Genomic DNA, 288,358 nt, shown 5'->3' on the forward strand with positions numbered 1-288,358 from the left:
ATTTCTGTAAGTAGGCTGCTTAGGTTTTTTATTGGTAACGCCACGCAGGGCTCTGTATGAAAATCACTGGCTGTGATGTGTGCAGTCTGTGGCTGGTTTGCATTGTTGGAATTTGCTATTGTAGTGTTGGGAAGTTGGCTGTTAACAGCGCGTAGCGTTGCGCAGTTGGAGGGGAGCCGTCAGCAGTGGTGGATGTGGGGAGTGAGATGGCGGAGTTTTGAGAGCGAATGATCCGGACTGTGACAGTAAATTTGTAATATTGGATATCATGGACTGATATAGATATTATGACTTTTGAACACTATTAAGGTAAATTCATTGTTTGTTCTCTATCAAAATCTTTCACTTGCTAACTATGCCAATCAGTAGTTAGTGGCTTCAGTAGTTCGAATATTTTATTTAGCTGGCCGTATTGGCGCCCGCTGCATTGCAGTAGTTTGAGTAACGAAGATTTTTGTGAGGTAAGTGATTTGTGAAAGGTATAGGTTATTGTCAGTCAGGGCCATTCTTTTGTAGGGATTATTAAAATTCAGATTGCGTTGCCTAAAAATATTGTGTGTCAGTTTAGTGTTGATCAGAATAGGGAAAGAGCGAAATGTCTGAGTACGTTCAGTTCTGCTCAGCAGTTTGAAAACAAATAATGTAAGAGGTTTATCAGCACAGTAATTCATTACTTTTTCTAAGGGGACGTTTCATTTAATGAGATATTTGGCCCGGTCACGATCAGTGGACCACCCCGTATATTTTCATCCGCGTTGTGACTTAACGGATGATGATTTTGGGCTTTCCCTGCATGCGGTATAAATCTGAGATACGGTGCGTCCTGAAACACAAAACACTTCTGCTTCCACGGTTAAGGAAGCAATCACTATACGAACACCAATACCATGCCCACGTTGGAATTCACTTAACTTCGACACAACAAACTCATATCTACACAGAACACCGTTCTGTCCACGACTACTACTGGTAACGTATTGCGGCCATTGCACAGGTACAGTTGGAGGTCAAATACAACAGCACAACCTTCAGGCTTAGCTAACATCTGCATGTATGTTTGAAGCAGTCTTTTCTCGCTGGATTTCCACGTTTTTTCCCAACTCTTGCAAGTAGCGATTTCCTGTGGTCACTTGAGAATGAATAAGCAAAAGTAGACAAAATACGCAGGTAATTAGACGCGTCGCGCGTTGCCTTGGAAACGTGTCGGTGCAGACGGCGCACAGGTGCACGGGGCGCTCTGCGGCCTCTTCCCGGCCAGCTACGGCGGCGGCAGCGGGCTCCCCTGGCGACACGCCAGCCAGCCAGCCAGCCAGCCAGCCTTTCCGCCTGCTTGTCTGCCAGGCTTTCTCCAGCGACGCCCGCTGCACGGTCGCCGCGCCGCTAACAGCGTTTTTCAAGGCGCCGACCTGCAGGCGACAGCACTAAATTCTGCCCATCCGCGGCTCGGAAAAAGCCGGCCTGTCCGCCGCGAGTCGCGCCACACTCAAACGCAGGGTTTACAATCGCCCGCGTGACAAGTGCTCTCTTTTACTGTTCTTCCTACATCGCCCTCCGCTCTGTTACAGGTACAAGCTACACTAGATTTCTCCGTTACAGCAGACACTTCACCGAGTCCTGTTACGAAAGGCGTATGCGACAGCAAAAAGTTCTCGCACTCTTGCCACTACGCTATGACAAGGCCTCCTGAAACATTTGCTCATTTGCAGACGTAAGATTAGATTTAAACGCCTAAGCAAACCGAACTCTGCATGTAGCTTTTAATAAAAAAAGCATCCTCAGAACTAAAAGTAACTTGGGGCCTACCTCAAGAGTATGTGGTAGAACCACCGCTGATACTTTTACGAATGACCTGGCGGATAATACCGCTAGAGTTGCGAGATTATTCCCAGACGACAGCTGCCTCCAAGGAGGGGAAGCTTCTACCAGATACAAAATGTGCAAAAAACTTCTCGAGTATAGAAATCGATCTATATTTCTTATTGTCGTTTCTTGTTACCAATATTAGTTTATTTCCAACAATAAGCAGATTTCACTCGGTTAATACTCGGCAGAAATCAAACCTCCATTTGGATCGGACTTCCTTAACTCTTGCTCAAAAAGGTGTGCAGGATACTGCTGCATCCTTTTTCAATAAGCTGCCACTCGAATTCAAAAATCTTAGCAGTAATCCACGCGCTTTCAAATCGAAACTGAAGAGTTTCCTCATGGGTCACTCCTTCTATTCTGTCGAGGAGTTCCTTGAAAAATTTAGCTGATTCTCATTGTATTGCTGATAGCGTTTGCTTAAACTTATGGACTGACTTTCTTTCAGGTTCATGAACATTTATTTTTATCTGTTATTACTTTTATGTAGTAAGTTTGTGTTCTGACACGTTCCATGATCTTGGAGATTTGCTCCTCAATTTGGTCCTACGGAACTTTACATGTGAATAAGAAAAAAGAAATAAAAAAATGGGAAAAATTTATCAGAGCGGTAAATGAAATCTCTGAATTCACTCAACTAGAATAAGTGTGTGTGACAACTAAGGAAAGATAGAAAACACTAGTGTCGTTTAGATGCACAGCCTACAAGCGCAGAGGCGTCAAAACTTTGCCAAACGCCGATTAATACTGAACAAGCAGGACGCCACGCAATGACAGACGATCAGCGCTGATTCTGGTCAGTCCGGTGAGAAGGCGAATGCAAGCTACTGGATGTCCAGAAAGCTGATGGATGGTGAAATTGTGACATCTGTATCTACTGCAAACTAGATTAGGGGTATCGAAAGCGTATACTAAGTATAAGACAACGCAATGCTCCGAAGATTTACTCGAAATGCTTATTATCGGGCCAGAATTAATTCTCTTCACTGCTACCGTTTTATTTTGACCGGCGAGAAACTTGTCACGACTCTTAACCAATAATTAATGTCCTTTAGCTATCAAACTGCATTGAACAAAATTCAGAGAACTGACCACTGGTCCAGCGTATGTTCACAAAAGATGGTTAATACTTCTTCAGCTGCTTTATTGTGGCATACCCTGTCGGACCAAAAAGTTTCGAGACTGCTGTAGTGAAAAACAGATAAAAGTTAAGATGGTGGTTGTAATTTCTCAGCCGCGCGGGATTAACCGAGCGGTCTCAGGCGCTGCAGTCATGGACTGTGCGGCTGGTCCCGGCGGAGGTTCGAGTCCTCCCTCGGGCATGGGTAGCAATTAAGTCCCATAAGGTTTCACACACATTTGAACATTTTTGATCTACTTTCTCAAGTTCTACGTTGTCTTTCCTCGCTTGAGTACAACGCACAGAACGCTTGTGAATCTGTCAGGGAAGTCCTCCTTTGGGAAGATGCTCAAATCGTGCGTCATCTTGGCTTGAATGTTCGCTATGTCGTCAAAGGTTTGTCCGCTTATGTCAGTTTCTGCACTTTCTCGTTTTGTGAACTTTAAACATTCACAACGCCAACTCTCGTCATCTTTCATTATTTAATTCCAGAACAAAATTTTCCATGTTTTGCATTTCAATCTTAGCGCAGCACGCGCTGATGCGTCTTTACATTTGATCGAAAGCCAGACCGTGCGGGACTAATCTTCCACACACTTTTTCTCGTTTTCAGAACATTTGGGAGTATGTCTCCAACGCTTCAGTTAGAGATCTTGCCCCACTGTGATTTGTGACGCAGCAACGTTGACCAACTACAGTCGATGGTCCGCTAATTAACACTGCCTGCTCATCATAACTGGTCGAATGCACATCTATTGTTTACGGTTGTTAGTTCAAGATGTCACTGTGGTTACTGTGCTGGCGTCTCTTGTACGACAGGAATAAAATCATTCTTAGAACTTTTTGGACGGACACTGATGACGGTAATCTCCACATATACGCTAAGAGATAGAAACTATTTAACACGAAAAAAATCACACAATCACCACAGTTATATTGCAACGGACGCAAGTGTGATTTACTGGCTTGTATTAAAACTCGCCAAACCTGTCACCTCCATTAAACATCATCTACGGTTACACTATGTGATCATAAGTATCCGGACACCTGGCTAAAAATAACTTACAAGTTCGTGCCGCCCTCCACCGGTAGTTCAGGAAATCAATATGGTGTTGGCCCACCCTTAGCCTTGATGACAGCTTCCACTCTCCCAGGCACACGTTCAATCAGGTGCTGGAAGGTATCTTGAGGAATGGCAGCCCATTCTTCACGGAGTGTTGCACTGAGGAGAGGTATCGATGTCAGTCGGTGAGGCCTGGCACGAAGTCGGCGTTCCAAAACATCCCAAAAGTGTTCTATAGGATTCAGGTCAGGACTCTGTGCAGGCCAGTGAATTACAGGGATGTTATTGTCATGTAACCACTCCGCCACAGACCTTATGAAAAGGTGATGCATATTTTATCTATATTTAGCATTTCAATCTAAACGCAGCACTCGTGAAACAAAGTGTTGCATCACTTAGGTTCCGAGAGTTCCGGAATCTGTACAGATAATTGGAATAGAGATCAACATAAACTTCTTTTCAGCCCTTTTTATTGCTCTTGAAAACCACACATTGAATGTTGTACCACCATACAGTGAGACCATCAGAGATGGTGGTCCAAAATGCTGTACACACCGGTACCTCTAATACCCAGTACCACGTCCTCTTGCACTGATACATGCCTGTTTTCGTCGTGGAATACTATCCACAACTTCATCGAGACACTGTTGGTCCAGATTTTCTCACTCCTCAACGGCGATTCTGTGAAGATCCCTCAGAGTGGTTGGTGGTTCACGTAACCCATAAACAGCCCTTTTCAATCTATCCCAGGCATGTTCGGCAAGGTTCATGTCTTGAGAACATGCTGGCCACTCTAGCCGAGCGATGTCGTTATCCTGAAGGTAGTCATTCGCAAGATGTGTACGATGGGAGCGGGAATCGCTGCCCATGAAGACGAATGCCTCGCCAATATGTTGCCGATATGGTTGCACTATCGGTCGGAAGATGGCACTCACGTATCGTACAACCATTACGGCGCCTTCCGTCACCACCAGCGGCGTACGTCTGCCCCACATAATGCCACCCCAAAACAGTAGGAAACATCCAACTTGCTCCATTCGCCGGACAGTGTGTCTAAAGCATTCACCCTGACCGAGTTGCCTCCAAAGATGTCTCCGGCGATTGTCTGGTTGAAGGCACATGCGACACTCATCGGTGAAGAGAACGTGATGCCAATCCTGAGCGGTCCAACCGGCATGTTGTTGGGCCCATTTGTACCGCGCTGCATGGTGTCGCTGTTGCGAAGATGGAGCTCACCATGGACGTCGGGAGTAAAGTTGTGCTTCATGCAGCCCATTGCGCATAGTATGAGTCGTATCACGACGTACTGTGGCTGCAGCAGTGTGTGCGCTGATATGAAACTTCTTGCCAGAGTAAAACTGTGTGCCGGACCAAGACTCGCACTCGGGACCGGAAAATTTCATTCTGGAAACATCCTCCAGGCTGTGGCAAAGCCATGTCTCAATAATATCCTTGCTTCCAGCAGTTCTAGTTCTTCAAGTTTTGCAGGAGAGCTTCTGTGAAGTTTGGAAGATAGCAGACGAAGTACTGGAGGAAGTCAAGCTGTGACGAGGGGTCGTGAGTCATGCTTTGGTAGCTTAGTTGGTAGATTGCCTGCCGCGAAGGGCAAAGGTCCCGAATTAGAGTTTCTCTCCGTCACACAGTTTTAATCTGCCAGGAAGTTTCAAGGAAGACCGATGTCAGCAGGGGCGCCGTATGCCATGAGCATAACTTCTTGTCTTAAGAGCTGTCCTGAAAACTGTCATTTTTCTCTCCTTTCTCGTTAAGAGTTCCCGTTGAATGCCTATACAAAGCTACGCCTCAACAAGTATAGAGAGGAGAGTACTGGAATATATATATATATATATATATATATATATATATATATATATATATATATATATATACTCCTGGAAATGGAAAAAAGAACACATTGACACCGGTGTGTCAGACCCACCATACTTGCTCCGGACACTGCGAGAGGGCTGTACAAGCAATGATCACACGCACGGCACAGCGGACACACCAGGAACCGCGGTGTTGGCCGTCGAATGGCGCTAGCTGCGCAGCATTTGTGCACCGCCGCCGTCAGTGTCAGCCAGTTTGCCGTGGCATACGGAGCTCCATCGCAGTCTTTAACACTGGTAGCATGCCACGACAGCGTGGACGTGAACCGTATGTGCAGTTGACGGACTTTGAGCGAGGGCGTATAGTGGGCATGCGGGAGGCCGGGTGGACGTACCGCCGAATTGCTCAATACATGGGGCGTGAGGTCTCCACAGTACATCGATGTTGTCGCCAGTGGTCGGCGGAAGGTGCACGTGCCCGTCGACCTGGGACCGGACCGCAGCGACGCACGGATGCACGCCAAGACCGTAGGATCCTACGCAGTGCCGTAGGGGACCGCACCGCCACTTCCCAGCAAATTAGGGACACTGTTGCTCCTGGGGTATCGGCGAGGACCATTCGCAACCGTCTCCATGAAGCTGGGCTACGGTCCCGCACGCCGTTAGGCCGTCTTCCGCTCACGCCCCAACATCGTGCAGCCCGCCTCCAGTGGTGTCGCGACAGGCGTGAATGGAGGAACGAATGGAGACGTGTCGTCTTCAGCGATGAGAGTCGCTTCTGCCTTGGTACCAATGATGGTCGTATGCGTGCTTGGCGCCGTGCAGGTGAGCGCCACAGTCAGGACTGCATACGACCGAGGCACACAGGGCCAACACCCGGCATCATGGTGTGGGGAGCGATCTCCTACACTGGCCGTACACTTCTGGTGATCGTCGAGGGGACACTGAATAGTGCACGGTACATCCAAACCGTCATCGAACCCATCGTTCTACCATTCCTAGACCGGCAAGGGAACTTGCTGTTCCAACAGGACAATGCACGTTCGCATGTATCCCGTACCACCCAACGTGCTCTAGAAGCTGTAAGTCAACTACCCTGGCCAGCAAGATCTCCGGATCTGTCCCCCATTGAGCATGTTTGGGACTGGATGAAGCGTCATCTCACGCGGTCTGCACGTCCAGCACGAACGCTGGTCTAACTGAGGCGCCAGGTGGAAATGGCATGGCAAGCCGTTCCACAGGATTACATCCAGCATCTCTACGATCGTCTCCATTGCTGCGAAAGGTGGATATACACTGTACTAGTGCCGACATTGTGCATGCTCTGTTGCCTGTGTCTATGTGCCTGTGCTTCTGTCAGTGTGATCATGTGATGTATCTGACCCCAGGAATGTCTCAATAAAGTTTCCCCTTCCTGGGACAATGAATTCACGGTGTTCTTATTTCAATTTCCAGGAGTATATATATATATATATATATATATATATATATATATATATATATATATATGACCACCCTATATATACGTATAGATATATTGGGTGGTCAGAAACAGTCTGAAAAGCTTTTAAGTGTGTTGCGCCGTAGGTCGTTAAGAAATATTTCGATAGATTACACCGTGTAGGAGTTAATTAACATAGAAGAAGATAGCCTGTCAGGATGATGAGCGCGGAAAGTCATAAGGCTGTCCAGAGACGATGTTGCCAAAATTGTTTTTCATTTAATTACCTAAAACCGAAAAAGAGAGCGATAGAATTTTGACATTGAATCACACAAGCGGCTTGCTGTGAAATTGCGTGCCTCCGCTATGTGACTGGATTCGTGATTTCCTGTCAGAGAGGTCACAGTTAGCAGTAACTGACGGAAAGTCATCGAGTAAAGCAGGAGTGATTTCTGGCGTTCTCCAAAGTAGTGCTATAGGCCCTTTGCTGTTCCATATTTATATAAACGATTTTCTGTTCCCCCTTCTTCAGTTCTTTGCAGATGACGCTGTCGTTTATCGACTAATAAAGTCATCAGATCAAAACAAACTGCAAAACGATTTGGAAAAGGTATGTGAATGGTGTGAAAATTGGCAGTTGAACGTATATAACGAAAAGTGTGAGGTCATCCCCATGAGTGCTTTATGGAATCCTTTAAACTTCGGTTACACGATAAATCAGTCAAATATAAAGGCCGTAAATTGAACTAAATACCTGAGAATTACAACTATGAAAAACTTAACTTGGAAGGAACACATACAAAATGTTGTGAACAAGACTAACTAAAGGCTGCGTTTTATTGGCAGGACACTAAGAAAATGCAACAGATCTACTAAGGAGACTGCCTACACTACGCTTGTAGGTCCTCTTTTTAGAATACTGCTGCGCGGTGTGGGATCCTTAACTGGTAGGACTGACGGAGTACATCGAAATAGTTCAAAGAAGGGCAGCACGTTTTGTATTATTTCGAAATATGGGAGAGAGTGTCACTCAAATGATACAGGATTTGTGCTGGACAGCCGGTCAGAGTGGTCGAGCGGTTCTAGATGCTACATTCTGGAGCCGCGCGACCGCTACGGTCGCAGGTCCCGGGCATGGATGTGTGTGATACCCTTAGGTTAGTTAGGTTTAAGTAGTTCTGATTCTAGGGGACTGACGACCTCAGAAGTTAAGTCCTATAGTGGTCAGAGCCATTTGAACGATTTCTGAGCTGGACATAATTAAAGGAAAGGCGTTTTTCGTTGCGAGAGAATCTTCTCACAAAATTCATATGACCTATTTTCTCCTCCGAATGCGAAAATATTTTGTTGACACCGACCTACATACTGAGAAACGGTCAACACGATAAAATAAAGGAAGTCAGGGCTCGTATGGATGGATGTAGATGTCCGTTCTTTCCGCGCGGTATACTATATTGGAAAGATGGAGAATTGTGAAGGAGGTTCGATGAATCCTCTGCAAGGTACTTAAATGTGATTTGCAGAGTGTCCATGTAGATGTAGATGTGGACACCGTATACATACCACTAGTAAGGAAGTGGAGATACATTGTATAATCGTTTTCTTATTATTCAGTAGTATGATTCTTTATTACACCATACGTCTTGGTAGATTTTAATGTTGATAATAAATTTACCAGGTTTATTCTTTGCTATTCCCAAGGAGTTCCTGCAGACCTGTATTTCATTCTTGCGTTGCAGGTATACCTTTTGTCCCTTATTGGATTAAATGTCTATGACAACCCCTCGCAGAAGGATCATGAGGAGTCCGACTCTATCTGTAAACTGGACAAAGCGCGGTTCCCAGGGTAGCTTTCAAAGTGGCCAGGTGGACTGGCCCACTGCCGCTAGCTGGAATGGCAGCTCGGTACTCGGTGCGTGCCAGCAGTGCGAGGTGTGAGGTTAGGAAGCCGCGAGCCGCAGCAGCCGGTGACTGGGAGGCTGGGAGGCGGTGGCGCGCCCGCGTCTCGTTAGGAGCGCCTGGTGTCGGCTAATTAATCGGCGCGCGACACGTCAAGGGCGCGCGCGGCCGGCGCTCGCTCAGGGACGCGGCCGAGCTGCCCGCTCCGCTACTCCACAGCCCCAACTCGCTCTCTGCGCAGTTTCACCTGTTCTGGACGACAGAGCGAAGCTGCATATTTGCCTTAAGAAACAGCAGTCCTGTTATGGCACAAGGGGGTAGCTTGCATTATCCGCGAATCTTCCGCCCTACTACGGAAAGTGTTCACGCTAAACAGATCGGCCGTGGCAGAGCACGCACTAAATGAGACCAAGCATGTAATAAAATTCACCGACACGGAAGTTCTGGCTGTAGAGAAGCACTTGTTCAGAGAAGCTGTAGAAATACAAAAACACGCGAACAGTTTCAGCAAGAAAGAGGAAAGCCTTAAGGTAAACCGATCCTGGCTTCCCGTACTGCAGCGAACGACCGTCGCAGGTAGCAAGAGGAGAACCGCACCGGAAATGACCGCGGAGAAGCCCTCGGACGCTAGCGCGCCAGGTACATATAGTCTGCGGCCGCGAGCTCGGCTCCAGTTCACCACCGACAATGGAGGGGGAAGCTTCGACAATGCCAGCCACTCGTGCTGGCGAAACGTCAGAAAAATCATTAGATGAACGTCGGCCGAAGAACCCGAGACAGAAGCCAATAGGCAGTTTGTCAACAAGTGGCCAGGAAAGCCTTAACAATTTTGTAGATCGTTCTGAGCTGCCGTCTCTCCTCGAGCAGCCAATCATGGCTCCAGAGTTCGTATCAGCGGAAGCACGGCCCTTAACCTGTGCTTCTGAGAGACGGTTGTGATAGCAATGCTCTGTCCGCCTCTTACTTATAATTAAACGTTAACACTGTTAGCAGCACCGCCAACTTAGAGAACCCTTGGTCGGAGTTTAGTCACACCACTGCAGTCATCTTTCTCAAGTCCAGCAATGCATTGGGAGATGCATGTCCGATGGTCAGGCCAACACTCACAGTGTCGTTTAGTAATGAATAATGAGCGTATGGCCCCTCGCGTACCGCTCCACAAGTTCTTTAACGCCACTACGCGACTTGCGAGTGAATGAGGATGAAATGATGAAAGACACACAACACCCAGTCATCTCGAGGCAGAGAAAATCCCTGACACCGCCGGGAATCGAACCCGGGACCTCCTGCGCGAGAAGCGAGAACGCTACCGCAAGACCATGAGCCGCGGACAGCCGTTTAGTTAAATCTCGCGAGTCATTTTTAGAACGTCAGTTGCGTCTAAAGGGCACATTCTCAAGAATTTCAAGTAACTCTGAGGACCAACAGTTTCACTTTGTGTAATCCATGCCGTGTAGCGCTGTACTATTAACTGAGGGGTTTTAGGGGCCGCATTTAATATTCGTACTTTAACTGAATTAAATTAATGTGTTCATTTGAAACTCGTTACTGTTAACACCTTCAGTTAATCTCATTTTTAATGTTATGCAACTCTCCACTTTAGGATCCATCGCTAGGGGCCTTGTTCGTTAATCCGTTCGTGCACAGTAATTAAGCTTGCGCCTTAAAGGTGCGTCCAGTTCTTAATTAATTAACCATTTGCACACACGTGTTATTTGGAATTTTAACATCATTTTTTTCTCACTAACAAATGTTGTTCTTGTTGTGGTCTTCAGTCCTGAGACTGGTTTGATGCAGCTCTCCAAGTTACTCTATCCTGTACAAGCGTCTTCATCTCCTAGTACCTACTGCAACCTACATCCTTCTGAATCTGTTTAGTGTATTCATCTCTTGGTCTCCCTCTACGGTTTTTACCCTCCACGCTGCCCTCCAATACTAAATTGGTGATCCCTTGATGCCTCAGAATATGCCCCACCAACCGATGCCTCATTAGTTATGTGTTCTACCCATCTAATCTTCAGCATTCTTCTGTAGCACCACATTTCGAAAGCTTCTATTCTCTTCTTGTCCAAATTCTTTATCGTCCACGTTTCTCTTCCATACATGGGTACACTCCATAGAAATCTTTCAGAAAAGACGTCCTGACACTTAAATCTATACTCGATGTTAACAAATTTCTCTTCTTCAGAAACGCTTTCCTTGCCATTGCCAGTATACATTTTATATCCTCTCTACTTCGACCGTCATCAGTTACTTTGCTCCCCAAATAGCAAAACTCATTTATTGCTTTAAGCCTCTCATTTCCTAATCTAATTCCCACAGCATGACCCGATTTAATTCGACTACATTCCATTATCCTCGATTTGTTACTGTTGGTGTTCATCATACATCCTCCTTTCAAGACAATGTCCATTCCGTTCAGCTGCTCTTACAAGTCCTTCCCAATGTAATTTCTCTAAATCAACTGATGTGAAAACTTGGATTGTTCCCTTGAGATTAACAATTCCGATTATCCGTCCTCATTCTTGCTGTCTCTCTATATGTACTTCGTTTCTAATCACCCTGTTGTGCATTGCACTTTAAATCTTAATTTTTATCTCATAAAAATGCCCAAAAAACAAAGCTGGCTAAAAATGAGTCATTGTTTTCTAGTGCTTAAATATCCCATAATTACTCGTAAATCGTAAATATTATCCTCATCCCGTAATTTTTCTCACTTCTTGGCTGTCGAGAAACAAAACTGAATGTCCTTCTGCTCACACACACACACACACACAATACTCGTACACTTTATCTTAACCTGAACCGTTGCTACGCCACTCTGTATCGCTATTCCCTAAAGTATTACTACTCGTAACGTTTGCAGGTCGAATTTCGGACGTCCAGAGTAAAATTTTGTTGCGGTTCTCGAGCAGGACTTTAACAATTTCACTGCAAATTTTATAAACGGGTCGTTACGACGTGTAAGTGCTGGAAGCTACAATGCGAGAAAACCGAAAGAAAGAGTTTAAAGTGTTTGGACTTCGTGACCTTTGTCGCACTCACAAGAATGATCTAATAATAAGGAATCGTATGTATCGCTCCAAACCGCATTTCCAAAACTGTCATATATCTTTATTTCGCGGTGACTCGACCGACACCTGCTCCAGTCGCACAGTCATTTAACGGTCACGTTTCTGCGCGTTATTACTGTTATTATTGCTACTTTCCAGTCCATAAATCGTACTTGTCGCTCTAAGCGTGTTGTTGGCTTCCTCAGACTCTTACTTCAATGGGGTTTGTAGCACCAGGTTTTTGTCCTGAGATCAGCAGCGAGAAACCAGTTTGTGGTGGCAAGCTTCACACTTCTCTTCCGGTATGGCTCTCCTCTGGCAGTATAGAAATAGCTCTTATTAACTACAGGCAATAACTTCAACAGGTAGTTAAGCCAAAATCATATTACGCTATGTGAAACAATAGCTCATCACTCACATTTCCGTATTGATACAGCTTTCCACTTATTTGTCTCAGATGCATAAAATGGGCATCCACAACGATTCTTAACAAAGACCGCTCTTATACCCTTGACGTGTTAGTACAAACTCTTCGGTAAGCACAGGTAACCAAGATTATTGTTTTGAGGTATCAGTATCATCCAAATAACTGAAAAATTTAGAGTCAGAATTTCACAGATGGAAGAGAGTCCTGAACTGAGAGCTTTACCTTCTGCACCAGTAATACACATCAGGTTGTATTCCTTGCAGTGTGCTTTTCATGGGCAATTTGACAGGTTTAATTTATCTCACACACCTTCCCACATCATCTCTCAAATTCTGCAGCGCGGTAAGTTCTGTCTCAAAACTATTGGATCACTCTTTGCGACTTAAATGATTCAATTTCACTAAAGGTTCTATCCACAGTGCAAAACTTCTTAGAACTGGATGATCCTTCTTGTGCATTTGTTTGGCTTTCCGAGCTATACATCCTGCTCCACCATATTTTAAGTGTTGTTTGCAAGCCTTTTCATCTCCGAGTAACTACTGCAGCCTATATACTTCTAAATCTGCTTAGTGTATTCATCTCTTGGTCTCCGTCTACGATTTTTACACTCCAGGCATCCCTCCAATACTAAACTGGTGATCTCTTGATGCCTCAGAAAGTGACCTACCAACCGTTCCGTTCTTAAATAAACGTTTGTAAATTCCTTTAAGGAGTAAAGCTCCATCTTCTGCAACCGACCATGAAAAGTGTAAGTGGCAAGCAGATACACCACAAACACGCAGACACGTAATCAACATCTTTCTATTATTTTTCAAGGTTTTGGCACCAGTTTTAAATAGATACACAGTTATTTATAATAATACATAAGACTTTTGCAAACACTTCCTTCAAACGTGGTGTTCATTCGAACTTCATACCGATTGAAATATTCATTTCTGGCTATAGACTGCATACTTCCAAGTGATCAGTTTAAGAGCTTACTCAGCCAGCACACACGTGAACCACGTCAACACTTTAATGGAAGTATTAGAACGTATCTATTAACCAAGAAAGTGTCTGGGACAGAAAGGTTTATAGCTCCTAAATAAGAGGTGTATTACATTAGAGAGAAAATACGCTGCTTGACAAAAAAAAGTGAGCACACAGAAGACGTAGTGGGATGTCAATGTAAATTCGAACAGGTACAAACCATAGATGAGTATGTAAGTGATTTGTAAATCTCTGTGACAGTAGAACAGCCATCAGAGTGCATCTGTGTTGCTTGTATTTAGTGTTGTTTCCAGGCCTGGTAGAGTATCCAAGATGCTACTCAAGGAGGGTGTAAAATGAATCTGCGCAACGGAAAATAATGAACACTAAAATGATAATTCGGCTCTGTCTGACGATCCTCCTGAAGCAGATCTTAGGTTCTCTCAATCTTCTTTTTTAACATGTAACTTACATTCTAAACATAAATGAATAATGAAGGCAACTAATACTACTAAATGATAAACGTTGTTGTTCTATATATATTTATTACAGATTAAAATCAACCCTTTAAGGACAATTGTTTATATTTCCTTACTAAAATTATTTATCAATTGCCCAACTCTGACATTTATTATGACTGCGTGAACTAATATCAATAACGCGAAATGACTGACATCATCTACGTACCAAACACTAGAAGATACTCCTTTCAAAGATTGTCTACGGTGGTGTGAAACCTCAGTGAAAATAAACTAACATGATCACAGCTGTTTAGCTTTGTAGTCCTAAAACAGAAGCAATTTGCGATATCACCGTGTTTACTGCATCCGGTGTGTCGAAGTGATGGTTCTCGTACACGTCTGCGAGCGTGGAAGAACTCCAGCCACGAATAAACTCTTTCAAACACTAGAACGGCAGAACACGGTCCTCTGACTAATATACTCTAATACTGTTTTCTCCTTTCTGTGTTCTACAGGCGAGAAACACGAACTCCCAGCCACAAGGACGGAGTTCAGGCAACGTCTCAACGTAAGTATAGGCAGAAGAAGTGCTCTCAATTACTGAACGCTGCGTACTCAACGACGACTTCCATCCTGGAGGTGAAATACAGAATATTATAGGTTCGCAACAGTACAGTTCCTAACTGTTCTAACTGTATACTCTCTTGAGAGCAAAGACAGCAAGTCCGTCTGTACCAATAAAGCTGATACCGAGTGACCATCACACAAGGGCACTCACAACGGAAGACCTCGTCTCTCCACCGCTGGGTTCCCAGCAAGGCTCGGCTCCCCATTCTCGTAATGCCGAAAACGCGTCATATTCCCGAAACCACGGAATACTCTCCCTCTCCACAGCTTCTTCCGAATGCCGACAGACCATATTTTAGTTCTTTGTCGTCCAGCGTGTAAAGTTTCCCAGGAAAAACCAATACTCATAGAATAGCACGGTTCTGAGTAAAAATCCTTGGTAATAACCCAGCCTGCGTGGTTTCCGAGGTGCTGCTTCTTCCTTCCTCTTGCCTGCGTCCAAGATTTGCAGAGTTCGGAAGTATTATCCGGTTATCCTTCTGGCCCTACTACAATAGCGACCGACGCCAGCTGGCCGCCCCTGTATTGTGTCTTCGCGCTCAGGTGTCAAGACTGTCCGTCTTGACACTTCCTGTGAGGAGCTGGACCACCACACCTGTGTGGGCCTTCCATCCAGGGCTTGAGTTCGGCCTGCCGTTTTATTTCCGCTGTCGTTCCAACTTCTACTAGTGTAGGCAATCATTCATTACGCCATTCTGATAATAAAGACACTCCGCCACCTTTCATGCAACTGTGTTTGTAGGTCACAGCAAAGTATGTTGATGAGTGCTTGCAAGGTGCGAAATTATAGCCACCTTACAAGTACATAGGGATCGTGAACAGCGTTAGATGTTAAGTGATCACTGCAATGGACAAGAAGAATAGGCGTACTCGTGTGAGACAAGGTTATCAGCACCTGACAGAGTCTGAAAATAATTTCATTGTGGGTCTCCATTTGATCGGCTGATCGAATCGCGCAGTATCCAGATTTGTGGGACATTCCGATTTAACAGTGGTCCAATGTTGAACTGCACGGGAATATGAGGGCAGGTATACTCCTCGTCCAGGTTTCGGTCGGCCATATCTGACCTCCACAAGGGATGGTAGCCGTATTATGCACCAAGCACATCATATCTCTTTCATATCTGCGCGTCCAATCCAAGTACAAGAATGGGCTCCATGCAACTTCCTGTGTCACCCCACACCATTGATCAGAGATTAGCAGTAGCAGGGATAGGTGTCATTATCCCTTGCAGATGCTGCCGTTAACAGCGTAACACAAACGCATGCGTTTGGGGTGGTGGCGTGACCAGCAAACTTGGACTGCCGATGAATGGCATCGCATTGCGTTCAGCGAAGAATCACGGCTCTTCCCTGCACCAGATGACCATCGTCGACGAGTATGGTGGCCACCTTGGCAGAGGGTACATTCTTCCAATGTTTTGGAGAGGCACAACGGTGTCACTCCTGACGTCATAGCGTTGGGAGCCCATAAAATATAACTTTAGGTCACAGATGATACTGATCTAGGGAGTCTGACGACACAACGGTACTATACGAACATCCTGCGCCCTCATGTGTTACCTGTCAAGGGACAGTACGGTGGTGCTATTTCTAAGACGACAACGATCGTCTATGGACCGTCTGCGTGATGTTGAGATACTCACGACGCCATCAAGACACCCCTGAGATGCCCCAACAGGACATGAATGGGTTCAGTTCGGATGCCAGCTACTTACCTTTGTCAGTATTCAGGATCGGTTTCGACAGCTGTGGCCGGATTTACCTCACGTGAGTATACGAGGGGGTATCCGAAAAAACAAAAAAGGGTAACACAGCCGTGGGCGGAACATGTGTGGTACGCATTTCTGCAGCTACATTACTGGCTATTAAAATTTCTACACCAAAAAGAAATGCATATGATAAACGGGTATTCATGGGACAAATATATTATACTAGAAGTGACATGTGATAAATTTTCACTTAATTTGGGTGCATAGATCCTGAGAAATCAGTACCCAGAACAACCACCTCTGGCCGTAATAACGGCCTTGATACGCCTGGGCATTGAGTCAAACAGAGCTTGGATGGCGTGTACAGGTACAGCTGCCCATGCAGCTTCAACACGATACCACAGTTCATCAAATGTAGTGACTGGCGTATTGTGACGAGCCAGTTGCTCTGCCACCATTGACCAAACGTTTTCAATTGGTGAGAGATCTGGAGAATGTGCTGGTCAGGGCAGCAGTCGAACATTTTCTGTATCGAGAAAGGCCCGTACAGTACCTGCAACATGCCGTCGTGCATTATCCTGATGAAATGTAGGGTTTCGCAGGGATCGAATGAAGGGTAGAGCCACGGGTCGTTACACATCTGAAATGTAACGCCCACTGTTCAAAGTGTCGTCAATGCGAACAAGAGGTGACCGAGACGTGTAACCGATGGCACCCCATACCATCACGCCGGGTGATGGGCCAGTATGGCGATGACGATTACACGTTTCCAATGTGCGTTCACCGCGATGTCGCCAAACACTGATGCGACCATCATGATGCTGTTAACAGAACCTGGATTCATCCGAAAAAATGACGTTGTGCCATTCGTTGTTGGGTATACGATCGCAGGCCCTCTTGTCTGTGATGCAGCGTCAAGGGTAGCCGCAGGAAAGGTCTCCGAGCTGATAGTCAATGCTGCTGCAAACGTCGTCGAACTGTTTGTGCAGATGGTTGTTGTCTTGCGAACGTCCCCATCTGTTGACTTAGGGATCGAGACTTGGCTGCACGATCCGTTACAGCCATGCGGATAAGATGCCTGTCATCTCTTCTGCGAGTGATGGACGAGGCCGTTAGGATCCAGCACTGCGTTCCGTATTACCCCACTGAACCCACCGATTCCGTAGTCTGCTAACAGTCATTGGCTCTCGACCAACGCGAGGAGCAATGTCGCGATACGATAAACCGCAATCGCGATAGGCTAAAATCTGGCCTTTATCAAAGTCGGAAACGTGCTGGTACACATTTCTCCTCCTTACAGTAGGCATCACAACAACGTTTCACCAGGCAGCGCCGATCAACTGCTGTTTGTGTATGAGTAATCAGTTGGAAACTTTCCTTATGTCGGCACGTTGTAGGTGTCGCCACCAGCTCCAATCTTCTGTAAGTGCTCTGAAAAGCTAATCATTTGCATATCACAGCATCTTCTTCCTGTCGGTTAAATTTCGCGTCTGTAGCACGTCATCTTCGTGGCGTAGCAATTTTAATGGCCAGTAGTGTAACACTGATGGATCTGTTATCAAGTGATATCCAATGACTCGACCCCAAATAGTTACCGTCTCGAAAAAAATAGTTACGTAATTCTTTATTTGTTTATTTTCAGTTACAGGTCTACGGTTCTGATACACACCGAAATTCCCACTCACAAGTACCGTAACACACCGCTGGATGAACCAAAGCAAAAGACCGCAGCTGGTTGATACAGTGGAGTATCCGTTTTTGGTTTTGCGGCGGCAACAAATCTACAATAATATATGCCGACTCGTGATAGTGCACTTCAACAATGCATCTTCCTATGTCACAGACGGCAATTGTAGTCGACGTTACCAGTGTGATCAAAGAAAGTGGAAGAACAATATGGCATACCATGACTCTTTGGAAAACCGCGAAACACAGGCCAAACGGAGGCCCTGGTGCTCGAATATCGTTGTGCCGCAATCGCAGGGATACTGAAAAGTGAAAATCAGACATGGATAATTTTCAAAATATTGCATGATATTTAGAAGATGGCAAATGTCCGAACACCCTGAACTCGGTGCTGCTCACATCCGTTCGAAAAGCTCCACAGACCGAGATGGCAGGAAAATATTTCAAGTATCTTGGACGGGTGGTGGGTGTGTCGCTGTGACCCCGAAACAAAGGAGCAAAGCAAGTAGTGAAAACGTGTGGATTCGCCACAGTTGAAAAGGGCGAAAAGCGAATGGTTACGTGACTACCACGGTGTGCTGTTAACAGATTATGCTTGTAGGGCAAATGACGCAGGAGGATGGTTGTGGAAGACTGTGAGGTCGAAGAGTCGTGGTGTTCAAGGTGTTCAAGGCGGTGTCTTTGGTTTTTCATACCCACTTCCTTCTGCAAAGGCCTCTATGGGCCACTAAATTTGGATTCACTTCCCCTCCTGCTCCCCCTCCTCCACCCTCCCCCCCCCCCCCCCTCCCCGTCCCTATATTCTGCTGATACGGCACCCACTGAACATCTCCTCTTCCCTCAGATGAAGAAATCACTGTGTGGTGGGCATTTCCAAAATGATGGTGAGGTGATTTTTGAGCTGGAACGTTTCCCGAACTTCGTAAATGCAGATATCTACAACCTTGGTGTCGGTCAAATCCCTCATCGCTGCAAACAAGTACGTCACATTTGAAGGTTGAAAATTTAAGGAAAGACAAATTTCCACTAGTCGCTTCAATCTGCATATACACATTATAGATGTTTGAGTCTAGAAAATATATCTGGAAGTAGATAATTTTATTTGAAGTCACTCACAGTTGGAAAAAAGTGTGTCGGTTTTTAGGCTGAAGATGTAGAGAGAGAAGTTTTTAGTCCAGCAATCCATTACGTTTCGAGACTGGATGCGTTTATACAACCACGTGAAACTCTCAGAAAAATCCTCTAGTGGATGTTATTCAATTCGCACGTCACTCTTTCTTGAATGTCGGATATGTCGCCTACGCTTTGACGCTGCAGGTGAATTTTTATACTTCGTCGTTTTGTGGATTAGGTTAGTGCTGATAAAAAAAGCTTGGTCGTCCGTGCCGATTTTTGTTTTTCCAGAAAATAATTAGAAGCGTGTTGCAGTTAATCAAGTCGCGACAGGCATCCACGCATCATTCTTTCTGTTCTTCAATAGAGTCTGAAAAACGTCTTGAACATCTGATTTAGAGATTTCACTCAATTCGGCGTTTTGACACCACATGTCTGCTGCTTAACACTGGTTGCTCACAAGTGGCTTGTCGATGTACTTCTCTTCTCAAAACAACCACCGAAGGTACTACCCTGACGTCACTTTTACGTCAGGCGTAAAATCAGTCTTGAAACTTTTAGGACTGACCGTACATGATCGCAGCCTGATTTCTTTCTAAGTGATAAACATAATGACAACCTGTCATAAATTAACGCCAAATTGCACGTTTTCAGTTGCTAATAAATATACATAAGTAAAATAACCATGAATGCATGAGGGTTACTCGGAAAGTAAGCTACTATAGGTTACAAAATTGAAACCACATTGAAAAACCCATGAAGCTTTGCTCAGATGTGTTTGGCAGTGTCTCTAGTATGCCCGTATATAGCGTCACATCACTCTCCTCAGTTCTGCAGGGAGGCGTAAAAATGCCTGGAAGAAAGTGGCTCCGGCCAAGTATGGGTGCGCGCCAAGAGATTTCGAGATGTCGCGCGGTGTAGCCGCGATATCCGCGCGACTCCCTCGTCGGAGGTTCGAGTCCTCCCTCGGGTATGGCTGTGTGTGTTGTCCTTAGCATCAGTTAGTTTAAGTTAGATTAAGCAGTGTGTAAGCTTAGGGGCCGATGATCTCAGCAGTTTGGTCCCATAAGATCTTACCACAAATTTCCAAAATTTACCGAGAGATTTCGCCTGTATTCATACAACCCCACATAAGATAACTGTCATGGAGTACCTTTCTCACGACTGTTCCTAGTCACACACTACGGGGGCAATAAATTAGCTCCTGCAGTCGGAAGTGTTTGATCACTAATGATACATCCCAGACTTGGGCCACTCTGATTTTCATCTCTGCTCAAATGAAGACAAAATTTTGTAACAGACAATAAGCTGCTGTTAAGAATAGAAAATTGTCGGAAAGCACAGTAGGTTACCTTCCATGACGACCGTGTTAGAAAGTCGTTACAACTCTACAACAGATGTCTAAGCCGGAGCGGCAACAATGTAGAGAACTAGCAGGAAGGTGTAGCTAACTGTTGAACTGTTGCAAATAAAACAAATTTGATTTTCACTGTGATATCCATTTCACGACCGATCGTTTCTTACTCTCCGAATAGCTCTCGTAATAGGAAGGATAGGCAGTAGATACCGTTAGTCACGCAATTTAAATGACTTTAATAGATACTTCAGGGGCGTTTTGAGCTCTTGGTATAAGATGATTTACCGTAACATACGATATCCCGAAATAAACAACAAGTTTAACGTTACAAATCGTTATTAATTTATTTCCACGACGCGTTTTGGGAGGCTTATGCCTCCATCGTCAAAAATGGTTCAAATGGCTCTGAGCGCCATGGGAGTTAACATCTATGGTCATAAGTCCCCTAGAACTTAGAACTACTTAAACTAACCTAAGGACATCACACAACACCCAGCCATCACGACGCAGAGAAAATCCCTGACCCCGCCGGAAATCGAACCCGGGAACCCTGGCGTGGGAAGCGAAAACGCTACCGCACGACCACGAGATGCGGGCCCTCCATCGTCATCTGGATTCGTGTGAATCAGTATGGCATGTACACTATGTGATCAATAGTATCCGGACACGACCTGGATGGAAATGACTTACAAGTCCGTGGCGCCCTCCATCCGTAATGCTGGAATTCAGTATGATGTTGGCTTATCCTTAGCCTTGGTGACACCTTCCACTCTCGCAGGCATACGTTCAATCAGGTGCTGGAATGTTTCTTGGAGAATGGCAGCCCGTTCATCACGGAGTGCTGCACTGAGGAGAAGTATCGATGATGGTCGGTGAGGTCTGGCGCGAATTCAGCGTTCCAAAACACCTCTAAGGTGTTCTATAGGATTCAGGTGAAGACTGTGCAGGCCAGTCCATTACAGGGATGTTATTGTCGTGTGACCACTCCGCCACATGCCGTGCATTATGATAGTGCTCGATCGTGTTGAAAGATGCAATTGCCATCCCCGAATTGCTCTTCAACAGTGCGAAGCAAGGAGGAGCTTAAAACAACAATACATGCATGTGCTGTGATAGTGCCACGCAAAACAACAAGGAGTGCAAGCCCCCTATCAAAAACACGACCACACCATAACACCAACACCCCCGAATTTTACTGTTGGCACGCCGGCCGTGGTGGCCGAGCGGCTCTAGACGCTTCAGCCCGGAAGCGCGCGACAGCTACGGGCGCAGGTTCGAATCCTGCCTCGGGCATGGATGTGTGTGATGTCGGTAGGTTAATTAGGTTTAAGTAGTTCTAAGTTCTATGGGACTGATGACCTCAGATGTTAAGTCCCATAGTGGTTCAAATGGTTCAAATGGCTCTGATTACTACAGCACATAACATATGTGGTCATCAGTCCCCTAGAACTTAGAACTACTTAAACCTAACTAACCTAAGGACATCACATACATCCATGCCCGAGGCAGGATTCGAACCTGCGACCGTAGCGGTCACGCGCTTCCAGACTGAAGCGCCTAGAACCGCACGGACACATCGGCCAGCTAAGTCCCATAGTGCTCTGACCCATTTTTTTTTTTTTTTTTTTTTTTTACTGTTGGCAGTACACACGCTGGCTGATGATGTTCACCCGGCATTCGCCATACCCACACACTGCCATCGCAAAGCCACATGGTGTACCGTGATTCGTCACTCCACACAAAGATTTTCCACTTTTCATTCGTCCAATAGTTACGCTCGTTACACCAAGGGAGGTGGCGTTTAGCATCTACCAGCGTTATATATAGCTTATGAGCAGTCGCTCGACCATGAAATCCAACTTTTCTCACCTCCCACCTAACTGTCATAGTACTTACAGTGGATCCTGATGCAGCTTGGAATTCCTGTGTGATGGTCCGGATAGATATCTGCCTATTACATATTATGACCCTCTTCAACAGTCGATGTTCTCTGTCAGTCAACAGACGAGATAGGCCTGTACGCTATTATGCTGTACATATCCCTTCACGTTTCCACTTCACTGTCACATCGAAAACAGAGGATCTAGCGATGTTTATGAGTTTGGAAATCTCGCGTACAGACGTACGACACAATTGACACCCAACACCTAACCACATTCGAGAGGAGGGAGAGGAGGGAAAGACAGCGTCCTGGAGGAAAAGCAGAGGGAGAAAGGGGAGGATCAAAATTGGTAGGAGGGGTAGATGGAGGGGATGAGGGGATCACCAGGGAGGGGGAGTTGGCGGAAGCCAGCTTGGGCAAGGGTATGGAGTGTGGAGAGATGGAGAGTGGGTGGGATGTGTGAGTTCAGGTGCAGCAGTGGCGGTGGTGGGAACGTATGGGAGTGATAAGCGGGTGAGGGGGATCAAGTTTGCGGGAGGTGTAGAGGATCTGTATCCATTCGAGGAAAAGGAGGAGGTGTGGAAACGTAATTAAGTCGTTGGGGATACACGTGGTGTAGGGGAGGCGGATACGATAGGCGAGGTGGAGCGCATGACGTTCCAGGATTTGGAGGGCGACGATCCCGGCGGGATGGGCATAGCAGATAATAGGGCGTATGAGGGATTTATAGGTGTGGAGGACAGTGGAGGGGCCCAGACCTCATGTGCGGCCGTAAAGGAGCTTGAGGAGGTGGAGTTGGGAGCGTGCCTTGGCTTGGATCGTCCAGAGATGGGCGGTCGAGGAGAGGCGACGGTCGTGGGTGACGCCAAGATACTTGAGGGTGGGGGGTGAGGTTGATAGGACGGCCATAGACAGTGAAACAGAAATCGAGGAGACAGAAGGAAGGGGTGGTTTTGCCTACAATGGTCGCCTGGGTCTTGGAAGGATTCACCTTGAGCAGCCACTGGTTACACCAAGCGGTGAATCGGTCAAGATGGGATTCTAGAAGGTGCTGGGAGCGTTGCAGCGTGGGGGCGAGGGCAAGGAAGGCAGTTTCATCAGCACACTGGAGAAGGTGTAAGGGGGGCGAGGGCGGCGGCATGTCTGCCGTGTAAAGATGGTAGAGAAGGGGGGAGAGGACGGAACCTTGGGGTACACTGGCGGAGGGGTAGAAAGTGTAGGAATTCGTGTTATGGATGGTGACATAGGTGGTGTGCAAAGAGCAGACACCATAAAAATTATGTAACAAGAGAAGAGAAAGGAAAGGAAAGGGAAGGCACTGGTGGTATCAGCTGCATTGAGACTTTACTTGGAAACAGCGGCGACGAGTGGAAATATCTGAAAAAAACAGATACCATGGATTCGTATAAATGATTCGCCTCTATGGGTAGTGAACCCACAATCCTGAGTGCGGATGCACAATTACGTTCGACCTCCAGTGGGAATCGAAAATTAGCGAGCATGGAGGACGTGGACTAGGACTCTGGGTAGGTGGCGCTAAGAGGGATTGCAGGTCATCCGGAGAGCTTGGCAGGTAGTCCGCGGATTTGCGATAAACACTGTATCCAGGTGGTGCAGTGGTTAACGCAACTGCCAAGTAAACAGAAGATCTACGTTCGAGTCCTGGTCACATTGTCGCTCATCGCCGCTGATTGTGCATAACGTCCCAATGCAACTGATATCATTAGTTCCTTTCTTTTATCCCCCCCTCCACCTCCAGTTTACATAATATTCACGGCGAAATCTAACGAGTAATGTTCATATTTAAGGTAAATACGGTAGCGAGCAGGCGATGCTGTGGGAGATGTTGAGGGGCGCCTCGACTCCTGCACACTGGCGGTGGATGGACGCGCTTGGAGGCGGCGCGGTGTGATGAGGGCGTTCGTGGGGTGAGTGGGCCAGTGCCCGGCTGCTCGCTGTCAGTTAGCGCCGTCCCGAGGCCGGGGAGGTCCTCTCGTTTTCAGCGGGCCGTAAATCATGGCCCGGGAGGGTCCGGGACCGGAGCCAGCGCGGCGCGGGTCTAAGTGGTTGCGTGTCCGCCGGCCGCGCCGCGCAGTTAATGGGCTGCCAAATTGGAAAGTAGCGCAGCGCGCGACGCCCGCCCCTATTTGAGAAAGCCGCCAAATGAATACTTATGCTAATGGCGAGATGCGCATCTCGGCCCGGGACGGGACTGGCCCCGCGCTAATTTTATATTTCACTGTTGTCCCGCGGCCAGCCGCCCACATCCAGAGCCGGCGCTCGTTGCTAATTGACCACTTGACCGTCGCTCTGCGAAACGGTTCCTCGCGGGGCATACGAAATACGAAGTGAATGTGTGCCTTCCCACAAGATTACACAGAGTGTGACTGTAGGGGAGCTTCATGCCTTGCCTTCGCCTCAGATTTTCTCGTTCATCTTCAATTTCTTCTTACTCTTCTTCCACGACCTGTGACATTTTCTAAAAGTTCTCGTCACCTTTTCACACACACAATTATTCCACTGCTACTCTGAGTCACAGATTTTGCACCTCTACTATCTGCGCATATATCTACATCATCTACATCTACATCTACATCCATACTCCGCAAGCCACCTGACGGTGTGTGGCGGAGGGTACCTTGAGTACCTCTATAGGTTCTCCCTTCTACTCCTGTCTCGTATTATTCGTGGAAAGAAGGATTGTCGGTATGCCTGTGTGTGGGCTCTAATCTCTCTGATTTTATCCTCATGGTCTCTTCGTGAGATATACGTAGGAGGGAGCAATATACTGCTTGACTCCTCGGTGAAGGTATGTTCTCGAAACTTTAACAAAATCTCGTACCGAGCTACTGAGCGTCTCTCCTGCAGAGTCTTTCACTGGAGTTCATCTATCATCTCCGTAACGCTTTCGCGATTACTAAATGATCCTGTCACGAAGAGCACTGCTCTCCGTTGGATCTTCTCTATCTCTTCTGTCAAGCCCACCTGGTACGAATCCCACACTGCTGAGCAGTATTCAAGCAGTGGGTGTGAACAAGCGTACTGTAACCTACTTCTTTCCGGAGCTACCATTCAACAACTAATAGAAAAGCACAGAGAAATCAGTCTAACTCCCCGTATGGTACTTGTGGTGTTGTTTCCAGTACGAAGATACAGCCTCTCACACTAGTGAATTCTCTGAGACTCTCTACGTAACTACTACAACCTACATGCATCTTATCCCGCTTACCAGTCCTTTGTCTTTCTCTGCAATTTTTACCCTTCATTCTTCCCTCTATTACCAAGTGGATGACGCCTTAATGCCTCAGAATGTCTCCCAGCAACCGATCATTTCTTTGTTCAGATTACGCCATAAATTTCTTTCCTTTCGGGTTCTATTCAGTACTTCGTCTTTGCTTATACGATCAATCGATTTCATCTTTAGTATTCTTGTGTTGCAACATATTTCAAAATCTTCTATGCCCTCCTTGTGAAATGTTTATCATCCACAAGGCAAAGACAGTCAGAAATTTGTATTCGATGTCAATGAGTTTCTCTTTTCCTGAAATGGTTTTCTTGTTGTTTAAGTCTGTGTTTTACAGCCTCTCTACCTCTGCCATCATCGGTCACTTGGCTGTCAAAATACCGAAACTCATCTACTATTTTTGGTGTCTCATTTATGATCTAATTCCATCGGCATCCTCTGATTCGATCCGACTACATTCCATTACCCTTCATTTACTTCTCTTGACATTCTTTTGTAACAGATTTTAAAGTTACTATAGATTCGATTGAAATGATTTGTTAAGTCCTTTGCCGTCTATGTAAGAGTAGCAATCTTTTCATTAAACCTCAGTTTTTATTTCATATAACTGACCTTTAATTTTACTTTCAAATTTTTCCTAATTTCTCATGAATACCTTTCAAAAATCCCTTACATCGAGTGAACAGAAAACTCATGTGGCAAATCCTTCAACAACATGGCTGCACAAAACACTAATAAACTTTATTAGAGCGTTATACAAAACTATTATAATAGCAAAATCAAGTTGTCAGCAAATAGTTACAAATCTAGGTGTTCAACAGGAATGTTGCATTCACCTACCCTTTTTTCACATACGACTAGACATGGTCTGACGTAGTGGTAAAAACATCAAACATAGAACAAAAATTTATGCCTGCGGGACATTACACATGTTTATTTTGTTGATGATCTTCTGGATGTAGGCAGTGGAGACAATCAGCAACTCCCAAATCACAAATTTAATCACATCTGTTCTGACTACAATTTATTGATCAATAAAAAGTAATGCTTACGTAGGTAACGGAATAGTGGTGAGGAAAAAAAGAAGATGTACTGCTGGAGGAAACGGAAAATATTGTGTTGTGTTCAGAGTAGAGTAAAACATGTCGAATCTACCAAAATTTGCCGAATAACAATCCATGGACTATGCAACATTGAGGAACCACGGTAAGAAAACATAACCCTATGAGCGACGAGAGCAACATTGTATAAATTTAACTTCAGTTACCGTAACTAGCAATTGCTATGTTAAGAAACGTACTTGCTCTTTAAGTTAGCTCACGGTACAGTCATTTGCTCAAGAAAGTTTACCCCATAATTTTAACTGTAACGTCCGCAGCGGAATCTCTGGTCGTAACCTCGAATCTGCAATCAATGTGCTTTTGCACAGTGTATAGATAAACAGTATGAGAGCTGTATGTTTTGTTTTGTCGGTTCCAGTTTAAAATGAGTGCAAAGTATCTGAAGCGGCCCGAGGCATTGTTCCATGTAAATCATCCAAACGGACCGAAGCTTTCATATGGAGCTGCTGCTAGAATTCTTAGAAAGTCAAAGATATTCGTTGTGAAGTGGGTCGGAGGTTTTAAGTGTGGATGATTTACCGGAGAGAGGGCTAAGATGCCAATCTATAATTGGTAATGGCGGCGATTGGATTAACTATTAGGTAATTGTGCAATTAGTAATAAAAGGTATTTTCATGTAAACGTATGTTTATAATAGTGTCTTTTGTTTCATAAGGATAACAGCGTACATTTTGTTGTGTAACTGACTCAAATTGCCAAGATCTTGAATAATTTTGAATTCATTTTCGAACGATAGTAGTAGCAATGGCGTGATAATTACTTAGCTATCGGCTTAGAGTGATTTTTTCTGTGACATCTACTGGATCAAGCTTCACTATTAACTCAACTATACTACAGGTAACTTACTTTGATTAATGTTTTAACACAATAAGCAGTTCTACAGAAATTAGTCGACACGTGATATTGTCAGGTGAAATATTCTTATTAAAGAAGTCTGAAGGCGATATATTTGAACTTTTGCAAGTGAATGGAGAGTATGAATGAATTATGAAATATAAAATAAAATATAAATTTTAAACTCTCTGATATATGTCCATGGAGAAAGTTACCATTGTTAAGAGGTTATGTAGTTGTTGTCAAAAATGGACCATTCTTTATTACAGAAACTTTCAGACAAGTATCGAACACAGGTTCAAATAGGACGTTGTCCGGAACAAATGTACAGAGAAAGGCTGTTCAGTGGATGTAGACCAAACTGGAAGAAGTTTATCACCATGGATAGCAGATTACGAGAAACTGAGTCGTTCGTCGTGTGGTAAAATTTGAGAAGCAGATTCTGAATACTGTGAGAGAAGTATCACCAATAAGCTCCATTTAACTTGTCCATGAAATATAAATATAGTGTCGAAACTGCTGGCGAAGCCACTCTTACCCCGTATGAAAAACAAATTATATAGACATTGCGGCTAAATGGTTATGAACCTTTAATTCTCTTTTGTCAATGAATTATTCATCGTAGTACTTCAATGTTGAAGCCCATACAGCTTCAATTATTCTTGGACGATACCTCAATTAATGGTTTTCGTGCTTTCAACTGCTTCAATAGACAGATCTCAAGCGCTCGTGTCACACCACCAGAAACTAATCATTGCACTGATAGAGGCTGTTGTGACTTTGAACGGTTTCTACAAGGTTCCAGTTGACTGGAAATGAATGTACCATTTTTTATAATAATTACCTTGGCTCGAAGTACTGACTTTGGATTCTGCATAACAGATACCTTAAATGTTTGGAACGCCATGTGAATGTACGACATTTTCGCGAATAAAACTGATATACAAAGCACGTATTAGATTATGGACAACATGAATCGTTTCCAATTTTTCGAAGGATAGTAGTAGAAATGTCGTGATACTTACTTAGCTATCGACTCGTTTCGTGGATCATAAATGTGACTTCTTTATCATGTGCAACGAATCAGTTTTACACTAATAGCACACTATTTGGTGTAATATAAGGCAACAGATTAACCACTATGTTTCTTTTATATTCACTAAATAATACAATATGGTTCAAATTGCTCTAAGCACTATTGGACTTAACATCTGAGGTCATTAGTCCCCTAGACATAGAACTACTTAAACCTAACTAACCTAAGGACATCCCACACATCCATGCCCGAGGCAGGATTCGAACCGGGACTGAAGCGCATAGAATCGCTCGGGTACAGCGGCCTGCAATAATACACTACTGGCCATTAAAATTGCTACACCACGAAGATGACGGGCTACAGACGCGAAATTTAACCGATAGGCAGAAGATGCTGTGATATGCAAGTGATAAGCTTTTCAGAGCATTCACACAAGGTTGGCGCCGGTGGCGACACTTACAACGTGCAGACATGAGGAAAGTTTCCAACCGATTTCTCATACACAAACAGCAGTTGACCGGCGTTGTCTGGTGAAACGTTGTTGCGATGCCTCGGGTAAGGAGGAGAAATGCGTACCATCATGTTTAAAACTTTGATAAAGGTCGGATTGTAGCATATCGAGATTGCGGTTTATCGTATCGCGACATTTCTGCTCGCGTCGGTCGAGATCCAATGACTGTTAGCAGAATATGGAATCGTTAAGTTCAGGAGGGTAATGCGGAAAGCCGTGCTGGATCACAATGGCCTCGTATTACTAGCAGTCTAGATGACAGACATTTTATCCGCATGGCTGTAACGGATAGTGCAGCCACGTCTCGATCCCTGAGTTAACAGATGGGGACGTTTGCAAGACAACAACCATCTGCACGAACAGTTCGACAACGTTTGCAGCAGCATGGACTATCAGCTCGGAGACCATGGCTGGGGCTACACTTGACGCTGCATCACAGACAGGAGCGCCTGCGATGGTGTACTCAACGACGAACCTGGGTGCACGAATGGCAAAACGTCATTTTCTCGGATGAATCCAGGTTCTGTTTACAGCATCATGATGGTCGCATCCCTGTTTGGCGACATCGCGGTAAACGCACATTGGAAGCGTGTATTCGTCATCGCCATACTGGCGTATCACCCGGCGTTGTGGTATGGGGTGCCACTGGTTACCTCTTGTTCGCATTGATGGCACTTTGAACAGTGGATGTTACATTTCAGATGTGTTACGACCCGTGTCTCTACCCTTCATTCGATCCCTCCGAAACCCTACATTTCATAAGGATAACGCACGACCGCATCCTGCAAGTCCTGTACGGGCCTTTCTGGATACAGGTAATGTTCGATTGGTGCCCTGGCTAACACATTCTCCAGATCTCTCACCAACTGAAAACGTCTGGTCAATGGTGGCCGAGCAACTGCCTCATCACAATATGCCAGTTCACTACTCTTGATGAACTGTGGTATCGCGTTGAAGCTTCATGGGCAGCTGTACATGTACGCGCCATCCAAGCTCTATTTGACTCATGTCCAGGCGGATCAAGGGCGTTATAACGGCCAGAGGTGTTTGTTCTGGGTACTGATTACTCAGGAACTGTGCACCCAAATTGTGTGAAAATGTTATCACATTTCACTTCTAGTGTAATATATTTGTCCAATGAACATCCGTTTATCATCTGCATTTCTTCTTTGTGTAGCAATTTTAGTGGCCAGTGGTGCACATTCAGAGTGATTTTTTCCACCGTGTATAAACTCTAGGGACCGATCGATGAGAAGATAGGAACCAAAATAGAACTAATGAACTTGTATCAGTAAACGAATGATTTTCGTGCTAGAGGCTCTTTATTCAACCCTACATTGTTACAGATACTGCGGTCAAAGACGCTCTGTACCATGCAGCCACAGTTACAGTATGTGCTGAAAATGGTTTCCTTGTGCCTCAACGTATGTATATACGCGTCGTAGAATGTTCTGCCTCACACGTTCACATCGGCCAGGGTGCATCAGAAGATTGTCAAAGGCAGCATGAAGAAGCTGCTCCAGTGTTTCCACATCTGGAATGGGCTCTACATACACGATACTTTCGAGATGGCCCCATAACCAGATATCTGACAGGTTGAGATCTGGTGAACGAGCAGGCCCTGCAACTGGACCCCTCGTCCGATCCATCTACCACGGAGCCACGACTGAGGTGCGTCCGGACGTTAACGGAGAAGTGGACTCAGCACCATCATGTAGCAGCCAGATAACCCTTCGAATCATCAATGGTACTTCTTCCAGCAGGGAAAGCAAAGTCACACGCAAGAAAAGCCGATAGTTTCGGCCTGTTAGGCGATCTGGAAGGCAGACTGCTCCCAAAATACGTTCGCAAATTGTACCGGCCCACCATTCCGGCTGGACTGATGCCGATGATTCGCTGTTACCATACCATGGTTCTGCATACATCACAAAGGTGACTGCTATGGAAGTTGAAGATACCACTCCTCATCAAAGTGGCCTCATATGTGGGTAAAACAGATGACACAAATCCCGTGGAAAATCTGTCGCTAGTAAGCCCTGCGCACGCTGGAAGTGATAAGGATAGCAGCAATTGTCACGGAGAATGTTCCACGCGGTCGTCTGGCTTACCCTGTACTGGTGGGGCAATTACTTGGTACTGCCATGGCAGTCACCTACCACAATGTGACTCACGTTTTCCTCCAAGTCTGCTGTCTGAACATTTCGGTTACGTCTTTCATGACTTCCTGCTTCCCGAAACGACCCTGTATCAGGCAAACGGCGGACCACTGCTGCAAACATTGAATGTTGTGGTTGTTGTCAGCAGGGATAGGTCTGCTGATATAACGTTGATGCCCGCCGCTCGTTGCCATTTGGCTCTCCGTATGTAAACACCACGTCGGCAAGCTCTCGATTCGAATACTGTGTTCAACGCTGTGTCACATCCTCTGCAGGGTGAGTCACCGAGAGAAGTGAATCGGACACAACACTACGAGTTAGTATGGCAGGACAGGGCGCTAGGGGATGATGTATGAGGAATAGTACCTCCTTCTAGGAGGAAACCATGCATACTGTAATTGTGGCTGCATGGTACAGTGCATATTAGGCCGCAGTCTCTATTTCCGAACGAAAGTTTACTTAAAACACACACACACACACACATTGACCGTAGTACTGTACGATCAGAATTTCTTCTGTGCAATGAGAGGAATTGTCATGCTAATACGGCTTCAGTTCGTGTTTGAAGTTAATTATATTATCTGTTACATTCTTTACATCACTGCGTACGTAGTCAGATAATTTTAAGGCTGAAGATATTCCTTTCTATGGCATATCAAGAATGAGTGATAGACAGTGTAAATCACTCCTCGTTATGTTATGTTGTTTATGAACTTGAATATTGTTTTCGAACTGTGCTAGATTTGTCACAATGAACTTCAGAACATAGTATACATACGGTGAAGCAGCTACCTTGGCTGCGAGACTGTTTAAAGAATTTTTTACTACACGTACTCGAGTGAATACCACAGAGTCCGCAGATTAAACGCTTCTGTGCGTCGAACAGTTCTTTCCTCAATCACGAGTTACATCATAATGTGATCACAAAGATATGCAGTATTTGCACTACCAAAGTCTGATATTGTAAGTCGCACGAACGTTGCAGAATTTAGGCGTCTGAGAAGAAACTGTAACATATGACTTCCAATTCGGGTTCTAATGAATAGAAATATCTAAGAATGTAGAATATTTAGTTTCATTTACTGATTTACCCTCATGCATAATTTCCAGTGGTTTGGTCAGGCCATACGCAGTAAAGAATTGCACGTATTGTGTCTTACGTAATTCACTGACAATCCATTTCCAGATAACCTACTGTTCATTTTCAAGAAAAATTTATTTACGTTTTAAAGTGCTGACGTTTCTTCAGTAGTCTTTATAAAATACAGGGGTTGGACATAAGTATATAAAGACCGGGAGAAATGATAGCTTCGACATAAACGCAAATGCTAGAAAAGCATGCAGGTTATGCTGTTGTCTGTAACCACAACGGCACCTTTGCCAAGTCCACAACAGGTTGCAGTGTCAGAACAGCGTTCTGTGCAGTTGTAAGTGCATTATGTCGGAGCTCAGTGATTTCGAGCGTCAGGAAATTGTTGGTGCTCGTGTGATGAATGTTTCCGTGACCAAGGGTGTAGGCGACAAGGGCCAAAGTTTTTGGGTGGAGTGATCACGACGGTCGATCACTGAAGAGTACTGTGACCAAAAATAGAAAGACGGCAGCTGCACTCTCGAACCCCATCGGCACCAAAACAACACAAAGGGGATTCCATAAGCAGGGGATTGAAGGGAGAGTAGGATTTCCAAAACAACTCATCATCAGTGATGCAAGTCCCTGTAACAACGTACATTGGTGCCGAAACCATAAAACGTAGGTTATGGGGTAACGGAAGAATGTCATTTGGTCGGATGAGCCTTGTTCCACATTGTTTCCAAACTCTGGCCGAGTTTACTTCCCAAGAGTGAAGGTTCGGTCACATTTTGGGCAACCATATGGTGGTATTCCTTTCACCTCATGGTTATTTGCAAGGTCGCACTACTGCGTGTGATTGCGTGCCCATTTACACCGATCAGGTCCATCGCATGTTGGTCCCCCAGTAGTGATGCTGTGCTCCAAACGACAGGACCCCTATTCACATAGCTCGTATCATTCAGGACTGATTTTGTGAGCCCCTGGATGAATCTTCGTATCTGGCCTTGACTCCAAGGTCACCAGATCTAAATACTGCCTTCGTGATCTAGTTTGGAGAGAAGGATGGGCGATTACCCTCCATCTCCCTCAAGGTTTCCTGAACTTGCCATTCTTTTTCAGGAAGGAAGGTATAAGATTCCCTAGAAAACCATACAGGACTTCTATCCATCCATTACGAGTCACTTCCGCAGCTCGTAGTCTAGTGGCTTGCACTACTAATTCTGGATCACGGGGTCTCGTTTTCGAGTCCTTGCAGGTCGGTGATTTCCTCCGCCCGGGGACTGTGTGTTTGTGTTGTCCTCATCGTCTCATCATCATTCGGGAAGTGCCGAGACAGGAAATTGAAAGTTTTGGAACTTGTAGGGTCACTGATGACTACGATATTGAGCGGCCACAAAACCATCATCATCATTACGAGTCGCTGCATGTTGTTCTAAACGACAACCGGTTTCCTACACCATACTAGGCCCGGAAGTGTGTCGTGTTTTTGACGTTTGCATACTCTTGCGCGACCCCTGTACGTAAATCATCAGCGAAGAAAACTACAGTACTGGCCATTAAAATTGCTACACCAAGAAGAAATGTAGATGATAAACGGGTATTCATTAGACAAATATATTACACTAAAACTGACACGTGATTATATTTTCACGCAATTTGGGTGCATAGATCCTGAGAAATCAGTAACCAGAGCAACCACCTCTGTCCGTAATGACGGCCTTGATACGCCTGGGCATTGAGTCAATTAGAGCTTTGATGCCGTGTACAGGTACAGCTGCCCATGCAGCTTCAATACGATACCACAGTTCATCAAGGGTAGTGACTGGCGTATTGTGACGAGCCAGTTGCTCGGCAACCATTGACCAGACGCTTTCAGTTGGTGAGAGATTTGGAGAATGTGCTGGCCAGGGCAGCAGTCGAACATTTTCTGTACCCAGAAAGGCCCGTACAGGACCTGCAACATGCCGTCGTGCATTATCCTGCCGAAATGTAGGGTTTCGCAGGGATCGAATCAAGGGTAGAGCCATGAGTCGTAGCGTCCACTGTTCAATGTGCCGTCAATGCGAACAAGAGGTGACCGAGACGTGTAACCAATGGCACCCCATACCATAACGCCGGGTAATACGCCAGTATGACGATGACGAATACACGCTTCGTATGTGCTTCCACCGCGATGTCGCCAAACATCGATGCGACCATCATGATGCTGTAAACAGAACCTGGATTCATCCGAAAAAATGAAGTTTTGCCATTCGTGCACCCAGGTTCGTTTTTCAGTACACCATCACAGGCACTCCTGTCTGTGATGTAGCGTCAAGGGTAACCGCAGCCACGGTCTCCTAGCTGATAGTCTATGCTGCTGCAAACGTCGTCGAACTGTTCGTGCAGATAGTTGTTGTCTTGAAAACGTCCCCATCTGTTGATGAGGGTTCGAGACGCGGCTGCGCGATCCGTTACAGCCACGCAGCTAGGATTCGTCTTATCTCGACTGCTAGTGATACGAGGCCTTTGGGATCCAGCACGGCGTTCCGTATTACCCTTGTGAACCCACCGATTCCGTATTCTTCTAACAGGCACTGGATCTCGACCATTGCGAGGAGCAATGTCGCGATACGACAAACCGCAATCGCGATACGCTACAATCCGACCTTTATCAAAGTCGCAAACGTGATTGTACTCATTCCTCCTCGTTACACGAGACATCACAACGTTTCACCAGTCAACGCCTGTCAACCGCTGTTTGTGTATGAGAAATCGGTTGGAAACTTTCCTCATGTCAGCACTTTGCAGGTGTCGTCTCCGGCGCCAACCTTGTTTGAATGCTCTGAAAATCTAATCATTTGCATATCACAGCATCTTCTTCCTGTCGGTTAAATTTCGCATCTGTAGCACGTCATATTCGTCGTGTAGCGATTTTAATGGCCAGTAGTGTATTTCTGATTTCTGGAGGTGTGATGAAATATTTGCATTTTGTTACAACAACAACAATGGGTATACTATGATGCCCTGTGGTAAGAGAGGAGTGGACTTTGTTTGACAGCCGCCTGCGTGCCGAGTTGCCCTGCCAAGACTCTCACTCGCGGCTCTCCAGGAGGGACTCGGTGACCGCTGCACGGGGTGGGGCAGCGTGGCCGGCCTATCGCTTTCCCTGATTCCCGATAGCCCGCCCTGCGCCTCCCTCGCTCGACCTCGGCGCGGACCCGGTGGCTCGCGGTCAAGCGGGGCGCATCCTCCCCTAACAGCCGCCGTCACTCTCGGAAAACTCTTAAAGAGGATTTGCCGAGATTTAGCCAGCTCGGCGACCACCAGTCCAGCCCGTAAACGAGGTGGAGCCGTGGCTTTTCCCTGTACAGCACTATTAGCTATTTCTTTCCGTTTCATCTCTAAGCGATAAACCACTGATTATTTCTGCTCTCTAATAAATTTGTTTCCAGATTACTGGAATGATTTACTCTTGTTTTTGAGAAACACAGTTCTCATTTACAACTTTCCTCGAACACAGTTCCTCGTGCCCCTTTCATAAGTAGTTTTCCGCTTTAATTTTTGTTTTAATCTTTGATTACGTTGATATAAGATTAACCATTACACTAGGCAGCCTTCCACGAGTGAAAGTCAACAAAGAGAATACCAGTGGGACTTCGAATAAAGCACAAAATCGTGTTTGGATACTTGTTGCTCCATATAGGAGGACTAAACACTTACCGATACTGTATTTAATAGATTCATAAACTTACCTCTTCATTAGTGGTAGCTGGACTAAATAAAAAAACTTTTCCATGTTTCATTAGTGTTTCTACAATGTACAAACATTTATAGGGTAGATTTCTCTTAGCACAGGTGTGAAACAAAGTGACCACTTTAACAATAAACTGTTTTTGGCGTTGTTGTTTTTGTTGTTGATGTTGGAGGTGATAATGCTGCTGCTGCTGTTGTTGTTGCTGCTGCCGTTATCAGTCCGAAGACTGGTTTCACGCAGCGTTCCATACTACTCTGTAGTGTGATGGTCTCATCCTCTCTACGTAGTTATTGCAAGCTAGACCCTCCTCAACCTGATATACAATAATCTGCCTTGGTATCCCCCGTTATTTTTTATTCCCCATTAACCCCTCCATTAACAAGTCAACTACTCCATGGTGCTGCAGCGTATGTTCTATTAAGAGATTCCCTCTTTCGGTCAAGTTGTGCTGTAAATTACTGTTCTTCCCGACTATGTACGAAAGCACTTCATTAGTTATCGAATACACGCATCTACTTTATGTCACTTTTCTGAAGCATCACTTTTGAAGAGAAACCCTGAATGGTTGTTTTTTTTTCTTTTTTCATGTATACCGCCACAGCATAGTTCGGTAATTTGCCGATAGTCAGCGCTAGTCGCAAACATGGCGAGTTTAGGTGCGCAGCGAGCTTTCTGTGTGTTGGACTACGACAAAAACAAGTGTGCCACAGCTGTTCAGCTGATGTTGGAAACAAGTTCTGTAAGAAGCCACCAACAACGAAGGCCATTGACCACTGGAGCCAAAAATTTCGTTACCAAGGGTTGCTTGAGCCCGGCAAAGAGAAGCGCAGGTCCCAGTGTGAGTGAAGTGAATGTGGAGCGCATACGAGAGACATTCATTAGGAGTCCAAGGAAATCGGTGCGTCGTGCTTCCCGTGAACTCGAAATGGCTCCAACGACAGTGTGGAATGTCCTGCGACAGAGGTTGTCTATGAAACCATTCACGTTGGAGCTGGTGCAGAAGCTCAATGACGACTACAAAGACACGCGTTTTGAGTTTTGTTCGCAATTGAAACAATTGAATGAAGATGTGGATGGCGTTGTTGATCGCTTAATTTTTAACGATGAAGCCACTTTTCACGCTAATGGGAAAGTGAAAAGGATTAATTGTTGAATCTTGGGTACAAAGCATCCACACGAATACACTGACCGAGCGAGGTGGCGCAGTGGTTAGACACTGGACTCGCATTCGGAAGGACGACGGTTCAATCCCGCGTCCAGCCATCCTGATTTAGGTTTTCCGTGATTTCCCTAAATCGCTCCAGGCAGATGCCGGGATGGTTCCTCTGAAAGGGCACGGCCGACTTCCTTCCCCATCCTTTCCTAATCCGATGAGACCGATGACCACGCTGTCTGGTCTCCTTCCCCGAACAACGAACCAACCGAATGCATTGAATTTGAGTGTGATTCCCCAAAGTGCCTTGTCACGTCGATAACTGTACGGGCTATTCTTCTTCACGGAAAGCACTGACACTAGATATTCCTACTTCGACATGTTGCAGCAATGGCTGATGTTTCAAATGCAGATGGTTCGGCCGTGCTACAGAAGGGGACACCTGTTTCAAGAAGCGACTGACACAGTCGACAATGCCATGCTTGGACGGGTACGGCAAGAATTCGAGTACCGTACTGACGTTTGCCGGGTAACTAATGGTTTGCATATTGAATCTTTGTAAAAAAAACTTTACAGATGTCATACAAATGTAGAATGTTTAGTTCTTGTGCAATAAATAATTGAAAGTGTTCCCATACTTTATGTACACCCCGTATCCTCTTTATGACTGTACTGTTCATCGTCCAAGTTTCACTCCCGTATAAACCTACAGTCCAGAAAAATCCTCTCGGGAAAGACTTCCTAACACTTAAATTTATATTGGATGTCAATTATATGTTTCTTTTACCGAAATTCTTCATTTTACTGAAAATCTGCATTTATTTCTGCGCTCGTCAGTTGCTCTGCAACCCAAATAAACTCGTCTACTACTTCTAACGTCTCACTTCTTAACAGTTCTCTCGGAATCAGCTAATATGATTCAGCTGCACTATTTAAATTCACTTTACTTTTGTTGATACTTACCGCATAATCTCTTTACTAGAGACTTCGCATTCCGTCCGACTTACTTTCCACGTCATTTGCCGCCCGACAGAACAGAAATGTAATCGGCAAACTTGAAGGTTTTCTTATTTTTTCTCCTCCATGCACTTTATTTCCTTTTCCAAATTTAACGTTGGATTACAGTAGCTAGAAATAAAAATAAATTATCAGCAGCATTACGTTGTCTTACATGTGCGTTGATTTGTAACCCTGTTCAGTCCATGACAGTTACGACCTGCCTATGTTCCGGAGATACATAGATTTCTTGTAATAGTTGTTTCGCCTGTGGCTCATGTACCCATGCGCAATGAGACTATTTTGTGGTGACTTCGCTGTCTCAGTACATCAGACACTGGATGTCTCTCATTTAGAGAGAGAGCGCTTTTTATTCCCAAACACCTCCACAGATGGCGACGTCCTCTTACATTCCCGAGACCTCCAGACGTCTGTCTGAGTGCATACTATCTCGACGCACTAACCCACTGTTATGGAAGTACTTATTTGGAGTATTGTTGTGCGGCTGCGCTCGACCTTAAGCTATGTCTTTATGTAGAGATAAATAGCATCTAAATATTGCCCCTGTGGTAATGGGCAAGCAGTTTACGACGCCGCTGTTTTTGCACTGTGCTATGAAGTGTGTATGAGATCACACACTAAACAAACGAGGCTCACGTTTCAGAACATTTTTTTTGTGAATAAAGCTTAACGTTATATGAATGTGTGATGTCTGTTATTTCGGACATGTCCTGCCTGACTAACTAGTAAGCAGGAGTATTCGGTTCGAATCCCAGTCTGGCACACATTTTCACTCGGCGCCGCTGCTCCACATAACGTCAAAATGGCTCTGAGCACTATGGGACTTAACATCTGAGGCCATCAGACCTCTAGACTTAGAACTACTTAAACCTAACTAACCTAAGGACATCACACATCCATGCCCGAGGCAGGATTCGAACCTGTGACCGTTGCAGCAGCGCGGTTCCGGACTGAAGCACCTAGAACCGCTCGGCCACAACGGCCGGCGCTTTAAATCCAGATACAACTGCCATCATGAGTTCCTTCCCTTTCCTTTCCTCTCTCCCACCTACATCTTCAATTTACATGAAAAGCTCAATATTTTTTTTCCAATTTCTTACGAAGTATTAGGTACTCATAACAGCAGCTCTAATTAAGATTAAAGTAACATAAGAATGAGTAGAGTTGTACAGGGAGATCTCGCACTACACTACAAAATTTTCAAAGATGTGTGCACACTCAGCTATAGAACGAAAAGTTATTTCTGGAAACAGCCCCGCAGGTTGTGGCTGATTCATTTCTCAGCCATATGCTTCCTTCCAGGAGTGCTAGTCCATAAAAATATACAGAACAAAATCTGTGAGGAGAGAGGCGGGACGTAAGTCTGTGAGGTGGGCTCATGAGTAGAGCATTGGATAAGTCAGTTGTTGGTAACATCAATGCTCGTGTTGGAGTCCCAGGGCGGTACACAGTTTTAATCTGTCAGGGAGTTTCGCACAGAGCACACTCTGTTGCAAGGATAAAAATTCATCCATAAAAAGCTTGTTACATCCTAAAGTATGAATCCTGAGATCGGAGAAAGTGCATGAAACGTGTTTTTGAAGTGCATGCCGATATGGCTGCGAAACTTAGACTGTGAGAAACACAGTGACAACGAAACAATGAAACGATTGTAAATCTTTGAAATCTGGCGTTAAAACAACTTTTTCATGATCTGTGACACTGATGGATTGAGTAATGAAGCCATCGTCAACGAGAAACGAGATAAAAAGGTTACAAAAGATATAATGAAGAGATATAATGGTTGGACACACAGTAGGGTATGAGAAGTTGCTAAAACTATAGTTAAGTGTATGCTGGAAGCAAGGAATGTTTAAGGGCTAGGCCTGAATATGAGTAAACAAAGGAGATCGTCAGTGGTGGGAAATGTGGCAGGATAGCTGTCTAGCAGCAGAAAAGAAAAGCTATATCAAACCAATCTTAGGGTTGATGACTGAAGCGACTACAAACGAATATCGTTTTTGATACAGGCAGTTTTGATATTTATCATCCCAAACGCGTTTTCCTTTTATATGAAAGAAGTCTTCATAAACTGGTCGGATGTTGTACACAGTTTTTGTTGTTGTAAGAATTAATTGTAAAGCCGTCCGGGGTGGCCGAGCGGTTTTAGGCGCTACAGTCTGGAACCGCGTGACCGCTACGGTCCTAGTTTCGAATCCTGCCTCGGGCATGGATGTGTGTGACGTCCTTAGGTTAGTTAGGTTTAAGTTGTGCTAAGTTCCAGCGGACTGATGACCTCAGCAGTTAAGTCCCATAGTGCTCAGAGGAATTTTTGAATGAATTGTAAACATCAGATATAACGACTAACGACTATCAACTGTCGCTGAACCAATGTTAACAAATGGGGTATATAGTTTTAGTAAAGGAAGATGATGCTGAATTTGTATGTTGACTACGAAATAAGTAATAGGAAAAGTGAGTCAGCAAAGGCGTTTGATAAAATACATAAATCAAACCAAGAAACAAAGGAATGCCATCTTGCAAGACCTGTACAGGCCTTATGTAAATAAAAATAGGGGACAGCAGACATTTCTGAAATAAACCAAGGAGTTAGAGAAAGGTATTCCCTTTCATTAATTCATTTTATATGATGTTATCAGAACTTGGATACAACCGTTAAACATTTTAAACTTATTAATTGGGTTTTCACTACAATGGTTTTTCTTGGTGACCAAGTAATTGTTAGAATAAAAATGACCTACGAGAATCTGTTTTTATGTAAGAAAAACAGCCAGAGAATACAATCTGAACATCGTTATTGCGAAGACAAAATCAACAGCATTTTTGGACACTAGCCTGTGCTTATTGAGATCGAGATTGATAACGGGAACATAGAGCGAGTTAATACATTCAATTACAATTTTATATAGGGGTAAATAATGAAATACAAAACAAGTTAGATCTAATTGACTATTTCTGTACAACGACAGACAGAACTTTGGGAAAGGAAGTCCACAGACATTCTCTACCGAAGTACGTCAAGGTTCTCGCTACACCTGCGCTGTTCTATGCATGTGAAAAATGAATCGTTAACAACAGAGATGAGAATAGAATAAGAAGCACGTGAAATTAACTTCCTTGGATACGAGGTTGGATATACTCTAAAGGATAAAAAGGGAAATGGTGATATTAGAGATGAATTGAATACGCAAAACGTAACAGACACAATAAAACAATATCAGTTAAGGTGGAAAGAGCACATAAACAGTAAGACAGATGCAAGAACCACTAAAACAGTAAAGCAATATAAACCAAGAAGTAAAAGATCTTCAGGAAGAGCAAAGCACAGATGGCTTGAACAATTTTGAATTTGACAGAACGTACCAAAAAGCCCAACCCCTGACGCAGATGATGATTAAGATTTATGACATTCACATGTCTCTTAAAATTAATTTTTACGTATATTGATGACACTTGTGTTCTTTCTTACATGGTCACAGGTCGAATACGCGCTTGTCGACCCCTTCACAATTTTCCGCGTATTAGCGTTGAAATCATTCGTTTTGTTGCTGTTTCAGACATTGTTCTATGTGCACTGTGCAATGCTAACATTTCACTAATGATGAGGAAATCAATTAAGATGTTTAACACGAGAAATATGGTAATTTTGATTCCAGGAGCGCTTTTTTGCAGAGCGTCTGTTGCCTTGGTTGCGCGCTGAAGTGTTAACAAAGTCGTAAACTCTTTTCATGTCACCCTTTTCAGAGACATTTTACTAAGCAACGACCTAAATGATGCTTACGAATAATTAAAGCGTCTCAAAGCTCATACCGCGGCTAGCATAAATGTAAGCTAAAATGCACTTTTCGCATCACATTATGCACTTTTGGGTGTGGTTTGGAATCATTGGACCAGTTATAAGTGCGAACATACTGTTAATATGACAGACTTACGCATCTGCAAAGTCAATCTACAACACGGTGCCGCCTGGTAAAGCCGAAAGTCATTCCTATTTCGGTTGCATATTTAATCTGATTTTCAATGTTTATTTTTCTTTCATGATTTGACAATATGTCTTGATTGTTATGTACTTCTCATGAATCGTAACTGTCTGGACAATTTAAAGATGCTATGAGGTGACATTTTTGAGTATACAAGCGTCAGTAATGTAATGTCAAGTCTTGTTTCTGTCGGGTCAGAAGAGCTCCCTCCTGTGCAGGTCGTTGTTCGGCTGGGCAGGCTATTAAAAAGCACTCGGGCGCGTATTTCAGGCGCACGACGCACCAGAATGAGCCCTCGTGTAGTCTGCGGCTGTGGGACGTCTTGCTGCTGCCCATGTCGGTACTCTAATAAAACATGCATTAACCGGGGAATCTTCACAGAGTGGAGTGGAACAGTATCGGCCGGCATCATTTTGTCGTCTAGTATCTTCACGGCTGTGACGTAAACAACTTAATACCTCCTGAGTTCCTCGCTGCACACAGGCACACGAAGGTTCAAGTGTACCGTAAAAAGCTGTGTAACGACCACTGTAATCTCGGCTATGCTAAGTGGTCGGCTGCACTCTCCGGTGACGGACTTCTTGTTTTATGGACGACCGTCTTCTGTCTGCTAACTAGGTGTAAACGCTGACTTTCTTAGGGACCTAATCATTGCTTCTGTTTGATGAGGTCCACTTGATATTTACTGGTTGCTACTGTACAACGTTGTGAATGAGTAACTAAAAGCATTGATTTCTTCTCAACTTTTTAAAATCTTAGTGGTGCACATTGAGGGCCATTAAGGAGATTCTTGTAGATATGGTGTAAGAAAGCAGAACTGGTTAAGATGAAATTAGACGTTTTTGAAATACATGATGTCTCAAAAGGTACAGTAAAACTTTAATGCGTTATAGCAACCAAACTAATTAAGATATTCACACAATTTTTGGCTTATGTGACACAGTAGTTCACCAAGTTTTTATACCACTCAGTCCTTTTCGTAATGTGCGCCTTTTGTGGCACGCACAACATCCAGCCTGTATTCAAGCACCATCCGCACTCGGCACAACATATCCACACCAACTGTGGTAATGGCAGCCACGATTTGGTTCTTTAAGTCAATTATGCAGTTCACAGGCGTTTGATAGACACTGCTCTTCATATAACCCCATTGAAAGAAGCCTAACGGTGTAAGGTCAGGTGACCTAGCACGCCACAGAATTGGACCACCCCTGCCCATCCAGCGATCTGGAGACACGTGATCTAGAACATTTGACACAGTCTGAGCCTAAGTGGTGGTGCACCACCTCGTTGTAAAACGACTGTGTAACTTTGAAACTTGGCGGCCAGTCAGTTGTGGTAACGCAAATAGCTCCAGTATAACAGAGCAACAGGAGCAATGGAATTACTTTACAAAAAAGGCGTCCCACAATGCGATTAACCTTCAAACAACACATTCACTTTCGGGCGGCAACATACTTCATCCATCACAGTATGCGGAGGATTGATTGTGCCTTAAACGCCAACACTGTGTTTGTTTACCGTGTAAGTAGGCTGTTTAGGTTTTTTTATTGGTAACGCCACGGAGCGCTCTGTATGAAGATCACTGGCTGTGCCGTGTGCAGTCTGTGGCTGGTTGGCATTGTTGTAATATTCGCCATTGTAGCGTTGGGCAGCTGGATGTGAACAGCGCGTAGCGTTGGGCAGTTGGAGGTGAGCCGCCAGCAGTGGTGGATGTGGGGAGAGAGATGGCAGAGTTTTGAAATCTGTAAGACTGTATATACATTATGACTTTTGATCATTATTGAGGTAAATACATTGTTTGTTCTCTATCAAAATCTTTCATTTGCTAACTATGCCTATCAGTAGTTAGTGCCTTCCGTAGTTTGTATCTTTTAGTTAGCTGGCAGTAGTGGCGCTCGCTGTATTGCAGTAGTTCGAGTAACGAAGATTTTTGTGAGGTAAGTGATTTGTGAAACGTTTAGGTTAATGTTAGTCAGAGCCATTCTCTTATAGGGATTACTGAAAGTCAGATTGCGTTTCGCTAAAAACATATTGTGTGTCAGTTTAAGCACAGTCTTGTATAATTTTTCTAAGGGGACGTTTCAACCGTACCACACAAGTGAAATGTTTCTTCGTCAGAAAATTCTAGGCTGTTTAGAAAATATCCATCCTTCTCTAAACTGTAAAGAACGTCCACGGTGAACTGCATACGTTGTTGCTTGTGATCTGGTTTCAATACTTGTAACTACTGCAGCCGGCATGGATGCATATGCACACGTTGCCGAAGGACCCGATGCACTGTCGCTCCAGGGATTTGCAGCTGCTGCGATGATCTCTGAACAGACTTCCGTGGAGAACGTTGAAATGCCTACCGTATCCATCATGTTTCGGGTTCACTTGTTCCACGTCGTCCAGTATGCTTCAAATCAACGCTTGCTGTGTGCATAAAACGTCTGTACCACCTGCGTACCGACGTCTGCGAGGGTGGGTGTTTCCGACACCGTGCCTGGAAGTTCCCTTTGAATCTATTTTTCCGATTTGATCTGAGTGAACCATTCCACACACTGAGCCTTTTCTTGAAGCGTTATCATTATGCTTCAGTTACCACAACCTGGAACACACACAAACAAAACTTGTTGAGGTTGTCTGTTACATAAGCGAAACATGGTGCAACTATATGAATTAGTTCTGTTGCTGTAACAAATTGCTGTTTTAGCGTACAATGTGAGAGACACTGTACATTGTTACAAAAGGATATTACAAAGAAGTTGACTACAAATGTTTCGAAACAGGATGTCTTTACAGTAAACGTTTTGGAGGACTGTACATCTATCATCAGGCAAATTTACTTAAAATTAAAGTAACACGGGTGGTTGTTATGTTCTACTTACCAGGCAAATTCTGCTCTGTTTATCGATTGTCAAAGACTGCTTCATCGAATAGTATTTACATTAAATCATTTGCTTTGCTTCTTCAAATACTACGACCAGAACGTAAATATGATTCGGAGAAACAACCATAAACCACCATTAAAGGTCAGAAAAGGTCCATAAATTCATGCAAACAAACCAAGTAATATACTATTACAGAAACTATCATCTTGAGCTGGCTTTTCTCCACGAAATCTCATTATTTGTGTCTTTGACAATAGATACTGAAAGGTCTTTGTTGGATTCCTTTCATGTTAATTTCTTAAATCTGTTGCCATTTACGTCATAAATTCCTTTTCTAAATTTACTGATATGTTTCTGGCTACCTGGGACGAGACTAAGCAGCGAAACGTGTTACTTTTACACATAAACAAGAAGGAACTGTCATACTACTACACTTTAAAACACAGTTTATATGTAATTCATGTCACACAGTCTCATACTGAACCTACATCCGCTTTCTTTTATATACTGTATATGATAAGATACTGTCATCCACCTTCTCTTCTTTGTGAGAGGATGAATGAACAAATGTATTTCTAGTTGCAGGCTTGATGGCAGCAGACAAGCCTGTCTGCTAGAGAACAGTAGGAGCAACGTCAGAACAGGTAGCTACGCTTTCTGAAAGCAGAGAGGTTTCTATTCTTAGTATGGTCCTGTCCGTCCCTTGTCATGTTGGTATAGGAATCTGCCTCTCTGGTAACTTCCGTTTGTATCTATTACGCACGCTCGGTAGGAGCGCAGGTCAGTCTGTCCGTGGCGAGCGTCTGATGTGGTAAGATCTCCGGCTAAGCGCTTGTCTGCTACGTCCGTAGGACAATGGATTTCTTACGTTCAGCCTAACTGAAAATTTAATCACCTTTATTTCAGGTTTAGCTCTAAAACATCTAATGTTATCTTAAATTGCAACGCAGTGTAATTCGAGTGTGAAGTTCAGAATATCTTCCAGTAGTTGCTTTGTCACTACTCTGTGAGTAAAGTGGAACCACGTGTTGATCAGTAACTCTAACTAAGATCATCAATCTTAAATGTGAATGTGCGTGAGATTATAACGTCTCGTCTTGACAATATTTTTCAGTATAGCAACTTTTCTTTATGTTCAACCCATGTGGGATGTACTTTGTGAGACCAGTACCATGTGCTTATACAATTGTTTGAGCCATCAGGTTAATAATAAGACGATAGTAACCAGTACGAGGTTTTTCTTTTGTAAATTGCTTTTCGATCTAATTTATTTTAATTATCAAAATTATTGTGGAGTTACCCTTGTAAGTATCAAAGTAGCCCTCAGCTATTCTTTTCAGGAAGATTTCACATTTAGTTTAGCAGTGTGTGGTAATTTCATGACGGACAGGATTGCGCTACGAACGTAACTTCTTTGGGTGAAAATTGAATCGGTTGGTTGTGGTTAATTTCGTCTTGGATACGTGTCAACGTTCTTCACGTGTTATTTTATGAATGCAGCGTTGTATGTAAGATTCCCAATCTTGGCTCCTTATTTGATGTGTTCCGTAAGATTACAAACTCACATTTTCATAATTCTAAGTAAGCCATCAGTTTAGTTATGAATCAAGTTTGATATGGTGAAATTTCAACGGAACAATCATCAGTGTTAAAATAAATGTCCAAATATAAACTGATTTATTTCTTTTTATTTAAATTTATATATATATAAATTTATATATATATATCACCAGTTGTCGTAAGATGAGTACTAAAAGATTATAATTAATGTTAGTGAAACAGTTGCGCAGTAATGCAAGGTTATCTTCCTCAGATAGCTCACAGCTTTTAACCCACTTTTATGGTCTTGAATATCAGCACCGCTTTCAGAACAAATTAATGCAACAACATTACAATATTTTTTGAAAATTCTTAGTTTTTTCACCTGTGCATGTTTCGGTGATATGTCGTTGTCATTAGAGGGTGTAGGTAATATGTCAGTACCATCATTTTTTTTTTATTTTTTTTGGCTGCAGTCCCCACATTCTCGAAAATTCTATGATCGAAATATCTCTACGAGAAGTCAGTTTCGTAAAAATATTATTATATCGTTACTATTGCTGTTATTATTATTATTATTATTATTATTATTATTATTATTATTGCTATTATCTGCAGCAGCAGCCGTAGTAATAGTAGTAGTAAATCCCCTATTATTATAGATTTTAATTAGTTTCTCTAGGCAACTAATCAACATCATGATACAAGCAGTATTCTCGGATACTCTGCTTCCAGGCCTTATTCTTGTTGCAGTCTTCAAACTAAACATTGCGAATACACATAAGCACTCTATCTGCATTTTGGGGATTTCCAGCACAATGATTTTGAGTTACAGATTGCTAAAATATTCACAGGCTGTTAGAAGAGAACGTACTCATTCTTGTTTATACACTGCCTATCGGAACATGTGAAGCACCCACAACACGCCGTCGGATAGCACTGTAGCTTTGCACACACACACACACACACACACACACACACACACAAACACACATACATACCACCATCGGTTATGTAAATAATTAGAGTTGGATTTCTCTGTGACCGATACAACGGGCACCACACTGTATTGCTGTTGCTAACTGGCGTGGCAGGGCATATGAAGAGGCATAAACAGTGTCACATATCGAGTGACACTTTAAGGTCACGTTGTAACGTTTTTTTTTAAATAACTTGCTTGTGCTATCCAAATTTACTGTATGATGTGTTGTTGAACAGCCCAACATAGTTTAGCAAAACAGGTTCCAAAATTTAACTAGTCTGTATCACTGATGACAAATACGTCGTTCCTACATTCAAGGGTCAATACTGTAAGATTAGCAAGATCCACTATGCGTTGGTGCATGCTTAAAACTAAATAAACAAAATTTCATTACCTTACAGAACTATATTATGCTGCGTCCATAGGCCAACAGCTAATTCTCACAGCTGGCCACTAGCTTTAAAGTTTTACATCCTACCTTTTAAACAGAGTGACGGCAACTGCTACTGCGATCAGTGCGCCCCCACGTACAATCAATTCTGCCACTCAGGCAACATTTTTGGCTCAGTGGTGTCAGAGATACAATCTCTTCTACGTATGATAGCCATTTTATATCATTTTTCATGAAATATGTTACAAAGTCGGGCTCCAGGTACAAGTGGATCCCTCACAACGTAAATGCCGCGTAGCCATGTAAGACAGCGTCATCAATCATCAATGCAATTCCTTCCGTAAATACTCTCACGAACGAAAGAATGGCTGATATCGAAATAAGTGGCCGAGGGATAGAAAAGCAACTGAAATCACTCAACACAGGAACGTCCACTGGACCTCACGGGATACCAGTTCGATTGTACACAGAGTACGCGAAAGAACTTACCCCCCTTCTAACAGCCGTGTACCGCAAGTCTCTAGAGGAATGGAAGATTTCAAATGATTGGAAAAGAGCACAGGTAGTTCCAGTTTTCAAAAAGGGTCGTCGAGCAGATGCGCAAAACTAAAAGACTATATCTCTGACATCGATCTGTTTTAGAATTTTAGAACATGTTTGTTGGCCGCGTATCATGTCATTTCTGGAAACCCAGAATCTACTCTATAGGAATCAACACGGATTCCGGAAACAGCGATCGTGTGAGGCCCAACTCGCTATATTTGTTCATGAGACCCAGAAAATAGTAGATACAGGCTCCCAGGTTGATACCATTTTCCTTGACTTCCGGAAGGCGTTCGATACAGTTCCGCACTGTCGCCTGATAAACAAGCCTACGGAATATCAGACCAGCTGTGTGGCTGGACTGAAGAGTTTTAGCAAACAGAACACAGCATGTTGTTCTCAATGGAAAGACGTCTACAGACGTTAGAGTGGCCTCATGGGTGCCACAGGGGAGTGTTATGGCACCATTGATTTTCACAATATATATAAATGATCTAGTAGATAGTGTTGGAAGTTCCATGCGGCTTTTCGCGGATGATGCTGTAGTACACAGAGAAGTTGCAGCATTAGGAAATTGTAGCGAAATACAGGAAGATCTCCAGCGGATAGGCACTTGGTGCAGGGAGTGGCAACTGACCCTTAACATAGACAAATGTAATGTATTGCGAATACATAGAAAGAATGATCCTTTATTGTATGATATCTGGGAGTATCCGTACGGAACGATTTGAAGTGGAATGATCATATAAAATTAATTGTTGGGAAGGCGGGTGCCAGGTTGAGATTCATTGGGAGAGTCCTTAGAAAATGTAGTCCATCAACAAAGGTGGCTTACAAAACAATCGTTCGATCTATATTTGAATATTGCTCAACAGTGTGGGATCCGTACCAGGTCGGGTTGACAGAGAAGATAGAGAAGATCCAAAGAAGAGCGGCGCGTTTCGTCACAGGGTTATTTGGTAAGCGTGATAGCGTTACGGAAATGTTTAGCAAACTCAAGTGGCAGACTCTGCAAGAGAGTCGCTCTGCATCGCGGTGTAGCTTGCTGTCCCCTGATTATTCCTCCCGAGGAGATCACGAATCTAAAATTAGAGAGATTCGAGTACCCCTTTCCGGCAATCGTTCTTCCCGCGAACCACACGCGGCTGGAAATGGAAAGAGAGGTAATGACAGTGGCACGTTAAGTGCCCTCCGCCACGCACCGTTGGGTGGCTTGCGGAGAATAAATGTAGATGCAGATGTAGAATGCCTGACCGTCTGAAAGAGGCCCCACCGTGAGTCTCAATTTGGTGGCTGGTCTAATCCTGCAATATCCAGTGTTGTGGCGAATTCGAATGTGACAGTGGCCCGATGTTGGACTGCATGGTAGCGTGAAGGGCATGCTCGTCGTCAAGGCTCCGACAGACCGTATCTGAACACCACAATGGGGGACTGCCTTTCAGAGCAGCAAGGATACCAGAACCCCTTCACATCTGCGCCTGCTATTCGAGAACAAGTAATGGAGTCCCTGCAACACTCCTTCGGCGTTCTGCACCATTGATCGGAGACCAACAGCAGAAGGACGAGGGTATCACCGCGTCACGTGTGGGCTGTAGCTAACACAACAACAGAAACGGCTGGATTTGGTTCCGTGACCGGCAGGAATCGACTGTTGATGAATCACAACGCATTGTGTTCAGCGACGAATCGTGATTCTGCTCTACTGTGGATGACCAACTTCGGTGAGTATGGTGGCCACCTGGACAGCGGTCCCATTTTTCCAGTGTTCTGGAGAGCTACTACGGGGTTATACTGGCGTCATAGTGTGGGGAGCCATCAGGTATGGCGTCAGGTCATTGTACTAAGTCATGGACATCCTCCGTGATATTTTTTTAAGGTGAATGTAAAAAGGCATCAAGATGAGCAATTGTACTGACTATGATAATGATCGAGGACTCGTATTATGATTTTATATCATTTATAGATACAAATCTTGTTTTACCTCTAATGCAGCAGTACAATGATGCTGTTTATCAACTGGCTGTGCTCGTCCACACATGTCCGCAGCTTGTGGTCTCTCTGTGGCATTCTCGCTTCCCGAGCACGGGGTCCCGGGTTCGATTCCCAGCAGGGTCAGGGATTTTCACCTGCCTCGAGATAGCTGGGTGTTTGTGTTGTCCTCATCATTTCACCATCATTAATTAAAATGGTGAGATTGGACTGAGCACAGGTTGGGAATTTGTATGGGCGCTGATGACCGCGCAGTTGACCGTCCCACAAATCAATCATCATCATCATCGTCCGCACACGGTTCGTGTCTCCATGAACTGACTGTGTATGCTGGGGTCGTCATGCGGTGAGGAAGATCCCCAGATATGCCCCCAATAGAAGTTGTATGGGACCAGCTTGGACGTCACCTGTGTCCCAGAGCCCGTACTCAGAATACCAAAGACCAATTACAACAGTTTGGGGACAGATTTCCTCACTAGAGGAACAGATCTCTCTGTGGCATCCTTTCCAGCCTAATCGGCACATACCTGTGAGCCAGGTGTGCAATGAGATGTTGAGAAGTGGGCGCCTACTGCGAAGTTCTTCTAAGAGGCGCTGCAGTCATGGACTGTGCGGCTGGTCCCGGCGAACGTTCGAGTCCTCCCTCGGGCATGGGTGTGTGTGTTTGTCCTTAGGATAATTTAGGGTAAGTAGTGTGTAAGCTTAGGGACTGCTGACCTTAGCAGTTAAGTCCCATAAGATTTCACACACATTTGAATTTTTTTTTTTTTCCTCGTCAGAATGACACGAATTTGTAGTCACTGAAATAATATCACATGTCCTCTCAATAAATAAAGTTTCATGCCATTTCCTCCTATCTCCTTCTGTGAGCACCAGTTTTTAATCGGGTGGAGTACTTTAGATTTTCCAGATGTTATGACGGCACAGCAAAAGATATGAGGACTTTAAGTATTACTAAAGGTGTTAAGGGAGAATGGGCAACTCTAGAGGAAAGGATGAATCATGAGTGCGGAATGCTGGTGGGCTAGCAGTTTTCATTCGCAGCCGCAGGACACGGGCCGTCGAGGTGGGGCGTGCCTCCGGCGGTCAGTGGAATGCGCGGGGGAGGCGGCGTTCGGCACGCACCTGACGTCACGTCACGACACGCACAGCAACACGCGTGCGTGCACGCACACGGCTCTCTCCGCCGCGACGGCCTTCCTCTGCGCTTCGGCGGTCATCGACTTCTCAGTGTCCATTCGTGACCAGCTACCTGGCATTCACAGGGCCCTTTGTGTTACAATGCCATGAGGGACAGGAACAATGGGACTGTCTAACCTTCCGTGTCGAAGTTCTGTTTCGTTAGTAATGGATATTCTTTCATCGTATCATACATCAAACTTGTGGATGTCGTACTTTACCTAAATAATAAGGTGAAATATAATGCCACCGATCAACCTCTGTACACTGTACGCAGAGGGATGGAGTTAGCAGCAACACGAAAGTAGTGAATCGATCAGAGCAAGGTTTATGGGCGCCAGAGCTTCGATTCTTCGAGTGATAAGAGAGCATTTAAGGCAACTGTGAAAGTTACAGCAGTCATCGTAGCGACAACTAGGATAATTCTTCGTTTGGCAGCATATTTGGACACCTCTATAGCGCACTAATGTACAATGAAAGGCCAGTAATGTGTATACGGCTCCCGATGTAGTGCGATGTGGTGAGACTCACAGTGTGGGTGAGACTTCCGACTTGACGCTACTTCGGTGGCTTGCGACTTGGGTGTCTCACATTTGACAGTAAGTAGAGCGTAGGGGCTGTGTCGTGTTTGAGGGAGAATGAATAAGGGGAACAAACAGCAGTTGTCGCCGAACTTTATGTCGTCGTCCGTCTCATCATGAACAGTACCCCACGCCTTTTAAGGTATTAATGCACAGTTTTATGGTCACCAACTGTTTGAAGAACTCCCCACGTCCACCCACCCCCACTGCACTAGTAAGAAGTGCCCTTTTGCCACATATCTTACAATGATTCTTATAGTAGAGGTGTATATGTTTAAGGCGTTGAAGTTTTGTTTATGAGAAACAGGCTTCAGGTTCCCCGTCCCGTCACACGGTTTGAAGTTTGTGGCTAAGGCCAATTCTGGGAGGATACCTTAAAAAACAACACGTCCTGTTTCCTTCCCCATTTCTGAACCATCCGGGGTAATTCGTTGTCTGCGATGACATCACAACTGATGGGACATTATAAGACTAATTTTCCTTCCCTGAATTTTATGTTTATACGTCTAGTCAGACACCAACGAAGTAGATGCTCAAGTTCATAAATCCTAGGACGGTGCATACAAGCAGTCTTATTCATAACGTGACAAAACACGATGACCAGACTGTCAGGTTAAATTCCTGGCACACAGACTAAGAAAACTGCTCTCTGCAAGTTTTACTCGGGTTCGACTCGGAGTAGCGTTCGGACGACTCTACAACTGAACGTTTCGTGGGTTTAGGTCCAAAGGACGTGTACGCCAAAGAGCTAGTCCATTGTTTTTCTATCGCAGTCTTTCGTATAATCTGTTAATTAGAAGTCGATTTGCGTTAACACTGAAATAAGCGAATAATATGAGGAACACGTTCCGTCGCACTGATGAAGGCACATCTCCTAGTAGATTGGTGTAGTATTGTCTCAGTAAGCACTGTATCTGTTGAGACTGGTCCAAAGAACATGGCGATTCAAACATTCAGAGAAAAATCTTAATCATGCTTAGCTTCGTCGGTTACTTGAGGACTGCTGCCACAACGTACGTAATTTATAATCTGATCTCATAGTAGAAAATGAGTTCTAAGATAAAAATAAAGTGTTCACTGTCCCATCACCATACAACATTTGCTATATACATAAACATGTCTCCATAAAGTTTGACCGTACCTTTCGCTCCGTTTCCTGTTCCATTCGCGAATGGTACGTGGGAAGAAGGACTGTAAATAAACCTACACATGAGCTGCAATTTCTCTGATTTTTCCTTCATAGTCATTTCGAGAGAAATGTGTGGGAAGAAGTAATATCTTCCCTGATTCTTCTTGGAACGGACGTTCTCGGTACCGGTATTTTAACTCTAATACTTACCGTGCTGCGCACCAACAACTCAGCGGTAGTGTCTGACTGGACCCCGACCTTATACGGAGAAAGGTTTACCACTAGCAATGTACCTCTATCGTACAAAAATTATAATTGTGGTCTGTTCACTATTACAATTTTACACGGGTAGTACAATGTTTACCACACATTTTGGGCCCAAAAAGTCAAAACGATTCAATTAGTCCCATCTTACCCTGCACTATCAGATCAAAAGTGTCCGGACACAAATTGTTGATATTAATATGGACAACGGCTTGAACTCTGCTTCGTGCTCTTTCAGTGAGGGATATCAATATCTGTGACGGAATGGCAGCCCATTCTTCCTCTCCTGACGTTTCGTCCAGAACTGCGCTTGTCATCTTCAGAGGCGAGTCTTGCCGACTGACGGGTCCGACGTCCGAGAGCGACATACATACTGCAGAAAAGGGGGAGTGTCAGGAGTTACACGTGATAAGCAGACCAGACAGCGAGATCATCGGTCTCATCGGATTAGGGAAGGACGGGGAAGGACGTCGGCAGTGCCGTTTCAAAGGAATCATCTCGGCACTTGCCTAGAGCTATTTAGTGAAATCACGGAAAACCTAAATCAGGATGGCCAGACGCTGGATTCCAGTGTGCCAGCCACTGCGCCACCTCGCTCGGTTTTTAACAATGGATCTTATTTTAAAGAGACTTAATACCGCATGTCAGTTCGTTACAAGCGATATTGTCTAACTTCTTATATTTGTTTCTGGATGTTTACTGTCTGAATTCAATACACACAGAAGAGCCGAGGAAACTGGTACACCTGACTAATATCGTGTATGGCCCCAGGCAGCACGCATAAGTGCCGCAACACGACGTGGCGTGGAGTCGACTAATGCCTGAAGTAGTGCTGGAGGGAACTGACAGCATGAATCCTGGAGGGCTGTCCATATATCTTTAAGACTACGAGAGGTTAGAGATATCTTTTGAACAAAAAGTTGCAAGGCATCTCAAATATGTTCATTAATGTTCTTGTCTGAGGAGTTTGGTGGCCAGCGGAAGTGTTTAACCTCAAAATAGTGTTCCTGGACACGTGGGGTGTTGCATTATCCTGCGGGAATTGCTTAAGTCTGTTGGAATGCACAATGGACATAAATGGATGCAGGTCATCAGAAAGGATGCTTACGTACGTGTCGCCCGTCAGAGTAGTATCTAGACTATCACGGGTTGCATATGACTTCAACTAGGCACGCCCCAAACCATTACAGAGCCCCGACCATCTTGAACAGTCCCCTGCTGACATTCAGGGTCCATTAATTCAAGAGGATATCTCCTTACTGGTAGACGTCTATCCGCTAGATACAATCTGAAACGAGACTCATTCGACCAGGCAACATGTTTCTAGTCATCAACAGTCCAATGTCGGTGTCGGTGGGCCCAGGCGAGGCGTAAAGCTTTGTGTCGTGCAGTCATCAAAGAAAAATAAGTGTGTCTTCGGATCCGAAAGCCCATATCGATGATGTTTCGTTGAATGGTTCGCACGCGGAAATCTGCACCCAAGTGCGGAAGAGTTGCTTTGCTGACACGCTGAACGATTCTACTGAGTTGTCTTTGGTCCAGTTCGTGCAGGATCTTTTTCCGGCCCCAGCGATGTCGGAGATTTGACGTTTTACCGGACTCCTGATGTTGACGGTACGCTTGTGAAGTGGTCGTACGGAAAAATCCCCACTTCATAGCTACCTCGGAGGTGCTGTGTCCCACCGCTCGTTCGCCAACTATAACACTCATTTAAATCTCGATAACCTGCCACGCTAGCAGCAGTAACCGATCTAACAACTGCGCCAGACACTTGTTTACTAATATAGGCGTTGCAGACCGCAGCGCCGTATTCTGCCTGTTTATATATCTTCGTATTTGAACACTCTTACGTACATCAATTTCCTTGGTCCTTCAGTGCATTAGGAAACAAACTTCTTGTCGGTTGAATTACAATGATACAAAAAATGTGGCTCAAATATCAAATTTCTAGAGTTCAATTATAAATGAATCCATACAAATAAAATTGTCAGACAGCGAGACTCTTATCAATCGACATACCGGATACCAGTTAAATTCCGCTCGGAATCACATTGTAGAGAAACTTCGTAGTCAACGTAGTTATCGGTATAAAGGCGAAGATCGACCTGATATCGAAATTCCAAGTTTTCACCGCGGGGGGCGCCAGGCGCAGCGCACGGAGTTGTGAACGCGCACGCTAAAAAGTACATGCGCAGCGCATGCGCAATGCAGCCCCCTTTGGCTTTAATTACCGCGTTTTCGCCTCTTACCTCTCAGACAAGGTGAAGGAGAAGGCACGAACCTTATTTCGGAAGTTGGATATGATATGTGACAGTACACCACAACTCACCACAGTAGGTACGGTAGAACCCTTACGCAACCACAAATATAAAGTACCGAAGGCGATAGTATTTGAGCCTCTGTAAATGATATCCCTATGTAATTCTCCATTATTTAAGGGCATATAGTCCTTTAGCACTTCTACACACATGTCTTCAAACACACACCAAAAGCAGCGAGTTAAAGGACCCTTCTGTGTGCCCAAACTGAAGCTGAAAGAAAAGTAAATAAATAAATAAATAAAGAGAAAATTTTTACCCTTTCCATTCCCTACAGAAGTAACAATCAACGAATTTGATCAGACTTGGGCACCTGGGCACCACCACAAAAAAACAGCGTTTTCTCCAGTACTTCTACAGCTGTACTCACCTGAAGATGGCCAAAAGACTTTGTGCCGAAATCTCGTGGCAAGATGTTACTGACTTACGGCAGTTCTCCCGTGTTTTTATGGAACAAGTCCCACAGTGCTCAGAGCCATTTGAATGTACGCAGTGCAGACACCACGTGTGGGAGGCGCGTCTGCACAGTGTGGGTACACTGGTTCCAGCTCCGTGTGTCGACGCGACGGCGTGGAGCGGGGTTCGTCCGGCCCGGCCTCTCTCGCAGCGCCGCGTGGGCCGCAGGGGATTGAGCCGTCGCGCCCTGAGGACGCAGGACGCCCACGCGGGCCCGTCGCGCTCAGGAATTAATCGCCACGCGGCCGGAGCGCAACAACGCCGGGCCGCAGCCGGGCCACAAGTCATCACGCTAGCGCCGCGCGCCGTCGCTGCACACACACTCAGCCTCCCGGCCTTTCCGAAACCGGAGCCATCCATATTAACTCGTTTCGGGTCCGCGCGCGTAAAACTCTTACCACCGACCTCTTCGGGGCCGAGGAGCTGCGCGCACGAGACGGCCGCGAGAGTTTGTCGCATCGGAAATATATTACGCGATAAATTCAATTTATTATTCAAATATTGTACTATTACATTCACAGTAAGAGGAAGTAATTACGCGCATAAATCGCGGGGTGACGCGGGAGCGCGTTCCCGCTATGCAAATGCGCGTCGGTAAAACTGAGCCGGGCCGGCAGCGCGACCCGTCTCACCTTGTCGCGGCGACAGCACTGCTCGGCAGCGTCGGATAAATTTGTAGCGCGACGGCCGGAGCGCGGACACAGCGCGGCCGTGTAGGCGGGGCGCCCCGCAGTGGCCGAGCAGCGGCCGGCCGCGCTCGCCTACCTGTTGACCCAGCGCCACCTGCCGCTGCTAACTTCCTAGGACAAGCGACCGTCTCTCTCTCCCACACCATCCCTTAAGTGTAGTCACGGCGGTCGTGTTCTAACCGGTGGTGGTCGGAACAAAAAAATATGTGTGAAATCTTATGGGACTTAACAACTAAGGTCATCAGTCCCTAAGCTTACACACTACTTAACCTAAATTATCCTAAGGATAAACACACACCCATGCCCGAGGGAGGACACGAACCTCCGCCGGGACTAGCCGCACAGTCTATGACTGCAGTGCCTAAGACCACTCGGCTCAACCTGCGCAGCGGTGGTCCTACCATATTCGTGGTTGAGGCTGATAGAGGTCAGTAGATAATTTCATGGGCATTTCTCTAGTAATTTGCTGTAATGAACGCTCAAGCGCCTTTTTACTGTTTGAAATTATACCAGATGCTGTGTCGTCTGGAGGCTTGCTTGGACCGTTTCCGCCTTTCGAGATGCGCGCGAGATGATGCACATTGTTAGTCGTGAGATGAGGAGTCATAGCAGTAGGCAATGGTGTGTCATAGGTAGTAGTACGGCAGAGACCGAGTGGCACAGTTGCAGTTATATTCTGAGGAACTGGAACATGTTTATTAATTAATTATTTGAGATAAAGAAAGACAATGAAGCATTTTGAGAATTACTTTGATGAGTAATAGAAGTGGGTTTAGATTTTGTCCATTCTGGATGAGAGGTCGTGGTTGTGAACGTCAATGTTGAAAAATATATCGGCTCAACCACTTGTTTATAGTGTAAAACACTAAGATTGACGCGCACGGAAGCCAAGCTTCCATCATCAGAGTAATAAAAAGTAAAAGAGCCTGTTAAAACTCACTAAAATGGAACATGCACCAGGCACAATAAAATCGACAGTAAAATTAAAACATCGTGGCTACTTCCCTTGTTGCAGCAGTGTCTTCCAAGATGCATCTCCACATAGTCGTCGAAATATAAAAAACTCTAAATTGGTGTTGCCATCTAACCACATGGCTCTCTCCCCTATCGTCGTAAACCGCCCGTGCGTCTTCGTTAATATCACACACCACGTAGCCAACCACGACACTGAAACGCGAGTGATCTCACGCGCAAATAAACAAGGTTTAAATGTGTAAGTAGGCTGTTTAAGTTTTTTTATTGGTAACGCCGCCGCCACGTAGCGCTCTGTATGAAAATCACTGGCTGTACCGTGTGCAGTCGGTGGCTCGTTGGCATTGTTGTAATACTCTCCATTGTAGTGTTGGGCAGCGGCAGCTGGATGTGAACAGTGCGTAGCGTTGCGCAGTTGGAGGTGAGCCGCCAGCAGTGGTGGACGTGGGGAGAGAGATGGTAGAGTTTTGAAATTTGTAAGAATTGGTGTCATGAACTGCTATTTATATTATGACTAGTGAGGTAAATACGTTGTCTGTTCTCTATTAAAATCTTTCATTTGCTAACTATGCCTATCAGTAGTTAGTGCCTTCAGTAGTTTGAATCTTTTATTTAGCTGGCAGTAGTGGCGCTCGCTGTATTGCAGTAGTTCGAGTAACGAAGATTTTTGTGAGGTAAGTGATTTGTGAAACATATAGGTTAATGTTAGTCAGGGCCATTCTTTCGTAGGGATTTTTGGAAGTCAGATTGCGTTGCGCCAAAAGTAATGTGTGTCAGTTTAAGCACAGTCGTGTATAATTATTCAAAGAGGACGTTTCACATAGACCAGTCGTGTATAATTTTTTTCTAAGGGGACGTTTCAAATGGTTCAAATGGCTCTGAGCACTATGGGACTCAACTGCTGTGGTTATCAGTCCCCTAGAACTTAGAACTATTTAAACCTAACTAACCTAAGGACATCACACACATCCATGCCCGAGGCAGGATTCGAACCTGCGACCGTAGCAGTCGCACGGTTCCGGACTGCGCGCCTAGAACCGCGAGACCACCACGGCCGGCAAATAAACAAGGAAGTCAGAGAGATGTCCATACAAACACATAACGTAAACATGTTCCAAGGACCTCATGAAATGATGGTATCCTGCCAATTGCTAAAAATGTAGTTACAAAAAGAAACCAGTGAAATGTTTGAAAAAGTTACTTGTATCACCAGTTAGCTGTTCATTCAGTGTGTTCTGATTATTCACGCTATGTATCGTAATTTCCAGCTGTTCTAGTAGGTACAGCTTTTTGCCTTTGTCCTGTCTATGTAAAATAACGAGATCCTGATCTATTCGAAATTATTAAGCCGGAAAGCATCGCTATGCTCTTTGTAACGTACTTTAAAGGACCTACGAGTTTGGCCTACATAGCTTGCCTTGCACGTGTTACACTGAATTTTATACACCCCAGCTATCATATTTATCGCTTTCCTGCTGCACTTTTTTTCTTAGTTTAAACCGCAGAGTATTATTGGTCTTTATTATTCTGATGATGGAAGCTTGACTTCCGAAACGCGTCAAACTTAGTGTTTTACACTATAAACAAGTGGTTGAACCGATATGTTTTTTAACGTTGAAGTGGATTTAATTTAAGGCAGCTGATTTCAGATTTTGTACTTATTTATGCAGACTGTAGTTGCGCATTCTTGGTGCAGACATCCAGAGACTTGATTACAGGAAAAAATGAACTGCCATGCATATTTTCAGTTTGAATTTAGTGTAGGAATAACTGTTTAATATATAATGTCATTTTTACGAGTTGCATTTGTGAAAAGATCTATTTTGATATTAAAGAATACTGCTTTTGTCCACTCAAGAACTATAACGTTTTGTGTATTAATGTTTGCAAAGCAAAACAAAATTTCAATATATAACTTCTTTAATCAGAAATCTAATTGCAGTTAATATTATAATTTATCCGAAGTCGTTGTCTGCATCCAAGTCCGCCTATTTACAAGGACAAATATGTTATAGTGCATACACTATGTGTGAAGCATGATAAGGTTTCGGTAGTGTATTTTTGTTGGTAATTCCGTTTTCTGGCACACAGCGCACAGTAAAACGAACATCGTAAGTCAACGGATTCATAGGTGTATAATGTAAAGCACTTACGTGTAGAGGCCGAAAGTGTGTGTTATATTGCATCAGAATTAACTTCTATTACATATGATTAGGTTATGATGAACAAAGCATTATTTGGAATAGATTGACTGATCGCAGTCGTTCTCGGATTCACGAAAACGCGGCGAGTTTAACAGAATTATATCGCAAGTTACCAGTGCACGTTTCAGGTATGCAGTCCTTCCGATTCACTAAGGAAATGGGCCATTCATATTTAGGGTCGATCCGACGAACGAATGTTGGCCATCTCACATCACGCAGTGCGGTATTTGGACGGGATCCTCTACCCTTTCGTCCATTTCTACAGTCAATATTTCCCTAATAGGTTAGTATTTTAAGAGTATAATGCACGTAAGCATTTCTCCGGAGGAAACCAATCTGTTTGACTGGTCTGCACTTTCTGCCACATCTACATCTACATGGATACTCTGCAAATCACACTCAAGTACTTGGCAGGGGCATCATCGAACCACCTTCACAACAGTTCTCTATTATTCCCATCACGAACAGCGAGCGGAAAAAACGAACACCCATACCTTCCCGTTGCAATCCCTGATTTCAATTATTTTAATATCCTGATCGTTTCTCCCGACGTTGGTCATCATCAACATAATATTTTCGCATTTTGAGAAGAAAGTTAGTGACAAATTTTGAGAAGATTCTTCCGCAGCGAAAGGCGCCTTTGTTTTAAGATGTTCACCCCAAATCCTGTATCATTTCAGTGTTACCCTCTCCCCTATTTCTCGGTAATATAAAAAAGCGTGATGCTCTACTCTGAATTTTCTCGATGTACACCATTAATCCTATCTGGCAAGTATCCCAGACTGCGCAGCAGTACACCAAAAAAAGGACGGACTAGCGTAGTATAGCCAGTCTCTTCCGTAAATCTGTTTCACCTTCTAAGTATTCTGCCAATAAACACCCCAGAATTTACTTTGTGTTGTTTCCTATTTCAGTTGTTCGTAACTGTAAATCCTAGGTATTCAGTTGAGTTTACGGCTTTTGGATTTGATTCATTTATCGTGTAAAAGAAGTTTAATGGATTAGTTTTAGCACTCATGCGGATGAGCCTTACATTTTTCATTATTTAGGGTCAACTGCCAATTTTCGCACAATTCAGGTATCTTTTCTAAATCGTTTTGCAATTTATTTTGATGTTATGATGACTTTACTAGACGATAAACGATAGCTTCATATGCAAACAACCTAAGACGGCTGCTCCGATTATCTCCTAAATTACTTATACAGATTAGGAACAGTAGAGGTCCTATAACTCTACCTTGGGGAACACCAGAAATCACTTCTGTTTTACTCGATGACTTTCTGTTAGTTACTACGAACTCTCTGACAGTAAATCAAGAATACAGTCACACACCTTAGACGATATTCCATAAGCACGGAATTCACCGTAAGTCGCTTTTGTGATACAGTGTCAAAAGCCTTTTGAATACATATAAGTATGGAATCAGTTTGAAATTCCTTGTCAATAGCACTCAACACTTCGTGCGTGTAAAGAGCTAATGGTGTTTCAACACTTAATATATGTTGACTGACCGTTATCTTCAATGCATTTCATAATATTCGAACACAATATATGCTCCAAAATCCTATTGCATATCGACTTTAATGATATGGGCCAGAAATTTACCTTTCTTACTATTTGTGTGACTTGTACAACTTTCCAGAAAGGAACTTAATTGGTATACAGTCTGGATCGGAAGACTTGTTTTTATTAAGCTATTTAAGATACTTCACTACTCCGAGGATATCTGCTTCTAAGTTACCCATGTTGGCAGCAGTTCTTGGTTCGATTTCTGGAATATTTAATTCGTCTTCTTTGGTGAAGGAATTTCGGAAAGTTGTGATAAATTCGGTCGGGTCGTTGGGAAGAGTTGCAACCTCCAGTGCGTCGTCGCAGGAAGCACTCTCACATACTGAATTATCTCAACATGGCCACCGAGGGAGAGTGAGACAGGACTGAGCTACAACGTTGCGGCTAGCATGAGGTCAACATCCCAAGCGCGATCTGAGCACATTACCTACTATGCACCTCCGCCTCCGTAGCTGCATGGTGAGAGCGGCTCACTGTCGTGTAGAGAATCCGGGTTCGCTTCCCGAAACTGACAGATATTTTTCCTTGGTGGTAGGACTGGAACGGGGTGTACACAGCCTCGTGATGCCAGCTGAAGATGAACTTGACAAAGTAGTAGCGGCACAAGGTCACGAACAGTGAGAATGGACAAGGGGCAGTGTGCTGAGCGCACACCCACCCAGACCGCACCCAGTGACGTCGTTGTCAGAGGATGATACGGCGGCCGGTCGGTGCCGACGGAGCCGACATGTCCTCTGGGCGGAGATCACGCAGCAGCGCGATACTGAATGTAAGGGTATTTTCTTCAGTTCCACAAAGCTCATTCTTTCATTATTACTCCTTTCGAATACAAGCTCTCACACAGCGTGGACTTGTTTTGAGCCTATTTTATTCCATATTTTGGCATGCATCCTGTATGACAGAATTTTTCCTTCCATTGTTTCGGCTGTTAACCGTATAGCCATCTTCAAGGTAAGTAGTTTACTAAGTTGGAACCACTCGACACAATGAAGTACTTTGGAGTGATAATCCTGCACTCTGATGGGGATATTTGCACAATGTCTGGACATATTAAGTGATCTCCTCCCAAAGAGGCATGCGACGTCTTTCTTGAAGTTCTCCCGACAGACAGAACACTCCAGCTACTATTGGCCGCGCATCCGGGAGAACTTCAAGAAACACATCGCTTGTAACACCTCCGAGACACGTCTTCGGCCTTAGACATCACTGACTGGAGTAGAATTGTCTTCAGTGATGAGTCGCACTTTGAACTGAGCCCCGATTACCAGCGAAGATGTGACCGGAGGCGCTTGACTGTCGCCCGCCTTGCGTCTCGACGACCTGGAGTGATGGTCTCGGGTGTCATTTCTTTTCATAGTTGGACAACTCTGGTTGTCACTTGCGGTTCGCTTACAACACAGCGATAAATAGAGAATATTCTACGCCCCATTTTCTTGCTCCTCATAGTAAGCTTTGTTGGGCTTATATTTCAGTAAGATAGTGCCCGTCTGCCTTCATACTTACTAAGCCCTACCTTGATTAGCAAGGTCGCCAGATCTCTCCCCATTTGAGAACGTTCAGAGCAGTGTTGGGGTTCTGGTGTTCTAAAGCACCAATTGGACAGAATTTGCCACGATATCCCTCAGGAGGACATCCACCACTCTATCAATCAATACCAAGCCGAATAATTGCTTGCGTAAGGACCTGATGTGGACCACCGCGTTATTGATGTGCACAATTTGTGAAGCTGTTTCTCTTGAATAAATCATCCAGTTTTTCGAAAGTGTAATAATTTGTTTGTCTATACATTTACATCACATTTACCGATTTCCGCCCTACTCGGATAGTTTCCTCGTGGTGTACCGTTTGTTTTGTCATAAAGTGTATTTAAGGCGTGATGTAGTTGATTGGGGAGCAGGCATAATACTAATCTTCAAAAGTTGCCATTATTCACAACAGCGGCCTATGACCACGAAAGGCTTAAGATGTAGAGAGACTATCGCCAAGAAGGCTTAAAATCGATGACCATTATGCAAGTTGTGTACGGAAAGAAATTGTTGCTTTGCTCTCCTGGAACATATGTTCAAATGTGTGTAAAATATTGTGGGACTTAACTGCTAAGGTCATCTGTCCCTAAGCTTACACGCTACTTAACCTAAATTATCCTAAGAACAAACACACACACCCATGTCCGAGGGAGGACTCTAACGTTCGCCGGGATCAGCCGCACAGTCCATGACTGCAGCGCCTTAGAGCGCTCGCCTAATCCCGCGCGGCTTCCTGGAACATAGTGTCTCTTTATTTAACAGTAGACTGCTCTATGATGCACTTCACCTCTCGTGTAGCGTCAGTCACAGGACTTAGAGGAGCATCTCCATAATGCTCTCGCGATTACTAAAAGAAGCCGTGTAGAAAAACGCCGAGTATGCGTTGGTAATATATTTTTGTTGTGAAGTAGCACTTTAGGGTAGTATTTTAGATCAGACTAGACTTTGTGTGCTGTAGCGAAATGCACTGTTGATGTGGATTCGTTTACTAATTATGACTGTAGAACACATACTAAGTGTATAGTAATGCCATGAAGGCGGATGAACTGATCTGGTGTCTGGTCTGGGTTGTGGGAATACTGGCATATTTGTTTTCTCGTAGGTTAAATTGCTTTAATTTACGATACAGTCATAATCTTCCTTTTATGTAATCGTCAGTGTAGTTTCTGGTTCCGTTTGCTGTTCAGTGTCTTTCGCTTTTGAAAGTGCAGTGACTGCATTACAAAGTATTTGACTATTGTCTATAACTATGTTAATTGGCATTCCTAAAAAGATTTGCATGGGTATCCTATTTTGTCTGTAGAAGGCAGATTTATGCAGATTTTGTAAAGCAAACAAAAGAAATTATCGCTCAAGCTGTGAGACATTCCAGCAGCACAACACTCACTATGGATTTCGATATTTATTGTGATGACCCGTCTTAGGAACGTCAAACAGCGGATTGGCAAGTAAGTTTTCCGCACGAGAAAACAGATGGACTTTTGCAGACAAGATCATCCGCAGAAGTAATAAATAACTGTGATCATAATAAGACGTAATCCTTAACTACTTTAGAAATATCTTGGTTCAGTCGTTGAATGAATAACGCTGCCTCAGGCTAAATTGTGGTTATAGTGTTATTAAATATATCTTCCACAACTTTGTGTAGAGTATTTACTCTTTATGTATAACTCGTTATCGTCTTATCAAATGGTTCAAATGGCTCTGAGCTCTATGGGACTTAACATCTGTGGTCATCAGTCCCCTATAACTTAGAACTAGTTAAAACTAACTCACCTAAGGACATCACAAACATCCATGCCCGAGGCAGGATTTGAACCTGCGGCCTTAGCAGTCACGCGGTTCCAGACTGAAGCGCCTAGAACCGCATGGCCACACCGGCTCGTCTTACCCTCCATGAAGTAATGCATGGGTCAACAAACCAGAGCAGCAAATGCAGCCCTTATTTCGCGAACGCTTCGTCCTTCATCAATTCACTCTGTCATGTGAGTCTGATTCTGAAAAGTGGGAAAATAACTGAAATACGAGAGCAAGTTAAAAAGTAAAGGAACTTCTGTTATTTCCCGCCATAGAGCGTGGTAACACCACTAGTATCCAGGGCTGAAGAACTGTCGTCTGCAACAATTATATAAAACATGTCACTCCTATTCCCATGTTAGTCGTTGTTTGTAGCAGACTGCAGAGTATGGCAGCTCCATTGTCGAGCTGTACCAAGAAGGAAGCGAGAGCAGTGATTCGCTTTTTGTTTGCCGAAGGTATTAAACCTGCGGAAATAACTCGTCGCATGCAAGCGCAGTATGATGACAGCTGTTTATCGCGAAGCACGATCTACGAAAGGCTAGCGCGCTTCAAACATGGAACAACTTGTCCATGTGACGAAGAAAGATTGGGCAAGCCATCGACATCAACTAGTGAGGACAATTTGGAAGTCGTTGAGGGTACAGTGATGGAAAACAGACGAATCACAGTCGACAAAATCGCCAATATTTTACGTATCAGAGATGGTTCAATGTACTCCATCGTATTTGACTGGTTAAATTTTCGGAAAGTGTGCCCAAGGTGGATCCCGTAAACATTGTCAGCGCAGCATAAGGAGCAACGGATGGATATCGTCGTGAACATCTGGCCCGTTATCATCGAGAGGGAGATGTATTTCTACAGCAAATCGTTGCTGCAGTAGACGAAACGCGGTGCATCATTACGGATCGGAAAGTAAGGCTATGAGCATGGTCTGGAAACACCATCACCACCAGAAGTTAAGAAATTTAAACGTCAACCATCAGCTGCTAACACTATTTCGGACATCGAAGGTGTGGTAGCAGGTCATTCCACGCCAAGAGGAGAAACTGTGAACAGTGAGAACTATTGTGACGTGTTGCGAAACTAAACTTTAACGTGTAATCAGATCCATACGTTGCGGAAAACTGCGAAAAGGTAACGCTCGGCCACAGCCTGTCTAATGGACGGCCAAAATAATAAGGGTGTTCGGATTCGAACTGCTGGAAGGCCCCCCCTACAGTCCAGACCTGGCTCCAAGCGATTTCCATATGTTTGGACCATTGGAGGAAGCGCTCAGGGGGTTCAAATGGTTCAAATGGCTCTGAGCACTATGGGACTCAACTGCTGTGGTCATCAGTCCCCTAGAACTTAGAACTACTTAAACCTAACTAACCTAACTATTAGCATCTCGAACAAAAATTCATTATTGCATCTAATACTAAACTTTTTAATGTTATATTTATATTTTTCAGAATCTCTCAAGGGGCCCAATAACTTATAATACATGCTAGCATTCTATTCTGTTCTCAGTGTATTTCTTGCGTTATCCTTTTGTGGCGAATTGTGAACTTCCATTTTCACGAATTAATAGGTCAGTAGCAAGGAGCGACACGTTTTCTTACTTCTGCTACATAGTGCTAAATGTGCTTCAGGTAACTTCCATGCTACAAATGTTTTGAAGTATTGGCTATATCCTTTTGCATTGAGTCAGGTTATACAATCTCTATACCAGGATTATCAGTATTTTAAAGCTTCTTACGATGTCCGATGCTCACCTTCCAAACCATGATTACAGCAGATGTTCTACATCCTGTACCACTGGCAACAGAGTAGCATAAAATTTCTCCAGATACCAAAACCTGCCAAAATCTCAGACCAACTTAGTCATAAACGGACATGTGCAAGAATCACTGTGTGTAAAAGCGAACAAATTTGCTACATACACTTTTCGGTCAGAAAATGAGCTACAGTATACCTGACCAAGACACCTGAGACCTCCTTCACCACGTAGAGAATTAATATTCTGAGGCCAAGAGCTAGTGGACCATAACTCAAATAAATAAATAAATAAATAAATAAAAAGGAAACACAAGGAGATCATGTCTATTTATATTCATCTTTCTCTTTGTAAAACCTGTGGCCGGTTAGTAACAGACTGATCGAAATCCTCACCTGCCAAAATTGAGTTATGGTTTCCGCAGTTTTTCTTATTATAAATCCGTTATTTGCTTTTCTGATCCGCTCTTGTCTTACTGTTGTAGAGCTCCGTCGCTAAAGACCTCTACGTCGAAGGAATGTTAGGCTGTATACTATCGAATTTTTTCTGAGTGACCAAAGTTGAGCAGCATTTCTACTTTTTTCTTGCCTTGCTTCGTTTACACACTAAGCGCTCACTCCAACTATCTGTGATTCAGTCCATTAAAACTTTGATGTTTAGACCGATACACTGATACGGAAAGCCGCCCGTATTTTTTTTATTTTTTTTCTCTCCCCGACGGTCACGTCTCTAAATTCCGAATATATGAATATTTACGACATCCTCAGTACTCCAACAGGTCTGTAACGAAAAGCAGCTCTTGGTGGACGCCCGTGATGTCTTCATTAGAGTTTTGAAGGAATGTGCAACAATCTTCCTCTGACCGTTGCAAAGTGATAGAACTGAAACGCAGATGCTGTCTTAATACCAGAGGTGCGGCAATTCAAACAGTCAGACTCATTCTGCTTACTTTACCAAAAGGAATCAGTTCGTCTATGTTTTATCTTCTCAGCAAGTCATATCATTTGAGAAAACACAACGCAGGCATTAAATCCTTCAGTTTACTCCCCATAACTGTGCTTAAGACGTACTTATGTGATAACTGCTATACAAAATTCGTAACCGTTATGAAGTAGCAGTTAGTTTCTTAGCTAAGATATTCTTACTTTAGACAGCTGGCGTCTCTGTAATGAAGGGACAAAACTACAGATCAATTTAATTAAAATATAAACATATTCTCAGATTGTAACTGTCTTGTTACAAGAGGAAAGCCTTCGTAAAGATAATTTAATTTGTAGAATGAAATGGGTTAACCGATTCTCTGGCAGTACAAGAGAGACGTATTTGTAGTGTCCCCTTTGCTGATTGTGTGTAGCAAGTGAAAGTATGTATGTCAATGGTACTCAAAACCTTGTATCATTCTATACCTTGCAATAGCGTTCTGCATGAAACATCTTCCTCAACTTATGGACTGACACAAAGCTGTAACCTGCCATTTGGTGCTCTGCATCCCTGAGTGCTTTGATTATTTTTCACCACGTATCATATGTGGATAAAACACTTCATATCAGAATCGACAGAGCAATGCACCGAAAAAGACAAAATCGAATTAGTCTGCCGAAGCAGCGTGTTCTGAGATGCAAAAGGCTTTTCTTTTTGTTACCCACTAACAAGATTGTAAAAAACATCGATTAGCAAAGAACGGAATTATAAAATCACAACACGATTAAATGTGATATTAAGAATGGTAGTGCTAATAGGCATTTAGTAACCAGTCGAACAACTGTTGAATGAAGTGGCTGGTCTGCTTATAACTGATTCCTTCTAGGGAATGTAAAGGTGAACCATGAAGGTAACGAAGTTAATAATTTTGCAAATATCAAAATGAGTGAGAGATAACAGGCGTAATTTAACTGCTGAGGTAACACCACTGTACAAAGTGGAGGAATCTGGGGGGGGGGGGGGGGGGGGGGGGGGCGGCGGCTGAAATTATGGAAAAAAAGTTCCAAAGATTATTCAGACTGCACAATATGCCTTAAGATAGGCAACCCAGCTTACATCAGCCGCTCTCAGGTCAAATGACTTAAGTTTGATGGCGTATCTGAAGCTGCACAAAATATTTTCCGGGCCAGTTTCGTTTGCCCTCCCTGTTAGTTTCAGATAGTTTCCTAGTTACTTCCTTGCTGTTTAGATTACGTTGTCGTAAAAAGCCGAAAACACTTGTCAGAATAATTTCGTTTTGACCATCATGTACATTTTTAGGAGGGCAATGCAAGAAAGTGAAACATGGGCAACAGTGAGACTGAAAAAAGAAAGCAGAGCAATAATACTGTAAAACCGAGTACGTGGGGCATTGATACGGGACTCGTATGATCTAGCGCGACGCGCATGCGCTGTAGCTTAGGTGGTTTTCGTTGGCCGGTTTGTGGCATTTACCCTACTTGACAGACCGCAAGTGTCTTATACTGAATTTTTGACTAGACTTTCTACACACCACTGTGGCACCCGCTATAAACCCTGTATAGCGGGTGAACGATAATTCCACCGACAAACTCAGAAGGGTTAGTGTGGATCAAAACAAGAGAAACTGTATATTAAAGATGGGCTCTAAAATACATACCTTAAGAGGTATGTGCCACCCTTCGCTACTGCGAAAAACCTCTTCTGGAAGTTCTTTGCTTTCCATATTTTGAAAGATTGTAGTATGGACCAAAACAAGGAAAAAAATGTCCAGTAAACAGGAGCTCTAAAGCGCAAACCTGAAGAGCAATGAACACCCGCTCGTCTTCGCTACTGTTGAAGACATCTCTACTGAACAAGCTGCCATCTCTCTTAAGGTATGCATTTAAGAGCCCAGATTTGATGGATTTTTTTTTCTTGTTTTCGTCCATACTGGCATCTCTGAAAATTTTTCGATAGCGTTCTGGTTCACCCTGCATGCTGGAATATACATTTATGATTATTGACAATGTGTTTGACGTTCTCCATACGATATTAAAATGTGAAATGTTTTACGAAAGATTATTTCGCCTTTTATTTAATATTCGGGTGAGCAGGGTGGGCCGTTGTACTCTTCAACCTCATCAGTGTAATACCTTGAAGGTAGGTTTAGGGAAATAGAGCCCCAGCTAGTGGCAAAGTTGTCAGTTTCACTACTTGCCCAATAACCAAAAGGGAAAACTGCTTAAAATTTGTGCCAGTACCGACTAATCTGAGCTCTTTTCCAAACATCGGCCAAATACTATGAGCAATGCCCAGACAGTAAGCCTACTAGATATTAATATTTTTTTATTTTTTTTTGGGTTATCGATACACTTGTTATTCTTCCACGTAATAGCCATTCCGTTCAATGCATGATGTGAGCTACTTTATGCGCTCCTAGATTAACTCTCCTGCCATCTCCTTTCCCCACTTCACGACCTCTTTCTGCACGTGTTCGTCTGTTGAAAACTCAACCCACACATATGAGCCTTCAGGGAGATGAAAAGATGATAATGGCGAAGGCGCCACGTCAGGAAAATAAGGGGTGGTTCCAGCAGACCATCCAAATGAATCCAAGAGCGCTCTGGTGGCTAAGGCTATGTGAGGTCGGGCGTTGTCGTGTAACAATCCCACTCTTCTCGTGAGCGTTCCCTTCCTATTCTGAATGCTCCTTCATGCTCCTTCTGAATTTTTTTGAGCCTCAGAATACTGTTGTGTATTGATTGTCTCACCCTGAGGCAGGAATTCGATCGAAATTACACCTTTATGGTCCCAAAGTTTTGAGGTCACGATTTTTTTGCCGAAAATTGTAGTTTTGAATATTTTGGCAAATGGGGAATTAGTATGACGCCACTATGACGACTGTCTTTTGGCCTCAGGCTTGTAATGAGCCACCCACGTTTATTTCCAGTCACAAGACATCTCGTAAAATCCTCACCTTCCAATTCAACTCGCGGAAGAAACTCGCGGGCGCTATTGATCCGATTTAATTTTTTGTGATGCTCTGTCAGCTGTTTTGGGACATATCTTGTGTACAATTGCCGGTATCCCAGCGTTCCAATGGGTGTCTCCCCTCTCAATCGGTGGCCTTGACGAATAATTTCCTCGATTTTTTGCAGCAGCTCATGAGTCAAAATTGAAGATCTCCACTCCTCTGTTCGTCATGAACATTTGTTCTGCCTTTACTAACCTCCCTACATTACTTAAACATTCTCTTTCTCTTCTTAATTCCTTCGCCATAAACAGTTTTGAATCGCAAAAAAATAAAAAATAAAAAAAAACTTGTAGTCACTTCAGCTTCCACGAGGAGAAGGTGCGTCACAGCATGTACTTCGCACCTCGCGGGATTTCATTCCGTTATCTTTCATGCTAATTGACACTATAACGTGTGTTTACGCACTACTGCATTCCTGCGATTCTCGCGCTGGTCAGGGGATCCCCTCCAATATTCAGTGTTGCCGAGACCCCCCCCCCCCCCCCCAACAAAATAAATGAAAACACGGCAGTCCATTATAGTCACAGTACACTTACTTTCCGAACAAACTTAGAAGGGGGGAGGGTCCCAATTGCGAATATTAAGGAGGTGGTTCCAGTTGCTACGTTTGTCTGAATACTAGGGAAAACGTCCAGAAAAAGTCGACCCGAACCGGAGGATTTAGCTGATTTTAATTTACTTCTGAGACAATGTGTCCTGAACCAAAATATGAAAGCCTGGTGTACCTTCAAGAATCTGTTCATGTGTGTACCTTACTACCGCCGATGCCTTGCAAGAAAGGTGGAATATACCTACCCACCGGTCCAGACACGAGCGAAAGTAGGTAGTAATCTGATCACACAACAGAAAGTAAGGAGATGCTTCTACAGGGGATTAGCGATGAACAATGGCGTGCGCTTTTCGTAGTGACCACTTGCTATTTACGGTAAACCAGCAAGCGAACGAAATTGCGCTCGCTCATCCGCAATAAGAGCTAAGAATGGAGGGGAATTTGAGCGCAGAGACTGCATTGTACGGTGTTGCATTGTGCTGTATTGTAACGCCGTCAGGCTGACGGGGTGCAGGAGACAGCGACGGAGACGGAGACGGAGACGGGAGGGCGTTGTGATGCACGGCACGTCGCCCATTGTTTTAATAGTCGCCTCACTTCCGCTATCCTCCGCTCCTCCCCTCTCGTCCCTCCCCGTTGCCTCCCTTTCCGCTGGAGTCTGGCATAGGCGCTCCTACCTGCTGATTGTCGGATATTCACTGCTGGGGGAGCTCCACCTCATCAACGATACGCACACCGTCAGACACACTAAAAACGCAGCAATACGCCTCCCGAGATGCTAGCGCCATGCGATCGCGATGCCGGTTACGTAGTTCATCTTCTATGTTAACAAACAATGTGCACGTCCGTACCTAGTTTGGACACGCAGCAACTAACTCAGCTGCAAGTCGTTGGATGATACACTGCCGAGAAGGTGACTGCAACACCCTCAACGACAAGGTCATTTTATTGACAATTGAGGTGGCAGGTAATTCGAATACGATAAACTCAGACCAAGTGTAACCCCCCCCCCCCCCCCCCCCCCCGTCTGGGCAACGCAGGCGTGTATTCTTGCATGCAAACGATCATAAAAATGTCGAATCCTGCGACACACTGCCCCACGCGTTTTTCGTCTTTTGTTGCAATTCGGCAATGGTTCCTGCAATCCATGGAAAATGAGTAGGTTCCCGCTTCATCAAAGGGCTCTGAGCACTATGGGACTTGACTTCTGAGGTCATCAGTCCCCTAGAACTTATAACTACGTAAACCTAACTAACCTAAGGACAACACACAAATCAATGCCCGAGGCAGGATTCGAACCTGCGACCGTAGCGGTCGCGCGGTTCCAGACTGTAGCGCCTAGAACCGCTCGGCCATCCAGGCCGGCCCCCGCTTCATCATGTCCCATACAGGTTCAACTGGAGAGAGATCTGTAGACGTTGTTCGCCAGGGCAATAGTTCTACATCACAAAAAGCCCGCTGCTTCGCAGTAGGTGTGTGTGGTCGTGCGTTGTTCTGTTGAAAAACACGTCACTTTCCTGTCAAAGAAATGGCAGTAGCACAGGGATACCGACCTGTGCAATGGGCCGGGCAACACCAGATGTGACCATGAGTTATAGCTTACGCCCACCCGACCAAGAAGCCTAGGACGGGACCTGTGCGTTGTGGACGAATGCACTCAGGAATAGGCAGCTTACCAGGTGCGCTCCATATGCTCGTACGTCTATCACTCGCGTGCAGTGCAGAACCTACACCCATGACCGAAAAGTCAGAGCGCCATTCGACTCTCCAGTCAATTCCTTTACGACACCAGAGTAGCCATGACTGGTAGCGTCGTGGTGCCAGTGGTTGCCTGGACGGATTCACACGTGTTCTTAGTCCCCCTGCAAGCAGACAGTTCCCAGTGGTCCAAAATGCGCCCAGATTTCGTTCCTCGATGATGTTCGGTTGGTCACTGCTGTGACGGTCTTGACTTGCATCTGCACCACGCGCACGTCTAGAACCTGGTCAGCAGATAAAGCAATGCTGCACAAAACACTGCAGAAAGCAGCGACGCGCCACCGATAGATTGCGCCCAACGAGTGCACCCATACTTCTATATGTCCTTGCAGCTTCCCGTAGGTCTACAACGTGATTTTTTTGAAATAGCTGTAGGCGTCCATCAGGAGTGCGTACCTCCGGTAGGACATGACTGCATCCTAGAAAGAATTTTGCAAACACTATTCACCTCTGAACTCAGCACAGTTACTGCCTGCTGAATACAGAGGGCTGCAGTACTGAGTGCCACGTGGTCGCCGACGAGCGTGCCAAATAAAAATGTGTGATATCTTATGGGACTTAACTGCTAAGGTAATCAGTCCCGAAGCTTACACACTACTTAACCTAAATTATCCTAAGGGCAAACACACACATCCATGCCCGAGGGAGGACTCGATCCTCTGCCGGGACCAGCCGCACAGTCCATGACTGCAGCGCTAAAGACCGCTCGGCTAATACTGCGTGGCGTGCCATATAAATCACAGCACTACGATACATTGTGTCAAAGAACGCCGTGCTTGAGGGTGATGCAGTTCTTTTCCAGCAGTGTATCTATTAGTAGGAGCACAAGTTCTTTGACTCTTGTAGTATTTGGCTTAGTGCGCACTACATTGTTAGCCTTTCCTTCTAAACTGAGGCGCAAAAGAAACTGCTTTAGGCATGCATATTCAAATGCAGAGATATGTAAACAGTCAGAAGACGGTTCTGCGATCCGCAACGCATATATAAGACAACGAGTGTCTGCTGCAGTGGTTAGAACGGTTACTGCTGCTGCAGTGGCAAGTTTTAAAGATGTAAGTGAATTTGAAAGTGGTGTTATAGTTGGTGCACAAGCTACAGGACACAGCATCTCCGAGGTAGCGATGAATTGTAGATTTTCCCGTAAGACCATTTCCCGAATGTACCTCAACATCAGGAATCCGGTAAAACATCAAGTCTCTGGGATCGCTGCGGCTGGTAAAAGATCCTACAAGAACCGGAACAACAACGACTGAAGAGAATCGTTCAGCTTGACAAAAGTTCCGAAAATTGCTGCAGATTTCAAATCTGCATGCGAACCATTCGACAAAACGTCACTGACATGAGGTTTCTGAACCGAAGGCCCTCTCGTGTACCCTAGGTGACTGCATGACACAAAGCTTTACGCCTCGCCTGGGCCCGTCAAAGCTGACATTTGACTGTTGATGACGGGAACCACGTTGCCTGGTCGGACGAGTTTTGTTTCAAATTGTATCGCGCGGATGGACGTGTACGCTTATGAAAACAACCTCATAAATCCATGGACCCTGCATGACAGCAGGGAACTCATCGAGCTGGTGGAAGCTCTGTAGTGGTGTGGGGCGTGTGCAGTTGGAGTGATATGAGACCCCTGGTACGTCTAGTATGACCTCGGTAGGTGACACGTACGTAAGCACCCTGTCTGATAATCTGCATCCATTCATTTCCATTGTTCATTGTGACGGACTTGAGCAGTTCCATCAGGACAATGCGACACCCCACCAGTCCACATTTGCTACAGAGTCGCTCCAGGACACTCTTCTTAGTTTAAACACTTCCGATGGCCGTAAACCCTCCGGACATGAACATTGTTGAGTATATCTGGGACGCCTTGCAATGTGCTGTTCAGAAGAGATCTTCAGACCCTCGTACTCTAACGGATTTATGGACAGCCCTGCAGGATTCATAGTGTCAGTTCCCTCCAGCAGTATTTCAGACACTAGTCGAGTCTACGCCACATGGTATTTGCGGCACTTCTGCGTGATCGCGTGGGTCCTACTCGATGTTAGGCAGTTGTATCAGATTCTTTGACTCTTCAGTGTAATATCTTTCCTGGTGGCTGGAGCAGTGTCGTGTAACTCTGGCTCTGCTTACAGAAGCGAGCACGCGGATTCAGCAGTGGTTTTTCAGTTAGTTTTTGAGGTCTAATTTAACATTTGGGGATAGAATCGTGGCAAATGGACTCGTGAGATATAAGGTAGCAAATATTTAAGCAGCTATATCGCGAGTTATATTTTTTAATATGTAAACAATTAAAATGCGTCCATTGAAAAATACTTCGAGTTGAGGAGAAGTAAGTTTACCGTGTCAGATGCCGACTTACGCAATTCATGTAAATACTCGTGATAAGTGTGGGTACAGGCACGTGGAATAATTCACGGGGGACGTTCCCGTGTTTATGGCCACATTTGTACTGAACCAGCACGAGCACACTTTGGCTTCTCTGTAATGAACTGACGTTGAACTGTGAATTATAGCAGTGCGACTGAGGGGGATATTGCCAGGTGTGTTCTAGTGTTTCATGCTTCATAAACATACTCAGTGGATGTCGACTCTTATCGAAGAAGACACTTGTTGTCAATGGTTATTAATTTTGTGTGGCAGCTAATTACAAACATATCACGAGCAGTAGGCACACGGTTTCATCATTTGTCCCGGGCATGATCTGTTTGCATGATGTTTTCTTTCGAAATATCCGATTAAATGAAGTTTAGGATTTACCGTAAAGGAGGTCAGCTTACGTATTTCAGTTGGAAATGACAGTGTTGTTTTTTGGGTAATGAAATAAGAAGGGCTGTTTTAGTTGTATTTCATAGACAAGGATAGAGAGTAGTTCATTAATGTATGAGACTTAAAAAACTTTTACTTTTATATGATTTCAGTTTATATCCCATAATAGCACCCCACTATGAACACACAACACATATGCAGTTTTGTATGAATAAGTTATCAAGGTAAATTTTGTGCAGTTATATAAAAAAAAACGGTAGTGTCTTGTAACTCGATTATCAATACACAAATTATTTTTGTTCATTAAAGTAATAGACTACTTCTGTTGAAAAAAAAAAGAAACGCTTTAATAACAATTTTTACTTTATTGTCAAAGGCAGATAACTGAAGAAAAATAATTCATCATATGAAATTAAATTATAATTACTGAGAATATGTTATAAAAAAAAACAAATGTATACTTCATTGCAAACCTGAACTGCGAATATTTAAAACCATGCAAGCCTAAATCATAACGATATGTTTCAGGTAATAACAAACGTAACAACACCCTTACAGCGACAAATGAAATAAAAGAACTCATACAGTACTTCTGCACATACTAGAAAACACAGTAACTTGCAGCAAATATCCGGCGACAGGAAATTAAATGAAGTACGGAAAGATTATGAAACGAAATTATGATCTGCACACTGAAGAAACGAAACGAAACTTGTTGAAAACTTCCAGCTATAATTCACTATCTTGGTTACTTTCGTAATGCAGAATCCCTTCTCTATAGATCAAATAAATGTCTGCACATTAGTGTTTCGAATTAAACGAAGCGTTACGGAATTCACTTTTGAGCTTACAATAACACATTTAATATTGTCACTGGTCCACGTCCTGATATAAGGTTGGATTGTTACCATACATGTTGGCTTAACATGATGAAGATGATCTGTAGGCAGTCGTGAGATGACGCTGGTAGCTTCGTTCACATGTTATTCCACGCAACGCTCACACATTAAGATAATCATCTTAAGATCACCGGCGGACGAATATTGCTGCCGTATCCATTGGGCCACATGTATCACGGTCATCAACACTACAAGTCCTTCAATGGACTTTACTGTAAGTCCGCATAATGTTGCGACATCCGAGGCAATGGCTTGCACGTCCTTTCGGACAGACAGTCCGTAACAGACCTCTCCCGGGCTCGAGCGCTCATTTCCTTTGCTGCGCCCTGCAAACTCCCTTAATTGAGGTGCTTACCCTACCTCCAGCTCTTAATATCGGGTGATAAACAATTTTTACACAACAGGATTGCCATTTTGCCTAAGGCCTGAAGTGGAGTTAGTGGTCATACAGTGCCTCCTGTATAAGTCATTCTTAAAATAACAAACTTTAGACACGTGACAGAATGGGCGTACAAGAAGAATGAACAAAAATAATAATCTACAATTTTCGTATTGCAGGAAAGAGTGAGTGTAGCACTTTGTTGTAAATATTATCACTAGATCACTATATCTTTTCCATTCTACATTTACCATTTTTTATCTGGCGTCGACTGTAGCCTTTTCTTTATCAACCGTCGGTAAAAAGAACCTCACTTGGCCTCCTGGTGAGATTTTTAAGATAAATCTAAATCTAATGCTCGTGCAAATATGTTGCTTTTTTTATTTGAAAGGAAATAATACGCTCTTAGTACCCCTGTAACGTAAATAAGTTTCTGAATTTTGTTACAGTGTAAAATGTTAGAAAAACCAATTCATTTCCATTAAAGAGAATTCCTGAGATCCGAAAAAGCCTAAAGCTCTTAGTGAAAGAGGAAAATACGAGGAGTATTGTATTACATCTTCAACAGGATTGTGATATCTGTAAAACTGAGAAAATAAAAGTATAAAATTTCTAGAACTTTTAGTTTAGTGGTGGATCCTTTTAATGTTATAATTAACTAATTATTTCGCTGTCCACCCGAAAAAGTTGCACAGGAAAAAATTTATATTGACATGTTGAGCAAAGAACACTGTTTAAATAAGGAAGTCGTATCTTGTACGTGAAGAAAACTTACAAACAGGTAGCCACGTTTTAGGAAATTTTTCATTAAAGTTATTGAAAGTGCCTTCGAAATCTAACAGCCGTTTTTATAGATCGTACTTTATATGTTGTTTATCTTGCAGATAAGAATAACCAGTATTCGTCTTTGGTATCTGAATATCATTTTTGGTTTAAACGAAAAACGTTCCCCTTAACTTGTGACTATCTTCACTGTTCGAAATTGTTATTATGCTAATGATTTGTTTAGCTATAAATATTTGGTTTTGGTTATATGAATTGGTGTACGTAGTACTTCGTAGCAACACTTTAATGTAAACAATGATTTAATCTAAAATTCGTGTTATGAAACATTATGTATCTTATTTCAAACCAGTTCAAAACACTTTTAGATAAGCAGATAATAATTATAATGAGTATCTCCTGTCTACAAGACTGTGGATGCCTAAAACCATTCGGAGAAAGGTATGGTTAAAAGCAAAAATATAATTAAGTTGTGAAGGTTGAATAATAGTTATTCTTATCAATTACGTAGCCAGTTTTTACAGTACAATCTCTAAAGACGCCTGTAATTCCTGAGACACTATTAAGGGCACAAGTTCCTTGGTACATCGAAAAACCAACCAAAGTATCAAGTTTCACTTTTTTTTATTCACTTGATGACTAAAATTGCTCTGAGCACTATGGGACTTAACATCTATGGTCATCAGTCCGCTAGAACTTAGAACTACTTAAACCTAGCTAACCTAAGGACATCACACACATCCATGCCCGAGGCAGGATTCGAACCAGCGACCGTATCAGTTGCGCGGCTCCGTACTGAGCGCCTAGAACCGCTAGACACCGCGGCCGGCACTTGATGACTAGTTTCTGACCGGGACTCACTTACAAATCACTGTAACATAGTGAAACACGGTATTTCCGAAAATAGAAAAACTATGTCAAAATCGTGCAAACGAACGATTGCACGGCACACAGATAATCCGTATGTACGGTCTATATATTATCTGTGCGCGCTGTAACTGTTCATTTGCACATTTTTGACATGGTGTTTGTATTTTCGGAAATACTGTTTATGACTATGTTACGATGATTTGAAAATGGGTTTCGGTCCGAAACAAGTAATCGTGTGAATAAGAAAAAAGTGAAGTTAGCAACTTCGGCCTGTTTATCCTTGCACTGATCAACTTACAGTGCTGCTGACTAAGAGTGCAGACTTAAAATTATTTCAGAATCCTGGAAGTTCACAGGGTCCTTGCTCTACATGTGGCACGCACGCTTAAATTTTAGTTAAGCTACTACTCCAGACAGAAGGGAAGAGCTTGACACATAAAAAATGAACAAAATCTCTTCTCCTTTACGAATACATATATAGATAGACCGAAAATGAGTTTAAGTGTGTCCTCTTTTTTCGTGAAAACTACATACTTACTCCGTATTTCTAACAGAATAACTGGAACAGAGTATATGGTAAAATAACTGAATTAACTAGAGAAGAGGTTGCTTTGAAGTGAAGCTTTCTATAGGCATTTAACAGGCTCTCTAGAAGAGAAAAAATAAGAACAGGGCAGCTTTAAATGCAGGTCTTATCGAGCTTGGAGAACAGTTCGTAATCTAGAACATGGAACAGTGCTTAATGTTATTCAACTGGAAACTCTTTCAGATAGGATACAGAAACACGACTGTTTCCCTCTTGTCTGCTTGTTACCAATATGTAACGCACGAAAGGTAACTGAGCTCGATTCTTGGCTATGGAAATAGTTCAACTGTCAGAACGGCACATTCCTGCTGTGATTTCTCTGTATTGTGAATCTATTATTCCTTATATTCTGAATAGTGATGCGAATCGTGAATTCACAGTACAAAGACAACGCAAAATGAAAACAGAAGTGGTATCGGAATTAGGAGAATTCCTATAAAAAGCCACCAAGTTTGCAATTGAAGGATTATCATTCCACATGAGCTAAGCACCAGTTTTTCATACAGTTTTTTCTGTTTTTTAGGTGGTGTGTGAACAGGGCGTTTACATACTAAAATGGCTTTCTCCAATGATGGCTTATTTAGGTGCTACGAAGGCACGGCAGATAACTCCTATGACTTGTTCATGCCAAATGGGATAAGTGCAGAATACCTTACACGTTTACCATTTCGGTACAAATTTGTTTAGAATAGTCAGTGTTTAATTGGTATTTTTGGTTCATGCCTAGTATTAACTTGCTTTCCTAAAGTCAATGAGCAAGTGTTAATGAGGAGTTAGTGCACATTTATATTCAAATTATGTGTATAAACTTTCTTGGGGATATCCTAAAAAGTACGTTTTGTTATTTGCCACCCTTAACATGATAACCCTTCAATTGTATGTCACGTAAGTCTGGAGACTTCATCGGAAAGAATAGCAAAAAGTCGGAAAGACAAGAAAGACAAAACAAAACATTGAAATAAAGAACAATGATTAGTATACATGGCTGAATATTAATAAAACGAATAGAGAGAGACTTCGAGAAGTTATGGGTAAATTAAATTACACTAACAGCCTTTACCGGTGCTCACTAAATGGAATTACAGACGACACCTGTCAACACTGCATTGTTCAGAAGTAACACCTTGTCCTTGCGTAGCGAACGGGCATGTAAGATACTGCCGGAAGAAATACGTACTGGGCATTGTTCGAACCATATGTAACTTCCTGTAAGCAAGAAACGGCTACCCGCATAAAATTTTTCGTTCTGCTACTACGAACAATGAAGAAGGATAATGCGGGTCATAAGGGTTACAAAGCTCTGATCAGATATTAATAGCTTTTGTTTCTGTGTTTGTGTTGAAGGAACCTATGTTTCGTTGAATCTGGAAAAGTATTTTTTTACGTAGTCATTAGCGCAAACTGATAACGTTCTCCGATGTAAAACATGACAACATTCGTTTAAGCAGTGTCCTTTCGACGGATCTGATCACATGGCAGCAAATCGACTACAGAGTTCACAATTACAGTGATACCTCCAATAAATTTCATGTCAGTCATTTATTGGCGCTTTCCACATACGCGCAATTCTGACGCTTTCCTAAATTACCATAAAAATTGCCGTGAACCAAATATTCGAAAATAAATCGTAAGTATGGCTCCATTAGAAAGATGAGACCCATGTTGTTATATATTCAATGAAACATCTACAGGATGCGTGGCTCATTATTGGGGACGAGCTTGCCTTATTCGACTGCGTCAGCGCCTACTAGCTTGATGCCAAAGTATGTCGTTTCATAAAGTGATTAAATGTTTTCTGAATTAAACTCTACAGTTTCAACCGGTCTTTGGGAAACGACTTTTGAAGCAGTTGATATCCGATTTAAAACTAAGCCTTTAGTTCCTTGTGGATGTCTTTCTGACTCAATGGTACTGTCGTTTTGTTTGGCACACTGCTAAGCTTAAATCAATATTATACAAACATCGCTCAACACATCCCTCTCTTACATTAATTCGTTTACATAGCTATTTCCGATTTTTAGAAACAGAAAATATTAGTTTGCTATTCAAAAATTATTGGTAATTCAGCCGTTTGGATTCCTTTGATATCGAAAAGAAAAAATCTCGTCATCTAGTGCACACAGCTGGTAAGACATTCGCAGTTCCTTCAACCTATCCTTGTGTTCTTGAAGTAGCTTTTGCACTACCGAAAGTATTTTAGACACATTTCAAAAATAAAATATTTCCTATTTGCCACCTGTGGGACTAGTGAGAGAAATGTATTCTTCTAAATTAAAACTGCACTACGTTGCTAGTCATCTAGATTCCCATAACGATGGTGCAGGCTGTAGAGTTCTAAACTAAATTGTTCTTGAATTCATGCATCTTGCTTGTCAGTTTTTGTAGAAAAATCTATACGGTGTGAGTTGGATCAAACTAGCAGAGCACTCTGACAGTGTTCCGTAAAGATTAAGCCGCCCTACTGCTGAACTACCATGTTAGCTGTCATGAAGATATTACTCAAATGAAGTGACTCCTCGGTTAAAAGATGATTTTTCTTGCTTTTATGTGAGCATCTTATAATTATCTCGCAGATTCAGTTTTACAAGACGGATGGATGGAAGGAAAGAAGATTGAGGTTTCACATCGTGTCTCGAGGACGTCATTGGAGACGAACCACAAGCTCGGGTGGTGGAGGAAATCTGTGATGCGTGGCATTTCGAAGGAATCATCAGGGCGTCTACTTTACGTGTAGTAGAGAAATCACAGAGAAACCTACATTTGGATGACGGAATGGGGATATTAACCGCCTTTCTCTACAATATGTTTCTATATCTACATCACTCAAGGAGCCACACAGGGTATGACGGATGGTACTTCTGGTACCGTCTTCCTCCCCTATTCCAGTTAAGAATGCTTCGTGTGAAGCGATGGTCGATAAACCTTCGTATGACCTCTCCTTTCTCTGATTTTTCTCGTCTTGGTCATTTCCCGAGACATATCTTTCAGGAAATACTGTGTCGTGTGCTTCTTCTTGGAACGTACTCTCTCGGAATCTCATAACTAAACCTGTTCTTGATGGACAGTCACTCCCTTGCAACGTCTGCCAAAAGAGTCTGTTGAACATCTCCGTAAGATTCTTGCAGTAAATAAACAATTTCGCGGCGAAACGCACCACTCTTAGCTGGTGGGGCTTCTCTGTATTTTCTGTTAATTTACCTTTGAAACGACCTCAAACTGATGAACAATACTGAAGAAATGATCGAGAAACTATTTTACAAGACACATCCTTCATGGCTGAATAACATTTACATAGGATTCTCCCAACGAATCTCAGTCTGGCATCTGTTTTTGCTACTATTTACTATATACGACCATTTTACTTCGATTCGCTTTGGGTAGTTACTACTAGGTGTACGAATCCAGTGCATTACCACAGAACCCATTCACTCGGCCAGCGTCGTGGCGTAGTTCATACAATGATGAAGCGAAACAGTATGAACACTGCCAACCGCGACATTGCATGCCTCTTGGTGACGTTCCGAGCACGTAAAGCGGTAACAAAAAGTTTATGAGCGAAGCAGACACAGACGGGGAAACACCCTTGCGAGGATATGGACTGCAAATGGGGAAATCCATTGAGATAAACGACTCTGACTAAGGGCAAATTATTATTACGCAGAGCCTATGAACGAGTATCTCGAAAATGGCAAACCTGGTCTAATTTTCACGTGCTACTGTCGTGAGTAACTGCGGAAAGAGGTAGAAGGACAGTGGAACTAACATTAGGCGCTAAATGGTTGGGCGTCCACGACTCTCAGAACGTGGGGTCCAGAGACTAGACTGCTGTGCAAAGTGGGGTAGATAGTGTGATCTGTAGCATCCCTGCCAAAAGAACACAATGCTGATGAATGTACAAGAGTTTTGGAGCACACCGTTCATCGTACATTGTTGAACATGGACCTTTGCAGTAGAACATCCCTACGTGTTCAAATGTCGATACAATGTAATCGTCAGTTACGATTGCGGCAGGCACGGGACCATCGGGATTCGACCATCGATCAATGGACACTTTTTGGCTCTTCGGGTGAATAACATTTTTCCTACACTAGGTCGATGGTCGTCTCCACAAACCCCGTAGTCAAGGTAAACGGCGGCTCGAAACTTGCAGCGCGCCACGGTCGCAGGCTGGTGGGAACAATGTTATGCTACAAGAGACGTTCTCCTGCACTTACGCGCAATCTGTGGTAGTAATCGAAGACACGCTGGCAGCTGCGAACCACCTACATCCTTTCATACTTTATGTCTTCACCGACGGCATTGCCATGTATAACTGTTCGTGTCTAGGAGACAGAACCTTGGTACAGTAGCTTGAGAAGTATTATAGTAAAATTGCCTGTTGTAAATCCTATAAAACCCGTCGGGGTCGATGTCGTGCGCCATCACCAAGTACGCGAATCGGCGGCCCATTATGTACACGAGTTACATCTAGTGCCACACACCTTCATCAACCACCCAACAAACTGTCGGATTCCTGATATCCAGAACCACGGGTGTATATCGTCCCAAAGACGGACAAACAAGCTGTTAAGCAGGTGGTCATAATGTTTTGGCTCATCAGTGTATGTTTCACAGCAAATTCTACGTTCTTGCGAAAAGTAATCCTAAGAGACCTATTGGATTTTTCGAAAGTGACGCTCTGTTTCCTCTTCATAAATTTTGGTTCAAAGATTACGGTTTACTGAAAGGCTACAACACAGAAGTACGTACTGACGGTAAACACCGAAAAATCGATCATGTTTATATCGATTACGTCGGAAACCCTGAGCTTACAAGTGGCTCTGGTATGATTCTCTGTCGTAGCACTTTGTCGGATCCGTCGTAACAGGACAATAGCGTTCAAATTTCGATTTACATATTCTAGATTCACCTGTTATGGAAGATAGTTTTAGTTTGAGGTATGTGTCTCTCCTTTTTCTCGTTTACTCGACTGAGATAAAAATGTGTGTGAATTGCTAAGGGACCAAACTGCTTAGGTCATCGGTCCCTAGACCTACACACTACTTTAACTTATGCTAAGAACAACACCTACAACCATGCCCGAGGGAGGACTCGAACCTCCAGTGGGAGTGGCCCTCGACTCAGATAATAAGTCTAGTTAATAAATGTGATATCTCTAATATGGAAAGATGTTACCTAAAGATTGGATGTGACCCTTGCTACAGACAATCCCATGTACGGAGTACTCACAATCTACACCATAAGAAACTAAAACCATTATGGTGTTGGAGTCTCAGTATGAAATCTAACACTAAGGCATACCTTGTTCTGTGGGTAAGACTGTTTTTCTGTATATCGGACGTCGCTGGTTAGCATTCATGGTCTAAACATAGATGAGCGATTGAAATGCTGGTGTCATTCTGTGTCCGTACTGAGATACAATCAGTGATGACAGACATATGAACTAGTCGTCTGAGTCTTCTGCTTCGCTATCGGTTTAGGGGACTTCTCAGTCGTTGCTGTGTACCCCCTAACAGGACTCCCAACACACGATTCTCTTGCTTATTTTTACTTTACCCTGAGAATGGAAAAACTACTAGAAGCCGACCTAGGGGAAGATCAGTTTGGATTTCGTAGAAATATTGGAACGCGTGAGGCAATACTGACCCTGCGACTTATTTTAGAAGCTAGATTAAGGAAAGGCAAACCTACGTTTCTAGCATTTGTAGACTTAGAAAAAGCTTTTGACTATGTTGGCTGGAATACTCTCTTTCAAATTCTGAAGGTGGCAGGGGTAAAATATAAGGAGCGAAAGGCTATTTACAATTTGTATAGTAACCAAATGGCAGTTATAAGAGTCGAGGGGCATGAAAGGGAAGCAGTGGTTGGGAAGGGAGTGAGACAGGGTTGTAGCCTCTCCCCAATGTTATTCAATCTGTATATTGAGCAGGCTGTAAAGGAAACAAAAGATAAAATTCGGAGTAGGTATTAAAATCCATGGAGAAGAAATACAAAATTTTGAGGTTCACCGATGACATTGTAAATCTGTCAGAAACAGCAAAGGACTTGGAAAAGCAGTTGAATGGAATGGATAGTGTCTTGAAAGGAGGATATAAGATGAGCATCAACAAAAGCAAAAAGAGGGTAATGGAACGTAGTCGAATGAAGTCGGGTGATGCTGAGGGTATTAGATTAGAAAATGAGACACTTAAAGTAGTAAAGGGGTTTTGCTATTTGGGGAGCAAAATAACTGATGATGGTCGAAGGACAGAGAATATAAAATGTAGACTGGCAATGGGAAGGAAAGCGTTTCTGAAGAAGAGAAATTTGTTAACATCGAGTATCGATTTAAAGTGTCAGGAAGTCATTTCTGAAAGTATTTGTATGGAGTGTAGCCATGCATAGAAGTGAAACATGGACGATAAATAGTTTGGACAAGAAGAGAATAGAAGCTTTCGGAATGAGATGCTACAGAAGAATGCTGAAGATTAGATGGGTAGATCACATAACTAATGAGGAGGTGTTGAATAGGATTGGGGAGAAGAGAAGTGTGTGGCACAACTTGACTAGAAGAAGGGATCGGTTGGTAGGACATGTTCTGAGGCATCAAGGGATCACCAATTTAGTATTGGAGGGCAGCGTGGTGGGTAAAAATCGTAGAGGGAGACCAATAGATGAATACACCAAGCAGATTCAGAAGGGTGTAGGTTGCAGTAGGTACTGGGAGATAAAGAAGCTTGCACAGGATAGAGTAGTATGGAGAGCTGCATCAAACCAGTCTCAGGACTGAAGACCACAGCAACAACAACCACCCTGAGAATGAAGGTTCTATTTCTCTTTCCTCGTTCGTACTCTACGTTATTTACACAACCTAGCATCAGTTCTTCTATGCTGGATGCCTCTCTCACAGGCTATGTCTACTTCTGCGTGGACCTAAGCTAATCTCTGAAATTTCATGCTGGAGAATTGTTTCCAAGTTCTGTCTGTAGTGTAAGATATTCATACTATTGTTTTCGAAATCATGCTTTTAGCAGATGCATTGATATGACTTTTAAATTGGTGTACAACACCCTACAGGTAAATACATTGCAATAATACTAAAAATCACACAAATTAAAGAAATAATTGCTTACTGCTAATACATGCCTAGAATCATAAGGTAGACTCACCAGTAGTCATATTTGAAGTATCTTTGTGGATGCAATGTGAGAAGGGCAACCATTGAGTGTCACAGTCAGTAGATGAATGCACTGTAAAGAAAACCACATTCTAAAATTAAATAACGTAAACAAAATTTAATCCTTTTCTCAGAAACTTATTAATATTTCAACGCCGCTTGAGTATACAATTGTCCTTCCAGGGCTGCTTTATTTTATTTTGGCTCGTTTATAAACACCTAACTGGATTAAATTTGTTCTTGTGATATTTGAAATGCCTTGTGTGTTTGATAAGTTTTAATGAGTCGCCGGCCTGGGTGGTCGAGCGGTTCTAGGCGCTACAGTCTAGAACCACGCGACCTCTACTGTTGCAGGTTCGAATCGTGCCTCGGGCATGTATGTGTGTGATGTGCTTAGGTTAGTTAGGTTAAAGTAGTTCTAAGTTCCAGGTGACTGATGACCTCAGAAGCTAAGTCCCATAGTGCTCAGAACCATTTGAATGAGTCGAACATAGATCTCGACCAATGCGAGCAGCAGTGTCGTGATACGATAAACCGCAATCGCGATAGGCTACAATCCGACCTTTATCAAAGTCGGAAACGTGATGGTACGCATGACTCCTCCTTACACGAGGCATCACAGCAACGTTTCACCAGGAACGCCGGTCAACTGCTGTTTATGTATGAGAAATTTGTTGGAAACTTTCCTCATGTCAGCACGTTGTAGGTGTCGCCACGGACGCCAACCTTGTTGTAAATGCTCTGAAAAACTAATTATTTGCATATCACAGCATCTTCTACCTGTCGGCTAAATTTCTTGTCTGTAGCAATTCATCTTCGTGGTGTAGCCATTTTAATGGCCAGTAGTGTAAGTCTTAGTGTTCGGTGAACTTACAGGAAGTGAAAATCAAGCCATTCACTAATCGACTGCAGGAGCGCAAAACGGGAGCAGAGAACCTACGTCGAATAAAGCTCGAGAAACCTAGTAAAAACTACAGGCATCTCACCCCGACCCCCTCGCACCAAACGAGCAAGTTAGCACAGTGGTTAACACACTGGACTCGCATTCGGGAGAACGACGGTTCAAACTCGCGTCTCGGCATCCTGATAAAGGTTTTTCGTGGTTTCCCTAAATCGCTTCAGGCAAATGCCGGGATGGTTCCCATGGAAGGACAAGCCAGACTTCCTTCCCCATCCTTCATCAATCCGATTGGAGCGATGACCTCGCTCTTTGGTCCCGTCCCCCAAATCAATAAACCACCTCACATCGCTCCTCCCCCCCTCCCCCGTCACCCCCCCCCCCCAACCTTCCTCATCCATGCCGGTACCCTATGTATGATTACACGACGAGCAGTCCTACTGTACTACTTCTGCAGTCGAATGTACAGGTATTAGCCATAAATATTAACAGTGATTTTCTGCTCTTTCAATGCGTAGCGGGCAGAGTCTTAAAGAGTTTCCTTTGCGCAAATCCACCTGCTTTGCGGCAGCCTGACGTGTTAATGGCGCTCTTGCGAAACGGGCTGCCGACGATGAATAATTACTCGGTTTCATTCTCCACTACAAGCCATTAGCTGAACCTCCGAACTACAGAAAACACGGCGGTGTTTTGTTGCTAGAGAAGTCGGCGAGAGGCATTCGCAGGTAAGGCCAGCGCAGAGCAGACATTTCGTTTCGTTTCTGTTCCTTTGTCCCGGCGCGAGGCGCGAGTCGCTACCTGCCCCACCCACCCAACAACCACCCCCTGGCCATGGCAAGCCCGTGCCTACCTGCAGAGAGGTCCTAATACTTTTCCGAGCGTTTGAAAAATTTCTTGTTAGCTCAGCAGTCAGACTCGTCTGCGGGGTGGCGACTTTACGTCCTGTGATTGATGGTTAATTTACAGGAGAAAATTGGCCTCGAGATCTGCTTCACCCCCAGTATCTCCGAGACGAATTACAAGACTTCGCTGCCTAAAAGAAAAGTTCTCTCTTGGTGCTATATTTCTTTTAAAACTTAATAAAGAGATTCACGTAACTTTTGCGAACATAAAACATAAACATTACGACTCAATTTCGTAGACCTTATATTTACTTCGCATGATAGAAAATAACACTTATAGACTTACAGTGTAGGAAATACTGCAACCAGCGACTAGTTTTTAAAATGATTTAATTGTACCAGTAATATTTTCGGGCCTGAGCCCATCGCCAGACGGTAGCGTTGAGTTGTTTGCAAGCTTTACATTTGTGCCCTAAAATATAAAAAAAAATATTGTGATCGCATGTTTTACAAAGGGTTTTTATTTGCGTCATGAAATACAACAGATTTCTTGTAATTACATCGTTTTACACTTATATATCCTATTCATTGTACTTACTTCGTGAAAAGTCCTCCTTCACATAAGACAGTGATTTGAATTTCTTTTACGGTCCATGCTGGTCAATGAACTGAACTAAATACAAGATGGAGATTACATTTCTTTACATCGGAAGCTGATCTGATGTGCCAAAGAACGTGATGTGTGAACAGATTTGGCAAAATTCTGTAGTTATTCCAAAGGCACTTCTTCATAGTGAAGGTAATTTTATACAGCTGTAAAATTAGAGTTATCAAATTAAGTATTATTTCTCTCATTTCAAGGTATAGAAGTTGTATGAAATTTTGAACTTACATTTGGTTATTTAATTCTAGTTGCTCATTCAGAATGCCGTCAGATTTATTGTGAATGTAGTTGGATACTTATGATTCCTCTAATAACTTCATCTGTACTCTTTTTTAGAGCAATGTACAGAGTCATTCAATAATAAGAGAGACAAATTGTTCTGGATAAAAAAAATCTTATTTTTACAAAACAATACTTTCTTTACTTTTCAACATGGCCCACTTGAACATCTATGAACTTGTTCCAACGGTCTACAAACTTTTTAATTCCGGATGCAAAGGACTTTTTACCTTGACGTTTTAACCAATTTCCCACAAACGTTTTCACGTACTCGTTGTTCTGGAACCTATTCCCACGTAATGCCTCCTTCAGTGCCCCAGACAAATGGAAATCACTAGGTGCTAAATCAGGACTATAAGGTGGATGAGGCAGTTCTTCGCAGCTAATTTGGCGATGGTTTCACGGGTTAGTTGAGCAATATGAGGAGGTGCGTTGTTTTACTGGAAAATCTCAGCTCTCCTCTGAGATACACGACGTCTCTCTCTCATGACTGGCTTTACCTTGTTTAAAAGCAAATCGCAGTAGTATTGGCTGCTCATTGTACGCTTCTCTTCGAGATAATCACAAAACTGGACGTTCAGCATTCCAAAACACCGTCAAAATGACTTTTCCTTCTGATGTTTCGGTTTTGAATTTTTTCTTGACATGTGAGTTGGTGTGCTTCCGCTCCATGCTTCGTCTTCTTGATTCTGCCTCATAATAGTGAATCCAAGTTTCATAACAAATTAAAATTTTGTTGAGGAAGTGCTCACCTTCTCTTTCATAATGTTCATTTACTTGTGTAGCCGCGTCAACTCTTTTGGGACCCATTTTGCACATGTTTTGTGGTGCTTCAGCTTCTTACAGGTAATGCTATGAACTATACCAGTGGTAATTTGAACCTTGTCAACTATCAGTTCCGCAGTCACATTGCGGTCTGGACGAATAATGTCATCAATTCGAATTTCAAGTGAGGGACGTGAAACTACGATTGGTCGCCGTCATTAGTCACTGAGTCGCGACCGTTTTAGAACTGCTCTACCCACTTGTAAAAATTTGCATGATTTATACAAAATTCACCATAAACTTTATACATTCTAAAGTATATATTCACTGGTTTCTCGCCTTCAGCAAGTAAAAAACGAATAACACAACGTTGTTCAAATAATGTGGGCGTTTAAAGCGGATTAGCAACCTTGAAATATATTTTTGAAGTTATAAACGAAAAAATGTTGATACATCAACTGATCAGGGCTCATCCCAGTGGTGCAAACTTAAAGCTGTAAAAGTACCAAACTTGCCCTACAAACTATTTTGTTCCCCCGGCCAATTTGTTTCTTTAATTTCTGAATGTCCCCGTTATACCTCTGAGTTTTCTTCGGTGCTTATATTATATGGAATGATCTTATATTTGACTGGACCATAACATACGTTGAAGACTTGCCCTTAACTACAGTTGGCAATCCCATCAAACCTGTATGATGTCCAATTACAAATGTATAATTGTTACAGATCCATTTCAGGAACAGTGTACTGTAGCTGATCGTGTTTTTAATGCAAACAACTCCTGTTTCACAGGCAAATACTTGGCCATGTTCGTGAAACCATCCTATCATACTTTTTGATGCTATCTTTAACCGTGTTACAAAAACAGTAAAGATCTCAGCATAAACTTGGAGAATATAAGTTGTCAACAACGATCTGTCTCTGGCCTTACATGTAATTCGAAATTTTAGAGAAATATTTTCATCTAAAATCAGACAAAAGCTAGTCCACTCATTAGCTCTGCGAATCGCAATAACTGTGATTAATTCTCAACACGACACTAACGAGAAAACTCCAGACGACTAGAAGTAGACGTTAATGAAATTGTAAGATACGTGTGTACCCTTAAGTTACTACGTATCGTATGTATAACACTGGTTTGTCTGATCACCTCAGAACTTCATTTCTACAGTTATTGTAAATGCGGCCGAATATACATTTAGATTTTCACACACTCTATCTTCTTCATCCATTTCGTAGTCGCTTGTGTTCTCAATAAGTCTCTTCGAAAATCAGATAATTTTCATTATTCCACAACTGCAGTGCAAGGTCCGATACATACTCGCTGTACCTATACTTGGAACTCTTTCTCCATCTGTTGCTCCATTTCAGCCAAACGTATCTAGAACAAAGTACCCCGAAAACCACCCTGCATTCAATATGAGATTAAAACCTTACGTGTGATTTGGCAATAACTTCCCTCTCAGCACATTCTAGTTATCTTCCTTTCCAACAACGCCCAGTATTTCTGTGACACTGCTAACACTATCCTAATATCCTTCATTCATTTCTCGTTTTCTGTGTTTTCTACTAAATTTGTCCACATCACTATTCGCTCATCCCCGTATCAATCCACTTCTTCTACAGATATTCTGTCGCTAACCCACTCGACCCTGTTTAGCGTAGTCACGCGTTTGTCTCTCTCTATAATTTCCCTCCCTCTACTTCCTCCCCTCCCCCCCCCCCTCTCTCTCTCTCTCTCTCTCTCTCTCTCTCTCTCTCTCTCTCTCTCTCTCTCTCTCTCTCTCTCTCTCTGCCAATCCAACACGCAGTTCCGTCCATTAGCAAATTAACCAATCAGTCTATCTTATTCAGTGTTCCTCGATTCTACATCAGTGCTTTTCAAAAACTTCTGTTATCTTTTTGCCTACTGTATGCTTTACCGCCCTCATTTCACTTCGACATAAAGCTACGCTCCAGGAAAATATTATGAGAAAAGAATTCCAAAGTATTATTAATTTTCCCTTCCCAGAAAACTGTTTCTTGCTGTCAACTTTTGTTTATTTTCGCTACTCGGGGAGCTGTTGAGATAATTGAAGGGTAGAGGGGGAGGGAAGTGTTTGGCCGTAAATTAATGACCAGTGATGTCTTCTCTCCGGTAGCGTCCAGATAACATAAAGTTGTATGTTAATCTAGTTAAGAATATTTATTTTTGTAAGTTACAATTTTCTGTATGCACAACCCCGTGAAGTTGTGCAGAACATTCGCGAAACGCGTTGGGCTATGTTAAATTACATGTAAAGCAAAAGTGACTGTTAGCAGCAAACACAAACAAACAAGTAATTACACTACATTCCTTCAACCTTGTGTTTAATTTTCTGAAAGATGGTTTTATAATCTCTTTTCAATACACTGTAAAACCCCATTCATGTTATCTTCCAAATTTATGAAATAAGTTTTCTGCTAGTAATCAAGATTACTCACTGGCAGCACAAAAGCTATTTCATAAACAGACCCACCTTGATTTACAATCGTAAGCTCTTAGTAACCATTTATAAAAAATCAGCTCAGATCTCCCAAGTATTTTACCTCCTCTGATAGAATGTCACCGACGAGTCATTAAGTTTTTACAGAGATTTCTTCGCTCTGAACTTTAAGTGCATTTCCAAATATCTCTTTAGTTTCCTTGAATGTCTGCTGTATGCACAGATTGAATAACTTGGTCTGTAGGATTCAGACATGCCTCACTTACTTCGTAACTAATGGCTTCCATGGGTGACCTTCGACTTTTACAGCTAATGTCTTGACTTTGCACAAGCTGTACACAACTTTTCGTTCCTGTACTTTATTTATTTAGATTTTCAAAGAGCGTGCTCTAGTCAGGAATCCAACCAGTCGGAAGTCGTCTTTCAAGTGGAAGAAAAATTTAAGCATGTAAGTGAGACTACAATTCAGTCCATGCTTACCAGAAATCAAATTTTAACATTTGCCGTGACCAGATATTTAAATGCTCCTGTTACCTATAACTCTACATTTTACTGGTATTTTTCAGGTGTTCTAGAGGAACTTAATAGAGATGAATACAACTTTGAGAGGATCCGTGAATCTTCCTTAACAAGGTAACTTCCAAAAGCTGTGATAGCCATAGCGGACAAACTCGCTCTAGATACAAGCGGGGTGTCGTTTATAGTTCATGCAGTGCTGTTTCTGCTATTAACGGCTGTAGCTGAAGATAAAATTAGAAGCGCAATAAACATGCCGAAATATAGATAAGCACCGGGCGTTGTGGCCGAGCGGTTCTAGGCACTTCAGTCCGGAACCGCGCTGCTGCTACGGTCGCAGGTTCGAATCCTGCCTGGGGACGGATGTGTGTGATGTCCTTAGTTTAGATAGGTTTAAGTAGTTCTAAGTCTAGGGGACTGATGACCTCAGATGTTAAGTTCCATAGTGCTTATAGCCATTTAAACCATTAGCCACCCCCAAGAGACATCAGACTAATGTCGTGCAGTACCGCTTGTATCCTTCATAATGGCCTCCATACGGCTAGGAAGGGAGTCCACAAGTCTTTTCGGATAAGCTACATCCAGAGCAAGGCATTTAATGTTGATTAGAGTCAGTAGAAGTACTAAACTGAGGGAATGTTGAAATTTTTACGCTTAAACTTCGTATCCGTAACCCGTGTGCGACAAAACCTCTTTAGCGATGTGACAGCAAGTGCTCAAAAATTCCGATTACACTGTCGCCCATTCACTCTGATGCGAAATAGTCTCTGCTGCTCTACTTTTGTACATGACCTTTAACTATGTAAATGTGTGTGGTACTAATTAATCTGAACTGAATTAGCCGCCTCGATAGCAGAGTGGTCAGCGCTACGGAATACCCGGCCCGGGTTCGATTCCCGCTGGGTCGGGGATTTCCTCCGTTCAGGTGTTATGTTGCCTTCATCATCTCATCTCCATCGAAGTGGAAGTTGCCGAAGTGGCGTTAACTCAAAAGACTTGCACCAGCGAGTGGTCTACTAGACAGGAGGCCCTAGCCACACGACATTTGGTTTCATGTCTGAACTGAATTGATATTTATAAATGAAGTTAAATACAATGAATTATTATCATTAATATGCAGACTGGCTTCCACATTTAATAATCACACACATTGGCTTACTGTTTCGCACTGAAATTGTGCCGTGTTAGAAAAATGCATGTACTGAATTATTTTACAATTTTGCAAGTAAAAGCAGTTACTAATCTGCCCTCAAAAAGTTCGCTTAAGCCCTACAATTGTTTCTTGCATTGCAACGGGCACTCAGCTCCACTACGTCTGGACACCATAGCAGTCTGGTCCCTTTAACCCCCACAAACCACGTCTGGACATTGCAGGAGTACAAAGTTGTGGAATGTGTGACTGAAATAAATCACTGATAAACTAAGTGCCATATCATTTGCTTTAGGCTACTTCGCGAAACGAGAATTTTGTTGTCTTTCCCAACTACAGCTAGCTGTCTACGCATTAATGCATGGCGTGACAGTGCGTTGGAAGTTATACTTTCCCTTTAGATAGTGAGGATCGGCTGCAGGGAAATATTTGAAAATGAATGCAAGCGTATTATGAGATTATATTCAACTTCTTTTAATAACAGACAAGTGAGTCGTACTAAGACGAACTACGACTTTTTCCTAGCATTGTCATACACGATACAAATTAACTCATACAAATAACATTCGACTACGTCTTGCAGTAAATAAACCTCAATGCACGTAACTTGTTCCTTAAGTGTCTCTTTTCAGTGAAATTACCTAAAAATAGTCCTCTATCCTCATTTACACATCAGGGAGCATATAAAATAAAATTTCATTCTCTGTACAACAGGTCAGCCATCAAAGCTCCTCACTCAACGCTGATTCAGCACTCGCTTTCTCATTCTCTCTCTCTCTCTCTCTCTCTCTCTCTCTCTCTCTCTCTCTCCCTCCCTCCCTGGTGTAAAACGTATTATCACTCATGTGTTCGAGCAACCAATGTCGCGATACGATAAACAACAATCGCGATAGGCTACAATCCGACCTTTATCAAAGTCGGGAACACATTTCTCCTCCTTACGCGAGGCATCACAATAACGTTTCAACAGGCAACGCCGGTCAACTGCTGTTTGTGTATGAGAAATCGGTTGGAAACTTGCCTCGTGTCAGCACTTTGTAGGTGTCGCCACCGGCGCCAAACTTGTGTGAATGCTCTGAAAAGCTAATATTTTCATATCACAGAATCTCCTTCCTGTCTGTTAAATTTCGCGTCTGTAGCAAGTCATCTTCGTAGTGTAGCAATTATAATGGCCGGTAGTGTGGAAACACCTGTATAGCCCGTGGATGAGAATCTTCTCATCTTAGAAGACAGAAGTCTCCTCAGCGTACTCTTTATGAAGTCGTAGGAGAAAGAGCAATACTTGGTCACCGAGAATATTCACATAAATATCCTCGTTCACGTCCACAGTAACCTAAATAAGTAGGTCCAAAACATTACAGAGCCATCCCCGACCATAATTACACCCCTTACCACTTGGATTAAAAGCCTCACTGGACCGGTGGTACCTCGACGCCATGCGTCATTCGAAAAGGGGCCCAACTGCGAGTCCTCGAACTACATTAAACGCCTCCAGTCAGCTATGAAGGTTCTGTGCTGTTTATCCTGTTCGATACATGTAACTGTGAGCAACGGTCTTTAGCGACGTATCCGACTTCAAATATTCACTGTATGCAGTTCCCATTGAGAAACTGGTTGCATTTGCTAACAGCAGTATTTTTAGTCGTTTCTGAAATGTGGCACTGGTATCCGGTCCCTATCGGCTAGCACGTTTCTTACGACCTCTGGTCTTCCACCGCGTTACATGGCCACGAGCGGTTCACCATTCCTTGCATACACGTTAGGAAGTCCACATTGATACACCAACAAATTGAGGACCTTCTTTCACGGTGTAGTCCAAATAAGTTAGCTCCTTTCTGAAGTTCTGTCTCGACCCTATGTTGACTCACCTTACTACGTTTATTCCATGTAACATACGAGGTCATTTCGAAGATTTGCAGAACAGTCGTAATTTCGCGCCAATGGTGTGTTGGAGCGAAGTGCGGTTGGCTTCCCTGCATACACCAGTGTTTATTGTCTAACTGCCGGAAGTTTCACTTTTGTATGTCTGTTATTTATTGTTCAGTGCTGTATTGAGTAGAACGTTGTGCCGCACAGTTTGCGAATTTCGAGATGGCTGCGTTACAGGAGCATCGCGTCTGCAATAAATTTTTTGTGTAACCGGTGAAAACTTTTACAGAGACTCACCAAATGATGCATGCAGCCTACGGTGATGGGTACTTAAGCCGTACTCGATGTTATGAATGGTTCACACGGTTTAAAAATGGCAGGACGGAAGTTAAAGTTGACCCTCGTCAACCAAGCTCTTCGGCGTCTGCCGATGACGCTCATGCCAGGAACATCAACGAAACTGAGAGTCACGGTCGCAGACTGACTGTCCGAGAGATTACAGAAGAATATAACATTTCAGTTGGATCAAGTCATGAAATCTTGACACAGCATCTTGGAATGCATCGTGTTGCCGCCAAGTTCGTCCCAAGGCTCGTAAGTCCAGACCAGGAAGACCTTCACCTCGTAACCTGTCAAGGGCGTTTGGATTGCGCAGATGAGAACGAGATGTTCCTTAAGAGAATCATAACTAGTGATGAGACGAGAGTTTAAAGTTATGACGTTCAGACCAAGATTGTATGTTCACAATGGGAAAGGAAGGGTTTCCAAGATCAAAAAAAGCTCGTCAGGCCGGGTTAAATGTAAGACCCTTGCTGATAGTTTTCTTTGACTTTGAAAGATTAACTAATCATGAATTCGTGCCACAGGGGCTAACTGTTAAACGACGGTACTATCGGGACGTGTTAGCACGCTTGCGAGAATATGTGAGAGGGAAACGGCCTGAAATGTTACGAGAGAATTCACGGCTCTTGCATCACGATAACGCAGCCGCACGTTCATCGCTGTTGCAGCGTGACTATTGTACAATAAACGATTCACTGTGCTGCTACATTCTCCGCACTCTCCAAACCTGCTCCCTACGGTCCCCGTTGAAAGGACGAGGATTTGCAACGATAGACGAGATAAAGTAAATTCGCAGACAAGATTCCTGTAATCCAGCAAGAGGCGGACGAAGACTACTGCCGGAAGTGGAAACGGCGTTGGGAGCAGTGTTTCAATTATGGAGAGTATCTGGAATGAGGCCCAGTATATTAGTAAAGGGTAAGCGTAGAAACTGCAAAAAGGTGGCAATTTAAGGAGATGGGACCTGGATAAACTGAAAGAACCAGACGTTGTACAGAGTTTCACGGAGAGCATAAGGGAAAAACTGACAGGAATGGGGGAAAGAAACACAGTAGAAGAAGAATGGGTAGCTTTGAGTGATGAGGTAGTGAAGGCAGCAGAGGATCAAGTAGGTAAAAAGAGACGAGGTCTAGTAGAAATCCTTGGGTAACAGAAGAAATACTGAATTTAATTGATGAAAGAAGAAAATATAAAAATGCAATAAATGAAGCAAGCAGAAAGGAATACAAACGTCTCAAAAATGAGATCAACAGGAAGTGCAAAATGGCTAAGCAGGGATGGCTAGAGGACAAATGTTAAGATGTAGAGGCTTATCTCACTAGGGGTAAGATAGATACTGCTTACAGAAAAATTAAAGAGACCTTTGGAGATAAGAGAACCACTTGTATGAACATCAAGAGCTCAGATGGAAAACCAGTTCTAAGCAAAGAAGGGAAAGCAGAAAGGTGGAAAGAGTATATAGAGGGTCTATACAAGGGCGATGTACTTGAGAACAATATTATGGAAATGGATGAGGATGTAGATGAAGATGAAATGGGAGATACGATACTGCGTGAAGAGTTTGACAGAGCACTGAAAGACCAGAGTCGAAACAAGGCCCCCGGAGTAGACAACATTCCATTGAAACTACTGACGGCCTTGGGAGAGCCAGTCCTGACAAAACTCTACCCTCTGGTGAGCAAGATGTATGCAACAATCGAAATACCCTCAGACTTCAAGAAGAATATAATAATTCCAATCCCAAAGAAAGCAGGTGTTGACAGATGTGAAAATTACCGAACAAGAAGTTTAATAAGCCATAGCTGCAAAATACTAACACGAATTCCTTACACACGAATGGAAAAGCTAGTAGAAGCCGACCTCGGGGAAGATCAGTTTGGATTCCGTAGAAATGTTGGAACACGTGAGGCAATACTGACCTTACGACTTATCTTAGAAGAAAGATTAAGGAAAGGCAAACCTACGTTTCTAGCATTTGTAGACTTAGAGAAAGCGTTTGAAAATGTTGACTGGAATACTCTCTTTCAAATTCTTAAGGTGTCAGGGGTAAAGTACAGGGAGCGAAAGGCTATTTACAATTTGTACAGAAACCAGATGGCAGTTACAAGAGTCGAGGGACATGAAAGGGAAGCAGTGGTTGGGAAGGGAGTGAGACAGGGTTGTAGCCTCTCCCCGAAGTTATTCAATCTGTATATTGAGCAATCAATAAATGAAACAAAAGAAAAGTTCGGAGTGGGTATTAAAATCCATGGAGAAGATATAAAAACTTTGAGGTTCGACGATGACATTGTACTTCTGTCAGAGACAGCAGAGGACTTGGAAGAGCAGCTGAACGGAATGGACAATGTCTTGAAAGGAGGGTATAAGGTGGACATCAACAAAAGCAAAATGAGGATAATGGAATGTAGTCAAATTAAATCGGGTGATGCTGAGGGAATTAGATTAGGAAATGAGACACTTAAAGTAGTAAAGGAGTTTTGCTATTTAGGAAGTAAAATAACTGATGATGGTCGAAGTAGAGAGGATATAAAATGTAGACTGGCAATGGCAAGGAAAGCATTTCTGAAGAAGAGAAATTTGTTAACATCGAATATAGATTTATGTATCAGGAAGTCGGTTCTGAAAGTATTTGTATGGAGTGTAGCCATGTGTGGAAGTGAAACGTGGACGATACATAGTTTAGACAGGAAGAGAATAGAAGCTTTCGAAATGTGGTGCTACAGAAGAATGCTGAAGATGAGAAGGGTAGATCACATAACTAATGAAGAGGTTCTGAACAGAATTGGGGAGAAGAGGAGCTTGTGGCACAACATGACTAGAAGAAGGGATCGGTTGGTAGGACATGTTCTGAAGCATCCAGGGATCACCAATTTAGTATTGGGGGCAGCGTGGAGGGTAAAAATCGTAGAGGGAGACCAAGAGATGAATACACTAAACAGATTCAGAAGGTACAGAAGCAGTAGGTACTGGGAGATGATGAAGCTTGCACAGGATAGAGTAGCATGGAGAGCTGCATCAAACCAGTCTCAGGACTGAAGATCAGAACAACAACAACAACAAAAACAACAAGCGTAGAAAAATATTGTGGACAAAATTCCGGAAATTTTGGAACAGACCTGTAAGTACTCATAAACGTCGCTTAGCTACATTGTCAGCGGCGATGTTACTTTCAGAAATTAAGAAAATTATATATTCCCTCAAAAAGTCATCTGGTTTTGACGGTGTTTCCAACTGAATACTAAAGATTTGTTTCTATAACTATAGCACGCCCTGTCTTATATCGAATATATAACGCATCACTAACTCAAGGCCCACCTTTGTGGCCGAGCGGTTCTAGGCGCTTCAGTCTGGAGCCGCGAGACCGCTACGGTCACAGGTTCGCATCCTGCCTCGGGAATGAATGTGTGTGATGTCCTTACGTTAGTTAGGTTTAAGTAATTCTAAGTTCTAGGAGACTGGTGACCTCAGCTGTTAAGTCCCATAGTGCTCAGAGCCATTTGAACCATTTTGAACCACTAACTCAAGACTTTTTCCAGAGACGGTGAAACATGCGTTATCAAACCCCTTCCTAATAAAGGTGGCAGGGAAGATGTTAATGTCTATTGATCTTTTTCACTGCTGACATTTTCCAGGATTTTTGTGAAGGTGGTGTATTCTAGAATAATATCGCAACTGAGCAACAATAACATCCTCAGCAAATCACAGTTTGGATTTCAAAAGAGTTGCTCTACTGATAATGCCAATTAAATGTTCACTCACCAAATTTCACAAACAATAAAAAATGGTTCAAATGGCTCTGAGCACTATGGGATTCAACTGCTGTGGTCATTAGTCCCCCAGAACTTAGAACTACTTAAACCTAACTAACCTAAGGACATCACACACATCCATGCCCGAGGCAGGATTCGAACATCCGACCGTAGCAGTCGCACGGTTCCGGACTGCGCGCCTAGAACCGCGAGACCACCGCGGCCGGCCACAAACACTAAAACAGTACCGGTTGGTAGTTTCTGCGACCTATCGAAGGCATCTGACTGTGTCAATCCCAATATTCTCCTAGACATACTGAAGCTTTATCGGACTGATGGTACAGCCAACCAATCGATAATGTCATGTCTGATCAAAACAATGTATTAAGCTATACTCAGTAATTTATCCCACGCAGTCCGCGGACATTATTCTGTTTGGGGAGAAATCATGTATGGGGTTCCCCAAGGTTCAATGTTAGGTCCATTATTTGTCCACAAGTACGTAAACCCATCTAATATACGATGAGCAGAATTAGTCCTTTTTTCTGATGTCACTAGTATCGTAATCGTTTCAAGCATCCTCGCAGACACAGAATATATTGAAACAATGTTCGTAAAAGTATCATTGAGTGGTTTTCTGCAAATAGTCTCACTCTCAGTTTCAAGATGACACGTCATATACATTTCTGCATATCTAAGGGTACTACCCAAATGATAGGAGTACCAAATAGCGAGGAAATACTAAATATTGGGGAAACTTTAATAAAAGTTGGTGTCCGTTCAGATTAGTTCAAATGCCTCTATACACTTATGGGACTTAACATCTGAATTCATCAGTCGCCTAGGAAAAGAACTACTTAAACATAACTAATCTAAGGACATCACACACATATCCATGCCCGAGGCAGGACTCGAACCTGCGACCGTATCAGCAGCGCGGTTCCGGACTAAAGCGCCTAGAACCGCTCGGGCACAGGGGCCGGCGGTGTCTGTACTAACGAGAATTTAAACTGGAAAAAATACGTTTTAGAACTCCTAAAACAACTTAATTCAGCCACATTTATACTAAGAATCATTGAAAATCTTGCGGAGAGACAAATAAGTAAGTTGACATTTTTTCACGTATTTTCATTCAGTAATGTCGCATGGAATAATGTTGTGGGGTAGATCATCTTTAAGAAAGTCTTCATTGCCCAAATCTTGCTGTAGAACACACGTGGTGCTCACGCACGATCATCTTGTAGATATGTGCTTAAGACGTTGGGCGTTCTGACTAGTCCTTCACAGCATATTTATTCCCTCACGAAGTTTGTTGCAGTGGTTATCCACGGCAGTTCAAAAGGAACAATGATTTACATAAATACAATACAAGAAGAAAAAATGGCATTCATTACTTCACATTACGATTGTATTTAGCACAAAAATGGGTTTCCAGTGCTCCAGCTAAAATGTTTGATAACTTACCCAGTGAAACAAAAAAAACTGACAGACTGCAAAGAGAAATTTAAAAAGAACTGAAATATTTTCTCCTTGACAATTTCCAGCATTTCGTAGAAGAATTTTTGCTACCGTAATGTGTAAGATGTGGTTGGTAGAAATTACCAACTCACATCTGTATATTAAAAAGCTCAAAAATATTCAGTGTGTTGCCATATTTACAGATTAATTTGCGGTGTGGATGTGAAATGAATCGTTCCATATCATTACTATTTATCGTGAAAATGATGCATGGAACATGAGACTAACTAATTTAACACCATCGACAGTTCCAAAGTGACTGGAGCATTATGTAAGTGGCTGACTAACATTTTATTTTTTTCTTCAAATTAGCTTGTTAATACGGAAAAATGAAAGAATAAATATGTAACGTAGCGCTCGCAATTGTTATTAGAATGCGAATCGAGAGAAGGAAGCACAATTATGGCGCACGTTCGCTGCTGTGAACACTGTATCTAGCGTTATCTCTGGGACGACGTGATAGCAGCAACGGGCGACCGGTCCGGTTGCGTTTCTAAACAGGTCGCACCGCTCTTGTCAGAGCAAGGGACTTGCCCTGCGGGACTGCCTGTCGCTTCAGTACGCTTCGCTGACGCAATCCGGCACTGGTACACTATCAGCTGATACGCCTCAAAAATTCTTCCACAAGTGGTTCTGTGTGGAACTACGTGTAAAACGATGACAATATTTGACCTCTATCAGTGTTTAAAAGAAAAGTTTCTCATGCCCTTACTAGTTTCTCATATTCTTACTACTCAAATCCAGAAAAAATGACACACACACACACACAAACACACACACACACACACACACACACACACACACACGATCGCTGCCCACCGCGAGTCAGTGTGGCCCGGTGGCGTTGTAGACATCTCAGACAGAAAGGAAAGTACATAAATGGAGCATACACGTATGAGGAATCATCCTAACAGCGGCACGGCAAGTGTAGAAATCCATCGAAATAGCTCGTTTGTCTATGGGTAGATAATTACGACTGGGAACAAACATCTTGGACAAAGCGAAGCTTGTAGGCTACTCGCATGCTACTGTAAGTGACCAGCTATGGGAAGTGGCTGCAGTACATTTCGCAGAGAGCAAAATCAGATCGCGTACAAGCTGAAGACACTATACGTAAAATATTATGGGTTGTTAGGCCGCACCATAATAGAGAAAGGTGCTCCACATGTTATTGACTTAGCTGGAGTGTGTTTAGGATCGAGATATTTCCAATATAGATGAGAACTTTATGAGCTATAACGTCACCCCTGTCGTCAGTAGCAGATGACACTTTTACGGAGTATTGTGAACAACAGCTATTACATAAAGCTTTTTTAAAGCCTTCTTGCTGATTCCGCTATGAGGATGACACGAAATGGCCACACATCGAAGAAGAGCTTCACAGTTCTACAATTTCCTAAACAGTATTCACACCTTGAAGGATGAGAGTGAGATCTGTCTCCTGCTCCCTGGAGTCTTGATACATAGAAGTTATGGCAACACTCTAGGACACAGAGTGTATAGAAAGCCTACTAACTAAAACAGCTATTTAGATGCCACTTTGCACCACCACCAGCCCAGAAGCAGCAAGGCTCAATATTCTTTCATAACGTTCCCTTCCGTTCAGCGATGTCAAGAACTTGGAATCTTAGTTGGCTTTCCTAAAGAAGAGATGGAGACCGATGGCTGTGATAATTAGTACACAGACAAGGCTTATAAGCGAAATGTTAACTGCACTAAGAGGAATGGCGAGGCACCGCCTTTTCATTATGTTAAGCTATCGTTTGTTTCTGGGGTCCCTGATCGCCAACCGAATTTCTACGAATAACTGGTATACAGACCTCTTTCTTCAGACGAAACAAAATAAAAGAATTTTCCTGATGCAAAACGGATGCATCCCGTTACTAATTTTTTCATAATGCGGGGCCACAGTCATAATATATTTCTTTAAAGTCAGTACGGCCATTAGACTGTTGTTTATTTACAGTGTTACATTTACACTTACATAATCATGATTTCGGCTTCAAAGTGCCATTATCAAGTCTTTTAAGTGTTATACAATGCTTAAGATGGCATCCCATTACTTCCACACAGTGGGCGTCTATGAAATAACGTGTGGCTGTGGCAAAAATTATGTAGACGAAGGGTAAGGACTGTTAAACAATGTATCGAGGAACACGAATGCTACACGCGGCTAAACCTAAGTGTGAAATCTGCGGCACTGGAACTCCAAGAGAACTGTGGCCTTGACATTTATTTCAATAACGTACGTGTGCTGGCTAAGGAAATCAACATTTATAGAAGAAAAATCCGAGAAGCGATTGAAATTTCTGAGGACGTATGTGACTGCAATAGAGAATACAGCCATGGCCTTCCGACTTCGTGGCTCCTCACCATCAAGGAAGTAAATACGCGACTGCAGTGTGCGAACAATACAAACAACGTCCAGGTAGCACCTTCTGCGCACAATATTTTTTATGAACATTTCCCCTCTCTTAGTCTTTCCGTTTCGCTTCTATCCAAAGACGGTGGCCCACCAATAGTAGCAGGAAGCATTTTAACCAGTAACTCTTATACAGCGTAAGAGTGGGAGAAATAATTTTGTATCCAACGACGGTGGGCTACCAGTGATAGCCACAATAGTTTTAAACATTAAATCCATTTCTCCGTATAGTCACGGGACAACTTTCTTTTATAAGAGAATGTGTCACTTGTCTCTGACAGTGCTCAATCAACCGAGGACACCACAAAATCCTGAGGAAGATCCCACCAGAGGGTTGAAACGTTGACCGCATTGACGAAATATGACGCAGCCTATTAACCCAAAACATTTTACCTTCAGTGACTACGGCCACGAAAAGCTGCAGACGTAAATGAAGACAGTTCGAACGTCAAAGTTTTAGCAGCAAATTGTCGAGCTTTCATAACTAAAGTCCCGATTTAACCACCCTCCAGGAAAGTTATCACGCTCAAATCATACTCCGAAGCGAGAACTGGATGAAACCCAAAGTAGAAAGGTGGGATATATCTAACGAGGCGTGGCTGTATACGTAAACGGCATGTTATACGTCATTGGAGTTGGACTGTTCGTTGCAGCCGAGAAAAACATTACACCTATCGAGGTTGAAATTGAGACTGACTGCGAAGTTATCTCGGCTTGAGTGATATACGTAGGTGAAATCTACATAATCATCAATTTTTTTCGCAGCCACCTCACTCCAACGTAACAGTTGTAGGGTCATTCAAAAAAGGCTCTCCTCAGTAGCGCAGAAGTACTCCAACCATGGAATATTAGCTAGAGGCTTCTTTAACTTACTGAGCACAGACAGGAACGTCAATGGATTCACTGAGGGTGGTGTCGGCAGTCGGCCTTGTGAAGTATAAGGGATTATCAGGAAGTTTCCGTTCGAAAGCCGCACAGTCCAAAATCGGTATGTTAATCAGGTAAAATCGGCGTGAGAGTTGAGACAATCAACGCAAAGATGAACCAAGTTGAAGATATCCGTAAGGTAAAACACAGTGCCCTGATAAGTGAAGAAGCCCGTCACTGCATGCTGGCCATTCTTTCCGACAGGAATCGTGAAACATTCAAGGTAGTTTTTAACAGACCGAATGTATGTTAATCGCGTGAGGAGAGATCAGAACTATAGCGTGGGTAATCGAGTGTCTTCCAGTGGAGTTGATGCAACTTCTGCGTTACAGCGTTACATTTGCAATGGGGGGACGTGAGTTTATCATGAAGGTGCAACACCTGTTGCTGCATCATTTGACAACGGTTTTTTCGGCAGATATCCGATGGCTGTATACAGGTGTTTGTCATTCGGCAGCCGGGAAACAATAGCAGCATGTTCGTTCTGTTTTGTAATAACGTCGCCATATTTGACGTTTCCGCATTTTCCGCACTCACGTCAGAAGACTCACCCCCTACCTACATGTCTGTGCTTAGATGCCTGCATCCGAATCGCGTTACGTTGCGTATACCGTACGCTGCAGCAACGCCATCAATCGGAATTTTTTTTATCGCCTCCTAAAATTTCTGAACACATTATCCGAAAATTGTCTCTAATGACTGGTTCGACACACAATTTTAATATTTTGCATCCTGGACAGACGTGATCGTATAGACAGTATGAGACAGGGATTAATGATCATGGCCAGCCTAGGTAGCCGAGCGGTTCTAGGCACGTTAGTCCGGAACCACGCGGCTGCTACAGTCGCAGGTTCGAATCCTGCCTCGGGCATGGCTGTGTGTGATGTCCTTAGATTAGTTAGGTTTAAGTAGTTCTAAGTGTAGGGAACTGATGACCTCAGCTTTAAGTCCCATAGTGCTCAGAGCCATTTGAACCATTAGTGATCAGGTCATAGCGACGATGGTTATTAAAGTTAATAAATCCATCAAGAAGGCTAGGAGAGCTGTTACGTTGGAAAGAGTAGATGGGCAGCTGTTAGCATCCTACTTAGACACCCAATCAGCATAGTGTATCTCCAGTATGATGGATGGAAAGGAAATGTGGGCAAAGTTTAAACTGACTATAAATCGTGATCTGGAGAAGTGTGTGTCGAGTAAGTGTTTACGAACGGAAAATATCCAGCGGGGTACAGTAGCAAAACTCAGAAACTATTGAGAAACAAGAGATTGCTGCGTACTCGGTTCAAAAACGAGCTCAGAAACTTCGACATTCAAAAGCTAGTTAAAATTCGTGTGCCTATAAAAAGATCGATGCGTAAAGCACATAACCCCTACCTTCGTATGCTAGCGAAAGAACTTTTAGAGAATCCCAGAAAATTCTGCATCCGCGTTAAGTGGCTGAGCGGATCGACGGCTTCCGTTCAGTCACTCGTCGTCCAGTCTGATGTGGAAACAGAACGCAATGAAAGGAAAGCACAAGTTTTAAATTCTGTTTTTAAGGAATCATTAACGCAGAATGATTGTACAGACGCATCATCGTTTGACCGTAGCACAAACTCTTGTATGTGGTGAGAAACAACTGAGAAGGTTGAAAGAAAATAAGTCGCGAGATCCAGATAGAAGCCCAGTTCGGTTTTACAGAGAGTACGCTTACGCACTGGTTCCTTTCTTAGCTTTCTTTCATCGCTAGTCTCTCGCCCGCCGCAGAGTTCCAAGCGACTGCAAAAAAGGGCAGGTGATTCCTGTGTATAACACGGGTAGAAGAATGGAACCCGCTAAATTACAGACTAATATCCTTAGCACCCATTTGCTGCAGAATTCCAGAGCATGTTCTAAGTTCGAACAAAAATAAATTTTCTTGAGGGAGAAAAGCATGTGTCCACACATCAGCACAGATATACATAGAATCGTTTGTTGAAATTCGGCTTGTATTTTTCTCACGCGATATGCTGTGAACCACGGATGAACAACAAACAGATTTTATATTTCTAGATTACTGGAAAGCGTTTAAAGCTCCGAGCGTAAGAAATTGGATCCCAGATTTGTGAATGGCTTGAAGACTTCTTAATGAATAGACTCCAGTGCGTTTTCCTGAAACTGCGAGTGTTTATCAGAGACAAGAGTATTGTCAGCAATGCCCCAGAGAGCTGCGATAGGACCACTCTTATTCTCTATACACGGAAGTTATCTCGACCGTCTGCGAATGTTTACTGACGAAGCTGCAGTAAACAGGAAAGTGTCATCGGTAAGGATTGTAGGAGACGACAAGATGACTTGGATATAATTTTCATTTGTTGTGCTGGTTGCTCTGCATGTGAGACGATGTAAGGTAATACGAATGAGTGAAAAAACAATCCCGTAACGTTCGAGTCCAGTTTTAGTGGTGTGCTGCTTAACATAGTCATGTCGATTAAATATCCAGACTAATGTTGCAAAGCGGTAAGAATTGGAAGTAACACGAAAGGATCGTAGTAGGTAAGGCGAATAGTCGACTTCAGTTAATTTTGAGTCTTGCAGGAAATACATACTTCATCCACAAAGGAAATCAGGTACAGAACATTCAAACATCGCGTTCTTTAACTGAGTATTAGAGATCCCCATAAGGTCGGATAAAAAGAGTAACACGGCGTTCTTCGCGAAGGAATGGGCAAGCGGCTCCCTGCTGTAGGCAGCCAGTCTGTTCTCAAAATTGTTTCTTAACATTCATACACGAACAATGAGCAGAGCACCTGCGGCAGGCAGACGGTAGGTTGTTACAATGGTAACTCTTGGTCGGTAAACTGCGTGGATTCCCCCCCCCCCCCCTCCCCCTCCTTCATCTGTGAATAACATGAAAGGTGTGAAATGAAGATCTTCAGCGTTCAGAGTCAATCTTATCTAGCTGTGACTGACGTTAGCACCACAGTCAGAGGACTAACTGCAGAAAAACGCAATCAGTAAGAAATAAACAGTGAACGTTAACAGGGAGACAACGAACATCAGTGATTACCGACCGTCCCCAGCACGAAAAAAAAAAAAATATCATGGGAATTTTTTCTTGTTTATACCATTACTGTCTCGCCACAAAATTGTGACAATATTTTAAAACTAATTGTATAATTAACTTGATATGCCCTTAAACCGAAGATTAGTTTGAACATCACTGTGCTTCCAGAATTAATTTTCGCTGATTGCAAACTACGTACCGGATTGAAATTATGTGGCAGACTGGACTCCAAACAAGTTTGCCTTTTGTAGATACGCGATTTACTGAGTGATCTGTCGAAGCACGACTAGGATCCAACCTCACAACTCTATTTCTGTTAGTAGCTCTGTCCTAGCTTTCAGATTTTATAGAAGGTCTCCTGCATACCTTCCACATTAGTTATTGTGTACAGCATGCAGTGTTTCGTCCAGTGTAATGCCTCATTGTTTCATAGTGTAATGAAAATGTATATTGTGTTCATCTGGTGCCTACAAAAAGGTCGAGGGGCACGAAAAGAAAACAGGAAACCGAAAAACCGGTGATGATGTCTAATACGATACGTACCTAGTTAATAATAAAATAAACTTTCACTTGCAAAATACGGATCAAACTTATTACTATCTACATGATGGTCCGCCTGCTTAGTTGAGTGGTAATGTGTTGCCTAACATGCATCGGGCCCGGGTTTGATTCACGGCCGCGTTGGAGATTTTATCCATTTGTGAGCGGGTTATTGTGTTGTGTTCCTCATCATTACATCATCCCCAACACGCAAGTCACCCAATGTGGCGCCCCCTAAAATAAGATTTGCAGCTCGGTGGCCGAACGTCCGCGAAAGGGGCCTCCCGGCCATCAATACCACACGATGATTTATTTTTTCATTTTTTGTTTGTTAAACTTTACCTATGTACCAACTGAACAATAATAACCGTAAATATTAGCAATATTACTTATATAAGACTATTCTGCAGTTCACACAAGTTCATCCAATCATCTTCAGACTGTTTTTCTATCGTTTCACCCTCGAACTGTGCGCCGGTACACACAAATCTTTCCGTGCAAACTCTGATTTCTCTTATTTTATTACGATGTTCATTTCTCTCCATGTAGGTTGGTGTCAAATAAATACTTATATTCGCATTCGGAGTAGAAAGTTGATGACTGAAATTTCGTAAACAGTATTCGCCGCAACGAAAAATGCCGTAGTTTTAATGACTGCCACTCGAACTCGGGTTCCTTATCCGTGAAATTCTAAACTCTGTTTCACGTTATTACAAAACGAGATGTCCTTCTTTGAAACTTTTCAGTGTCAATCCTAGCTGGCACAGATACCATATCGTGCAGCAGTATTCCAGAAGAGGACAGACAAGCCAAATGTAAGCAGTCTCTTTAACAGACCTGTTGCATATTCTACGAATAAATGTTCCGGCAGTGTAACGCAGTCTTCCGTTCGCCTTCCCCAATATTATTTATGTGATACACTATGTGATCAAAAGTATCCGGACACCTGGCTGAAAATGACTTACAAGTTCGCGGCACCCTCCATAGGTAATGCCGGAATTCAGTATGGTGTTGGCCCAGTCTTAGCCTTGATGACAGCTTCCACTGTAGCAGGCATACGTTCAATCAGGTGCTGGAAGGTTTCTTGGGGAATGGCAGCCCATTCTTCACGGTGTGCTGCATTGAGGAAAGGTATCAATGTCGGTCGGTGAGGCCTCGCTCGAAGTCGGCGTTCCAAAACATCCCATATGTATTCTATAGGATTCGATTCAGGACACTGTGCAGGCCACTCCACTGCAGGGATATTATTATCGTATAAGCACTCCGCCAGAGGCCGTCCATTATAAACAAGTGCTCGATCGTGTTGAAAGAGTCAATCGCCATACCCGAATTGCTCGTCAACAGTGGGAAGCACGAAGGTGCTTAAAACATCAATGTAGGCCTGTGCTGTGATAGTGACACGCAAAACAACAAGGGGTGCAGCCTCCTCCATGACAACCACGACCACACTCGTTTGGCATTTACCTGCGTGATGTGTGGCTTATGAGCAGCCGCTCGACCATGAAATCCAAGTTTTCTCACCTTCTCTCTAAGGGTCACAGTACTTGCAGTGGATCCTGATGCAGTCTATAATTCTTATGTGATGGTCTGGATAGATGTCTGCCTATTACACATTACGACCCTCTTCAACGGGCGACGGTCTCTCTCAATCGACGTCGTCCTGGACGCTTTTGTGCTGTACGTGACCCTTCATGTATCCACTTCACTATCAAATCGGAAACAGTGGACCTGGGAATGTTTAGAAGTGTGAAAATCTCGCATACAGATGTATGACGCAAGTGACACCCAATCATCTGAGCACGTTGGAAGTCCGTGAGTTCCGGGGAGCGTCCCATTCTGCTCTCTCACGATGTCTGATGACTACTGAGGTTGCTAATATGGAATACCTGGCAGTAGGTGTCAGGACAATGTACCTAATATGAAAACCGTAAGTTTTTGGGGGTGTCCGGATACCTTTGATCACATAGTGCACTTCCATTTCAAGCATTTCGTAGCAGAAATCGCTAGGATTTGAACTGAACTGACAGATCAGGAATTTGGGTGGTTTATCGTGTAACCAAATATCATTAATCCAATTTAATTTTATAGCTGGCGGATGTAGCATTACTGTTACAAGGTAAAGTGTCTGCATCAGCAGTATATCACGTTCTCACAATTAAAAGACAGTTAAAACCATCTCACAAGTCCACTTGCAACCCAGTGAATCTACATGAACCCTGACGCAGGTGTACGAGGAAGACAGCACAGTTTTAACGTTCGAGGACAACTAGGATGTGACATCACTACAACACATTCCAAATACGCTCATACACTGCCAGCAGTTCAAGAACAAAATATTCATATAAAGCTAAAAATATATACGTGTTGTATCGTTGAATAAATTAGTTATAACAATAGAAAACTACTGCTAGTTTCACACTATTAAACTCAAATGTAAATATTATTACTAAATAAATATGGGTCGCTAAAAATATAATATCTTAGAAGACGAAAAATAGATTTGTGAATCGAAATAGTTAGTGTTTTCCCTAAAACGATACAGAAGTACATCTACATTACTTTCAAACACTATCTAACTTTTTGTGTATCGGGAAACAGGTCGGTAACAAGGGAAACTCTTAACAATGGTCATCACAGACCTGTAAGCAAACAGTTAAAAGTCATGTTGGACACACGCCCGATAATTTGGGAAAGCGAGAATGCTAGTAGGAGACATGTCAATAATAATTTACAAAAATAATACAGTAGTACCAGCCAGGGAGTAAAACTATAGTGAATTTCCTAGACAGCATCAAGACAAATAGGATAATGGTTCGCTATCTGACTTGTACAAGGCAAGCAGTAGAAAATTAATGTAATTTATTTACAGAAACACCCTGGACGCTAGTAACATCACTGTAACGATAGGCTTTTCTACGCAGGACAAATGGTGACCAATTAAACAAATATTTGAGACCAAGACAGCGGGATTACTGCCAAATATAGGCTTACGATGTCACAACGATCTGGTGCAAGACCTACTTAACGTCACTATAATAAACGAGAGAACAGTATCATGTGCCTTTGAGCTTCACATATAAGCCTATTCAGATTAGAGTTTACAATTCATTTGCGCTAGTAAGTTAGATGATCTATTCGTTAGAAAAAGTGCTTTAAGAATGATATGTGGTCCTCTCCCGTGATCATCTTGTAGATATTTAAGGCATTAGGCATTTTGACTACTGCTTCACACTATATGTATTCACTCATGAAGAAAAAAATGACAATCACTGTTCCAAATTAAGGTTGACTTTAGTCGAAAAAGGGGGGCAGCACGTTCTCAACAAAATCTCCATTACCTACGCAATGATACAAAATGTCATACAGAGAGATAGTACATTAGTATTTGAAAACAAACTGAAAAAGTTTGTCCTACGCAGCTCCTCCTGTTTCGTAGAAAAATTTTTTGCTTACGTAATATGTAAAAGGTAGTAGGCAGAAGTTACTAATTATATTACAGATGGACGCATTTGGCTACATTTACATACGAAACTCTCTGAAATTTCCACCCGGTAGGCCGACCGGTGTGGCCCAGCGGTTCTAGGCGCTTCAGTCTGTAACCGCGCGACCGCTACGGTCGAAGGTTCGAATCCTGCCTCGGGCATGGATGTGTGTGATGTCCTTAGGTTAGGTTCAAGTAGTTCTAAGTTCTAGGGGACTGATGACGTCAGATGTTAAGTCCCGTAGTGCTCAGAGCCATTTGAACCATTTCCATCCGGTAGTTGTTGCGGCAGTATACTGAAAGCTTCCTATATGAATATCAGGCGTTTGCTGGAAGAAGAGAGCTGTTCAGTTCTCTCACAATTTCCGATAGTTGGTGTTACGAGCGAGAACTACGCGTGTGCATGAAACAATCGGATGGCACTAATGGCCGGCAGTCACCACCCGGGGAAGATCGGCCGTCGAGTTGTAAGTCTTTTCAGTTGACACCAAATTGGGCGACTTGCGTGTCGATGATGATGATGAAATGATGAGGACAACAGAACATCAAACCCCAAGGGAAGAAAATCTCCGACCCGGACGATAACGGAACCCGGGCCCATTGTATAGCAGTCAGAGGCGCTGACCACTCAGCTAACGATGCGAACGTATACACAGTTAACTTGCATCAGCAAAAGAAGGTGAATACTCCTGACATCTTAATGCTATTTTGCATGCTCACAATACCGAAATGCACTAACATAGATTTCAGCCAAGTGACGTGTATATGACAATCATTGTAACGAACGGTAAGCTAAACTTTGTACAACGCGGCCATTACTTACACTCATCCAGGCATTCCAGCCTCAGATGTCGTCGGTTCAGGATCATATACGACAAGGGTGAATAACGGTGTTGACTGTACGTATTCGGCAGCACGGGTTAATGTAACGCACTGGTGACACTTTGCGTTGTATAATAAAGTGTGGGTAAACTTCAGGCACTAAGTACTTTAGTCGTTATATTCCAACATAGGCCAACACCATACCGTGACCCATTTCTTTCTATTCATGCCCTTCTGGCATGCATGTTGGCAATTTGTTCATAATCGCACGTAGTCACTTGTCACTAGCCCAGTCGCTAGTGACAGGGAACATGAATCGGAGTGCTGTTGGGGGTAACGTTACCTGACATCAAGTGTCTTTGATTTGACTTGTTTAGGTACAGAAGTTGCTGTACCGTATCTCAATAAAAAATTGATCGTATGGTGGTAGTTTGGTTGTGCCTATTAATCTTATATCGCAATAGGTACTCTGCCCTCTCTGTAGTTCTTTTCTTGTAGCACCTGTATCCGGTTCATTCTTTGTCTCTCTCTGTCCCTCCCCCCCCCCTCCCTCCTCTCTCTCTCTCTCTCTCTCTCTCTCTCTCTCTCTCTCTCTCTCTCTCTCTGATTTTCTTGTAGTTTTTTGTCCAGAAATACAGAAGCGTGTCGCAAAGTCAGTGGGATTATTTCATCTCCTTTTATTGACCATTCCTTCCACGCTTATTTTGCATCAACAACCAGTTTAGTTTTTTTTACTGCAGCAGGTGTCATTTGATTACCAGTTCTCACTTTGCAACTGGTTCAGTCTATATTAAGGACACCAGAGTGAAACAGGCGCAAGGAAAACCAGTAATCTATACTACATAAGCCCCAGATTCCTGAGACAACAACTAACGGCACTGCATCTTCATGAAAGAATAATGCTTCATTTTTAGTTCTGAGGATAATGAATGATGTTTCATTACCCTTGAAACATAATCGGAATATAAACTGTTTCAGCGAAACTACTTACCACTGATAAATCAATGATACATACTGTTTCTTTTGTTTTTAAAGGTACCTACGTAGGAACTGAATGAATTTTCTCCAAAATTTATGCTTTCAAAGTGATTACAACTCTACGCAGCAGCACTAGATTTCATCGAGATATAATCAGACCAAGTTCTGAAGACTTGGGAGAAATACGTGGTAGCTTGCGAAAACCTATTAATAACTGCATCCTATATGTTCGTCCTTTTCCCTACGATCAGGAGCTGGAATCACAGAAGATGCAAGATGTACGCTGCTAAAGCTGAGAGAAGATCATAATAATTTGGGTTCTTAATCAATAGAAAGAATAATAATATCTTTATCTGCGTCACAATGACGTTCAAAAACTTGGATTTTGAAACAGAGAGGAGCAGAGGCGGAAAATCATCTGAGTACCTGGCAATCACATAAACATCAACCTATAAAACTAAGTTTGATATAAACAGCAATATCGTTTCGGATAAAGGCACAGTACTTCAAATGAGCCTCGCACCCTTCAGCAAAAAATTATCAAAATGTTATCTACAAGACTACAAGTGAAAAAAATTGCCACTTACGGCTAGAGATTTAGTAGCTGAACTAGAAGCACAACAGACATTACTCGCTCTGAGAGTAGACTTCTGTTGGAGTAGTACCGATATCTCTTGGAATAACCGTGTGTGAAACGACGCCGTAAGAATCAATGAGAATTTATAAGACAATAATAGAGAGAACAACTTTCGGACATAAAGAGAGGATGAATGAAAACAAATTGTCGAAAAGAGTGTGGAAAGGTTTTATCACAACAGAGAGGACAGCGTGGACGATTTTCTAAACGCTGATGATGTTTGCGGTGTGATGACAGCAAGAACACTATATGAAGGCATTACTAAGACCGAAGACGGTGGAAGGAAGTCAGTAAAAGAAAAGCATTATCAGTTGCAGAGCAATTACGTAAGTAAGATGGTAATGACATCTGCATCTGCATGGTTACTCTCCTATTCTCAATAAATTGCCTGGCAGAGTGTTCATTGAACCAAATTCAAGATATCTCTCTACCGTTCCACTCCCGAACGGCGCCCGGGAAAAACGAGCACATTAATTTTTCTGTGCGAGGCCTGTTTTCTCTTACTTTATCGTGACGATCATTTCTCCCTATGTAGGTGGATGCCAACACAATGTTTTCGCAATCGGAGAAGAAAACTGGTGATTGACATTTCATGAGAAGATCCCGTCGCTACGAAAGACGCCTTTGTTTTAGTGACTGCCATTCCAATTCATGTATCATGTCTGTGCACTATCGCACCTATGTCGCGATAATACAGAACTTGCTGCCCTTCTTTCAACTTTTTCAATGTCATTCGTCAGTCCCATCTGATACGTATCTCACACCGCACAACAATACTTAAGAACAGGGTGGACAAGCGTGGTGTAAGCAGGCTATTTAGTAGACCTGTTGCACCTTCTATGAGTTCTACCAGTGAATCGAAGTCTTTGTTTTGCTCTACGCACAACACTATCTATGTGATCGTTCCAATTTAGGTCATTTGTAATTGTAATCCCTAAGTATTTAATTGAATTTACAGCCTACACGTTTGAGTGACTTAACGCATAATCGAAATTTAGCGGATTTCTTTTAGTACTCATGTGAGTCTTCTCACTTTTAATTATGCGGGTTAATTGCCATTTTTCGCGCTATACAGATATCGTATCTAAATCATTTTGCAATTCGTTTTGGTTATCTGATGACTTAACAAGACAGTAGATGACAGCTTCATCTGCAAACGATCTAAGTGGGCTACTCAGATTGTCTTCTATGTCGTTAATGTAGATAAGGAACAATAAAGGCCATATAACACTACCTTGAAGAACGCCGGATATTGCTTCTGTTTTACTCGATGACTTTCCATCTATAACTTGGAACTGTGACCTTTCTGACAGGAAATCACGAATCCATTTGCACAGGTGAAGTGATATTCCGCAGACACGCAGTTTCGTTAGAAGAGGCTTTTGAGAAACGGTGTCAAAAGCCTTCTGGAAATCTAAAAATATGAAATCAATTTGACATCGCCTGTCGCTAGCACTCATTACTTCATTAGTATAAAGAGCTGGTCGTGTTTCACTAGAACGATATTTTCTGAATCCGTGCTGACTATGTGTCAATAAATCCTTTTCTTACAGGTACTTCATAATCTTAGAACACATTATATGTTCCAAAATCCTACTTCAAATCGACGTTAGTGATATGGCCTTGTAGTTCAGTGGATTACTCCTACTTCCCAGCTTTCTGTACCTATAAGCATTCGAACTTCAGTGCCTTCTGTTAGGGCTCGGAGCTCTGGTTCTTTCCCAACACAGCTACGACAATTTACAACTACAATACCGATCGTTTCTACAACTACCTTACTGTGGTTTACCTGTCCCCGTTTAGGCTGATGCCCTTTCTGTGGTTTCCTGAGATCCTCTAACCTAAAAGACCACCCAGTCACTTCCACACAGCCCCCGCTACCCGTGTAACGGTTTCTTGTGTGTAGTAGACACTTTTTTTTGGGGGGGGAGGAAGAGGGGGGCTGTTTAGGGAGCAAAATATCCAAAGTCATAAGCGCCCTCTAAAGAACCACAGAATGCTGGGATCGCGAGGGTAATAAACCGAATCGAGGTCCAATACAGAAACGAAGAAAAAACAAATCTGAAACGTCAAGACGTTACGGAAGAGTATCTAAAAGACGTCGATAAGCCACCGGAGTCACCTGGTAAAAATCGAATCTCTTTTGTCATATTACTACCTTTTAAAAACTTAAACGCGAGCCACAGCTCTAACATCACCCGATGAAATATCCAGTAAAGCGAGAGGCAGCCCGATCCTGAGACTTAAGTGGCTAAAATAGGGGAAGAGTATCAGGAAATGTCTGACTGTTAATGGCTGGCTACAGAAAAGACAGCTGGGTGCAGGGTCGCCCTATTAAGCGGAATCCGGAAACGCACCACCCGATGGCGCAAGTCAAGGAATCTGCAGCGTACACGGTCGCAGAACTGCATGAGCCTCTGATTCAGACTCTCCACTCGGCTCTGCAACAAAGGACCACAGCCGATTATGTCAACGATGCTGCAGATGGTGAGCTCCGCCTTAATCTCGCAAGCAAGGCTGGCAGTCCTTACCATCTCCACTAGTCGCCTGAAACCAGAGTAGATCTCCTTCGATCCAAAGCGACCCACGTCATTGGTACTGGCATGAGCCACCACCTACAAATGGCTGCACCCTGACAGAGACAGTGGAGACAGAGGTAGAGGGGATGAGAATGATGAAGATAATGTTGCTCTATAAGAATGACCAGGTCGAGACTCGAATCTGGAACCTTGTCTCCTGTGACTCTTCACCAGCGCGGTTGACAACTGCTGTGTGATCGTTGGTGAAATACGTCTCCCCAACGTATTCCATACGTGCTCGATGGCATGTAAGTAGAGGGAATGGACAGGCCAATCCATTTGCTGAATATTCCAAGCGCTCTTCCACCTCAGCTGCTCGATGATGCCGCGCAATATCATCCATAAAAATGGAGCCACGAGTGAATACACCACTGAAAAGAGGTAGAAGAAAAACAGTGTCGTAATAATGTTGAACGATTAGTGTACCGTCTTCAGTGGTCTGGAGGTCAGTACACCCATGCAACGTTGTGTCACCCCAAACCATATTACCTGGACCACCAAAATGACTATGCTCGATAATGTTCCCGGGTGCATTACGTGTTCCTATCTCTCGGTGTATGAGGATTCGTTTAGGAAAGTCGAACACGGTTGTTTTGGTCGTCCAGGTACAATGGTGTACTGAGGCATAATGTTGCATAGGTGTACTGGCCTCCAAATCTTTGAACACGGTACTTTCATCGGTCAACGTTATTGTGACACTGCACTTCTGCTCCACTTGTATCTACTGATGGGTGCATCCGGCCCTGAATTCATTTTTATGTATGACAATGAGCGATCTCATCGAGCAGTACATGTGGAGGAGCTCGCGCAACGAGAGGCTATTCGTTCATGGAGCGACCTTCCCGTTACCTGTACTTAAATCCCATCACATAAGTATGGTATAAGATGGTATGGTGTACTGCAGCACGTTCACAAGCGCTAACGACCACACAACTGTTGTCACTCGTGTTGGTGGAGAAAACGATAGCCCTACCACAAGAATTTCTTGTCTACATTCTTGCCAGCATGGGAGCACGTCGCAGCGCATGCACAGCCGTCTGTGGTGACCACACACTACATTAAAAACCATGTCCCGCCATTTGTAATGTCTACTAGACAATCATTAATCGTGGTGACTTCAGTATTATTATTGTGTTCGAATAGAAGTATTATTTCTTTTCATCTCACTGCACTATACTGGAGCAGTTCTTTCTATGTATCGTCCAGCAAGCTATATTACTTAGTAGCACCGCATAACGCGTAAGTAACTTCCATCCTTAAGTGGCTGCATCATCTTCGAAAAATGTTAGTGTATTTTTAATATTGTCAGCCCGTCATTAACAAGTAACACGAACTGCAATGGTTCCAGTACATTTCCCTGGGCACACCTGAAGTTGCTGTCCGGGGTGGTCGTGCGGTTCTAGGCGCTACAGTCTGGAACGCGAGACCGCTGCGGTCGCAGGTTCGAATCCTGCATCGAGCATGGATGTGTGTGATGTCCTTAGGTTAGTTAGGATTAAGTAATTCAAAGTTCTAGGGGACTGATGACCTAAGCAGTTAATTCCCATAGTGCTCAGAGCCATCTGAACCATTTGAACACCTGAAGATACTTCAAGATCTGTCAATCAGTCTTCATCCAGGACAACATTCAACGTCCTCTTTACGACGATATCGTTGATCCGATCAGAAATGACGTTTGATACCAAATAAGCGTAGGCATTGTACTCAGTGAAATGCTTTTGCTAAGTGGATAAATCCGGTGTGTAACTGACAACCTTAATGCGTGGCCTTCATCAGGTCGTCAAGTGAGAAAAGTTGATTTTTCACTCGAACGGTGTTTTCGGGCTCCATGCTGATTTGTATGGAGGTGGGTCATTCTTTCGACCTGAGATATACCGCCTTCATTATAATATGGACATAATCATCAACAAACGAACGATATACCTGTCTCTCGTGCAGTATGCACACACCACAGCTGCGCGGGTGATAAAACACGCACTCCGTGACGAGCCATTAGGCGGAGAGGTGCGCTGGCATTCGAATAGAAGGCCGCTTTATAATCGGTACAATTATCGTGGCCGCGCCACCACAGCGCCGCTGTAAACTTGTTAATTGCAGCCAATAAAAGCTGACACATCGCAGGATTACAGGCGAGGCGGCGCCGGCCGACACAAATTGTCGAATGATCTCTTAATTCGTGGAAGCAGCCTGCTGCTGTGAACGCTCAGGTATGGGCTCCGATTTCCCCCAGACTGTTTGCACAGGAACAGAGACGTTGCTGTGTGTTAGATACTGACTGTAATTGACTTTCGTCATCTGTATGTGACTCTGCACACCAGTGGTCAAATTCGCGTTAGACGCGTGCAAACAAAGTGCACATACACTGTGGGATTAGGGTTGCTACCGGCGTGTGCAGGGTTCAAATAATTTACGGGAATGCATCCGGTTGACGTCATCGACAACTACCGATATTTCGATGGGAATATACCCAGCCATTTTCGAGGCGTAATTGCGAACAGTTATGCCCTGAAAATGGAAGGGTGTGCTCCTGTCAAAATACCAGCAGTTGTCGATGACGTCATCCGGATGCATTTCCGTTACTTATTAAAAAATGGTTCAAATGGCTCTGAGCACTATGGGACTCAACTGCTGTGGTAATCATTCCCCTAGAACTTAGAACTACTTAAACCTAACTAACCTAAAGACATCACACACGTCCATGCCCGAGGCAGGATTCGAACCTGCGACCGTAGCAGTCGCACGGCTCCGGACTGCACGCCTAGAACCGCGAGACCACCGCGGCCGGCGTTACTTATTAGGACTTCCACATACACTGTTAGAAAATTATACCTACAGTGTGAAACTTAGGATATACGCAACGTGACGTCTGCTGGAGGACTACACTGAAGAGCCAAAGAAACTGATACACTTCCCTAATAACATGTAGGACCACCGCGAGCAAGCCGAAGTGCCGCATCACGACGTGTCATGGACTCGACTAATGTCTGAAGTAGCCCTCAAGGGAACTGACACCGTGAATCCTGCAGAGCTTTCCCCGTATGAGTACGACGGGGTGGCAGTCTCTACTCAACAGCATGTTGCAAGGCGTCTCAGATATGCTCAGTAATGTTCGTGTTGGGAGACTTTGGTGACCACAGGAAGTGTTTAAACTCAGAAGAGTGTTCCTGGAGCCACTCTGTAGCACATCTTGACGTGCGGGGTGCCGTATTGTCCTGCTGGCATTGCCCAAGTCTGTCGGAAAGGACAATGACATAAATGGATGCAGATGATCAGATACGATGCTTACATACATGTCACCCATCAGAGTCGTATCTAGGCGTATCAGGGGTCGCATATCACTACAACTACACACGCCCCACATCCTTACAGAGCCTCCACCAACTTGCACAGTCCGCTGCTGTCATACAGGGTCCATAGGTTCAAGAGGTTGTCTCCATATCCGTCTACTCGTTCGATACAATTTGAAACGAGACTCCTCTGACCAAGCAACATGTTTCCAATCATCAACAGTTCAATGTCGAAGTAGACGGGACCAGGTGAGGCCTAAAGCTTTGTGTCGTGCAGTCCTCAAGGGTACACGAGTGGCTCCGAAAGCCCATGTCGACAATGTTTCGCTGAATGGTTCGCACGCTGACACTTGTTGATGGCCCAGTATTGAAATCTGCAGCAGTTTGTGGAAGGGGCTCCACTTCTGTCGCATTGAACGATTCTCTTCAGTCGTCGTAGGTCCCGTTCTTGAGATTTGATGTTTTACCGGATTCCTTACATTCACGGTACACTCGTGAAATGGTCGTACTCTAAAATCCCCACTTCATCGCTACCTCGAAGATGATGTGTGCCATCGGTCGTGCGCCGATTATAATATCACATTCAAACTCACTTCAATCTTGATAACTTGCCCTGGTGGTGCCAGGCACTTGTTATCCTATATAGGCGTTGCCGATGGCAGCGCCGTTTCCTGCCGGTTTACATATCTCTGTATTTGAATACGCGTGAATATAGCAGATTCTTCAGTGTAGTTACGTAAAAGGGCGATATACTATGTGCGGCCTTTACGATCAATACTATCAGGAGCAAATTAAGCAAGTGGTCAGCACTGCAAAAAGGGGCGATGTTTCGCTTGGATGCAAATCTGTTAAAGGACAATCTTTGTAAATTATTAGTAAAACCTTTCTCTCTGAAACTGTACGGTCAGTGAAGTACATGTACCATCGGAAGTGGGCTGTGTGGCAGCTTTTTACGAACACCTCTTCCCTAAACTCAAGCACAAGCGACTAGCAACAGCCGCGCAAGAACATAGTTTTCGATAAACTCAAGCATCTCGTGTAGTGACTCAAATGGCAGTTTAAAAACCTCATGAAGAGGGCACATGCTTTAGTCAAGTTATCCCAGACTGTTAGCTAACAGCTGCGCATAACTAATGTTTGTTGAACCATGTTGCATTTCCGTCAGAAGGTAATAATATTGAATTTCGTGAGTACTAAATAATAAAATATGAAATATTTGCATACACAGTATTGGTATATTAAACAAGAATATGCGGTATTCGTTAAACAGATTCTTTAACATCATTTTGATTTATTTTAAACTTATTAGTTCTCCTTAGACTAGTCATCTCGGTGAACGAAGCGTTAGTTGTCGGTTCATGGAAGAAATTCAGCATTTTAAATGCGCCTTCTGTAAAATTAGTGCTTTCAATTCACAGGACGTCAGAGGTAGCAAATTACGAACTGATAGTCACGTTTTACTGTCATCTCCAATATTTCGTTATTTCGTTAATATTATGGGCAGGGCCCTCCGACCAGCTCAGGATTTTGACAATCTAACGCGCTAATTGGACAGAATTTGGCATGATATCCCTAAGGAGGACATCCAATAACTCTGTCAATCAATATCAAGCCGAATGACTGCTAGCATTAGGGCCAGAAGTGGGCAAAGACGTTACTCACATTCTCAGTTCGTAAAGCTCTTCATCTCGAATAAAACATTCGATTTTTCTGAAGTTGTAGTCATTTGTTTCCCTGTACATGTACATCCCATTAGGATAAATTCTTCATGGTGCGTCGTTTTTCTCTCTTTCTTTTCAGTTTTTCTTAGAGTGTGTTTAGATGTTCTAAATACATTCCGGGTGGCCTGTTTGGTGATGTTCACACACTACTCCTCTTCCTTAGCAATGACATTCCCTACTGCATCTCACTAGAGACGGCGAGTGCTAAGAAGTGTTGCGAATTGCGAAGAAAGTAATGTTGAGATACTTGAATCATTAGCAATTGAAAGTCTGGCACCGGGCGACCGCTACGGTCGCAGGTTCGAATCCTGCCTCGGTCATGGATGTATGTGATGTCCTTAGGATAGTTAGGTTTAAGTAGTTCTAAGTTCTAGGGGACTGATGACCTTAGATATTAAGGCCCATAGTGCTTAGAGCCATTCGACTTGAGCAATTGAAAACTCCTTTTATCGCGCAGCTTTACTGTGTGTGTAAGTATAAGTAGATGCACAGTACTTCCGTATAAACTTCTGGTTTGCCCTGTTTGTGGTGGAAATGGTACACAGCGATGTGAGCGAGGAATTAATAGGGTGGGTTTCCCGGTTGATGCGTCCAAATGGGTGCACTCTCATCGTTATTCGGGTAGCTCTATTGCAGTCCCCTCTCAACCGTCAGAGCTGTGGTGTAAATATCATGTTACTGAGTGGGATGACGTAGAAAGGATATTCCTAAACGAGAGTAAATGGAGCCAGTGCATCGGAAACTGGAGGGCTCTTATCTCCTGAATACGATCAAGCGGTTAGCTGAGTGCTAGCGTGTTGTGCGGTCGTGCCAGTCACAACAGATCGTAAGTACATTATCACTACTTTACGTTTGTGCCTCTAAATTTTGCTACTACTGATCACTGCCTAAAAGTACCATGAAATAGACCATTCGCTGCAGACAGATAGAATGAATGCGTAACACAGCAATTATTCGACAAACTCTGAGTTAAATGAGTCTCGATGAACAATGATGAACACACATATTAACAGCCATCGAGTCTGGTGTACTCCGAGCAGTGATTCTAACTTATTCTTACCAGCTGTACACTAATTACTGTTGCCTCACCTGACGTAGTTTGTCACTATCTCCCTATGCTTGGAAGGACTTGGAAACTGAAGAACACATGCAAACGAGGTTTTCATGAGTTGAAAAACAAAACATGTTGTTTTGTATTCAGTGGATCCTTTCTCTTCTACCCTTACAAATATAGTTATACGTTCCCCCTAAAGTGCTGCCCAGAGATGGAAAACGAACACTGTTACCACATAGATGGTTTCTACACTATAGCTAAATGTACCATCCGATTCTACACTGTGGAAGGCTACGTTCTTGTTGGTTCCGCCGTTAGCATTATTCATCAATTTCTTATCTTTAATGATCCGTGTCTACAGGAAATAATATGAGATGTGTCGGTGAGCTTTAATGCAGACTCTTTCTTATTTATAAAGCAGTTTCAGCGGTAACCCTCCATTCTCCGATTTTCCTTTGATTCTTTTTACTTTTTGTATTCCACCCATGTTACAAAATTAATAACCTGTTGTGTTTCCTCATACAACATGCCGTGTACTGGATTCAATTTGCAGAAGACTAACATTTGCTGAAGTAGTAAATGAAGCTATAAATTTTCTAGAGTACATGGGACAAAGAAAATTGGAAGAATTAAAAGAGAGAACACCATTGAAGACGAGTTATCTCTGAAGCTATTTTGAAGATAACAGAGGAAGTGGTTGCATTAAGGCAAACTCACATATCTCTTATCCAGTTTGGTCCTTCAAACTTCGTAAACCGATAACTTCCGAAAAAATCCTGATATTTCATCCGTATTAAAAATTATGGTAAAACCCAAGGTTATTTTTAGAAATTCTACAGATACTTGTTGTGGAGCTTCTATGTAAAGAAACTGGCAATGTGTTGCAAAGCTTATTATTTCCGTGGCTTTCTAATTCGCCTTGAGTGAGTGGCGGGCTCATTCTTTCGGTAAGGCCACGCATCAGTCTTTTCTTCGTTCTTCTCTAAATGAAGTGTGACGTGACGATTATTTCCTCTGATATAGAAGGAACTGTCACAACTTGTTCGCTTTGTGTAACGTGGTTAAGACACGGGACGCGTTTTCGGAAAGTTTTGTGATGATGCCTAATGTTTTTCTGTAATTCTTCTAAATTTCGTCAGGGGAATCCGGGACGGTAGCTCTGACGATATGAATACCGCTGCAGGACGAACTCCATCACTGGCTAAGAAAGGTAGTGTTCCGCCTCCGATATCTCTGCTATTGATACTTTAAACTCTAATCATGCCTTCTCTTCTAGGTCCTGAGTGATTTCCTCGTACCTGATGGTGGAATACCCATAAATGCTGGTTAGTACTCTAGCTCCATGTTAAGTGCTGTGTACGGCACCGTAAAATGTCTATTCATATTACAGAAAAGTTCATTTATTTCTGGTTGCTAGTGTCAAAGTCCGTTTAGAACCAGACAGTCCGAAAACAACGCGTATATGAGCTTAAGAAAGGCTGTACTCAACCTTAGCGACACAGAACTCGAACTCGTGAATGTAGTTATCGATCTACTGGAGATAGCAGGTTCCGGACTGGAACAGTGTTTCAAATGCGAAAGTCAGCCATAAGATCAGAACTTCAGATTGTGTAACTTATTTTAGAATAAGAAGGTACGTTACGTTAATTAAGCGTCAAATATTGCTGCGCGGTGTGGGATCCTTACCAGGTGGGATTGACGGAGGACATCGAGAGGGTGCAAAGAAGGGCAGCTCGTTTTGTATTATCACGTTATAGGGGAGAGAGTGTGGAAGATATGATACACGAGTTGGGATGGAAGTCATTACAGCATAGACTTTTTTCGTCGCGGCGAGACCTTTTTACGAAATTTCAGTCACCAACTTTTTCTTCCAAATGCGAAAATATTTTGTTGAGCTCAACCTACATAGGTAGGAATGATCATCAAAATAAAATAAGAGAAATCAGAGCTCGAACAGAAAGGTTTAGGTGTTCGTTTTTCCCGCTCGCTGTTCGGGAGTGGAATAGTAGAGAGATAGTATGATTGTGGTTCGATGAACCCTCTGCCAAGCACTTAAATGTGAATTGCAGAGTAGTCATGTAGATGTAGATCATATTAACAAAGGTATTTGAACAAACAATAATGTATGTTGCAGGTATGACGATAGAAACTGTACAAAAAAAGAGGTGTACGTACTTAAGAAAAAGCCAGTTTCAATAAAACAGTAGTAGCGGCGTGAGAGAGTATGATGTGTCAAAGAAAACTGTTGGAAAATGTCCTTGAGAGTACGTGAGAAAATACAAAGAAAATTGTGAAAATATTCAAAAATTTGCCTTAAATATTTATATAGTTCGAAAGATGAATCACAAAGAAAGATAACAGTAAATATCATGGCATATCAGAAGTAATCCCAGATGAGATACACAACGCTACTCTTTGTATGGAGGAAGGGAAATTGCTTCAATAGAAAAGATTAAGCCTAGAGGAGTAGTAATAAAAGAGCTTACAAAATTATTTATAGAATGTTCACGACCGAAGGCAAGTTCCACAACTCGAGCAGCACTTGTTGTACTCCACAAGACAGGAAAAATACACAAAAATTTTGTAGGGTGTCCAAAACCGGCATGGTCAGTATTAAACCGACGGTAGAGGACGGCAAATGAGAAAAAAATGGGCCAGAATGATTTTTTTACTGTCGTATGTAACTAACACTTTATAGTAACAACTTAAGATCACAGCAACTGTTTAGGATAGCGATAATCAGTATGTGCTCCATTACAACAATTAAGAGTTACCTCGAAGAAAACAACCTACTGACACACACTCAGCACGGATTCAGAAAATATCGTTCTTATGAAACACAACTAGCTATTTATATCACGAAGTAATCAATACAATCGATGGCGTATCTCAAATTCATCACCTATTTCTAAGATTTCCAGAAGTCTTTTGACGCCATTTACTCACAAGCGGCTTTTAATCAGATTGAGTGCCTTTGAAGCATCGTTTATGTTGTGCGACTGGATTCGTGATTTGCTGTTAGAAAGTTCTGTTGACGGACAGTCCTCAAGTAAAACAGAACTTATATCTGGCGTGCCCCTTGGAAGTGTTTAGGCATCTTGATTTTCTTAATCTATATAAACGTTTTCGGGGTCAATCTGAGCGGTCCTCTTAGACTGTTTGCACCTGACAGTCATTTACCACCTATTAAAGTCATCAGACGACCGAAACCAATTGCAAAATCGTTTAGTGAAGATATATGTAGGAGGACAAAAAGTGGCAGCTGACACTGAATGCTAAAAATTATAACGACATCCACATGAGTACTAAAAGGAATCCGTTAAACTTCAGTTATACGATAAAGCACACAAATATAAAAGCTGTCAATTCAATGAAATGTCTAGGGAATACAATTATTAACCACTTAAACTGCAACGAGCACACTGAACATGTTGTTGGGGATACAAAACACTCAGAAGATGCAACAGATCGACTAATGGGACTGCTTACACCTCGGAACTCCAAACTATAAGAAGCACCGATCCTAGTTGTCTGGCAATGAACTCAAAATACGAGAAAATTTTCCATTGAAATCCGTATTTTTAATTCGAAATTCGCTATTTAGATGACAATACTTCTCATTTATACTTCATGGAGGTCCTACCAGTCCGATGGTGGAGTGCCTGTAAGCTGAAAGATTTTTGTGACCTTGCAAAGTACACTCCTGGAAATGGAAAAAAGAACACATTGACACCAGTGTGTCAGACCCACCATACTTGCTCCGGACACTGCGAGAGGGCTGTACAAGCAATGATCACACGCACGGCACAGCGGACACACCAGGAACCGCGGTGTTGGCCGTCGAATGGCGCTAGCTGCGCAGCATTTGTGCACCGCCGCCGTCAGTGTCAGCCAGTTTGCCGTGGCATTCGGAGCTCCATCGCAGTCTTTAACACTGGTAGCATGCCGCGACAGCGTGGACGTGAACCGTATGTGCAGTTGACGGACTTTGAGCGAGGGCGTATAGTGGGCATGCGGGAGGCCGGGTGGACGTACCGCCGAATTGCTCAACACGTGGGGCGTGAGGTCTCCACAGTACATCGATGTTGTCGCCAGTGGTCGGCGGAAGGTGCACGTGCCCGTCGACCTGGGACCGGACCGCAGCGACGCACGGATGCACGCCAAGACCGTAGGATCCTAGGCAGTGCCGTAGGGGACCGCACCGCCACTTCCCAGCAAATTAGGGCACTGTTGCTCCTGGGGTATCGGCGAGGACCATTCGCAACTGTCTCCATGAAGCTGGGCTACGGTCCCGCACACCGTTAGGCTGTCTTCCGCTCCCGCCCCGACATCGTGCAGCCCGCCTCCAGTGGTGTCGCGACAGGCGTGAATGGAGGGACGAATGGAGACGTGTCGTCTTCAGCGATGAGAGTCGCTTATGCTTTGGTGCCAATGATGGTCGTACGCGTGTTTGGCGCCGTGCAGGTGACCGAGGCACACAGGGCCAACACCCAGCATCATGGTGTGGGGAGCGATCTCCTACACTGGCCGTACACCTCTGGTGATCGTCGAGGGGACACTGAATAGTGCACGGTACATCCAAACCGTCATCGAACCCATCGTTCTACCATTCCTAGACCGGCAAGGGAACTTGCTGTTCCAACAGGACAATGCGCGTCCGCATGTATCCCGTGCCACTCAACGTGCTGCTCTAGAAGGAGTAAGTCAACTACCCTGGCCAGCAAGATCTCCGGATCTATCCCCCATTGAGCATGTTTGGGACTGGATGAAGCGTCGTCTCACGCGGTCTGCACGTCCATCACGAACGCTGGTCCAACTGAGGCGCCAGGTGGAAATGGCATGGCAAGCCGTTCCACAGGACTACATCCAGCATCTCTACGATCGTCTCCATGGGAGAATAACAGCCTGCATTGCTGCGAAAGGTGGATATACACTGTACTATTGCCGACATTGTGCATGCTCTGTTGCCTGTGTCTATGTGCCTGTGGTTCTGTCAGTGTGTTCATGTGATGTATCTGACCCCAGGAATGTGTCAATAAAGTTTCCCCTTCATGGGACAATGAATTCACGGTGTTCTTATTTCAATTTCCAGGAGTGTAATATATTTGAGAAATATCAATCAAAAACTAAGATTAACCTCTCGTAGTTGGAGATCACAATCGTGTAAAACATGGCAAATTACCTCATGGTCGGCTTTGGACTGCAAAATTATTTATTTGTAAAGCCCAATATTGCAATTTTGATCTTGTGGCCATCATCAGGTGGAAATAATAGCACCACGTCAAAACCTAAAAATTACATGATATGACGTGACACAGAAACTGGTTTCATTGCATTACGTGACTGATTGGGAATTCTTCTGTGTATAATACTCTTTGAATTGCATTTTAAATTTGTTATCTGTATTCTGGGTTAATGTCTATTTGCTTTTATTTCATATAAAGCAGATTCTCGTTCCGCTGCATGGTGGTCTGTGGGGCAATGTACATTTATTCCAGCTTATGAATCCGTGTGTGAACTCTCCGATTTAAATATGTTGTAAATATATTGTTCGTACTGCGACGGTACCTAACGGTTACTGCTATGGAGCTGCTCTGTCTAATAGCATCCTCTATGGGCAAACCAGTTGCATGTCTGACATTGCTCGTAGCTTAGGTACTTGGGCTACACACGGCTCTATTTAAATGAATAGCTCGATGTAGCCACAGGGTCGAGCCACGCACGTCTCGTTTAACGCCCCACAGCTAATTCGCTGCAAATAATAACCTGTGGCTGTGATCCCGGAATCAGATAGCCTATGCGTTGGCCAGAATTGAAAATTATTGAAATTCACAGAAATACAAAATAAAAGTTACACGACTAATTTAATAACAAAGGTTCTGTTCTAAGGTAGGTAATTGATGTAGACGACAAAATTATGGTGAATAACGTTTATTCGAGAAACATATCTCAAATAAAAGTGAAATGAAGCTGCTAACAAGGAGGTCTCTAGTAAACGCAAAAAAATTCCAAAAATGGGTACGAACTAATATACATACTGCAACGTTACGCGTATTTAGACGAGTTAGTAAGCCGCGCAGTATTGGTACATGGTAAGATGGATTTGTTGTGCGGCTGCACGCTAGCGTGCACAGGTGTCAAGGCGTGCCGTAGCAGTTCTGATTCCGGCTGGGTGACTGGTGAGGGCAAGTTCAGGTACAAAGATGGGCAGCACCGCTGGAAACGAGTTAATACCAAAGTTGAGATTTTGATGACTGCTGCTCGTATGGCCTTTGTGCAGGAAAAAAATGCTCCAAAAAATGGTGGCGTACCGGACAAGCCGAAAGATAGCTTCATACAGCTCTATGAGAGTCTGTAATAATTCACATGAAGCATTAAAGCAAATCTGATTGCAGTGGCGCTCTCAGGTAAATGAGGCGCATCCAATGACACAAAAGTATTTCGATATCCTTAAAAATATAGAGGACAATATCTCACAGTTACTAAACATTTATGCAATGGACCTCTTAATTAATAAATTTTAATCGCTTAATGCCATTTCATCATGCGATATCTCAGGTGATAGCATTGCTCTGTAACTATGATAGCTGAAACCTACTTATCTGTTTCTATTTTACTTTTTGATTTATTACTTTCCTAATATCTTTCCATAATGCGCATGTTCATCAGACATCGTACCTGGTCGGCACTTTTGGCCGACTGGTTCTAGGCGCTTATCTGTTTCTATTTTACTTTTTGATTTATTACTTTCCTAATATCTTTCCATAATGCGCATGTTCATCAGACATCGTACCTGGTCGGCACTTGTGGCCGACTGGTTCTAGGCGCTTCAGTCCGGAACCGCGCTGCTGCTACGGTCGCAGGTTCGAATCCTGCCTTGGGCGTGGATGTGTGTGATGTCCTTAGGTTAGTTAGGTTTAAGTAGTTCTAAATCCAAGGGACTGATGACCTCACATGTTAAGTCCGATAGTGCTTAGAGCCATTTGAATCATTTGATCATCATACCCTCCACAATTACATGGCAAATGAATACTGCATGAATAAATCACACTTTGTCATGCCCATGTATTTATGTAATGAACAGTTTACTATTTCCCAGTAACTTTATTTAAATGCTGTGCTATTAAAAACTGTTATAATTTAAAAGTGGTCTGTCACATTTGTTTGTGGACACCACAATTGAAAAGAGAACCAAAAGACACTTCTGTCAAGAAGGCTTAAATAATTGTTTAAACAATATTTGAGGACTGTCTGTTGTCATTTATCGTGAGAATACTTGCACAAGTGTGCTGGCTTATTTATTTAGGAAATAATTATTAATCATATTTATTGCAAGTGATCTGAGTGTAACTTATTGTTCATGACATTTCTTTATTTACTGTTATAATACAAAAATATATTAGTTTAGTCTGGGAAGCGGTCAAATTGAGTCAAACGATGTCTGTAGATCTTAAGAGCGATGTATTTTTGGTGGGGTCGGCCTTCAGCCAATGGAAAATCAGACAGCAGTTGAGCACTACAGGTGTCAAATAGAGATTGTGAGTTTGTGAGTCAAGAGCTCAAGACAGCGATTCTGGACACTTTATGTCCAGTTCTTGAAGAAGGCAGTTTTTGTATCACAACCGGGTTTTATATTTCGCTCAGGCGTTTTCCTTGCAATATGAAATTCTATAGAACTTTTTCTTAGTGAATAACTTTCTTTTCTTACTTTATTAATAGCACCATGAATTCTTCTTCTCTCCATCTGCCTTTAATAGAACAGTCTTGGAAACGTTCTTAATTGGCGCATGTAAAGAAAGTTCCCGTCAAAACCAAAAAATAAAGTTTTATGGGATGGCTAACTATGTCTAAGATGGTACGGCCTTCTCTCCCAATCGGCAGGAATAGATGACCATAGCGCGTAATCGAACATGGTAGACGAGAACGCAAAGAGAAACAACACGATGGTGCACAGCTAGACCTACACACCGTGAAATATAAATTTTAGTACCTATTCACAGTCCGACTGATGGAAAAACGGAAAATTACTGACATGCTATACAGCATGAATCTGTATTAAAAACTGAAATCATGAATAGTATTTACTTTTTTATGTACTGAGAGTCAAGGGGAGCATCAACGTGTCTCTCGCGCCAAACACTCACTATCACCTGATAGAAAGCGCTGTAAGACTAGTAGTTGGAGAGCCACAGCTTTTGACTATCTCTCCCGTTTAGCTCTCTATCATTGTTTAAACCTACACATATTCATTGAGCCCCAGTTTTGGTTCAAAGACTCGCCCCTCCCGTTTACCTACTAATTTTACACTAAAAACAACAAAAAAAAAAGTTAAAGCGCAAGACTTTCACCGTGAGTCATAGGGTGTTGTGGAACAGCCTCCAGCCTGCATCGTAAGAATATTTTGATCGTCAAATACAATTCGGCCTGAAGAAATGCATACACTGATGAACCTGCTGGAATATTAGATACGCCTTGTTGTAACTGGACCAGACACTACCTATGTGGACAATTTACCTGATACCTGCAGTCTCAAATGCAAGAAATTACGCCCATACTGATGCTCTCTCTCTCTCTCTCTCTCTCTCTCTCTCTCTCTCTCTCTCTCTCTCACACACACACACACACACACACACACACACTCTTAATGACTGTAATAATATTTCCGAAAATATTCTCCAAGGCAGACAATTAACGAAAAACTCGTCCCGGAAAAACTCGGAATATTTATATTCCTGAGGGAATTTCTGTTCCGTAGATACAGCAGCAAGAAAATGCACATTTTTCTCACCAGACGCGCTTCGCTTCATTGAAGTAAAGCTCATCAGTGGTCTGCAATTAAATATATTTACAATCTGATTTGTTTTCTAGGTCAAAAAACAACTCGTTAGCAAATTATTGGTTTTTGCTTATGGCAATCTCTGCTTGATTTTTTCCATCCATTCACTCTCCGTAACACTACTGTGCACTTTCTTTCAACTCATCTTTGCTTCACCCCGTACCCTCCACCCACCTAGTCACCGCACAATATTAAAACTGTACCACCACTCCTTTACTTCTCTTATGCAGTATATAAATATACAGTACCATAATTAATTGGACTAACACATATGTAATAAGCTATAGAGAGAGAAAAGGAAAAAAATATGTAGATAAAAGGAAAGCTAGCGGTAATGTTGAGAACACTAAGAAACACAATACACGCTTAAAAGTATCCAAATAAACAGTGAACAGTGGTGTACGAAATAGTGCTGTGTTAAACATCAAAAATACATAGCTCAGTAAAGCAGCGTAAAATTAGACACAATTATCAGTGCCTAACAAAGAAAGGAACCAAAAAAATTGTAGCAGACGGCATTTCCCTATGTAAGCGAGAAGCGAAGAAGAAATACCATATGTAAATGCCAACAATTTGTTGAAGAACCATTTTACGATCTATAAGCAAATCAGATTGTAAATATCTTTAATCGCAGACCACCGTTGAAGCTTTACTTGAATAAAGCGAAACGTGTCTGGCGAAAAACCACGCTCTTCCTGTAGCTGTAATGACGGAACAAAAGTAGACACAAAAATCTTAAAGCAACAAGGACAAATCAAGAATATTTGTGTTGGCTTATGCAATTATTTCACCTGTCGAGATTACGGACTTCAGGCCTTCTCTTACGTCTGACCCGCCGACGAAAACATAAATCGTAAATTTTCCGGAGGGAAACGTATTTAGGAAGACTTGGTAATGGCTCGAATTCATTCTGACTGTAATGAATTATGAGAGTTGTGATAATAACTTATTATTATCAATTAGATTAATATTTACAAGTGAAAATATACGTATCTGCCGTTTTACAAGCCCACGAGCTAAGGACAGTCAACCAATCGACAGTCCATTCACAAACTGTTCTCACCCTCGCCGCTGTGAATGTACCGTTATGTTCCCTTGGAGAGGTGGCCAACTGACCATTGCCCCTTAGGTACAAATATCTCCGGAGAGGGCAGCACTCTGCAGTGGTTTGTTCGAATGCAGCGATCGAACATTTAGTGATTCAGCATAATTTGTGTAGCACACGAGCAGTGTACAATAATTATAACGATAATAATAATGATAATAATGACGATACGTGTAGTAAAGAATATGTGAAATTTAAGAAAAACCGTCGGCCGGTGTGGCCGTGCGGTTCTAGGCGCTTCAGTTTGGAACCGCGTGACCGCTACGGTCACAGGTTCGAATCCTGCCTTGGGCAACGGTGTGTGTGATATCCTTAGGTTATTTAGGTTTAAGTACTTCTAAGTTCTAGGGGACTGATGATCTCAGATGTTGAGTCCCATAGTGCTCAGAGCCATTTGAACCGTTTCTTAAGAAAAACCAATCTTATTAACACTAAGTAATTTCCTCATTGTGTTTATGTGGAATATGAGAAGTGAGATCTAACAGAAACGTGTGACAGCAAAACTGAAGGAATCAACGTGAATAAGAAGTTGACTGGTCAGACGAAAGGCGATAAGTAATACAGTAATATTAGCAAATAGTGGAAGGAGAAAATAGAAATAGGCGATGAGGAAAGCATAGTTTACACTGTGACAGAGACACTGCTTCTGTGACGGACGGTAGTAAAACAACTGGAATAGGACAAGAGGAAAGCTACGCTGATGAAACAAGATACAGCTTTAATCTCCACCTGCATGCTGAGTGGTTTTTGATAAGATGCAGGTTACAGGAAAATTCGTTCCACGGTCGTCTGACTGAAATGGAGAAGAAGATAAATATTTAGCGTTATGTAAGGGTACAGCCGAGATGCTGGACGCATCCAGTGTTTTGGTGTTACGAAATGATGTTTGATGTCTGATATCTGGGAGAGGTTTTGAGGAAAAACCAGTGACTCAGAAACCTGTGAGGTAAACTGAACGTATGAAAATCTGGCCGCCTATCCATCGCTTCCAACCAAATTGAGTATAGAACGGACTGAGACGATCGAACAAGCGAGTGCTGTACAAATACCTCACGCAAGCTCTCACAGATGGTTCGAGTCTCCTACAGTTATTATTTGTGCCGCGTTGAGCTACATCACAGTAGTGAAGAACAGGTAGAACTAATAACTGGATTTCTTTCAGGTTTGAGTGCAAATATTTTACCCTTATGCAGCATCAATTTGTTTTTCCTGATTTAGATGTGTATCGAACGCTATGCCCAGATATTTAACAGTTTTTTTGAAATAGTGATTAGGTACCACTAAGACGTATTCGAGAAAATGTTTCAGACAAACGTTCGCTGGCCAACTGATACGACGATGTCCTGTCACTTCTTAGGGTTTGGTTTAAGATCCAGATTTTATGCACATTATGATGCTGAATAAATATCGACATACGTACTTCAGACGGCAGGAGCAATTTTCATACGTGTGGCACTTAAGCACAACTGGGTATCGTTGGCATATGAGAGGTAGTTGAAAAATTGAAACACAGAAGAAATATCATTGACATATAACGAAGAAACAAAAAGCTCTATGGCAGCGGACTCTAGAGAACACACGTTTACACGATGTCGTCTCAGACCCACAAATGACTCACTGACGTAATTTTATGAATTAGCTGTGGAACAACAATATTATGTTATTTGAGGAATTCAGCTGTTTCATTTTAATACATTCCCTAAGAAAAAAAAGTGAGCACCCAGGAGAGCGGAAAGGAACGAAATGAAATTTCATTGATTGAGGTGGCATGTGATATTATTTCAATGAATCCAGTCAAGTCAACAAAGAACTTGGCAGTGTGAGCCCACTCATCAGCCGGATGAATGTATTGATTCGGTTCGCTTGGGCGCCATAAAGCCGTTGTGTCCTCTACTGTGGCAGGCTGGTCCAGAACTACTGTAACTGATATTCAATATCCAGTCGACACCCCAAACTGGCCCTACATTTGTTCTATCATGGACTGATCTGTGGCTCTTCCTGGCCACGGGAATACTTAAACTTTACACATACAATTCATAGATACATGTGCCACATGCGGTCAAGCATTGTCCTGTTGAAAAATTGTGTCATAACATCGCATGTAAGGTAGGACATGAGCAAGCTATATATACGCGAAATACTGTTGCACCATCACAGCTCTCTCAGTCACAACCAGGCGCGGCCTGAAGTCATATACGATGGCTCCCCACACCACCAAGCCAGGAATAGTCATGATCCCTGGTCTAACATTACTGTTCCCCTCGAAAACATTGGAAAGATGGGACATCTTCTAAAGTCGGCGTCATACTTGCTGACGATGCAGAACCCCGTTCGCCACTGAACACAATGTGACGGCATTTAGCATTTAATGCTTCCCAGTGACGGCGCTTCTCCCAATATAACAGTTGGTATTGTGGTGTCAACGGCAGTTTATGCATGCGACGGTAACTTCCTACTGCGGCTGTTACCAAATCAAATGGCTCTGAGCACCATGGGACTTATCGTCTGAGGTCATCAGTCCCCTAGAACTTAGAACTACTTAAACCTAACTACCCTAAGGACATCACACATCCATGCTAAAGGCAGGATTCGAACCTGCGACCGTAGCGGCGCGGCTGTTACCAATCTTCAGTTAATGTTACAGGACGACACAGAATTTCGCAGGGAGCCCAATGGGCCTATTTGTTCTCCGATGGCAGGAGCAATGTGAAGTGGTTACGATGTTCCTTGCACACAACACAACGGTCCTCCCAGTTGGGCAGTTGTGGTCAGCCGGACGCTGACTACGAATACACAGGCTCTCGTCTTCATATGCAGTCCAACATCAGACCACTCTCACATCCGAATGCCCCGCAAATCGAAATACTGCATGATTCAATCAGGCGGCCAAACGGATACCCACAATGCGACTGTTTTCAGAATCTGTCAAGTGCTGATAACACTCTCTCACACATGTACGTCGCATCTCCGTGTCCTTCACAGTGATCACTCAAAATCTGACGCTGATCACACCTCTCGCACACCCTGCCACTCCTGGTAACAACACTAAACACGAACAGCATTTATTCACGCTCCAGGCCGTTCTACTTCTAACGGAGAATTGCAACTCTCAATCATTTATATAGCCGCCGATGGTGTGTACGCGTACAAAGCTACACTGATAGACGATCATTACTTCTGGGTGTTCCACTTTTTTTCTCTTTTTAATTGTCAAGCCGTTCAAGTAACATATCGAAATCAACAATACCAAAAGCTTTGCTGAAACCAAGCCGTGTTTCAATGGACGCTTCAAGTATGCGAATTTTTTTGCACCGCCTGGCGGAGTTCAGCCCCGACGCGAACACAGGAAGTCCTTCGGCGAAAGACAAAGTGAGCAATGTATCGTGCGGGGTACGAGACGAGATTTTTCAACAGCAGCCGGTAGGCGGTCGTAGGTCACCCGCAGCAGCTGAGTTATTGGTGGCGGACGAGCAGAAAGCTCGTTAATGGTCGCGCCTTCATTCCAGGGGGAACGTGTCTCCAGCGGCGCGGTAATAAGTTACCGATAATAGCACGTAATAACCGCTCCGCGGGCGTGCCTGTATAAGGGAGCCGGGCCGTGGTGTTTTCGCGACACGGGACTGCCCTGCTTCTGTGTGTCGCGTTAATGGAAGGTATCCGGAACATAAAAATCCATCAGGGCCGTCCTTGGCGGCGGTGACAGCAGCCCGGACCGCCAGCGACGGCCGGTGGTCTCAGAAACCTCCGGAGACAGTCGCCCTCAGAGAATTCCAGGCTCCATGAAGAAGCCTCTCGACCGAATGCGTTTGCTCGCAGCCCGTATTAAGTAACCGTCGCACAAAGCGGGAATCTTGATTTAAAGGCGCCACAGACCTCCTAAATCAAACTTTCTGGATGGAACTAATATCCACCCAAACCACTTTGAACTTTCGCTTAGTAGAAATAAGACTACAACATAACAGTTTTTTATGAGTTTCTCCTCATCTACATGCAATCCAGATTGGAACTTTTCCAAGACCAAATCGAATTTCGTCGTAGAAAAGGAGCTCCCTGTTATTAAGCTTATCACTCTTAAACGATATAGAATTTATTGCGGCTTGAGAGCATTAGGGAACGATTGACAAATGCAGGGGATAGAAATACAGTAGAAAAAGAGTGGGTAGCTTTGAGAGATGAAATAGTGAAGGCAGCAGAGGTTCAAGTAGGTAAAAAGACGATTGGTAGTAGAAATCCTTGGGTAACAGAAGAGATACTGAATTTAATTGATGAAAGTAGAAAATATAAGAAAGCAGTAAATGAAGCTGGCGAAACGGAATACAAACGTCTCAAAAATTAGATCGACAGGAAGTACAAAGTGGCTAAGCAAGGATGGCTAGAGGACAAATGTAAGGAGGTAGAGGCATATATCACTAGATACTGCCTACAGGAAAATTAAAGAGACCTTTGGAGAAAAGAGAACCACTTGTAGGAACATCAAGAGCTCAAATGGAAACCCAGTTCTAAGCAAAGAAAGGAAAGCAGAAAGATGGAAGGAGTATATAGAGGGTCTATACAAGGACGATGTACTTGAGGACAATATTATGGAAATGGAAGAGGATGTAGATGAAGATGAAGATGAAATGGGACATAAGATACTGCGTGAAGAGTTTGACAGAGCGTTGAAAGACCTGAGTCAAAACAAGGCCCCGGGAGTAGACAACATTCCATTAGAACTACTGACGGCCTTGGGAGAGCCAGTCTTGACAAATCTCGACCATCTGGTGAGCAAAATGTATGAGACAGGCGAAATACCCTCAGACTTCAAGAAGAATGTAATAATTCCAATCCTAAAGAAAGCGGGTGTTGACGGATGTGAGAATTACTGCACTATCCGTTTAATAAGGCACAGCTGCAAAATAGTAACGCGAATTCTTTACAGACGAATGGAAAACAGATAGAAGCCGAACTCGGAGAAGATCAATTTGGATTTCGTAGAAATGTTGGAGCGCTCGAGGCCATACTGACCCGACGATTTATCTTAGAAGATACATTAAGGAGAGGCAAACCTACATATCTAGCATTTGTGGACTTGGAGAAGGCTTTTGACAATGTTGAATAGAATACTCTCTTTAAATTTCTGAAGGAGGCAGGGGTACATACAGGGAGGGAAAGGCTATTTACAATTTTTACAGAAACCAAATGGCTGTTATAAGAGTGGAGAGGCATGAAAGGGAAGGAGTGGTTGAAAACCGAGTGAGACACGGTTGTAGCCTATCCCCGATGTTATTCAATCTTTATATTAAGCAAACAGTAAAGAAAACAAAAGAAAAATTTGGAGTAGGACTTAAAATCCATGGAGAAGAAATAAAACCTTTAAAGTTTCCCCATGACATTGTAATTCTGTCAGAGACAGCAAAGGACCTGGAAGAGCAGTTGAACGGAATGGACAGTGTTTTCAAAGAAGGATGTAAGATGAACATCAATAAAAGAAAAACGTGGATAATGGAATGTAGTCGAATTAAATTAGGTGATGCTGAGGGAATTAGGTTAGGAAATGAGACACTTAAAGTAGTAGATGAGTTTTGCTATTTGGGGAGCAGAATAACTGTCGATGGCCGCAGTAAAGAAGATATGAAATGTAGGCTGGTATGGCAAGTAAAGCGTTTCTGAAGAAGAGAAGTTTGTTAACATCGAGTACAGATTTAAGTGTCAGAATGTCTTATCTTAAAGTATTTGTATGAGGTGTTGCCGTGTGTGGAAGTGAAACATGGGCGATATATACTTTAGCAATAAGAGAATAGAAGCTTTCGGAATGTGGTGCTACAGAAGAATGCTGAAGATTAAGTGGGTAGATCACGTAACTAATGAGGAGGTACTGAATGGAATTGGGTGAAGACGAAATTGTGGCACAAATTGAATAGAAAAAGGGATCGGTTGGTAGGACACGTTCTGAGTCATCAAGAGATCACCAATTCAGTACTGGAGGGAATAGTGAAGGGTAAAAATCGTAGAGGTAAACCAAGAGAAGAATACACTAAGCTGATTCAAAAGGATGTAGGTTGCGGTAGTTACTCGGAGATGAAGCAGGTTGCACAGGATAGAGTAGCATGGAGAGCTGCATCAAATCAGTCCCTAGACTGAAGACAACAACAATAACAACAACAATAACAACAACAACAACAACAACAACAACTGAGTGTCACCAAAGAAGGTAAAAATCACACACCAACACCCAAAGTATCACAAACAGTGCGCAGTCGCCAAAAACAAATCGTACTTCATAATATTCACGTTCTTGTTATCAGTAACACACTTTCATCTTCTGTGGAATTTTGTAACTAATATGCTTAGTTACGGACTGCTACATTGTCATTTCATTTCCCGGACTCGCCTCCGTGGCAGAGGCCACTAAAGCATGCACGTGCAGTAAAGCAGTCGGCTTTCGCACTGTGCATTCGAACGTTGAGTGTCGAGAGTGCCAAGTTTTTGACGTCACTGCGTGGAAAAAGCACCTTCGGGAGTCTTTCCGAACGTGCAGGGAGATATCTAGCATTACAGCTATGAACATTCTTTTGAACGTAGACCGATGAGGTGGAAGAATAATACCAACGTCAGATGACGCCTTCACTCTGCTCTACAGAGTCACAAGACACTATTTTGGCTTTCAATTGAGGCCCTTACGTATATATGCCATTTCTAAGCTCCTGCAAATTGCTGACCTCTCGAAAACTCTTCGTTAATTGTGCTACTTGTTGTAATAAAGTGAAGGGAAATGACATATTGCTGGTTAAAGAATTATTAGAACTTGCTTTTTTATGAAACTTGAGGTTCCTAGGCATTGGGATATTGAGCATTCACAAAAAACGCATTGTTCTCGGCACAATTCGTTATAATCAAATGTCACTCAACAACATATCTACTATTAAAGCTTTCAGGAGATTGTAACATGCCAGGTATGTTAATTAAATCACGTGTGACTGTGGTAGCGTAATGAGCAGAGACGGAGATTAGTGCTGGAACAGATAATGTGTTGCGGGTTTGCGTTAGACTCGATTCAAGTACTTCCTTTTTACTAACCTTCACGTTCTCCAATAGGTTCTGATCCTGTCTTATACGTTTACCAGAACAGTATTCTATAACATTCGAAATAACATTCTATAACATTCGATATAAATGTAAGTACGCTGTTCTTGAGGAGTAAATTCGTTGGATTGGGTTTATCTACAAGGCAGCTTTCACTGCTTGCACTTCTTTGTTTCAAGTTTTGTATTTCACATGTTGTACGAATTCTGCTACTGAATAGGAACAGTTATCAAGTAGGAATAACGGTAGGGTTTTACTAAAAAGTGAGAATGATGAATTCACTTTTATCTCACGTGGAGAAATATTGTAAATTTCCATCGCTCTGTTTGCAATGGAACATTTATCAGGCGATGTCCTTATTCATTGGACATGGTAGACCGTACTTTAGTTTTTCTTTTCCACTACTGGCCATGAAAATTGCTACACCACGAAGATGACATGCTACAGACGCGAAATTTAACCGACAGGAAGAAGATGCTGTAATATGCAAATGATTAGCTTAAAAGTATTCACACAAAGTTGGCGCCGGTGGCAACACCTACAACGTGCTGACGTGAGGAAAGTTTTTAACCGATTTCTCATACACAAACAGCAGTTGACAGGCGCTGCCTGGTGAAACGTTGTTGTGATGCCTCGTGGAAGGAGGAGAAATGCGTACCATCACGTTTCCGACTTTGATAAAGGTCGGATTGTAGCCTGTAGCGATTGCAGTTTATCGTATCGCGACACTGCTCCGCGCGTTGGTCGAGATCAAGTGAATGTTAGCAGAATATGGAATCGGGGGGTTCAGGAGGGCAATACGGAATGCCGTGCTGGATCCTAGTGGCCTCGTATCACTAGATCACTAGCAGTCGAGATGACAGGCATCTTATCCGCATGGCTGTAACGGATCGTGCAGCCATGTCTCGATACCAGAGTCAACAGATGGGGACGTTTGCAAGACAACACCCATCTGCACGAACAGTTTGATCACGTCTGCAGCGCCGGCCGCGGTGGCCGTGCGGTACTAGGCGCTCCAGTACGGAGCCGCGCTGCTGCTACGGTCGCAGGTTCGAATCCTGCCTCGGGCATGGATGTGTGTGATGTCCTTAGGATAGTTAGGTTTAAGTAGTTCTAAGTTCTAGGGGACTGATGACCACAGCAGTTGAGTCCCATAGTGCTCAAAGCCATTTGAACCATTTTGACGTTTGCAGCAGCATGTGAAACGTCCCCTTAGAAAAATTTATACACGACTGTGCTTAAACTGACACACAATATTTTTAGCGCAACGCAATCTGACTTCCAAAAATCCCTACAAACGAATGGCACGGACTAACATTAATCTATACCTTTCACAAATCACTTACCTCAGAAAAATCTTCGTTACTCGAACTACTGCAATACAGCGAGCGCCACTACTGCCAGCTAACTAAAAGAATCAAACTACGGAAGGCACTAACTACTGATAGGTATAGTTAGCAAATGAAAGATTTTAATAGAGAACAAACAGTGTATTTACCTTAATAGTCAAAATATATATGGTAGTTCATGACATCCAGTCTTACAAATTACAAAACTCCGCCATTTCTCTCCTCACACCCACCACTGTTGGCGGCTCGCCTCCAACTGCGCAACGCTACGCGCTGTTAGCATCCAGCTGCCGCTGCCCAACACTACAATGGCAGACAACAATGCAAACCAGCCACAGACTGCACACGGCACAGCCAGTGATTTTCATACAGAGCGCTACGTGGCGGCGGCGTTACCAATAAAAAAACCTAAACAGCCTACTTACACATGGACTATCAGCTCGGAGACCATAGCTGCAGTTACCCTTGACGCTGCATCACAGACAGGAGCGCCTGCGATGGTGTACTCAAGGACGAACAGGGTGCACGAATGGCAAGACGTCAATTTTTTCGGATGAACCAACGTTCTGTTTACAGCATCATGACGGTCGCATCCGTGTATGGCGACATCGCGATGAACGCAGATTGGAAGCGTGTATTCGTCATTGCCATACTGGCGTATCACCCGGCGTGATGGTATGAGGCGAATTGGTTACACGTCTCTATCACCTCTTGATCGCACTGACGGCACTTTGAACAGTGGACGTTACATTTCAGATGTGTTACGACCCGTGGCTCTACCCTTCATTCGATCCCTGCGAAACCCTACACTATAGCAAGATAATGCATAACCGCATGTTGCAGGTCCTGTACGGGTCTTTCTGGACAAAGAAAATGTTCGACTGCTGCCCTGGCCAGCACATTTTCCAGATCTCTCACCAATTGAAAATGTCTGGTCAATGGTGGCCGAGCAACTAGCTCGTCACAATACGCCAGTCACTAATCGTGATGAACTGTGGTATCGTGTTGAAGCTGCATGGGCAGCTGTACCTGTACACGCCATCCAAGCTCTGTTTGACTCAATGCCCATGTGTATCAAGGCCGTTATTACGGCCAGAGGTGGTTGTTCTGGGTACTGATTTCTCAGGGTCTATGCACCCAAACTGCGTGAAAATGTAATCACATGTTAGTTCTATTATGATATATTTGTCCAATGAATACCCGTTTATAGTCTGCATTTCTTCTTGGTGTAGCAATTTTAATGGCCAGTAGTGTATTTATGTGCATTACAGACATAACAACTCGACTAGCATGTGGACAAAGATGGTAATGTAAGTTCCAATAGAGCTAACGTAGGTATTTTACGGCCGTCTGTTCCCTTAAACAGTGGGACTTGGGAGCCAATTTCAGCGGACAACTGCCAGAGGAGCGCGCTGCGATAGCACATACCACGTTGAGGCTCATGTGCCGTATGAACCAGCCACATCGTTGTTGAACGTTCAGTAGCTCTTTGAACTCGGTACACTCAACGTCGACGTTCGAAAACAAGGTCTTTGTGCCGACAGCTTAGGTTTAGAATGTGAAATACGGAGATCGAGTCTTGGAGGTAGAAGAGATTTTAACCTCAAATATCTGGTCGAAAAGTGAAGGAGAGGTCGTGCTATGTAGTTCCCGATCACCAGATTTTGCGTCAGCGTCCTTGATTAAACTCTAGTGTCTCATGGCGTAAGTGCATGTGAAATCGTTGATGTTGATCCATGTGTCAGACGAAAACGTTAAGCGCGGCAGCACCATTCGTGATTATCTAGAGGTGTGTTCTGTGTGACGCACCGAGTTTCACCTTCTCCTTTCTCTCACTTTCATACAGGATAAACACATTACACTCTCCGCAAAAACCAGTTACAGTCATCTGCACTTAACAGATACACACAACTATCACACATCGCAAAGGAAGAGAATCTTTTCCGATTAGGCGGCTGAACCTACCCCTGCGGATTTCCCAGGCAACAATGACACACGGCATTACTTACTTTCATTCCATTTATTGCTTTTTCATTAACTTAATATCGCAGTAAATTCACATACTGATTTAATTTCTAAGTTTCTCGCAGCTTGAAACTTCCTGGCAGATTAAAATTGTCTAGTGGACAGAAATTCAAACTTGAGAACCCCGTCTTCAACGGGAAAAGATCTTTCCATCCGAGCTGTTAAGGAATGAGAAATTAAAGGATCGTATTCATTATTAGCAGAGAGTAGGGTTATTCGGCCACCTGGTGAAAGTCTTTCCATTTGACGCCCCTTCACCTACTCTCTAATGAGCTATCAAATGGTTCAAATGGCTCTGAGCGCTATGGGACTTAACTTCTGAGGTCATCAGTCCCCTAGAACTTAGCACTACGTAAACCTAACTAACCTAATAACATCACACACATCCATGCCTGAGGCAGGATTCGAACCTGCGACTGTAGCGGTCTCGCGGTTCCAGACTGTAGCGCCTAGAACCGCACGGCCACTCCGGCCGACAATGAGCTATCCTCATAGTTTGAATAAAGTTTAAAAAGAAGAAGATAGGTAGTGGCAAAATCGAAGGTGTGACTGCAATTCAATAAGGCAAATACGAAAGCTTAGTACGTAAGATTACTATAAGTCATTTCTCCAGATTCCAATCCTGGTTAGACACACACTTTTGATCAACCAGTTTCAAAATAGCACAATCTGCGTTGCACAGGGAAACATTCATACTTCGTTCTCATCGTGACAGTTCTTTCTAGGTCCGTCTGAGTCGATTATTTCGTGTTTGTGCCCAATACTTCCATGACTGAGATAGTGTTCTTCGTCACGTGGTCTAGATGGTAGCCGAAGCTGTTGATATATCGATTAACGCTAACGGATGTCTGGCTTTGGATGTATTTCACTTCCACTGAAAAAAAAGGTCTGCTCGGAAAAGCAGAAGGCGAGGCAGGCCACCACGTTCACTGCCAAAGAGATGTACACATTACGGAACTCATTATTAGACGAAAACTATTACAGAATTCAGCTGTTACAGAGCTGTGTCTACGAGGACATGCCAATATTTTTGTATGCAGGTTCCGAACTAATGGCACTGCCTGATAAAGAACTCTGTTGGAAATTTGATAGGAACAGAAGAGTCATATTAAACACGTTTTGGGATCCGGCACTCAATTTATGACGTAACAGTCAAAATCGAAAAGTACGCCGGCGTGTTTAAAAGTAATGTCTCCGAATTTTATGTGTGAAAACTCTTGACACTTTTTAAATAAAACAAACCTTATAAACATTCCACAACTTTAATCTTCAAGATTACCTATTTATTTCTCAATATAGTCACCGTGGCGATTAACACATTTCCCCGAACGAGAGACCAATTTGCTGTACCGTCAATCTACAATGTTTGGTTTTGTTGACGGAGCCACGACTTAACCTGTAATTGTATAGCTTCATCACTATCCAAGTGAAGCCCTCGAAAGCGTACCTTAAGTCTAGGAAACAGACGAAAACCGAATGGGGCGTGGTCGGTACTGCATGAAGGGTGATCGATGACTATGGATCCAAGACGTAGGACCGTTGTACATTGAAATGTCCCCTGGGGACGTTTCAACATGTCGCAGCACTGAAGGAGAGAGTGTTTAAATAATGTGTGGAAGAGCTCTTCGAATTCATGCTTTCAGTTTTCTACAGATCTCTCAGCACCTTGCAGAGCTGTGCCTTTGGGCATGAATTCCAAATGCGTCACAACTTGGAACATCCCAGAACATTGTGAGTTTGAGTCTGCCTGCTGATGGCATGGTCTTGAACTTTCTTGATGTTGGTGATACTTTGTGGAGGGGTCAAAATGGTGAACAACGTACAACCCAACGTCGCACAGTACTCATGTCGGTACAATCATCGCCGTACACCGCTTCCATTTTTTATGCGTTTCGCTTGGCGGCACGTTTTCTGCAATCATAAATCCAATTACAGCACGCTGTTTCTCTAGCACCAAAATAGTTACGTTACACAACTCCATGTTTCACGCTGCAATTTGCAGCCTTCTAGCGGCAGAGTTGACTTGCCTCAGCGAAACGGGAAAATCGATCGAATAGTATGCATGACATGTAAATACTTCTACAGATATTCAGAATCGAATAAAACATTCGGAGGCATTACTTCCCAGCACGCCCCCGTAACAAGAGATTCTATGTCACGAAATAATGGCCCCAGTATATAAAAAAAATATGCGTTTCAAAGTATGGTGTAGATACCTGGATATTTCTGGCTGTCTACACCACCAACATCCTACCTCCTGCTTGATGTTCAGTCAGGGAACATGCACATTTAAGAAAACGGCTCCCTGCATCTGATGAGGGCAAAGTCCATTGTTGAAATACGTACCTTGCACGAACTTGACAAATTTGCTGCAGTCCGAATACATATTGCGAAACTTAATTATTGATAATCCATATGGCAATTATGAATCATTTATCTGCGGTAATATCGCAAACAATGTAAATCTCGCGTATAAAATAATGTCGGTCTTTTTGCCACTTTGACTCAAAATAAAGTCTTCAGCTTTCAATGATAGCCTTTACCTCCTTAGTCACAAAAAATGACTGTCGTAGCCTCTCCTGTGACGATAGCCAGTCATTCCCGAAAAAGATGAACGATATCGTCGAAAACTTGAGATTTTCTTTTTCTAATTTGACGTGTGAAGAAGGTTATGAGTATTTTATTCAGTGCGATGAATTTCTTTCCCATATGCAATATTTCGTATTTCTCTGCCGCACATCTCACACAGAATATTGGAAAAATTATGTACACATAGCTTCAGAAAGCGCTCAATACGCAAGCAAAGCTAGAAGACAATACTGAATGCCCAAAAAGGGAACATGTACAGAATCCGTATTGTTCTTACATGATTTTTCAACTCCCTGTGTACCTACTCTTCATACCACTGCAAAATCTATTTTATTAAGGTATCTTTATGCTCCCTTCATTAACAGAAGGAAGATCTTCCACATCCCCGTCATCACAGGACATATCGGGAAGTATTATACGGAGCTAAATGATATTCGAAGACTGGGCCAAGAAAAGAGGTTCTAGGGATTTCTTACGTAAGTTTTCGAGGCATGCTGGTAGCCTCTCTTCGATAGGCTAACCGGTTTTGTTTTATTTTTATATTTTAGTTTCTTGCAGAATTACTGCGACACTTTATAGCGACTACAAACAAACTTTTAATCGTACGTTCTTTCCTAACAGCAGAGTACGCATCTAACAAATCTAACAGTGCAGCATATGTATTCGACTAAGTTTGGAGCTTAATCCTGATCACTTTTGCGAACCACATTCCGTACGCATTTTGTGGATAGTGTTAGTTTGCGTCCAGCACTACCTCGCTCGTAAATTTCTCAACTATTTTTTGCTTTTGTTTTTCCAAAAATGGTATTCCAGTACCGTCAATAGTGCCGTGTAAATCATTCCCTAAAACACTTTGCTGTTAAAAAGTGAATGAATTCTGCTGCTAAAGCGACGCGTGTGTATCTCACAGAAATACGTTAGGGTCCACTGAGGGAATTACAACAGCATTTGTCACCACAGTAGTGCCCGTGTGAACTGAAAATTCAATATAAAGGTCCATACTCACCAATAAACTTTGACTGCAAGGTTGCAATCTTATAATTCGTCTATCCCAGTAACGGCAGTGGAAGCACATTCAACACACACAGTTGGAACAAATGGTTGAAATGGCTCTGAGGACTATGCGACTTAACTTCTGAGTTCATCAGTCGCCTAGAACTTAGAACTCATTAAACCTAACTAACCTAAGGAGATGAACACATCCATGCCCGAGGCAGGATTCGAACTTGCGACCGTAGCGGTCGCTCAGCTCCATATTGTAGCGCCTAGAACCGTACGGCCACTCCGGCCGGCACAGTTGGAACATACATCATCATTTTTGTTATCTATTGCGACATTATGCGGCCCGCTGCTGACGGCAGGCTGTACATCGGAGTACAGCACCTGGATTGTACTGTTTTACATAGGTAATATGTAATAGCATGTTTAATGCAATAAATTATGGGAAAGAGGGAAGTTGGCAATATGGGTCATTTTTAGGTTTCCTAAGAACCCTGAGAGGTCCTCAGCTTTATGACGCCTAACGTGAAACTGTAGTGAATAATGATCAGCAACAGCAACATTAACATCGCCTGTGTTCCACATCAGCGTTCAATAACCACTCACAGAAGGCAGGTGGCAGCTCTAGGAGTGGAGGGTATACAAAATATGTAGGGGGGACGCGGATAACAGTGCAGTCTTCGTCGCAATGCGGAGACGGAGCGATTTGTCTGGCGTCCAAAAGGACTTGACCATTGACTTTCGGGTCAAGGGTGGAAGCATTTCCGAAAAGGTTAAATTTTTAAACTGTTCGTGTGCCGCCGTTGTTAAAGTACACCGTGCAAGGCAAAATGGTGGTATTCAAAATCGGCGTCGAGTCAAATGGTTCAAATGGCTCTGAGCACTATGGGACTTAACATCTGAGGACATCAGTCCCCTAGAACTTAGAACTACTTAAACCTAACTAACCTAAGGACATCACAAACATCCATGCCCGAGGCAGGATTCGAACCTGCGACCGTAGCGGTCGCGCGGTTCCAGGCTTTAGCGCCTAGAACCGCTCGGAAACCCCGACCGGCAGGCGTCAAGTCAGCAGTGGTGCACAACGGGCTGTAGATTAAGGGGGAAAAGACGGCTGAGGAAATGTGTACGGCCGAGTAGACGAGCAGCTGTTGGAAAACTGTACACCCAGTTGAAACAAAGGCTACTAACAGTATCTCCTCAATGACAGTTAAGCGAACGTTGCTGCATGTAGGTCTCCGCAGCAAGCACCGGGGTCTTGCTCCCATGCTGACTGCTATTCATAGGCGACGAAGACTGGAAGTTGCTTGCCAATACGGCGACTGGACACAGTAGTCTTCTCAGAAAAATCACGTTTTATGCTTCATCAGACGGATGGACGTTGATTTGTACGGTGCGAAACATCTGAAAACAAACATCCTGCAACAATTGTCGATCGAAGGAGGGAGCGTTATTGTGCGAAGAATGTTTTCGTGGTATTCCCTGGACGATCTCGTCATTCTAGAAGGTAGAATGTGTCAACACAAGTATGCATCTATCATTAGGGATCATGTCCATCCCTACATGCAATTTGTTTTTACTCAGCACGGATGGCTCTACCAGCAGGACACTGCAACTTATCACCAGCTCGCAGTGTAAGTGCGTGGTTTGAAAAGCCTCAAGAAGACTTCACCCTACTACCCTAGTACCCTGGCCACCAAAGTCTCCCGATTTACACCAAATTGAGAATCTGTGAAACCACCTAGATCAGACTTTGCGCTTCGAGTTTCAGCTGATAAACCTATCGCCACCGAAGTCAGCATGACTCCATATCCCTGTAGGAGACACTCTTCCTGTGTGTCTCGCAGCGGTTCACGCTGCAAAAGGTGGTTATTCAGGCTTTGACAGGTAGTCACATTGATGTTCGATCTCATTTTGACTATCACTGACTTCCTCTCATTGAAGGAAATGAGATATTACTTACATTTTTATTTGAATTACATATCTCAATTAAACTGATCAGTGTTTGCCAAGTATGTTATATTGTATGTATTGTATGTTAACGGGGTCTAGAAACGACGGAGAGGCTCCGTCCGCTCCGCAGCCGCAGTGGACCACAAACCCACGACGACTACCGCAGTTCACTTCACCCCTCCGCCACCCCACACCGAATCACTCTTTCAGGGTTATTGTGCGGTTAGGCCACCGGTAGACCCCCCCCCCAGGGAACGTCTCACACCAGACGAGTGTAACCCATACGTTTGCGTGGTAAAGTAACGGTGGTGTACGCGTAAGTGGAGAACATGTTTGCGCAGAAATCGCCGACATTATGTAGCTGAGGCGGAATAAGGAGAACCAGCCCGCATTTGCCGAGGCAGATGGAAAACCGCCTAACAACCACCCACAGACTGGTCGGCTCATCGGACCTCGACACAAATCCGCCGGGCGGACTCGTGCCGGGGACCAGGCGCTCCTTCCCACTCTGGAAATCCGTGCGTTAGACCGCTAACTTTATATCAGTCTACGCTCACTTTACGGCATCTGTCTCTTAGTACATCACAGATTTCTGTACATGTATATACTTTTCTTTCTAAAAGATAATTTCTTTATTTATCTCTGCATTAATAATTTATGTTCTTTTACTACGGCATGCAGTAAAGCCGTGTACGCTGTCAAAATTTACGTGCAGTACTCATATAATAGTTTCATTTGACGATATTGCGTTGCCTGGATTTTTTTTTCAGTTGCAGATTTCTAGACAATTATTACCATAACATATGTTTTTAAGAAAATTGTAGCGTAATTAGAGCATAACAATAAAGTTATAATGTTTATTGCCAATATTTCGTATCACACAGAACAACTCTAAAGACAAAAGATGTATTTCTGACGGTTGGTTTTGTAAGGACTACAAAGCAGACCCAAAGGGCAAATGGTGTCCATCTTTACACATAAAAGCATACATACATGTGTGTTTAAATATTCCTTATTGAGTGGAGTACTGATATTCATTTCGCAAATATTTCTTCATGAACACGCTGGTTTTTACCAGTGCTTGGGTTTTAGCCATGTTTATGATTAATTTGGCATCTCTTAACATTTGACCAACACTTGGGAGGTGACACTACATTACTATTTCGTAAATTTCGTAGAACCTGGACGTAAAACTAACGCTTTCTACGTCGCATGTAGTACTAGGAGGCGACCTGCTTTCTTACCACTTCGAGTGCCTGTGTCGCCCCAGCTGTCAAACGATAACAACTTTCACAGCCATGAGTTTCGCGACTATATGTGCTGGCAGTATTCTGCAGTGTCGGAAATGTTTAATCAAATGTGTAACATACGGTGGCAACGGCTATATGGAATTAGGCCTACTTCCCACGAATGGAGAACAGAAGGGTAGTTCATGTTAACAACCTCCCTGGAAGGACGGATCAACAGACTTATCAAGAGCCATCCATACTCAAGACAATATGGAGACGTATTATCATGTGATCAGGAGCTTACCCTTCTCGTAGCAGCCAAGTTTAAACACTGGAAATACTTTCAACGCTAGGATGCGAATCACTCACCGTCGTGTCGAGTGACTTACTTCCTAGGCCACAAATTTGGGACAGAAATGGTACATGTTAAACCGTGCTTTTAAGGACAAAATATGTTGAAAGTCGAGTACAAATTGAACTTCCAATGCTACGGTATTTACGAACTGTTGAGATTTTCCTTTGATCGCTTTATGAACGTATCAGTGCACGTTTTGTGTTCTTAGACTATTATGTAATATTCTACAGATTTGTCTTTAATAAATGTTTCACTTAATTGACATGAAGAAGACTCGGTGTAAATATTTTACAGTGAAGTTTTAGGATCATTTCTGCATCTCGGAAGACATTTCAGGTTCAGTTGCTTTCGAAGTGAAACTGCCGTTTGGTGAACACGTTACGGTCTCTTCGTATTATTCCTCTCATTATTTGACACAGAAAAACTGCTAATTAGCAAGAAGCTTGCTAAGGACATGATTTTTTTTCAAGTAACTGTCTTGGAACCAACTTGTGATGCGTTACACGGGTTAGTCGGAAAGGAACTGGAAAGCTTGATAGGATGTTGCAGCAGGGTAGGCTGCGCAAAGAAATAACTGTTAAGAAAAAAATTCGATATGTTGCGCGGTTTCCAATTTAATTTGCAGTGACGTTTGACATTCAGGCCATTGCGCGCGCTAATTCAAGCGGCGCGCCGGAGACGATGTCGTTAAACGTGTACTAAGTTTGGTTTGCTAAAACCGAAAAAGAGAGTGATATAAATATTGGACATAGGACAGTACTAAGGCTGGAACCCGACACAGAGACTGATCAGTCTCGTGCACTATGAGAACAACTCACGCCAATTGTATTTTGCTGACCACTTGACCGCATGAGGTAACTTCAGTGCTAATTAACTCGTATAAGGTGCAGTTTATCGAAATTTTTTCCTTAACAATTATTCCTCAGTACAATCTACCCTGCAACGTCATTACAAGCTTTCTAGACTGTATCCGACTACCGTAACTTATGCTAGTTGTAAGTACGGGAACCATATTCAATGTTCTGAAATTACGTTATACTTGAAATAATCGTCTTATCAGTTACGTTTAATAAGGCTCTACCCGCCGACCCTTAAATGTTTTTTGCTTTCCTGTCTGACACAAGCGTAAGTTAAAGGAGTTACACAATGCGAACTATATGGATGACGTAGGGTATAGCTTAAGTCCAACGTTCAGAAGCCGCAAAAGCGACTGTCAACTAGATTATAAATGCATTAAAACCTGCCACGTGTATGTCTTTAGATGCGTCCTGCTTATAAGTATAAAGTAATGCGCCCTGTACGTCTTAATATTCTCAACATTAGATTAGAACTAAGAGTTTAACGTGAAAGTATTAACAATATTGATATCCACCCTGGCGTTCGAAATTTTCATATGCTGGAAAATCTGACGGAAAAATAATTATATTCATATAAAATGACGATATTTAAAAATATTTGTCTGTTTCAAAACTGGCTAACCGTATTTAGAAACGAAAACGTTTCCCGTCATATTCGTTATCTCCACTACACGCAATATGGTTGTCAACTGTCTTACCACATTCCTATTTTAGTTGTTGTTGTTGGGATGTTTAAGGGGGACTAAACAGCTAAGGTCATCAGTCCCTCCTATTTTAGTCTCAAGAGCGTAAACAAAAAAAAAGATATTGTATGGTTTTTGTTACATCTAATCACATGCGGGATTCCCAGAGAAAAATATGTAGTCAGATGTTAACCACGCGAATAGTTGCAGTGTTTATAATATTATCGTATTTGGAGGTAAGGCCTACGTCAAAAGCTAAGACACTCCCTTTTAAAGCTGAATTCAAGATTAGCTGCAAGAGTTTGCAGCTGTCATAGCGCCACATAGAAATTACTTATTGCTTTTGTTTACAGCGTTGATAACAAAACATCTTGCAACAGTGAACTGTGTCAGCAGTGCTCTGCAGATGAATAAACTGAAAGCCGGCCCAGTGTCTACAACTCTTACCTTGCTGGAGTTCATTGCGAGACTGTGTGCTGTGGAGAGTGGTTTGGACTTCATTTAGTGCCGAATCACTGTTTCAGGAACTGCCGGATTGTCGTGGGGAGACATGTGTAAAACTTGGTAACAAAAACGATCAAGGTTGATTTCCTTTTTCAGTTATGCCCTATTGTATTAAATGTAACAAGAGAACTACGAGAGGAAAAAACACATGGTTCGATACATGTAAATTGACGATACAGCAGAGTTTATTGTAGCCTCTTCCTGGGTTACAGAATGTGCGTTAGAAGTCTCTGCTTCAGAAACTGGATTATCCACAAATACTGTCTGCGTTTATTATGGCTTCTGTCACGAGGTCTGTTATGTTGTTGTGACGAACAACATAATTGAGTACTTGTATTGGCTAAAGCAAAAAAGTATAGCTCCAGTCTGCGAACAAAAAACGCGGAACTGGCGCTAATGAAGCTCTGGATGTCGAGGAAGGTAAGTTAGTTATACTGCTGACCTTTTTTGTAGTAGTAGTTGTTGTTGTTGTTGTTGTGAACGGTGCATACAAAATCGATATCTGGTGCCATGACAGACGACCTCTTAATATCCCTTGTAAGTGCTCGTGAAACTATCCTTTTAAATAAATTATATTAAATAGAAATCCGGCCTGTTAACCTGTGTATTCAAAAACACTATCGTACCCCTTCAGTTTACAATGCATGCAAAAGCTGCAGGTTAAGAAAAATAATCGGCTATTTAACTTTAAAAGTACGATTCTGGGGGAAGTTTGCCTCTAGTGGCTTAAATTATTTTTTCAACACTTACAGTAACTTGAGGATGTACGTCAACAGTTTTTAACAAAATTTTGCCTAGACTCATTGTTACTACTATAATGAAGTTACGTCGTAAATAAGGGTAATTCTGAACAGTACTTACAAAAGAGGCGGGTGAAGATCTAATTTTGAAGTCACAACCCGCTTGCAATGCCCAATAAACAGCAGCTAAGCGCACGAGTCGTTCCACTACTCTCTTTATTCAGCAGTTTCAGATACAAAAACGTTATACACAGGAGCATAGAGTAAATATCTCTGGAGTGAGCATTCACATGCGCAGGACAGATTTTCTGTTGTCAACATACATTGCCGGCCTGGTCACGTGCTCTTGGGACGTCGTGTGTTTGTCCGTATAGCGCCCTGTATATTTGGAATGTCACTACATCCCTAGGACAGACGGATTCCTTTCGTACGTGTCGTGGACTATTTATATATGTTGCGCGGACATTTTAACAGTATCCATTTGATACCTGGAATAAACCAGCTACGTAACTTCTTAGGGCAAGTGATATTGCATTCTGCCTCTTCGCGATAGGTGTCACGGTATAGATGGACTCGATTTTTGGTAGTTTTCGCTATGATACGGCACTTTGTAGTATTACAGAGCCTGACGTACATTTTTGCAGTGATAGTCTTGCAAAACGACTTGACAGTACGCTAGTACTTTTGCAAGTGTCCGAAAAGCACCGAATTTGCCACACATTAGCGATGATATCCCTGCTAATTCGTTCTTTTTTCTGCTATTTCTCCTTATTTATTTTCTCGTTTTTGCGACCTAAGGCACAATTTTTCTTACTTGTGACACTTTGAAGTATTTATTTAACGCACGTTATGTACTTGATCCGTTTATTTAATAAATAGTACACTGAGTAATCTATATACATAATCGACAAGTCACTGATAAATGCATGGAGGATAGTATTTGCTGTAACAACTAACCATTCCCTTTTCTGTTCCGCTAGCAAAGTTACGAGAGGAAGCGATTATTTGTAAGCTTTTGTACGAGCCGTAATATCTATTAAGAGTCATAAAACCGTTGAAAAATAGGTCTACAAAATCAAGCCTTAATTGTAATGCGTCTCGAAATTTTTAACGTATACAGTGTCTCTGATTAATATGATAACTATAATTAAAGCTACATGGTATGTACCCATGAAAAGTTAGTATCCCTCCTTTCATATATTTTTCTTCGCATCTGTAGCAACAACAGTAATTCAACATCGCTATTACACTATCAACAAATGGTGAAACACAACAAAAACTCTTGATATTATAAACTTCAAATTCTGCGGAAAGCACATACACACAGCAAAGTCCCGAAAACACGTGACAGTCCTGGTTTAATGTTGACAACATGCGCACAACGCATGCTCACTCCAGAGATATTTACTCTATGCACAGGAGCAAAGATAAAACGCAAGTAAGCTTGGACAAACAGACACCTCAATTTGGCAAATTAAGTAGGAATATCTCTGGAGTGAGTATTGCGTTTTGCACATATTATTTATATTAAGATTATATTGTCACGTGATATCGGGACAACGCTGCTTGTTAAAGGCTAATTCACATTGGCCTTCACCTCACGTCACGTCACGTGAAAACAATCCGCAATGCATTTCAAAAGGCGGTATTCACACAGATCGTCAATGAACGATCGCGTCACGTTATGTCACGGCACGGTACGTCAAGGTTTCTCGGGATGAAAGTTTTCACAGTATCATCGTTGCCTGACGTCGTAAGTTAACCTGTTTTCGCCTTGCTTACTAGTGTTACAGTATTGGTATTCGTGTTTTTGAGTCTTCATAATATTTATTTTATCACTATCCTTTTTTTTTGTGGCAAATTGCAAATGTTCCTTGACGACTTTGATGTTTCTTCCATTGTGTGTTCTTAAACATGCGAGGTAAGTTATCTCAAAGCGCTAATTATTTACATTTTACAATAAAAGAAAAGAGATGACACCCATAATGTATATAACAAGAATATAAGTTCACGAGGCTGTTTCTATTTCGTAACATTCTAAGTGGAAAGCTCAGTTTTAATGGCGGAGAAAAATGCAATTGTTTATGGCGCTGCTAGTTCTACAGAGGGAAAGGAAAAAAGCACAATGAATAAGGTAACAGGCTCTCTTTATAATTTATAGCCATTGTTTGATGTGCTTGTATGTATATACAGGATGTTCAAAAGAAAAAAAAAACCGACAAACTCTAGGGACAGGTTCCTTACAGCAAAACAAGAAAACATGTTTAGTAAACAAGCTCTCTAAAGAGAAGAGCTTCTTCATCTTTGATACTATGAAAAACATCTCTTCCACTGCTAGCCTCGTTGCTGTTCATATTTTTGGAGGAGCAAGTATGGACCAAAGTAGGAAAAAAAGTACAGTAAACAAGAGCTATGAGCACTTGGTCACTAGAAGAGACATGTTTCACACTAGTGAAGATGACCAAGTGATAACAGCTCTTAAAGCACCAATTTCCTTTTTTTTTTGTCAGTGCCTCCTCCTCCTCTCAAAACATAGAAAGCAAAGACCTCGCACGCAGCAGAAGATATCTGATTCATAGTATCTAAGATGAACAGCTACTCATATCTCTTGAGTTATGCATTAAGAGCTCATGTTTACTAGACTTTTTTACCTATTTCTGTAGAAAGAACCTGTCCCTAAAGTTTGTCTGGGTTTTCTGGGACACCCTTTAACTTCCTTAGCAAGTAAATGTCTGTTTTGAAATGTTGTTTTACTTCTCATCGCATTAACAACCAAAACTGATCAAGAACATACCTTATTAGTTCCTCAACCCTAATATTGTACTCTGACTTTTTGTATCCCGGATGGTGACTAATGACCACAATTTCGCCATTCGGTACTGGGCTAAGTGAAATGACGTGACGTGACATGACGGACAAAACGAATACACCATGACGTGGCGGTGCGTGATGCGATGCCCGTTTATTTTATCCCTTCAAAGCTAAAAGACTACTTTATTTCAGGTATCAAATGCAGTTTGTTATGGTGTCTACAAAACGCTTGTACCCAATTCACAGCACCTACGAAGGAAATCTGTCTGTACTAGCGATATAATGATACTGAAAATTTATAGGATGCATTATGGACAAACTTTCGCCGTCCTAAGATCACATAACCACGATGGTAATTCAAAATTAATTCTCTGCGTCTGAATGCTCACTCCAAAGATATTTCTATTCTATGATTTGGCATTATGAGCTGTTTGAAGATAAATGCGTTAAGAGCTAACAGTATATACAGGGTGTTTCAAAAATGACTGGTATATTTGAAACGGCAGTAAAAACTAAACGAGCAGCGATAGAAATACACCGTTGGTTACAATATGCTTGGGACAACAGTACATTTTCAGGCAGACAAACTTTCGAAATTACAGTAGTTACAATTTTCAACAACAGATCTGAAAGATATAGAAGACAACGCAGTCTGTGGGTGCGCCATTCTGTACGTCGTCTTTCTGCTGTAAGCGTGTGCTGTTCACAACGTGCAAATGTGCTGTGGACAACATAGTTTATTCCTTAGAACAGAGGATTTTTCTGGTGTTGGAATTCCACCGCCTAGAACACAGTGTTGTTGCAACAAGACGAAGTTTTCAACGGAGGTTTAATGTAACCAAAGGACCAAAAAGCGATACAAAAAGGATCTGTTTGAAAAATTTCAACGGACTGGGAACGTGATGGATGAACGTGCTGGAAAGGTAAGGCGACCGCGTACGGCAACCACAGAGGGCAACGCGCAGCTAGTGCAGCAGGTGATCCAACAGCGGCCTCGGGTTTCCGTTCGCCGTGTTGCAGCTGCGGTCCAAATGACGCCAACGTCCACGTATCGTCTCATGCGCCAGAGTTGACACCTCTATCCATACAAAATTCAAACGCGGCAACCCCTCAGCGCCGCTACCATTGCTGCACGAGAGACATTCGCTAACGATATAGTGCACATTTTTGAAACACCCTGTAAGTGCTACGGAATATTTTAACCAACGGCAATTCCTTTTACCAAAGAAAGTAAGCCAAATAATTTCATTCTAGTACATGACAGATTAAAACAATGGAACTTAAGTCAGCAGTCAAGATTTATAGTCTGATCGGGGGCTGAAAACAAAAGGCCGCAACGAATACCATGTCTGGTACGTAATGTTAATGTGATCAGTTGCTGCCTGGTAGACAGCAGCGTGTTGTCTGTGGGGTTCACAAAGTGCCCTGGGAGGCACGTTCTCCCAGCAGTGGGAAAGGGGTCGGCACAGGGTACATTATTGCTCTCCTTGTATGTGAGAGATTTTCGCTCGTATTGTTCTCTTGTAAAAACCGTTTCTGTGACGACGACTACCAGAAGCTCGTACGTGCTACACTTAATAACGGCAATACATCCATTAAGATGAATGACGACGTGTAAGGGAATACCTGGTTGTATCGGACAGCGGATTTTATAGGACAGTTTCGCACTTCTGTGTGATTCATGGAGGAACAAAATAGATAGAATAAAAACTAAAGTTTTCTCGATTTGTTTCTTTAATAGGCAAAGAGAGAGAAGTCAGGATATAACTAGAATAAAGAGCTCTAGAAAGAGTGAGACGACTTGAAATGACAATAAGAGGAGTGATTGAGGAATATTCTATTCCAAGGAGGACATCAGAGGTGATAGACCTAGAACTTTAGGGAAATTAAGGAAGTGGCTCTGAAATCTGTTTTAGGAAATAATAAATCTTCTCCGAGAACACTGAGTGATGAGCAGGAAATAGCATTGTACGAGAAAAAAAGAATGGCTCTGAGTACTATGGGACTTAACTGCTGAGGTCATCAGTCCCCTAGAACTTAGAACTACTTAAATCTAACTAACCTAAGGACATCACACACATGCATGCCCGAGGCAGGATTCGAACCTGCGACCGTAGCGGTCCCGCGGTTCCAGACTGACGCGCCTAGAACTGCACAGCCACACTGGCCGGCGGTATTGTACGATTATGTTAAAAGATTCGATGGATATCGTATGCCTTTAAATGAGGATGAGCTTTTTTTAATGAAATGTTATCCTCTGCTACACAATATTGCAATATTTTATTGCAGATGACGACAGAATTTGATTTTGAAAAAAAACATGTAGACCACAGTTGCTGAAAAAATAACAGATGATTTCTTAAAATGGATGTACAAATATGTATGCAGGGAAATGAAAATAAATTTGCGGTTCAATACACAGATATGAAAGCAGGTAAGGACTATGATTTTATGAAACGGCACGAAGACGTAAGGCTAAGGAAAGCCGAATCCATAGGTTTGCAGCTAGCAGCAAGATTGACCGAGGGACATGCAGGCAGATTCCTTGCCAAACTAGGTGAGATGACGGGGAAGTTGAAGTTCACAACCATTTACGATCAATTTAAAACTTTTTCACCAAAAATGACTTTCCTACACATCACAATTTGATGCCAGATACAACTCTCCAAAAATTTAATTTGCAGAGGATGGAGAAAAGTATTAGAAAAATCACCGAGCATATATTCTAATGATACAGAGTTTTATTATTCTGTTAAGTGACGCATGTTAGTATTGTTTTGTGTGAATAATGTCCAAATAAACCCGCAGAAAAATTATAACCTTGAAAAAGGTTACGTGTACAGTGCTATCCGACCACCTCCTAACAAGTGTTCAGACAGACCAAGGAGGAACATTGACCATCTCACTGAACTCTTTTTGAGGAGAGCGGCAGTTTGAATCTCCGCCCTGAGGACCAGATTTAGCTTTTCTAAGACAGAAAAGGAAAATAGCTAATTTCTTTCCCCGACTTCCCGCTCCAAGTTTTTGCTGCGATCGGCACGACGCTAAACTCTGATGTTGTGTTCTCTTTTTACTGTTCAAGTAGGCACCAAGCTGGACTAAAAATAATGCAAAGAAGACGCAAGTGATTTTAGTATCTCATGAAAGTTGATTAGACCTGAACTCTGTGAACTTACTCTCTATTCTTCTGAAAATGGTTAAGATCATAAGAAGGTTTGGATGATCATCTCATTTGGATAGGAAATACTAAAGGAACGCGCAGGAAGATTTCTAATCACCTCTGTTCTCTCCATAAGTTTTGGAAGATATTTCCACAAAGAATGATCCTGAATCTTGTGCTCACATTCGTTTTGTCGGGCCTCGGCCATTGCGACGTGTTCCAACACTTCACGAGATCGCCTTTCTTACCTCGAGAAATTTCTTGAAATATTTGCACAGGTCGCGAGCCGGAAACTTGTGCAGTCATTCGCTTTCCCTATCAATCACCAGTACGATGTGGCCCAACACGGCACGAGTAGAACTAACTATGAATGTGCGCGACTGCATTTGCGGCATCCGCCTATACGACCATGTGCCTTATACGCCGAGTTCGGATGGTTGCGGCTACACAAGCTATGTAACTAACATAGGCTACGCCTACCGCGTAAGCTCCTCAAGATGTGTGCCTCTAGCGCCTTGTATCACAGATCGAATACCTATAACATCACCAAAATGGAAATACGAACTCTCACTTGCCAATCTCCTTCTACAGTGATGCAGTCAGCTTCTGGAACAAGCAGCCCCACACTATTAACTTAATTCAGTGCCAAGCGGCATAAATAACTGTTCTTTCTTTTAAAAGTTTTGTAAAGGTTTTCCTAAAAAACTGACGTATACGGCCAATTCTCCACATCTAACAGTAGGCCAAATGCTCTCTTCTTCTCCTAGATACGCTTCCCTTTCTTTTAGTTTTAGTTTTTGAATCACTCATGCATCATTTTTTTCCTTCTCTATTCATTACTTCTGACCTACTGCTTCTGCGTGTACTTTCTCTCTCCCTCTCTCTCTCCCTCCCTCCCTCTCCTCCGGCAGCGGGGGCCGAGCGGTTCTAGGCGCTTCAGTCCGCAACCGCGCGACTGCTACTGTCGCAGGTTCGAATCCTGTGTCGAGCATGGATGTGTGTGATGTCTTTAGGCTAGTTAGGTTTAAGTAGTTCTAAGTTCTAGGGGACTGATGACGTCAGATGTTAAGTCCCATAGTGCTCAGAGCCATTCGAACCATCACCATCTCTCTCTTTCTCTCTCTCTCTCTCTCTCTCTCTCTCTCTCTGTCTCTCTCTCACTCATCTTATTTCTCGCTGTCATTTCTACATAAATAAACATCGGCTAACATCGCACGAAAAGGTACTAAAGATGATGAGATAAGGCACAGCTACTTTCTAGCGGTTTTTTTTAACTGTTATGATCATTTGTTAGAAGTTAAATACATGTGCTGAACTGGAATTCGAACTCAGACTCTACTTTTCGCCACCATGGCGATACCAGCTTCACTACCAGGATATGTCTGTCAGTCGGAATAGAAGGAAGGAATACTAGCGTTGTCGTTATATAGATGACGATGTCGTTAGAGAGCACACACTTTGATCGGAGAAGAATGGGAAAGGAAACCGATTGTGCTTTTTCAGTGGAACCATCGCGGCATTTCCCCAAAATGATTTAGGGACATAGTGCAAAACCCGAATTGGGATAACCGACCAGGGATTTGAACTGACATCCTCTAAAATACGAGTCCAGTGTCTTACCACTATGCCACCTCGCTCTGTACTGACTAGAACTTCTGGGATGGAGAATACAGAGGAAAACCGCAGCAGCAAAGCAGGATTACTCCTGTGGAGTTTCGAAGATACCGAGACGAACCAGTGCAAACTGCCATAATTGAGTCGAGTCGTCAGGTATCATCGGAGAGTGCAGTCTGTAGCACAGAACTCGCTGAGCCCCAGGGTTCATACAGTTTTAACTTGTATCAAATGGTGAGCTAAGGTTCCATTCCAAAAATGGAAGTCATAAAATGTGAAAACGATGATGTGTCACTTACCTCTTGTAAGCAGCACGGAAGTCCTCTATGCACCTCCATCCATGTTAGTTCAGATGTGTAACAAATGACTCCATTACAAGTGAGAATGATGGCGTTGTTGTCAAGTCAGCATCAACACCAACACTGTAAACGGGAACGTCAATTTAGCACACGTACTTTACACTTACACATAACACTCATGTCATAAATTTACAAAGAAAACACCAAAATAAGCATTCAGACTTCACTTTTTTAATTATGTTTATTTGTGAGAGAATTTACATTAGAGATAATTTCTCTAACTAAACACCGTTGTTGTCATTGTGGTCTTCAATCCAGAGAATGATTTAATTCAGCTCTCCTTGCTACTCTATAGGGTGGTCCAAATATCGTGACAGGGCCAAATATCGTGACCGGGCCAAATATCTCACGAATTAAGCGTCAAACGAAAAAACTACAAAGAACGAAATTTGTCTAGCTTGAAAGGAAAAACCAGATGTCGCTATGATTGGCCCGCTAGATGACGCTGCTGTAGCTCAAACGGATATCAACTTTTTTTTAAGAGGAACCCTCATTTTTTATTACATGTTCGTGTAGTACGCAAAAAAATACGAATGTTTTAGTTGGACCACTTTCTTCGCTTTTAACTGAAGATATTCAGTCCTTAGAAACTCTTGGCAGACGTGGAGTGATGATCTTCAGGTTTGATAATTTTCACGTGCTTTGGATATTCTTGCTGCTCGTTCATAGCTGTCTACTCCAAATGATGCGTGTAATATGGCTGATGCTGGAGACATGTGTAGATGTTAAGTCTGAAAACAGCATCACAGCCAGAGTACCACATACAGTTGCAAACACAGCCTATAAGAAACAAGTAGTAAACGCGAGAAGAAGACTGCCGGCATCGCTGAGTACTGATAGTTCTCAACACAAATAAGTCATCTACATCTACGTCCATATTCTGCAAACCACCATGGGGTGCATGGCAGAGGGTGCGTCCGATTGTCCAGTTGTTAGGGTTTCTGCCTGTTACATTCATGTACGGAACGAGTGAACAACGATTGTTTGAATGCGTCTGCGCTTGCAGTAATTATTCTAATCTCTATGTACGCGATATGTAGAAGGATGTATATCCTTGGAGCATTAATTTAAAGGTCGTTCTCGAAACTTTGTTAATAGACTCTTTCAAGAGATCAAGAGTCTGCCAGTTCAGTTCCTTGAGTATCCCTGTAACACTCTCCTGCGGATGAAACAAACCTGTGACCATTCGTGCGGCCCTTCTCTGTATACGTTCAATATCCCCTGTTATTTCTATTTGGTGTGGATCCCACGCATTTCGGCGATGTTCTAATACCAGTCTCAAGACTGGTTCGTCAGACATCATTTTGTAGACTGATTGAACTTCCCCAGTATTCTAGCAATAGACCGAAGTCTACTACCTGCTTTAGCCACGACTGAACGTATGAGATCATTCCATTTCATGTCCCTACAAAGTGACACACACAGGTATTTGTACGACTTGCCCGATTCCAGCCGTGACTCATTGATGATATAGTCATACAATAGTTTTTTTTTTTTCAATTCGTGAAGTGAAAAATTTTGCATTTGTTAGTGTTTAGAGCAAGTTGCCAAGTTATACATCACGTTGAAATCTTACCAAGATCTGACTGAATATTTATGCAGCTTCTCTCAAACAGCACTTCATTGTAGATAAGTGCATCACCTGCAAAAAGCCTGAATTTATTATTTTTTCTGCAAGGTCATTAACACACAACATGAACAGCAAAGGTTTCAACACAATTCCCTAGGGCACACCTGAAGTTACTTCTACATCTGACGATAACGCTCCATCCGAGATAACATGCTGTGTCCTCCATGTCAAAAGGTTCTCAGTCCAATCACAAATTTCGCTCGATACCCCATATGATCGCAGTTTTGACAATAAACGTAGGTACGATGCTGAGTCAAAAGCTTTACGGAAATCAAAAAACACTTCCTCTACCTGGCTGCCTTGATCCAAAGCTTTCAGTGTGTCATGTGAGGAAAGTGCGAGTTGGATTTCACATGATCGATGCTTTTGGAATCCAGGCTGGTTGGCACTGAGCAGGTCATTCTGTTCAAGATACCTCATCATGTTTCAGCTCAGAATATGTTGTAAGAGTCTACGAAAAATCATTGTCAAGGGTACTCGACGGTAGTTTTGTCGATCACTCTTACTACCCTTCTTGTAGACGGGCGTGGCCTGTGCCTTTTTCCAAGAACTGGGCACGGTTTCGTGTTCGAAGGATCTACGATGGATTATAATTAGAAGAGGGACTAGCTGAGCCGCAAATTCAGCATAGAATCTGACAAGTATTCCAATCGGAGCTTTGAGCTTTCTTCAATTTTAACGATTTCAACTGTTTCTCAACACCACTGACACTAGTACTCATACCTCAGTAGGTATTTGTTTAAGGATATAAACTGCCTGACAAAGAAACAAGAAGCTGCCACAAGCGGAGGAGGAAACGAAATGAAACTTCGCGGGCTGAGAGTGTATGTGATGTTGGTTCAGTGATTACAAAATCGAGATACATTTATAATATAAAGAACTTGGCGGTATCAGACCACGTATCAGCATAAAGCTGTACTCTCTCTGGCCTGGACGTACAAGGTGATATCAAAAATTTTTGGGACTGTTTCCATCTGTTGAAAACGTTCCATTTGGACTAATGGTCACCATCACCCTCGCAGTAGTTCCCATGCGCACATACACGCCAGTCCCATCGCTTCTGTCACTGGTCAAACGTTTTCCGAAGTCATGTTCTTTGAGGGGGTTTAACACCACCAGCGGTGCTTCTTGAATCCTCTCTGCGGCTGGTCCCGGCGGGGGTTCGAGGCTTCCCTCGGGCATGTGTGTGTGAATTTGTCCTTAGGATAATTTAGGTTAAGTAGTGTGTAAGCTTAGGGACTGATGACCTTAGCAGTGAAGTCCCATAAGATTTCACACACATATTTTGGAATCCTCTCTAGAGTGTCGAACCGACAGCCTTTCAACTTGAGTTTCAGTTTTGGGAATAGCGCGAAGTCGCAAGGTGATAAATCTGGCGATTACGGTAGGTTGGGTGAAACCTCCATGTTGGTTTTTGCCAAAAAGGTCGTGGTGAGCAAGGAAGTGTGACAGGGCACGTTGGCGTGATGCAGCAGCCACTTCCCTTGACGCCAAATTTCGGGCCGTCGCCGCCGCACGTTTTCACGGAGCCGTCGCAAAACGTCACAGTAGTATGCGGAATCCACTGTTTGGTTGAGTAAAACTAATTCTTTGTGCACAATTCCCTTGCTATCAAAGAAGAAGATGATCATGCTCTTCACTTTGCTCTTCACCTGTCTCGCTTTTTTGGGTCTTGGAGAGCCCAGGCTCTTCCACTGGGACGAGCGTTGCTTTGTCTGTGGGTCATAGCCGTAAATCCAGCTCTCGTACCGATGATAACCCATGACAGGAAGGTTGGATCATCAGATGCCGCTCGACGACGGTCTGTGCACACTTCAATACGCTGTGCCTTCTGATCGGTAGTCAAGAATCTTCGCACAAATTTTGCGGCGACACGATACATGCCCAATTCATCAGTCAACATTTGTTGACATGCCCCATAACCAATACCTACTTCATCCGCAAGGTCTTGAGTGGTTCGACGTCGATCTGCACGAACCAATTGTTGAAGTTTGGCAACAATGTCTGGCGTTGTGCGGCGAACGGGACTTCCAGTGTGAGAATCATCTTCGACGTCTGTAGGGCCGGTCCTGAACCGAGACTGCATCTCAAACACGTACGTACAGCTCATGCTCTGTCCCCCAAACACTTGTTGAATCATTGCAACTTTCCCCGAGATTCGCACAGAATTTGATACACCCGCGCTTTTCTGTTCGCTGCTCCATTGTGAAATCGCCACACACCAAACAGAGTATTACGGAAATCACTGTGGACACGCAATACGTCCTCCCAGCTGAATGCCATACAGCACACTGACTCATCAGATATGAAGCTCTCGTCACCTAGCGGTGCAAAGATCTACTACTCCTACTTTCCAGATGGCAGAACCAGTCCCGAAAATTTTGGACTCCAACTCGTATGCATTCGATAGGGAAGGGTGTCATGAAGCCATTACATCCTCTCCTGAGGCTGGCTGGTCCACAGCTGTTGTAACTGGTCCTTCACATCCTAGATATTGGAAATGATACAAAGTTGATGTCCGAGCTGGTTCCACACACGTTCTATCGAACACACAGTTGGGGACGTTGCTGACCACGGGAGCACTTTACTATCACGTATACAGTTCATAGAGACAAGTACTACACGCAGAGAGCATTGTCGTGTTGAAAATGGCATCATGCTACTGTTCCATGAGAGGTTACATATGACGATGCAGGGTGTCCGTGACGTACTGTCGTGTTATCAGACATCCCTTAGTTACTACCGTTGAACATAATGCAACGCCATTCATCAGCAGTCCATGATTCCCAGTCACGGCACCACTCCAAACACAGCCGGTTGTGTGATGGTGTCAACGGCAGCTTACGCATGGGATAGTAACTCTCTAGTCCATTTGCTGCTACCCTACTATAAAAGCTGTGGGATGATCCAGAGTGCTGCAGGGGGCGACTGCTGCTTCACGTATAGCAGGCGTAGATATGAAGGAGTTACGAGATACTTGGTGCGCAGGATGACCATCCCCTTTGGGATGGCCAGACTAGTCGACAGGAACACTGTGGACAAGTGCGCCTCCCCTCACGCTCCCATACAGTCCTACATCGGGCCACAGACACATCCGAAAACCCCACACATCCGGATACTGTACAGTTCGACTATCCGGCCAAATGGAGACCCATTTTCATAATCAGTTCCTGACAACACTGTCTCATATCCAGAATGAGATTTTCACTCTGCAGCGGAGTGTGCGCTGATATGAAACTTCCTGGCAGATTAAAATTGTGTGAGAGACCGAGGCTCGAACTCGAGACCTTTTGCCTTTCGCGGACAAGTGCTCTACTGACAGGAAGTTTCATATCAGCGCACACTCCGCTGCAGAGTGAAAATCTCATTCTGTAAACATCCCCCACGCTGTGACTAAGCCATGTCTCCGCTATATCCTTTCTTCCAGGAGTGCTAGTTCTGCAAGGTTCGCAGGAGAGCTTCTGTGAAGTTTGGAAAGTAGCAGACGAGATACTGGCAGAGGTAAAGTTGTGAGGACAAGGCGTGAGTCGTACTTGGGTAGCTCAGATGGTAGAGCACTTGCCCGCAAAAGGCAAAGGTCCCGAGTTCGAGTCCCGGTCTGGCACACAATTTTAATCTGCCAGTGAGTTTCACTGTCTCATATGCTTAACGCGTCATGTGCACATGCTTCAGAGTGATCATCCAATATCTGGCGCTGTTCACCCCTCTTGTATACCCTACCAGTCCTGGTAACAAAACTAAACACGAACATCACCAAACCACTTCGGAGGCCGTTCTATTTGTCACAGAGCTTTGCAACTGAGATCAATTATATATTCGCAGACGTTGTGTACGTTGCGATTTACATTGAAATCTGATCATTTCTTCTACCTACTTAAACTTTTCTGTTCGGAGATGTATGTTTGTTAGACTTTTATTTTTTACCGTAACTACCCCCTGTAACAGTATGAAAACTCTTTCAAAAATCTCTGCATAGTTTTACGAGAAGGTCAGACCGGGACAAAGTACGTTATTTTAGCAATTATTTTCATAATCAAATTTTCCAATAAGGATCTACTTTTTTTAACTTCATTATACGCACAAATACAACCCTCAATCAGTTAATAAATCTCACTTAAATACTCAATTTTAAGAAAAAGAAGATGAGTAAAAAAAATCATCCATGTCGTTTAGATTACTCAAGTATCTGGAGTGGATTTATTTGGTATTGTGACCTCTTCGTGCACGAGTTCAGTCTAAATACGTGGTGTAACGCATATGAACATTCAGTTTGATAGCCAATGATATATAATGCTAGTAATCTTCAAATGGCAGCTATGTGCTATATTCTCATGCTGTCTACTTCTGATCGACAATTATGCTAAAGTTGAATATTGGAAGTGATTGTAAATATAATTAGTAGTAGCAAGCGGAAAATGACTTCTTTTAAAATGCATATAGAGACTTGGAGATGTAGTGTGAAAAAAGAACCTTATCTTCTCAGATATTGTGGGTCACCTACATGCCACTTGTTTTCCGCTTTGTTTTAAAGAATACGACTAAAACAGGCATCAGAGGCGGGTATGCGACTACATCAGCAGGCAATAAACTCGCTGTGAGCAGTAATTGGCGGTGTGAGCAGATTTCTGAGGTCCGGAAAATCAACCGTGAGGGTCAGCCGTGGCGCCGAGTCGCTGAGTACTGCCGGTCGTAGGCTGTCATTTGCTTTTGTTTTGCGCCGCGCAGACGAGACGAGCGGGCGGCCAGCGATAATTGCAGTGGACTGGTCCGGTCCGGCCGAGCTCATACTGGCCAAGACGAACGCCTCGTTACGCCTGTCACCGCAACAATACCCGGTATTTATTTCCGTTTGTTTAATCTCGCGGAACACATGTACGGGGCACCCCAGTACCACTCCTGCGTTAAAACGATTTCCTTTTTCTTCGTCGCTGGCAATAAAAATTTCATTAGTTTCCTCGGCAAAACTAATAAATAATAATGCGCCCCGCGTTAATTAACGTGGCGATAATTCACCAATACCGTTACAATCCGCGGGCAGTCTCCCCAACGGCCCAGCACCGGACTCTTTTACTTCTCAAAGGAGTAACGAAAGGGGGAAGAAGGAGGGGGAAAAAACGTAATTTAGTCTTAATAAAGCAGATAATCGCGCAAGTTTTTAATTTTGCTATTGTCAGGGAGGCCAACAGTTCATAAAAAGAGCCGGGTCCTTTTACTTGAGATTTTCCTCGGCTGTAATTGCTTGGGTAAATTTATTGCGGCCGGCAATATCGAGAGAGTGTTTCTTTTTGTGAGTAAGCGTGTTCGTGCGTGTGCGTGTGTTTGTGTGTGTGTGTGTGTGGAGAGGCGGCAGGCAGGCAAGGAAGCAGAGCCCGGTCGGGCAGATCATTAAGAGACGGCCAGTGCAACCCTTGAGGCGCGCGCCATTTTTAACGAGGGTCGGGGCTCGGGCCGAGTTATTGCACTCGCTGGGGCCGTCAGGAAAGGCTCCCGCAGGTGCCACAACGCTCGGGGTTGTGCGGGGGAGTTCAGTACAATGAGCGCGTGCCAGTCGGCTCCGCAATCACGGCAGCCGTTCAGCCGCAATCGCACCCCCAGCGTCGTTCTCGTTAGCTCGTTTCCGATAGGTGTGTAATACGCTTACCGGGTCAGAAATTAGTCATCCCCGTGACATATCACACCAACACCGTCACTAGCATTGACAGGGACGTCAATTTGCCGAGAAATAGAGCCCAAAAATTTCTCAATTATGTCATTTCTGAATGAAGCCACTCACCCATGATTAGATTCCGCAGACCTCTAAAATTGCGAGAATGTCTGTTGCCATGTTTCTCCAGTTGTTTCATACAGTTAAGAGCCAAAGAAACTCATGTATCTACCCAATATCGTGTAGGGCACCCGCGAGCACGCAGAAGCGCCGCAACACGACGCGACATGGACTCGGCCAATGTCTGAAGTAGTGCTAGAGGAAAATGACACAATTAATCCTGCAGGGATGTCCATAAATCCGTAAGCCTACGATGGGGTGGAGATGTCTTCTGAACAGCGCGTTGCAAGGGATCCCAGATATGCTCAACAATGTTCATATCTGGGAAGTGTGGAGGCCACCGGAAACGTTCCTGAAATCACTCTGTAGCATTTCTGGACGTGTGGGTTGTCGCATTGCCCAAGTCCGTCGGAATGCGCAGTGGACACGAATGGATGCAAGTGATCTAGAAGTATCAGGGGCTCCAGATCACTCCAACTGCATATGTCCCACACCACTGTCGAACCTGCACCAGCTTGAACAGTCCCTTTCTGACATGCAGGGTCCATGGATTCCATGAGGTGGTCCCCATACGCGTACACGTCCATCCGCTTGATAAAATTTGAAACAACATGTGGTGTGCGTACTGTAAGACCTTCGGTACACACAGCCATCAGATTATTTGATTTGTCACTCTAACGAAGTAGGCGAGTGTCAGCAATATGTCTCGTGGTCTTATCATGGCGTGTTTATCTTCTGCCGTTAGATCAGACGATAGAAATGCCACTTGCACGCTTAGAGTAGCAGGTTGACGGTGACCAACTTTAAACAGAACTTGATTAATTTTCACACACATTTATTAAAATAATAAAAAGCATATACATTACGTAACTTGATTCTGGATGCTGTTTACAATGGACAATCTGAAGTTCCTTTGGTCTTGGTACGTTAATCTTATTCTCACATATCTCTGATACTTGACAAAGTGTCTATTCAATTATCTTCATGGCTATGTACAGGAATATAAATAATCTTATTAGGCGCAGACTGAAACTTGACTATATACTGGTACACACTAATGCAGACTGGTACAGACTGGTACAGACAAATTCAGACTCGTACAGACTAATGCAGACTGTCTAATCGGAGGACTGTACACTCGTTATAATACCTCGAGCGTTCAGGTATCACTGCGCGAGTGTGATCCGCGAGGAGAAAAGGTTCTACGTTAGCAGCAATCTTATTGGGTGCGTTACATACTAATACCCGGATCGGCGGAAGCAGAATTTGGTCCGTCTCTAAGACAGCGCCATCTCGTAGTGCGGAGACGGACGAGCGCTGCGCCTGCGCTGTTGTGCTTAGCGGGGCGCGCTCTAGTTGTGTACGCGCTGACTACTCGGGACTATGTACACAACACAACACTCGTCAGACCAGGCAACATGTTACCAGCCATCAACAGTCCAAAGTCAGTGTTTACCGGCCCAGGAGAGGCGTAAAGCTTTGTGTCGTGCAGTCGTCGACGGTACACGAGTGGGCCTTTGGCTCCGAAAGCTCATTCGATGATGTTTCGTTGAGTGGTTCGCAAGCTGGCACTTGTCGATAGCCCAGCAATGAAATCTGCAGCAATTTGCAGAAGATTTTGCACTTCTGTCGCTTTGAACGTTTCTCTTCAGTCGTCGTTGGTGCCGTCCTTGGATCTTTTTCCGGCCGCAGTAATGTCGGAGATTTGATGTTTTACCGGATTTCTGATATTCACGGTACATTCGTGAAACGGTCGTACGCTCGTGCGCCGTCTATAACACCACATTCAAACGCACTTATATCTTGATAATGTGTCATTGAAGCAGCAGTAATCGATCTAAAAACGGCGCCAGACACTTATCTTATACAGGCGTTGCTAACGGCAGTGCCATATTCCACCTGTTAACATATTTCTGTATTTGGTGCTTGGGTGTATATTCTTATGCAGCTAACATACTGCTGCACCCCAGGAACGTTCAGAGCGCCAATTGTAAATTTTTAAAGGTGTATTTCTACTGCAGCCAAGCAGTAGACAGCAGCTAGAACGTGCTAACCAAGTAAGCCATTGGAGCAGGATTGTTGACTATCTTAAAACATTCCCCCAGCCGGAGCTATTGTACCAGCCATGGCCGAGGTGATTAGGATCTTCACTCATGAAATAAGTCAAAGCACTTGCATGCTACTGAGAAACTCTCTCATTACGAGTTTGCTCAGCCCTAACAACTCGTCCTTGGGTCACAGCGAGCTTGAGAAAGCCAATAGCATAAGTATGTGGTAAACCTATTCGCAGGACTATGTCAGAAGTATAGCTACAAGGGCATAAGTAATCCTGCTTAGGGATTCGAAGCATTCAGTCAGATACCTATTCTGTCTGTGTTTTGAACCAGAAAGAATGACAGGCTTCTGTTATTGAGGGAAACCATGGGTACCATTGGGTGATGGAGAACGTCTGGTAACCTGCCCGCTGATAACACACCAGTTTTCAGCAAGAAGAGCGCCATACCTTTGGCGTGGTGGCTACGAGCTTGCGGAAACCTCATCGATGCTAATAACTGGTGTCTGGCCAGCTACGACCCTCTGAGGGACTTTGACTGAAGGACTGCTAGGTGTAACAAATCTAGCTGTTGGAGGCATGCCTTCGTGGCTCATCGTTTTCAGGTTATTAGGTAGTCTAGGCAATAGGCGACAAAAATATTTGTCCTGCACAAATCGAACCCAAAAGGCTTAAACTACTGTGTTACATCACTTCGTTAAAGAGTACAACCATGCGATCCGGCAGTAGGAAAGGGCAATGGTAGACCAGATTTCTGTTAAGAAACTGCATATAAGACTCTGGTGTGACGTATTGTAGAGTACTTTGCCTGTTATCGGGATCTTTCTCTTCGGCGACGTGGCAGAAGATATCGAGAAACCGAGGAGACACCCGTCAAAAGTGTAACAAATCCTCAAGTGCATCAGAGTAAGAGAAAAGAGAGTAGAGCATGAATGGATAAACAGTGATAGTCATGAAACTACGTGACAGATTAAAAATGTGTGCCGGACCTAGACTCGAACTCGGGACCTTTGCCTTTCGCGGGCAAGTGCTCTACCATCTGAGCTACCCAAGCACGACTCACACCCCATCCTCACAGCTTCCCTTCTGCCAGTACCTTGTCTCCTACCTTCCAAACTCAACAGAAGCTCTCCTACGAACCTTGCAGAACTAGCACTCCTGAAAGAAATGATATTGCGGAGACATGGCTTAGCCACAGCCTGGGAGATGTTTCTAGAATGAGATTTTCACTCTGCAGCGGAGTGTGCGCTGATATGAAACTTACTGGCAGATTATGTTTGGAAGGTAGGAGACGAGGTACAGGCAGAAGTGAAGCTGTGAGGACGGGGCGTGAGTCGTGCTTGGGTAGCTCAGGTGGTAGAGCACTTGCCCGCGAAAGGCGAAGGTCCCGAGTTCGAGTCTCGGTCGGGCACACAGTTTTAATCTGCCAGGAAGTTTCATATCAGCGCACATTCCGCTGCAGAGTGAAAATCTCATTCCAGTGATAGTCATGTCCCCTTCTCTGCAAATGCAAATGGAATGGGTCTGAGGATGGATAATATCTGTATAAATAATCCTCCGCCATTCACTGCACAGTAGCATGTAAAGTAGATGTAGATGTAACGGTCGGAAATTTGCAAATATGTCACCCGTAATGAGCTGCTTGTTACGGGCTGTGACTGATTAGATACAAACAGTACAGATGGGTTCGGCGCAAGCAAACTGGACAGCGTAAAAGTACCATAATCAAACCTCAAGATGATGGCATGACCATTCAAATGTATAGTGGTGTTAAATTAAAGATAATAATGACTGATGTAGTTTACCAATATTTGCTTGAATCGCACACTGTTATCCTATTCCTGATACTTTCAAATCGATGGTAATGAAATTATCGTATGGCATTGTTGGACGGGAGGCCCTATGAGGGGGAGTTCGGCCGCCGTATTGCAAGTCCTTTTTAGATGATACCCCTTCGGCGACGTGCGGGTCAATGATGATGAAATGATGATTAAGGACACACAACACCCAGTCATCTCCCCGAGGCAAAGAAAATCTCTGACCCGGCGGGAATCGAACCCGGGATCCCGTACGGGGAAAGCGAGAAAGCTACCGCAATACCACGAGCTAACTCGAAAACCAGCCACTATGGAATATATTTATCCGACTTATTCCACGTGTTTGGGATTTCTCCTGAAACACCCTGTTTGGAGTGTGAAAAACGCTGTAGAAAAGCAAAGGCGTGAACGGAACGCTTGTCGTTCGCCTTGTTCCCTAAGGAAGAACGTCTTAACATGAAAGGAGAAGTAATGGGCTCTTACAACTGCCAGTTTCAAATTACGCTCTTCGGACGAGGGCGTTACTGTAGTAAGAACTAAACACTGACCAACTGTCAGGCTGAGTTGAGTGCCCTTTTTTCTTCTGGAACAGAGAGTTTCGCTGTCAGAGTGTAAATAAATACAGACTGTGAAAAAGTATGAGAAGTGATGTACCATCTCGCCATAAAAATGGAAGCAGACAGATGGACACTAACGAAAACAGTCAGCCATACCGTCGCAGTAAGTAAAAAACTAAATTTTATATCCATATCGACAGATAAATGATAGTCATGGTGATACATTAAAGCTTGTTCCATCTTCTTGTCAAAGAGCCAGCAACCGGCATTATGATAGAAATAGTAATGTAACGTCCAGGAAACCAGCTGATGATGAACCTCAAAAGGTTCGAAAACCGGTTCATAGAATAATAAATAACTATTTAAAAAAAGTGACTGGTTGCAGTTTCATGTATTTACTTACAAGTTGAAAATATATTTTCGGTGAATCTCACAGCATGCAAAGGATACATTCTCCATCAGGGCAAACCAGAGGAGAGGACTATTCGGAATGTGCGGCAAAACTCGAGCGCAGAGAGTTACCAACTCGAAATTAAGGAAATTTGCGACAACAGGTGATAATGGGAAAGTGACTGAAACAGCAGCACGGAAAGGAGTCTTGAGACACCAGACACGTAACGTATGTACTTAACGAACGAAAAATTTCATCTGGATAAGTGATCAATCCGCAGATGTGATAGATCGAAACCGATCATCATTAATAAAAGAAATAGCGATCGAGACGGTGTTTCTTTACTCATTATAAGAACTGAGATCACGGTTTCCTGGGTCTTTGCGCCATTTACGACTTAACATACCTTCCGTAAGGATAATGTAGGTCTCCCGAATCTACTGACTTCGCCATGCCGAATTCAAACGTCGCCATTTAACTAGCATTAAAATTGGATGAGAAAGAACGTAATGAAGGACGAAATTTTATCGTGGTTGATCATCGAGAGCATAATGTAAGGAAGTGATTTTCCTATTTTTTGCCTTCTGTGAAGAATACTGTTGTAGATTTCTGGATCATTTTAAAACTTTATCAAGATATGACTGGATATTTGTACAGCTCTTTTTATAGGTAGAACTTCTCTGTAGACAACTTTATTATCTGCAGGAAGTTTGATGTTTCTATTAATACTACCTTAAAGATCAGATCATTCATATACAACATGAATACTAAGAATTCCATTACTTTTCTCTGGGCCAGGGCTGAAGTTATTTCTACGTTTTTCGATAACTCTACACCCAATACAACGTGCCCTCCACCTCCCCCCCCCCCCCCGCCCCCCCCCACTTCCCTCCACATACACACACACACACACACACACACACACACACCAAAAAATCGTTAATTCAGTCACAAATTTCCTTGACATCCAATGTGAGCGTCCCTCTTTAATAAGCGCTAGTGTAGGGGTCCCCTCCATTGATTTTCGTGATTCAAGAAATATTTGATCCACCTTGCATTCCCAAGTAATGTGCGTCTTTCACAGGATTCAGATCTAACAGTATTTGACTTCTGCCGACTTTCCCTAGATTGATTTAGGGAAGATACGGAAAAACTTAATGATTATCCCCGGACTGATAATCAGATCACAGCCATTCATAAAGTGAGACATGTCATTTCGACGAGTATTACTCGTTCATGGAATACGAGCTTCATAAAATAAGTACCGCGGAAAACTATGAAGAAACATGTGATAACTTGTTACACATTGTGGTTAATTTCTAATGATGCGACTGTATTAAACAAAAGGAATTTTAAAGAGTACCAAGTACATCGACGTAGAGAGCCATTTAACTCTGTTCAGATTGTAGCCTAGGCGGATCAAATGGAAATGGTTTCGTAAGCAAGATGAATATACATACGAGTAACTCGTGCTCTAGTCACTACTGTTTATTTCCACCTAGAAACTGTTGCATTCAATGAATCCAGAATCTTCTACGGTCAATGTTGTGTGGTGCAGAAGCAGCTGTTACAACGCATCTGGACACATTTTTCGGACGTAAAATTCTTGTTTACTGCAGAAACTGAAATCAAGCATCCTTTGTATTAAGCATAGCAAATCTTGTTTTTCTTCAAAACCATCACTTCCTCTGTTCGTTTAGTAGATGTGAAATCGGTGTAGAGGTCAAACGTTTCACTGCGTGCAGTAAGAACGCAGCCCTTGCCTTGACACACGCCTCATCACTGCCTTGCTGACGATGTCTTTTCAAATGTCGGAACACCGGCAAGAAAAACTCGGTGAAGGATACGCAGGAATCCGGTCGTGATGGATGTGTCCATGTAATTGCTCGGCCCGCTTCTTCTTTCCGTTTTCCCGTTGTCTTTTGCTTTCCCCTGCTGCCTACCTATATCAGCCACACAGGGAGGACATTCTAAATGCCAGCAGAAACTCACCATAGTCGAAACCATTCTGCTTTGTTTTCAGTGGATCGTTTGTTTCTTTCACGTAACTGATGGGTGTCAGTCCACCCAAACATAATACAAACCCTATACAAAGAGGACAGGAAAGTGAAACGAATGAATAAGTGAACTTTACCTGAGCTGCCATTGACGACGTCCGGGCCACCCGCCGCCATTCTCCGCGGGCCCTCAAAGCGCTTTCAGTCCGCCACTTTCTCCTCAGACGTCGCCACTGCTGCCACAGCCGCCTGCAAAACCCAATGCAGTTTCAGTCTAACGCTAAATTTATTTACGTGCTTGGAAAGTTAAATACCCAAGTCAAGTTCTGAAATTAAGTTGTTATTCTGAGAGGACTGTTTTCTTCATAGGTTTTATAAGAAATTACTGCACTACTGGCCATCAAAAATGCTACACCACGAAGATGACGTGCTACAGACGCGAAATTTAACCGACGGGAAGAAGATGCTGTGATATGCAATTGATTAGCTTTTCAGAGTATTCTCACCTACAACGTGCTGACATTAGGAAAGTTTCCATCTGATTACTCATACACAAACAGCAGTTGACCTTCGTTGCCTGGTGAAACGTTGTTGTGATGCCTCGTGTAAGGAGGAGGAATACGGACCATCACGTTTCCGACTTTGATAAAGGTCGTATTGTAGCCTGTCGCGATTGCGGTTTATCGTATCGCGACATTGCTCCTCTCGTTGGTCGAGATCCAATGACTGTTAGCAGAATATGGAATCGGTGGGTTCAGGAGAGTATACGGAACGCCGTGCTGGATCCCGACGACCTCGAATCACTAGCAGTCGAGATGACAGGCATCTTATCCGCATGGCTATAACGGATCGTGCACCCACGTCTCGATCCCTGAGTTAACAGATAGGGACGTTTGCAAGACAACAACCATCTGCACGAACAGTTCGACGACGTATGCAGCAGCATGGACAATCAGCTCGGAAACCATGGCTGCGGTTACCCTTGACGCTGCATCATAGACAGGAGCGCCTGCGATGGTGTACTCAAGACGAATCTGAGTGCACGAATGGCGACACGTCAATTTTTCAGATGAATCCAGGTTCTGTTTACAGCATCATGATGGTCGCATCGGTGTTTGGCGACATCGCGGTGGAAGCACATTGGAAGCGTGTATTCGTCATCGCCATACTGGCGTATCACCCGGCGTTGTGGTATGGGGTGCCACTGGTTACCCGTCTCGGTCACCTCTTGTTCGCATTGACGGCACTTTGAACAGTGGACGTTACATTTCAGATGTGTTACGACCCGTGCCTCTACCCTTCATTCGATCCCTCTGAAACCCTACATTTCAGAAGGATAATGCACGACCGCATGTTGCAGGTCCTGTACGGGCCTTTCTGGATACAGGAAATGTTCGATTGGTGCCCTGGCTAGCACGTTCTCCAGATCTCTCACCAACTGAAAATGTCTGGTCAATGGTGGTCAAGCAACTGGCTCGTCACAATACGCCAATCACTTCTCTTGATGAACTGTGGTATCGTGTAGAAGCTGCATGGGTAGCTGTACCTGTACACGCCATCCGAGCTCTGTTTGAGTCAATGCCCAGACGCGTCAAGGCCGTTATTACGACCAGAGGTGGTTGCTCTTTCCTTTTTTTTTCCTTTTTTTTTCTTCATCAGTCTACTTACTGGTTTGATGCGGCCCGCCACGAATTCCTTTCCTGTGCTAACCTCTTCATCTCAGAATAGCACTTACAACCTACGTCCTCAATTATTTGCTTGACGTATTCCAATCTCTGTCTTCCTCTACAGTTTTTGCCCTCTACAGCTCCCTCTAGTACCATGGAAGTCATTCCCTCATGTCTTAGTAGATGTCCTATCATCCTGTCCCTTCTCCTTATCAGTGTTTTCCACATTTTCCTTTCCTCTCCGTTCTGCGTAGAACCTCCTCATTCCTTACCTTATCAGTCCACCTAATTTTCAACATTCGTCTATAGCACCACATCACAAATGCTTCGATTCTCTTCTGTTCCGGTTTTCCCACAGTCCATGTTTCACTACCAAACAATGCTGTACTCCAGACGTACATCCTCAGAAATTTCTTCCTCAAATTAAGGCCGGTTTTTGATATTAGTAGACTTCTCTTGGCTAGAAATGCCTTTTTTGCCATAGCGAGTCGGCTTTCGATGTCCTCCTTGCTCCGTCCGTCACTAGTTATTTTACTGCCTAGGTAGCAGAATTCCTTAACTTCATTGACTTCGTGACCACCAATCCTGATGTTAAGTTTCTCGCTGTTCTCATTTCTACTACTTCTCATTACCTTCGTCTTTTTCCGATTTACTCTCAAACCATACTGTGTACTCATTAGACTGTTCATTCCGTTCAGCAGATCATTTAATTCTTCTTCACTTTCACTCAGGATAACAATGTCATCAGCGAATCGTATCATTGATATCCTTTAACCTTGTATTTTAATTCCACTCCTGAACCTTTCTTTTATTCCCGTCATTGCTTCCTCGATGTACAGATTGAAGAGTAGGGGCGAAAGGCTAAAGCCTTGTCTTACACCCTTCTTAATACGAGCACTTCGTTCTTGATCGTCCACTCTTATTATTCCCTCTCGGTTGTTGTACATATTATATATGACCCGTCTCTCCCTATAGCTTACCCCTACTTTTTTCAGAATCTCGAACAGCTTGTACCAATTTATATTGTCGAACGCTTTTTCCAGGTCGGCAAATCCTATGAACGTGTCTTGATTTTTCTTTAGCCTTGCTTCCATTATTAGCCGTAATGTCAGAATTGCCTCTCTCGTGCCTTTACTTTTCCTAAAGCCAAACTGATCGTCACCTAGAACATTCTCAATTTTCTTTTCCATTCTTCTGTATATTATTCTTGTAAGCAGCTTCGATGCATGAGCTGTTAAGCTGATTGTGCGATAATTCTCGCATTTGTCAGCTCTTGCCGTCTTCGGAATTGTGTGGATGATGCTTTTCCGAAAGTCAGATGGTTTGTCGCCAGACTCATATATTCTACACACCAACGTGAATAGTCCTTTTGTTGCCACTTCCCCTAATGATTTTAGAAATTCTGATGGAATGTTATCTATCCCTTCTGCCTTATTTGACCGTAAGTCCTCCAAAGCTCTTTTAAATTCCGATTCTAATACTGGATCCCCTATCTCTTCTAAATCGACCCCTATTTCTTCTTCTATCACATCAGACAAATCTTCACCCTCATAGAGGCTTTCAATCTATTCTTTCCACCTATCTGCTCTCTCCACTGCATTTAACAGTGGAATTCCCGTTGCACTCTTAATGTTATCACCGTTGGTTTTAATGTCACCAAAGGTTGTTTTGACTTTCCTGTATGCTGAGTCTGTCCTTCCGACAATCATATCTTTTTCGATGTCTTCACATTTTTCCTGCAGCCATTTCGTCTTAGCTTCCCCGCACTTCCTATTTATTTCATTTCTCAGCGACTTGTATTTCTGTATTCCTGATTTTTCCGGAACATGTTTGTACTTCCTCCTTTCATCAATCAACTGAAGTATTTCTTCTGTTACCCATGGTTTCTTCGCAGCTACCTTCTTTGTACCTATGTTTTCCTTCCCAACTTCTGTGATGGCCCTTTTTAGAGATGTCCATTCCTCTTCAACTGTACTGCCTACTGCGCTATTCCTTATTGCTGTATCTACAGAGTTAGAGAACTTCAAACGTATCTCGTCATTCCTTAGAACTTCCGTATCCCACTTCTTAGCGTATTGATTCTTCCTGACTAATCTCTTGAACTTCAGCCTACTCTTCATCACTACTATATTGTGACCGGAGTCTACATCTGCTCCTGGGTACGCCTTACAATCCAGTATCTGATTTCGGAATCTCTGTCTGACCATGATGTAATCTAATTGAAATCTTTCCCTATCTCCCGGCCTTTTCCAAGAATACCTCCTCCTCTTGTGATTCTTGAACAGGGTATTCGCTATTACTACCTGAAACTTGTTACAGAACTCAATTAGTCTTTCTCCTCTTTCATTCCTTGTACCAAGCCCATATTTTCGTGTAACGTTTTCTTCTACTCCTTCCCCTACAACTGCATTCCAGTCGCCCATGACTATTAGATTTTCGTCCCCCTTTACATACTGCATTACCCTTTCAATATCCTCATACACTTTCTCTATCTGTTCATCTTCAGCTTGCGACGTCGGCATGTATGCCTGAACTATCGTTGTCGGTGTTGGTCTGCTATCGATTCTGATTAGAACAACCCGGTCACTGAACTGTTCACAGTAACACACCCTCTGCCTTACCTTCCTATTCATAACGAATCCTACACCTGTTATACCATTTTCTGCTGCTGTTGATATTACTCGATACTCATCTGACCAGAAATCCTTGTCTTCCTTCCACTTCACTTCACTGACCCCTACTATATCTAGATTGAACCTTTGCATTTCCCTTTTCAGATTTTCTAGTTTCCCTACCACGTTCAAGCTTCTGACATTCCACGCCCCGACTCGTAGAACATTATCCTTTCGTTGATTATTCAATATTTTTCTCATGGTAACCACCCCCTTGGCAGTCCCCTCCCGGAGATCCGAGTGGGGGACTATTCCGGAATCTTTTGCCAATGGAGAGATCATCATGACACTTCTTCAACTACAGGCCACATGTCCTGTGGATACACGTTACGTGTCTTTAATGCAGTGGTTTCCATTGCCTTCTGCATCCTCATGTCGTTGATCATTGCTGATTCTTCCGTCTTTAAGGGCAATTTCCTACCGCTAGGACAAGAGAGTGCCCTGAACCTCTATCCGCTCCTCCGCCCTCTTTGACAAGGCCGTTGGCAGAATGAGGCTGACTTCTTATGCCGGAAATCTTCGGCCGCCAATGCTGATTATTTATCAAAATTTAGGCAGTGGCGGGGATCGAACTCGGGACTTAAGACATCTGGATAATGACTTTTCCGGATCTATGCACCCAAATGGCATGATAATGTAATCACATGTCAGTTCTAGTATAATATATTTGCCCAATGAATACCCGTTTATCATCTGCATTTCTTCTTGGCGTTGCAATTTCAATAGTCAGCAGTGTATTATTATCACATGTACTGTACCTATCATTATTAATTATCAAAAAGAACAATAAAAAGAGCACTACGTTTGATTTAATATTTTATCAGCAGTCCAATGTCTCCCAAGTGCTTAGCAACTAGCGCCCTGAATGTGTGGGCGGAAGAAGCAAAAAATGAACTCTTGTTTGAGAAATTTGTCTACTTATTCCTTAAAGAAACGTCTGAAGTCACGCCCAAGAGCGGTTAATGCGTACTTATATATTACCACCATTTTCAGTCCTCAGGAAAGCAGCTGGTATCCTGTATACCAATGGTGGGAACACATTAAAAGCATTTCACCTGTCACTGTAAGTACAACGCTAGCAACACACACACTCATGGAAAATTACAAAATAAGATGTCGCACACTCATTTAATACATTTTTGCAGCTAAACCAAAACGTGTAAATATAAGTCGCTATTCATTTGCATTTCATTACTGTCAACGCCAATGTCATAAAATGCTAATGCATACAACGCATAGCTTGCTAAGTTTTTATGTATGACTCACAAATCCTCATAGTTACATGATACATGACATCTATAATCGTAAGTATATTGTATGTTGTATGTTGTATGTTAATCGGGGACCTAGAAACGACGGAGAAGCTCCGTCCCCGCTGCAGCAGCAGTGGTCCACAACCCCACGACGACTACCGCAGTCCACTTCACCCCTCCGCCGCCCCACACCGAACCACTCTTACAGGGTTATTGTGCTGTTCGGCCCCCGGTGGACCCCCCAGGGAACGTCTCACACCAGACGAGTGTAACCCCTATGTTTGCATGGTAGAGTAATGGTGGTGAACGCATACGTGGAGACTTTGTTTGTGCAGCAATAGTGTAACTGAGGCGGAATAAGGGGAACCAGCCCACATTCACCGAGGCAGATGGAAAACCGCCTAAAAACCATCCACAGACTGGCCGGCTCACCGGACCTCGACACAAAGCCGCCGGGCGGATTCGTGCCGGGGACCAGGAGCTTCTTCCCGCTCCAAAAAACCGTGCGTTAGACCGCTCGACGAACCGGGCGGGCATCGTACGTATATAAGTCACTGCATTCAGAGTATAAATATTGGTGTATGAAGATGCCCAGTATATTCTTGGGTTTGTTAGGTTAGTTAGGTTTAAGTAGTTCTAAGTCTAGGGGAGTGATGCCCTCAGATGTTAAGTCACATAGTGCTTAGAACCATTTGAGCCATTTTTTTGAGTGCGTCAACACAGTATGTTGGAGCAAGACTGTGGGAATAGAATGAAGACTGACAGTTCTTGGCCAACTATGTTATTGAATAATTAATGCGTTTTACTACTTGAGAACAGGTAACGCTGTTCAAATCCATCTATTTAAATATTTCGCTATGTGTACGATCACTGAAATGAAATGCCGCGTGGCTAGGGCTTCCCGCCGGGTAAACCGGTCGCCTGCTGCAAGTCTTTTGAGTTGACGCTCCTACGGAGACTTGCAAGCCGATGGGGATGATATGATGATGAGGACAACGCAACACCCAGTCCCTGAGCGGAGAATATCTCCGACCCAACCGGGAATCGAAACCGGGCCCCCTTGCCCAGCATTCAGGAGCGCGTACCTCTTAGCTATCGAGGCGGACTGTATAATCACTGACACTGCCATAACTTTAGGCGTCGTATTTTTATTTTTTCAGTGACTTATACATGAGGCTGACTGTTGTTCATATTCAGAGCCAATAGCCCTGTTGCTTAGTAATTTATTGGTTTCATAACGTATCCTAATGAGTTAGATATAAGTCTATCTCCACAGTTTCAAAAATGCTTATCGAATCAAATATCAGATGTGTGTGAAATCTTGTGGGATTTAACTGCTAATGTCATCAGCCCCTACGCTTATACGCTACTTAACCTAAATTATCCTAGGGACAAACACACGCACACACACCCATGCCCGAGGGAGGACTCGAACCTCCGCCGGGACCAGCCGCACAGTCTATGGCTGCAGCGACTTGACCGCTCGTCTAATCCCGTACGGCAAATGCTTACTCATCAACATGGTGAACTTGCCAGATCGGTTCTCAAGTCGGTGAATTCTTTGTGTGGAGCTTTTTTGTGTTCGCGGTTTGACGAACACAACATTTACATGATGTTCCTGAAGACTGAATCATCCCCAAATAATTGACTGATGTGCGCAGTTTAACATTAGTATTTATCTCTCTGTAAAACGGAGGTGTAACATATATACCTAAAACTCGCAGTTACTAGTAATATCCACGTTAGGACACGCACAGTCACTCAGTCACACACACAAACACACACACACAAATGTTCAAATGTGTGTGAAATCTTATGTGACTTAACTGCTAAGGTCATCAGTCCCTAAGCTTACAAACTACTTAACTTAAATTATCCTAAGGACAAACACACACCCATGCCTTAGGGAGGACTCGAACCACCGCCGGAACTAGCCGCACACTCCATGATTGCAGCGCCTGAGACCGCTCGGCTAATCCCGCTTGGCCCACATACACACACACACACACACACACACACACACACACACAGTCACAAAGCGCTGAAGATATCTTTCATGTGGAATAAAGAATGGGTACTTCCTTTGCTTGTCTTACCTCATATTCACGTTGTGGTAGGCTGCTACATGATGCAGACGACTGTTTCCCAGTGGAGACATCCTTGGACTTTGCGAGGTGAACGTCGCTTGCGGCTCCTGTTAAGGCTTCTCAAAACCAAACTGGAGCCGCGGCATCACCAACAGTGCGTTGCTGTACCTAGTTAGCTTTGAGGGTTGCCTGCTTCCAGTCGATTGTTAAATATTTATCTCCATTGACACAGTTGTACTACTGTAATCAACAGAAAACTTATTACAATGACAGATGCATATAACAGTGATACTCCTGATCGAAAGGAGAGACTATCGACGGAGTGTAACTCAACGCAGAGAGAATGTGACCTGACTGACGAAACAAGAAGGTAACACTCATTTAAAAAAAAAAAAATACTTCACCAAGACTATACGTTTGTTACAATACTCATTATTGCAGTTTCTACCTTTTAGTCATTTTCAAATGGTTACAGGTGTTGAAAACGCAGTAGTAGTCAGCATCAGTGTGTTTTTATCCTATTTTACCTGTCACATAACGATGGTATGTGCGACAAAGGCTGACACGAGCCATAGAGGTTCAAGTCGTTCTTATTCTCTTTATGAACGATGAGTACTGTCGTCTCTTCAGCGCCCGTAATCACTTCAAAATGACCAGAAAGTCGAAGCTGCATAGTGGATATTATAATAAATGTACAGTCGCTGGGAATATGATGTCTTTTAAAAAATTCTACGAGTGTGTGGGTCCACAACAAACACAACTGTGTGAAGGAATTCATGATTCCAAGAGAAACGGTGAAGGAAAATATGTAGCAATTTCAACAGAGGTGAGATTAAGACGACAAGAGTTATGAAACCTAAACAGCTGTAATCGCGTTGACGAGTGTCATAGTGTTGCTTGGATAGCTGGTCATTTAGAGAACGTGTAACAAACGGCACAAAAATTAGCTTCTGTTTTTACCTAATGTCAACAGATGTATACAGTCTCCAATCTCCCACGAGTCTGTTGCTTTAACCAACAAACCCTAATGGTAAATTCGTGGCCATTTATGAAATGTTTGATGATATGTAGACCTATATATGTACGTCATTTTCTGTGTTGCTCTCTCGTTGGTCGTTTCATGTTTTTATAGTGTTTGAATGAGATTTTCTTTCGGGATTTTGAAGCAAGAGTGTTATCTACTTTCACTACATTACATGGGGTGAAGAATAAGACAAGAAGACTACAGATAAGTTTTATTGTACATAAGGTCTTTAGTGGCCAGCGGGGTGTACATTTCCTAAAGTGAAAATAATAATAATATTCGTCATGCTGACCATTTCCGCTCTGCTTCAGTACAAGAGTTGCAAGTTCGCATTAGGAAGTTCTCGTTGCAACTCAACAAGAGCACTTTGATAATGAATGTCAGTAACAACAACTCCACTGTATTAGATCTGGAAATGAATATATTGATATATGAATGAATGAGAACTGTTTATACACTTTCATATCTCGAGTGTGGCTACGAAACTAAGACGTCATATCTTAAGAGGCCTCCAATGTTCAGTGGAGAGGTCACTTTGAGAGGAAATAACACTTACCTTCATGCACAGTACTTCCGATGTCCGATTTGAGCAAAATTGCAGTTCCAGTGAAGTAGTTCCTCACCTCTGTGTAACTTTAGGATGGTTGTATGAGCCTACCAACGATGCAATAAAAGACGTACAACAGTCAGATCATGTAATCACATAGAGGACCGTTGGCTCTTAGTAAGATTTCGTTGAAAGAAAAGAATAAGTTAGCATCACAAATTTTTGAAGCGCTTAGTGCTATTAAACTGGAATTAATTACCATATTTTGTCATTGTTGCAGTCCAGTATCTTCCTAAGCATTATGTTTCCCCTTTTTATATTTTTTATTTTTCCTGTAACCTAACACAACAGTGGCCAAGGAACTGAATACAGGAATTATCTCTATGGACTGACACAACTACTTCCACGGTAGTCAAGACCTACTTCCCTGATATACACATATATTCCTGCAAAACTGACTGATATTTTTTCTAGAGCAGTTTAAATTTGCTTTCCTATACATTTTTGCTCCTGCGCTGTGTAAAAACTTTTTTTATTCCTTCATTTTTAATACAAATGTAATGTATCTTTACTTAAACAAAAAGAAGAGTAAGTCACTTATTTGTGTATGAATTAAGTGAAGCAGAGGTGTGAAAGTGTTTGTGTTATTTTCTGCAGCACGTACAGCTTAGCTTTTCTACTTGACTTACCTCAACGTGCGCTGCTTCACGAAGGCTCAAGTCTTGCATTTAGCAAAGTGCCTCTTCTGGAGTCTCAAGGATGTCCTCAATATGAAGCGGTTTTTCTGGTTCGGAGTAAATGAAAGTCGATCTGAAGTACAATGAGGATCCATTTTAACGCCTTGGTAGATGATAGAATCCAGACAAGACAGGAATGGATAGACATGTAAAGTAGACTTAGTTTCGTTACTGTTTTTTGTTATTCATAAGTCTGTGTTTCGCAAGAGCATCTCACTTGTGCAGACTGAGTACAGTTACTAATCAAATGTTTATTTGAGACATTTCAAGAATGTCGTTGGTGTGTAAGGTAAAACTTGTCATTGTAGCGGTGTGAAACTAGGAATTATTCGAAAATCCTAGCATGTGTTGTACTATCTGAAGATTTGGAAGTCAGATGGTTGTAACAAAATACAACACATCTACTTCTTCCGTTGTCTCAACAAAAATGTTGCTACGGTGTAAAAAAAAAAGTGTTGACACTGATGGTGAAGGATTGTTCTTTCGTCGTTTCTAAGAGTCTTGAGCAAGTTCGTGAAATAAACAGTATAAGTGAGAATGTAACGATATATTTTAGTATTTGTTGTGTAAGATGTTTAATTATCCTTCAAGGAATCTAAAACTGAACACCATGAATACTCCATGTAATGATGTAATAGAAGCAGGACATTTTCTCTGCAACTACACTTACATTCTGTCTATCTGGACCCCAGTGTTTTGAATAATGAGGCTTACTGCCGAAGTCTTGAGAGTCAGTGTTTGCCTTCACTCTTCTAGGTTTCCACACGTCGTCCTTGGTCTTCATTCTAACGTCTGCCTTTTTTTACTTCAAAAGCATTATTTATCACTAGTGTACAAGACATTGCTCCCATCATCGCCCGTTTCCTCTCAGGCTATTCTTAGGTTTTTTTAGACAAGGAAAGATTCACATGTACTTTCACAACATCGGTAATACTTCACTTTTGCTTCTTGCTGTGGAGAATGGACATCAGGCATCTACCAGTTAACTCTTATTATTACATTCTTCTGGTGAATATTACTGGTCATGCATGTTGTTTCGTGTATTCTTTTTTTCCTTTGTTGTGTTGTGTCTGTATTTTGTGTTTGCAGTTCAAGTTTTGGTGTTCTGGTTTATTTTGTCAGTTGCAACGTTTGTTAGGAAAATACTTTGGGATTTAACTTGTTGTATCTCTCAGCTTATTATTTCCGTTAATGATACGTGATCTGGATGAGAGTATGCTACATTAATTGTCAAAGAAACATGCACTGCACCTGATGTGTGAGCCTGCTTACTGTGAACGGAGTATAGCTTCGTTGAACATTGTCGTCATAAATCTGGACAATTTGAGGCGTCACTGCGGCGTATTTGGCACACCTATTTTCTTCCCGCCAATAAGGTAGCGGTTCTAGAGGAAGAATATGACTCAAAAATAGTGATGTGTCATGTGTTGGCATTGGTTTCTATGTTTGCTAATTCGAGCCCCTTGCAGAAGTTTACTATACTGGCGGCCAGAACGTGGAGTAGAGGCTTGCACACACAACCTTTGTAACAACGAAGCTCGTAGCGTTGACTGTAAGGGCTGTAACTAAGCAAAATTAGTTCCTGATGATGGGCCTCAAAAACAGATTGCAGTGTGGTAACATAAACAGTTATCTGATTGAGTCACACAATATTTAATCCTCATCCTCGCAATACCAAGGGTGTTCGGGGCGGGGGGTGGGGGGGGGGGGGATAGGGGGGTGGGATGTTCGCTGTACCCATGTTTTGAACTTTTGAACATATCGTAACCTAGTTTGGTGCTCTACATTGTAAAATTTTTAAAAGAATGTTTATTGTCTTTAATGATGTATTTTATCAGATGCTGCACTTGTTTTAAATTTTTCAGTATATCTTGACCCAAAAAGTTAAGCCTTAGTAGTGAATGCACTTTTCACGACAAATGTCATATTCATATTTTCAAGTTCAGGGCCCTTTTTACACATCTATATAACTATAAAAAGTGTGTTGTGAACTAAAATCAACAACAATAAACGAAACCTGTATTTTCTAAAATTTTTGTGGTGGTCATAAAGCACCGACCACATTACGGAAAATGCATTGGTATTGCAAAGATTTTGCTAAGAGATAATAACAGGTTCTGTACTGGACTTATGTATCACACCTATTTACAAATATGTTTTAATAGAAATTAAACACGTTTAACGAAATTTGATAATTTTAGGTTTTTATGGTGTTGGCTCAAAGACTTCACCCCCCCCCCCCCCCAGCCCAGCCACCCTGGTTTTACTCGTTATGAAAAATGAAATGAAATGTTGCTGCTAGGGTTAATAACTTATCGTATTGTATGTATTTGGAGGGCTAGCATCCACATTTTCGTATTTTCCAGAGGTTTGTAGTGAAGTAAGCCTTCTACACGTTTCGTTCATTAAGAATATGCCACATTAGCCATGTGTCACATACAGTAACACATTGACTTGCAGTGTATTAGAGCATAGAACGGAAAAATGGATTAGTCATATATTTTTTAAAATAATATTTACTGCTACAGTCACTTGCTACTAATACTTCGTTTGTATGACGCATTTCAGCAGCAAGCTGCCCCCATCAGGTATGTTTACTGTTGCATTTACTTTGTCATTGAAATTCAGTGGGGCTAGTTTCCTTTGCTGTGTATGCCAGTGAGGTTGTGTATCGAATAGGACGCCTGTCCGTGAACCAAAATATGTTATAGTGCATACATTAAGTGATAAGCATGATTATGTCATTTTGTTAGTGCATTAGCTTACGTTTTTCTTTGATAATTTCTTAGTCTGACATAGCACAGTGACAAGTGCACAATCTTTTGTTTACATCAATCTAAAAAGCTAAAAGAAACTAGCTTCTATTGTTAAAACAGCAGTGTGCATTGAAGATGGAACGTTTACTTCTAGGTGTATTTCATGTCATGGCACATACTAGGTTAGTAGCTGGTGAAGACAGTAAGCCATCTTTTTCGAAACAGAAACTCAGTGGCACACGGCACAAAGGAAACTTTATTTTAATTACCATGTAAAAGTAACTGTAAGTGCACGTCATCATGGCAACATGTTACCGAAACACGTAGTACTAATAAAATATGAATTACAAGAGACTGACCGAGCGAGGTGGCGCAGTGGTTAGTACACTGGACTCGCATTCGGGAGGACGACGGTTCAATCCCGCGTCCGGCCATCCTAATTTAGATTTTCCGTGATTTCCCTAAATTGCTCCAGGCAAATGCCGGGATGGTTCCTTTGAAAGGGCACGGCCGATTTCTTTCCCCCTCCCTCCCTCCCTAATCCGATGAGGCCGATGACCTCGCTATTTGGTCTCTTCCCCGAAACAACCCAACAGAACAAGCGACTATTGCAAAATATATTATTTCATAAAAATCTTACAGTTCAGTTGCTGTCCTCAAGTAACATCCACATAACATAGATAAATTTATATAGGCTTAGTGACAGCCATGGGATTCTTTTTTTTTTTTCAGAACGGCGTGGATTCGGGTTCGACTCCCTATGAGGAACACAGTTCTAATGCTTCAGCAAATTTCGAAACAGAGCACACACTTCGTCGCAGAGTGAAAGGTTAATTCTGGAAATTAACTCGTTTCTAAAGTAAAAGCAGGGTCCGCGTGTACTGTTGTGTTTACTAGAAGTCAGTTGCTGCAGCGGCTTTGGGAGCTAATAACAGGTGCAGTCGGCGGACTGAATGGGGCCTAAGTTATTCGCACAGACAAGCAGGCCGGCTTGCCGTGAATGGGCGGCTCGTGATGCGCAGGTGTCTGCGTGCGCAGCGCGATGCGAGGCGAGGCGAGGCGGCGTAGCTCCAGGCTGGAGCCGGGGCTGGAGCGGCTGGAATCCAGCGCAGGTAGCCCCGTCCGCCCCTGCCCGGCTGCCACAGCCGGCCGCCGTCAGGCCCCTCGGATTTATGGGCCCCAACAGCGGGCCGCTGCCGCCGCCTTCTGTTTGTCTTGCTCACGGTCAAATTCTTCCCCGCCGATCGCCTCTTCCAAGTTTGGAAGAAAACGTGATCCGTATTGTGTGCCAAGACCCTGGCTCCGAAATGTCACTCCCAGTTTGAGACGCCCGACATTCAACCAAATACCCTAATTCTAATGACTTCTGTCAACCCTTCTTTGTTGCTACACGTCGGTATCTTTGACGTCACACACAAGTCGTATTTATAGTACTAATATAAAATGTTTACGGTTACATATCAACTACAGTTCTCATGATGGACGTATGGTGGAAAAAGAAGGATACTTTTTCTGTTCTTCCGATTCGTAAATAAACAGTTTATTTACCTGACTGGAATGTTGTTATCTATTACTCGACAAAACCAGCTGTAGACCAGGGCGTAGTGGTAGGTAACTAGGTCACGTGATTAGGTGCTGTCACGTTCCACTTCAAGGCTGTGTACGTAGTTACCTCATGGCGTGAGCACGGAAAGTTATCGTGGAAAAGACCTTCGTGGGCCACTACGACTGCTACTTGTTTATATCATTAAATTTATTGGCGCTGACGAGGAGAAAGGAGAGGCAATGTCGAAAGAAATGATGACGCACCAACAATAAAAAAAACATTTCGTAATTCAATTGCGTGTAAATTTTGGCAGGAGAGATATGAAGAGTGGGATTCAAGCCTCTGCCCCGAAGAAGAAAATGAGTGCACACAATTTATATCCAATTGATAATATGGATAACTGTGTTATTAGGCAGCAGTTTCAGCAATATAAAAAACAATACGAAGAAATATAACGAAGTAGCTCTCAGGTGAACGGCCGGATGTATGTGTCTAACGGGCACAGTAATACCTGTGTCCAATGGGCACAGTATTTCGGCATACGACCACATTACTATTATCGGGCGCGTTGACGAACTGAATGCCTTTGTGCATCTCCGGGGATTCATATCGTCAATGAATCTGATGATGACAACGTGGTCTTGTGCCGAAATATTGTGCCCGTTGGACACCGACATCCATCCGTTCACCCGTGATCTATTTCGTAATGAATTGCGCCGTGAGAAGTTGAAGTTTCACGAATAAACATACCTTTGCGAAAAACTACACAGCTTTTGTTGTACATAACTGAAGTTCGTGGCTAAGAAGGAAAATGGTTGTGTTTATAGGATTCAGCTTTAACAGCTGACAGAACAAACGAATCATCGTATGTGGGAACGAGGGAACCAAGTTTCAAAAAAGGCATTTAAATATTTTTTACCAAAACCTGAATCAGCGGTTAGAACTTCAGGTGGTTTATTCAGGTGAAATGTGGATTCATTTACGTTACACAGCACGTAAGTTTTGTCAAAGTGTGCGAGGAGTTTTGTGTAGCAGAAGTTTCATTGTTGTTATATTCGGTGTATTGGCCTACGGACGTGTAGCGTGTGAACGCACTCCACTTACGAGAATACTGGTCTATGTTACCCTGTTCCCCTTTCTCGAAAGTAAGTACTAAGGTAGTGCCACTGTGGTCGGAACTTCAGATAGCTTTTGCTGGGTAATACTGAACACCATACTATAAAAAGGTCTGTCAAAATACTGGCTAGTTCTTACAGAATGAATTCATTAGGCAGAGATGAGAACAGTCCATACCAATAAAGATTTCAAAATTCTAATTTTTCCTGTTGCTGTACTGTCATTTACTTTATGTTAGCTGATTGAGACTTTCATTCAGATTGTTGGAAATAATGTAAGTCTGTGCTCTGTGATGCATGGAGACTGTATTTGTACTCTAAACAGTCCACTACTGATAAGACATTATTTGAGATTTGACTCTGTTGCTATGATAAGTGATATAATTGTCAATTATTTCTTTGTGTGTCTCTATCTATTTTTTAAAGTGTTGTTTGTAAGAGAAGGGTGTATATTTAGCAGCGGTCAATCCACAACACACTAACTTTCAACCAATCTGGTGAGATATTTCATACATTTGATGACTTCCCACTGCCTTAAAGTCATTAATTCTCTGAGTACTGTTTCTTTGCGTTCTTTAGTGTTTTTTTACTGTTGTCAGATGCGCTAGGAAACAACATTTATTGTGCAAGAAAATTAAAAATTTTCAGTGTGAGATCTTCCTATCCTTTCTCCTGCCAATACTGCAGCTGAATTTAAATAGAAATTGAAAGGCTTAAACTTACTAGTCTCTTACCTTATGTCTCGGCGTTTCTAGGATGATAATGTGCCGAAATCCTTTCGCTGACAATAGAATGCCAACAGCAATGTTCCCAGAGAGACTTTTCTTTCCTTTTTTTTCTCATCTTTCTGTCTCAGCAGCGGCAGTAAATAATACTCATTTTAAATAAGGCGCTTAGCGATACCACTCACGAGCACGACCACATATTAGTAGGAAACTCATTTCACATGATAATGTGTCACAATTTAACGTATCTTGTTTGAATTAGAGGAAATTGGAACAGTTATGGAAAGGTATAAGAAAAGAAAACAATTAACATATTTGGAATGAAGTTTTATTTCCTTTTTTCATATTGCTACAGTAAAGAAAATCAAGTAGAAAATGCTAGTCAGTGAAGAATTAACAAGTTAGTTCAGCGATGAAATGTTTTATAGTAAAGTTGAGCCAAAAGAGAAATTTATGCCCTGTACATAATGATAAATCCTTCATATTGACTTAATTTATCTGTTGAAATTACACTGGAAAGACAGAACGTCATCAGTAACCCGTGTGGAAACGATACTCCAACAAATAAACACACGTTGTTGTTTCATCAAAGGCATATTCCTGGAACAAACAGTCTCCAGTTTATACCAATCAACGTATGACTGTTTACTGTGAACTGAATACACCATACTAGAGGAAACTTTTCGGCTCACAATTAAATACCCAATATCTGGTGACGACAGTCTGGAAGCTCAAAAGCTAACACAAGGATGAAAATTTCTTTTTGGGGCAATGAATCGACTCTAGTGACTGATGCTGCCTCTTTTGCCCTCTGTATTTTGGTAGTCGTCTTTAGTCCGAAGACTGGTTTGATCTAACTCTCAATGCTAGTTTATCCTGTGCAATTCTCCTCGTTTCTGCACAAATACCACAGCTTACAGCCATTTTAAACTGTTTGCTTCATTTAAAACACGGTTCCCCTCTACAATTTATCATCCCTCCTCCCCCCCCCCCACCCCTGATTTCCCTCTATTATAAAATTGAAGTATCTTTGATTTCTCAGGACGTGCCATATCAACTTCCTTCTTTAGTCAAACTGTGCCATAAGCCGTTTTTGTCTCCTAATGGATTCAACAGTCTCCTACAAAGGTGTCTTATATTTAAGAGCTGTACTTAAAAAGTCTCGGAACAACAACATTTTCGTCTTTTACCTAACGTAAATTATCATTCAAAAAGTTTAACAACACAGTAATACCACCCCATGAAGCAATATCGAGTGCCTAGCATCATGCTATGGGTATGAATACGTAAACTTTTGCATGCCTCATCTGAAGGCAGCCTGAAATAACTAGAAAGGTAGTTCTTGAAAATAAAATAATCATTCCATAGGTGACTTACCTATTGTTATATTTGGTTTAAGCTGTCTTTTTCAGTCAGTTTAAAAGGGGATGAAGAGGAGTAAGGGCAGTTAAACTGCAGAATTCACTCGATCTGTCATCAGAAAGGAACAGAACGGAGCGTCATCGTCAAGGAGTCTCTGCAAGGAAGGTTTTACGTTAAGATTGTTGTATGGTCAGTAGCGTCAGATGACATCGGGAGTTAAGCTGTTCCCTCCGTGGGATCTCATGCTACACAAATGGATATTGTGTTGTCGTTGTTTCTTCGTAATCATCTTTTGTATTGCTTGATTAGTTTTCTTTACAAATTGCTCCTATGTGTGTAAGCCCACAATGTGGCCAAATGCCTGAAATGGTAAAACTGATTTAGACTTTACACTTCCTGTACAAAGAATAAGTGTAAATAAGGCCTAAATAAGAACATAAAAAATGAAACTATTTTCTTTTTTTTTTAAAAAAAATTATTTTAAATGTGCGAAGTCAACTCTGTTGATGAAAAAAGTGCTTTTTTTACGTTGTTTGATACGGAGAAAGAAATCAATAAATAACACAATGAATAAACAGACGCTATGTATTGTCGTGTGCATATATTTTGATACATCTTTGTGTATGTTCTTTGTAGAACAAATAAATACTTATGTTTTGAAATGTTTGTACCACACTACTCCTATTTCTTTAATTCTCAGCACAGCGGAAAATACACCATACAATACAACTTTACAGATTCCGCTATGGCGTGTAATAAACATTGCTGTCTTAATTAAGCTTCTTCGTTATGGATGTTGTACAACCCGTGACTGTGTACCGAACGGAAACACAGAAGACTATATATAGTTACTTTTTGAAATACTTGTTTATGCCCATAAACTACTTTTCGAGCCTTTTTTCGGTTTCCTTCAGTTGGAGCAATTGCAAGTTACTTATTCACTTCCACAACTTGATGCTGGTTACTGGCTCGGGCGACACATTAAAAGATTTTTGTCACAGAGCTGTACCCAGCTTCACATAACGTAAGTAAAGCTGTAACTTCTGAGTCCTCTGAAGATGAACCAGAAAATTGGAAAAACTATGTTACTGCATAAACAAATGTTTGAGAGAAGTGGCTGGTTGCAGTTTTCTGTATTTATAATCAGACAGAGTGTTTCACAATTCCTTTTACACAATTCTAAGTGCTGTACAGGGAAGTCAGTAGATAAGTTTTCATAGAAACCCATGTCCTAAAATGAACCGATTGGATGTAAAATAAGTTTGAAGATCGCGTTACTTTAATATCTCCGACTTCAAGGTACGTGCACAGTGAGACAATGAAGTATAAGCTGTGTGCTCTACAGAAGCGTGTGCAGGGTGCATTATTTCGAGTAACTGTCGTCTGCTTCCTTTTAACTGACGAAGGATGTCCTCGTCAGAGTTGAGAGTGTGGACCGTCTGTGGAGCACCTCAGTCAACCTTCATATATAGATGCGCAAGTACCAGTTTCTCGCGGCTGTTGTTGGTGCTGGATGAAAATGTACTGTGAAGTGGAAGATCCGATCTTGCAACTTTTTTTGCGAGGGCTGTTAGCAAATTAAGTTCCGATCGGTCGCGAAACGGAAAACACTATTAAAATCAAAAAATGTTTTATTTGCAATAGCTAGCTACAACTTACGGCTGCTTTTCTAGATAGCCGCCGCTCCGATTTAGGCACTCATCGTACCAGCTTTCCAGTACCCTCGTCACAGAAGGATGCCGCCTGAGCTTTCGGTCAATTCTTTACGCTCGTCTACAGCTTCTTGTCTATGTCAAAATGTTGTCTTCATAGCCAGCGGTTCATGTGAGCAGAGATGAAGCTCAGGACTAGCCAATTATGGGCTGTTTGTGGGTGATCAAACACTTCCCACAAAAACGCTGCAGGAGCATCTTCATTGCCCCTGCAGAGTGCGGCCGAGAATTGCCATTAAGAACGAAATGCATGACAGTTATGTTATGTGGGCTGCACGATATCAGGCGATATCTCTCACCAGATCTTCATACTCGCTGGGAGACACTATTTTTTGGGGATGTTCACGTGCTCACTGTACTCTCAGAATTGAAAAGAGCGACGTGCTGCCATCTACAGGCATACGAGAGCCTATACCCAACATATCTGTACAAAACTTCATCGGATTTTCACAGTGGTTTCCATTTCGCGACCGATCAGAACTTACTTTCCGAATAGTACTCGTACAGGGAAACAATACATTTCCAGAGATGGGTCCCTAATCAAGCCTTTATCTACTAGTAGTGACTGAAAACACTGCTACAGTTATAAGGATTTTATATCTATTTTTCAACACTTGGACCACGCCTTGTTTCTGGCTACTACATGCTCAACATCAAGTGTGATACTGAAAATAAACAACAGGCCGAAGCTCATAATAATTTTTACACCCACTTGCATACATGAGAAAACGAAAAAAGAAGTAGCATATAACGTTTTAGAAAACAGTGGTAAGTTGAACGTTAAAGCAGTGCCTAAGCGATACCAAACGATACAACGGACGACAGCCTGAATTAACAAGAGTGGAATGAACACCACAACAAAAATGGTTCAGATGGCTCTGAGCACTATGCGACTTAACTTCTGAGGTCATCAGTCGCCTAGAACTTAGAACTAATTAAACCTAACTAACCTAAGGACATCACACACATCCATGCCCGAGGCAGGATTCGAACTTGCGACCGTAGCGGTCGCTCGGTTCCAGACTGTAGCGCCTAGAACCGCACAGCCACTCCGGCCGGCGAACACCAGGACACCTAAGTTAACTGGTTCAAATGGCTCTAAGCACTGTGGGACTCAACATCTGAGGTCATCAGTCCCCTAGACTTAGAGCTACTTAAACTTAACTAACCTGAGGGCATCACACACATCCACGCCCGAGGCAGGATTCTAACCTGCGACCGTAGCACCAGCGTGGTTCCGAACTGAATCGCCTAGAGCCCCTTGGCCACAGTGGCCAGCCACTTAAGTTACCCTCTAAGTTCCGTCTACAATCGCTAGAAGCCCGTAATAAGAACTGGGAAACTGACCGTTTAACTCTATCGTGGCTGTTTGCTTTAGTAACGCATCTCATGATAAATTAACCCTACTACCACTGTAGTTCTCCATATTCCGTCTTTTCGTAAGGTGGGCGGTATTTCATAATCTCGCCTACGCCCTTCATTACCGAATTAAGCGACTTCACGTTGTGCTGACCTTCTAGATACCGTAGTGTGAACACGCACCCATTTGACGGTAATGTTTCCCCCCATTCCGTGAAGTTCTGCTGACGCCCAGTGTGAATCGACCTCACTCGGCCGTTTCCGGCTTGGCCGTCCTTGCATTTGGCAACTGGCAGACCCAGGGCGCAGGCTGTGCCCGATCCCTGGAAGAGAGGTGCTGGTCCACGGGAGGGCGCACATTCCGGAGGGGTCCGCTCCTTTGTCGCCCGCGCCAGGGGGGCGGCAGGTAACGTTCTTAGGACGAGTCCGCCAGCGACAATACGTGACCTCCGGACGCGGCCGCTGGGTGTTTCCTCACACGGTCGCCGGGGAACTTCCCTGTTCCATCACACCTCGCAGCAGAGGGGAAGACGCCACTGTCGCGTGCCCGGCAGCCGCCAGCCTCCCAGATATCCGAATGTCTGAGCGACGCTGAGCTGACTCAGAAGAAGGGACTGCAGGGCAGTCCTCCCTAAGTCGGTCCTACAATGCAATCTACCAGGTGGTTACAATTAAAGCGCAGGTACTGGCGCGGCTCCAGTGTGGGCTACATGTTCCTAAAATACGCCCAACAAACCGAAGTCAACCATTCGCTTTCCCTATTGCCGTCTTTATGTCGTTGTTCCATTTCATATCGCTTTGCAACGTTGTGCTACATATTTAATCCAACAATCTTTACACATAATTTCGAACTTTTACGAACCGATTCTCGCTGAAACTTCCTCCCCCTTCTTTACAAAGTGATGGAAGGAAAAAAGTTTATCGAGCACTACATTTCCGTTGTTCATGCTGTAAAACATGTCATCTGTCATGACGTTTTCCTTTATTACTTCTTTACTACTAACTCTATTTGCAACACACTTTGCAGACAATATTCACATGCACCACCGAATGTACTTGTAAAATTATATCACTGTACGGGATGCTTGAGGTGTGTGACATCATGAACACTGAGATGCTTGAAAAAAGTAAATTTTGCTTATAAAGGAGCCCAAATTACCCAGACAATACTCATCCAGTGTTTAATAATGAGAGCACTTAGTGACTTCGAAGAAGTTTTAAACATGATTTCAAACTTTTTCTAAGCTTCTCCTCGTTTACATGCTTAATGTCAAGTATTAACGCGTTAACTCATCTGTAAAGTAATCTGCCATCTCAAGCTGTTTTGTGTATGGGAATTCGATTCTTTCAAGAATCTATGGCCGGAAGTTTACTGGTCGTTTTGCTATTTTCATACAGCAAAGAGTAGTCAGGTTTTTCTTTCCACCTCAGTTATTTCTTGAATACATTTCAGTCTCTATATTGTCTTGTAAGTTTTCCCCTCTACAGTTCTCTCTAGTTTCTTGGAAGATATTGCCTGCTGTCTTAATTCTGTCGTTTCTTCTAGTCAGTGCTTTCCCCAAATTGCTTTCTTTGTCTGATCGGCAGAGAGCCTTCCACTTAATTCTCAATATTCTTCAGTAACACAACGTCTCAGACGCCTAGATTCTCTTATTTCACGACCTGCACACAGTCCACGATTTTTAATTCATTTCATCGCTAATCTCATTTCTACTATTTCTCATTACACTGGTATTTCTTTGGTTTACTGTCAATCAATATTCAGTATTCATTCGAATGTTAGTTGAGCTGAACTGGTCCTGTAATTCTTCCTCACTTTTACTGAGGACAGTAATGTCGTCAGCGAATTTTGTCACTGACATTTTTTAGCCATAATCTTAATTTCATTTCTTTTCGGTTAATTGAATTTAAAAAAAACACCATTATCGCTCTGGAATTTAGAAAATCACCAACAGGAAGTTTGCGTGATTTTTATCAAAACACATATATAATTCAGTATACCGCTTGAGATGTGGGCCTGGAGGTTTTCCGGGATCGACCAAACTTCAAACTACAAAATACTGAGGAGAACGGGAAAATATTTTGTAACTTTAGTTAGTGTAAAAAACATAAGACATCTCTGTCATATGGTGGTGCATTCTGCAATGTACAGGTTGCTACATTTCATGGTAAAATTGTGGTTAGACGTGCACGTGGATGCAGCAAATGAAGAAGAACAAAAAGAAGAGGATCCACAACTACAAAAAGAGGAGAAGCACTTGGCTCAGGAATATAAGTACCTGATGGTTATAATTAAAGTGCAGATACTCACAGAGATCCAGTATGGGTTGTGATTATCGTATGGCAGCGAATTTTGGTAGATATTCTAATGCATTAATGCGGAACCGAAAGAAAAGTTTCAGTTTTGTCTTCTAGGTGCAAATCTGACGCTGTGAATGGAAGAAAGACGTATTGGAGTATTTCTATATGGAATGGGTTAGGAAATGGACTGTACAGCGCCGTATGTGTACCTGGTGGTCAAAAATGGAATTATTTTTTCCATTGTAAATCGGTTCCGCATTAACGAATTAGTAAGTCTACGGAGTTTCGCTGCCATACGATAATTACAGCCGATACTGGATCTCCGTGAGTAGCTGCACAGTAGACGGTGGATCCACGAAAAGCTTAATTTATTTATAACTCCCATTTCGTATGTAGTGGTTCTTATTTCTCGTAAAGATTGTGCAGAATCTAGCGCTCCTTCTCCTTTTTCATTTTTGCTTATAAGACAGCTCACAGAAGAGCGTACAGTCGAGAGACGGAGGGGAAGCGAGAAATCTGGAGGAGACTCATACTTCCCGTTTACAGTAACGCAGCGGATCCGCCTATAGCGACGTAAGAGTGAACCTACACCGCCGAAGACGGTGGAAGGTATACGCGAGCCATCAGCCGGGGCGTAAAAGTATATCATAGCCCTTCAGTCGCGACGCGGGGTTACGGTCCTCGATACTCCAAAGGCGGTCGGGGTTGACGGCGGAGATATTCTGTTATGGAGGGCGTGACGCCGTAAAGCAGCTAGCTGCAGTGTGCGGCTGCGCAGAAGAAACGAGCCAAGTTTCTGACGCACTCAGTTGACACCGACACCAAAGCCAGTCTCGCCATCACCCGAAGCACCTATCAGTAACCTAAACAACCACTCAGCTGAACGGAACAGCTTTTGTTTTGTTCTTTCAAATGCGCGGGGTATTCGCAAAAAAGGGTCCCATATCCTTACAAAAGGTAGTACCGACCAAAAATCTTAAGAAAAGATTGATAAACATTTGTGTCTAAACACGTACGTTTTGAGATATAAGTCATTCTTTCCCAAGACTGCCACTAGTATAACATCCATCGTCCTTGTTAATGATGGTTCAAAAAATGGTTCAAATGGCTCTGAGCGCTATGGGACTTAACTGCTGAGGTTATCAGTCCCCTAGAACTTAGAACTTCTTAAAACTCACGACATCACACACATCCATGCCCGAAACAGGATTCGAACCTGCGTACGTAGCGGTCGCGCGGTTCCATACTGATGCACCTAGAACCGCTCGGCCACCCTGGCCGGCAACGACGGTTCAAATGGCTCTCATCACTATGGGACTTAACTTCTGAGGTCATTAGCCCCCTAGATCTTAGAACTACTTAAACCTAACTAACCTAAGGACATCACACACACCCATGCTGGAGGCAGGCTTCGAACCTGCGACCGTAGCCGTCGCGCGGTTCCAGACTGTAGCGCCTAGAACCGCTAGGCCACCCCGGCGAGCCGGCAATGATGGTTGGGCTAAGTGACTATAGGTAAAATTACTTTTAAAAATTACAGCACACAGCTACACTGATGCAGCCTAGCATTCACCGTGTGAATGACTTACGTATTTACACTGAAGAGCCAAATAAACTGGTACACCATCTTGTAGGTCCCCCGTGAGCTCGCAGAAGTGCTGCAGTATGATGTGGCATAGACTCGACTAATGTCTGGAGTAGTGCTGGAGGGAGCTGACACCATGAATCCTGCAGGGCTGTCCATAGACCCGTAAGAGTACGAGGGAGTGGAGTTCTCTTCTGAACAGCACGTTGCGAGGAATCCAAGATATGCTCAATAACGTTCAAGTCTGGGGAGTTTGGTGGCCAGAGGAAGTGTTTAATCTCAATAAATTGTTTCTGGAAGCACTCTGTTGAAATCCTGGGTGTGTGGGATGTCGCAATGTCCTGCTGGCATTGTCCAAGTCCGTCGAAATGCACAGTGGACATGAATGGATACAGGAGATCAAACAGGATGTGCCGGCTGCTGTGGCCGAGTGGTTCTTCAGTTTGGAACCGCGCGACCGCTACAGTTGTAGATTCGAATCCTGCCTCGGGCATGGATGTGTGTGATGTCCTTAGGTTAGTTAGGTTTAAGTAGTTCTAAGTTCTAGGGGACTAATGACCACAGCAGTTAAGTCTCATAGTGCTCAGAGCCATTTGAACCAAACAGGATGCTTACGTACGTGTCACCTGTCAGAAAAAAATGGTTCAAATGGCTCTGAGCACTATGGGACTCAACTGCTGTGTTCATTAGTCCACTAGAACTTAGAACTACTTAAACCTAACTAACCTAAGGACATCACACACATCCATGCCCTTGGCAGGATTCGAACCTGCGACCGTAGCAGACGCACGGTTCCGGACTGCGGGCCTAGAACTGCGAGACCACCGCGGCCGGCGTCACCTGTCAGAGTCGTATCTAGACGATTAGGGGTACCATATCACTCCAACTGCACACGCCCCACATTATTACAGAGCTTCCACCAGTTTGAACAGTCCTCTACTGACATAAGGGGTCCATGGATTCATGAGGTTCTCTCCATACCCGTACGCGTCCATCCGCTCGATAAAATTTGAAACGAGTATCGTCCGACCAGAAAACATATTTCCAGTGATCAATAGTACAAAGGCGAGGCGTATATCTTTGTGTCGGACAGTCATCAAGAATACACGAGTGGACCTTTGGTTCCGGAAGCCCATATCGATCACGTTTCGTTTTTGGTTTGCATGCTGACACTTGCTGATGGCCCAGCACTGAAATATGCAGCAATCTGCGAAAGGATTGCACTTCTGTCACGTTGAACCATTCTCACCAGTCGTCGTTGGTGCAGTTCTTGTAGAATCTTTTTCCGGCCGGAGCGATGTCTGAGATATGATGTTTTACCATATTCGTGATATTCACGGTACACTCATGAAACGGTCGTACGGGAAACTCTCCTCTTCATCGCTACCTTGGAGATACTGTGTCCCATCGCTCTTGCGCCGACTATAACACCACGTTCAAACCCACTTAAATATTGATAACCTGCCATTTTAACAGCAGTAGCTGATCTAATAACGGCGCCAGCACTTGTCATATATAGGCGTTGCCCACCGCAGTGCCGTATTCTGCCTGTTTACATATCTCTGTATTTGAATACGCATGCCTCAATCCAGTTTCTTTGGCGCTTCAGTGTATTTTATATTATAGTTTCCGATACGATCGCATTTGACGGTTACATAATGAATGTGCAGTTGCATTTTACGATCAGTGAAGGTAAAAGCGTTTGTGTTTTGCATACGAATACGTAAAATGGAGCTACAATTCACAAAATAAAAGGCAGCTGCAACGTTCAAAATACATCTCTTGACGGAGATATAACTGCATTACACCAACTAAATGCTGACAACTGGAAAATGTGCAACTGTCACAATTGATATTTTCGTTTTCTCCTGTAAACTACTGAAAATGTAGGGGCTAATAACATGAGACTGGTTTTAACTTGCACTTGCAAATACCTCCGCTAGATTTAGCAGTTTGTAGGTTCCGTTATTCATGACATGAGGAAAGCTGAATGTGACGAGCGTATCTGACTGCGCTGGTAAACATGATATAACCTGTTTCTCGCTCGCTTTCCTACAAACAACAAGCAGTGAATATAACCGCGTGTTGTGCGGTATAATGGAATGAAACAAAATATAGTGTTTTTTGGCTTCAAATTGCATGATCTTCCCATCCTAGGAAATATTCCTTGCCTTCCATTGACCAATAAATTCAGTGTTGAAAACAAAAAAGAGGACCTGCTAGTCTGGATCGATTTTCGTGAATTAAATAGACAGAATTTTATTTCTGGTTCTGACAGTGATGTCAACAATGCATTCTTTGGTATTGCTCATGAGTACGTGGTGTGATATTGTCCACAGTAAGTGATTTATTAGAAATCAAACATGCGCATGTCTTACCTAAACTTTCATTTTGTGATTTTTTAAATTCTAAACTTATTAGTATTCAGGAGCACTTTTTCCGTCAGATGTTTACGAATGATGTGAAGCTCTCATAATTTGCATTCCTGCGAAAACAATTTTTTTTAATGTGACTTTGTCAGGCTTTTTTTTTTTTTGCATTTTCACATTTAGATCTTTCAGCGTTTCCCATTTCCAGTCTGCAAATGAATATGGGTGAAATCCCGGACACCATCTAGACATTAATAAAGCTATATGAACTGAAGTTAGATGCACATTTCGTAAAATTGCCCATCTCTCTGTTGGTACTACAGGGGTTGCCCATTATGATTATCACTCATTTTCTCACACACTTCAGACCTCCTCAAACAATCGCAAATGCATTTGACTACTTTCGGATTTCATGACATGCGTGGAATAAGCATTCCTGTAGCGCACACAACATGCCAATGGGTCTGGAATACACCAATGTCTTTAAATGTCTCTACAGCCAAGATCTGTTGGATTAAAGTAAGGAGTTGGGGAGACCATGTTACTCGACATCCTGCGCCAATCCATCGCTGTTCTGTTGAATGATGTTCAACGTCAACAAATGGTTCACATGGTTCAAATTGGTTCAAATATCTCTGAGCACTATGGGACTTAACTTCTGAGGTCACAGGTTCGAATCCTGCCTCGGGCATGGATGTGTGTGATGTCCTTAGATTAGTTAGGTTTAAGTAGTTCTAAGTTCTAGGTGACTTATGGAAGAAGTTGAAAATCGAAGAAAAGATGAATTTTAAGTTCGCATCAACGTCAGGGTGGTTAGATATTAACCACTGGCTCAACTGGATAAGAAGAGGACTATGTCCTAGCAGGTGGCTTACTCGAGGAACCATCCCAGTATCTTCTTGAAGTACGTGAAGCAAGCCTCGCTCTTATCGTTCATGAAGCCACTGCTTTAACAGCTGCACTATCTCGCACGGGAAGATTCTATCAGAACGGTTCCTTGATGTCCATATCGGTCATGTTTGCTCACACCCATATTCGGATCAGACGTGCCAGTTGAATAGGTATTGTCCTGGTTGGAATCCTGTAGTGATTAGCGATCATATGTTTCGTTAACCCAGCTGGCTATGACATGCATCTTATACAGGCGTCTGTCTGTCCCTCTAGATATTGCGGTCTGAGAGGTTCGTCTATGTCTATACTCTCCAAACCGCTGTCAGAGGATATTTCCAACTGTAGCGCTACTTCCCTTTCCATTCACGTAAGCAACTTAGGGGAGAATGACTGCTTAAATGTCTGTGCGCGGTGCAGTTAGTTCAGTCTTGTCCCCGTGGTACGTACGGGAGGGATTCGTAAGGAGATATGACATGTTACCAGTTTCCTCGCTGAACACGGATCTTGAAATACTGCTGACAGACTCTCCAACGTGTGGTTGATGTCTATCTTCAAGTGCTTGCCAGTTCATATTTTGCATCTCATTTCTGTAACGCTTTCTCAATGGGTAAACAAACTTCTGATCATTTGTGTTGCACTTCCTTGCACTTGTTCAATATTTCTGTTTGGTCCAATTCGGAATGCGTCTCACACATATGAGTCATACAGTAGGATTGATAGCACAAGTGTTTTCTTAATTTTTTTATAGAAAGCACAGAACGGTTTGGGCTAACGTAAATCAATCTATGCAGAGAGAGGCAACTATATTTCGGAGTATAACCCCTCTGGCACACCCAACAAATTATCTTTTACCACTTACCATACATCTGCATTTACCGAATGATGAATAAATAGAAGTCAGGCAACTGATAGTGGCAGCATTCTGCTGAAACGCATCGTACCAATAGATACTGAAGGAAAAAAGCCGAAAAAGTGTTGGTTAGAGATTAACCAATCTGCTTTGTAAACCAATTGTATTTTTCAAGGATTCTACCAATGAGCCAAAGTCAGCCACCTACTTTACCTACGATTGAGCCTATGTGATCGTTCCATACAGTTTCCTTCGAACCGTTATATCCAGGACACTGCATGAGTTGCGTGGTTGTAAGATTTATGGAAATCATTTGACACTGTGCCACATTGCAGACTGGTAACGAAAGTCGTAGGAATGGTTCGACGATTTTTTGAGTAATGTAACTCAATAAGGAGATACAGACATCGTCAGGCGTACCCCTATAAAATGTAACAGGGTAGCTTTTGTTTTCTATACACGTAATTGATCTGTAAAATAGGGTGAGCATCTGTCTGCGACTGTTTGCTCATGACGCCGTAGCGTACGGTAAAGTGCCGTGTTTTTGTGACATGGACAGAATTTCTTTGAGGTATGATGAATGACACAGCCTGCTCTAAATGTAGAAAAATGTAATTTAATGCAGACGAGTAAGGAAAACAGTCCTATAGCGTTCGACTACAGTGTTAGTGGCGAGCTCCTAGACAGTCAAGTAAATTAAATATCTAGGGGCAACGTTGCAAAGTGACATGAAATGGAACAAACACATAAGCTCACCTGTATGGTTTATTGAAAGACTTCTACGGAAGTGTAGCTCATCTATTACGGAGACCGCATACAAAGACTTATGCAACTCATTCTTGAATGCTGCTGTAGTGTTTTCGACCCCCACAAGATCAGATTAAAGGAAGACATCAAAGCAGTAGAGAGGTGTAAGGGCTAGATTTGTTACCGGTGGATTCGATCGACACGCGAATAGTGTGTAAATGTTCTGTGAACTCAGTTTGGAATCCCTGAAGTGGAGAACACGTTCTCTTCACGAAGCATTGTTAAATTTGTTGAAGCAATATTTGTGACAGACTGGATAACGATGCTACTGCCATCAATATACAGCTCACGCAACAACGGAGAGGACAAAACAAAAGAAATTAGGGCTTGTACGGAAGTATATTAGCAGTCATTTTTCCCTCTCTCCATTTACGAGTGGAGTTACTAGCAGCCGCACACCACTTTCTTTCTGCCATGCATCGTATAGTTGCTTGCGTAATATGTTTGTAGATGTAGGTATCGTAGGAATAGGATACTACGTTTAAGTGATTTTGAAATGCATAATTTTACATTTCTGTGATGAGCTTGGTCCCACGCCCCGTCTCACAGGGTGGCTTACTTTCGCTGCTTGAGAAGGCCCTCATAAGAAATAGGCGATCGTAGGAATGTTTGTTGAAACATTTGTAAGGACATCTGGAAGAGAAATAACGAATACACCATTTTAATTTCCACATGCGATGGTATAATTTGATAATTGCGTGCCATATTTACGATTCAGGTGAGAAACGTCGCTCAATGTGACGACTATCTGCATCCACGACGACGTGGAACCGGACTACAGACACACTTTCACAACTGTTTGGAGCACTTTTAGAACGGTGGACCATGGAATTTTCAGCTGTCATGACACAGCCCGTGCAACGCTTGCAGATCGCAAGTGGCGTCCAACATTCTCAGCCGTGGCAACAGAAACTTCATGGCAACAGAAACTTCTTGGCAACAGAAACTTCTTGGCAACAGAAACTTTGTGGCGAAATTGGCTATCGGCCTCTCGCAGGAGCAATCCCCAAATCACCAGTTAATTCGAGCTTCCAGTCGAGGATTGTCACTTTGCGCCGGCCGGGGTGGCCGAGAGGTTCTAGGCGCTACAGTCTGGAACCGCGCGCCCACTATGGAGGTCGCAAGTTCGAATGCTGCCTCGGGCGTGGATGTGTGTGATGTCCTCAGGTTAGTTAGGTTTAAGTAGTTCTAAGTTCTAGGAGACTGATGACCTCAGAAATTAGGTCCCATAGTGCTCAGAGCCATTTGAACTATTTGTCACTCTGCATGAGGAGACAAATACGGCCCTTCTCAAGACGACCATTCGCCGTAAGACTCGCCAACTGTACAGTAAAGCGGATGCCTTCCGTGACACAGTCGCTGGACTAGAAACCACCGGCACCACAGTTCCACAGCGCTGGCACCGACACCCTGTTCAGCTCACCGTCCTGGAGGACTCGGATTCGGGCTATTACTGACAATATGCCCAAAACGATCACGTTTTTCTGTCCGCTTCGTACAGTCACTAGCAGTGCCCTGTTCTCGTCCAGCCATTTGTTTCCTTCACCATAGAGTTGGTGCATTACTGCACTAAAAATGGTTCAAATGGCTCTGAGCACTATGGGACGTAACTTCTGAGGTCATCAGTCCCGTAGAACTTAGAACTACTTAAACCTAACTAACCTAAGGACATCACACACATCCATGCCCCTGGCAGGATTCGAACCTGCGATCGCAGCGGTCGCGCGGTTCCAGACTGTAGCGCCTAGAACCGCTCGGCCACTCCGGCCGGCATTACTGCACCCCTCCTCTGTACTTCCACCGTCGGAGGGTGGCACGGATCTTACAGTTCCACCGCCACACTGACCAAAAAAAAAAAAAAAGGTTCAAATGGCTCTGAGCACTATGGGACTCAACTGCTGTGGTCATCAGTCCCCTAGAACTTAGAACGACTTAAACTTAAATAACCTAAGGACATCACACACATCCATGCCCGAGGCAGGATTCGAACCCGCGACCGTAGCAGTCGCACGGTTCCGGACTGCGCGTCTGCCGAAAGAGGACCTCCCCGTATTCCTTTAATGCGTCGATCCTGCGAATAGCAGCAGCACATCTGCTGTTGATTTGACAGGACAGCTTTACGAATAAAGTCGTGTTCACCTCGTCCAGCACATGTTGACAGCCTGCAGCGGTACTGCACACTGGCACTAGTGCTTCAACCCTACGTAGCAACAGAAGTTCCGGCACCTAGCAACAAGTCATGACACTAACCCTGTTAACAACTCAAATCCTGCAGCGCACAGTCTGAACATCATTCCTATGAAGTTGGAGAGCCATGCAATAAATAGTTTTCCATCCACACTGGCTGTAATAGCGAAAGTTTAATTATAGCCACCATGTACGACGCGCTGGCTTTTGCAGCAAGGCAGCGCTAGCCTCTTGCGCGGCGCCAGGTGAGTCAGTCGGGCGCCGTAGCGGGAGGCCTTCCTGCCTGATTCACTCGTCGTGCGCACGTGCAGCGCCACGGGCCAAGTTCGACTGTGCCCGTCCCACGACCGTAGCCGTCACCGGACACTCGCATGTCGCAATGCCTTACCTTCACCTGCTGCCGAAGCAATCGTTCCGAGAAACCCTCTAGTTTCACATTCTGTTGCTTCCGTTGAAATGTGAAAGCCCCACTGCAGGTTTGGAAGAAGCGAATTCTTGCTTGAACAGCACAAGACATGAATACCGGAGAGAATATTTGTCATTTTATGAGTGTTATGTACGGAAGAACAGACACCACACGTAGAGTGTGAGCATTAACAAAACCGAGAAACTGCAGGGATGGATTCCTTGCTGAAAATTGAGGAAAAATGTCCTACGAACATGTGTCCTGAAATGGACGGTGTGTGTGGGAAGACAACAAATCGTTGTAGAACAAAGTACAGAGCTGCATCGTCTGCATGTCACAACACATGTTCAAAGTCTTTGTTGATCCATTATACACTCCTGGAAATGGAAAAAAGAACACATTGACACCGGTGTGTCAGACCCACCATACTTGCTCCGGAGACTGCGAGAGGGCTGTACAAGCAATGATCACACGCACGGCACAGCGGACACACCAGGAACCGTGATGTTGGCCGTCGAATGGCGCTAGCTGCGCAGCATTTGTGCACCGCCGCCGTCAGTGTCAGCCAGGTTGCCGTGGCATACGGAGTTCCATCGCAGTCTTTAACTCTGGTAGCATGCCGCGACAGCGTGGACGTGAACCGTATGTGCAGTTGACGGACTTTGAGCGAGGGCGTATAGTGGGCATGCGGGAGGCCGGGTGGACGTACCGCCGAATTGCCACTTCCCAGCAAATTAGGGACACTGTTGCTCCTGGGGTATCGGCAAGGACCATTCGCAACCGTCTCCATGAAGCTGGGCTACGGTCCCGCACACCGTTAGGCCGTCTTCCGCTCACGCCCCAACATCTTGCAGCCCGCCTCCAGTGGTGTCGCGACAGGCGTGAATGGAGGGACGAATGGAGACGTGTCGTCTTCAGCGATGAGAGTCGCTTCTGCCTTGGTACCAATGATGGTCGTATGCGTGTTTGGCGCCGTGCAGGTGAGCGCCACAGTCAGGACTGCATACGACCGAGGCACACAGGGCCAACACCCGGCATCATGGTGTGGGGAGCGATCTCCTACACTGGCTGTACACCTCTGGAGATCGTCGAGGTGACACTGAATAGTGCACGGTACATCCAAACCGTCATCCAACCCATCGTTCTACCATTCCTAGACCGGCAAGGGAACTTGCTGTTCCAACAGGACAATGCACGTCCGCATGTATCCCGTGCCACCCAACGTGCTCTAGAAGGTGTAAGTCAACTACCCTGGCCAGCAAGATCTCCGGATCTGTCCCCCATTGAGCATGTTTGGGACTGGATGAAGCGTCGTGTCACGCGGTCTGCACGTCCAGCACGAACGCTGGTCCAAGTGAGGCGCCAGGTGGAAATGGCATGGCAAGCCGTTCCACAGGACTACATCCAGCATCTCTACGATCGTCTCCATGGGAGAATAGCAGCCTGCATTGCTGCGAAAGGTGGATATACACTGTACTAGTGCTGACATTGTGCATGCTCTGTTGCCTGTGTCTATGTGCCTGTGGTTCTGTCAGCGTGATCATGTGATGTATCTGACCCCAGGAATGTGTTAATAAAGTTTCCCCTTCCTGGGACAGTGAATTCACGGTGTTCTCATTTCAATTTCCAGGAGTGTAGATTGTGGGACATCGGCTGGCATGTATTTCTTGATGCAATAATTTACCAACAGCCGTATGCGTTGTAGAAATTTATTATATGAACTTCTTATATGCTACCAGTCTCGGTATTACATTGATGCCATCTTCAGGCGAAACACGTCATAATAGCAAAATCGATATACAAGGAAGAAGCCACATAACTGGATGCGTGAATCAAATCGTTATGCAACAGTTCTTGGTGGCCAGGCGACACAGAATCTAAGACTGTGACGATTTGATTCACGGATCCAGTTATATGGCTCCTTCCGTGTATAGCGATTTTACGACTACGACGTGCGGCGCCTGAAGATGGCATCAATGTAATGCCAAAACTGGTAGCATATAAGAAGTTCATAAATTAAATTTCTACAATACATATGGCTGTTGGTACATTATTGTAATAAGAAAAAGATGTTCAAAGTGGCCTCCATGGGATGCAATGCACACGTTCGTACGTCGCATCATGAACTGCCAAGGTCTGTCGGACGTTCCACCCTCTCTCTGAATAGTGTCCTAGGCGTCGTGTACATGCTGTTGAAGCGTCTGCACATCAGGAACTCGTTCAACGCTTTTCCGATGCCCCCAAGAGACAAAAATACAGCGGATTTAATAAGTCCAGTGATCTAGCACGCCATGCTACAGGGCGTCCGCGTCCAATCCATGGTTCGGGGCAAACGTTGCAGAAAATTCGGCGAGAAGTACTGCGGAAGTTGGGTGGTGCTCCGTCATGCAGATACCACATAACCTGTCGCACCGGCAAAAGCACATTCTCAACCAGCCCAGGCAGTGTATTCCGCAGGAAGTCTAGGTACATTCCTCCTTCGAGGCGTTGTGGAATAATAACCGATACAGTTATGTGGTCGCCAAGAATCCCCATCCACATATTGGTACCGATGAGAAGCCTCAGCAGTTCCCCGAGGAGTGTCTGTAGCCCATGATTCTGCATACTGATGATGCCGGTCTTGGTAAAGGTTGTTTCGTCGAACAGGACGAATGACAGAAATCCTATAATTGTGATGGTTTGATGCAAAGACAAAATCCTTCCCGTAGAGGGAAATCCGCAACGGATAATCCTTGCACTCGTCGCGGGTGACAGGGATAGTAGCACAGCCTGAAAAAGACAGTACACGGCACACGGCCAGAGGAACTTTCATTCGTCAGCGCCATGTACTGTGGCAAGATGCATTTCCAGACAGATGTTCATAGGAGCTTTTTTCTTCCAGTTCCAGTCAGGAATGCGGCCCTGCAGTTCGGCGGTTTTATTATTGCTCACCCTATACCTAAGGCGAGAACTGCCAATAATCTGTTCAGTGTGACTGCACGCCAGCCTCAAACTCCTAACGGGAATCCGTGAATTGCCGCTAGTAATAAGGGAGATGGGCAAGGCTCCCTACATTATAGTCCGGTTCACGAATGATGGTGGTTCGCGCATGTCGAGACACGGACGGGAATGGCATTGTTGACGAATACAAGCGACAGTTGCGGTACACGCATGCGACTGACTTCCGCTAGAAGCATTGTGTCTCTCGCTTGCTTATGCAGACTATATCACTCACCACCACCATCAGCAATGACAATTCGCAACAAATGAAATATAAATTTACTAAATAACCGCTACGATCACGTTTAATGCTCGCATTAGCTACGGCATTCAGAGCAGAGCGCTCAGAACGCTACTGAGCGTTCAGTGGCTATCGGAGTATGTGTGACGTAGGTGCGCAGAGCGAGTCTAAGTTCTACCGCCATCATTCGTGACTCCAACTATAATAGTATGTGGGTAAAAATGGGAATTTTGGTCTGACGGGAGGCGTACTACGGTAATCTGTGCAAGTGCGATGGCGCAGTGCTCAAAGCAACTTCTTAGTAAGCAGGAGACCCAGATTCGAACCCCAATCCGGCACAAACTTTCAACTTTTCCCATTGACTTAACGCAATGCCCGCTCGCAGCCAGTGTCTGTAATTCCTTCCTGTCTAAGTATTTAGTTGAATTCACAGCCTTTAAATTGTTCTGATATGTCGTATAATCGAAATTTATCGGAATGCTTTTAATACTCGTGTGGATCAGATTAATTTAGCGTAAGTTGCAATTTTTTGGGAGCATACATATATCTTATTTAAATAATTTTGGAATTAGTTTTGTTCATCTGATGATTTTACCAGAGGGTAAATGTCAGCATCGCCTGCAAACTATCTAAGAGGTTTGTTCGGATTGTCTCCTAAATCGTTTACATAGATTAGGAGCAGTAGAGAACCTTTATCACTTCCTTGGAGAGAGCCAGATATCGCTTCTGTTTAACCCGTTGACTTTCCATCAGTTACTATGAACAGTGACCTTTCTGACGTGAAATCACGAATGCAATCGGACAATTGACACGATGCACCATAGGCACGCAATTTGATTAGAAGTCACTTGTGAGGAACGATGTCAAAAGCCTCCTGGAATTCTAGAAATATGGAGTCAATATGAAATCCCCGGTCGATGTAACTCATTATTTCGTACGAACAAAGAACTAGGTGTGTGTCAGAGGAACAATATTGTCAGCCCGCCGCTATGGACGAGCGGTTCTAGGCGCTTCAGTCCAGAACAGGGCTGCTGCTACAGTCGCAGGTTCGAATCCTGCCTCCGGCATGGATGTGTGTGATGTCCTTAGGTTAGTTAGGTTTAAGTAGTTCTAAGTTCTAGGGGACTGGTGGACCATAGATGTTAAGTCCCAAAGTGCTCAGAGCCATTTGAACCATTTTGGAATAATATTGTCCGAACACATACTGACTGTTCGTCGATAAATCGTTTTCCTCTTTCCCAGAGAGACCACGAAGAGACGATCAGGCTGATAACAGCGCGTGGAACCGTCAACATTTGGTAAAACTGTTATTGTAGTTCACAGCGAGATAATAGTCTTGTCCGATAACCTTACAAAACAACAAACTTTACAGCTTATCACAATTTCGTATAGTCTTCTTTGTGCTCGTGCAGCCATGTCGGCGTATACGTACACACACGGGCGCAGCTTTTCATTTCCTGAAAGCAATGTCACTTTTCGTTTGGAATTAAGCCGCTTTCGTAATTTGGAAACCGATACGACCCTACAGTAGCACAAAGGGAGAGCGATACAGCGCCGCCGATGCAGGCCGTCAGATAAGGCGGGGCCTCCATTTCGGCTCTCAGCGACAGATCCGGCGTGTGGCGGTAGCGCGAGATCAGCTGTAGGGGTCAGCCGCAGCCGGCGTGCTCGCCGCGGGTTGCCATCTGTCCGCGTGGGGAGCGGCGAAAGGGCCGAGGCCGGCTCTGAAAAGGCGGAAAGCGCGGGGCCGCCAAAAGCCGTGAAATTGTTTGCCGGGAGGCGCCGCAAACAACGGCCTCGCCGATCTGCCCCGCCAGCACCAGCAGCAGCAGCAGCCGCCGCCGATCACCGCTGCCCGCGCCGACACCCGTTCGCTTCGGGGCGGCGCCCACCCCACAGCGAATGCTCGGCGCTTCCCCGTTCCAATTAATTTCCAATAGCTCGCCCGGCATTGTGGCTCCCAGACCCCATTCCCCACTCCCATTGTGCGGTGAAGCTTGAAACGAAATGTCCCCCATTTCGCGCGGCTTCTGCAGAAACTGAAACTGTCAAATTACTGATGCCGTTGATAGGCTTCCATCATTCGACTCGTCTGGGCCACTGAGCAGGAATTCTTTACGCCACCAAATCGAGGGAAATTATTGTAACAATCCTTATATTAACTTCCTGGTAGATTAAAATTGTGCCGGACCGAGACTCGAACTCGGGAACTTTGCTTTTCGCGGGGAAGTACTTTAGCAACCGAACTACCCAAGCACGACTCAGGCCCAGTCCTCACAGCTTTACTTCTGCCAGTGCCTCGTCTCCTACCTTCCAAACTCCACAGGAGCTCTCCTTTCTTTCAGGAGTGCTATAGTTCTGCAAGGTTCGCAGGAGAGCTTCTGTAAAGTTAGGAAGGTAGGAGACGAGGTACTGGCAGAAGCAAAGCTGTGAGGAGGGGGCGTGAGTTGTGCTTGGGTAGCTCAGTTGATAGCCGGCACGGTAGCTCAGCGTGCTCGGTCTGAGAGGTAGCTGCCCCCTGTAATTAAAAAAAAAAAAAAAAAAAAAAAAAAAAAAAAAAAAAAAAAAAAAAAACTGAGTAAACGGAGAACCTGAACGGGTGTCATCGGATATCCGCCCCGAACAAATTGAACGAACAATATAGAACAAACTGAGATCTACAAACAAAAAATAAAAAAAGAAGAAGTTCGTAGGGCACTTGCCCGCGAAACCCAAAGGTCCCGAGTCCGAGTCGCGGTCCGGCACACAGTTTTAATCTGCCAGGAAGTTTCATATCAGCCCACACTCCGCTGCACAGTGAATATCTCATTCTAGTATCCTTATATTATTCCCATTTTTCTACTGAGGCCTAACACGGAAGGGCTTTGCCATGTGAGCAGAACTCAGAAGTGAGTTGAAACTCGAATTTTCCGTTTGTAACGTCCCCAGGGGAATACTTGCTATATTTTTTTTGTTTCTTTAAAGTTATTTAACACGCTTCGGCCTATATGGTCGAGTATTTGTGTATGAGGAGGTGGGGGGAGGATGGAGGGTGGAGGAGGTCACAGGTAGAAAATTCCGCTCTTCAGCCAAAAGCTTTTCTAAAAACGTATTACAACACGAAAATTTGTTACAAATGGTTTTAAAAGTTATATTAAAAAAATTGGCCAGGTGCGACAAAGACGCGAACTCTAAGGCCTCTGTACAAATGTATTTACGTATATAAGTAGTTCATCCATCCAGGGAATGGAAAATCTTAACGATTTTTGCCTGTTATAGACACTGATGCCGATAAGATATCGGTCCTGGGAATTACAGGGATTCGGGGGATATTTTGAGTTTGAAGTCGGATAATAAATGACAAACAAATAAAAGGTTTTGCTGTGTTGTAATTATGAATTAACAATTACACCATACCAAAAACTATTATTTTTTGTCATTTATTATCACTGTTATGAATTAACTATTTTGTGATTTTATTCCTTTGTTTGTACTGTCAAACCTTGCTACTTGCCAAAATTTCGTGACTCCAGACCAACGGGAAATACCGTATAGATTTTAATGAGTGAGATATCAAATATCAAAATATGCGACATAAACAGCTATCTCTTATGACTGCAATGACTTAGAAGTTTACATTTATCCCGCACGCTATTCGTTCGTTTCTTTTGTCAACCGACGCGACTGAATCGAGTTATCGAGTAGCTGTACTTTCCTATGTAGCACCGCGTCCACATCATCGTTTTCTGTCTGATACATAGATGGCTAACACATACCGCCGAGAAAAGTCCCGGCCATTATAGACATCTCGACACGTTATTCCGCCTAGCACTTGTTCGAGGTAAGTCGCAAATATTCTACTATTTTCTCGTACAGAGAGGCTTCGATACGTAACGTTATAAATACGGACTATTCGCCGAATAGGAAGCTACTTTACATTCAGAAGCAGACATATTAAGACTGAAGAATGATTAAGTAAAAATTTTCTCGTACAGAGAGCCTTCGATACGTAACGTTATAAATACGGACTATTCGCCGAATAGGAAGCTACTTTACATTCAGAAGCAGACATATTAAGACTGAAGAATGAATAAGTAAAAAGTTCTAGTTGTAGCAAGTACAAGTGTAAAGATTAGACAAGAGTCACAGTGATCAGTTCATTGTGAGGTAATAATAATAGTAATTTATAGTAATTTCTCAGTACAAATATAGTTACGAGACTAGTAACAATATTTTTATTAATAACAAAACAATAGTTTGACACACCTAACTCGTCCTTATCCTGAGTGCCCCCTCCTTGAGGTTTTTCTGTATCCGCCACTGAGCATGTGACATAAATTTCAACTCAGTACGTCAACCCGTACTAGAGAAAATGGGGTCTTAACAGATGGACGGACAGACAGCCAAACCGTAAATGACAAAATAAATATTTTCTTGGTGTGTAATAATTTCAAATTAACGCTTTTCGAATTTTTCCTTCTGCCGTTGGACGTTGCTTCTTGCCAAATGCCATGGTTCTAAGCCAAAGGAAAGTGCACAATAGGGTTTAATGACTCAGTTATAGAGTATCAAAATATGTGGCATAAATGGCCGTATCTTTTGATTGCACTGACTTAGAAGCTTACATTTATTACACTTCCAAAGGACTATTCACTTTAGTGTGTGACATAAATTTCAGCGTGATACAGCTACTCGTTCCTAATAAAAAAGGAATTTAACAGTCGGATAGACAGACAGACAAACCGACCGTCCTACCGCCAGATGGACAACAAACTGGTCCTGTAAGCGTTCCGCTTTTACCGACTAAGATATAAAACCCTAAAAAGGATGAATTTTGGACGTTTAGATTTAAAATATTAAAACTATTTATGTTTTCATTTTTAAATTAAAACTCGAAAGACTGAAAAGATTAGAGGCAAAAATATATGTATTTAAAATCATATCCTTCTAAAAGTCACCACTGGATGAAGGCCCCCGGGAGAAAATTATTTTGGATATTTGGGGAGGGATATATGTGCATAGTGGGAAGACTCAAGGTGAGGAGGAATTTGGTGGCAATCATGGGATCTATGAGCTGGCCAGCTAAAGATGAGGCGGCATCTGGCGGTAAAATTGGTAAACAGTCGCAAAACCTTCACAAAGCCGTGAAGACTGAGCCTCACGGAGATGCTGGAAGAACCGAAAGACATTCGAAGACAGACTTCAACCATTGGAAGAAAGCCTGCCAATAAACTTTCAAGAACCACAATTGGGCGACGAAATTAGGAACACACTGCAAAGCTGCTCTCGTAGAGACCGCAAACACAGGAGTAATCTACTTACAGCGCGCGTAGAGTCAAATGAGTGTGCCCCAAAGCTCCGCCCTCTCTCCCTTCTCATATCTCCTCTACGTTGCCGATATTCCCACAATAATTCCAACAGTCTACCTCATTGAGTTTGCTGATGACACCGCTTTCTTCGTCGTCCTCCCTGCTTTCCAGGAATCCCAACGATTCCTCCAAATCCACCTCAATCAGTTAACCTCCTGGTGTTTCCAATGGCTCCTCGAGATTATCCGTTCCAAAATCCAGGCTCTAATTATAGGACGAATCGCCCGCAGCTTCCGCCTCCATTACTTCTATCACACCGTCTACAACCATTCTATTCATTTAACTAAAACATTAAAATATCTCGAACTAACACTCGGTCACCAACTAACATAGAAACCCCATCTACTAACCTTTCAAAGGAAAGTCCAGAGTAGAGAAAAACTACTAATATAACCAACTAGCCGAATTTGGGTATTACGTTCCTCCACTATCATTGGCACATATAAAACCTTGATCCTCTCTTATGCAAATGTTGCGTGGATATCCGACCTTCACAAATGTTATCAGTCCTTCCAAACCCTTGAACGTCATGCACTCTGCCTTCCTATACGCATCAGTTTACTCTCCTTCACATGGGTTTTCTATCATATAATCAAATTTTCAACCCCCTCAACCACATCGAACAGCTCCGTAAATCCTATGCTGTGCGCAAACTTGATTCCAATAACCGCACTGTTTCCTCTCTGATTAGCAATTCTGGTATGCTGCAGCGCCATCGCAAACACATCCCACCATCCCTACAGATACACATAGTGCACATCCTATCACAGAGCAACTTCAACAGCCTCCCTCTTACAGAAAATGAAAGTCACACCAATATTTATCCATCCTACTAACTATGTTTTGTAAACATTTTTGACTCAAGAACAGGATAGTATGTACCAGTGGCAGTGTGAAATAACAATACAGGGGAAAAGAAGAAAAGAGTCCAATGAGCAATTATTCTTCCCACGCTCCATACACGAATAGAACAGAATGAACACTAACACGTAGTACTCTCTACCAAACTGCTCACAGTGGTCTTCAGAGTAAAGACGTAGATATACATTGATAAAGTGTGGGGCAAGAAATGAGCGGTGATCTTGGGGTGCTGAAGAAACTGGTCTACCATTTACCTTGAAGAACATCCCACCTTCTTGAAAATAGGAGTCTGGCATGTCTTCAAGTGAGCCACCTCTGTTGGCACTGGGGTATTTGTGGTGGGCGTCAAGGATTACCAGAGTAACGCTACGTACTGTGCTGTGGCGTAGTGAGCAACGGCTAGCGTGGCCTCGGTGTGCTGAATGATTCTGTCATCTTGGCAAGAAGCGCACAGGTGAGACATTCACGGATCGTTAGTCGGACGTCGCCGAGAAAATGAGTATTCGACAACGAGCGTATTCTCAGGGCCTGCACCTCCATGGCCTAACATCGGTATCTGACGTCTTGCTGAGTTTGCCGTTACTTCCAGCGGTAAATCTTCCAGCGGTAAATACTGCTAATAACATGCCGATAAATGAGACGCGGCTATTCACGAATAATGGGCATGTTTGTTCAGCGCTAGTGCAATCAACCACTGACGTCTCCACAGACCGACATGGAGACCGGAACCATACTGGGTTCCACATCAATTACGTACTCGTACTTTATGGACTGTGTGTTAATTAGAAACAGAAACTACACAATTACGCGTCAGTCACGAAGTTTTATTTCATGCACTACGCCTTTCGACTGGTAACCATTGTCTTTGTGTGGAAGACACTTTTTACATAGCTTTTGTGACATTTTCCGCAACCATATGTGGCAGCCCAGAGGTTTCATTATGACTTATAAGTGCAAGCAGGTGTGCTGCGCTCTGCCTCTGAGATTAGCATATGCTTTTCACTGTCCATTAACCACACATTGTCTTGGCCACTAATTTAACGTATATCGATTCCAAAGGACACACCTGGGACGATATCTGCGCCAGCTCTGCACCCACGAACCAACCTCTCGTAATTTACGTGAATTACTTGTCCTGTGTGCAGACATCTAGTACTGCATAGATTATCTGATCAGAAGTATCCGAATACCGTTATTTAATGTAGAATTGACCGTCAGATCTCACAGCGAATGGATCAGCATAAAATAACAGTGAAGAAGGAGCAAAAGCAAAGTAGATCGAAGTAGCTCAGTCACTTCGATCGTGGATAAGTCTTTGGATATCACCTGAGTGACATATCCAACTGTGAAGCTGGTCCCGGCGGAAGCTCGAGTCTTCCCGTGGGCATGGGTGTGTGTGTGTTTGTCCTTAGGATAATTTAGGTTAAGTAGTGTGTAAGCTTAGGGACTGATGACCTTAACAGTTACATCCCATAAGATTTCACACACATTTTAACATTTGAAAATATCCAAAAGGGACTTCTCTACCCTTTCAGAACTGCCGAAGTCGGCTGTTCGTGAGGTGACTGTGAAGAGAGAAATCGCAGAGGAATAAACACAGCTAAACCAAGAACACACGGAAAGAGACCACCGAGCGTTGCAGTGAGTGCCTGAAAGAAATCTAATGAAAGCTTCAGATGGATTAACTTAGAAATTGTACAGTGCTAGTAGCAGTGCAGCTATATCAGGGTATACCCTGCGGCAATCCGATGGAATAATTTAAGTAATGTTAACAGTGAAGTACAAAATGGTGTAAAGATGTGGGGGTGCTTTCCGTGGGTATGGTGTGGTCGCCTTATTGCATTTAGGAAAGCGCTAAATGCGGAGGGATATGAACATATTATACAGCAGTGTGTGCTGCTTACAGAAGAGGAACGGTTCATGCCTGTATTGGCATGACAAAGTAATCCATCACAAAGTCCCGGCCTGAACCCATTCGATCAGCTTTGGGATGAATGACGAAGTTGACCTCGCCTCAGACCTTAGCGTCCAACATTGATACCTCCTTTGGTTTCGGCTCTTGAGGGGGAGTGGCTGCTGTTCCCCCAGAGAAAATTCAGACACTTCACTGAAAGCGTCTCAAGGGAAGATTGCAGAACGAGATTTTCACTTTGCAGTGGAGTGTGCGCTGACAAGAAACTTCCTGGCAGATTAAAACTGTGTGCCGGACCGAGGCTCGAACTCGGGACCTTTGCCTTTCTCGAGCAAGTGCTCTACCAAGTGAGCTACCCAAGCAGGACTCACGCCCCGTCCTCTCAGCTTTACTTCTGCCAGTAGGAAACGAGATACTGGCAGAAATAAAGCTGTGATGACGGGGCGTGAGTCGTGCTTGGGTAGCTCAGTTGGTAGAGCACTTGCCCGCGAAAGGCAAAGGTCCCGAGTTCGAGTCTCGGTCCGGCAGACTTCTAATGTGCCAGGAAGTTTCAAGTTTCGTCTCAAGGGAAGTTCAAAGCGTCATAAAGCTATCATAAAACACATTAATGCCCACTAAGAGGCATCATGCTAATCACTTGTCGAATCCGTGCCACACAGAATCACTGCTATATCACGTTCCAGTGGTGGATCAAGACAGTATTAGTCAGACCCTCATGATATTGTACCTCATCAGAGTAGATTCAGGTATAGAGAGATGAGTTTCGGCGATTGGGAATATTCGTTCATTTGGCGGAGGGTTTAGTCCCCGAGACGGTAGACCACACTGTACGGACTCACGCTGGCCGGACAGTGCCACGTTCGGCACATCCTGCACGAGTGAGAGGGCGGCGCTGCGGCCGGCTGCGTACTACGGCGTTCCTTGTATTTTTGGTCTGCGGCGGCGCATCGATCGGCGGCGGCGGCGCCCTCTGGGGAGGAAGGCGCGTCCCGGCTGGCCACGGCGCAGCAGCCGCCGCCGCCGCCGCCGGCTCCGCGAGACGTGCCCGGAATGCCGGCCGAGGGCGCAATCTCCAGAGATGCTATCAGCCGCGTCCCCCGCGGGCCCGCCTGCCAAACCGCCGCGCACGCACGCCCACGCACACCGACACACGCACACGCGCGGGCGCCAGCTACCCGCCTTCATTTACTTTTATAAATGGACGAAGATTGCGCGTCGCAGAGCCGATCCGATCCCTCCCCGTTTCGAAACCTAATGAATTCGACAACGGACGTGGCCAGCCGTCCGACACTATGCACTCTCGTATTGCACTCTCCACACAACCGACTCTTGAGTATTGTTCATTATACTGGAATCCTTCGCAACTGGATTGGTTCAAATGGCTCTGAGCACTATGGGACTTAACATCTGAGGTCATCAGTCCCCTAGAACTACTTAAACCAAACTAACCTAAGGACATCACACACATCCATGGCCGAGGCAGGATTCGAACCTGCGACCGTAGCGGTCGCGCGGTTCCAGACTGAAGCGCCTAGAACCGCTCGGCCACAACGACCGGCACCGACTGGATTAGATGTTCAGATGTGTGTGAAATCTTATGGGACTTAACTGCTAAGGTCATCAGTCCCTAAGCTTACACACTACGTAAGCTAAATTATAGGACAAACACACACATCCATGCCCAAGGGAAGACTCGAACCTCCGCCGTGACCAGCCGCACAGTCCATGACTGCAGCGCCTGAGACCGCTCGGCTAATCCCGCGCGGCTCGACTGGATTAACGGGAGCCGTTACAGAGAAGAGCTGCGTCATCTGCCATAGCTCTTTTTCGGCTGTAATGGCTGTCAAGTTTCAGTGTCCGCAGTTCGTGGTCTCGCTGTCGCGTTCTGGCTTCCCTAGCACGGGGTCCAGGGTTCGATTCCTGGCGGGGTCAGGGATTTTCACCTGCCTCGAGATGACTGGCTGTTTGTGTTGTACTCATCATTTCATCATCATTCCTGAAAGTGTCGAGATTGGGCTGAGCAAAGGGTGGGAATTTGTACGGGCGCTGATAACCGCGCAGTTGAGCGCCCCACATACCAAACATCATCATCACGATCAAGTTTCAGTTACGCTAAATATAGGAGAACGCATGATATTTCAGACGCGACCATGTAGTCCAGCGTACCGTACAACGCGCTAGCTTCCGAAACTAGAAAAATGGCTCTGAGCACTGTGCGACTTAACATCTGAGGCCATCAGTCCCCTAGAACTTAGAACTACTTAAACCTAAGTAACCTAAGGACATCACACACATCCATGCCCGAGGCAGGGTTCGAACCTGCTACCATAGCGGTCTCACGGTTCCAGACTGAAGCGCCTAGAACCGCTCGGAAACTATGGCCGGCTGCGAAACTAGAAGGTGAGGCAAACCCGAACCGTATGGAATCCGCGCGGTGGCTTGACGATCGCGGTTGGTGCACTGACCAGGCTGACAATGGTTTTTAGGCAGTTTCCCACGCTCGTTTAGCGAATTATGTGCTGGTCTCAAATTCCAGCATCAGAAAAAAATATACAGAAACAATAAAACCAGCAAACAGATGATATTTTTGAAGTGGCCAACTCCAGTGTATACAACAGCTTCGCACTTCTGATTACTTTCGTAATTCGTTATATGTCAAATGTTTGACGTTAAACATTTAAGCGAGAAAAAGCTTAGAAAATATCTGAAATTTTGTTTGAAAACAGCTGAAAGTCGGTAAGTGTTCTCATTCTCGAGTACGAGATGAATATAGTGTGGATCAAGTGCGCGCCATGACTTTGCTGCTTTGGGATTTATTCGGTTTGTAACTGTAATTGTCTTACAGTGTTAAAGCAGACTCTACACAATTTACAGACACGCTCACGTCTTCTCTCCTTCAGGTAACTGTCGATGCGGCTACAGGAAGGGAATCTGTCAGGAAAGACAAATTAAGCAAATCTGCAGTATCTTGAGTACAGCAGACCACGTACTACGTGTGGTTAAAAGACGAAGAGGAAGCACGCCACCGACGTGAGGAAGGTCTACCATCAATATATATTACGCAGGACTAACAGGAAGTTGGCCAGGTGAGCAAAGGTAGCTGTGTGAACACGGAAATGGGAAAGCAATGCCACATGGCCTCGGCAAGAAGTTCACTGAACTGTGATAACGTGTCTCTCTAGCTAACAGTAGATAGGTGAAACGCGGACATGCTAGCAAGGACACACTTCTTTGAAGAATGACTCCAACTGGGGATAGATGTTTCCAGAAATTAGGAAATCAGTAACTAATAGTAGAATGTATGTGATTAGGCACTCTGTGAACAGGGTACAAATAGCCATTGTAGTGCTATAAATTGGGGACGTCACAAGTATCGGCAGTAGTATGGTAGCCGTCGGACTGCAGGAGCAGTTGGAGTTGGAAGCTGTATATAGATGTCCAGGAGTTCATCAGTCTAGCCGTAACTGTCACAGTATTGATTGTCATGCAGCAGTAAGCAATCTGCGAGGATGGCTGTATTCCACTTTGGAGAGCAGCTGACTTAGATGAGTACAGACCAATACAAACATTGGATGTCTAGGTCAGAGAACAGAACAATAACAGTCTGCACTTGTCTCTACTAGTGAGATGGTATACGACTTTCTATAAAAAGGTAGCATGAGACGTGGCAGAGTGATCGTCTCTGAGAAGACTGAGTAATTAAGGGTACAAAGTGAAATATATGTATTCTTTGTACGTAGGCAGAACGAGCGATGCAGCAGTCCTCGTCTGTGGTGGCTAGGAAGCAACATTGCTGCTGTAATCGGAACAGTTTTCTACAGTGCAACTGTCTTTTGAAAGAGTTAGGCCAGTGGGCTGTAACAGTAAATCCACTGTGAGACACTTCTCCCACTAAGGCATGGACATGTGCTAATGGGTGTAAGTGCAGATAGTTCTATTGGTGACTGAGGGCGGTGTAATGAACAACATTATGTTAGTATTTACTTTATTTGCAGGCTAAAAATTATAGCTATTACAAGTCCTATGTGTTTGGGTTGCACAGTGACTCCAAGTACAAATGGCAAGCTCAAGCCATTAATGCTTATTTTCCCCTGGACAGCGGTCAGACGTTGAAGTGTGGGTGCATGGGTGCTAAACAGTTAGTTATACTGACAGGCGTTGTCCATTTAGTTGTTGGTGCTGTGGTTACGACCGCGCAGAAAACATCAGACAGTAAATTATATGACGTGTTTGTGGAAAGACTATTTAACACAGAAAAAAGCAACCAACACACTGCTGTATGTATTTTGTCCATTCCACTTACCTGTCCTAAATAACTGAAGAAGGCTTCTACGACCTTACAAAGGAGTCAGTCCACAAATCACTGAGGTTTATTCCTGTCTACAACTAATGGGGACATAATACGTCACGCCGAGACTAACACAGAAATGCACAACTAGCTCCAATGGGAGACTCTCCCAAGGCAGTGTGCATCACAGCTTGAGTTGCTCTCCCCTTCCCCCCGCCCCCCGCCTCCCCCTATACAAAACGTCAAAAATTCGACACCTGACGCCGTCATTCTACCGCGACTCTGTACTCTATGTGAACATCTCATCGAAATGGTTCTTGACCACTGCTCGTCAGCCGACTTGGTGCAATGGTTACAGAAAACAGGCGCAGGACCAGCCCTAATGTGCAGTATATCACAAGCCCTATGTTGGGATGTATATTGCGACGTTGTGGTCGCTTGGTCGCGAGCTAAGATACAACTCACTTGAAGACAGCGTATCCACTTCCCTCTGACTGAGCATAGCATGACTAACGTGAATTTTCCTGGACATTGATTGGTCAAGCAGTTCAAGACAGAAACTCCACTGACGTGTCTTCCGAAGTTGGTTAGCCGCTGCCGACGTGGTATGTAAGGCCGCAATAGTTAATATCTTGAGCACAAGCGTGTGGAAAGCCGAGAATAGTTGCATTGGTCGTAGTATTGGTTCAGCGATCATAATGAGTGATCGATGTTGCAGTTAACAAATTTCACTTAGTGGCTTACGAACCGGTCAGCCTTGTGGATTTGTGTGTGTATTTTGAACAGTGTTTCGCCAAGAATTTTTGAGTGTTATTTACTGCATTTGTCCTACAATCTCAATAGTTGCAGGTTCACTTCATAAATGGAACCACGATAGGACGCGATGTTTGGCTAGAGGGACACTCAACTTAGAAGACGCAAGGTGAGCTATTACAACTTGATAGTCTACACATGTAACGATATCCCTCACGTGTACGGCCGGTTGTTACTACCTGCCATAGGGGCACGGCTTTTAGAGTGGAGGCGTTGTACTGGATATCTTTTGTCGGCGCGAGAGTGACATAGAAATGCTAAACAAGCTCCAGTGGCACTGTGCCTTACAGGCTGGGATCCTCTTCCTCACATCTGAACCGTAACTAATTCGTTGATCGGCTCTGCCTCACCAGTTCAGAATAGCGCTGCATGACGTCATGTTAACTACACGTGCTGCCGCGTACACTCGTCCAGACGGTCGACGAAGTGGACCATTGTGCTCGTCGTGTTGTAGCATTCGCTTTTTAGTGTTTTATGTGGCGTTCAAGCATTTTTTGAGCCATGACACTGGCATATTTCGTTACGTGATGACATTCGCTTAAAGCGAAACCGGTTCTGACGTAATGAATGCACGTGTAGCAACAGTTGTGGTGGTTTAGTATTAACACTTACTTTATTCAGATGTGTAGACACAAAGTGATCAAGATTATTTCGAAACGTAATGAATTCGACGCCGGTCGTGGCTAACATGCCACTATTTTACGCTCCGTATGTTCATCTCCTCCTACTGACTTCGGATTATTCATCGTCACACTTAGATTAACCCCTTGCTCCCCTCCTTTCTCCCTCATACTTGTAATAAATGGAGAGAGAGAGAGAGAGAGAGAGAGAGAGAGAGAGAGGGGGTGGGGGGGGGGGGGGAGGAAACAGAGAAAAGCTTTAAAAATAAATAATTTTTTCCTCCTACTTTTGTAAATAAATATGGTTATTGTTGAAAGTGTTGGCCCTTATTTGCAATATGTTGCCTGTAGGGGAACCACGATATTAAGACTTCGCCTATGTTTATTTGTTACATGCTCAAAACGTTGGTATCTAAAAATAAAGTAAAAATGAAAGAAGTTGCTGGACATGTGGCGACTTCGAAGTTCCCTGCCAATCTGACGTGCGTTTCCCATGGATTCTCTGAATCACCCTGAGTGTTCCAAGGACGCCATCTTCGTATTCAGTGCCCTCTCATTTGATACCCTTCTCTTTTACAGAAACTAGTAGCCAAAATGAACTCACAGACGACTGCCATGCCTACTGAAAACGCAAATGTAGGTTGTTTACATCCGTGGATACCTAACGACAGCCTAGAAGCTACTTGTTGACAGTAGATCTGTTCTGGGAAATGTTTCTGATATATTGTAAGGAGAGTTGCGTTGTGAGAGGAGCTCGTAACTTGTCAAACAAGAGAGCGACGCGAAACATTTCTTTTCATCGAGCGTACAGCATTCCTCCCTCGATCACCATCGTCCGCATTCCAACGAAATGGCACCTGCGGTATTACAAGTATGTAACGACAGATATCTGCACCTTAATTACCGGATTAGTGCTCTGCGTGGTCAGAATCCGTGGACTATAGCTTACGCTGTAGTCCCTTAAGTCTCAAGCGCGTCATCAAGATCGCAAACATTGATGTCATTAAAGGCACGATGTTTTTTCTGTGCGTATGACGAAATATATTCAGCTACGGGACTTCGTAGAGAAATGCGCTTGGAGTAGTTAATGTCAGTTATCTCCGAATATTGGACGATAACTGATAGCTTCTATTGATGAGCAGTCCGCATTAGTACCACAGTGTTCAGCATGTCTGGCTACTAGGCGAAGGACCCACGTTCGATTCCGAACACTGCCACAGATTTTCGGTTGGTGGGAGACTTGGAATGGGTTACACTGAGGAGCTACATGAGTGAGATAAAGTGGCTTCAAACTCAAGGGAACCGACGGCGGCCGAGAGAGCGGTCTACTGGTCCCATGCCCCTCCATATCGCATCCGAGTGACGCCATTAGCGTAGGATGACACGACGGTCTGTCGCTCTCAGTTGTCCCGTATGGGCCAGACCAGGGAGCTTTGCTTCACTTTGCTATTAATTACCAGGAATAAAAATGTAATTATCCTTGTAGCTCGTATCGTGCAGGACCAGGACGCAGTTCTCCACGTGATCATCTTGATTCAGATGTCTCTAAACTACTTCAGATCAGTTACATAACCGCCAGGAGGCCGGCAGAATGTTTATGTGATCGCCGGATCAAGATTTTGTCTCTAACCTTACATTAGACAACCAGACTTGCTACATCATGATATTGGCACAACTCGGCAATCCGATGATGTTCTACAAGAACAAATCCCATCTTGACACTATGAATGTATATTACTAGAGCTGTAATGGTTTTAACTAATCATTAATAACCGCTACTTTAATGTACAGCGTGTTCGAACATCCCCGTTCAAGCCTCTAGTGCTTGTAGATGGGAGTGAGTACATATTTTCAATGCGAACCCAGTACCCTTTCATTGCCACAGCTTTCCGAAAACGTGTGTGCTGGGTAGGTACGCTACAGGGTATTCAAGGTGGAAGGCGGTTACGTAGGATCAGCTGATGTCATTTGAGGTCAGTCCTACCTCTTGGACCTGGTTCGAGCCACATTCACGTATCTGTGAGTGTTACAGCAACATGGTTGAGTACTTGTTTGTAGAATACATCTACATGATCGTACTGAACAGCGAAGCTCAAGGTATCAGACTACATTGCATACCCTTTTTGTCTCATTTGCAAAAGGTACCTTCAACGTCAGGTGTGATTGTGGTGTTCCAAGGAGACGCCGCACACCCGAATTGGACGGAGCTGTACTGCATCATGTTGAAGAGTACATAAACAATTACTTTGGCTGTTTACGAGTGGAACTAAAATAAGTGATGTACTAGATCACATCTAATCAATTCCTTGTAAAAGTGGAGGCGTTACCAATACGTTTTCCAATGGCTGTAGCACGAAAACGGAAACTTTTCGGACGTAGTTTCCAATTCAAAATATTAGGCTTATCTACTCACTTCCCTCCTAGAAGTTTGTAACGGGAATTTCTGAACATCCTGTACACTACAACCAGACGCTTCTTTATGAAGCCGAATACTGCAGTGTTTTTGTGCATCACGCAAAAAAAAAGTGTTTATGTAATGCTTACGAATGCGGAAAACAGAAATCACAAGGACTGTAGAAAAGCAACTGTAGCAACCAAATAGCAGTCGATTTTTTAACGATGTGCTGATTGAAGATTTAAATACAAATTACTCCAATTGACGATGGGCGAAAGCTTGAAACGCATATTGGTATAAATAGAAATACATAAAAATGGCTGGCTGCTGTATTCCTCGTGTAATTTAATGTATAGCCACGGGATAGAACAACCATTAATATGTTTTACAATTTCTATTTACGCGCATCCACAGCCCAGCAATGTTTCAGAAAGAACAACGTTTTTGGTCTGTTCTCTTGTTAAATTTATTTGGTCACTGCGTTTGCTATTTTGAGTTCCAGTGCTATTTTCAAATGATTCCTGTAAGAAAGCAAATTGCGTAAAGACAGTTCAGGTAGGAATACAGTCTATTGTTGAAGTATATTATAAAAAACAAATGCGCGCCCGTCTCTCCTTCCTTTTATAAGAGGGTACTGTACTTGTATCACTCACGCTTGAATAATCCGTGCACCGACAGGTGTCGTCATCATTTATAACAGAACGAAGCACTTTCCGAAAACGAGAACATTATGTCAAATCGGGTGTGGATGCATGAATTCATTTAACGACCTGTAAACACCTTCCTTCCTATAATAATTGCTATAAAATTCATGCCATCTGTGTACGTAATTTATACCGCGCGTACAACAGGTGTGGCACTAAACTACTCAAGTTTAACATTTAAAAAAATATATATTTTTAGGATTCCGTTTTTACGGATTGACGTCTGAACCCTATGTAGGATCGCTTTGTTGTCCGTCTGTGTCTCAGAAGTTAAAAACCTTTTTTCTCTGGAACCGGTTGACGTATCAAGTAGAAATTTATGTCACATACTAAGGCCTGTGGTCCTTGGTGGTGCAAAAAATTGAAGCTTCTAAGTCAATGCAATGAAAAGATCAGTCATTTATGTTACATATTTTGATACTCGCAAACTGACTCATCAAAACCTGTAGGTTACTTCCCGTTGACCAAGTATTATGAAATGTGTTAACAAGCAAGGTCTCACAGTACAAATAAACGAAAAAATTCGAAAATTGTTAATTTGTAATTATATCACACGAAAAACATATTTCTTTTGTCACTTGTTATCCAACGCAGGCTAGTCTGCGAATCTTTGTTTCACATAGAACTTTATACGCCTTTTGCACTCAAAGCAGTCACCCCTGTATATCTGATGATGGATAAATTCAGAGAAACGCTGTAGGAGCAAAAGTCAGCTCTCGCCTAATGTATGACTTTCACCATTACGACTCAGCAGCTTGAACGTAGAACTACTGATGATTGTAATAATGGTCGCCTGTTTGCTGCATGTCTTTACCTTTCATTTATATTACCGAAATTAAAACATTCCCTAAAATTTTGAAATCCCTGGAACTTATATCTTGTCACTATCGATCTCAACGACAGGGAAAAGTTATCGAGATTCTCGATTCTCGTAATGGATGGATTGCCCATATATATAATTAAATTTGTACGGAACCGTCAGTGTGCGAGACCTTCTCGTACCTGCCCAACTTTTTTTGAAATATTTTAAGAACAGTATATAACTGCATTGGATCACTTAATTTAGGTTCTTCGAGCTGTCACTTGAAAATCGCTGAAATAGCGATCGTGGTAACCGAATAAATTTAATAACTGGTCTGGGGGAAAATAAACTTTGTTTTATTAAAAATCCATTTACAGATCATAAATGTCCGCAAATGGATTTATAAAGAAATAGATGGCCGGCCGAGGTGGTCTAGCGGTTCTAGGCGCACAGTCTGGAACCGCGCGACTGCTACGGTCGCAGGTTCGAATCCTGCCTCGGGGATGGATGTGTGTGATGTCCTTAGGTTAGTTAGGTTTAAGTAGTTCTAAGTTCTAGGGGACTGATGACCACAAATGTTAAGTCCCATAGTGCTCAGAGCCATTTGAACCATTTGAACGAAATAGATATTTCGTGGATCGCTGGAAAACATTACGGTGGCTATGTATCAACTAATTGTCCTTCGTAAGAAGAAACGGATAAAGTCATGAATCGATGCGGATCATTGAATTATGCAGAATGACGCTGGCCGGGGTGGCCGAGCAGTTCTAGGCGCTACAATCTGGATCCGCGCGACCGCTACGGTCGCAGGTTCGAATCCTGCCTCGGGGATGGATGTGTGTGATGTCCTTAGGTTAGTTAGGTTTAAGTAGTTCTAAGTTCTAGGGGACTGATGACCAAAGATGTTAAGTCCCATAGTGCTCAGAGCCATTTGAACCATTTGAACGAAATAGATATTTCCTGGATCGCTGGAAAAGATTACGGTGGCTATGTATCAACTAATTGTCCTTCGTAAGAAGAAACGGATAAATTCATGAATCGATGCGGAGCATTGAATTCTGCAGAATGGCGCTGGCCGGGGTGGCCGAGCAGTTCTAGGCGCTACAGTCTGGAACCGCGCGACCGCTACGGTCGCAGGTTCGAATCCTGCCTCGGGCATGGATGTGTGTGATGTCCTTAGGTTGGTTAGGTTTAAGTAGTTCTAAGTTCTAGGGGACTGATGAACTCAGAAGTTAAGTCCCATAGTGCTCAGAGCCATTTGAACCACATTTTCGCAGAATGACAGCGGGAAAGAAAAAGTTTGTTGAGCGGTTAGTCAATGTTGTTACGTCGCACATCCAAGACGTTGATGTCAAACCAGGACACCGTCGCCATTTTCGGCGCACAGTGACAAGTTTAGCCGGGAACACGACAGGTAACAAACAGCCCGGCGCCGTGGCCGCATCGCTGCGACTAAATAGCGGCGGCAGAGAAGGCGCGACGGACGAGGAGAGCGGCCGCGTTTCCCTATGGAGAGATGGCCGCGTCGGCCGCCACCCGCGACGGACACTTCATTAACCACGGGGCGGCGGCAGCGGCGGCGGCGGCCTCAGCTTCTTCCGCGCCAGCCGGCCGCGTTTTGTGATGCAAATCCGCGCGCGGCTCGGCCGCGAGAGAGCAGTCGGATTAGGACGCGTCGCCCGGCAACTGGTTCCGCGTCCACGGCGATTAGCGCGGAAAAACGTGCGCGCGACATGTCTCTGTGTACGGCGTGATAGTGGCTGCCCTCACTCCTGGCTGCTACAGCTGATAACAATCTGACGGCGCGTTGCTACGATCAGCGCTGGGTGCCGTCGCTGTCCGAGAGTGGCAAAACAAGGAGCTCATCAGGGCACTATACAGAGATCGCTGTACTCGTGATTTACAATTATAAATAGCAAAATGCATGATGTAGAAATAGGGTATAGTACCGTAGAGCAGCAACATGTGCGCTCAAGGTTTCCAGATGAGCAATTACGTGAACGCCAGGTGGCCAAGGATAGTATGCGTGCCTGGGAATTGTGTCAGCACACATGTTTCGACTCGTCGTTGGGACTTTGACCACTTTGTAGATGTTTGTTGTTGTTGTCTTCAGTCCTGAGACTGGTTTGATGCAGCTCTCCATGCTACTCTATCCTGTGCAAGCTGCTTCATCCCCCAGTACCTACTGCAACCTACATCCTTTGAATCTGCTTAGTGTACTCATCTCTCGGTCTCCCTCTACGATTTTTACCCTCCACGCTGCCCTCCAATGCTAAATTTGTGATCCCTTGATGCCTCAAAACATGTCCTACCAACCGATCCCTTCTTCTAGTCAAGCTGTGCCACAAACTTCTCTTCTCCCCAATCCTATTCAATACCTCCTCATTAGTTACGTGATCTATCCACCTTATCTTCAGTATTCTTCTGTAGCACCACATTTCGAAAGCTTCTATTCTCTTCTTGTCCAAACTAGTTATCGTCCATGTTTCACTTCCATACATGGCTACACTCCAAACAAATACTTTCAGAAACGACTTCCTGATACATAAATCTATATTCGATGTTAACAAATTTCTCTTCCTCAGAAACGCTTTCCTTGCCATTGCCAGTCTACATTTTATATCCTCTCTACTTCGACCATCATCAGTTATTTTACTTCATAAATAGCAAAACTCCTTTACTACTTTAAGTGTCTCATTTCCTAATCTAATTCCCTCAGCATCACCCGATTTAATTTGACTACATTCCATTATCCGCGTTTTGCTTTTGTTAATGTTCATCTTATATCCTCCTTTCAAGACACTGTCCATTCCGTTCAACTGCTCTTCCAAGTCCTTTGCTGTCTCTGACAGAATTACAATGTCATCGGCGAACCTCAAGGTTTTTACTTCGTCTCCATGAATTTTAATACCTACTCCAAATTTTTCTTTTGTTTCCTTTACTGCTTGCTCAATATACAGATTGAATAACATCGGGGAGAGGCTACAACCCTGTCTCACTCCTTTCCCAACCACTGCTTCCCTTTCATGCCCCTCGACTCTTATGACTGCCATCTGGTTTCTGTACAAATTATAAATAGCCTTTCGCTCCCTGTATTTTACCCCTGCCACCTTTAGAATTTGAAAAAGAGTACTCCAGTCAACATTGTCAAAAGCTTTCTCTAAGTCTACAAATGCTAGAAACGTAGGTTTGCCTTTTCTCAATCTTTCTTCTAAGATAAGTCGTAAGGTCAGTATTGCCTCACGTGTTCCAACATTACGACGGAATCCAAACTGATCCTCCCCGAGGTCTGCATCTACCAGTTTTTCCATTCGTCTGTAAAGAATTCGCGTTAGTATTTTGCAGCCGTGGCTTATTAAACTGATAGTTCGGTAATTTTCACATCTGTCAGCACCTGCTTTCTTTGGGATTGGAATTATTATATTCTTCTTGAAGTCTGAGGGTATTTCGCCTGTCTCATACATCTTGCTCACCAGCTGGTAGAGTTTTGTCATGACTGGCTCTCCCAAGGCCGTCAGTAGTTCTAATGGAATGTTGTCTACTCCGGGGGCCTTGTTTCGACTCAGGTCTTTCAGTGCTCTGTCAAACTCTTCACGCAGTATCGTATCTCCCATTTCGTCTTCATCTACATCCTCTTCTATTTCCATAATATTGTCCTCAAGTACATCGCCCTTGTATAAACCTTCTATATACTCCTTCCACCTTTCTGCCTTCCCTTCTTTGCTTAGAACTGGGCTGCCATCTGAGCTCTTGATATTCATACACGTGGTTCTCTTCTCTCCAAAGGTCTCTCTAATTTTCCTGTAGGCAGTATCTATCTTACCCCTAGTGAGATAAGCTTCTACATCCTTACATTTGTCCTCTAGCCATCCCTGTTTAGCCATTTTGCACTTCCTGTCGATCTCATTTTTGAGACGTTTGTATTCCTTTTTGCCTGCTTCATTTACTGCATTTTTATATTTTCTCCTTTCATCAATTAAATTCAATATTTCTTCTGTTACCCAAGGATTTCTAGCAGCCCTCGTCTTTGTACCTACTTTATCCTCTGCTGCCTTCACTACTACATCCCTCAGAGCTACCCATTCTTCTTCTACTGTATTTCTTTCCCCTATTCCTGTCAATTGTTCCCTTATGCTCTCTCTGAAACTCTGTACAACCTCTGGTTCTTTCAGTTTATCCAGGTCCCATCTCCTTAATTTCCCACATTTTTGCAGTTTCTTCAGTTTTAATCTACAGGTCATAACCAATAGATTGTGGTCAGAGTCCACATCTGCCCCTGGAAATGTCTTACAACTTAAAACCTGGTTCCTAAATCTCTGTCTTACCATTATATAATCTATCTGATACCTTTTAGTATCTCCAGGGTTCTTCCACGTATACAACCTTCTTTCATGATTCTTAAACCAAGTGTTAGCTATGATTAAGTTACTTTGTAGATATTTTTTTAAAAAAAGCACTCCGTCTTCAGGCCACGAGTGGCCTGCCGGGACCATCCGACCGCCTTGTTTAGCAATTCGCCACGCTGTTCGTGCAGTTGTTGAGGCAGACAGTTGGCCTTCATTAAACACGAGCAAGATTTACCTTTTCTCCCGCTCGCTATGCTCGAACTATTAGTCCTACAGAGAAAATGAATATTACCTGTCTGCAGGATTCCATTTTCGCTGGAGGGAGTAGTTTTCGAGTTTTTCAAGATAAACGTAGAAAAGTGACCTTGAAACGCATCCCCACTTCCACATTCAGTTTTCACCTGCCAGGATATCTAGTATGTTGTTCATCGCACTGAGGCATTAAATTTCCTACAAAAAAGTCTTGCTCATTTTTTTCTGTAGGACTAACAGCCAACAATTTGCTCCTAGCGAGAGGAAGAAAATGGAAATTTCGTACGTGGTTTATGATGACGAGCTATATGTCGGGTTGCATAAACTGATAGTGGTGTGGGCAGCTGAAATACCCGGTATATTAGGAAGCAAATACGGACAAAAGTGAGCTTCAACCACAAGTTGAATAAAAGCGTTTCTGTGAAACAAGTGTCCGTCCCCGGTAGCTGAGTGGTCAGCGCGACAGAATGTCAATCCTAAGGGTTCGTTTTCGATTCCCGGTTGGGACGGAGATTTTCTCCGCTCAGGGACTGGGTGTTGTGTTGTCCTAATCATCATCACCATTTCCTCCCCATCGACACGCAAGTCGCCGAAGTGGCGTCAAATCGAAAGACTTGCACCCGGCGAACGGTCTACCCGACGGGACGCCTCGGTCACACGACATTTGCATTTTTATAAAAGAAGTAATCCAGTCAGGGAGGCAACATTACAGCAATCGAGGAAATAAAGTTGTGAAGTCTCCTAATGTATGGTAGATCCCTGCTAAGCCGTTAGTTGCGCTGCGCCTGCTAGCTGTGTTAACAGAACGGACCAGAACGGCGCTGGCGAAAGCAACAGGCGGCGTGGTAGCTCATATCTCTCTCTGTCTGTCTGTGTTGCTGATAGAGGTACAAAACGTGGCGCCCGCTTCCCGCGGCCGAATTTCGCTGGTGCGCTCACAAAGGACGGACTGGGCGCAGCAACTGTTCGCAACTGTTCGCCGCGGCCTGCAGTTCGACGCGGGTGGCAACTTGCTCGTGGGAGCGCCGCACCGCGCCGCGCCGCGCCGCGCGGCTGACAAAAGTTGGGAACCTCTCCCCGTCTCGCCTCGCCTCGCCTGCCCGCCACCAGCGCGTGGGAGGTGGCCCGTGCCGGCTGCCAACTCCGGAGTCCGCAAACCAACTTGCACTCCGCGGACTGCGCCGAAAAACTTCTGCTGTTCCGCCAGCACCACACGCGGAGCAATCTGCTCTGACAAGCACTGGACAAGCCCCTTCTGCATTACTACACACTTATACCTCTCACCTCAAAGGAGTCACGATCTGTAGGAAACAATGCAAGTATCTCTTGATAAAAAGTGAGATAAGCTAACCGAAAAAACAGTCGCTCCATTAAAAAAAGGACACTGGTCACTTGGGAGCGCTGTACGTGCAGCAGAACTGGCAGCAGACGGTCGCGTGACACACCATGACTGACGTCAGTAGTGATGGTGAAGTGATTTGTATGTGAAATAAAATGAATCGGTGAGGAGATGTGACAGCGTGGCATTGCGGTTATCGCTGAAAGAACGGATTTTCGTTTATATTGGTTTTTCCCAAACTAACAGATTTTCAGTTTTTCATTCATATTATTTCCTGTAATAAACGACGAAACCCAACAAATACTGAAAAATTTTGACTCAGTTTCAAAGTACGTTAAATCAGAGTATTGAATTAAATAGGCAAATGAAAGAAAACTTAGTCCGTCCACGGTTCGTTACTTTTCTCGGAAAGTGATAGATGGCTATATACCACAAAAGTAACCAGTTTTCTCCTGTGGAATCTATTTTTGTAACTCTGGTCAAATATCATATTGTAACCGGGGATCATGTCACTATTTGGGACTTCCAATAGTCAGTGCTAAAGGTTAAAAACAGTGGTTGAAGAATTCTGTTCTTCCTGTTAATTTGTCCCGTTTCTAGGCTACAAGCAGTTAAACCATATTATGTAGATACAGGCAGTAGATCAGCTACTTTCTCAAAAATGTGTTCAAAATGTGTGTGAAATACTATGGGACTTAACTGCTAAGGTCTTCAGGCCCTAAGCTTACATACTACTTAACCTAATTTATCCTAAGGACAAATACACACACCCTTGCCCGAGGAAGGACTCGAACCTCCACCGGGGCCAGCCACACAGTCCATGACTGCAGCGCCTTAGATCGCTCGGCTAATCCGACGCGGCAGCTACTTTCTATTTCTAGTATTGTAAGTAGGCTGTTTAGGGTTTTGTGTTGGTAACATACAGTTCATACAGAGCACTACGTGGCGTTACCAACATAAAAACCTAAACAGCCTACTTGCAGTATGTACTATGAAAGAATTGTTGTTAAGTTTTTAATTTGTTGCTGTTAACATAATGTAATTCCTCTTTTATTATTTTATAGAAATGGCAGACAAATTTTTAATTTTGTAAATCAAATGAAGCATTGTAGTTCATTGTACGTCTCTATGCAAACACATTTCCAGACTAATGCCGGTGCCATTCTGCAGTACGACGGATGTCCGGCGCTGACAGCAGAAACTACTGTATAGACCAGTTGGGAGCAAGTATTGCACACTGGACGTACGTACATATCTTAAGCCACAATACATGGCAACAGGAACATTATCTCTACAATGCTACACCAATTTTTATGTCATGTGTTTCTTACTCCATTTTGCCAGCATTGTTACTAAAATAGCACTGATCACTTTCCCCATTTCCTGAAATAACGTTATATTTCAAACCAAAGCAAATTTTACGAATAATAACTACCGCATTTTTTTAAAAAAACGAGGTTAATTTAAAAACGATTAGTTTTAGTTATGCTATGGTTAATTGATAATTCTGATTTTTACTCAGTTGTTAGTAAAAAATAGAAAACACCTGCTATAAATGAGCCAAAAAAACTACCGAAAAGTATGGGTTATTCAGAACTAAAATACCGGTATCGGTTTTATCTGGTCGGTTCTTCTCATCTCTAGCTGGAAGGAACTCTGGTGTTCAGACGTCCTCGTGACCACACCGTGAATGATGAAGTTTGATTTGCTGGTGTATAAACACGCACTCACCACCGTGTGTAAATAGTGAATGACATATCACCCACATTCATGAAGCAAGGGATATGAACAGTAGTCGTAAAAAGATCCTATTCGACATGGACCGTACACGTCACTGTCAGTGAGTGGAGTTACATTCACGCACGTGTCAATGTCACACCATACCATGATAACGCCACAGGAGGGCACCAAACAGGAACGCTGAAAAAGCGTAAACCCTCGTTGCTACTTTGGAATTTAGTTAATTCTTTTTTCTTTTTAGGTTATCTAGTGGTTCCATATTGTATACTATTTCTTAAATTGCAGTCACAAAAAATTTCAATTGAGTCAGATTACATACAATGGAGTTGCAGCTCCACGATGTCGTTAGAGAAGAGTTTATTAATCCGATTGGTGTCAGTAGTGTCGAAGGTTGTCAAGAACGTCTTTCTGTCATACATAGCACTGTGAACTGTCGTTTTGACAGCAAAATATGTATAAGTGAGATCCCGAAGTGAAGGATTGGTTGCGTTGGTGCTTTTCCTGCCACCTTCTGAGGCCATTTACTGCCGGACGCGGTGGTCTCGCGGTTCTAGGCGCGCAGTCCGGAACCGCGCGACTGCTACGGTCGCAGGTTAGAATCCTGCCTCGGGCATGGATGTGTGTGATGTCCTTAGGTTAGTTAGGTTTAAGTAGTACTAAGTTCTAGGGGACTGATGACCACAGCAGTTGAGTCCCATAGTGCTCAGAGCCATTTGAGCCATTTACTGTCGATCCTGAGAGGCTGTGTGTACGCAGTATCTCCTCAGTCACTCATAAGAAATCTGCGTGAATTGTACGCTGGATGTTGCGGTTCTTAACTGCATCGCAGAGGCTTCAAGAGAAGGGATAAGATGCGATTAGTGTAAAGGGGGGGGGGGGGGTTAACGACCTTCTCAATTCCCATCATGTGATACGTCCACGGTAGCGTTGAGCAGAATTGTGATAAAATTTGGTGCTAAAGTGACCTCATCAACTACCCTTCCACCTCATTTCCACTTTTTAGCTCATGCCTCTTACTTCGCATGCGTCGAAACCTTGCTATCTGAAGCGTTGCCGCGACAGGTGACGTAGCAGGGAGTCATGCCTTTTTCGCTATTACATAGGAAGTTTCTAGCAACCAAGCACCCACATTTCATGCTTCTGCTTAGCAATGGGTGAAAACGAAGGAGTTTGGAGGAAGTGACCCTTTAATTCCTTGGCGCAGTGTAACTTGAGGAATGCTCCCGACCGTAATACCACTCGGCTGACCCAATAAACCAACCGATGTTAATACCATTCAAACTTCTTAAACTATGTGCAACACCGAAATTTTATGATTCTACGGGATCTAAATCATCAATGAGTGGATTCAGCTGTGTGTGGCATATCTGAAGAAAGCAATGGACGATCTTTCTCGCCAGAGTGAAGCCATTATCAAGATTAGAGGTAGTGTTATAACGATTTAAACGGATTCACCTGATGCCTCCTACTCCTGACTAATATTTTGTCCAATGTATGCCGTCCATTCAAGGACAAAAAACATAGAAAAATAAGTTCACGTAGCAGTACCAGGAAAATCCTTTGCTGCAGCAGGAAACTCGAATGAGAGGCAACAACTACCAGTGAACAGCGGCGCTAACACAACCGATGAGTTCAGTGCCAGTTTTGCAGACAAGCAGCGGAATTTGCGTTACCAATGAATGTGCTGAACTGCAGCTAACGACAGTAAATTAAGTCAGCTTGATGACCTTGTTAGGCTATCTGCTTGAAACACAAACAGAGAATAATAAGACCTCTGAATGGGAGGCGTGGCAGCTCGTGAGTCACAACCAAACAGCGTAACCCAAGCAGCGAGAACATATTCATGAGCCGCGGGCGCGGGGTAGCGTGTTTCCATCTTGTCGGCGGCCTTGCTGCGTCTTGGCAAGGCCGTTGGTGCATGGAGCAAGAGACGCGTTTCCCGCATCATCCATAACTACACGTTTGCGTATGTCAAAAATAGCTAGCCATTTCACTTTTTTGAGGCAACACAATCAATAACGATAACGGCACTTATTTTTTGAAATGAGCTATATATATATATATATATATATATATATATATATATATATATATATATATATATTGCAGGCGTAGTTTAACCGTTATGACTCTAGAAACACTGTACAACGATTTATGAGTGTAATTAACTAATTATCAATCCAGGAAATGGGAAATAATAATAACGAACAGAGCTATCTAAACATAGACCCAACGACCTCAGCACCCTTTTGTAGTCATTTCGTTCACCCTGGGAAAGGTAACATCATTACTAAAATACACCTGAATCACCCTTGTTCCGAAAATGGCATTTACTGTTTACCAATAATGCAAATAAAGTTCAGTATTTAATGGAAATAAACAACAAAAAAGTGTTTTTGGAGTGATTACAAAAATACTAAAATTATCACTGAAGTCATAGAAACAGTTAACGATTTTTATTTGTAGGTCAGTTAAAGATGAATCCTGTATCGACAGGGAAGTAAATAAACTATAGAGTACAAACGCTTTGGAGAAATTCCCGTTAACTATACTGCCGAGAAAAATTTTTTTACACCTAGAATGAGAACGTCGATTTTTGTCTGATGATGGCATATGCCACCTGGGAGATAGTAGAGTACTGATAATTTTTTCATCGTCGGCCGCCAACAGATAGAGTAGGGGCGTAGCTACCACAGGGCCATCTGTGTCTACCCTTTAATAGGGAATACCAGAAAGCTCAGTGTAGTGCACACGTGTGAAGCAACTAGGGAACAATGCTACGAAGTCGCATTCGTGCTTTCTACATCCAACTGAGCGAGTCGAAATGGGGCAAATTGTGGGCTTCCGGCTGGCGGGATGGTGTTTCCAGAGAATTACCACACAGTTTTGACGTGTTGCATCAGTTGTCCAATGATGCTGGTTCCAGTGGTCACTTGAACATTCTCGCACCCGAAGACGAGGATCTGGACTTACACGCAGCACAGATGCCTCTCAGGATCGTCGTATTGTAAGGGCAGCAGTGGCAGGTCGTACAGCTGTCACAGCACGAAGAATAGGACTTGCGAGCTTAGACGTTGACATGAACGGTTGCGAACCGGTTATTGGCAGTGGGAATACGGCAACATAACGCCTCTATCCCGTCCTCCACTCAAGCTACAGCATCGATGTGCAGGTGGGACAGGTGCCGTCAGATGATGATGATGATGAGGTCCCATACTCCAAGGAGCGTAGGGAAGGATGCGCGAGTCCCGCACCGCCGACTAGGCCAGGTCCTAGTCGAGTGGTTTCTCATTGCCTTCCTCCGACCATAATAGGGATGAATGATGATTACGAAGACAACACAACAACACCCAGTCATCTCGAGGCATGGAAAAAATCCCTGACCCCGCTGGAAATCGAACCAGGGACCCTGCGCGCGGAAAGCCAGAACGCTACCACAAGACCACGAGCTGCGGATTAAGCCGTCAGAGGATCACGTGGAAGGTGAAATGGCACGCCGTGGCCTTCAGCGATGAAAGTTGATTGGTGAGTCTTGTCATACAGAGTACATTCGTCAAAGACACACCGGCCCCATCCCGAGGCTTATGGTCCGGGGTGCGATGAGCTGCAACTCTAGTTCACCTTCGGTGCTTCTGGAGGGTGTCGTTATTTTTATATACTTTTATTTAATTTTCTGGCTGTAGACTGAGTGGTACGTTATCTGGTTTCTTAATCATTATACAGCAGTCACAGTAGATCTTATGCACAACACGAGTAATTATTAGATACTAACACGGAAATGAGACTATAATCATTTTTGTTATTCCATTTTAAATTCGTATTTTGCCTTTAAACGACAATGAGGTTCTCTTCCACGTACTACACCCCTCCATGCTTCTGTAATTATTTCAGCCCTACGGCAGCTAATACATTTTTAACTGGTTATTAATATTTCTAACTTTTCTCATCAATATTTCTTATGTTCAAAGTTTTAAACAAGGTAGACGAGGGACATGTATCGTTTTGCTCTGCCAAAAATCGGCGTTCCAACTCATCAGCCAATAGTTTACAGAATGCACTTCCACTTCACTTGTGTATCCCCGTAGAGATCTTTTGGCAGGGAGGCAACTGATTTTAGCTTCGCCGTGAATGACGAAACAGTTCTGCCATTTGATGGCAGACAGCTCTTGGAAGATTTGATGTTAAACTATATCTCCTTACTTCTCACCACTTTAAAAATGGTTCAAATGGCTCTAAGCACTATGGCATTGAACATCTGAGGTCATCAGTTCAAAAGGTTCAAATGGCTCTGAGCACTATGAGACTTAACTTCTAAGGTCATCAGTCCCCTAGAAACCTAACTAACCTAAGGACATAAAACACATACATGCCCGAGGCACGATTCGAACCTGCGACCGTAGCGGTCGCGCGGTTCCGGACTGGAGTGCCTAGAACCGCTCGGCCACCCCGGCCGGTTAGTTCATCAGTCCCCTAGACTTAGAACAACTTAAACCTAACTAACCTAAGGACATCACACATCCATGCCCGAGGCAGGGAACCTGCGACCGTAGCAGCAGCGCCGTTCCCGACTGAAGCGCCTAGAACCGCTCCGCCACAGCGGCCGCCCTGTCACCACTTTGACTTTACTTTCGTTTCATCCCTGTTACTCTGTCATAGTAACCATAAATGGAGTATATTAGCTTCTTTCCGTGTTCGTAGAAACTGTTTCACATTACTGAAAGAACTAGGTGGAAAAAAGCATAGCCTAACTTGAAATGTGGGTGGTAAATACTGGTTCTCAGATGTACACCATCCCCTGAAATCGAACCATCGAACTCGAATGTTCTAACACAAATAAAGGCAGTTTGGCAACGCTGAAACTCCATGTGCGCTAAGACATTGCAATGTTTGCAAACTAACTTTCTTTGACGCCCATTTTCTACCAAAAATATGAAAGAGACTAAGTTAAGTTACAGACATTTTTGTACTAGTACTCAGCAAGGATTCACCCTGTGTAATCAGGTTGTGGTAATTTTTGTTGACCCTGTGTGTGTGTGTGTGTGTGTGTGTGTGTGTGTGTGGGTGTGTTTTGTGGGAATAGCACGCATGAGTGTAGCCATTTTGTACACACCGTAACAGAGAGCATTATATCAGGACTAACTTGATCAGACAGATACTCTTGCACACTCCATTGTAGCGTCCATTCGTGTTTGCAGCAACATGCCCCGTTATCCGCGATAGCTGCAGTTCAGATGACAGTCTGATTTGAAAGGCAAATCGTATACAGTTTCCTACCTCCTATCTCATATACATAGGGACCCCAGCAGCTGACGACACTCCACACACCTCGTGCGCATGCGCCGGCGACGTCGAGCAAAGGAGGAGACAGCCGTGCGCGTAATACGCTCAGAGTTTATGGGGAAGACCCGGGCGGCGTGGAGGAGAGAAGACGTTTGGCCGGAGACGCAGGCAAGGACAGCGGGTACTGTAGGTGGGCGGCGGTGCTTGAAGTCGCCGCCCCCGCGATGCGGCGGGCCTGATACCCGCCTCTCCCACGGCCGGTGCCGCCCGTCAAACATCTGATGGCCGCGCCGCACCGGGCCCGCCGGGACGGGAACAAAGGCTAGACAGGATAGGCGCTTCCTCAGCTTCTGCCTCTCCCCTGTCCTCTTAATGCCAGACCACTCCGTTCTCTGGAGACAACAGCTGCAGCTCAGAACCAGTATTTACCACCTGCAACTCAAGTGAGGAAAGAAGCTGATGTGCCCGATTTATGGTTACCGTCACAGTGCAGCAGATCTGAGACGGAAGTAAAGTCAAAGTGGTGACAAGTAAACAGATATACACTACTGGCTCAAATGGTTCAAATGGCTCTGAGCACTATGGGACTTAACATCTATGGTCATCAGTCCCCTAGAACTTAGAACTACTTAAACCTAACTAACCTAAGGACATCACACAACACCCAGCCATCACGAGGCAGAGAAAATCCCTGACCCCGCCGGGAATCGAACCCGGGATCCCGGGCGTGGGAAGCGAGAACGCTACCGCACGACCACGAGATCCGGGCTACACTACTGGTCATTAAAATTGCTACACCAACAAGAAATGCAGATGATAAACGGGTATTCATTGGACAAATATATTGTACTAGAACTGACATGCGATTACGTTTTCACGCAATTTGGGTGCATAGATCCTGAGAAATCAGTACCCAGAACAACCACCTCTGGCCATAATAACGCTCTTCATACGCCTGGGCATTCAGTCCAACAGAGCTTTGATGGCGTGTACAGGTACAGCTGCCCATGCAGCTTCAACACGATACCACAGTTCATCAAGAGTAATGACTTGCATTTTGTGGCGAGCCAGTTGCTCAGCCACCATTGACCAGACGTTTTCAATTGGTGAGAGATCTGGAGAATGTGCTGGCCAGGGCAGCATTCGAACATTTTCTGTGTCCAAAAAGGCCCGTACAGGACTTGCAACATGCGGTCGTGTATTACCCTACTGAAATGTAGGGTTTCGCAGAGATCGAATGAAGGGTAGAGCCACGTGTCGTAACACATCTGAAATGTAACGTCCACTGTTCAAAGTGCCGACAGTGCGACCAAGAGGTGACCGAGACGTGTAACCAATAGCACCCCATACCATCACTCCATACCATCACGGTTCCAATGTGCGTTCATCGCGATGTCGCCAAACACGGATGCGACCATCATGATGCTGTGAACAGAGCCTGGATTCATCCGAAAAAATGACTTTATGCCATTCGTGCTCCCAGGTTCGTCGTTGAGTACAACATCGCAGGCGCTCCTGTCTGTGATGCAGCGTCAAGGGTAACCACAGCCATGGTCTCCGAGCTGACAGTTCATGTTGCTGCAAACGTCGTCGAACTGTTCGTGCAGATGGTTGTTGTCTTGCAAACGTCCCCATCTGTTGACTCAGGGATCGAGACGTGGCTGCACGATCCGTTACAGCCATGCGGATAAGATGCCAAAAAACTGTATTAATTTAATTTTTATTCGGTTCCTTGACTGTGCTTTTCAGTTTAAAGGATAGTGTAAAAAGATTCACTCACAGCCACAACTGAAGACACTTTATTTTTTAAAAAAGCCGATTTCGTAATTATGCTCGTCTTCAGGTGATAACATTCACTTTCATCTTCACAATTTCAGTGTTGAGGTGCGCTGTTGAACATAACAGGCAAATTATTTGGTGATGGCAATGGAAACTGAATCGAAAATATAGCAAATGCTGAAGTGGTAAAGTACAGTTGAATATACATATACTTGCACATAGATCGAGTATCCAAATAGTAACTGCTTATATGACTCCAAGTCGGATGAAGCACCGTATTCCTATTTGCACACTTTAACATTTTAAGCAGAATTAGTGCGTGGAAACAGAAGTATGGTACTTCAAATGATTACTTTGTAGTCAAGTATGCCATTACTGTTTGGATGACCCTATTTTCACATTTTAAGTGTAATTAATTGTTGCTTCAAATGACTACTTTTTAGTCAAATATGCAATCACTGTTTCGATATTCTTATTTTGACATTGTAACGTTTGTGTCCATTGACCTAAGTAAAAAAAAGAAAAAAGAAAAAGAAAGACGTCGGGAGTAGACAACATTCCATTAGAATGAAATGTAGTCTAATTAAATCACGTGATGCTGAGGGAATTCAATAAGAAAATTAGATACTTAATGTAGTAGATGAGTTTTCTATTTGGGAAGCAAAATAGTAGGATCGTCGAAGTAAAGAGGGCATAAAATGTACACTCGCTCTGACAAGGAAAGCGTTTCTGACGAAGAGAAATTTGTTAACATCAAGTTAGATTTAAGTGTCAGAAAATCCTTCCTGAAAGTATTTGTATAGAGTGTAGCTATGTATGGGAGTGAAACATCGGCGATAAATAGTTTAGACAAGATGAGAAGAGGAACTTTCGAAATTTAGGGCTACAGAAGAATGCTGAAGATTAGATGGGTAGATCACGTAACTATGAGGAGATACCGAATAGAATTGGGGAGAAGAGGAATTTGTGGCAAATCTTGACTAAAAGAAGGGTAGGACACATTATGAGGCACCTAGGGATCGCCAATTTAGCATTGGAGGGAAGCATGGAGGGTATAAATCGTAGAAGGAGACCAAGAGATGAGTACACTAAGCAGATTCAGAAGGATGGAGGGTTGCAGTAGGTACAGGGAGATCAAGAAGCTTGCACGGGATAGAGTAGCATGGAGAGCTCCATCAGACCAGTCTCTGGACTGAAGACCAGAACAACTACTACTACGCTTTAAGTGGAATAGTGATGAAAATCGGAATATAGTTCCCCAGATGACTAATTTGCAATCACGTTTGGAATTCCTAATTGTATGCTGGATGTGTGTGTAAGAACACCAATACCTTCAGCTGGTCACACATTGCCATTTCCAGTGTTTTTCACTTACATCTCTGTTGTTAACGTCTATAATTTGATTTTTGTGTTAAACAGTGAACTCCAAAATCAGTATCTAAACTAATTAGTAAATTAAAGTTCCCCGCCACATATTTCTATCTGTACGTGAGGGCTAATCTCAAGAACTGCAGAATGAACTTGTATACGGCTTTACAAATAAACTCTGACTGATTCACGAGGTAGATTTGTACATGTAATCTGTTACCGCTACACTAGATAAGCCGTCCGGGGCGGGTCGCTCGTTTAATGTATAAGGTGAAAATGAATTTAATTGCCTGAAGTGGGCGTAAACCCGAAACGGGTGTTCCTTAAAATAAACTGCCTTCAACTAATACTGCAAGCGGATATTCTTCAACATTACCCTTTAAAATTGTATTATTAAAAGACTCCACTGAAGATGTATGTGACGATATAGGTCTGGAAGCAGATAATAATTATAATTCAACAGAAAACAGACGTATGAATTTAAGAAACGAGTAATGATAATAATAAAATGAACTGGAGTGCATAAGGAGAGAATGGTACCACGTCAATGCAAAAAACATAAGTATCGAAAGTCCAAAAATGATGAAAGTTTGCCGGCCGCGGTGGTATCGCGGTTCTAGGCGTGCAGTCCGGAACCGTGCGACTGCTACGGTCGCAGGTTCGAATCCCGCCTCGGGCATGGATGTGTGTGATGTCCTTAGGTTAGTTAGGTTTAAGTAGTTCTAAGTTCTAGGGGACTGATGACCACAGCAGTTGAGTCCCATAGTGCTCAGAGCCATTTTTTTGAACTTGCGACTTCAGGTAACCCCAAAGCAAATAATCGCACCGACTGAGGTCTGGGGACCTGGGAGGCCAAGCATGACGAAAGTGGCTGCTGAGCGCACGATCATCACCAAACGACGCGCGCAACAGATCTTTCACGCGTTTAGCAATATGGGGTGGTTCTAATAAAACCCCAAGTCATTCCAAGCATGTGTGTCAATTTTTACCACGCTATCTACATTATCCGTGGTTTATTAAGTTTTCAAACTTATACTGACTTTTGATCACTCGGTATTCATGGAATTTTAATGTATCATCTACGATTACAGAGATTCTGTGTAGCGTCCCACGCCCGATCTATACGAACATAGCATCGTACAACTTGTTGTGCGATGCACTGCAATTAGACCGAGGCGGATAAGCGCGATGCCATTGCAGTGTAAAGCAGTGTCTGTCACTCTCGCACCCAGAGTGAAGACCGAGTGGTCGGGTACAGTGACCTGTTGGACCCATCTCACGGTACAGCCTGCTGTGCTGCCTGTCAGCACCAGGAAGACACACTCACACTCGCACACCACGCAACCATGCAGACCCGCATGCGTTCCCAGAACGGCCCGTCGGACTAATTTCGCTGCCCGTTTAATGTCGCTGATGCTATGACCGGGAGCTCCGCTACTCTCCATAATGCAGCTAATAGCCGCTTATTACCGAAACGTAAAAAGGTTCTGAATTAATAAAGGAGAAAGACAAAGAGCCACAGGCGGAAGGAGACCGGCAAAAAGTTAATGCGGTTCGCCATGCAGCACAACGGAACTTCCTGGTCTACGACTTCCGCCGAGTCGCTTTCCGGTGCCTTCCTCCTCGGATGCACGTACAATGGTCAGTAATGAACCACTTTACTAGCCAAGGCTCTGCTTGGGAAGCGGCGAGCCAGATCTATGAATAGAAAGACCCCTCGTGAAGCCTCCCGGCATTTCCAAGATGTGCAGTAGCAATTGCTTTTTTATTATAGCCACGCGAAAGACGGAAGGTCAATCTGAGACTACAAATATCATGTTAGTTAACGTAGCCTCCATTAATTCCAGGTTATGCTTCAGTTAGTAACACGTACAACATGACTCAAAGACAGTCGCTATATCTGGAACAACACAACAAAGTATACAATGCATTGACAGTATCTGGTGTCTCATTGCTGACAGGAAAACACAATTCCAATTCCGAATCGAGGATCACGACTATGAAAATGTATCCGTAGTAGAATTAATTGAGAAGTTAGTAAAAATAACCAATATTTCATGAAATACGCAGTTTGCAGTAATGGGGATTGTCGTCCGAACACGATCGTATTCGACACGTATGTACACAATCATTTAAGCCAAAGTTACAGTGATGCTGCTAGAACTACGACATACGTTTCTGTTCCTCTTGCCTATTCCAACTAACACTGCATTACATAATTATTCCCAAGTAAATAATTAACGGTAATAACAATAACAGCTGCGCGGGAGTGCTGCGCGGTGTTGGGCGCCTTGCCACGGTTCACGCGGCTGCCCTCGTCGGAGGTTTGAGTCTTCCCTCGGGCATGGGTGTGTATGTTGAACTCAGCGTAAGTTAGTTTAAATTAGATTAAGTAATGTGTTAGCCTAGGAACCGATGACCTCAGCAGTTTGGCCCCATAGGAACTTACCCCAAATAAAGACTAATTCAATCAGATCAAACAGATAGAATTAGCGTACCCATTCCCTCAAAATATCTGTGAACTCCCACGTCCGCAAACTAAAATTATTACTATTATTTCGTGAAACCGTAATGACTCTGTTCAACTGGAACACAAATTCTGAATACAATATCTGAGTACTGTTACAGTGTCTGGAGTCTTTATCAAGCAGGCCTAACGGCAGACGGCGAGGGATTCAGGTACATGCCGGTTGGTTTATACCATAAAAAAGTGTAAGAGAGAGTATCAAGGAAGTTAATCATAAATATTTCAAAGAAAGACGCTGTTGTTTTCGTAAATTTAGACTGTGTATTCGAGATAGATTGTATTACAGTTCCTCTTCTTCCCTGGTATATCTCAACTAAAAATCACGAACTTAATACGAGAGAGATTACAGCAGTTTTCATGCGATTCGTTCAGAACTGAAATAGGGCCAAGAGTAGTTTGTGATGCTAAATGTAGCTTCTTGCATGCGATGTACAGAAGGCTCATTACGTATAAGAAAGTAAACGTAAAGCTATTCAGTGATTCTCCCGCTCTGAAAGGCTCATAGACACTGTTCCTTTTACAACAACTGGATTGAAAAACCACTTCGAAGATTTTGACAAGAATATTAACACAATACGACTATTAGATAAAAAATTGTATGTTGTAAGACTTTGTAGTGTAGCTATAACACATGTATGTGGGACATGCAAGTCTACCACATACCAACATGAATGTTCGGGCGGACTGCAAGGGCAGAAGAAAGGAAACCGTTTGAAAACTTTCCACACCGTCGACAAAAGCTTATCAGAAACGGAGAAAGGGTTTGAAAAAGGACAGATATAACCATCACATAGGAACAATCCTGTCATTACTTTCAAGCAGTTTAAGGATTTGGAAAACTTGTTTCAATGACAGGTCAGACAGAGATTTGAATTCAACTCCTTCCCAATACATTAAGTTTAGATCGAATTCTAAATATGATCATGTTTTGCATACTTTTTACAAACCCGACACTGGTAGTTTACTAATGTTACCCACAAACAAAAAATTAGAATATCTGAACAGCTAAGGGGATGGCACATGCACTGCAGCTTAGGTGCCTGTAGCCGGGCTTGATGAATCAAATGTGTTCGTCATCAAACTGTTCATCTCTGTTTACGCTACAACACAGTGGTACACTGTAAATAATTAACGCTTAAACTCAGTTAAAATTAAAGAAGCAGGTTTCGTTTCATGTCTGCAGTTATAGAATATCATACTGAGTGCGTGAAAGTTGGCACATATTCAGCTTGTATCTGCGCTGTAGCCGACCATTCACACAAAAGGTGAGAGGGACGGAATGAACGAGGCTGAAATTCATTTAATTCTAAAGATTCTGTAGACGACGCGACGCAGGTGATACGAAATACAAGCTTGACAAGAGTGGCTGGTAACTTCTGCTGGTCGAGCTGAACCGCGCGTTGGGTTTCTGTACCAGTCGAACATACGAGGGCAGTGGTGACGAGTGACGACCAGTTTGGCGCACCTCAGCCGTGTGGGGGAAGGGCGGCAGGTTCTGACCGCCCCTCGCAGCGGGGCCACTGGCGCTGGGCGCTCGCCACGGTGGGGGAACCGCACGCCGATGGCCCTTGGGTGCGGCGGCGACTGTACGGTTTTCTTGAAGCCGGTATTCATATGGAAATACTACACACGTGCAGCCAGCCGGTTCCCATGGCAACGGGGATTCGAGTCCGGCAACCGCCGCGGCTCCAGCGCGGCCGTCGGCGCCTCCTGAGGCGCGGCTACACCGCTCGCAGGGCCCCTCTGGAAATTTACGTCGTCCGCGGAGAAGAACGAAGGCTTCACCGTGGCGACGACCCGGTCAGAAACACCTCTGGCAATAACTTGCAAATATATTTCGTATAAGTCATAATGATCACATTTAGGCGAATCAATTGCCAGATTATTGGATCCGAAGGTGTCCGGTTCGATCCCCAGTCAGTCGTAGAATTTTTCTGTATCACTTACCACCTCCTCCAATGCCTGTGGGTGTGACAAAACGCTGAGCTGCACCGTGGTTCGGTGTTCAGCTTGAACTGTTGGTCGCCGCACGATGGACAGAATAAGTCAGTTCAGAAGCTGGAGGAAGGCAACTTTCAACAGGACCATGCCTAGTAACACCTTTTAGTGTTCAAACCAGTCTCCGGAGTGAAGACAGTTTCCTTCAGTCCGGAACTGCGCTGCTGCTACGGTCGCAGGTTCGAATCTTGCCTCGGGCATGGATGTGCGTGATATCCTTAGGTTAGTTAGGTTTAAGTAGTTCTAAGTTCTAGGGGACTGATGACCTCAGTAGTTGAGGCCCATAGTGCTCAGAGCCATTTGAACCATTTTTGAACCATCACTATATTGTTCACCAAACAGACCATAACCCTTTCACATCTTCATCTGCAATCCGAGAATAAACAATTCATTCCCTGCAATATTGTGCGTGGGCCCACGTCATTGGTAAGAGATTAGTTGCAACCGTAGTGGGGACTTACCGTCCGATTCGTAGGCTGTCGTTAGCATTACAAGAAAAAATGCTTCGTCTGGATTGGTATCGTGTCCAGGGAGCATAGACTGCTCATGAGTGGTGCTGTATTGAGTTCAGCGATGAATCGCAGTTCTGTACTATCCCAGATGGTCATCCTGCGCGATTTTGGCGGTGATCTGGGAAGAAGTGCAAGTCTCCAATGTTTTCGTGAAGTACAACGGTGTTATCCCTAGTGTCATGGTGTGGGGAGCAATCGAGTATTTTTCAGCAGTACAATGCATGGCCACGTGCACCACTTCTCTCTACGAACTGTCTGTGTGCTGTTGAGGTACTCCCACGCCCAGCGAGATCTCGAGATCAGTTGCCGAAGCAATGTGTCTGGGACCAAACGGAACTTCGTCTCAGCCCCATGGATAGTATACAGGAGATCATGGACCATTTACAACAGTTTGACTCAGGAGAAGCTACGATGGCTTAATGACACTTTTCCTAGACAAATCTGTGCACGCATCTTACACAGGGCGTGTGTGACGTCGTACAGCTGAGTGAGTTCATCCTGTCAAGCTTTTAGTAAATGTTATGACCAGACGAAACTACAATTGTTCGGCCATAACTGTGGGTTTTATGATTGCTCTGGAAGACGGTTCATTGGAACTACAACACATAAAATATTAGTCCACTTTATTAAATGAATGTATAAAAGATTTACTTATGTCGATACAATCCTTAACCATATGAGTGCTTGAAAATTTACAATTGTCACTAACTATTAACACATTGCTTGATGCGCTAATTACCAAATTGTGCCCTTGAAGTACATTGTTTAATATTTACAAAAGAACATTTCCATCTGAGACTTGATTATGTTGACTGCTCTGGCTGAGGTCAGGAACTGAGGCAGAGTGCTTGCATGCTTGGCTCTATATTGACCTCCGTGCGAGGACGTTGCTGTGCTGAAGCGGCATATTTACTTCAGCCTCTCCCATTCGTTGTTGTGGCTGCAGGGAGACATCGCTAATGTCTGTGGTATCGGTGCCCATTACCAACTTTGGTGTGACGCCGTCATCTCTGTATTATACCACACTAAATATGATTCGATTTTGTTACGAGTGGAATGTATGACAAACCCTCTCATACCGTGAAGTTTCATTTCGATTCTTCCTCCTCTTCTGGGTGCTTTTTTTTTCAAGCAATCTATAAGAAATTAAAAACTTTCCAGTACTTTGTAACTGATTGTTTACAAGTTGCTTACGATCCCGGAGCTACGTATGGTTTCCCTCTTGTGACAAAAAAAAAAAAAAAAAAAAAATGGCTCTGAGCACTATGGGACTTAACAGCTGTGGTCATCAGTCCCCTAGAACTTAGAACTACTTAAACCTAACTAACCTAAGGACATCACACACATCCATGCCCGAGGGAGAATTCGAACCTGCAACCGTAGCAGTCGCACGGTTCCGGACTGCGCGCCTAGAACAGCGAGACCACCGCGGCTCGCCCCTTTTGTGACAGATCTGAAGAAAGTCATCAAACACGAAAATATACAGTTTGACAACAATTCGTTTGAGATCGTTGACTGGAATTGAGAAAAGAAATTCAACGGACTGGCGTCCCGGCACTCAAAGCAGGAAGATCTGCAGCGGATAGGCACTTGTTGCAGGGAGTGGCAACTGACCCTTAACATAGACAAATGTAATGAATTGAGAATACATAGAAAGAAGGATCCTTTATTGTATGATAGCGGAACAAACACTGGTAGCAGTTACTTCTAGAAAATATCTGGGAGTATGCGTGCGGAACGATTTGAAGTGGAATGATCATATAAAATTAATTGTTGGTAAGGCGGGTGCCAGATTGAGATTCATTAGGAGAGTCGTTAGAAAATGTAGTCCATCAACAAAAGAGGTGGATTACAAAACACTCGTACGACCTATAATTCAGTATTGCTCATCAGTGTGGGATCCGTACCAGGTCGCGTTGACAGAGGAGGTAGAGAAGATGCAAAGAACAGCGGCGCGTTTCGTCACAGGGTTATTTGGTAAGGGTGATAGCGTTACGGAGATGTTTAGCAAACTCAAGTGGCAGACTCTGCAAGAGAGGCGCTCTACATCGCGGTCCTGAGTTCGAGAGGGTGCGTTGCTGGATGAGGTATGGAATATATTGCTTCCCCCTACTCATACCTCTCGAGGGGATCACGAATGTAAAACTAGAGAGATTCGAGCGCTCACGGAGGCTTTCCGTGAACAGGAAAGGGAGTTACTTACAGTGGCACGTAGAGTGCCCTCCGCCACACACCGTTGGGTGGCTTGCGGAGTATAAATGTAGATGTAGATGTAGATATAGACACATAAATAACACCATCAGCCGTGACCCAGACAGGTCGACGGAAGAGGACAAGCAAAATGCTTGTCAAAACTTGACTGGTTTTCTGGAAATAATTCATCATCGCAATCCACTGAGAAAGACTGCATTCTGATAACGGTGATGCGTTCTGCTCGCCAGTTCTCGGTAACTTTAATTGGGCCAGCGACCAAAGACGGCAGTCCTCGCGTTCAGCAACTGTCCGCTTTCCTCTCCCCTACACAGGGGGACAGGCATCGCTCGCGCCCCACGGATCTCGTCCAGCCGCCCCTCTCGTTCCATTACACCAGAGCTGGTCGGACCTGCACGCATTTGAATGCGCGCTGCGACCTGCACGGCCGCCTTCTCAGCGCTTTCCAACCTCCCCTCCTCGTCAAAGCCGGATTTCACCCTCCGTGTGACAGCAGTCGCCTCTCGCGATGCCCAATACACTCCCTCGCCACTCTAAAGCTCCGACAGAATCACGGCGATAAAACCGTACTGCGACCGGCAGGCTGCTTCATTAATCGAACGTTCGTGCAGACCAAATGTCACCAGTCTTGTTTTCGTGGCGAGCTGCCGCAAACTGTCCTCCGATTACACTGCGAGAAGTGAACAATATCCAAATGCTACCGGACTGCCTTCACCGAGCAAGCAGTGCTGCTGCTCCGAGCAGTTCCCCTACAAGCTAATCGCATTTCAGCGTTACGCGGGGAGGAGTCCCATCCTGCTGCACCAGTTTCGCGACGGGAGGTACAACGGGGGCTGATCCCTACATCTTTGTCCAAAAGGAGAACTTTACTATTAGAGATCGTCACCGAAGGCTTCCAACGAGACAAAAGTTTTACGAGGGGCGTTCAGTAAGTAATGAACACTTTTTCTTTCTTGGCCAATTTCGGTTGAAAAAAAAATTGCGTAAATTGTCGTGCGACATCGTCGAAAATTCTCGCTTCAACCCCTGTGGTTTGGTGAACACATAGGTGGAATTGTTGTAAATAGCTTTCAAAATGGCGTCTGTAACGGGAGTAACCAGGAGTAACACGCTATATGTAACGGTAGTAAAAAAAATTTTAAAGGGGTGATATTCTTAAATAAATATTCGCGAAGTCGGATGGAAGACTTAGATTTGTTGGGGAAAATATGTACGTAAAGTAAATCACATTCACGATTCTAGAGTAGCCTACTGTTTCAGAATCTGAAGTCCTGATCAAGTAGGTGCCAGGGCAGACATCAGACGAATTCACAGATGCGATGCTAGGACAGTAACGGATCTACATATCCCGTACAACATTGGTGGCACTGGCAAGTGACGGTGCAGAATAACTCTGTTAAGATGGTTTACCGTCACTTCCGACGTTACTAGACGGATGAAATAGAAGTCGTTAACAGAACAATCATTACAGTTAAAGACAAGAAAAATATTCTCCGTATCTCAGTAATGATTGAGTACTTGACAGCGTGTGAGGATTCCTTAAGCATACCACACAGTTTCGCCAGATGGGATATTAAACTCGGTACGAAAAATCTACCCTTCCAAATAAAGGTCTTCCTGGCAAGGTGGGTTACATTGACAAGCCCAGAACTTAAAGTATCAGGTTATGCTGATAATAATTACTTTACTACTTATCTACTTACAGCTGAATGAAAAAAAAATTTAATGTCCATACGCGCTTCGCATTTATTATTTGCAAGGCATTTCGGAGGCATGGAATGTACACATATTTCTGTTTAAATTGTTTTTGCTTTTATTGAAATAACCAGTTGCATCAAAAATCTATTTCCTCATTCAGTTTAAGGCACCTAGTTTTAACTTCTGAAGAAGCAAACTAGGAGCCTGAAATCGGTTAAGGAAAGAAAATTTATTCTCTGAAATTGGTTGCTGATTATTTCAATAAATTATGTGTTGACATTACTAGCAGTTGCTACTCTTTCTTCTTATATGTGATGCAATCATAGTATAAATTCCTACCTAGAAATTTCGAAGATGCAAGTCTACATGTGCTCTTTTTCCCATTTTTCATCTTTCTTCTGCTTAGTGCGAACGAAATTTCGTTTTCACAGCACTAGGAAATGAAATTTGTTTACGTGAAGTAGTGCTTTGTATGGTTTTGCAGTTGTTGAATGTTGTTACCAACTGCTGAATATGAAATCGGTGATCTATCTGTGTGTGTGTGTGTGTGTGTGAATATGTCTTTGTTTCAAAATAGGTGAAAGAACAACAGGATTTTTTTTTGAAATTACTTTTTCATTGATTTCATTAAGTTCAGCAGAGAGTTTGTATTGACTAGTGTCTGGTCGTTGATCACATATTTGTTCTCTGGCATTGTTTTTCGGGGAACGATTTGTTCCTGTATTGGTGTAAGACAAGAAAAATCTCAGCCTACGTACACTCCTGTTAAAACAAATTGATATTAACAAATGCAAACACACACACACACACACACACACACACACACACACACACACACACACACACACACTCCCACGCACACGGACAAATTACCGATATCATATTCATCAGTGGGTGATAACTTTCAACAGTAGGCAACAATATCCAAAACATAACGTCAAGCAAACGAATGTCCGTTTCCTAGCGCTGTGAAAACGAAAGTTTGTGAGGAAGTAAGCTGAAGAAACACGAAAATGGGCAGATGTAGACCTGTACCTACGAAATTTTAAGTAGGAATTTGGACTACCACTAAATCATTGACAAACTGAAAGAGCCAGAATTGTTTATAACCTCAGTTCAAAAAAATGGCTCTGAGCACTATGGGACTTAACATCTATGGTCATCAGGACTACTGAAACCTAACTAACTTAAAGACATCACACAACACCCAGTCATCTCGAGGAAGAGAAAATCCCTGACCCCGCCGGGAATCGACCCCGAGAACCCGAGCGTGGGAAGCGAGAACGCTACCGCACGACCACGAGCTGCGGACTGCAACCTCAGTACACACGGTCCAAAAGGTAAAGCTAACTAGTTTAAACACAAATATGTATGTACTCGAAGCCAGATGCCCAGCAAATAATACGAAATGGTCATGGAAGGAAAAATTTGTTTCATTCAGATGTGAGTAGACGGATCTAACGTAGTAATTACTAACATAATATTAGACGCAACTGAGGCCGACAGGACAGCAAACATTTAACCATGTTATTGTCTAGGAACTTCATCTTAGTATAGTAGAAATGCGATATTCTTCATTTGTCATGTTTTCGAGTACGTTTCGTTCGGAGGGGAGCCGACCGCTCGCGCTGTTATTTCGGAACACTGCGAAATGATCACGGAAATCTTTTAAACTCTCCTTCTCCCTGTGTACAGAGAAGTTGACAGCTTATGATGTCGTATTGAGGGAGATTTTAAACTTTGCTGACCTTACCCCGGGCCTGCGAAGACGCTTCGTCAGTTGCGGCTGAAATTGAAGAAGGCGGAAGAGTCGGGTGGCTTTTACCACGTACTGCAAAAGAAACTGTTTCTCAGAGCGGCGACGCGTGCGCGAAATAGTTTCTCACTTAGACAATGGCAGTCAGCGTAAAACAGGGTGTACGCCAGAGTGGTCTGGCGCGCATCATGTTTATGTATGACCGGCGCCATTGGCATTCCCAGACGATGTCCGTGGCCGCGTTATGAGCAGCAACGGCGCGTAGCGCAGCGGCAAAGGGCGAAACTGCCAGCCGGGGTACAAGGGGATGAGGTACAGTGCTCAATGCGCGTGCGGTGTGAGCGCCGGCCGACTTGTATTCTACACTTTGGCAAATCCAGCCTGGTGCGAAGGGACGGAGGAAGACCTGCTTTAACTTCCGTGCGACGGCGACGTCGTTAGAGGCGTAGCACAAGCATGAAAAGGGCAAGGACAGGAAAGGAAAAAAGTGAAAAGGAATAAATAGAAGGAAGGAAGATTAGTGTTTAACCTACCATCAACAACGAGGTCATTAGAGACAGAGCACAAGCTCGGATTACGAAAGGACGGGAAAGAAAACCGAGCGTGCAATATCAAAGGCACCATTCCGACATTTGCCTTAAGTGATGTAGAAAAATAACGGAAATCGCAAATCTGCGTGGACGCAGATTTGTACCGTCGTCCTCCCGAGTGCGAGGCCAGTGTACCAACTACTGCACCACCTCACTCGATTGCTGCACTCCCCTTAAAGAATTCAGAGAATCCACGGGAAATCCAAACCTGATTGGCGTACGGGGATTTGAACGCGACTCCTCTCGAATGCCGGCGGCGGTGGTCTCGCGGTTCTAGGCGCGCAGTCCGGAACCGTGCGACTGCTACTGTCGCAGGTTCGAATCCTGCCTCGGGCATGGATGTGTGTGATGTCCTTAGGTTAGTTAGGTTTAAGTAGTTCTAAGTTCTAGGGGACTGATGACCACAGCAGTTGAGTCCCATAGTGCTCAGGGCCATTTGAACCATTTGAATCTCTCGAATGCAACTCCACCAGTCAATGCAATAGTGGCAGATGGTTTCACTTTATCAGTCTGATTTGTTTCCGCCTGTAGGTAACTACTCTATTTTGTTACTGATAACATTTACTGAAAAAAATCTTATTTCAAAAGCTGGAGTTTGCAGTTAAAATCCTGCTCTCTAACAGGCGCTTTAAGGTGTTCCTGAATGGACAAGTTAGCAGATGCAGGACTCTAAATAATAGTCTACTTCAAGAATCAGTTCTGGCCTCCTTCTGTTTAACATGTCCGCAGCTCGTGGTCTCGAGGTCGCGTTCTCGCTTCCCGAGAACGGTGTCCCGGGGTCGATTCCCGGCGGGATCAGGGATTTTTCACCTGCCTGTAGATGACTGGGTGTTTGTGTTGTTCTCATCATTTCATCATCATTCATGAAAGTGGTGACATTGGACTGGTCAAAGTTTATGAATTTGTACGGACACTGATAACCGCGAAACTGAGCGCCCCACAAACCAAAAATCATCATCTGCTTAACATGCGCATCCATAATATGTCAGACATGGACTCCACCAAAATTCACAGTGCAAATTATCTCGCATTAGTTTTCCAAAGGAAAGATCCTACGCACTGTAAGAAACTGCTGACAAGTGACCTGACGAAGTGAGTGGCTTTTTCCAAAAACTGAGACTTCATTCGAACCCAAATAAAATTCAGTTCACTGCGTTCTATCCAAATAATAAAAAAGTACAAAGGAGGCTACATGTCACTTTCGACCGAATTTAAGTAAGCATGACTACAAAGCAATGTATCTAGCAATCACTTTGTATCGGTCCTTCACATTCAAGCAACAGTGCATTACGTTAAGAAAGAAACATGGCTCAGCAGTGAATCTACTTCGCGAAATTGTCAGAAGAAGCTGAGATGCGGACACCAATACTCTGGGCTCTGGTGCTCTCGCTCTCGTGTGATCTGCTGTTGAATATTGCGCCGGCCGGAGTGGTCGTGCGGTTCTAGGCGCTACACTCTGGAACCGGGCGACCGCTACGGTCGCAGGTTTGAATCCTGCTTCGGGCATGGATGTGTGTGATGTCCTTAGGTTAGTTAGGTTTAATTAGTTCCTAAGTTCTAGGCGACTCATGACCTCAGAAGTTAAGTCGCATAGTGCTCACAACCATTTTAACCATTTGAATATTTCGTTACTATGTGGGAAAACAGCGCCTACCCAACGAAGATAACGCGCAGTTTAATGAAGCCATGAGAGATACCACCATAAAGTAGTTACCTGCTCTATCTAATATTGCTCCATAAGAGCGAAAGAGGAAGGTGAGTAATATAAACTTGTACAAAAAGATTACATATGATCAGAACTCTCCATTGTACAATGTCGTAGAAGATCCACCAACAAGTCTTCTGAAATCACGTAAACCATCTTGGGTTGATTTGGAAACTATCATTTGTTTCGACGTGAGCTCCAAGTGGCCACAAAAGTGAACCCATCTGGTTCAAGATCAACAGAAAAAGTTGAGGTTGGTTCAAATGGCTCTGCGCACTATGGGACTTAAATTCTGAGGTCATCAGTCCCCTTGAACTTAGAACTACTTAAACCTAACTAAGGACATCACAAACATCCATGCCCGAGGCAGGATTCGAACCTGCGGCCGTAGGGGTCGTGCGGTTCCAGACTGAAGCGCCTAGAACCGTCCGGCCACTCCGGCCGGCGAAATTTGAGGAATTCAAACTAGCGCACCAAACCTGGTCGAGGCCGAACAGCACTAAAACGGGTCAATGGAGGTGTGGTTACACCTTGAAGAAATAGGGTTTCTGCTGGCTGCCATTAAGGAGTGGAGGAGTAAACTATGGAACACATTAGTAAGCAGTAACTACTGCGAGCATCTGACGGTGATCTGAGAACTTCACACCTACTGCCTCCGAGTGCTCTGGACTGGTTGTCACATTTAGACATTTCCATTTGATTATAGATACTTTTGTGTACTTTTAAAACCATACAGCAAATAAAAAAAAACTAATAATATACAGATCAATATTTTAAATGGGGTCAAACTGCAGGATATCATCCCTGAGAAAAGGAGCGAAAATGGCTGGAAACGCATTGCGTGATAAGAATACCCACTTGAAGTTAGTAGCTAACGTGATTATCGTATTCTAATTGTTCCCTAGAATCTCAAAACAAGAGCACAAATGCACGACTTCTTTAGTGTCTAATGAAGGTAAAATAGTATCTAATGACGGTAAAATATCCGACAAAAAAATATTTAAGACGCATAGTAGCCCTGAAAGATGGAGATTCTGTCTGATATACAGATACCCCTCTACGGCGATTTCCCAGGAATCCAGAAGTCAACACTGCTGTATACGAGGCCGATTATTAATGGACTGGCGGCAGGCGGGTTAATGCTCTGTTTGTGTTCCCATTAAAAGTAATCGAGTATCAATTAAAAGGTAGCTCACGGCAGGACCTGTCCCGTCACTGAGGACGTCATCAATCCCAAGAGCGGTGAGGGTGGCGGAACGAAGGCCGCGGTGAGGTAATTAATCACAAGCGCGTCAGGGTGGCTGTGGCGATCTCAAACCTGGCGCTTTTTGTGGTCAATGGGACGCCGGTACCAAACACCTCTTTATAGACGGATACTTTATACTTACTTCTAGTACAGGTAACAAACTCCACTCGTGAGGAAGACGAAACAATGGTTAAAACCGTACGAGGCAAAAGGGCACACTGTTCCAGATAAACACTTTAATCTCACATTACCTCCATAGGCATCAACTAGGAACGTCAAATTATACAAGGTGTATCGTAACTGATAGCGGAAACTACCACAGGTGGAAGTATACGGCAATAGAAGCAAAAACATTCCAGTAAACGTGCGTCTACAGACGAAACGTTAGAGAGATCACTGCGGAAGTATGGCTACAAGCTGCCAGTGATTTCAGTATAATATAATGTCTTAGTTGGCACAAATGTATTCGAACAGAAAAGTTTTTGAGTAAGTTCGCGTCTAACTGGACTCAAGATACACTCATGGATCATGGGTGGATAATGTGGTAGATGCATGGCGGCAAAGCAGTACATTTTGCTGCTGATACACGGCGCCAGCTGACTTGCCATTATTGTTCAATGCTGATAGGTCGAACAGGGGCGGTACCTTCGTTTTCATGATCACCTCACCTCGATCTTCCACGTTTTTCTGTCTGCGATAGTCTCAGAAGTGAAACGTACATATAAGACTGAAAAGAAGCAGCGATTTGTACAGTTTAGTTAGTACTTCCGCAGCGATCCTGCGGTTGTGAAAGAATATGTAGTTCACTTCAGAGACAATTCAGCACTCCATCTAAACTAGATGACGACATTTGGAAAACCTCCGTCAACAGGTAAGCATGTACAGTAACATGTAAGATTTTGAAGCAGTGTTATACACTGCCATTATAAATTGGTTGTACAAAAGTAATCTTTAATTGTGAAAAGTGTAAATAACTTACAGAAATGAAACTTAAAAATGTTTGACACGGCACTAAATGCAGTGTGTCTTCAAGTTTTATTCATTTCTAACACTGTTAGTTCCAAACTATCCCGCTAGGTGGCATGAGTGAGTGATTTATTCCAACAGTCACCATGGAGTCTAATGGTGCACAGCTTGCCCAGTGTTGTTTATGGTTTCAAGATTCCGAATTCGCTACTACAGTTTTTAAACAGTTCAGGAATATCGCAAGCCACCACCTTAAAGACAAACTGTAATTCATTGGTAAAACCATTTCACGGAAACGGCTGTGTTTCACTTAAGACATTAGGTCATGGGCGGCAAGCAGCCTCTGACGCCACAATTGAACTGCTTCAACAATCTTACGTTCATCGTCCACATCAAACATCAGTAAAGAAAACTTGAAAATACACTGTACTCGGTGCAGTGACAAACATTTCTGTAAGTTATTTACACTTTCCATGATTAAAGATTACTTTTGTACAACCAATTTACAAAGACCGCGTATTTCTTCCTAAGTTAGGTCATGGACGAAATGTGACTCCAGTTAAACAGGCACTCAGTCTGAAAGTTTATAGTTCAAATATATTTTTTTACTAAACAGGGCAGTATTTTACGCTGAAGTCGGCTGCAACTTCTACTTACACGTAGACAAGACTCACGTTTACTGGGACATATTTGCTTCTATTCCTGTATACTTTCACTCGTGTTAGTTTTTACGAAATAAATTCTTTTCTATAACTGACATAATCCTTTTGCGCATTTCTTTAACGAAGATGGGAGTCCTTTATAATACGATGAAGTATCTTCGCTGGTCATGCTGTGTTGTTACACAAGCTTCTGTTTTATTAAATTTTTAACAGCAAATTTATTACCGAATCTGAAGTTTATAGCGAAAGTGATCATCATTTACTAACTATCCCCGAGAATCTCAAAATAACAATACAAATGCGTAAGTTTCTATGAAGATAAAACTTTGGAGAAGAAATACTCAAGACGCCTAAAAGCGCTACGAGATGAAGATCCTGTCGGATATACAGACAGCTCTTTACAGCTATCTTCAGCATCCGCTCGTACTATTAATTACGATACACTCAATGGAAGACCAATAAGACACGATATTTCAGCTAAGTAACTTGTTAAAGTTCACCGTTCTCGAACATCTAAATTGCTATCCTGAAATTCACTGTGTTCGTAATTATTAAGAAAGAAAGAACGAAGAAACTGTCAGCCTTCTTATTCCCACGAAAACCTTCTTTTTAATTATTTCTACTAATGTCGCAAATATGTGGAATCGTCATAGTTATATCTACGATCATGGCACTAGGAAATGGAGTCATTTTAGTGACAAACAGAAATTAACAACTGAGTCCAACGGCAGCTCCATGTACGGGGTGCAATGGCTCGCGGTCTGTTGCGACCGAGCTCTGCGCACGTTTTTATTGTCCATGAATAGATAACAGTTGTTTACCTCCTTGGAAAATTAGTAAATAAAATAAGCAGTTATGGGTAGATGTTGGGTTCGTAGAAACTACGCGACACCACTTATTTTTGCGTGTTCTGCTATACTATCAATATTTATCCCTCATACTAGCTAAGTTTTTGTTTCCAAGCCCATTCTCCAGTTTATACTGCAGACAGTAAACTGCCCTTCAGTTTTAAAACTATCGTATGTTGAGCAATGTTTCTGATTGGAAGCTGAAATAATTTATCGCCTGTTATTTGATAGACTGTAGATGAACGTATAACACTTTCCCTGCCTGTCACTTCTGTTACTGGTGTCACTGTTTATCGATTTCCACTGAGAGCATGTACTGTGTATGTCTGCGAAGAACATGCAGAGCTTGTTGGAGGTACGAAATGCAGATTTCCTGTTGTCGTTACGCACGGTAATGAGAATTCGAAGAAAAACATACAAAGTTAATCATATTAACAACGGTCACGGCTATGAACATTTGTAACAAATCAAAACTGCGTGCGAAATAGGAGCTCAAACTAGCATCCCTCTCTTGCGTAGGCATTCCGTATCCGGTTTCGGTATTCACATACATCCCATACGCCAACCCAAAGTTAGGACCTGTCATTTCTTTCCTTCTGCACCTTTTCAGTTCCAAGGAGATTCTATTGCTAAACTGTAAGACTAAATGTTTAGAGAGGGGGAGGGGAAGCAGGCAGCGTGAGTCCGAATTAACCTTAGCCTCAGAGGTTGCTTTAGCACTTTGGACATTTTTCTTGGATTAGTGTTCTTGTACTTTAATATAAAATAGCTGAGCAGATTAATTGATCGGACGGAGCAGTGTTTTGTACGATGGTAGAATTAGATACAGAATCATTAGGAATTAACAACTGGATGGCAGGCTGAGCTGGGGGAGGGGACCAAACAGCGAGGTCATCGGCCCCATTGGATTAGGGAAGAATGGGGAAGGAAATCGGCCGCGCCCATTCAAAGGAACCATCCCGGCATTGACCTGAAGCGATTTACGGAAATCACGGGAAACACAAGTCAGAATGGCTGGACGCGAATTTCATCCGTCGTCCTCCCGAACTAACAAATCATTAACGCCAACACCATTAAACGATTGCTCTCTTGTCGAAGAAATCGAGAAAGAAACGGAAAAGGTTTATTTAAGGAGCCACCACAACATTCGACAGAAGTCAGTTAGGTAAACAACTTGAAATGGAATGAGGAACGCAGGCCGGCCGGGGTGGCCGAACGGTTCTAGGCGCTACAGTCTGGAACCGCGCAACCGCTACGGTCGCAGGTTCGAATCCTGCCCCGGACATGGATGTGTGTGATGTCCTTAGGTTAGTTAGGTTTAAGTAGTTGTAAGTTCTAGGGGACTAACGACCTCAGAAGTTCAGTTCCGTAGTGCTCAGAGCCATTTGAACCAGTTTGAGGAACGCAGACCGGGAACCCGAACAGCGCAGTTTCCGAACGCAAGGGCAATAGCTCACTGTGTCACTTATCTTGATGTGAAACAGTTATAATATCCTGAACGAAAGCATTAAAAGTGTTACCAGACTTAATAATTTCGCACGATGCTAGAACTGACATCAACCACTTCTCTAACGGTAAATATAGACACATTGGTTTTTCAGAATGAGATTTTCACTCTGCAGCGGAGTGTGCGCTGATATGAAACTTCCTGGCAGATTAAAACTGTGTGCCCGACCGAGACTCGAACTCGGGACCTTTGCCTTTCGCGGGCAAGTGCTCTACCAACTGAGCTACCGAAGCACGACTCACGTCCGGTACTCACAGCTTTACTTCTGCCAGTATCCGTCTCCTACCTTCCAAACTTTACAGAACCTCTTCTGCGAACCTTGCAGAACTAGCACTCCTGAAAGAAAGGATAATTGCGGAGACATGGCTTAGCCACAGCCTGGGGGATGTTTCCAGAATGAGATTTTCACTCTGCAGCGGAGTGTGCGCTGATATGAAACTTCCTGGCAGATTAAAACTGTGTGCCCGACCGAGACTCGAACTCGGGACCTTTGCCTTTCGCGGGCAAGTGCTCTACCAACTGAGCTACCGAAGCACGACTCACGTCCGGTACTCACAGCTTTACTTCTGCCAGTATCCGTCTCCTACCTTCCAAACTTTACAGAAGCTCTTCTGCGAACACTCCGCTGCAGAGTGAAAATCTCATTCTGGAAACATCCCCCAGGCTGTGGCTAAGCCATGTCTCCGCAATTATCCTTTCTTTCAGGAGTGCTAGTTCTGCAAGGTTCGCAGAAGAGCTTCTGTAAAGTTTGGAAGGTAGGAGACGGATACTGGCAGAAGTAAAGCTGTGAGTACCGGACGTGAGTCGTGCTTCGGTAGCTCAGTTGGTAGAGCACTTGCCCGCGAAAGGCAAAGGTCCCGAGTTCGAGTCTCGGTCGGGCACACAGTTTTAATCTGCCAGGAAGTTTCGTATCAGCGCACACTCCGCTGCAGAGTGAAAATCTCATTCTGAAAACATCCCCCCAGGCTGTGGCTAAGCCATGTCTCCGCAATTATCCTTTCTTTCAGGAGTGCTAGTTCTGCAAGGTTCGCAGAAGAGCTTCTGTAAAGTTTGGAAGGTAGGAGACGGATACTGGCAGAAGTAAAGCTGTGAGTACCGGACGTGAGTCGTGCTTCGGTAGCACTTGCCCGCGAAAGGCAAAGGTCCCGAGTTCGAGTCTCGGTCGGGCACACAGTTTTAATCTGCCAGGAAGTTTCATATCAGCGCACACTCCGCTGCATAGTGAAAATCTCATTCTGGAAACATCCCCCAGGCTGTGGCTAAGCCATGTCTCCGCAATTATCCTTTCTTTCAGGAGTGCTAGTTCTGCAAGGTTCGCAGAAGAGCTTCTGTAAAGTTTGGAAGGTAGGAGACGGATACTGGCAGAAGTAAAGCTGTGAGTACCGGACGTGAGTCGTGCTTCGGTAGCTCAGTTGGTAGAGCACTTGCCCGCGAAAGGCAAAGGTCCCGAGTTCGAGTCTCGGTCGGGCACACAGTTTTAATCTGCCAGGAAGTTTCGTATCAGCGCACACTCCGCTGCAGAGTGAAAATCTCATTCTGAAAACATCCCCCAGGCTGTGGCTAAGCCATGTCTCCGCAATTATCCTTTCTTTCAGGAGTGCTAGTTCTGCAAGGTTCGCAGAAGAGCTTCTGTAAAGTTTGGAAGGTAGGAGACGGATACTGGCAGAAGTAAAGCTGTGAGTACCGGACGTGAGTCGTGCTTCGGTAGCACTTGCCCGCGAAAGGCAAAGGTCCCGAGTTCGAGTCTCGGTCGGGCACACAGTTTTAATCTACCAGGAAGTTTCATATCAGCGCACACTCCGCTGCAGAGTGAAAATCTCATTCTGGAAACATCCCCCAGGCTGTGGCTAAGCCATGTCTCCGCAATTATCCTTTCTTTCAGGAGTGCTAGTTCTGCAAGGTTCGCAGAAGAGCTTCTGTAAAGTTTGGAAGGTAGGAGACGGATACTGGCAGAAGTAAAGCTGTGAGTACCGGACGTGAGTCGTGCTTCGGTAGCTCAGTTGGTAGAGCACTTGCCCGCGAAAGGCAAAGGTCCCGAGTTCGAGTCTCGGTCGGGCACACAGTTTTAATCTGCCAGGAAGTTTCACATTGGTTTTTGTACAGACGGCGGAGTGTAACTGTTGTCTTTAAGTTATGTCTGCGATCTATAGAATACATGCTATCTTTAATGCATTGCATATGGTATATCCTTACCTTTCTCGAATATCTGAACTGATATACGCAGCCAATTATAAAGGGAACCTGCAGTTTAACGTGCGCTCCGAACCACGATGTAACTAACAAGTAGGGGAGGGGAGGGGGATTGAAAGAGATCATGGGGGTGATGAATCCCAGCCACCTCCTCATAAAAGTAAAATCACTGTACTAACAGCTGATGCAAACATATGATAGTTATTATACGAAAACATTACACACATTTCATTGTTATTGTTATTAAAAGTCGCGCGGCATTAGCCGAGCAGTTCTTAGCGCTGCAGTCATGGACTGTGCGGCTGGGCGCGGGTGGATGTGTGTGTTTGTCCTTAGGATAATTTAGGTTACGTAGTATGTAAGCTTAGAGACTCATGACCTTAGCAGTTAATTCCCATTAGATTTCGTTAATAATAGGCTTCTGTGGTACGACACGTTAAATATTCGAGTGGCGGCAAATTAAATTACGTTAGCAGGAGTTGGGGGGGGCAATGGCCTTGCCGCAGTGGATACACTGGTTCTGCCGGCCGCAGTGGTCTCGCGGTTCTAGGCGCGCAGTCTGGAACCGTGCGACTGCTACGGTCGCAGGTTCAATTCTGCCTCGGGCATGGATGTGTGTGATGTCCTTAGGTTAGTTAGGTTTAAGTAGTTCTAAGTTCTAGGGGACTGATGACCACAGCAGTTGAGTCCCATAGTGTTCAGAGCCATTTGAACTATTTTTTAACACTGGTTCTCGTGAGATCACTGAAGTTAAGAGCTGTTGGGCGTGGTCGGCACTTGGATGGGTGTCCGTCCAGGCCGCCATGCGCTGTTGCCATTTTTCGAAGTGCACTCAGGTAGCTGATGCCAATTGAGGAACTACTCGACTGAATGGCAGGGGCTTCGGTCAAGAATACCGTCATGACGACCGGGAGAGCGGTGTGCTGATCCCACGCCCCTCCTATCTGCATCCTCCACTGAGGATGACACGGCGGTCGGATGGTTCCGGTAGGACACTCGTGGCCTGGCGACGGAGACCGTTTTTTTTCAGTTGGAGTTGCGAGGTGGAGGGGGGGGGGGGGCGGGGAGCGGGGGGCTCGCAGAAGAGACACACATACTGAAAACTGTGAGCCTCCAAGAATCACACGGGATCGACGTCTTTTAATAAACACTGACAGCGATAAAAGAAGCAATAAGTGACTGCCGAAACTGAATAGGAGTCGAACCAGCCATTAGACACAGACCTTTGACAACTGAGCCGCATATGTTAACATCTTACTATGGCCCGATGTGTGAGAGAGTCCTGTGGTCCTCATCAGTTCAGGTTCAGTAAATAAAAATAGAAATAAGTCGTCAGTGATAAAAATTTTGAACATTTGAGACACTAAGGGTCCAGCACTATTGTGTTATTGCAGCTCAACAGTCTGAAAATAGCCACGGACGCGATACATGAAGCGAGATAGCGCGTACGTGTGACGTGGCTGCGTGGAGGCGAAAAAGAGGCACACGCACGCCTGGACGTGCAGATAGCCACGCATCCATTGTGTGCCACCATCCGAGTCTGTAATTTGGCGGGAACGCTGGCCGTCTGTAATTGTTATTTAAATGACGCAGCGGCAGATTAGCCGCAATTATGAGGGGCAGCGGGAATTAAAAAGGAGGACCCGCCTACCGCCTAGCGCGGAAACGATAAAAAGCGAGACGAAACGCTAGAACACGGCTTGTAGCATGGCGGACGACCTCCAGAGACCCTTTAGTAGGTGCCAAAAGTAGGTAGGTGGTTTCTGAATAATAGTAACTCTGCTAAACAAAATCAGCATTTAAACAATTTAGTTGAGTTTCAGGACATCAAATTTTAAATTGTGGATACTGAATTTTTATTGTTTAATGTCTAATTCATTGTTGTTTCAGTCTCATAAGTGATAGATATTGTGAGGGGTAGTAATGAAGTTTCAATTATAACTCGCTACGTATTGCCTGTGTTGTTGTCGTTGTGGTCTTAAGTCCAGAGACTGGTTTGATGCAGCTCTCCACGCTACTCTAACCTGTGCAAGCTTCATCTCCCAGTATCTACTGCAACCTACATCCTTCTGAATCTACTTACTATATTCATCTATTGGTCTCCCTCTACGATTTTTACCCTCCACGCTGCCCTCCAATACTAAACTGGTGATCCCTTGATGCCTTAGAACATGTCCTACCAACCGATCCTTTCTTCTAGTCCTATTCTTCCCAATTACATTCAATACCTCCTCATTAGTTATGTGATCTACCCATCCAATTTTCAACATTCTTCTGTAGCACCACATTTCCAAGCTTCTATTATCTTCCTGCCCAAACTATTTATCGTCCATGTTTCACTTCCATACATGGTTACACTCCATACAACTACTTTCAGAAACGACTTCCTGACACTTATATCTATACTCGATGTTCACAAATTTCTCTTCTTCAGAAATGCATTCCTTGCCATTGCCAGTCTACATTTTATATCCTGTCTCATTCGACCATTATCAGTTATTTTGCACCCCAAATAGCATGTATGTAGCCCATATTCTACATTATAGTCACATAAAAATAGTTTTGCATTACCTCCGTTCCGAGAGTTTCGGAACCTGTACAGAAAATTCGAATAGAGATGAACATAAACATCATTTCCGCCCTTATTATTGCTCATGAGAAACACAAATTATATGTTGAACCACCATAAGCGAGACTTTCAGAGTTGGTGGTCCAGATTGCTGTACACACCGGTACCTCTAACACCCAGTATCACGTCCTCTTGCAGTGATGCATGCCTGTATTCGTCGTGGCATACTATCCACAAGTGCATCAAGGCACTGTTGGTCCAAATTGTCCCATTCCTCAAGGGCGATTCGGCGTGAATCGCTGAGAGTGATTGGTGGGTCACGTCATCCATAAATAGCCCTTTTCAGTCTGTCCCAGGCATGTTCGACAGGGTTCAGGTCTGCAGAACTTGCTGGCCACTCTAGTCGAGCGATGTCGTTGTCCTGAAGGAAGTCATTCGCAAGATCTGCAGATGGAAGCGCGAATTGTTGTACATGAAGACGAATGCCTCACCAATATGTTGCCGATATTGTTAAACTATCGGTCGGAGGATGGCATTCACGTATCGTATAGTCATTACGGCACCTTCCATGACCACCAGTGGCGTAAGTCGGACATATAATGCCACCCCATAACAGCAGGGAACCTACACCTCGCTGCACTCGCTGGACAGTGTGTTTAAGGCGTTCAGGCTGACGGGGTGAAGAGAACGTGATGCCAATGCTGAGCGGTCCATTCGGCATGTTGTTAGGACCATCTGCACTGCGCTGCAAGGTGTCGTGGTTGCAAAGATGGACCTCGCCAAGGACATCGGGAGTGAAGTTGCACATCATGTACCCTATTGTGTACAGTTTGAGTCGTAACACGATGTCCTGTGGCTGTACGAAAAGCACTGTTCATCATGGTGGCATTGCTCTCAGGGTTCCTTCGAGCCATAATCCGTAGGCAGCGGTCATGCACTGCAGTAGTAGCTCTCGGGTGGCCTGAGCGAGGCATGTCATCGACAGTTCCTGTCTTTCTGTACCTCCTCCATAACCGAGCAACAGCGCTTTGGTTCATTCCGAGGCGCCTGGACCCTTCGCTTGTTGAGAGCCCTTCCTAGTACAAAGTAACCGCGATATTGAGTGTCTAGGCATGGTTGAACTACAGACAACACTAGCCGTGCACCTCCTTTCTGCTGGAATGACTGGAATTGATCGGATCCCGTCCGTCTAATAGGCGTGTGCTCATGCATGATTGTTTACGTCTTTGTAAGGGCTTAGTGTCGTCTCTGTACAGTCAAAGGGACTGTATCAGTGGTACAATATCCAAAGTCAACATCTATCTTCAAGAGTTCTGGGAACCGGAATGATGCAAAACTGTTTTGATGTGTGTAGTACTACGGCCACAACCATTGCGCGAGAGGATATAATTGGCTTCTAGAATCATCACGAAACGTTCACTCTAGGAATTTGAACCCAAAGAATTTCATGGTGTGCAACGTAATTATTGTAATAGTCAATACGGATTTAGACAAGGTCGTTCTTGTGAAACACCACTAGCTGTTTACTCACATGAACTGTTGAGTTCTATCGACAAGGAATTTCCAATAGAGTCCGTACCTCACAGCAGCTTGTTGTCAAATTGTGTCTTTATGGAATATCGTCTCAGTTAAGCGATTGGATTCGTCACTTCTTATCAGAGAGATAGCAGTTGGTAGTAATTGAGTGCTGTTCGGGAGAGGAATAACAGACAATTATAGTTTAATTGGTTCGATGAAACCTCTGCCAGGCACTTAAGTGTTATTTACAGAGTAGCCATGTAGATGTAGATGTAGGTGTAAAATGTTACCTCCCCCCCCCCCCCCCCAAAAAAAGGCTTTCTGAGTATTTCTGCGACTCTCACTTTCCCTTCAAGAAATCGGCGTAAGCCGCAATCCATTTTATTTGTTAATCCAGTTAGATAAGGCTCTGAGAATGACAAAGAGTACTTCAAAGCCTGTCGGATGAGAGCTTGCAGTCGTGTTTGCTTTCAATTGCTTAGAATCCTTCCACTGAACTTCGGTCTCTCGCCTGCCTTATACATGACAATATTTATGTAGTCGTTTCCCGTTAAGACGCTGCAGAAGTATAGGGCCACCCTAAATATTGGAATATTATTTCTAATTGTACTGTATTAGTTGCTTTCGGGATTGTGTAGATAAAGAAATTTAGAGGGTCAGATGTTTCACCTAATTCATTATGTCCTATTTTTTCGAGTCAGTTGAATGTCTTTGCATCAAGTGTAAACCATCTGCATCACTTATTAATATTTATCAAACTATGTTACTTCCCAGCACGTAGCTGTATCGTCTGCAAAGAGTCTGAAAGATTCACCAGTAATATCTGTGATATACTTCAGCTAGACCCCATGCCACTTTCCTTTCTGAATTTGTCTCCCTACTGAGAACGACTTACTGCCTCTTGTTTGCTAAGAAGCTTGCGATCCAGTAATCGAATAACTGATTAGTCAGTATCGGATCAGGCCTAGTACATCGCACGAGAGATACTTCGTCCTTCGTCTGTGGTGTCGATAAAAGCACTGCTGAAGAAACGCATGCCCCACAGGTCGCTCTTACATACACTGGTGTTATTTCATCCATTTTGCAGTATTTCCTACAACGTAGTTTACATTTGTGCAGTCTGTCAATGTTTTCCCTTCAATTGGCTTCAGAGTTGACAGAACGGACCCCCAGCCTCTGCCACCTATATCGGAAAAACCGAATCAAGCTGTCGATTTCTCCTCTACGGAGTCTGATCTAATCGTTTATTACTTGCAATTTTCATATTTTCGTAACAATAATGTGTTTTAACACGGTACGTGTTTCAAACCAAGCGGCTAGAAAAACGGATGAGAGCCACACACGCAAGTAGATAAAACACATATTAAGTTTTTCAGTGACTCTAATCCTCTGCTCTGATGGTCGTAACTCCTATCAGAACATCCTTTTATTTCGTCTTTTTCATTACCGCACAGTTTCTACTGTATAACTACTTTGAATAGTTAGCCTTCAAACGGAAATAGTTGCGTAAAATTAGAAACTTATATTAGTCAAACATTGTTAATTGCACTTCGGTTGATTGACTTCAAAATGTACCACATGATACCAAGTGTTTCTATAATAGCAGTGCCAGTATGCTATTAAACTTGCAAATGTTGTGTTACGTCACTGTTATTCAAGAAACAATTGGTGTCACGTGGTTTATTTCAAAATCTCGCCAAGTAAACGCTTTTTAACAAGTAAGGCGAACGTCTGTCTCAAAATGTGTTCAAGTGTGTGTGAAATCTTATGGGACTTAACTGCTTAGGTCATCAGTCCCTAAGCTTACACACTACTTAACCTAAATTATCCTAAGGACAAACACACACACCCATGCCCGAGGGAAGACTCGAATCTCCGCCGGAACCAGCCGCACAGTCCATGACTGCATCGTCGCAGACCGCTCGGCTAATCCCGCGCGGCCTACGAAGACAGATTTTGTTCCTAACGTATAAGCTACATCATCGCAGTAACTACAGTCGTAACTAGAACTAATGGCTGTGAACAGCAGACGTGAGTTGTGAGCAGCCAGTGTTAAGCAGTAGACGTGCGACCTTGCTCTATTGAAATTATTGTGTAACAAATCGCATTGGAGCAATATCTCTAAATTAAGTGTTTAAAGCATTCTCCGCAATGTACTAATGAAGGGAGAGTCATGTACAATTTTTGTACCTCAGACTTCGACATCCGTACCAAAAAATAAAAAAAAAATTAAAAAATAATAAAACATGCGTGAAAATCTGCCGCTACTGAATTGAAATGCAAAGGCAGATCATTCTTTCATGATGGAAAAAGAAATCTTACGGACGACCGGACTTGGTGTTATCAATACGAGCCGGCCTCAAAATAATAGAGAGCAGAAATTCACGTAAGGCATCAACGCCATGATTGGATGACCCACATTCAAGCCAATGAGACGCGCGAGTTGCACTACATCCGAAAAAAGAACTTTTTGATTATTTCAGATGCTTGTATGAACGTTCTGTGTGTGGTACTAAAATGGAGCGACACCATGTAGCTTCAACATCTGAACTACTAAAATCATCATTTCAAAGTTTCTCGATTTTTTTATCAGTCTAGTCTCTAACTTTTTAAGGTTGACGAGGAATGTCCGTTTGATGGACTACACAATACACTATACAATGGTTAGGCAGCTGAAACTGTGCAGCCGCGCGGGATTAGCCTAGCGGTTTGAGGCGCTGCAGTCATGGACTGTGCGGCTGGTCCCGGCGGAGGTTCGAGTCCTCCCTCGGGCATGGGTGTGTGTCTTTGTCCTTAGGATAATTTAGGTTTAGTAGTCTGTAAGCTTAGGGACTGCTGACCATAGCAGTTAAGTCCCATAAGATTTCACATAGATTTGAACATTTTTTGAAACTGTGCAGTAATGAAAACAAAATAATGAATTAATGGTAACGTATTCTAATAAACGTTACGGTAGCTAGTGCAGCAGATTATAGTCATGAAACTTATTTCAGCTATGGATCCCGTTGTAAGTTAATTCTGTAATTTTAAAGAAAATTATACAGTACCCCAAGTCGTGTGTCTGATCAAGACAAACTGATGACTCCGGAGTTTTAGCTGAAACGTTTTGGCAGGCCGGTGTGGCCCAGCGGTTCTAGGCGCTTCAATCTGGAACCGCGTGGCCGCTACGGTCGCACGTTCGAATCCTGCGTCAGGCATGGATGTGTGTGATGTCCTTAGGTTAGTTAGGTTTAAGTAGTTCTTAGTTCTAGAGGGCTGATGACGTCAGAAGTTAAGTCCCATTGTGCTCAGAGCCATTTGAGCCATTTGAAACGTTCAAGGGGAAATTTTCTGAAGGACAGTGAGATGGTTGATACTGAGTACTTATTAGTAGATTGATGATAAGGTCGTTTTATGAAGTGTTACGAACTGTATCGCAGGAACGAAACTGTCCCGGGATGATAGAATGGAGGTGCTCACTGAAAACTAGAGGGTGTCGGAAAGGGCGGGGGGGAGGGGGTCGAGGGGGTGGAGGAGGGGAGGGCAGGATGTGGCGAAGAGGCGTCGGGACGCTCCAGCACCTCGGTACAAGCGTCGGATTTGTCGGCGGCGTTGTTTGCGGTTTACAAAACAGCGGACGCGCGCTCGCCGCCTCGAGTGGCGTGTCGCGCAGAGAGAAAGAGAGAGAGAGAGAGAGAGAGAGAGAGAGAAGAGAGAGAGAGAGAGAGAGAGAGAGAGTGCTAGGGGAGGGGGGGGTGGAGTGAGGGCAAATTAATAGCGGGCCCTCTACGCTACACGGCCTCTTGACGCCGCCGCATGTCGGCGCTCGAGAACCCGGCCGCGACCACCGCGTCGCGCGAACCGACCACGTGTCGTTGAGGACAGCACTAGGCGCCGCCGAACTGTAAGACCTCGCAATTAAGAGAAAAAAGTCCGCAGTTCCGCGAAGCCCTGGAGTGCTCATCGGATGTGGAGATCGCCCACGATGCCGAGTTGCTGGAAGTGGACGAGAGAGGTGTCGGCCGGTGCACGTAATGACGAACACCCCTCTGTGAACTGTGAAGATGCTATTCCTCTCATATTGCAGGTACGCCACTACCGTACAGCTACTCTGTTAACGACAAACCGCTGGAAACAGTTGTTGTTGATATGGTCTTCAGTCCTGAGACTGGTTTGATGCAGCTCTCCATGCTACTCTATCCTGTGCAAGCATCTTCATCTCCCAGTACCTACTGCAACCTACATCCTTCTGAATCTGTTTAGTGTATTCATCTCTTGGTCTCCCTCTACGATTTTTATCCTTCACGCTGCCCTCCAGTACTAAATTGGTGATCCCTTGATGCCTCAGAACATTTCCTACAAACCGATCCCTTCTTCTACTCAAGTTGTGCCACAAACTCCTCTTCTCCCCAATTCTATTCAATACCTCATCATTAGTTATGTGATCTGCCCATCCTATCTTCAGCATTCTTCTGTTGCACCACATTTCGAAAGCTTCTATTCTCTTCTTGTCTTAACTATTTATCGTCCATGTTCACTTTCATACATGGCTACACTCCATACAAATACTTTCAGAAACGACTACCGGACACTTACCTCAATACTCGAAGTTAACAAATTTCTCTTCTTCAGAAACGCTTTCCTTACCATTGCCATTCTACATTTTATATCCTGTCTACTTCGACCATTTTGCTCCCCAAATAGCAAAACTGCTTTACTACTTTAAGTGTCTCATTTCCTAATCTAATTCCCTTAGCATCGCCCGACTTAATTCGACTACATTCCATTATCCTCGATTTGCTTTTGTTGATGTTCATCTTTTAGCCTCCTTTCAAGACACTGTACATTCCGTTCAACTGCTCTTCCAAGTCCTTTGCTGTCTCTGACAGAATTACAATGTCATCAGCGAACCTCAAAGTTTTTATTTCTTCTCCATGGATTTTAATACCTACTCCGAACTTCTCTTTTGTTTCCTTTCCTGCTTGCTCAATATACAGATCGAATAGCATCGGGGAGAGGCGACAACCCTGTCTCACTCCCTTCCGAACCACTGTTTCTCTTTCATGTCCCTCGACTATTATAACTGCCATGTGATTTCTGTACAAATTGTAAATAGCCTTTTGCTCCCCGTATTTTACCCTTGCCACCTTTAGAATTTGTTAGAGAGTATTCCAGTCAACTGGAAATCTACCGTAAACTGTCGAGGAGTAACTATCCAGAGCGACCTTAAGTGGAATGACCACACAGAGCAAATAGTGCGAAAAGTAAATGGTTCAAAATGGTTCAAATGGCTCTAAGCACTACGCGACTTAACATCTGAGGTCATCAGTCCCCTAGACTTAGAACTACTTAAACCTAACTAACCTAAGGACATCACACACGTCCTTGCCTGAGGGTGGATTCGAACCTGCGACCGTAGCAGCAGCGCGGTTCCGGATTGAGGCGCCTAGAACCGCTCGGTCACAGCGGCCAGCGAAAAGTGGATGCCAAACTCAGATTCTCAAGATGAATCTTAAGAGAATGTAACCTATCCACGAAGGAAGTGGCTTACAAGGAGCATGTTGGACGAATTCTTGAGTATTGTTCATCTACCTGGGATCCCTACCAGCTAGGATTAATAGAAGAGATAGAGCCGCGTTTTTCACCCGGGATCGTTCAGCCGGCTCGAGAGCGTTACGGAGATGCTCTACAAACTCCACTGGCAGACGTTACAAGAGAGGCGTTGTGTATCACATTCCGAGAGAGCACTTTCCAGGAAGAGTCGGACAACGTATTACTCCCCCATATGTGTCTCGCGTAATGACCGCGAGGAGAAAACTGGAGAATTTAGAGCCAATGCGGTGGCTTACCGTCAACCATTCATCCCACGCGCCATTCGCCAATGGAACAGTGTTGGAGGGCTCAGTTAGTGGAACAAAAAGTACACTCAGCCACACACCATTAGGTGGCTCCCGGAGTGTGACGGAGATGCAGCTGACGGGATGACAATTGTAGTTGCGCTTCTGAGCGAATGGCTTCCGAGAAATACTGCATCAGGCTGACTGCCTTGGCCTATGGCTTGCATCATTTGATGTGAGAAAAGTGCCACTTGGGTTTCTCATGATCTATGTTTTCGAATTCCATGCTGGTTGGCATTGGGGAGGTCGTCCTGCTCGATATAACTCACTTTCATTGAGCTCGGAATGAGAGCTAAGCTTCTACAAAAATAGACGTCAGGGGTACTGGACGGTAATTTTGGAAGTAAGGTTTCTTTGAATACTTCACGTCTTCACGTGTCTGCCAGTTCAAGTTTTCCAGAGCCTCTGTGCCAATCTCCCGTGGGTCAAAAATTCGGGAACATTAGGTGGGGATGGTAGGTAGAAAGGTGAAATGCTGTTACATAAATTAAGACACCCAGAATTTGAGGAAGAATATGTGAAAATTAACTGTCACACCCCGTCTTCTTCGCTCAGTACGAGAATGGATCAGGAGAGAAAATCCTTATTATTGAAAAGAAGTGTCTTCAGCCACGCGCTGTATCGTGGCTTACAGATGATGTATGTTGATTCGAAAGAGGAGCCATCAAGGAAAACTCAACCTAAGCTGCGACTGATTAACACACCAGGCTGTGAAGTTTGTAGATACACGTAATCTTCTCGACAGCAAACGCTCACGCTGCTGCACGAGAGAAATATATATGCGCACAATCCGGAGCTGTAGAGAAAATTTTAATAGCACTACAGTCACTTAGAGTCAGCATAAATAATTATAACGCCGAGAACTGTTCGAGGCACTCGGGTTTAATTTCCTTTGGCCGAGGAACGGGCTGGTAATGGGAAGCGCCGTGCTTACAAATGCGAGCGATAAACGCCCCAGCATGTAGGATTTCATTCATTCGTTCAGCCATTCATTTATTCGTTCATTCAAAAGTTAGTGCGAGTTTTTCGGCACTAACCGGTTTTCTGAACTGTGAGGCATTAATAATGACGGGCGCGGAAAGGCCGTAAGGTACTGCGGGCCTCTTTCATAAATTCCGCTGTAAATCAGGAAACTTTATTTGTCAGTCGTAACGCGCCTTGAAAAATGGACGGAGCGGCACGCGCCACCAGCGCCGCGCCGCGGCCGTACTACAAAGTCATTCACGGGCGGGCGTTTTATTGTAATGTAAACAGGGAGCCCGCTATCATAAATTAACCGTCCTGTTTCTATCGCTTAAACAGCGGCGCAAAGTGCGCATGCGCGACAGGCCTGCGAGTGACGTCAGCTGACGCGGCAGTCAGCTGGGGCTATAAACCACTACTTTTAGTACGCATTTTAATGCCGGCTGTAATTGCTTATGCTTAATTCATTTATTCAAATGCGCGGTGCGCGCGCCCCCGGCTACTCGCCTCGACTTCGCGGCGGTGGCCGGTTGGCTGTTACCTGGGGGCGTGCACCGGTAGCCGGGCGACTTCTGTGTCACTTGTTGTCCACAGGTCACCCACCTCACCTGTGCCACCGATTGTTAATGTTGTAAACAGTTCCGTGGCCTTCCTGCTGAAGACTACTCTCGCGGCATACGTCGTCTAACCGCGCAAGTGACTCACTTGAGGTGGACATCTGCGCGAATACAGATACCGTCACTACACCACCACCACACACAGACGTCAGAAATACAAATACGAGGGCTATCCACAAAGTACATTACGTTTTGGAATTAAAATAAATAAAGTATTGAATTTTTTTTATTATATACAGATGAAAGCCACACTTAAATACTACTTTTCTACGTAGTTGCCATTTAAATTAAGGCACTTATCGTAGCGATGGACGAGCTTGGAAATTCCTTCGTCATAAAATTCGGCGGCCTGCGCCTTCAACCACGGGGTTACCTCTTCTTTTGGGACAGAAAAGGTGTGATATTTTGTGGATTTCCTGGAAAGAGGCACTACAATAAACTCTCAAAGGTATTGCCAAACTCTGCATAAGTCAGAAGAGCAATACAAAACAAGCGCAGGGGAAAGTTGGGCTCAAAGATCTTGCTGATTCACGAAACGCCCGGGCCCACACGGCAAATGCTACTCGTGAAGTTCTCGAATCTTTTAAGTGGGAGTTGTTTCCTCATCCGCCGTACGGTCCCGACCTGGCACTTTCACTTATTCCCAGCAATGAAGAAGTGGTTGGCTATGCAACGTTTTGATGACGACGCGCAGCTTCAAGGAGAGGTAACCACGTGGTTGAAGGCGCAGGCCGCCGAATTTTACGACGAAGGAATTTCCAAGCTCGTCCATCGCTACGATAAGTGCCTTAATTTAAATGGCAACTACGTAGAAAAGTAGTATTTAAGTGTGGCTTCCATCTGTATATAATAAAAAAAATCCAATACTTTATTTATTTTTAATTCCAAAACGTAATGTACTTTGTGGATAGCCCTCGTACACTACCTTGTCAAAACAACAGATCAATACAAAGCACAGATGCAGGTTGTAAAAGATATCAGTGCAGATATTTTTGTATATGGTACCTTAATACGTAAATACATTAGTGTGCTGGTTGTTTTTTCTCTGGGTCGAACTGTCTTCCTACAAACACATCACAAATTTTACAACCTGATGTTTTCTGCTCAGTAGTAAATGCACCCCTAGGTGGACTATGCATATCAGTATAGACTAACTATTTCGCGTCCACGTATCCACACATCAATACCCGACCCGCTGTCCAGGGGAAAGCAAGCATTAATGGCTTGCTCTTGCTACATGTAATTGGAGATACTACCCAATCTAAAAACGTACGACTGGTAATAGCTATAATAATTAATCTGCAGATGACGTAAATACTGATATAATGTTGTTCAGTACACCATCCTCACTCACCAATAGAATATCAGCACTTGTATCTGTTACATCCTGCATGCACTGATGTTACAATAGCACTACAGCCTCCCACACAAAACAAACACCATCGCTGCACTTACATATGCAAGAATGACCCAACAGCCATTCTGTCGATGACCGACCAAAACAATAGGGAAAACTAAACACAATTAGATATAAGTATAAAACACCACGAAATGCACAAAGCCACAAAAATAGCTGGGTCCAAAGTATAAAGAAGAGCTGACTGTTATATTATTAACATTAATCTCTCCAACGTCCACATGCCTCCCACTATATGTCACTAACCTGTCCTGTAGTTGTTAACCATAGCTTTGTATGTCTATTTTGTCTTCTCTTAAACTCGTTTCTCTTATATGAAGATTCAGTTGAACCTATAAATTACCTGTGTGTATGTCGTGGTTTGTTTTATCCTTACTCACATACCCATAACTTAACTCGTAGCTATGTCTGTGAGAACATCATAACTGTATAGCTGTAACCTATTGCACTCTCCTATTAGCCATGCAGCTTATGAGGATCTTAATTTATACAGGATGTAGTGGGATAAGTCCAAATATTTCTGTTGGTGACTGACGACGGTGTACTGTACAACATTACATCAATATTTGCTTCATTTGCAGAGTAATACTTATAGCTACTACAAATCATATGTTTTTAGGTTGGGTAGTACCGTCAAGTACATGGAGGCGAGTTCGTCATTAATGCCTATTTTCCCTGGGCAGCAGGTCAGGTGTTGAAGTGTGGATGCATCAACGTAAAATGGTTAGCCTGTACCAAAGGCACAGTCCAGTTAGTGGTGCAGCTGCGACCATGCAGAAAACATCAGGTCATTAAATTTGTAACGTGTTTGTGAGAAGACTGTTCAACAGACAGAAAAAACAACCAACACACTGATGTGTGTGCATATTAAAGGACCATATATAAGAAATCTCCACTTATACCTGTTATGCCCTGTATATGTAAAATATATGCAAACTAAAATTACTATTAGCTATAGAAATAACTAAAACCTAAATTAATATATGTACAACACATCAAAGAAACAAGGAAATTCAAAACCAAACCTCAAAACCAAATAATTCGGTTGCCACAATTAAAGTAAAAATTGTAAAAATAAGATGTAACATAGACTAAAATTGAAAATTGTTAAAAAACTAACTTGTAACTGAACTAAAAGGAAAATCTTATAAAGAATGAAACGTAATCCCACTCTCCTTCATAAGAGAGCTCTACGGACAAAAGTCTGCTACAATGCTGATATCCATTAGTATATCTGCAAACATTAGTATTAATAATTAATTTTTTGTTAAAAGTTGTGATATAATTCAGTTTAAATCTTCGCTCTTTCCGGAAATTAAATATCGCTTGCAAGAACTTCAGAAGGAAGTTTTTGGTTAATCATAACCTAAATTTGCAGAGTAATAGTTAGTTCTGACGTGACCTAACAGAAACTTTCGGCCACTGCATACAGTAGCTTGAAATTATCTGTCTACATACAGTAGCTTGAAATTATCCGTCCAGTTCCATATCAATCATTTTCCTTGTGTACACTTTATCGGCTTCCTTAGTTCGTTCAATTTTTCGTGTGTTGGCGTGTCTTTCAGGAATTATCCCAAACTTTACTTAAATGTAGAGCAAGTTAGGACCACCTCTTACTCGCACTGAAGTAACCGGGTCAGCAGGGGATGGTTACCACCACCTAACCCTGGCACACCTAATATGAGAACACTACCCATCCTAATTCTGACACTTCTTCTCAGAAAACCCTTTTGAAGCTATTGTTGTATTTCGGTCGAAGCAGTAGATAGAAGTACTTTGATTCTATTAACTAATATCACTTAAGAGACGATGTTTTAACTACTATTAATTAATTAAAATATAATGAAGATACAGCGATAGCTTTGGTAACACTTTGTGTGGACGAAATAATTTCAATTTGAGGTCCGTAAACGTCTGATCAAACGAAATTGTTTGATGTACATCACGGTAGCATTACTTTCAAATTTTGTTTTGCCATTTTTCTAGTGATTTTTTGTATGTTTTTAGCTCTTCTGCCACCTTTCAACTCAGTTCAAGCATCGTATTGTAAACAAATCTTGCGTGCGATCAGAACTGGCAGTTTCTGATGGACCCATAATGCTTCTTAGATGCACTGAATTATCTGTGTAGATAGCCATCAACGTAATCTAAATTTATATGAAACTTAATTTGAGTCGTAACATGCGTCGTAATACTGACGTAGGGCTTGTCTGACACCACGGCAATGACGTCAAAGCCAGTACAATTATGGCAGCAGACTCAGCTGATTCTGGCGCTTTGGTGGTTGTGGTGTCTTGATGCCTCATCAACGAGTGTAGCTACCAGACTCTTTGACAGATACAGATGTGCGCATGTTTCTACGACAACGTTATGTTGTTTTTGCCTACGGAAGAGGTGACAACACTGAGCCAATGAGAGATTTCAGTGCAACGTACTGGAAGCCTGACGATTTTAGAGATCCATTTCTGTTAATATAAGTGTGGGGGGAAAAGTAATGTGGATTTCGACTATTCGTAGCATCGGAAGAAAGTAGCGTGGGATTTTGGCTGTTCGTAAAATCTTTTCGTTGTTAGCAAGGAAATCAATGCAATATTTGTATCAATATAATACGTTTGTAACGGATAACCTATAGCAACAGATTTGTAGCACTAGTCTCATAGCAACATTACTGTTTTGAAATTCTGCTCTAAAACATCATATAGAGTCAAGAGTAGCCAATCAAAATTAAAAAAAGTTTGTACAAACAAGATACAGGTATTTAGGCCACAGAATTTGGAAATAAGAGAAGCGGCTAATAAACATAGTAGTGTTAAATCAAAATACTAAGAGTATGCTGTAAGGAGTTCCCACTACCTGTTGGATCGTTCTTTTTAAGTGCACACTTCACGTGTTTTTAGTGTGTATCTTCTATATTGTAGCCCATATTTCTTGAACTTTTGTGCATATGTCTGGCATTTTTGTGTCTGGCATTATTCGTACATTTCGATTATCTTTAGGTGATATCAATACGCCCTCTAATCATGCCATGTTGTATAAATTTTAGTACCTGGCTTTTCTCACAGTCGTGTTGTCTGTCTTTCCTTCTGGTGAATAAGGACTTCCTTTAAATATTGAAACACAGTTCCTTGAACGTTAATATCGACAAAACGCCCTAATTTTGTTTCAAACGAGTGATAAATAAAACTTCGGAAATAGGCACGATCTGGCTGAGATTAGGGTTGTTATCCGTCGTTTCACAAGTGTGCCCTGCTACAGCTATTATGTGTCAAATACATGTACAGGGTCATCGCAATTACTTGAGTGGATTACACGGGGAACTAGGAAGAGCTCACGAGGCGCATTATCCAATATTATTTCCGTTAGACAATGATAATGCCGTAGAAATGTAGTATTATATAGCATGTAACATACAATGTGCTGTATAATTCTGTCCTTGCCTGAATTACAGACAGCATCTTCTGGCTCTGAGCACTATGGGACTCAACATCTGAGGTCATCAGTCCGCTAGACTTAGAACTACTTAAACCTAACTAACCCAAGGACATCACACGCATCCATGCCCGAGGCAGGATTCGAAACTGCGACCGTAGCAGCAGCGCGGGTTCGGACTGAAGCACCCTGAACCGCTATTCCACAGCGGCCGGCTACACAGCATCATTTCACTGTAACCGAATGAGGCTATTTAGAGAATCATTCCACAACGGCAAGTGGCAGAGTCGTTTAAACTAAATAACATGACGGTAAGAAATGCTGACACATCAGTGCGTGTGTTAGATATGCTACTATGGGACTCACAGTATTGAATTGCATGAATGAATAACGGTTGTAACTATTTTCTACAGTAACACATGAAAAACCGTCAGAGACGATCCGCGCGCTCTCAACGAGCATTCTAAAACTAAGGGACAAAAATTTTTGGCCATTATTTATAGTTTCTAACGGAATGATATAATAATATCTGTATTATAAAATGATAAGAACCACTTAAAAGTCCCGAACTACAAGGAAGAGAAAGGGAGATTGGAGATTGGCGTCGCTTCGTTGTTGAAATGTTACAGACGGAAAATTATCTTAGATGGAAAAGCAACAAGTCTTTTTGGAGAGTTATCGCCCCATACGCATAAAAATATACAAGAAAACTGAATCGGGTTGATGGGTACTTGATCCCTGCTTTTTCCTGGAAACTATTCAGGTATCTGCGATAGGTCAGTCAGTAGAAAACAGGGGAAAAACCAGTCTAAACCTTCAGCATCTGACTCAAACCTGTTTTAGTTTCACATATTGGCAATTTACACAGTGAAAAAGAAAACCTGTAGTTTGTCATAAATCTAAAACTGTATTTTTTAAAATAGAAAGATTAGAAATTTTCTCTTAGTTAACTCAGCTTCTAATGTCCTGCTCTCTACACCATTGTTAAATGGAATAGAATATAAGTTATGTCACAACAGGGCATTTTAAAATAAAACAGTAGAATATATATGATCACTGAAATCCCTCCAGCTATTGCGCCGAAAATTATTGAAAGAAGAAAAGTTTCTGCTTCGTTGTGGATAACAAGTTGAGCACCTGTTACAGCAGGTTGGTCGGCTCGAATCCTGTATAGAACCCTATACATTTTCTTTAAAATTACTTTCAGTGCGGGAAAGGATTTGCCATTTCAGTGCGATATGCCAGCACTACGAAGACTGCATTTCGCATTTCAAAACATTAACACTGTAATGCAGACCACGGAGAAAATAAGTCCTCCACTAGGCCCAAACAGTACTTCCGAGGTGACCAACAGTTAAATAACAACTATTTGTCCAACTCAGTTGTAGCATTCTTATTTTCATATGGCTTCCATCAGAGTCAGGAACGTCTGAGTGCTGTGCGTGGCGTTACACTGAAAGAAGACAGATCGTGGTGTACGTCACCTTCCCCTCTGGAGACACAATGAAACGCCCCAGGAGACTCTGCGCGTAGCAGCGGCCGGGTCACCAATGTTCTCGAGGCGATCCGCGGTCGGGAAATGGCCTTCCGAGGTGAGGCCATAACCGTGCGCGATCTTCGGGGATTTTGTGCCCTACGGGTAAAGATGGGAGGGAAGGCGATCGGAGACGAGGGTGCAGCGTCGTAGCGGCTCTGAATCTGCTGACGCGACACGGGAAGGCTGCACGGGGAGCCGGCGTGCGATCGACGCGTCGCGTAGGTTCACCTCGCGCGGCGCTGTTTCCCTGCCGCGCGGTTCGACACCGCGGAGGCGCGCTGGCCGTCGAAGTCGACGGCGTGGACGCGCCGCCGATGCCGGCGCCGTTTCCGTCATTTGTTCGGGCGCGCCATTGTTCGCCGCCCTCATTGTACGACTGCAGGTCGGCTCGGCGCGTGACCCCCGGCCTTCCCGTGGGACGACGCCCGCAGCAGACCGGCGTCGAAGGCGACTCGCCCCCACATTCGAACCGCCCGCTCTGGCCCACTGCTTTCGATACAGTGTTGTCACGGAATTTGCTTCGCACCTGTGACAGACGGCGTGTGATGTACAAAGGGTGGACAAAATATGGAAAATTCAAAACACAACACATTATCATGCCCAGTGGAGCTCAAAACAGATTCCAGTCGTCTCAGAATGGATAAATACAGGTTCTGAATGATTTTAAAGGGAATTCGATGCCGTTCTTCATGGAAATGGCAAGTTTAGGTAACAATGATGGAGGTTGATAGCGACTACACACCCTTCTCTCCAAAGTGAGCTACAAAGTCTCAGTAATATTGAGATCCGGTGACTCTCGTGGCTAGGCGAGAAGCGGCAACTCATGCTCGTGTTCACAAAAGCACTCCTCGACGCTGCGAGTTATGCGAACAGGGGCGCTGTCGTCTTGGAACACACGATCACGATTGGAGAGCGAACTTTGTACTACGGGGTGGAGCTGATCAGCCAAAATGGTCAGTACTGCGATATTGTAGTGTCAGTATGGTGGCGACCACGGTATCGCTGGTCAAATCATCGCAGAACTCTTCGCTGTGTTTTACTCTTGAGACATAAACTATACCAGAAGTAGGAAACAGTGCGGAACAAAACATCCCGCCAAAAGACGTCCTGCAACTGCTACCTAGTCCAGGTTTTATGGCTTCGGTGCCAAGTTTTCCTGCTCCGGGCATTTTCATCACTGATGAGTGATTTGGAATTGCAACTGCCTTGCAATTCCCTGCTTATAGAACTGCCTTATTTTCAGTCACAATCCTCTTCAATGACTGTCTGCCACGATCACTCAACACAGACTTTCGTCCACGTTGTGACCCACCGGATCATGTTTTTCTGCTTTCGCTGCAAGCCGCATAAGTCACCGATACGTTTGCCTCTTGATACACCAAACACTTCCGCTACCTTGCTTATAGAAGCAGCCACCATATGAACCCAGCAGTTTGCACACGTTCGGATTCACTTAGCTCCGACATAATGCACTCACAAGTATAGAGAACATTGTTCTGACCACCACTGATAATTGAAATCCGGTGAGGGCTTCGCTCTGGCGTCGTTCGTGGTCAAATACAACAGCGCAGCTAGCGCCTGTATTTATGTTCAAGTATGCATTTCTCGCGGTGTTTCCACTTTGGGAGAGTGAGGGAGGAGGGTTTATCGACCCCGTTTATCTTGTACCACAGTAGTATAGCTCGTTTAGATTTAACTTAATTTTTAAGAACAGTATCATGTAAGCGTCGAAAGCCGTTGCAGTGTACAGTTCTTCACAGACAGTTAGACTCGATTATGCCGCCATCTTCAAGCCACGGATTAGACCACCTCTAGTTTAAGGAAGATTCCTTGGCGCCTAATGCATAATTAATGGAAAGCTCCCGCTCTTACTAGGTCTAACTTTGTTAAGTCCACGACCGGTTCGGCCTTTATATCCTCAGGCCATTTTCAAGTAAATCTGATGCCACTATTATGTATAGGAGATGAAAACTAAATCTTAGGAAAACTTAGAGAAGTACATTAGAAGTAAAGAAAGAATACATTATTTACATTGTGCTGTAGAGAAGCAACGTCAAATGATAAAAAACGTACAATTAAGTGGATTCAAAAAGTTATGTGCGAAATGATATGACAAAAATAGGCGTCTTAAGATCATGAAAACTGTGCAGTTCGATACACTAAAAACATTGGCATGTTTTATTTTAAGAGGAGTTACACTCTGATGTGTTCGAAATATCAAATTGGATGTTTCATCAATAAATGACTAAAAGCAATTTTTAGGTTTATTAAAAGAGTGAAGTAGTTTCAGCTGACGGGCGGTACCCAAGTAATGCATAAAGCTTACTAGATTTGTTAAGAGTGTAAAACAGTTGAATTGGACGGGGTCGCTCAAGGCGAGTGTAAAGTTCAATCCTATAGCGCGCATAAGTTAACCACAGTGAACTTTAGACGGCTGCTCACAAAAGTGTGTTTACAAACGTCCTATAGCTCTGCTCCAACACGATATTATTGTGTTTGGTCACTGTCTGAGATTTTTGGAAATTTGTGGTAAGCTCTTATGGGACCAAACTGCTGAGGTCATTGGCCCATAAGCTTACGCACTACTCAATCTAACTTAAACTAACTTACACTAAGGGCAACACACACACCCATGCCCGAGGGAGGACTCGAACATCCGACGTGGGGAGCCGCGCCAACCGTGGCAAGGCGCCTCAGACTGTTCTGCTAACCTTCGCTGCAGCATTATCTAAACCACGCGGTCATGTTACTGTAGAGAAGTACAGTGGTGATAAGGCAAACTCACTGCACTCTCAGTCCTTTCAGGTCAGTTGTGTTCATATACTATCAACCTCTATTATGCGCTGACGCACTTTAAACCGACCGAAGTGTCCTCACTCCCAGGTGAAACAATATTGTGGACCACCAATACGATTTGCGCAGTAACTTCGACGTAAGTTGTCAACAAGGGGGCCGCAGATGTCCAGGAAACCTGTGTTCCTAAGTGTGTATTCTCGTTGAGCATCTTTTCCTTGTGTTTCATCAGGATGAGCATGAATTTCTGTTTCTTAAAAAAAAATTCAAATGGCTCTGAGCACTAGGGGACTTAAAATCTGAGGTCATCAGTCCCTTAGAACTTAGAACTACTTAAACCTAACCAACTTAAGGGCATCACACACATCCATGCCCGAGGCAGGATTCGAACCTGCGACAATAGCGGTCGCGCGGTTCCAGACTGTAGCGCCTAGTCTGTTTCTTCACATACGTCCTTAAAGCATCTCTTCTTCATTTCTTCGTTGTATGAAGGACTAGAGGTTGTTGTTGATACTGTGCGCCGCTTGATATCTTGTATGGAGTGAACTGCGAAGGCGAATTTACTTACAACTTTTTTCTTTTTTCGTTTCTGTTTGTTCTTTGTACGACTTGTTGAAATACCTTTCCGTATGTTCTATACGGGAAGCAGCAAATCTTGTACACGCCACCGTTTTGTTACGAGACTTACGTTGTGTTAATGTCGCGTACTAAGAGACCTAACAGTAAACGTTGAGATTTATCTCTGCAGAATAATCATATTATGCATTAACTATGGCAGTTTCAGACCCACTTGAAAATGCCCTGATATAAAGGCCGAAGCCGTAGTTTACTTAACAAAGCTCTTATTAGTAACTGGAGCGGGTTTTAATTAACTGAATATACAGTATCGGGGACAGCACCCTCTGAACATTGAGAAATTAATAAATACATCATTGCTTTTAGTCGCGGCATCTGTGGCGTACACGTATATTTATAAGCACCAATTTTTTAGCATTTATTTTATTGTAGCAGTAAATCTGAATGCTATCGCACAATAATTAACCATTCGCCAGTTTAAACATAACTTCTTGTTGTTGCGGGGGCCCTACGGCTGTCACCGCATCTCTGTCGCAAACGCCTAGCTCACGCCATTCACACACTTCCATTTCTGTTTCACTTCTCTTCATCGCTTCTTAGATTCCACTTAGTTACACTTTCCTTGCCCTCCCTTTCTTCTCCTTCCAGAAAACTGCCATCTGTCTTTGACGTGCCCGTATAGCTTAATGCGCTAATTTGAAAGTGAGCCAGATGCGGACTGACGACTATTCTCACCGTTCAACGGCCATCCTAAGAATGATTTTACGCACTAGTTTTGGAAAATCATGATCTGATCACCCTATCTTCCCTTCAGAAAGTACAATGCACAAACAGGTAAAATGCGGGAAAACAGAGCAAATTTTCCAGACAGAAACTACGATCGCTAGACTGTCTCCTTTCATAGTAATGGATTTTGTGTCTCCTTAATCTTTATTTTGTTCTTTGTTTTGTTTTCGTGATACATAGCAAAGGTTGCACGAGGGCCTGGTATTTTTCCTATGTGTGTTTTCTCAGAGGGGAAAGCTATTTCCGTTTTACAATACTTGGACAAAGGAAAAGCTGACAGGCATAAACAAAAACGTAAACACGTGAACGCTTTTCAATGAAAGTTGTTTCAACAGAGAAAAAATAAGATCTACGTAATTGGAAAAATAATTTTCGATGTCATTTGACACTCAGAAAGGAAGATACAAAGCACAACATACAAACCTGCTATTTATTGTCATCTAAACATTGTTTGACGTGTTTGCAAGTATAAATGATGTGTAAAAAAGCTATATATTCAAAATTTTAAATCATTTAGAAGAGACAAAAATGTTCAAATGTGTGTGGATTTCTCCCTAGACTTACACAGTACTTAAACTAACACAAACACATCCATGCCCGAGGGAGGACTCGAACCTCCGGTGGGACGGGCCGCGCAAATCGTAACATGGCGCTTTTAAACGCGCGGCCACCGCGCGAGGCTTAGAAGAGATAAAAGTATATACATTTTTACGTAACAAAAATGTCAGGCGTACGTCGTTTCTCCGTTAAGAGTCTGCGAAAATTTTGTCGCTAGTGACGTCCAGAGACAAAGTTCGTACTGCCTATGGTGAATGTTGTTTTAGAGACGTTACTGACCTCCTATGGATAGCTTTTCGTGGGAAGTTATGAATCGTTTGGTGTACGATACATCGATAGACATTCCAGACGAACTGTTCGCCCCTTTAGCTGAACCTGCAGCCGTTATTCGGGAAACACCTGGCTGCTTTGATCGTGTTGTACAATCTTTAGCACGCAGATGCCAGTTGTGTAGTAATATAAATGGAAAACGTTTTCAGCAGCA

The 288,358-nt window shown here is 43.5% G+C and overlaps 1 non-coding gene across 1 annotated transcript; it reads left to right on the forward strand.

The window, feature by feature from the left end:
- The first annotated feature begins 219,546 nt into the window (after positions 1-219,546).
- On the forward strand, positions 219,547-219,621 carry Trnas-cga (transfer RNA serine (anticodon CGA)). Its single transcript has one exon. It is a non-coding gene; the product is annotated as a tRNA-Ser (tRNA).
- Positions 219,622-288,358: the final 68,737 nt, after the last annotated feature.

Source organism: Schistocerca gregaria, chromosome 8 (assembly GCF_023897955.1).
Source record: "Schistocerca gregaria isolate iqSchGreg1 chromosome 8, iqSchGreg1.2, whole genome shotgun sequence".
Taxonomy (NCBI): Eukaryota; Metazoa; Arthropoda; class Insecta; order Orthoptera; family Acrididae; genus Schistocerca; species Schistocerca gregaria.